The sequence below is a fragment of the Eleutherodactylus coqui genome, chromosome 6, assembly GCF_035609145.1.
Source record: "Eleutherodactylus coqui strain aEleCoq1 chromosome 6, aEleCoq1.hap1, whole genome shotgun sequence".
Taxonomy (NCBI): Eukaryota; Metazoa; Chordata; class Amphibia; order Anura; family Eleutherodactylidae; genus Eleutherodactylus; species Eleutherodactylus coqui.
The window spans coordinates 159,262,986-159,551,343 of NC_089842.1; the positions used below are offsets into that span (position 1 = coordinate 159,262,986).

At 42.9% G+C, this 288,358-nt stretch overlaps 1 protein-coding gene across 1 annotated transcript; it reads right to left on the minus strand.

The window, feature by feature from the left end:
• Nucleotides 1–91,863: 91,863 nt before the first annotated feature.
• LOC136571783 (tigger transposable element-derived protein 1-like) lies at nt 91,864–93,159 on the minus strand. The gene has a single exon (XM_066572411.1). The coding sequence runs from the start codon at nt 93,157–93,159 to the stop codon at nt 91,864–91,866; it is 1,296 nt and encodes a 431-aa protein (XP_066428508.1).
• Nucleotides 93,160–288,358: the final 195,199 nt, after the last annotated feature.

A 288,358-nucleotide genomic window follows, 5' to 3' on the forward strand; every position in this document is an offset into this window, starting at 1 on the left:
ACTGCAACACATGTGTGAGCGAGGCCTTAAGGTTTCCCGTAATTTATTTGAGCAGTGTAAAAAGACATCTTCTACATGAGTCCAAGGGGCTCAGCTCTTGCCCTTTCCTCTTTCTCCCAATCTGTGTCCAGACAACTGGCTACAGCAGGAGCCCCCTTCTTTCCCCTATGTTCTATAGGGCACAATTATTGCTAAGCCCCATCCACTTGGCAAAGCGTCAAATTATCCAACATTCACCAGCAGAAAGTAACAAAAATTAGTAAGAAATTAAACCCTGTGTTCTCTGCAGAATTTTTACAGTACTGTGTCTGGAACATAGAGAAAATCCCAGAAACTAAGGGCTCCTTCACACTCGCGATTGTGATTTTTGTCGTTAGAAAATTGCGTCTTTGTTCCTGCCAAAAATACTGCTGCCGCTTGCGATTTTCTTGCGTGATTTTGCTGTGATTTTCTCACGAGAAAAGGCATCGCATCACATGAAAATTACAAGTTCGTGCTTTGTGATGTGATAAAAAGGAGGCTCCATAGGAAAAAATGGGAGATAAAAAAAAGCAAAACGCAGAAACATAGGACATGCCGCTTTTTTCCCCCATGCAGCATCGCAGGGGTGAAAAAATTGCAAATGCAAAGAAAACCATTGAATAGCATTGGTTTCATAATTCTGAATTTTTACTTACTCTCGCATCGCTCAAAAAGCGCACAATTTTATTACCAGTGTGAATGTTGATGAAGTAGTGGAAACAGCAGATCAAGGTGCATTACCAGTGTGAAGGCAGCCTAGGGCTGGCTTCACACGGCCGAGAAAATTGTGCGAGATTTGTGCTTTGCAAGATGCACAAATCTCGCACAAATATAAACCCCATAATTTGAATGGGGGTCATACACATGAGCGATGTTTTCCTGCGTGGCACTGCGACACAATGCTATGCAGGAAACACATTGCAGCATATTCTATCTTTCTGTGCTACCACCGATTGTTTTGAATGGCGCTGCCGGACCCATTGAAAGCAATGGGAGAACTCTGCAATCCCCTGCTGCTGCTGTGACAGCCGCGGTGGGGAAATCCCTTCAGTAGCTGCTTGGAAAATCTCTTCAGCAGCAGCTGGGAAAATCCCTTCAGCAGCAGCTGGGGGAATCCCTTGAGCTACAGCTGAGGGAATCCCTTCAGCCTTGGCTGGTGGAATCCCTTCATCCCCGCGGGGATTTTCTGCAGTGATGCTAGGCTGTTTTCACATGAAAACATCTAGCATCTATGGACTTTCACATGGTGAAAAGTGCGATATCCAGCCGTAAATCATGGCCCGATATCGCCCTGCCCATGTGAAACTAGTCTAAGAGTGGAGTCAAGATCATCTCATGTTTACCCTTATCATTCATTTCTAGGTCTAGTGTTTCTTTAAATGGCTGGCATGCAGTATCACATATCCACTGCAGAAGACATTTATGGTTGGAATAAACTTTCCCTGGTGACATCAGATTCTAAGGGCTTCTAGGATCTGGATCTGTAGTTATCAGCTGACACCCCTTTAATGCCTATAGTCATCTTTCTATGTCCAGCATTTTTTTAATTGATGAAAATGCAGTTTAAATCCCATCATTATCCTATAGTACTTACAATGCGAATGGGATGTCACCTTGTATTGTGAAAGGAAAGAGTTAAAAGAACCTGGGAAGAATATAAGGAAAATAAACACAGTAATAAATGACACCTTTGAAATGTTTAGTAGGTTTTAAAATAAGAAAGTGGCTCTGCACATCAGTGTGATTGATGTGCTTCTTCTCCAGCAGCTATGCAGCCCTGTTTCCTTGCATTGAGCTGTATTTGGAAGACCAATTATTTGAGAATTCATGCTGTGAGAATACTCCAGTCATGTGTATGGGTCCATTATAAATTCACCAGCAGCTTGAGGTTGAAGTGGCCACCTCACAATACATCTTTTCAATAACCCACTGTCCTCGGCACGATAGCAGCTTTGGTATTGAATTTTGCTTGAAGTATTTGATTGCATTTGGAGATATATGCTCTTTTGTCATTATCTTCCTGCAAAGTAACCTTTTGATAAGAAAGTCGGGTAACATCAGCCTTGAAAGCTACACTCAACCATAAGTTTTGTGTTTTACAGTATAATCTGTTACCCTTGTGCTCTCCATAGTTGTACTGACCATACCTTATATTCTGATAAAAAACACACATCTCTACATATATCTGTCCAAACACAAGATGGAGCTCTGCATTCGCAGATTTTGCAAAAAGTTGTTTATTTATGCAATGTTTAACTGGATTGTTCAAACTTTTGGTATAGAATGGTGGGACTTGTTAGGTCATCATTAACTAATCTCTCTTACAACTTGGATGAAATAGGAGAACCTGTCTAAAAAGCCATTCTAGCCATGTAATATAGAGTTTGGAGAACCTTAGGCCCACCTGGAGAAATCAGTACAATGATTTACATCTACTCTTCATTGCTTCTTTGCTCACAGTATTTAAAGGGGTTGTCTCACAGCAGCAAGTGGGGTTCAGCACTTCTGTATGGCCATATTAATGCACTTTGCAATGTACATCGTGCATTAAATATGAGCCATACAGAAGTTATTCACTTACCTGCTCCGTTGCTAGCGTCCCCGTCTCCATGGCTCCGTCTAATTTCGCTGTCTTCTTGCTTTTTTAGACGCACTTGCGCTGTGCGGTCTTCTGCCCTTCTGCTCGGTCCGGGCACGAGTGGCGTTCTGGCTCCGCCCCTTCTACGCATCATCGCATAGCTCCTCCCCATCATCTGTGCCGATTCCAGCCAATCAGGAGGCTGGAATCGGCAATGGACCGCACAGAGCCCACGGTGCACCATGGGAGAAGACCCGCGGTGCATCGTGGGTGAAGATCCCGGCGGCCATCTTGGAGAAGGAAGAAGTAGGAAGAAGAAAGAAGTCGCAGAGCGGGGATTCGGGTAAGTAATATATATATATTTTTTTTAACACATCCCTTGGGTTTGTCCTGCGCCTATGCAAAAAAAAACAAAAAAACGTTTCGGCGCGAGACAACCCCTTTAAGGTGTCTATTGCTCACTCTCATGGGGAATTTTTCCCCTTTGGCATATAAGAACTTGAGATCACCAAATCCTTTTGCGGGTCAGTCGGAACCAACTCAGTCAAGCTATTGAGTACACAGGCCCACTTTTTCAGTATATAATAAGAAAGCAGTTAAAGGAGAGCTCACCTTCATATAGCAATGCATGAGAATCACAGAGAATCACATGCAGGTCAGGTGTCCCTAGACAGCTGTAGTGGATCAGCTGGAAGACTGTAGGAAACAAAGGAAGTCCAGCACATCGAAGGATAAAATAAAAGTTCTTCTTTATTGAATCATTAAAAGACAGTAAAATAAGTCTCAAAAAACAATGAAAAACTCCAACGCATTTCTGGCCAATATGGCCCTTGATCACAGCATGTTTCCTCCATCAGTATCCTGAAGCAAGTTAGTGGTGGCATTATGGCATGGGGGTGACTTAAATGAAACAGTAGAAATGACATTTGCTACATAGGAGGGTATGTGGTTACTAAAAGGGGTTTTGTCATTACAATATAACGCAGTCCACCTGCTCAGCCCGGCCGGGAGCCCTGGGAGGCAGCTGACAGCTGCCACCACTATCGGCGGCGACTTCCAGGTAGATGGCCTGGCAGAAGTCAGATATCATCTGTGGCCAATTAAAGACTGCAGCATCACCGTACAAGTTTACCAGGAGCATGTACAGTGATGTATGTACAGCTATGCTGTGGCCTCTGATTGTCCGTAGATGACATCTAACTTCTGCCGGGCTGTGTGAGGTAACACTGTGCTTTTTCTGAAAAGCCCAGCCCAGTGTTAACTTTATTTATTGTGCAAAACAGAACATTGAAAAGTATAGTGTCCAATCATGGTAGATCAATACCCCAAGTCACACCTTATTGTTGCAAAAAGTGGCAAATCCTTACAAAGTCCAACACTGATGAATGAATAAATAATGGGACATGTTCCTTACCTTATCTTAGTAAAAGGATGCGAATACAATGACTAAATATGGTCTTAAGGAAACACTGTTTCTATTTAAAGCCTGTTTACACGAGCAGATAATTGCTCAAAGATCGCTCAAACGATAGTTTGAGCGACAGCTTTGAGCGACTATTTTGCTTAAAAAATAATTAGTACTTTATAGCCCGAGGCTATTAGCTGCGCTCAGATCCTTTGTTCTCCACGGGGGGAAACAATGCTATCAGCACTCCCCCGTGGAGAACGACTGATAAAACTGATTGCTAAAATCAAGCTCACTTGATTTTAACGATCAGCGAAAAGAGACGGAAATGCGGGTGCCCCGCGCCCATTTACACGCACCGATTATCGCTAAAACAATCGCCGATGAGCGAAGTTTTAGCGATAATCGTTCAGTGTAAATGGGCCTTACTTCAAACTCAGCTATATTTTAACCCTTGAATAACAGCACAGAATACTTAATATTTTCACATTTTCACTTTTGCTTATAGTTTTATTTCTAAACTAGGTATCTCCCATGGGCTACCCCCAGAGAGGAGACTTCAGTGCTTCACGTTCCTGGAGCTAGCCTCCAGGGAGGACTTGTCTTCACTCCATTGCTCAGTTTGAGAGCTCCTCTGGGTAAGAGAAACCTTAAGGCAGATTATAGTTGTGACAGTGGGTGAGCATCTTCACATGGGTGTTCCTTAGGGCATGCAACTTTATATAAGGTCCCTGCGGCACCTAGAACATTCCAGAAGCTTCTCAATGGGGAGAGGGCAGGGCTACAGTCAAGGGCTTAACCTTTATACTATCTGGATGCCTATGCCCTTCTCCAAGATGGCCACTGCTGCAGAGTCATGTGAGGGGTCAGGGCCAAAGATCCTTCAGTTGCTCAGTGTATCAGAGCCAAGCTCCATGAAATCATGTGTCCTCCCTCTGAAGGTCCTACCAGGGTCTTAAAACAAAGTACACCAGTATTACATCCATATACATGTACAAGGGATTGTTTAACCCCTTACATTCCCCCCCTTACAATCAAACAACATCCCCAAAAAATTGAATACTAATAAAATTTACATCAAAGTTCCAGTGATAGTGCACACCTTAAAGGGGTCGTCTGGCAGGAAAAATTGTTTAAAACAGGGTCAAAATAGCTTAAAAAAATCAAAATCTAATACTCACCTCACCAATCCCTTGCCAATCCTGTTCTACTGGCTCTCAGCAATGCAACCCACAATGGCCATTTGAAAAAGCTACCCACAGGAGTGTAGCTACAGTGGCTGCCGAGCCCTGGTACCTGAGGCAGTCCAAAAGCCCATTGCCACATATGAAGACAACAATATAATAAATAGTACATGGTATTGTAGTCGGGTGGTCTGTTACAGATTTCGAATTGGGGTCCATTGACCAGCTTCATGCCCTCTCACTATTATCAGGACTATGAGCATACCTCTACCTCAGACGGCACTCATTATCACTCTGGTGACTTGAGGTGTAATACTGCACATGTGTATATGCAGACATACATACCCCCTCCAAGTAGTGGGGACAATTTTTAATGACAGTGATCAGGGCAGGAATGCTACACCTGGTTAAACTGAGGTTGTGAGTAGGTTTCATGGTAGCAGCAATGCAGGAAAATGTTGGCGATGGTTGTCAGCACTGACCTTGTCATTATTTCTTTCTCTTTATATGTCTCCTTACAGTATTTAGATAAGAGCAGTAATATTAAAGGCCATTTTTGCATATCTGATGATCGTGTCCTTTGGGTGTTCCATTTTTTAAAAATAATGTAATTGATGCCATTGCCAAAGTAAGAGCAGTAACTGTATCTGGAAATCAGCTGTTAGTCCTATTCGTGTAATTTATTTTCTCCCGTAAGACAAAGACAAATAGGAAAAAAGACATAGTCAATATCAGAACAGCAGATAAGATCAATGCCATTAGTTTCAGGTTTATTGTAATTTGCAGTAACGTTGTGGAAGCACTGATGCTGATAATCCCAGATATACAACTCATGTGTACACATTTCCAGGTTGCTATGTGCAAAGGCATTGTGCCAGAATTTCAAGTTATCGCCTATCCACAAGATAGGGGATAAATTGCTGATTGGTAGGTTCTTAATGCTGAGACCCCCGCGAATCTTAAGAATGAGGTTCCCATGTTCCCCATCTTCCTAACTGCGGGGTTCCAAAAGCGCACCAGCGCTCCATTCAATTTCAAGGGGACTGCTGAGATACCCTAGCACAGTGGTGGCGAACCTATGGCACACGTGCCAGAGGTGGCACACAGAGCCCTCCCTACTGGCACGCACTGCCATCGGCTGCTCACCACTTTAGTGAATACCGGCAGGGGCCGCAGCTCCCCTGCTGGCATTCTCTCAGCTGCGCTGCTAGTGGTGCTGATCCTGGCTCACACTGTGATGTCAGTGTGCAGCCAGGATCCTCCTCCCCCCTCCCCTGACGCCTCCTCTTAGGTTCACGAAAGCAGGGGAGGAGGCGTCCGGCAGTACACTGACATCACAGTGTGCACCTGGATCAGTGCCGCCAGCAACACCGAGCAGAGGAGCAGCTGAGCTTCCACGAGGAGGAGGGGGTACATATGTGGGTCTCGGGGGGTGATGGGGGGCTGCTGTGGGATGTCACTATTATACTGGGGATGGTTGTGGAGTGTCACTATTATACTGTGGGCCGCTGTGGGGTGTCACTATTATACTGTGGGCCGCTGTGGGGTGTCACTATTATACTGGAGGCCACTGATAAGCTCCGCCCCATGATATGTTGGCACTTTGCAATAAATAAGTGGGTTTTGGGTTGCAGTTTGGGCACTCGGTCTCTAAAAGGTTCGCCATCACTGCCCTAGCAGCACCCTCTCGGATATTTCTGTCAGCCCCATTTGCATTTGCTGCCAGCGTACCATTCAGAGTGATGTCACTTTGGTTAGGAGAGGAGTGACCCCTGCGGTGGCAGGAGAGCCCCCTTACAGTGAAATAATTACAATATAAATTATTGTATGACTATTACTATATCACACGGCCCCGATGATCGTGATTGATTGTTGGCGTATGTAAAATGGCCATAAATTCTCATGACAGTTTCCCTTCAAGGATACATGAATTTCCCTCTATTACCCCAGGGGCCCAGAAGCCAAATTACTCCTGCTCTATTCGACAATAGGCATTAGAGGACCAGTGCCTAGGGCGTCCAACCATGGGAGGGCAGCCCCTGGAGCATTCAGAATTTTTGGGTTAATTTTGCAGCCTCACGCTTCATTTCATCTGTGGTCCACTGCCCACACTTGTTACAGCACTCTGCTAACTGTGGACACTATGGCAGCCAGCTGTCAGGCCGCAGCAGAGTGGGAATGCTCTGTGCTGGTGACTGGAAGAGCATAGTATTAGTAGGTAGGGAGGTACTTGGGTGCCACATCTTCAGTTTGCATGCTAGCGGTTAGACTGCAGTGTAGGTGGGTGCCTATACGGCTACTCTATATCTAAAGCGGGGAAGGATCAGTAGGTAGAGTGGCACGAGTGTCCCAGCAGCAGCCAGACCCTCTATCACTGGGTGAGCTGCCTTTATGTAGTTACCTCTTAAAGGGGTTGTCCTGCGGCAGCAAGTGGGTCTATACACTTCTGTATGGCCATATTAATGCACTTTGTAATGTACATTGTGCATTAATTATGAGCCATACAGAAGTTATAAAAAGTTTTTTACTTACCTGCTCCGTTGCTAGCGTCCTCGTTCCCATGGAGCCGACTAATTTTCGCCCTCCGATGGCCAAATTAGCCGCGCTTGCGCAGTCCGGGTCTTCTGCTCTCTTCAATGGAGCCGCTCGTGCAGAATGCCGCCTCCGTGTAGCTCCGCCCCGTCACGTGCCGATTCCAGCCAATCAGGAGGCTGGAATCGGCAATGGACCGCACAGAAGAGCTGCGGTCCACGGAGGGAGCAGACCCCGGCGGCCATCTTCAGCAGATAAGTATGAAGACGCCGGACCGCCGGGATTCAGGTAAGCGCTGAGCGGTTTGTTTTTTTTACCCCTGCATCGGGGTTGTCTCGCGCCGAACGGGGGGGGGGGGTTAAAAAAAACAAAAAACCCGTTTCGGCGCGGGACAACCCCTTGAAGCTTGTTGCCGGCTGCACCCACATTCCTCTACCACCAGCCGGGGTTTGCTTCCTTCATGGTATAGGTGTATGTATATGTACAGTGTGTGTATATGTAAAGTGTGTGTGTGTAAAAGTATGCCTGTGTATGTATATAGCATGTATGTACAGTATGTGTGTATGTAAAAGCACCTGTATGTGTGTCCATCTGTATAAGGGTACATTTACATGTAGTGTAATTGGTGCATATTTTTCACAGTAGAAAATTCACATCAAAATCTGCCTCAATTTCCGCACTAAAAACTGGATCAAAATCCACAACATTGCTTAAAATTATTATGCAGATTTTGGTGCTGAGCCACAGCAGAATTTACTCCTTCAATTGAAAGGGTGCAATCTGCTGCAGATCTCCATAAAAACCACATCAAAATCTGCAGCACAAATCATATATGGTGAATTTTGGTGCGGATCCTGAATTCCATTAAGATGCAGGAGGAAATAGCATGATGTGCAGCACAATTTCATCTAGTAAAACGTCAGACATCAGGACGGAAACCGAATAGACCCATTCTAGTCAATGGGGTCCATTTGGTTTAATCACAAGGCGGATCTTTTCGGCAGTGTGTCCCGTTCTCCTCTTCCCAATACAGAGCAAAAAAGCAGATCCCAGAATGGCAATGGGATCAAAGCCTAACTGTGCGCCTATGCAGCATCCCATAGGGTGACCCTGGACACATGGCATTCGCTAAGGAGTGGGGAGGGCAACATGCTGGCTTGTCACAGCAACGCTTACTACACTCCCTCCCCGAGGGACACACGCAGCAAACCCCAGGGCAGCGCTAAATCTCCCTGTAGATGCTGAAGAGTGTTTCCTTAGTCTCTTCACTAACACCTCCACTAATTACATTACTTGTGAGAAGTGGAAAAAGGAATACTCTATAACCACTTAAGTGCCTTGCCCTGGGGAGAGCATTACTGACTACCCCAGAAACTACACCTGCTATGCAAACAGGCAGGGTGAAGGGAGATTTTGGGGAACTCACCAATGGGTATTGCTCCTAGGAGGGGAATGGACACAGAACCAGGTCCAGTCCTTAGGAGATGTTTACTGGCTTTGTGGGGGCATGAGGTTGAGGACCCACCTGGAAGGTAATTGGACCAGGGAGTATGCCTTAGCAAAAGCCCTTATGCCCCTCCACTTCCTGTTAGACGTTGAGGATAGTGAGGTTAGTCCAATAGTTACCATAGCGAGAGAAGAGAGGCTCCTGGTGGTAGTTTTGATCTATACGTGTACATTGACGCTATAGGACACCAAGGGGGGTACCTGACGAGTTTAAAGCTAGAACTGAAGATGAGCAGCGTCAGGAGTTTTTTATCCTTTAAAAATGCATCAGCCGATTCCTCTTTATTAACTCCATGTCCAGTTTAAAATACAACGCTTCAACCCACGCAGGGGTCTTTTTTAAGAGACCAAGTTTAAGCTGGATTCAAGTCCATTTTTCCAATCATTACGGTAAATAAAAATGTTGACTGGATTAATTATGTTTATTATAATCAGCAGCGGTTTATAAATTATACAAGAGATGCCTTACAGGGACTAGCCGACCAATTAGGACCTACCTCGACTATGACTTTTCAAAATAGAATGGCCTTAGATATGATTTTAGCTGAAAAGGGGGGTGTCTGTAAGATGATAGGGAAAACTTGGAGAAAGTTGTTGTACCTACATCCCAGACAACGCGGGACCCACAGGTAAAGTCACAGTTGCCATTAAGAAGCTGACCGCACTATCGGAAGAACTAAAAAGAAACTCAGGAATAACTGACCCTTGGGACCAGTACTTTTCATGGATGAGTGGGTGGCAAAGGATCCTGGCCTAGATAGGTGTCGCTGTTGTATGTGTACTGATTATCTTTTCCGTTTTAGCCTGCTGTGTTATCCCCTGTGTCAGGAAGACTTGTGAAACTGCTGCTGAAAAAGTCGCTCCCACAATGAGTTTGCTGGATGTATCCCCAGAAGGAGTGGTCAAGTCCTACACCCCCTTGAAGACCCTAATCCCAATCTACAACATGCTCCAGTTATAGGGCCAAGTCACCCTCCTTGGGATTACGAGTCGGTGACTATGGGGGACCCAGGCTACCCATGGTTGGCTCAGAGAGCTTGCTTTGGTTTGCTCGAAGGCCCTGCCTAGATTTGGGTTACCAAGGAGGGTCAACCGGAGAGGACTGTGAAAATTACCGGGGAAAGTTAGAGAATAGACATTTCAAGGGGGGATTGTAGTAGAAATGATGATTAATTAGCGTAAAATGTCTATTGATTTGTATAAACTAGATGTATTACACAGTTGTAGTGATTTAACTCTGCAGTGTGCTATAACAGTAGTCCAATGTAAAGTTCCAATGCAGCCACTCTAGGGTTAAATTACATAGGTATGGAGTGAAACTGAAAGTGCATTTTGGGCGGCTCCCTGTCCCTACCCCTCTCTCCTCCACACTTCTGAGATAAAAAAAACTGGTCTTCGCCTGACCACATGTTGAGGGAACAAAGGTTAGTCTGTACACGGGGCCTGAGGAGGCGGGGGGGGGGAGGAGATTCCTTATAGCTTAACCAATAAAAATAAATATACATTACGTATGTAATATGTTATACACCCATAAAGGGCAGGTATTATGTGTTTTAATAAAAGACGCTCTGGGATGGTTTTTCTCCAGTACTCTCTGTAAGCTTCACACTGGACACGTGTCTGAATTCTTATCACGCACGTATGTCAGAGTTTTCCAATTAGGAAGCTACAGAATACCCCAGAACCTGCTGGAGAAATTCATATCCAAAATACTAGATAGGCTGTCTGGTAGCTAAAGAGAGGAAAGATAGGATTAACACCTGATGGGTGTAGCAGGAATTGGGTGCATTCAAGCCAGTTCCTGCCAGAAGCAAAGGAGAAGTTACAGCTTGGCAGTGCAAGACAGGCTGCAAGCTGAGGTTCAGTGTGGACCAGCTGGCCCTGTCACCCCGTCTGACGGAGGAAGACGCCCTCCAGTCGCCCTTGGAGGGGTTAGTAACAGGACCCTGTGCATTGTGAACCCAGGATTGCATATGGACTGTGTTTGTATACGCTGTTGGCTGTGAAATGAATGCTGGCAGGTGCCAGTCTTAAAAAGAATCCACGTCTCATGAAGTGTTTCTGCACGTGTGGTGGCCATTTTCCTGTTTGAGAGCTCAGCGATCCCGTGGCAAGCACACCCTAACTTGCCACAGTGTTTATGTAATAAGCTTGGTTCTATTACCGTATCTATGTAACAAGTCTGCTTCTGGTACTGTATCTATGCAGTAATCTCAGTTCTGTTACTATAACTATGTAGTAAGCTTAAAGGGGTTGTCTCGCGGCAGAAAGTGGGGTCATACACTTCTGTATGGCCATATTAATGCACTTTGTAATATACATCGTGCATTAATTATGAGCCATACAGAAGTTATTCCCTTACCTGCTCCGTTGCTAGCGTCCCCGTCGCCATGGATCCGTCTAAATTCGCCGTCTTCTGGCGTTTTTAGACGCGCTTGTGCAGTCCGGTCTTCTGCCTGGTGAATGGGGCCGCTCGTGCCGGAGAGCTGGTCCCGCGTCATCATCGTAGCTCCTCCCCGCCACGTGTGCAGATTCCAGACAATCAGGAGGCTGGAATCGGCAATGGACCACACAGAGCCCACGGTGCACCATGGGAGAAGACCCGCGGTGCATCGTGGGTGAAGATCCCGGCGGCCATCTTGGAGAAGGAAGAAAGAAGTCGTCGCAGAGCGGGGATTCGGGTAAGTAATATATATATATTTTTTTTAACCCATCCCTTGGGTTTGTCTCGCGCCGAACGGGGGGCCTATTGAAAAAAAAACAAACCCTTTTCGGCGCGAGACAATCCCTTTAATTCTGATATTGTATTTATGCAGTAAGCTTAGTTCTGGTATTATATCTATGTAGTAAACCTGGATCTGGTACTGTATCTATGCAATAAGCTTGGTTCTGGTACTGTGTGACTATGTAGTAAGCTTGATACTACTAAGGTATGTAATATGCTTGTTTTTATTACTGTTTTATCTATATAATAAGCCTGCTTCTGGTACTGTGTCTATGTAGTAAGCTTGTTTCTGCTACCGTATTTATACAGCAATATTGGTTTTGTTACCATATATTTGTTGAGCTGGAGATAAGTCTCTGCCAGAGGCATCTAGCAGTAGCTTAATTCCTTCTCCCCAACAAAAACCCATGCACTCTTAGCCAAGCATGCATGTGTATGTATGTGGGAGTCTGAACGACTACTGTTGCCCTAACATGCATTTGCCCGACAGGTATCTCTAGTGTATGGGCAGCAGCTTTAACCTGACTCACCAATAGAGGGTGTGAGCACTAAAAGTACTTAGGGCAGCCTGAGCACGAAATACAGCCCTGAGCATTGATGTAGTCATGTGAGACTGGGAATAATTCTGGAAGGATCCACATTTTTAAGCAAAGAATTTGGAATAACTCTGCTATACCTGATCTTGACCTACTGGCTGCAATTAGTAGTTGTCACCATGCAAGATAACAAGAATTGGTTCTGTTGTGCCCTCCTCTCCCAGGTCGGCATCTTGTATTGTCATCCATTGATTTGAATTGCATGAACCTGGAGTTGATTTTCTCTTTTGTCCCGATGGATGTCATTTTTTTCTCAGATTATAATTTATTAAACAGGTTCCCTGCTTCCACTTTGTGGTTCTTCTGTGCACTGAAATGTTGTATCATGGAATAAAACTGATTCCCAGTGGTTCTTTAGAGCCAGATCTTGCAGTGCGTCCCTGATCCACGCCTGTGGCGTCGCTGCCTTTGTTGGCTCTGTTAAATGAATAGATAAAATGACCTGTGTGATTCGCCTGCTGAATTTAAATACCATTCATGCTGCTTTTGCGCCTTTTGAAGTTAAAGTTTTATCAGTAGCCAGAAGCATTTGTGTTTGACTCCAGTGCCGTTAATCAATAGCACCCGGCACAATTATGCGATTATATGCTCTGCACGGCGGCCGCTCTGCATAATTTTACATCTTCTACATAATTTATGTTCTTGGTATAATAATGTTAAAAGTCTCTCTCTGCCTTTTCACAAAACTGGACAAGACATGCGGATAACACACCTCCAGATCATTAAAGAAGCATCTATTAAGCCTATTTCTCATACAGGTGCCCCAGTGAGCTTTATTAAGGCACTATATTTTTATTTAAAATGTATTACCATATTGTTACAGCTCCTTTGGTAAGGCTGTGCCCTCCTATGAAATTAATCGGAACTCTAAGGCCACCATTACCCGGAAATGCTGTAAAATCTCCTTCACATGCAGCGGAAAATGTCTGATATTTAACACTTTTGAAAAATACTGCAGATTCTAAATCTGCAGCATATTTATTTATGCTGCAGATTTTAACCCTTGAAACACAAGGGTTAAAATATGCAGCATTTCTGCAAGTAAAAACGCGGTCAAATCTGCACCATTTAGGCCCCCTGCACACTGCAGAGCCAGATTCCACCGGAATCCGGCTCTGCTAGTAGCAGCATATGCGCATACCTGACACTTTGTTTTTTCTTCTGTACTGCAGATGGTCCACACGGCGAGCCATTGGATAAGCGCCGTACAGATTTTCTTTTTAACTAACTTTTCCCGCATCATCGCCTAGCGATGATACGGAATCCACGACCTTTCCACAATGTCGCAATTGGTTTCCGCAAGTGTGCAGGAAGAATCAATTTCCCATAGCATACTATGGGAGCTATTTGTTGCAAGTCCACTGTGTGGACACCCGTCGCGGATTCCGCAGCAAATATCCAGCCATAGGCAGGAGCCCTTAGTGGCAAATTTGGTCACTGCAGACTTACAACGTATTTACTATGGGTTTTCCCGCTGTATTGTTTATATGTGGGCTGTCATGTAGCTGTTCATGGGAAGTTCAGGGGTACGACTATGGGAGTTAAGCTGGCCATAGACACTAAGACTACGAAGAGCATAACATATATATAGGAAAATATAGTTTCCCTATGAAACAATGCTTTCATAAAAACACTTTTTTTGCAGGGGGTCGGGGTCAAAACGTGACAACCTGGAATTGACCTTGCACTTGGTCTTCCCAACAGCTGCAGATCTCTATTGCACCCTGTCATACCATCCTAGGCACAATCTCAGACCATACTAACACAAGTTCCTAAAAGAAACTAGGAAATAATTCCAGATTGCCTCTCATGAGAGTGAGGAGTTTGGCAATTCAGAGACAATAAAGGTCATTACCCCCAGCATGTATGACTGATATTTCTGGACTCCTGGCAACCTTGCTTATGTTGATGGCTTCTGGAAAGAAAAGAGACCAATGCAGACCCCAATGCATCTCCAATGGACATCAATATTCTGAAAACTAAAGCTTTGGCCACCTAGTCTACATTCTGTACAGTGAGTAGCCCAAAAATATAGGCGTGGCCAAGAAAGCAAATGGTGGGTGCTGAACATCTTCAAAAGAAATAAGGCATTAACTGAACAACTTAGGACATATGTATTCCACATAACAGGAAAACCTAGATCTACCAATGCACTGAACATCAGAATTAGGTAAACCTTTTTAGGCAGTCTCTGGTTCAAAATGGATGGGATAAAAACTTGTTAGAATGGGCCTCCAGCATCAAACAATGCTGAAACACAGATTTAAATTAGTGACCAAAAACCTATCAAAATGGGCTAAACTTTTTCTCCACCTTGACTGACGAAAACTCAAAAAACAATTTTCTAGTGGGGCCAGGGATATTATATAAAAGGAAGCCACGCTCCTTGTCAAAAACAATCAATCAGTCTTAGATCATCTGATCCTAAGACAGTCTAAGCCATTGGCCAAAACTAGAAATTGTGTATGAAGCTATAACCTGCTTGCCTAAACATATAGAGAAAAAGACAAGAACAAAATAAGTGATAAATAGGCTAGCTTTGTAATTAGAGCAACAAACATCCGAAGAAGCATGAATTAAACTAGACCACAGGATGTCAGCTCTCCTTTCAAATATCTTCCTTATTCCAGCGACAGAGAACATGATAAACTATAAAAACTCTTGTGACATCCTGTCGACAAGGCAACTTAAAATTAAAATTCCCCTCCACAGCAGTGTGCTACCACACGTAAAACACTCACCTTCTGCTAGCTCATAAACCAGTGATAAGAGGAACACTAATTTCTATAGCCTCACAAAGAAAAAAAGAAAAAAACAAAGCACAAGCTACATTAGAATACAAGATAGGCAAATTTGAGATAGCAAACACGCAGAACCCCTCAAATTATCTTAGAAAAGCCATCCAGGACACTAGATTAGAACTTAACACGCTGCTAACCCATAAAACAGAAAAAGCCCTAGCCTGGACTCAAGCCACATACTACCAACTCGCAAATAAACCTGACAAACTCCTGGCTAGAAAGCTTAGGGAAAAGCAAACTATAAACATAATCCATAAAATCCAAACCAGACGCGGCCAGCTAACATCCAACCCGGAAAAAATATACAAAACATTTCATCAGTACTATCAAAAGCTATACAATAACCAACAAACAGCCACAGAACCACAAATAACTGAATTCTTAAATAAACTTGAGCTTCCCTGCCTATCTGAATCGAGCTCAACAAATCTTAACTCACCCATCACGGAAGAGGATGTAGACTGGGCGATCAAACGACTTAAACGAGGAAAAGCTCCAGGCCCGGACGGCTTTACATCATTATACTATAAAAAATTTGCCCAGACCCTGAAACCACACTTAGTACAATTATTCAACCACATACTCCAAGAAGGACACGTGCACCCCGACTTTTTGCAAGCACTGATTACAAAAATACCCAAGCCAGGGAAAGACCAAACCCTCCCATCCAACTATAGGCCAATCTCCCTTCTTAATATAGACTTAAAATTACTAACATCCATAATAGCAAACAGAGTAAACAGACTACTCCCCGCACTAATTCACCGGGATCAGGTGGGTTTTATCCCAGGCAGACAGGCACCAGATAACGTAAAAAAAATTCTCAACCTCATTAACCATGCAAACACAAATAAAACCCCCATGTCAATATTGGCACTAGATATAGAAAAAGCTTTTGATTCCCTTTCCTGGCCCTACCTTCAACTATCCCTCCAGAAGATGGGTTTTAAAGGTCCTGTCGTGAAACTATTATCCGCACTCTACTCTAAACCGACAGCTTACCTTAAAATTCCCTCATCCCACCCCTCCCCAGTCCATATTCTGAGAGGAACACGTCAGGGATGCCCCCTATTCGCCCTCGCAATAGAACCTCTAGCAATTGCCATTCGAAGTAACATTAATATCAAAGGAATACGGATTGGTGATACTAACAACAAACTCAGTCTCTTTGCCGACGACCTGCTCCTTACTATAACCAACCCATTAACCTCACTCCCAAATTTAGGGAGGATACTAGAAAAATTTAGCAGTGTTTCGGGACTCAACATAAACCAGTCTAAGTCAGAAATCCTCTATTGCAACACACCGCCAAATATACAAAAACTAATCGAAATAAATTTCCAATTTAAAACTCAAAAACACTACATATCATACCTAGGGATAAAGCTCACTAACTCACTCGATACATTACACAAATGGAACTACGTTCCACTCTTCAGACAACTAACTCTCGACATGGTGAGATTGGAAAACCCACTCTTATCGTGGATCGGTCGCATCCACAGCATTAAAATGACTCTACTTCCAAAGTTGCTATATCTCTTTAGAGCCCTCCCCATACCAGTCCCAACCCCAGAACTACGGTCCTTTCAAAAGAAAATATCCTCATTCATCTGGGCACACAAACGCCCCAGAATATCCAAACCCATAATGCATCTCCATAAGAAACGCGGGGGGCTGTCAGTACCCTGTATTATAAAATACTATAAGGCCGCAAGACTAGCCCAAATACCACCCGTATATGCAGGCTCCCAATCGCCACTATGGACCACCATAGAGGAAACCAAATTTAAACCATACACCTGGCCATCACTTCTGTGGACAAAAGTCCCCCTCCCACCCAATCTAAAAACCAACTCTCCATATACCTTCTTCTCCATACTATTATGGAGACAAACTAGATTTAAAATAAACGTACCCGCTACCCCATCACCATTGACACCTTTGTGCCATAACCCAGACTTCCCACCCGGGCTAGAAGAGTCTCAATTCATATGGTGGAAAGCAAACAACCTGAATACTTTATATGACTTTCTGATCCATGGAAAACTGATATCGATGTCCACTTTTAACAGCCACTACAACCTACCACCTGGCGAGTGGTGGAGGAAAATGCAGATCTTCCACTTTTGGACCTCAAAACTAAAGCTATCAACAAAGATAGAATTAAATCGGATGGAAGCCATATGTAAGTTTTGCCCCACCCACCCGGGAACCTTATCCCATTTCTATGCCATGTTAAACAACACACTATCAGATCACAAGCTACTTTGCATGCTACAGTGGGAAACTGATTTTAACACAACCTTATCATTAGCCCGCTGGCACCATTGTTGTGAAACCCTCAGCAAGAATAGCTGGCAAATATCATTAACCGAGACCTCCCTAAAGGTACTACACAGAGCATATCTAGTACCAGAAAGACTACACAACATATACCCAGATATCTCACAATTATGCTTTAGAGGATGCAATGACACGGGTTCGCATAACCACATATGGTGGTCATGCCCAAAAGCCCAGGACTTCTGGAAAAGAGTCTCCCATCTCATAGCTTCGGTAACAGGGACAGATATTGGACTAGACCCATTCATCCTATTACTGGGAAATAAACCCACAGGAATGCGCAACCCTACATTTAAGTTACTCCAACATATAACTATGGCAGCTCGCATACTAATAGCACAACAATGGAGAAAACCTACACTACCCTTCGAAGCCTGCATAACACGAATAAATAAGATTTTTGCAAACGAAAAGCTTGTAGCCATCCGGAAAGACACAACCCCCCAATTCGAGAAGATATGGAATCCCTGGATAACGCACATCAACATCCCTAATCTATACAACCACATGAGGACATAAGTGGAAGATCCTGCTAGATCCATCTAGTTATATTCACTAACCTAAAAATATCCGCTATGAAGGTGGCAAAGACTTCTAATAAAAAATAATGAATCTCTTAGTCATGACCAGAGCTGGAGGACATCGAGATCTGTTTTACCCCCCCATCCCCCTACCATTCTAATAAAAACATGTGAGACTCATAATACCATGATGTAACCCTATCCTTGCAAACTGAATAAATATTTTAGTTCTGTTATTTGTTATTTACATTATATAAGTTAAAAACAGGCCAAAGACTCTGTACTGTAATTATCCCCCTGCGTGGGGAAATTGCGGCAGAGTGTTGCCAACCTTAAGATTTTATTTCAATAAAAACCGTTGAAACACAAAACACTCACCTTCTGTAGGCAAGCCAAATAATCTAAATTAATTCCAAATAAGTGGGATCTTCTTCTGAAACTCTTCTATTATCTACAAACTCACACCACTGTTATTAGGCCATACCCTGATTTGTCCAATTTGGAGGCATAACGAATGACCACATCAATGTCATCAATTGCTTGTCACCAACTCCCCAAACAAAGTGAAGCATATGAGACCCTAGAGGACTAGTTCCTCAGAAAAAGGCTTCTTTATTTAAACTGGTATTAACCACTGAATATTATATATCCATTCACTGACATGCATGTGGCAGTGTACGCATTTGGCTGTTCCCTGTGATGAAGTGTGCCCGTGAGCAAGTGTGACTTCTATGACGTTTAACATGGCAGTTCAACAGGGCAAGAGACAGGTATGCCGCATAAATTGTCCTACAACCCTGCATTTCCTGACCATCACTACTACTGTCGTTTCTATTCTTATCTTTACTGTTTTCTATCAAATCTGCATCCAGCACCCACCTCTGGGGCATTCTATCCATATTAGCTCCTTTCTACTTTCTTCACCCATGCACAGCTCACATGCACTCTTTACTTTCCTCAAATGTCTCAATTCCCCTGAAGCCACAGTGAAACATAACTAGTGCCTTCATAAATTCCCTAACCATCTGCTCACCCTCGCTATACTGCTGCTACTAGCAACAGGGGACATCTCTCTCAATCCTGGCCCACACTGAGACACCCTTCTAGTCCAACCACTACTTTGTGCATATTTCCTTTAAATGTGCGCTCTGGAATTGCCAGTCAGCATGCAACAAACTCGCCACCATCTATGACTTTTTCACTGCTAAATCCCTAAACCTGCTAGCTCTAACAGAAACATGGATACAGCAGTCTGACATGGCCTTCCCTGCTGCACTGTCTTACAATGGCCTGCAGTTCTCCAATACCCCAAGACCAGAAGACAGGTGAGGGGAAGGAGTAGGTGCTCTCCTCTCCCCACAATGCGCCTTCCAGGTCATCCCCCCCGTACCCTCACTCACTTTCCCATCATTCGAGGTACATACCCTATGGCTTTTCCGTCCACTGTCCATGCGAGTAGCAGTTATCTAGCAGCCCCCTGGTGCTCCTCGCCTGTTTCTGGACTACTTTGCCGCCTGGCTCCCACACTTCCTCTCCTGCGAAATCCCAACTCTCATCTTAGGAGACTTCAACATCCCCACTAACAACCCTATCTCCCCATCTGCCTCTTAGCTTCTATCACTCACCTCCTCCCTTGGTCTCTCACAGCTCACAGCCTCTCCCACTCACATGGATGGCAATACTCTGGATCTGGTCTTCTTCCGTCTCTGCTCTGCTTCCAACTTCACTAACTCCCCTCTCCCACTCTCGGACCATAACCTCCTCTCTTTCTCTGTCAAGCTTCGTAGTATCTCCCCAGACCCTCCTACCTCCCGTACATACAGGAACCTTCAGGCCGTTCACACCAAAAATTTTGCAGAGTCTCTACAGTCTTCTCTGTCCCCTATTTATCTCCTCTCCTTCCCCAACCTGGCTGCCGTACATTACAACACCACTCTCAAACATGCCCTGGATGAAGCCGCGCCCCCTGTAACCCAAGCCATCTGATATAGACCGCGGGAACCCTGGCTCACGCCTCAAACGCGATTCACCTGGCGGTACTCTAGGTGTGTTGAACGGCTGGGGAGAAAGTCTCAAAAGCCCGCAGACTTTCTCCACTTTAAATTCATGCGCAGCTCATACAACCTTGCCCTCCACCACGCCTAACAATTCTACTTCACCTCTCTCATCTCCTCACTATCCCATAACCCTAAAAGACTCTTTGACACTTTCCACTCCCTTCTCAGCCCAAAACTGCAGACCCCCCGTGACAGATCTCAGTGCTAAAGAGCTGGCTGCTTACTTCAAAAAGAAAATTGACGACATCCGGCAGGAAATAACCTCCCAATCCCAGACTAGCCCCAACCCTAGTCTCGTCAGGACTGCATCTAGCTCCTGTTCATTCTCTGTACTTGGACCAGTGACAGAGGAAGAAGTCTCCAGTTTGCTCTCCTCTGCTCGCCCCACCACCTGCGCTAGTGACCCTTTTCCCTCACACCTCTTGCGGTCCCTCTCCCCGGTGGTCATCTCCCACCTCACCACTATATTCAATCTTTCTCTGACCTCTGGCATTTTCCCCTCCTCATTTAAACACGCTATCATTTCCCCGCTGCTAAAGAAACCGACTCTTGACTCGACTGATGCTGCCAACTATTGACCCATCTCAAACCTCCCCTTCATCTCCAAACTACTTGAACGCCTGCTTTACTCTCGCCTTATAAGCTATCTCTCAGAAAACTCTCTTCTTGACCCTCTACAATCCGGCTTCCGCCCCCTACACTCGACAGAAACCGCCCTGACCAAAGTGTCCAACAACCTCCTGACGGCCAAATCGAGGGGGACTACTCCCTACTGATCCTCCTCCACCTCTCTGCAGCATTCGACACTGTCGACCACAAACTTCTCCTCAGTATGCTCCATTGGACTAAAGGACACTGCCTTCTCCTGGTTTTCCTCCTACTTATCTGACTGCTCCTTCAGTGTCTGCTTTGCTGTCTATACCTCCCCTCCTCTTCCCTTTGCTGTTCGGGTCCCTCGGCCCCCTCCTCTTCGCCATCTACTTAGCCCCTATTGGACAGACCATCAGGAGATTTGGTTTCTAGTACCATCTCCATTCTGATGATACCCAGCTATATACCTCCTCCCGGGACATCACAGCAGCATTCCTCCAGAACACCACTGACTATCTGTCTGCTGTTTCTAATACTATGTCCTCTCTCTACCTAAAACTGAACCTCTCAAAAACTGACCTTCTCCTGTTTACGCCCTCTACTAACCAACCTCATCCTGACATCTACATCTCAGTGTGTGGCACCACCATAACTCACAGACAGCACGCCTGCTGCCTTGGGGTCATATTCGACTCCGATCTCTCCTTCACCCCCTACATCCAATCCCTCACCTGGACATGTCAGCTGCACCTCAAGAACATCGCTAGAATCCGCCCTTTTCTCACCGTGGACACGCTAACCACGCTCACTGTTGCCCTCATCCACTCTCTGCTCGATTATTGCAACTAGCTGCTGGTAATCAATCCAGCCCGCGCCCTCTGCTCTGCTAATGATATCAGACTGAGTGCCGCTTTAATTGGAACCTTTCATTCCCAGCTCTAAGACTTCTCAAGAGCAGCACCTGTCCTCTGGAATGGGCTACCAAAAAATATCCGGGCAATCACTGACACACTAAACTTCAGGCGTGCTCTAAAAACGCATCTCTTCAGGGAGGCAGAGCAAATCCCCTAAACCAACCCCCTCAGTACTCTGCCTGATTACATGCTCCCTGTCCCACAGACTGCAATCCCTGCTAGCCGTAATCAACCGGCACCTGCAGTCATTCCGATTCCGCCACTATACAGCCTGACCATTGTCTGTGTGTATAGCATCCCTCACTCTCCACCTCACCATACCATGCACATCTCCAGCCCCTCTACCATCTGTATCACCCCATCATCTGTAGTATGTAAGCTCATTGGAGCAGGACCCTCACCCCTACTGTTTCCATCAATTGATTACTTCATGTAATTGTGATCTTGTTTTATTTTATTTTATTTCCCCTGTATTGTAAGTGCTGAGGAATATGTTGTCGCTATATAAATAAAGATTATTATTATATATCGATTCTTAGTGGTTTTGGAGAAAGGTGGGACAGTTCCACTAGCCTGCAGCACAAACAGTTAAGTGAGCATTTGTTACTATATTTCTATTGCCATGAAATGTCTCTGAATCATCTGTAGCAAGTTGTGACTCCCAGCAAGCACATGTGCAATGCAAACATTGCCTAATATGCCCAGTCTGTCATTGTTTGGGTGACACTTTGGGGCTGCATTGGGTGGTAAATAACTTTTCATTGCACTTAGAGGATTTATGTGCATTTTCAACTGTAACGAGCACCTGTACAATGCACCTGTATCCAGATTATATGTACCGTACAGCTGAATCCCAATTATTTTTGGCTGTCCTAATGCAAGCATGTTGAGAAGGTGACAAGCAGGTATTTCATAGCATCGCTTGCAGAGTTTATCTTGACTGTACTCATTTTTTATTAACCTTTTTTGAGGTTTTTATTTGCTTTTATTTATTTATATTTTCCATATAAAAATAGTATTGAATGTGAAGACAAGCTGATGTTTAGCTAGAAACCACTTTCGGAGGGAATATGGCTCCCAAGGCCGCAGTGGCCGCACTGGCTGCACAAAGAGTCCCTATTGCTATATGCACTCCTAAGTTTTCAAAGGGTGATCGACAATATTTTCAAAGTTTTGGTGGTAATTCTGTGTTAGGTTTTGCAGTTGTACATTGTCCTTTGTGTGATAAACAGTATGTATCATAATGTGTCCTAAGCAAATGCGCCATTTTGTTAATAGATCTATTTAAACAATACTGCAATTTCCCATTGGTTTGGTGTGCCTTTTGATGATGAATCTGAGTGCACATTGGGTGCAATTACTGACACTAGGTTCAGCCATTCTGGAACGATATGTGTCCTGTCAATTATTACCACTGCAACGTGCTCAAATGCCCTGCTACACTTTTAACACTCCAGAGAGAGTTTCCACTTAAAGGGGTTGTCTCGCGGCGAAAGCGAAAAAATTTTTTTTTCACTTACCCCCGCATTCTGCCCTGTTAAAAAGAAAGCATAGGTTAGTTTTTAAAAAGCACATTGCACTTACCTGCATCAGCGTTCTGCAGCTTCTTCTATTCTTCTTTTAAAGATGGTGCCGCTGGTCTTCTCCCACGGTGCACCGCGGGTCTTCTCCCATGGTGCACCATGGATTTTCTTCTCCTTCCATGCGTTCCATTGCCGATTCCAGCCTCCTGATTGGCTGGAATCGGCACACGTGACGGGGCGGAGCTACGATGACGACGCGGTGAGCAGCTCTCCGGCACGAGCGGCCCCATTCAGCAGGCAGAAGACCGCACAGCACAAGCGCATGTAAAAAAGCAAGAAGCCAGCGAAATTAGACGGAGCCATGGAGACGGGGACGCTAGCAACGGAGCAGGTAAGTGAATAACTTCTGTATGGCTCATATTTAATGCACGATGTATATTACAAAGTGCATTAATATGTCCATACAGAAGTGTATAACCCCACTTGCTTTCGCGAGACAACCCCTTTAATATCCACCCCGTTTGCTCCATGAATAGCAGACCAATGATGAACATGGTTGACAAAATAGTAAAGAATTATATCTGCAACCTGTGGCAGACTTTGCTGAAATGCAACAAACACTGTAGAGACCACTGTAATGTTTTTTTCCCCTTCAAACCATTAGGCCATCGGATAACTTTCCAGAGGAAAAGGAGGGTGACGGGAAGTCCTCACAGGCTGGTAGGGCATCCCCCTCGGCTCATCATCGAAGAGGCACAACATGCAGCCAGCACACAGCAAGTTCAAGGGGCCAATGCGTCAGAACATTCTGATCTACCTGCAATCCAAGAGGCATAAGGATTGGGCCATTCTGTACTGTAGAAGTCTGGCTCCAGACTTTAAAGAGCTGCCTAAGCAGAAGGTACACCTTATGAAGGGGGCAATTACAACCCTTTGGGATGCAGCCTTGCCACCTTATGAAATGGAGTGCTTTATGGTGCATTCCATGGTAACGGACAGGACACGCACATGCAAATTTTTTCACATTTTTAATTTTTTAAAATATATTTTTGTCTGAAACTTTAAAAATAGCTATAGGTAGTTAAACTATGCACTGTGACAAATGTATCTGTCATACCTACCTCTTGACTTTCTATCAACTCTTACTAAATGACATGTGACTTTTAGTAAGAGACAGGACATGCAAATGAATAGCAATTGCAGAATGCTTGTTTTTTTCCAAAATTTCCGTTCTCCTAGTTAATGTATAATCAAGACTCTTTCGCATTATTTTCAATATATTAAAAGATTGTCTGTTTTGTACTTGTTCTGATCTGTTAGTTATAAACACCTCTAATTTATTTTTTCATATGGTAACAGACAGGATGTACGGGTAACAGACAGGACGTGTTTGAATGTAAACTTACTAAAAATAAGAATAATCATTTTTTTAGATGTTTTATTCAGTAACCGGTAACTGCAATATATATGAACCTTATAAGACTTAAATTAAGAACTTTTGTTGTAAATTATAATGACCATTAACTAACAGAGCGATTAATTATACTTTCTTGGTAACAGACCGGACATCTAGTTGGCAGGCTATTGATTCTACAATAAATTACATAGTATAACAAATATAATAAGTTACATTACCTCACCGGCTTATTTTTGGTCACATGTGTTAGTTAAAAACATCTATTCACTTCTATACTGAAATGCAGACTGAATAAAACTTTCTCTTCAATCTGTCAAAACTTGTGGAAACACATGTAAACTTGCATGGTCAAGTTTGAGTGCAGTATTAGATATGATTTTGTTAGAAGAAATGTTTGAGAATAGTAAAATATACTCTGCAAGAGTCATAAAAACATAAATCATCAAAAAATATTTAAACTCTTTAAATGGAATGAGCCTTATAGCCCTAGGGTGCTGGAGGCACAACTAAAACAGATGGCCCTCTGCTCCAGCTGCGTACTTTACTGTGCCTTCAGCATCTTCCGCACACCATTACCCCAGATATAGGCCCTACAAAACTGGCCATAGGTCTCTGGCTTCCTCACATCACAGCCCCCCCTTTTCTATTCGTCCATCCTTAATGGAAACTGCCAGCCTGCCCCCAAGGGGATTCACCATGGACAACGATCAGAGCCCTTTGCACAGAGGGGAGCTTTTTCAAAGATTAGGTTTGCCATTTTTGATTATTTTGCATTGTTAGCAAAGTAAAATCTTTTTGTTATCAACATAACATTACTGTACTTTTTACTTTTGTGCGGGATAAACATGTTTCCGTTACTTAAGCTATGTTGTAATACTTTATTCATCTGACATGGGAAACCGGTGCATGTGCATATAGTAGGCCTTGTTTAAAAGAAAAAAAAAATGCAAATTTTTGTCATTTAAAAAAATGCAGTGGCCCTGTTATGTGCCAATATATGTATTGTGCCAACATAGGCACACAAGCACATGGTTTATGGCGGCTATTGTATTGCTTTTATACACTGTACTGGTATGTATTTTCCCACAATGCCTGAAAGCAATAGTACACATGCAAAAACTTTGGCGCCAGTATTGCAATACTGGGTCCTTCACCTGGTTATGCCACATCCAAAGCTGGCCTATACATTTCTAAACATATAGTTTGGGACACACAGCACATGGTTGGATTTGTACCTGTAAAAATGTGTGATCTCACATTGTCCTTAAAGGGGTTGTCTCACGCCGAAACGGGTTTTTTTTTTTATTCAATAGGCCCCCCGTTCGGCAAACCCGATGCATGTGTTAAAAAAAAAAAGGGTAGTACTTACCCGAATCCCCGCGCTGCGGCGACTTCTTCCTTCTTCTTACTTACCTTAGTAAGATGGCCGCCGGGATCTTCACTGTGAGGTCCATTGCCGATTCCAGCCTCCTGATTGGCTGGAATCAGCACACGTGACGGGGCGGAGCTACAAGGAGCAGCTCTCTGGCACGAGCGGCCCCATTCAGAAGGGAGAAGACCGCACAGCGCAAGCGCGTCTAAAATCGCCAGAAGAGGCGATTTTAGACGGATCCATGGAGACGGAACAGGTAAGTGAATAACTTCTGTATGGCTCATAATTAATGCACGATGTATATTACAAAGTGCATTAATATGGCCATACAGAAGTGCATAACCCCACATGCTTTCATGAGACAACCCCTTTAATTCTTAATTAACATTTTGTGGGCTGCTTGAGAAAAATTACAAAGTATTGGTGACTAATATGGCAAACTTCTACACCTAGGCTAAATGGCTAATGCGACATTCTTCATTATAAAAAAAACAAAGAGGTACAAGTTTGGAAAATTAGGTTAAGCTCGCAACCCACATCAAGGGTCCTTGTTATCTCGTTAGTCCCTAACTAAATATGTGCCAATCGGTATCTAGCTACAAACAAAAATGGAAACCCAGCCAGCTTAAAATAAAAATAATGCTCTTTGGAGAGAACAGTTCAGCTGCTTCCTCGTACATAGTCCATCTGCAATGGAACTGCTCCCTGAGGACTTGAAAGTAGTCCGTGAAGATATCCCTGACTCGGAGAGCAGATGCTGCTGGTCTGCCATGCAGAGTGGAATCAACCACAACTTCCACTGGGAGAGTTGTAGCTTCAGACTTATCTGCATTCCAACCAGCATCGTTGTCCCGGCAATAGTTATGCAGAACCACGCAGGCTTTAATTACCGCACACACATTGTCAGGTTTCACCTGAAGGGCACTTAGGAAAACTCTCCACTTGTTGGTGAGAATCACAAAGGCACACTGCTTGAAATGCCTGGCATGTGTGAGATAGTAATTTAACACCCGCCTCCTAGTGTCCATGTGCCTGCAAGCAAAGGGATGCAGGAAATGAGTCATCAGGTCAAATCCTGTATCTGCTGCAAGAACAATTAGGGCAGGTGGACCAAACGAGCCAGGAAGAACCTGTGGTTTTGGCAGGGACAGCTGTTCGGCACAAAGTCGCTGACCCATTCTGGAAGCCCTGAACATGCAAGCATCCGCAGTACTTCCATAGGTCCCGATAGCCACAAGGAGAAATCAATAGTTACTATCAGCAACTGCCAACAGCACTACTGAAAAGTACTTCCTATAATAGAAATACCGTGACCCTGAGTGCAGCAGCTTTTTAACATGGATGTGTTTGTAGTCCAGCACATCAATGCGGTTCGGAAACTACGCAGCATCCAGAAATCTCTTGGCGAAGTCCAAGCAATCTTGACAAGAAGGCGGAGCCATCATCAAAAGCAGATGATGTTGCCAAAAGACACAATAGGTCTCCCTGATGATCCCAGAAATGGTAGAGCGGCACAAAAGAAAATCAAAATGTAGCAAAGCTTAAGAAATTCCAGAGAGAAGAAAAGGGGGAAATATATTATACATTTTGTAAAGGTTTTCTCACAGTTACCCAATGACAAAGATGGCAATCTTCACAGTATTGGTTCTCTCTGTATGTGGCAATCTGAGTTTGGTCAAACAAAAAAATGCATAAAAAACTGATGCGACAATTAGCAGAACAAAACAAGAGCCATCAAAAGGAAAAAATAAAAGAAGAAATTGGGGATATAGTCCTTTCCCCTGGAGGGTGGTGTAGTATGCTTCAGTGCTGATGGTAAAGTTGTGAGAAGGAAAACTCCAGGAGTTGAGTTGAACAATAAAGCATTAAAACAATTTATTTTCTGAGAAAGGTCTTCAATCTAGTAAATTCATACAGTGGAAACTTCTTGGATTTTCTTGGTAACATAGACATACTATACTTCTGCATTTCATCCTGAGGTGAGTAATTACAGGTAACACATCTGTCCTCTTTATTTTACATTTATATTTTTTTCTCTTGGTAAGTGTAGATCTCCTTCTCCTTCCCACCGCACTGTATGTCCTTCTCTCCTACTCTGGTCTTTGCTTCCTCCCTTCTCTGGTCTCTCTCTAACCCTCTGGTCTTTCTCTAACTGCCCACTGCCTCTTATGCACACTTGAAATGATCTTCCCATGCGGGGTCTGGAACTGTTAAGCAACCAACACACCAATCACAGGTCTGCTATCTCCTGACTATCCTGTCCTCCAATCAATAAGCTATTGCTGCGTGTTACTCAGGCCAATGGGAATCAGGGAATGTGCAGCCAATCAGGAGCGCTGCAGATTGTCAGGCAGATTATGTAGTGAGTAACAAACATGCAATAAACATTTTAAAGGCATATGCACACATTTAAATAAAAGTAACCACTTGTTTATTGTAGTGCCCAACTCTGGGCCACTACACATAGAACAGGCCATGTACATACCACAGGGTGACCAGAAGTCTTTCCTCAACTGAGAGGAGCATGTTGGTGTTGCTGTGTGTAATTCCGGAATGCACCTCCGCCAGAAGTGTATCGAAATGCTGCATCAACAAAAGACAGAAAGCGATGAACTTGTCCGGATGGCACCTCAAGTCAAGAAATGCCCCTTACGCTCACACTGCGATACCAGAGGATGCACCAATTACCTCCTACTACTGCTACTCCTGATTATAGGCACCTCCTCTGGCATCTTACGTGCCTGCCCAAATCTGTGAGACAGCAACTAAGGCAAAAGAACATCCTCTCCCGAAGACGTCATGTCCGCAAGTTTAGAAACTCTCTCACAAACCCAGAAAGAACAAGAAACAGGCGCCAACCTCTCACCTATTTATAGTTGGAAGGGTAAATGATGACAAGTTCCTTTCTTTTGTGTGTATTATTATGTTCGCGCAGTAGCGCAGGGTTTGAACAGGCAAAAAAACCCACATCTACAACGAGTCGCATGCAAAAATACCTTGTTCAAATGCAAATACGCTGCATTGCGGTGAGCGTATTTACGCATACGTTCGTCTGTCAAATCCTAATTGAGAGAATAAATACTATATCTCCCATTTGGATCATTAAAGTGCCTGCAACATTCCCAAGGGGCATAGTACCTCATTACATTGGCATATAGATATCAAAGTAGTGAGTTACCCCTCTGTAGAAGTGGCTTCCTAAAGTAGTCATTGCATTACATAATAGGACATATTCATGCAGTATATGTCAGATCTGAATCAATTTTTCCAACATAGATCCAATACGTAAACTGTAGCACAACCTCAGAATTCTACTACAGACTTGCTTGCGGATCCACACACAGATTTAACTCCATTCACTGGTGCAAATCCACATAAGTCCCACTGATGAGGTTTCTGCGCAAAGACCGCTGCAGAAATTAACGTCAATCTTTTTTTCTACGACTCAGATTTCAAAATCCGTATTGTATGAACTACAACATGGATTTCCATAGCATTCAACTGAATTTCAAAAATGGATCAGATTCCAAAGTGAATTTCGACACAGAGCCTAATACTACTTTTTGCCTGCAGTATCTGTGGCTTCCCCTGGCAAAATCTGCAGTTTGTTAGGGGTGCTAAACAGCCAGTGACTACATTTTGCCTGATGTGATGAACCCATTAATCTCTACCACACTGAAGTCTGAAAACCTTTCCCTTGTTTTGTTATCTACTATTGCGCCATAACATTTTACGTAGCCTTGTGGTTGAAAGGCGCTTCAAAATAATGTTAATATCATATTCCTTCTCTCCCCCAGTATAAAAGCAAAATAATTCACGCTCCCCGCTGCCATCAATCAACATATGGGTTCAGTGCTTTGATAATAATTTATAATGGATGTACTCTTACATGTACAATGACTAAAAGCGTTTCTGAAGACATTTGCTCCACTGCTTAAAATAGATGTTTTCTATTCTCTGCTTCTCCCTCATCTCTTAGTCAGGTTTTGAAGTTAATAGATGATGGAAGACGGGGAAAAAAATTGATATGATTTAAAAGCATGAGAAAGATTACAGAGGAGAAATGATCTTTGAAGTTGGAGAAAGAAGCAATTGTGTTTTCTATGGGGTGATACTCAAATACTTGCCATTGTACTGCAGTCAATTAGCACTGCCACAATAACAAAGGATTTATGTTTGCAAGCCGAGAGTGAATTATTAACTAGCAAACAAAAGAGCCGCATTGTATATTCGCAGGTAGACTCAACTTCGCATTGTCATAGTTAAGCTAGGCTATTTCCATATGACAAGGACATTGAAAATACTTAAAAGTGGTTGATGTGATTGCTGCCAGAAATTGTGGGGAAATAATACAGTTTGGAAGATGGGTTGGGAAAACTTGATATAGAAGGTAGGCTGTGGTAATTATGGGTCTAGGAACATAACAGAACATTGTATTTCCCCAATAGTTTATTGTAATAATTTCTTTTTATTGTGCTTGATATGATGAAACTTGTTTGATTGAAAATTGTTTAGTATTTTTTTTTTTACGGAAGCAATATAAAGAGATGAAGAGCCTCCATGGCAATATGAAAATTAACCATCTCCATTCCTCAGTGTTGAAGATGAAATACTAACACAAAAATATAATAAAGGTCCTTGCCGCAATATTGAAAGCTTTTCTGCTTTTTCTGCTATAGAACTAGTGGAACCTACCTTAATATCACAGATGTGCATTTCCAGAAAAACATCACAACACATCAAAACGAATGCAGGTTCAAGCGCAAAAGACAAAAGCAGTTCTCAAGGGTTTGTAATTAACACTTCTCACACTTACCGCGAAAAACATCTCTACAGTAATTACACATGAATCAAATTCAGACAGCAAACTAGGGTTAAACTACTGTGTATAGTTCTGGGTTTAACTCCTTCAGTAGCAGGGTTATTACCACCATATGGCAAGGAAATCTCCGGGGCTTGCTGTGAGTATGCAGTAAAAACCCTGGAAGTTTTCAGATGACAGCTCAGTGCTCTACACATTTCAGCACTAGAGCTGTCCACGGAAATTTTCTAGGGTTTAACTGCATGGTCTGTGCAGCAAGCCCCGGAGATTTTCCGGGCGTGCCTTTAAAGGGGGTTAAAGGGTTTGTCCAAGTTATAGTTTAGCTGTTAAACACCTTTCACCTGCACTAAAATAACAGATAGTGATATACTCCTTCCCACTACCACTGTATCCTACGGCATTGCTCCGGGTCTTTCCTGTGATGTCATGTTTACAGGTTGCCCTAGTGTGTTTATGGGATGTCACAGATGCTACAGTCAATAGCAGAGCTGAGCAATACTTCATTGAGCTCTATTATTGGCTGCAGTGCTTATAATATCCCGTATACCGGGTGGATCTGCAGCCTGTAAGCAAACACAGGCACGGTGGACTGAGCATCGGTGTTCGTCATATTAGTGCCTAGGAAAGGAGTTTTACACATAAGCTGTAAGTTGGACAACCCCTTTAACCCCTTAAGGGCTGTCCCCTTTTTATCCATTTTCATTTTTTACTCCCCCCTTTCAAAAAATCCTAATTCTTTTATTTATTCATTGACGTAGCTATATGAGGTCTTGTTTTTTTGTTGGGATAGCTGCCGGAAAAGGGAGGTAGGAGGGAGTTTAGCAACATGACTGCTAAACTGCCTCTCCCTTCTCTCCCCCTCTCCCAGCTGCCTACAATGGGAGGAGGTGGGAGCTAGTGTGCTAAAGTCCCGCCCCCTCCCCCTTGCTGGCAGCTCCCATAGGCTGGAGTGGAGAGAGGGAGGGACTTGCTCCCCCCTCCCCTTGTTGTAAGCCAGCAACGTGCGGAGAGGGGGCAGGAAGGGGGTGGGAGTTTGGCATAGCTAAACTCCCACCCCCTGGCCAATGGTATCCCAGGGCTTAGCCATCTGAACGGGGGTTAAAACAGGGGCATCCACAGAATTTTTGGCCGCGTTGTGTCTGTGACACGGACAGCTGAAAATCGCTGCGCCTGTGTGAATGAAGCCTAAGGCTGTAAAAACAACCTCTGTCTATCTAGTTCAGCCTATTACCCCCCCAATGTTGATCCAGAGGAAGACAAAAAACCCCACTGAGGTAGAAGCCAATTTTATGAATAATGAAGCTCTTTCAAATTAATCTAAAATGTCACACTGGCATCAAAGATGTGTGCATAGAAACTGTACGCTGGCACATGGAATCTCTATAGTTCCATACTATTGCTCCATAAGCACTCTGTATACCACGTTATGGCGCCTTCATAGGTGGTATCCTTTAGAAGTAATGTTTTTAGGGGAGATTATCTCTCTAAACAGCTTCCATTGAAACATAAAACTATTTTATTTTTCCTGGATTTTCATATTATGGTTCAGTACATTTGTTAGAATTTTTTCCAGATATTCATTACTTTGGGAAAATGCTGTTTTTGTCTAGTGCCTGTATGACTATTTTATTAGAACTAATTATCAAGTAATGATTAATATTATGGGCAATTAATGAATATTATAAAAACATTATTATGCAATAAAATAATTTTTTAATATTTCCCCTGTTTCTAATCTATTCCCTATGTTCTCATCTACTAATATAGCATAAACTTTTCTACATTATAAAATCCAACTTGTCATATCTTAGAACCTTAATGTATGAAGCTCAATATAAAAACGTGATAAGAAATAATTCATCCACAATTAAGAATTGCGACATCATTAAAAGTCAGGAGAAAGTCCTTGAAGAGGACACGTTGAGGTCTTCATGGACCTAATGAGCTTGAATTAAATTAGTCAAAATTTGCTTTAAAACTTGTTCATTGCTTCTAATTAGAAGTTTGAGATGATTAAAAGACAAATCTAAATGATGTATATTCTGCACAATTAATTTCTTTTACATTTTGTAGATATTTACAATTTTTAGAGAAATTTATGAACTTTATTGCATAGATGGAATGTAAAAAGTTGGAAGGTTATTTTTAATTGCTCAACATGGAAAATGAGAAGCATCAAGACTGATTTAAGAGTTGTGACTGGGATAATAAGGTGGAGCATATATCTAAAAATTTGCTGTGTGATATGCTGCTAGGATTCTATGATGAACTCACCTGAATGCCATACAGTAACCCCACCCCCCACCCAATATAAAGTGGAAGCTCAAATGCACCAGGAATTCTAATATATGTAGTTTACTAGTTACATAACAGGTAACTGGCCGTGGTGGGTACTGATCTGCTTACTCTGCTTGCTGTGACACCATACCAGTTACCTGCAGCTATAACTATGGGGCATTTGCTGTATACAGCTCCCACTGAGATTAATACTAGCTATGTAAATCCCTATGCAGATGCAATATCCTCCAGAAGTTTGGAAACACCTCATGCCTTAAACAGCAAATCACTAGCCATAAACATCTCTGAGACGTTTTACCCCAAGAATGGAAATATTTCCAGATAGAAAAAATTAAACATTGATCCAACACATGTAAAGAGTATGCAAGGCTGTCATACGGGCAAAGAGTGGCTACTCTGAAGAGTCTAAAATTTGAAGTTATTTCCAGATTCCAACAGTCAGTTAGACGACTGAACTGTTTTTGCTTTGTTTTTTAGTTCAATAAACACACGCATCCCAAAGCATCAGCATTTTTTATTTCTTCACAATTTCACATTTCCAAACTTTGGAGGGTAGTGTAGCTTCCCCTAGTAGTGGCTGCATGTAACCAGAATTATATAATTTATCAACTCACAAAAACCAAGTCCCACTTTACAGATATACTACATAATTACTCCTCAAAGTATTTATCGATTTTCTACTCTGCAGATTGTATATCTAATTTTCAGTTGTCTCTGAGCTGGAACCAGTTGCTATTATGTGTTCTATACATTGTGCAGAATGAAAACAGTGGATTCAGCTCTCTAACTCTCTCTAACACACATAGATAACATCAAAAGGATATAATAGAGCAACACCGAGCATTATAGCTGTTTTTTCAATAGTTGTAAATCACTTACTGCGATCAGCAGGCATATTTGTGTGAGTCACTCTGCTTGTGGTACTTCCTCTAGCAGCTCACTCCCTATCTCTTCTCTATAAATGTATATGAGCAACAAGAGTCATCACCCTCCTACACTTTCTGTTCTCTGTCTTGTTATCTATATTGCTAGGCTAGAGGTGAGCATCACTTGACAAGAGGCAGTGGGCAACAAATTAGAAGGAAGGGAGACCTCTAGTGGCCAGCACTTTACAGTGATTTTTCAGCACTAATCTGTCGCTTTAAAGGGGTTGTCCCGCGCCGAAACGGGTTTTTTTTTTTTTTCAACCCCCCCCCCGGTCGGCGCGAGACAACCCCGATGCAGGGAGGTAAAGAAAGCTTACCGGAGCGCTTACCTTAATCCCCGCGCTCCGGTGACTTCAATACTTACCGCTGAAGATGGCCGCCGGGATCCTCTGTCTCCGTGGACCGCAGCTCTTCTGTGCGGTCCATTGCCGATTCCAGCCTCCTGATTGGCTGGAATCGGCACGTGATGGGGCGGAGCTACACGGAGCCTGCATTCTGCACGAGCGGCTCCATAGAAGACTGCAGAAGACCCGGACTGCGCAAGCGCGGCTAATTTGGCCATCGGAGGGCGAAAATTAGTCGGCTCCATGGGAACGAGGACGCTAGCAACGGAGCAGGTAAGTAAAAAACTTTTTATAACTTCTGTATGGCTCATAATTAATGCACAATGTATATTACAAAGTGCATTATTATGGCCATACAGAAGTGTATAGACCCACTTGCTGCCGCGGGACAACCCCTTTAAGTAAATAAAATAATTTGCATTTTTACTGGTTATCACCTTGGCTATCACATAAACACAAGTCTTGAAATATCAGTGACTAACTTTTAGGGGAAATGTGTTGTTTTCTACTTAGGTATGATGAAGAAGATTAGTATGGGATAATTGCGTTGGGGAGAGCCTTGGAGCAGCGGTTTGGGGTCCACCCCATATTTATCATTCCTACGTAACAAGAAATTAAGAGTATACATGGCCTGGTTCACAGATTATTATTGGCTGGGACAGATACAGTTTCCATCTGCACAATGCAACATTGAAAATAGATTAGAAAAGTACCTTCTGCATCTCAGTTCTAATTTGCAGTTCATTAGTGAATAAAGCATATAAGCAATGAGAAGTGATATGTAGTTGAGGTTAATGATCTAACCTTACCAAATGCATTCCTGGGGGCATTTACCGTATTTTATTTTAAAAAATTCTTATTAGTACTAATGTGTAATTCCTGCTGCTTTTACTTTGAGATCTCTGCCTAATGTGTTTCAGTCCTCAGTTATATTACTTTGTTGTATTATTACTATTTTTACTATATCCAATAGATCTATTTACCTTTAATAAAAAATCCACTGGTGAAACTATTTTTTTTTATTTGGGCTTTAAATTTGTATGTACTTATGGGAATTAAAATGGTTTACAGGATTAGAAAACTAGTGCAGGAACAGCACCACGACAACCCCTTTAGATCCCTGTGTCATATTCCTTTTGGCCCTTAACTAGGCATAACACAATGCATCATTTTTATTTGAAGTGTATTAGGATCAGCAAATGTTCTTAAGGTAGAATTTGGGTATCTTCTAGCTTGTTGTCGTGGCAGTTACTATTCAACTGCCCCACAGCTGATGCATTGGAGAGGGTTAGCTGACCAACTGCTGCAGCCTAGGCGCATTCAGGGAGGTGTTCTTCTGTGGCTAGCCTCTCTTTAAATATTCCTGGCTTCTGCACTGCTATATGGGTCTATAGCTTTCAGTGGATTATGTGCGCCGCAGTTGGGGGGGACCCAAGCAAAGATAACTGCTGCTGCCTTAAGGCCTTAGTCACACGGGCGTTTTTTCACGCGATTTGCGGATCGCATGACGGATGCGCATCTGCAAATCGCGTGACCGGGGCCAAAAAATCGCCCGAAAAATCTGCTCCTAGCCGCATTTCATTAGAAACGGGCCAGAGCTGTCCAGCGCATTGAATTCAATGGAGCCGGCAATACAGCCGGCTCCATTGAAAGCAATGCGCTGCGGGCGATCGCGGAATGAATTGTCGGGAAGGGCTTAAATATATAAGCCCTTCCCTGCAATTCATCCAGAAATGTGTAAAAATAATAAAAATATATATACTCACCTTGTCCCGGCAGACGGAGTTCAGCGCGGCCGGCCTGCAGTGGGTGTGAGTGAGAGCTGCCCCTGATTGGCTCAGCGCTGAGCCAATCAGAGGCAGCTCTCACTCACACCCATTCATGAATTCATGAATTCTGCCGGGACAAGGTGAGTATATATATATTTTTTTTATTTTTACACATTTATGGATGAATTGCAGGGAAGGGCTTATATATTTAAGCCCTTCCCGACAATTCATCCCGAGATCGCCGGCAGCCCATTGCTTTCAATGGAGCCGGCTGTATTGCCGGCTCCATTGAATTCAGTGGGCAAACATCGTTCTTCTCTGCCACAGCTGTTACAGCTGTGGCAGAGAAGAATGATTTGTCTTCTATATGTTCTCAATGGGGTCGGCGCTGCTGCCGCCGGCCCCATTGAGCGCATATAGAGAAGAGAACAGGAATCGCAGATTGCAGATAGGTGCGATCTGTGATTTCTGTTCTATAATTTATCGGACGAGCGCATAAAAAGCGCTCATGTGTCCGATACCATTGCAAAGCAATGGTTTTAAAAAAATCGCTGGACGCATGCGCATGCGCAAATCGCTCGAAAAAACGCCCATCTGACTAAGGCCTTAGGCTGCACATGATGGCAGATGTGATGGTTGTAGAGTTACTTTGAGGGGAATAGAGGGAGCATTATTTCTTGTGATGGACACTATGAGGGAATATTACTGTATTAATTTGCAAGGCATAATAGAGGGTAGTAGTGCTGCATGGGTCACAAAGGCAGGCATTATTACAATGGCGAGGCACTGAGAGGACAGGGAAGCAGTAGGATGGGAAGAGTGTGGCTGAAAGAAATCTTAATGGTGGTTTCAGATCAGAGAAGAAAAGGGAAATAGAATGATGTCAAACAGTAGATATCACCTTTGATCACTATCACTGTGTAGACCTGGTGTCTGACTATTATATGGTGACTGAATTATTTAGCAATATAATAGAGTTGAGCCATTGTGTTTGAGTCTGCCGTTTAATAAAAGACATCTTATGCTGCTTCTAATGTGTATGTGTGTGTGTGTATATATATATATATAATTTTTTTTTTGGAGGGGACAAAACCCTCTTAGTATCATCCCAGGGTACTAGTGTGGCATTGATGGGTTGCTTAAGATTCCCAGGGTAACTTTGTGTGTGTGTGGGGGGGGGGGGGATGAAGATGAACTGTTAGCTATGCCTCTGTCGTTCTGTTGTTGGTTATAGCGTATGTTGTGTGTGTTTAAATCCAGTATTCCTTGGGTCTTCTTCTAGTATCCTGTTTCTTGCCAAGCTGTCAGTATAGTTTACTCCTGTGGTTTTTAGTCCAGTCCATGCTTCTCTTTCTGTAGCTTGATGCTTTTTTCTGTCTGTATCTGCCTTCTCTTGCTTTTTGTTCAATTTGTTTTTCTTGTCTCTGGGCCCTAGTGCCTCGTCATGATTTTTCAGGGACAGTATTTCAGATAGGGTTTCAAGTTAGTGATATCTTAGGGTTCCTCTGAGACAGCAGTATCTGGTGTTAGGGTTAGTGTCAGGGATAGATTAGGGGAAGATTTAGGGGTAGCCAACCTTAAGGTTATTTATTGTCACTTTGTTCATTTCTATCCACCTACACAATCTGTACCACTAATTGACAATCTGTATCACTATCATAATCATCCATTTGTACCATCAGCTGATTATCATCTCCACCCTGTTCCTGTCAATTATTGGTGAGCTTTTATTTCTGCATTACATACTAGTGTTAATTTGTGCTTCATATTATTATTTTTTCAACTGTTCGGTTGTTACACAGTTTGATCTTACTGAAAGTGCTCGGAGTATCTGAGTACTGTGAGACATTGTTAGCACCCAGGAAAGGCGACTGCTGTAGGTGAAATCAACTTCTGCAATATAGTGTTGAGGCAGCGCTGTTACAAAGTGTTATTTTATACTCAGCTTATGAATCAGAAACTTTTGGGCTTGGCCCTTGACTGTTACTTGGTACCTCAATCGAGGATGGCGAAGTGTCTCACACAGACTTGGCAAAGCTAAAACTTGAAAAACAATTTACTCAGCTTGAGGCAGTGAGCATATGGTTACTGTTTGTCAAACACGGTACAAACTTGATAGTTAAAAACAGTATTGAAGCATATGGCTTCTTGGTTGCACACAGAAATGTGATTGTTCCCAGCAAGAGAAAAGAAGAAATCTTGTAGATATGATACCTTTTAATGGCTAACAAAAATACATGATGTAATAGCGAGCTTTCAAACCTCTCAGGGTTCTTCCTCAGGCTTAATGAAATAGATCCAAAGAGGCATGCACATATATACACACATACATATGACAAGGCACAGACATAGGCAACAGACTGAAACTGCCCTGTCAGATCTCAGGGTCTTTGCTACTTATCTTTCTAATGCACCTCCATCCATTGATCATTCCCACTGCTAACAAATACATGGCGAGTGTGCCTGGGCTAGCAGCACTCTACCCAGATACTCTCTGACTGACTATGAGACACTCTGAGCTCCTCCTATTTATTACCTTGCCCATCCTAGAAGATAACCCATGAGATGTCCTATTACAGTATCAATGGGAAGATGGAACAATACCCCTGCAGCGCCACCTATTAGAAAGGAGCATTCCTGTAAGTCAATGTTGGACTTTTTAGACAAGTCTTGTAGCAATGACTTGGAATTGTAAGCCAAAGCCAGAAACCATACACAGACAGGTGTTTTGTGGAGATTACCCCTCATCAGTGTGCAATAGGTTTCTGGCTCTGCTAGTGAGAGGCCTATAGATGTAGGTCAGGAAGGGTATTGTTTCTCCTTAAAGATAGCACCTAGAAGGTGTGAAGAGGCTTATAAGGCCATCCAAGGTCTCCCCCTTAGATATGTAGTGGAAGTATGTTTGACCCTGTAATATGTATCTGATAACAAACCTTGCATGTCCACGGTGTGTAAGGGCTCCTGCACACTTGCGTTATTTTCACGCATTATAGCTGCCTTTTTTTAATGCGATATTGCTGCTTTTTTTTTCACGCGATTGTCAATCAGACTTTCTAATGTTAAAAACGCTTTGCAAGTTGGTGCGTTTTTAACATTGGAAAGCCCCATTGACAATCGCATAAAAAAGCAGTGATATCGCGTGAAAAAAAGGTCAGGCTATAATGCGTTAAAAAAACGCACATGTGCAGGAGCCCTAAGGGTATTGATAAGTTTTTTTTTGCCACATAGTGGTTACTTATTGCATGATTTTTTCCTAAATTTGGGGAAGCGACGCATCTGCTGGCACTACTCCATCAGCATCCAGGTATCCCAGAAGTAGTGGTGGCTGGGATCAGAGCAACGAAGACACAGAAGTCTGTCTGAGCCTCGGTTTTTGGCACTGTGTTCTGAATATGGAATCTGCTTAGACGCTGTATGCTATGTGGTGTGTGAAGCTGCATTACCTCTACGAGGAAGAAACGATATATTATTGAGGACCTTAGAGCTTTATGGAAATTCATAGTGAACGGAAGTAGTGTTTACGCTATGATAAGTCCTAGCCAGCAGCGTGCTATCCTGCTTCTCCTGAACTGTGTTTTCTTCTTATTTAATAAGCAAGTTTTGTCAGCATCAATCCCAAGTTATGACTGTGTATATGCAACGGGCTAGTAAGTGCAACTATTGTGGCTGCTCGCATTTTCAGCTGTTCGCTGTTAGAGTAGGTACCTGCAGTGATGGGTCCATGTCTTCCATGTGGCCAAAAACTAGTTGGCACGCAGGATTCTTACTCAGTAACCTGCCCGTGGCCCCTGATGCTACCGAGGGGGCCCATTTCACCTGCATAGACAAAATATTTTAAAACCTAGTACAGACTGTGACACAACTAATTGCTGTGATTCTGAAGGTCAAAGGCGGTTCAACATGCTACTAGATGGATGTCTCTAATAAGTTAGTTATTCAGTAGATATTGAAATAAGCTGCACATCAGTCATCATATCCTGTATACATTGCATAACATAACTAAGAAAAACCAAAGTTGGCATTAATCACGAGTTAACTTCACCGGCAGATAGAGTTCAAGGATATGTTATGTAGGAATGGGGTGGTCGAGTGCTCTGAGAGTCCTCATCACAGGATCCCCTTACAAGCTGTCATCCAGCTTTCCACTGAACCTAAATGTCATATAAAAAGTTTTTAAATTTTTTTTTGCAGTTGGAGGTTGTGAAATGTAGAGCATTAGAGGCTTTTTTTCTTGTGTATTTTGTCTCTTACCATGTGACTCAATAGCTTAATTTTCGATCAAATAACAGATCTGTCTTTCTATGTTAGTTTTATATCTTGTTATGCAACTGCCATTACTGAAAAAGTATAATTACTTCTATTATCTAAGATAAGCTTTAATTTCCTGTTGTCATCTTTTTAATTGCTAGTTGCATACATGTGCATTCATGCTCAGTCTGCATGGTTTTTTTTGTTTTTTTTTAGCAAAAGCGTAGAGGAAGTTTTGTTATGATTTCAAGAAACAAAACTTTGTTGAAATGTTTTTATTTTTATTTAATTTATTAATTTTTGTATAACTTTAGTTGTCATTTTTCCCTGTGTGACATCTTCGTGTGGTGTGCGTGGAGCCACAAGCGGTTCTAAGGCTTCCTGCAGGTAACCTCCTCCTGACTATTAACAGCAATGGCAAGAGGGATCTCAAAGCATTACTGATACAGGGCACAAAGGTCAGAAGAATAAGAATAAGCATTTACACCAGGCTAAATAAGGACTCTAACATGTGTACTTGGAAGAATACTTTACCTCTTGAGGTTTCCCTTAAAAAAAGACCAAATGGAATTCAAGCATTCAGTTTTACCAAATACAACAGTAGATACAGTGACACAGAAAAATAATGGTTGCTGTCATTTAAAGAGACACAATATGCTTATTGGTTTCTGGATCCAAATTAGGTCACATCTTGTTTCAGTACACACAGGTGGCACAAAATAATTAACATTGCAGTATTACCAATCAAGTAGAACACTGAACAAATAAGCAAAGTATTGTACCTCTTTAGGTTTGTCCCATAGAGACTACGTAAGCGATACAAGAAACAAACATGAATGACTGCCATTTAGGGGACAATAGATATCTTAAGATCCAAGTGATTGAATGTATCCCACCGCCCATTAGAGGCAGGAATTAGGATAACCTAATATAGAAGAAGGAAACCCAATGGATCTTCAGGGTGCAAAGTAAATAAGATGCAATCATATACTTGCTTCATCGGAAATATTTTTTATAATATACTCTATGGAGCGATTTATACATATGTATAATATATTCTATGGAGCAATCTTTAAAAAGGTGCCAGTAGACTATTATTGGAGACAGAATAAGCAAGAGTAATTATAGTCCTGATATCATGTATTATTTAAGTACAGTCACCATTGAGAAACAAACTAATAAAAGCTTCAAACAAGTCTTTACTAAAATGTAGAGATACATTAAAATGGAAACTATAAAGAATCTCTGAATGATTTAGTGAATAGGAAGCGGCCATTGCACAGAAACATGCTAGCGTCCTGGATCTCCGAATAACGATAAGGCGGAGGATCACTCCGGACAGAATGTATGAGGCCGATGACACAGTGATCGTGATTGATTTGTCAACATGCGGTGTCTCAGGATTGGCCAAGAATCTGACAAGCGTCATGATGGAAGATGAGCTCCACCTATTTAAGTTCAGTCAATATAATGAGGCTGACAAGCAAACAGTACATGCCCCTATGGTCTGCATTCTAGATAATGGCCACAACAAGCTTCTCTAGATAGTATAGTTAGCGTTTCTGAACATGCTGCAATAGGCAAATATTATCTTTAAGCACTGGTTCAATATATAGCCAAAACTGGCTAGCCTCAGATTGCAGCGCTCTGATATAAAAAACCCCCGCTTTTCAGTGGTTTGAAGCAATATAGCATTAAGGTGCTTTACACAATTGACACCCTAATTTTTATTGCTGACTAGCAGGCATATATTTGCCCATAAAAGCTTGCTGCTTTAAAAGTATAAAATGATATATATATCGCTTTATTACACTCAGGTTTATTATAAGGCCATAAATGTACAATTTCTGATCAAATAAATGTTATATTTTAATAATATTCTCAGTGAAATAAGACTCCCTGCAGGTAACCTCCTCCTGACTATTAGGGCTCTCTCACACATGTGTTTTTTACCGCTTTGAATGCCACAGTAATTGTGTTACAACGCTTCCATTGATTTCAATGGGGCCTCGCAGACATGCACTCGTTTTATGAGCACTGTCTGCTCTCTTTTGCTATGTTTAGCGCACCTCAGCACCCATCACAAGGGTGGGGTGAGCTAAAACCCGCTTTTGCACCCAATGGATCCATGGATTTCATCACTGACTTACCATCCTTGGAGGGAAACACTGTTATCTGGGTGGTAGTGGATTGTTTCAGCAAGATGTGTCATTTTGTTGCTCTGCCTCGTCTACCTAATGCTAAAAAAATGGCTAAGTTGTTCATAGATCATGTTGTTAGGTTACATGGGGTACCATCTAATATTGTATCTGATCGAGGGGTTCAGTTTGTGTCTGGGTTCTGGCATTTTGTGTGTTGTCAATTAGGTATACAGCTGTCTTTTTCTTCTGCTTAGCATCCTGAGACAAATGGTCAGACGGAGAGGTGTAACCAGAGTCTTGAACAGTACATGCAATGCTTTGTTTCTGATAATGAAGAATGCTGGTCTGGGTATTTACCTATAGCAGAATTTGCGCTCCTTTTTTTGCAATTATTATTTACATCTGTGGTTTAATTCATTCACTAAATCTATATCGGAGGTGTCCCAAGAGAATGAATTCTTGTCCACCCTCAAGGCAGTCTGGAAGATCAGTAAGAAGCTATAAGAGGGTGGCAGATAGCATTTGGTCAGAGGGGGTTGGTTTTCAGGTTAGTCTGGTTGGTCAGGTTGATTTAGTCTGGTTGTCTACCAAGAACATCAAGCTTAAACAACCATCCTTTAAGCTGGGTCCACATTTTATTGGTCCTTTTAAGATCATGAAGAGCATTAACCCAGTGTCCTTTAGATTGGAGATTCCTAGCTCGTTAAAGATCACTAATGTGTTCCACAAGTCCTTACTTAAGAACTTGGTGAGTCTGGTACTTGGGTCATCCCCCCCTTCACCGATGTTGGTGGATGGGAATCTGCAATTTGAGGTCAGCTGCATCATTGACTCTTGTTATGTCAGGAACTTGCTACAGTGTCTGGTGCATTGGCAAGGGTACGGTTGTGAGGAGAGGGCGTGGGTTCGAGTGGCTCAGGTGAACGTGGACCAATTACTTAGGAACTTCCATAAATGGAATCCTGGTAAACCAGGTCCTAAGGGTCCAGAGGCCCCTCCTCGGAGGGGAGGTACTGTCATGGCTTGTCAGTCGTGGTGGCCACGACACAGGGTCTGACCCGTCACCCTGTTACTATGCTGGACAATGGTTAATATACGTTGTGCAGAGATTACTGGCTGCTATCTCTCAGTTTACTGCATATTTGTATGCTAACTATTAGTCATACCTGAGAGAGGGTTTGGGTTGTGGTTCTATAGCTGCCCTACCTACCAGCAGGTGGGGAGAGCTTTATATTTCTACCACGCCCTCTTCCATTTGCTGTTGATTACAGTTCTTTAAAGAAGTAATTAGAGTAGGTTGGTGTTTCTATATTAGATGAAATACTACCAAATTCAGATAAGTACTGGTGATCATTTCTGTTGTTTTTTTTTTGTTACATCTATTGTTTTGTTTTGCTGTGTTAGTGCACCACTCCAGGGGTTTCTGCAAGGGATAGTTACGGCCCAGGAGAAGACAGCGGGGCTGGCCTTATAAAGACAATGACTCTGCTCACATCCCTGTTAGGTAAGGGACAGGTTTTTCCATCTTATGGTTCCTGGAGCGGTGCTCACTGTCCAGCATAGTTTTTGATGTATTCTTTTGCGTTCTGTGTAAACGTCACCTTGCGTCCGTGCTGTGGCGAGGTACGCCCGGTGGATGTGACAATCCCCTTTCATATTACTAGAATTTATCCTCACTTAATAATCAGTGTAGGTCCAGCTGTAAGGACTGACACCATCCTAAGAATAAAGGGGCAGCAATGCCACCATTACATATTCTGACCTACTTGATTCCCTCTAATGTCTTAACGTACTATCGAGCAATTCTAATTAGAAAGACTATTATGTAGCGGAATATTTTATACTTTATAGACTGATATGTATTCTCCTTCCAGTACAGAAATGATTTTGAATCAGTTAAAGGAACTGACCAGGATTCTAAAAAGATGGCTGCTTTCTTTTAGAAATAGCGCTTTACCTGTCTAAAGTGGATATAATACCGTACACAAACTATAGATAGTTGTGACGCTATTTTTGGAGGAAAGCATCCATCTTTTTACAACCCTGGACAACTTCTTTAGGGGCTCACTCACATGGCTGTATGTGGCCCACGTATTACGTGTGTATTTTTAATATGCAGTACAAAGCAAATATGCATGTAATATGCATATTTGCTGTGTATGTTAAATCCTCATGGCCCCCATATTACGAGTGTAATACACACCAAAATAGGACATGCGTATATTTTATGTGCACAAAACATGCATAGATATGGTCATGTGTAAAAGCCCTTAAAGGGTTAATTTAGGGGCATTTATTTCTTGGAAAAGCCACGCAGCCTAGTGTTCTAGAATAAAAATGATATGCTCACCATCCCTACTCTTTTGGCGCTGCAATTTCGCAGGTGCTGGATCCCCGCTTGTCTTCACTTCCAGGTGCAGAGCGCTGACATTACCGATACCAGGCCACGTAACCAATGCATTTAATCACTAGCTGAAGGGTGTCAATGATTGGCTGCAGGAGTTGCATGACCTGATGTCTGTGACTCCCTGCCCCTGGAATTGAAGACTAACGGAGACTGGGCTTCAATGAAACAGCAGCAGCAGAAGAGCATGGAAAGTGAACATATCATTATTTTTATTCTAGTACAGCAGGCTGAGGAACTTTTTTCCCTGAATAAACCCTTAAACTAGCAGAAAACAAAACACTTACTGTAATAGAAGCAAAACACTAATAACATAAGTAGAGCATTCTGAGTTCAGCGATCGGATTATTGGATTGCTTTTGTGGTCGTCTATTTGGAATAACACTTTGAAGTAAGCATCTATGCAATAATTGAGAATTCTGGGTCTGTGCTCATTATAGGGCAGCGTCTGAGAGAGGTGCATCAAAGTGGGGGAGACCTTGATGTTTGTAAGATGGGTGTCACGGGTGGCTCTGCAAAGCTGTCCTACTCGGTCGCAGCACAGTGGCACAAAATGTACATAATTTTCCTATTAGGATAAGCGGTGGTTTGTCACGTGACGCCAGCACTCCACCCGGGACAACGGTAGTCAATGGTGGAAATAATTTGACATGAGTCCTGGTAGCTGTTTTGGTTAGCAAACCGGAAGTGCAGAGGTTTTCTTCAGCTTTAACTTAGTAGAAATATGGTACAATGAACAGTTGCAATCTTGCAGAATGGTAGCAGAACAAACGGTTATGCAGTACAGTTGATTCCCAAGTAAACACAATTTCCTCTTCAACGCTCTCTCTCTATTTGAACTTGGAACGGTTACCCAGTATGAATTCCCCCAGGCCTAGTTATCTGTGAGGCTTACTAGAAATGAATTATGCAGGTGTTGAAAATGGAACTAAGAAGGCCGCTTTATTACCCCTGGCTTTGAATTCACTGAGTTTTGTGTAACTCACTGTTTTAATGGAACGGCGTCAACCTTACTCCTCCACACTGCTGGTAAGACTAGGGAGCGGGTGAATCCTGGCTTCCCTGAAGAGAAACACTTGCTTCAGCTGCTCGCAATGCAGACCTTCTCCCTGCACGTCCTCCTTCGTTGACCGCCTATGCAGACAGACTACTGAAGACTGCTCGACTCCTCCTTTTTACTTCCTGCCTTCTTCCCGCACTTTTTCTCCTCTCCTCCCCCTCAGCATGCTGGCTCATACTACAGTTTCTCTCTCTGAACTCTCTCTCCTGCCCTCTACCAATCAATGAGGGCATGACATACAGCCAATTAGCAACCAGCTATTACCAAGCTTTAACTTCAGAAAGGGAGAAACAGTGTTTCTCCGACGTATGGCACCCCCTATGCCTCCTGAAAGCACATAGGCAGGTGTGACAGGACACTGATTGTGTGGCTATTCTGGAGGACCCTTTGGGCCACTACAATAGGGTCATCGCTTCTTATAGACTGATAAGTCGCAGAATACATGCTTACCTTATGGTTGATGGACAACCATAGATCTAACATTTAGTACCCATCCAGCTTTTGTTGTAGTTATATCCCTATCAGGACTATTTACCTGGCTGCTTTCTTCGAAATACAGCGCCACCCTTGTCCATGGGTTGTATCCAGTAATGCAGCTCAGCTTCCACTCACTTCACTTCAGCCAGATTATTCTAACCCTGGACAACCCCTTTAAGGTATGTGGCACACAAACTTATCTGAGCAGCGTTTTGTGCATGCAATTTCAATGAGTTTGTTCACATAAGTGTATTTTGCACGCGCATCTCATTTGACCAAAAAAATATGCAGCATGCTCTGTTTTACTGCACATTTGCGCATGAAAATAACACATATTGAATTAATTAACTTAGTTGCTCATTTCAATGAATGGAAGCATGGTTGCAAGCTGTTTTGCACGTACAAATGTGCATGACTTGTGCTTGCAAAAGGTACAATAAAACACTCACTTGTCTGTGCAAATACACAACACCCATTACGTAAATGTGCTTACACCCATGTGAAACTGGGCCTCAGTGATGTCCTACAACACCCAGGCAACCCTTTTAAGACCTCATGTATGGCCAGCAAACTCATATGACTTGCTGTTTCTTGAAAGAACACTTTACGAAAAGCAAAAACTTGAATTTTCTGCAATATTTTTTGCAAGATTAGTGCAATAATCTTTTAGATTCCATTCTGAACTATTTTGGCTTTGGGAAAGCAACAAAGGATCTGGCTGGTGGGTGACAATGTCTTTGGCTCTCTAGACTTTTGTGGTGATTTGACCTTGTAAGTCACATTGAGTTGAAGGCTTGGTGGCAGCATTGGTTCATGCAGTCTTGGTCATCGGGGGGAGAGAGATGTTGGCTGGCACGCAATACTAAGTTGTGGATATTCTGCTATTTCTGCTTTTGATGGTGTTATGTTGGAGTGATCATGGGAGAAAACAAAGCAGAAATGTTGCTCTCTTTGTAAAGAGAGATCGTTTTATTCTGCTGCTGGTTCACAAGAAAGAACAATATTTTCCCTATTTCCTGCATTTTGTCACAGAAGCACAGGCCTGTTAAAGAGAATGCCATCTTTTGAGTTATTATGCCAGACAAGCACAAATTTCTGACAGCCTTAAGTTTGATATAATGCATATTGGAAGAAGAAGGACAAAATGAATCTTCTCCTGCAGGTGCCTGAATGCCCTTGTTTTTACTTATTTATGGCTGTGTAGGTGTGTGCTGCGTATATCTGACTCATGCTTAGGCACAGAGATGGTCTTGCACTGCATCGCCCACTGGCCCTTACAAGCTAACTTCTACTGGCTCGTAGTTCTAGTCTGTCTTCTATTCTTTTACTTAGTTTTCCAAAGAGGACTGGTCAGCTTCTTTGACTTAGTACCAATATTCCTTATAAAGTGACAATTTCTTAGCTCTGCATTGTGTTGTTCCTCTGTTATTCCTCTTGGGAATGTATGAACACGTTGACCACAGTAAAAAAATAGAAAATTGGCAGCAATGGATGTATTTTTTATAACGCTGCATGCCTTGCAGGACCTGATCCACAATCCTCTTGATATCGAAATAAAGACAGATTCAAACAATGCTCCACTATTATAGTCCTTTATTAACCCATGCAAGGTATCAGCTCTCTCAGGATAATGCTTTAGAAAGGCTTCTCAGAAAAGAAGCAAGGGAGCTCCTCAGTGTACATCCAGGGATGCAGATGAGGTGAATACCAATTCTTTTATATTAAATCAGGTAGCAAACAGGCAGATCAAATAACAGGCAAGCTGACAATGCGTTTCACTATTGATTAAATAGCTTCCTTAGGCCAAGGGCTATAATAGAATTGATAGTCACCCTGATATGCGCTAACAGAGCTGCCTTGCTTCTTTTCTGAGACTACATGCCAGTGCTAGCTGAGTGGAGGCAACAGCCACCAGATTCTCCTCTCTGCTTGGAGGGAGCCTCCTCTTTACAGCGCCCATCATCCCCTTTTCCAAGATTGCTCCATAAACTGGTTGGGGGGCTTAGGTCCAGCGCATGGAGTGCATATACCCTTCTATAGCCCCAGTCGCTCAGTTGGTAAGGAGTGAAACTTAGTGTGGCTGTTCAATCTGTGGTCACTAGAAAGAGGGAACAAGGCACTGCTCTCAGCTCTTACACTGTCTTTTAACCCTTTGCAATCCAATTTTGGATTCAGGGTTTTCTACGGGGCTTTCTCTTTCTGCCATTATACAGTGGCGCCATCTGCTGGCTAGAGCCAGTACTGTGGTATGGGACATGCTGGAGAGGCCCCTGACAACAGAGCGGCTAGTAATATACAGTAAGAATAATCTGCCGGATGTCTTCCGACATCAGAGCTGTACAGCCTTCAATCAAAATGTCTTCAGACGTCAGACAGTGGATTGGAAAGGGTTAATTTATTTAAGCTGACCATTGGGTGTTACCATTCTTCAGCCAATAGGGTACATCTGCTAGTTATTTTATAGGAAGCATTTAAATACTTCCATGACAACTTTACTCTTACCGCTACATTCAGCTTAGACCTGTGACTCTTTCCCGCCTGCGACTACACCGATCCTGTCACCACCTGAAATAGTCTTCTTTAGGAGCTTCATGCCACCCTTTGGCTGATCATTGGGCCACTCAGGTCTGCTACTCACTACTTCTCCCAGACCATCGACCAATCACCGAAATCTTATTGGCGTGCACAGCGCATCTTTGAATACTTTTGCCAGCACCGTCTAATGGGAACATTTCCACATGGTAACAAACCTGGCATAGACTTTTTAAGTAGCCTCATGCCACCCTTTGGCTGCTCATCGGCCCACTCAGGTCTGCTACCCACTACTTCTCCCAGACCATCGACCAGTCACCAAATTCTTAATGGCGTGCATAGCGCATCTTTTAACCCTTTCCAATCCAATTTGTATCTCTTTTTCTGCTGTTATACAACAGCGCTATATGCTGGCTAAAGCCAGTACTGCATGAGGTGATACGCTGGATAGGCTATGACAGTAGAAAGTCTGGCAATATACAGTAAGAGAACCCCGACGGACGTCTTCCAACATTGGAGCTGTACAGCCTTAAATCATAATGTCTTCTGAGGTCAGACAGTGGATTGGAAAGAGTTAGTACTTTTGCTAGGACCTTCAAATGGAAAAACCCTGGCAGCATACCACATGTGTGCTTCACTGCAAAAATGAGCATAATCTATGAGCAATGCAACATAGTAACATAGTATGTTAGGCTGAAGGGAGACAATGTCCATTTAGTTTAGCCTTTTTCCATGCCCGGTTGTTGATCCAGAGGAAGGCAAAAAAAACAAACAATGAGCTAGAAGCCAATTAGCCCATTTGGGGGAAAAATATTCCTTCCCGACTCCATAATGGCAGTCAGAATAATCCCTGGATCAGTGTTTGAAAGTTCCTACCCGACCCGGCTCAACAACCCCGCTGGTTATTTCATGTCTATATCCTGTAATATCATAGTGCTCTAGAAAGGCATCTAGTCCCCTCTTAAACTCCTCTATCGATTTTGCCATCACCACGCCCTCAGGCAGAGAATTCCACAATCTCACTGCTCTTACAGTAAAGAACCCCCTTCTGTGTTGGTGATGAAACCTTCGTTCCTCTAAATGTAGCGGATGCCCTTTTGTTACCGTCACAGTCTTGCGTATAAACAGATCATGGGAGAGATCCTTGTATTGTCTGCTAATGTATTTATAAATAGTTATTTGGTCACCCCTTAACCGTCTTTTTTCTAGGGTGAATAATGTCAATTTTGATAGCCTCTCTGGATATTCCAATCCTGCCATTCCGTTAATTAATTTTATTACCCCTCTTTGAGCCCCCTCAAGCACTGCAACATCTTTCCTGAGCACCAGAACTGTACACAGTATTCCATGCAAGGCCTGACCAGTGCCTTATATAGTGTGAGAATAATGTTCTTGTTTTTTGCCCCTATGCCCCTTTTAATGTACCCCCAAACTTTATTTGCTTTTACAGCAGCTGACTAGCATTGATTGCTCCAGTTAAGTCTACAGTCAACTAGTACCCCAAGGTCCTTTTCCATATCACTTTTCCCTAGCAGTACCCCATTTAGTGTATATTGGTGACATCAGTTTCTCCTGCCCATGTGCATAACCTTATATTTATCAATATTGAACTTCATTTGCCATTTATCTACCCAAGCCCCCAGCTTATCTAGGTCCATTTGCAGCCGTACATTGTCCTCCATGGTATTAATTATCTTGTATAATTTTGTATAGTTTACAAATATCGATATTTTACTGTGCAGCCCCTCTATCAGGTCATTGATAAATATATTGAACAAAATGGGGTCTAGTACTGAAACCTGTGGTAACCCCACTAGCAACAGTGGCCTAATCGGAGTACGATCCATTTATTACCACCCTCTGCTTTGTATCTCCAAGCCAGTTCTTTATCCATCTTCACACATTTTCACCCAGACCAAGCTGTCTCATTTTATAAATCAGCCTATTATGCGGCACAGTGTCAAATACTTTAGAAACTCAAGATATACAAGATCAATAGACTCTTCCAGGTCCAGCCTAGAACTTACTTCCTTGTAGAAGCTGATCAAATTGGTTTGACATGATCGACTCCTGATGAACTTATGCTGATGAGGATTTGCTCATTGCAAATCCTTTTACTGTTTATATAATTCAAAAATAGTTATTATTTTTGCTCTCTTTGACAATCAGTCTTTCTGCCTCCTCCTTTGCAGTTTTTATCTTTTCCTTACATAATTTGTTCTTTCCCCTGTATGCCTTCTGTTACGATTGTGTAGGCAAACTAAGCACGGGGCCCACACGATCGTGACCAAGAAATGATGCACACAGGTTTTCAGACAACTGGCCCTGTGCTACAGAAAGGATGACCTGGCCCTACCTGAACGGGGACATCGCCGTGATAAAGGGCGGCCCAGCAGTCTTCAGAACTGGGCCCTAGCTGCTTCTAGGAACCATGCACCAGAACAGGACACATACACAGGTCACATGACAAGGACCAGTGGACAGAACAAGAAGACACACAAAGCCAGAAAACACAGCATACAGCAGCCAAAATCCAAGGACTAGTAACAGGTGATAAGCTATATATAAATACCAGGTATTAGTTGACATTTTGATCAAAACGTGGAAGCTAGCAGGCCACTTCACGGCTCCTGGCTATACCGTAGTCCCTACATTAACCAGGAGTCCAGTGACACTGGACACAGTTCACACCGCAAGCTGCACAGGACAGACAACGGAACACAGATCACACAGCAAGCTGCAACACAACCTTTCTTGCAGCAACCACACATAGAACCTGTCCACACCACAAACAGACCTTATGAGCACTGAACAGGACTGCTCACACCAGACTACAACAGCTAGTACATACAAAACGGACTCCACCCAGAGCTCACATGTACACAGATGAAACTCCACAGCAAGTCTAAAAGTGTCCTCATACAAGGGGGATAGACAGTCAGCCACCGAGCTGACATAGGGGACTGTGTCAGGGATCCACCAATTGACACACAGACAAGACATAAGACGTTTGAAGGTGCACCTGACAGGGGAAGGGAAGAGGGGGTCTGCATATGATAGGTCTTTGGGAAGAAGAGAGACACAACAGACCTACATGCAAACACAGCTCTGAGTGGGAATGAAACAGATATATCCAAATAGTACAAAGACCAGCATCAACTACTGAGAGATGCTGGTTTTCATGTGCTGCAGACTAAAAGAGATTGGCTGCTGAAGAATACCACACCCAGCCAGCTCAATTAACCCCAACCTGTTAAGGTGTGTTCCTGGATCCCAGTAGAACAACAGATCCCAGCCAGCACAACCTAACACCTTCTTGTTTTAATTATTTAAATGCTTTATTTTTTGTGCTTATTGCCCCCTTACAGTCTTGTCGAGCCATACTGGTTTCCTTCTACTTGTATTTCTTTTGTTTTAAAGGGTATGAACTGCTCACATGAGGTAATTAGGATGTTTTTGAACGTCTCCAATTTGTTGTCTGTACTGTTATTTACAAGGACGTTGTCCCAATTAATGTTGCCAATAGTAGTTCTGAGCTGATCAAAGTTTGCTTTACTAAAGTTTAGTTTTTTTTGTCGCTTCCTGATACGGCCTCCTATTGAATGACAGCTGGAAATTAACTATATTGTGGTCACTATTTCCCAAGTGTCCCTCAACCTCCACCCCCATGATTCTGTCCGGTTTATTAGTTAATAATAAGTCCAGAGTGGCCCTCCCTCTAGTTGGCTCCCGTACACGTTGGGTAAGGTAGTTATCTTTATTTGTTCTCATGTACTTATCACCCTTGTGAGATTTGCAGGTTTCGTCTTCCCATATTATATCTGGATAATTAAAGTCTTCCATAATAATTACTTTATTGCGGTTTGACACCTCTTCTATTTGCCTTATTGTTCAATCTTTCTTTTATTAAGGATTTTTCAATATAAGAAACATACAAATCAGGGGCGCAGCTAAAGGCTCATGGGTAGTCTCTACTCCATCACTAAGAAATTCTATTTGCCTTATTAATACATTTTCAGTTTCTTCTTTTATTTTTGGTGGCCTAGAGAAAATCCCTATCAGGATTTTGTTATTTTTCCCTCCCTGTATTTCTACCCACAGAGATGCCACGTGTTCATTTCCTACATCTATATCTTCCCATAACCTCGGCATTAAGTAGGATATAACGTACAGACACCTCCCCCCCTTTCTGTTTCCCACAGTCTTTTCTGAAAAGATTGTAACCCTGTGAATTCACTGCCCAATTGCACTTATCATGGAGCCATGTTTTGGCTATTCCTACTATGTTGTAATTTTCTTCAGACATTCTTGCTTCAGGCTCACCCACTTTAGTGATCAGACTTCTTGCATTCATTGCCATACAGTTTATACAGTAGTTATTCTTTGTAGTCATTATACTACTAATGGTCCTATTAGCTGTTCTATCAGTTCTAACTGTACTAACCCCTCCCCCCGCTCGTCCCCCATTCCCAATACTTGGTCCCAAGTCACTGTCTACACTGTCTTCCCCCCTATTACTATTTTTGCCCTCCCCCAGTCCCTAGTTTAAACACTCCTCCAAACTTCTAGTTACTTTCTCCCCCAGCACAGCTGCACGATCTCCATTGAGATGCAGCCCGTCCCTACTGTTGAGCCTGTAGCCAACAGCAAAGTTAGCCCAGTTCTCTAGGAACCCGAAGCCCTCCTTCTTACACCAATTCTGGAGCCACTTGTTTACCACCCTAAGTTTTTTGCTACCTTTTTTAGTGTGTCTCACGTAGTATATCAGAGAAAACTACGTTGAGGGCCTCACCCTAAGTTTAGATCCTAGGTCCATGAAATTGTTTTTCAAGGTCTTCCATTGACCACTAACTTTGTCATTAGTGCCAATGTGCACCATGACCACTGGATCCTCACCAGCCCCTCCCAGTAATGTCAACCCGATCTACGATGTGGAGAGTAGCCCTGGACAGCACAGCAGAAGAGATCAGATTGGTAAAAGCTGCAACTTCCAAGCATCAAACTGTAAATGAGTTGGGCCTTATAAGGCCACTGGGTGTGCAAATCACAAAGGGTTAAAATATAGTTAGCAAGCAGGCCTGCTGTAGGAAAAAAGGACACTGAACTGTTGGCAAATTTCTGATGTTCGAGTCTCTTTTCACTGACTGAATTATTTTCTGGCAAGGGGAGAGTCAAATGTCCACTGGGATATCGAGCAAACCTTAAAGAAAGTTTGCAGGTGTATAATGTAATCAGTCTTTCTAATAGACTGTATGCGTATTGGAGTCTCAACCCCCAAAGGGAAGCTGTGCATCCTATTTTGTAATCTCTATTTCTCTGAGATGGTAACGTTTTTAGTCAAGTGTTATTGATATTGTTCACCAGGTATTATTAGTCTTGCATTGTAGTTAATAGTAAATAGTGTTTATGTACTCAAAGGTATAAGTTTAATTGTTTAATCATTAGCATCCAATTGTTCACTTTTATTTTTGTGTCTTTTAAATAAATATTGCACATTTGAGTTACTGCATCTGCTGCATCGTATCCTGAATTCTGCATTGCTACACCTCTAACCGCTACAGTAACATATGAATATACAAATTCACAACAAAACAGTATATTAACATATCAAGCATACATTGTTTATCAAGAAAAAGACAAATACAGAACTGTGAAATAATTGCCATGTGGCCTGTTGTTAGGGAGAAAAAAATTGCAAAAACAATCCCACAGTGGTTGTCATCGAACAGATGTGTGGTACATTTCATTGTATCAGATTTCTCTCTTGCTATTAGTTTAGCTGAGCAGCTAGCTATGCAATTCACTGGCAGAAGTCAGAAATCCTGAAAAGGGCAATCAAGGAGAAGATAAAGTACGTTAGAAAATTGTGTAAATTTTCTATTTTTTTCAAATGTTTCAATTTTTTTCACACTAGAGTCCATAATAAATTCAGAACCAAATTTAGACCTTCAAATTAATTCTTATTTCAGATTGGTATTATTGTATTTATACATTATACATAATTTACCTTGTACACTCTCTGAGTCGCCCCTTTTGTTTCATGGGATCTGACTGATTAGTATTCATATGGCATTGAGTTATATAGTTCTCTACACTGTGATTTACCATTATTGATTTACCAATCTTTATTAGATGTGGTTTTGTGTGTCATTTTTATTATCCGTATGCATTCTATAGACATCTATATGTTCATTGATTGGTATATCCCCTAGTGTTCACACATCCTCCCATTGTTGTCTTTTTCTCCTATGTGTATTTTCTTTTATGTTTGATTGATTTAAAATTTGAGTATATTGCCTTCTTTAGTTAAGTGGCCATGATTCTCGCAATGCACCAATCTCGTGCAAAATTCTCAGCCCATGTGAAACCAGACTAAGGGGTTGTAACCAGGATAGGGAATAGCTTGCTGATCAGTGAGGGTCTCACTGCTGAGATAGCACCAATTTCAAGAATGGGGGTATTATGGGTACTATTGTATCTTGTCTCCACCACAAGTATGGGTGGAGACAAGAGTAAGGCTGCTTGACAGCCAGGTGACGCCCCCAGTCTCTGATTGGCTGCATGGCTCTCTCCCGTCCTCAGCCTCTCGGGTACTACCACTCACCACCCCGGTGTCACTTCTCTGCTCCCAACTTGCTTCCGTCATTGGACTCTCTTGTCCTGCCACTCACCCCCCGGTCTCCCTTCTCCGCTTACGGCTCACTCATCCTGCAGTGCTGATAGCTGCTCCTCTCCTCCTACTGCGCCCATGAAGCGGGAGACACTCTCTCCATGGCTGGAGTAACAGCTTGGCAGGGGGAGGCCAGAGGGCAGATGATGTTAGATGGGTGGCAAGCTCCTAGCAGAGTGGGGAATCAGTTTTGCCTGGGATGGAGGGTTAGAGTTATTTTCAGCGTAAGGCTTTGATTATTAGCTATAAATGCTTCCATGTTAATGCGGTCCCGCTCTCAAATGGAAGCATTTACAGCTAATAATGTAAGCCTAACACTGAAATGAATCCTAACCCTCCATCAAAGCCAAAACTTATTTCCAACGATGCTAGTACCTTCTCCAGGCAGCCAATCGGTAGCTTGTGGGTGTACACTGGGCGGATACAGCCCATCACTAGGTTTCCACCCATACTTGTGGTGGAGACAAGATACAATAGTACCGGTATTATGTCCCCCGTCCTCCTTGCTGTGGTGTTTCTGCACTCCCCCATCGTGAGGAGGAGACTAAATGGAGCATTGGTCAAGCACTTAGCTATTTCCATCAGCCTCATTGAAATGAATAGAGCACCAACCATGCATGCTTGGCTAGCACTCCATTCATTCTGATATCATTGCAGAGGGGAAATCGACGCCTGAAGTGACAAGCAGAGGGGAACATGGGAACCCCATTATTAACATCGGCGGGCATCTCAGTGGTGAGACCCCCACTGATCAGCTAGTTGTCTGCTATCTTGTGGATAGCGAAAACTTGTAATCTTGGTACAACCCCTTTAAGTCCATGCTTCCTGTAGCAGCCCCAGAGTAGATGGCACTGTTCATGATGCAAGAGTCACACAGGAAATGATGGGGAGACATGGACCAAGGGTGCTTATGTTAATACTTGATTGTTCATGGTGTCTTTATATATTGTCTCTGACAGAGTTATCTTATGATGTCATTGTTGGATAGGGGGTGGCAGAGATGTAACAGGTCCCTCACATAACATACATATAACATATATACACTAGTGTTGTCTTAAGTGACATGGGGGTTGACTGTTACTTCTGCACCCTATCTAGGTACCCCACTGGGTTTTGCTACTTTTGCCATGGGACACATGAACAGCACAGTATGACTTCCTGTAGAAAAAACATGGACTGTTCCTCCAGCTATTTAGATAAGAGTAGTGGAGTTTCTCACGGTTGACCGCAAGTCAATGTTCCAATTATCTATCACTTCTTAGTTATCATTTTTCTTGTATTTTTTGATTTATGCATGTTTGTCCGGCAGTAACAGAGGTCTGTGCTGCATCGTAGGTATTGATCCCCTCCAGCTGTCCAGGCTGTCCGGTAATAAGCTTCACATCCGGCTGATCCTTCCAAAAAGCATTTTGGACCCATGTGATCAATCAGATGAGGCCCGGGGATGACATCACAACTGGTAGTTGGGGTAGCCAGGGCATCTCCACTGTGCTCAACGTAAAATAAAATTCTGTAATATTACATATTTTCTGCTTTTGCCAAGGGGTCTTCAATCGCTTAAATTCTCGCCTCTCCATTCATGTCACTGGTAGATGCTGAATATCTTAACTCCTTCTGTGCTACTACACTATAATGGAAAACTAATTTTTGGAAAAAAATGTTGGAAATGACTTAATATTTCGCATAATAATTTTGAATTTTTTTAACGTCCTCTTTCTATGGTCCCTCTTTAAGCAGACAATCGTAGACTAATTAAGATCCAATAAATGAACTTTACTAAAACACAGTCTGCAAGACTCTATGACTACAAAATGCATTTGTTCAAGAGTAGAGATGAGTGAGCATACTCGTTAAGGCGATTTACTTGAGAGAGCATCGCCTTTTTCGAGTAACTGCTAGCTCGACCCTGAAGATTCGGGGGTGGGCGGGCGGGGGTGAGCGTGGGGTTGCGGAGGGCATCGGGAGGGAGAGAGATTTCTCTCACACTCCACCCCGCTCCCCTCCGCCGCCCCCCGTGGCCCCCTTGAATCTTCTCGAGTAAATCTCCTTAACGAGTATGCTCGCTCATCTCTATTCAAGAGATTAAATCAACCACCTAGCAACAGCTAGTCTGTTGTGGCAGTTGCTTCCTGATCAATCACTAGAAAAGATTGGGGCTATGGCGGCAGCGATCACATAACAGAACTTTTGCGCTCAGGGGATAATAAAGGACTCCCCTCAAAATGTTTCTATAGGAGGATGATGGCGGATGTAAAGCTCTTATCATTTCAGAAGATTCCCTAATAGCAGATTTAATCCAAGGCCTTATTCAAATGAGTTTGTCCGATTTTGGTCTGCAAGAAATGGACCAATTGTTGTCTATGTGTGAAAAACATAGCAGGTGACCATACTTACTGATTCAATGTTATATAGGTATATACCACGGAGGTGAAAACACCACTCTCCAACAACAGCATGCAGACCAGGCAAAATATATGTGGAGTCAACCAGGTGCAATATACTGATGAACATCCACTCACACCTACCATACATTGGATTGGCTGCTTAGTATTATACTTGCATACAAATACGGAATGTTAAGAGTTTCAACCACACAGATATGTGTAGAGCACCGTGCAGGCTTACAGCCTATTAGTAACCTCACTATTCGATCCGGTGGGCTGCCCTGCACCTCACAAGTGAACCACAATAGTGGAGACACCCTGGGCTCCCCCAGTATTCATAAGACTGACCACTTCCTACAAAAGTTACAAAAAATACGAAGTATTAGTCGAGATTTTGGTCAACATATGCAAACGAAGAAGCAAGTGATGTTAGTTTTGGGACTCGCAAGATGACGAGGTCCCTTAGACATAGATATGGCTACATCACAAAGAAAATGTGTCCATCATCCTGATGTTTTTTGTTTCCTTTGCGGGGAATACACATTCCCTCTGCAGAGATAAGCTATAATGGACTTAATGAATAGAACTTATCTAGCTTTCTTCGCAGTGAAACTGGGGGGGGGGGGGGGGGGGGGGGGGGAACAAGACAAGCCTTTGGCACCACATATTGTGTGCAAAACATGTACAGAGCACCTGCGACAATGGTAAAATGGGAAAAGGAAGTGCATGAAATTTGGTATACCAATGGTATGGCGCAACAGAGCAGCCATAGCGATTACTGTTAAATTGTTTAGTGAATGCAAAGGCTATCAATTGGAAAAACCTGACTGAGTGGACCTATCCGGATTTAGCCTCCACTAAACACCCTGTATCACATTCAGAAGATATACTTGTCCCAACATGTAGCAGCCTTCCAGAGCTCTCCAAAGAAACAGATGAACCGGCTGGTGAGATAGAAAGCTATGTTGAGAAACATGACAGTGATTTTGAAGGACCTTCATCAGCTGCATCAGATTTCAATCAAATGGAATTAAATGACCTCATAAGAGACCTAAATCTTCCAAAGAAAGCATCTGAGTTGTTAGCTTTCCAGCTGGCAGAAATTTTTTTATTGTTACCAGGAACTAAAATCACAGTTTACTGCAACAGAGAAGAAGAGTTTCTGATATTCTTCACAAAAGAAAATCATTTTGTTTTCTGCAACAACATGCAAGGGTTACTCATGAAACTGAATATGAGCGAATACACACCAAGCGAATTGCGGTTGTTCTTAGATAGCTTCAAACACAGCCTAAAATGTGTACTACTTACTACATAACGGTAACAAATTCAGGTCAATTCCTATTGGTCACTCAGTTAGTATGTGGGAAGATCATGCAACAATAGACCCAGTCCTACAGAAGATAGTAGGACTGTGGCTATTGTTGCCTGATCTTCCCGCAGAAGATATTGCGATCACCAATGGATAATCTGTGTGGTTTTGAAAATAGTGAATTTCCTTCTAGGGCAACAGGGCAGGTACACAAATTACCCTTGTTTTCTATGTATGTGGAATAGCAGAGCTAAAGATCATCACTGGGTGAGATGAAAGTAGCCTTTGAGAGAAAACATGGTTCCTGGAGAAAAAATATCTGTACAGAACCTTTGGTGGACAGAGAAAAGATCATATTGCCACCATTGCACATTAAACTTGGTTTGATGAAGCAATTTGTAAAGGCTCTCAGGAGAGATGAAATGTGTTTCGACTATATATGTAGAAAATTTCCTGGGCTGGGCATGGAGAAACTAAAACAGGTATATTCAATGGACTGCAAATCAGCAAACTCATGAAAAACCAGTGGTTTCAAGATTCTCTGAACAATATGGAGGCACGTGTATGGTCATCATTCTGTATGGTTGTAAAGAATTTTCTTAGAAAAAACAAGCCTGCTAACTACAATGTACAATGTACTTGGCTGCAACATGACTATCAAGTTGCACTATCTGTACAGTCATTTAGATCAATTTCCATAGTATCTCGGTGATGTCAGCAATGAACAAGGGGAACAATTTCACCAAGAAATAAGGATCATGGAAGAACAGTACCGTGGACAATGGGATACACTGTTGGAGCATCCATCGTGAATGTCCAGGAACATCGCATTGTAGGAAATCACAGAAATGAGAGTACAGTGATGTGTCCAAATGAAGAAACTTTTGTTTATATTTCGTTTTCTAAGCTTCATGGAATATATCCTTCTATATATTTTTAAGTTATATGGTTATTAATAATAGTTAATGGTGGTATAATATTGAAATAAAATAGTTTGTAATGAAAAGGAGACTTTATGGGCAAAAACCAACACAGAAATGTCCAAACACTGTTCTAACAGCTTGGGCATCAAATGTTGTGTTCCCCAGTGTAATGAGTCACATAGAAGGTTGAAATAAAGCTGATCTTTTTGGATTTTTTAACATGACAAACACATGGCCTTTTAACAGGGGTGAGTAGACTTCTTATATCCACCAAGTATATATGTTTTTGTCATGTCATGTTATTTCGACCTTTAATGTGACCCGTTATCTGTATATATACACATCATATATATATGTCTACACACCACTCTATTTAATGCATTTAAGGGGGAGTAAAGATATATACCCCCCTTAGGAATAGATTCTATATGTGTTTCACGTTTACCATTTGAGGACCAAGGGACATATTTGCCCCATAGTTTTAAACTGCCCACAAATTCGATTGAATCAATTTCAATTCTGAAAGTTTTAAGATTGAGTTATTTGAGAGACTACTCAACTGTTTGAAATAAGCTGTTCACTACTTTAGTCGTATTGTATTTTAGGGTACGGTACGACAATGTGGTAACTACATCTGGCTTAAACCCCATTCACCCGTAACAGCCATTAGCCAAATGATCTTACTGACATTATTGCGACATTGTGGGGCTACTGGCTGCCATGGGTGAGCAGGGTTTTAGCCACATGCAATTATCACATCTTCGGACCGTATGTGCAATGTAAATACATGTATCTGTTACACTGTATACTTATGGTTTTGTGTGATGTGTTTATGATTGTACACTTTTGGCACCTGGTTACTAGACTCACAGGACATGTTACGCAGAGGCTCTGCCATGAATTCCAGGTAGCTGATAGCGAAAATGATCAGTTTCTTAGATGTCATCTAATAGGAAGGGGTGCCAATGTTAGTGGTGAAGTGATCCACTCCAGGCATGTTTAAAACGTATACTTTGCCCGTCTTTATTCCAGTAAAGTGTGAAAGAACATCTAGTATGTTTGTCTGTTTCAGATATGAACTTGTGATAATGCATTACTGTATATATAGCATAAATAATATGAGCATCTTTAATAGTTGAATGTTGCCACAATTTTACTCTGTTGTTCATATCATTTTATTGTAAGGCTCTGCTGGTTCTCCTTCATTGAACGGTAGAGTTGGAAGTTACCAAGCTTGTGGTCAATGCAGGATTCACTAAATTATCCCAGACAGATATCCGTCCAGCCTCTGTTTGAAGACTTCCATTGAAGGAGAACTCACCACCTCCCGTAGCAAACAGGTGTAGTTACTCACATGCCCAGATTAGTGGCAGAGAAGTGAGCAGCTTGCAGTATTCTGTGAGGACGGTCTCAGAGGCGGCATGGCTGAACGCATTTGTCAGCCTGGGAAGGGGGCAGTTCTGGGGAATTAGCTTGGGCTACAGGAGATGTCAGACCCAAAAGGAGCCAAGGTGGGTTGGATTGTATCCATGGGTTGTGTTTGGTATTGGAGCTCAACTCCATTGAGGTGAATAGGCCAAAACTGTAAAACCACATACAATCTGTGGACAGGTATGGTACTGTTTTTGTAAAGCCATGATTCTCACCCTGTTCAACATCTTTAAAGGGATTGTGCCATGATAGAAAGTAATCCCCTATCCACAGGTCACGCATATGTGCTGGCACTCCATTCATTTTGATCAGACCACTGGAGATTGCTGAGTACTTGAATGCGGCTATATGTAGTGCTCCCACTCAAATGAATGAAGCAGCAGCATCCATGCATAACTGCCACTCCATTCATGCAAGGTGAAGCAGGTGGTTGATGACATTAGGATGAGGCAGAGACAGAGTAGATTTACAAAAAATATGCTTTACTAAACAACAACTTTATAAACACTATTTCACTTGAACATTGCGTACTTTTAACCATAAGTCACACTTAAAATATACGTATATCTGCATTTCCGTATCAGGTAATCACTTCCATGAGACAAGGCTCTTCTAAGGTTAATCATGACTAACCGCTGTCCTTTTAGTACTCCATACTTATTGTTGTACTCTGTACTATCTTCGTAAGGGTGGACACCCACTTGCGTTTTTCCTGCGTGTTTTTTTCACGCGATATTGTTGCATTTTTTTTAAACACAATTGTCAATAGGACTTTCTAATGTTAAAAAAAGTATCACAAGTTTGTGCTTTGCAATCTTTGTGTGATGCGTTTTTAACATTAGAAAGTCCCCTTGACAATCGCGTTAAAAAACCGCAGCGATATCGTGTGAAAAAAATGTGGCAGAAAAACGCAAGTGGCTGTCCACCCTAAAGGTCCATGGCATGATAACATCATGGCCAAACAGACAGTAGGTGCCAGAGTATATCACCAAATTAGAAGCTCTATGTCACTATGGACTTAATGCACCTTAGGTGCAAAACCACATCTCTTATACACTTTTGTCTCAAAGGCACTTTTGCTGGCGTATAAAGCCACTACTCAGAATACTGTGATCCTGTTACACCGTCATTTATGTACTAGTATATATCATGTCATTGAACTTCAACATTCCCGAATTCCCCATATCACAGTCCCTTCTTGGGAAATACTCCCTCTGTTGCATACGTACGTCCATCATAGTCCCTAGTGTATATACACTAATGTTGGTGGACTGGTCTTACGTGTGTTGCAGCACTGTTGTCCTGGAACCATGGCGTCATCTACTCTTTCAAGAACCAAGTCCCCTGCGGGAAGTGAGTCTCCTCTTCTTCCACGCGGCTTGTCATATTTGTCCTGCAGGTCATCAGGCCCCTTTAAGGTCCGCATTCGGACCCAGTCATCAGACCCTTAATTGTTTAAAGTGGGTTTTATTGTTTCATAGATGCTGTTGCTTTAAAATAATAGAGTGACGTCTTCCAGGGTGTTTTTCGGTTTGGGCCTCCTTTCTGGTATCTGGTGGGAGGAGCTGTAGGGTTGGTGGGCTGACGCAGGCGTTAGTCATGTGTGTGTGTTTCACCGTTCCCTTAGGGAGTTTACTGAAAAGTCCGGTGGTCCAGGTGTGTCTGAAGGAAAAACAAAATTAGCGCTGAAACTAAAACAGACTGGTCACTCCTACTACAGAACTTAAAATCTTGTGAATCAGTCGAGATATAGCCTTCTGAAGAATTTACAGGGCGCGTGTGATTGAAACCAAATCATAGGAGAGCAGGTGACCAGAACTGCAACACTATTTAATGACCAGATAGACTTTTGTTCTCATAATTGTCTGAGTATGGCTTTTACATATTAAGGACTCATTCATTATAATTGTTGTACTTTACTGCTTTACATCCTGGTTTATGGGATCTCCTCTGACTGTGGAACTTTTGTTTGTTTTGTTAATAAAAGTTATTCAGCATTGAGCTATGGCAGAGTATATTTGTTTTCTTAGAAAGTCCCGATGGGTCCCACCCCCGCGGAGTGTGTACAGAGAGCTGGTTCATCGCCGAGTCTGATATCGCCGTAACTCAGGCATGATTGACTAATATCGTTGTTGTCCACTAGGGCCGATAACAGTACTATGACCCTATAATTTGCCCTGTTACAAACCCAGACAGAGGAGAATTTGGTAGCTGTCTCACTGAATTTGGCTGGATCATCCTTAGACAAAGCACAGGGCTAATGTAGCCCCTTATCTCCATCAGGGGCCATGTCTACAGTATAATGGTGGCCACCACTTCACTGACTACTGTACTATGGCTCACACTGCTCCACCTACACAGATTCTGCTACCCTCACTTAAACTGTGTCCACACTTACCACTGTGGTAAAATTATCTTTTGTTTTGTGCCCTTAGGCACTAAGGGCATTCCTCAAAGTTTGGGACTGGGGGGGACTAGGCCCTAAACACTGTCCTATCACAGGGCTTGTTTCTTCATCACTGGGGAGACGGTGTCCCCCCTCACACAGGGTTCTTTGGAACCCCAGTTATCAGGATCTGTGGAGTTCCCAATGGTTGTTCAGATTGTTATCCCTAATTTTGTGTATAAGGAATAACCTTCTGTCTTGGCACATCCTCTTTAAACATAAACTTGAAAAAACATTTTTTTTTTTTTGCAATATTGTTGTAAATTATAAGTCACGTTAGAATGTGTAAGTTATTACTCAGTTGTGCAGTATTCCTTTAATAAGGAAAATTGGTTACATGTATGATCTTTGGTTGACTGCCAGGTAAATGATTATTTCTGGAAATTCATTGTAACTCATACAAGCAGAACAGTGATTTACCTCAGCTTTTATGTAATATTTTATAGGTCTCCCTACTGCAAACAGTGAAGTGAACAGAAGTTCAGGGTCATGGGTACCTAAGGGGAATAATGATCTGTGAAATCTACAAGAACAAGTATTTTCTGTACAAATATTACATTCCAAACTTAATCCATCAAAATGGGCAAAGAAAATCACAGAAAAACAGTTTACATTGCAGAATAGAATTTGTTAACCCCTTATAATTCAAAACATTGAGAAAATGACCCTGAAAAGACAGTATAATAGGTGAAAGACTAGTCTACAAGTCAATAAAACATGCGTAGGGCTAACCCAAAAGGGATCCAAAAATTAGCACCCTAATGTTGTCCTGGGAAAAATTAAAAGTGGGGCCCCAAAATGCTGAAATGTACTAACAACCCAATCACATTCAGTCAATTCTAAAGGGCGGTATTAGGAGACGTGGCGCAATGATATCTAGCATTCATGTGGCATTGCTATGGTCTTTAAAGATCAGGGGTACAAGCTCCAAGGCATATGCTCACCCAAAGGATTTATATACATGATACAAATAATACCAATATACCAGAGCCAAATACAGAGCAAATGTGCACCAAAAGAGAGGATGCTGGATTTTATTTGCGCGTGTGCAAAATGCATGCAAAAAGCGAAAGTGTGAATGAACCCATTGAAAACAATGCCTTCTATTCTCTGCGCATGCCATTTTTGCACGTGAAAATATGTTCGCGTGAGTCCGCCCTCAGGGTACTTTTACCTTTAATGATTTATTGTTCACATGAGCGAATGAGTGAACTAGGTCAGAGTTCGCTCAGACAGACTGTTTATAGCAGGCAGATAAATCGTTCGCTCGCTAAATCGTTCAATCGTTCACATTCACTGTACCAGACATTAGCGAAAGAGTAAACAATGATTTTCATGTTTGCTTGTAATGAGCGAGGAATGAAAAGCAAAATAATTATCGTTAATTGATTGATCATTGGCAGTGTTTACACAGAACGATTAGCATTCCAATTCAAACGATCCAGCGATTTTTTATTTTTTTTTCTATTCTTTTTTTTTTAATGACATTTTTCCATCTAAATGCATCTTAAAGGCAGATTCACACGGGCATATTAGGCTTTGCGAATTACTTAGTGCAACGTATTTGCACTGTGAACGAGGTTTTTTTGTGTGCATATCAGCGCATTTTAATGTATTTTTTGCGCACACAGGACATGTTTATTTGCGCGCAGCAGACGAACATGCCTTTATTTAAATGGCTATTTAGCCTTATGAGTCTTATATGTGCCCTTTTTTCAGCAGAGTTGCACAACTTATTGCACATTTGACAGGGTCAGCGTTGCTGCATGATTACTGGCGGGAAGTTGCGGCGCCCCGGGCGGTAATCTCTACAGTGGTGAGCAGCCAACAGCATGCGTGACTCAGATTCGCCACCACGGCCCTAGAGCATGTTTTTGCGTGTGTGAGAAATGCACGTGCAAAACAGGAAATGAGTATTAACCCATTGAAATCACTGGGTTCTACTCTTTCCGTATTGTGTGTGTAAATTTTACATGCACAAAAATGTGTGCATTCACTCCGGTGTTAAGCTGCTCTTAGGGAAGGCTAGCAGTAGGGCTTCTTCAAACTCAGCGCAACATATTTGTACAGTGAACGAAGATGATATGCGTACATGTCTGCGCATCGTTTGTACATTTTTGCACACACAGGACATTGTTTATAGGCATGTGCAGCACCCCCTTATCCTGATTTGAAAGGCTATTTAGCCTATTGAGTTCTAGAGATGTTCTCTTTTTCATGGAATGGCGTGGTGTATGGATCATTTGCGCATCTCCCATAGAATTCTGTGCGGACCTTTGCTGCGGAAACACGCAGAGAAATAGAGCAGGTCCTATTTTTTTTTTGCATGCATACGAAATGCGCTCAAAAATATTATTCGTGTGAAAAAACCCATTGACATCAAAGAGGACATCTAAAGGACAGGAGGGGTAAGACTAAGGGGCCTTGGTCATGTATACCCCAGTAGAGGACTGGCACAGCAACCCACACGGACACACAGACTAGCATGTCATCACCCTAAAGACTCTGGCTCTTGGTAAGGAAATTGAGTGGGGATAAACCTAGTCTCCCTCAAGAATGAGCCTGAAGGTTCTAGCTACTGTAAGAAAGTCCTCCAGTTGGTGGGGGCAGCAAAGACACACTGGACCAGAAAGTGAATAAAACTTGCTTCAGTTTTATTTTAAGGTAAAGTCCAAGCAAAGCAAAACAGAGAAGTCCTCTCAAAACAACAGGTGCACCACGCAGGGTGCTCAGGTCCATGCAGTGAGGTGTTGCTCCCTCCTCAGCTAGACAGACACTGACTCCTTGGGAGCTGCAGTCTTTTATGCCCCCATTAACGGGGTCAGTGCCTACAGCTGAGCCTTCTAAGAACAAGGGTGAAGACCACAACTCAGAGAGCAAGGTAGCAGTGGAACAGTGAGAACAGCACAGAGTGGACTTCTTAAAGTGGCAAAGGCCACTATAAACAGAGCAGCAAAAGTGGCCAGGAGGCTGTCTAAGAGATTTGGGAGTGGTTCAAACCACAACTGCAACCAGAGCCAGACAACCAAGGGCCAAATGACTGTAGAGAATAAGCTCCTGTGCGTGTGCCAAACTACATGCCAAATGAAAGGAGAGGGAGTCTACAAACTGGCAGAGGTGGAAGCTGATGTGGTCATGACCTGGGATTCAGATACAGATCAATCTGCCAGACGTGAGGCCAGTCTCCAAGGTCTAAATGTGCACACTGAGGGACAATGATGGAATGATGTATAAGGGGTAGGGAAGTACCTCCTCTTAAGGGACTGCGACTGCATGTGAAAGCAATGCCTTGGTTTCGATGCGGGATTTATAGTTAATGGTGTTAGTATAAATAAATCTATTTGCTATTTGGTATGCTTCTGGGGTTCAAATTCGGTTAGAGGATAGCCGAGCACGGGAAATAACTTTCACCACAACACAACTGGACGTGATCAAAAGTTATCTGTTTATTGATTGACAGGCAGCAGTTTTTATAGAGGCACATGCTTCAATTACAATAATTCAAATTTATTATAATTCATTTATTACCATTAGTCGATTAATCTTAAACACAATACGAACATGCAAGATAAGGAATTTAACAACTGAAGTGCCAAACAAACGCACGCAGGCGCAGTAGAATCATACATGATTAGCTTTTCAGAACACAAATGTTCAGTGATGGTAAATAATAAGTTGTTTAGAGAGAAAGTTGGAGAACAGGGTGCTTTGACCGGAGCCATTCAATATAGGACCTTGGAATGTTCTAATCACTGAGGTCCCTTTTTATTCTTTAATACATTTCAGCAAATCTTGTTAAAGGAAAAGTACAAAACATTAACACAGACTATATCATACAAAATGGAAGGAGCATACTATAAAAAGGATAGGAAAATAGAGCTATATTCATTTCACTAACACTACCAACTGGTGGAAGCTGATAATGTCATGACCTGGGATTCAGATAAAGATCAATCTGCCAGACATGTGAGACCGGTCTCCAAGGCCTAAGTGGGCACACTTAGGGACAATGACGGAATAACGTATATGGGCTAGGGAAGCAACTCCCCTTAAGGGACTGGGACGGCATGTGAAAGCGATGCCTTGGTTTTGATGCAGGATTTTTAGTTAATGGTGTTAGTGAATGATGGCATGTGAAACAGGGCACTTTGTAGTAAGGGCATTTTGCACGCATGAAAATGTACATTAGATGAGAGTGATGTATTGGAGATATCCTTTTTGAACTTATGATACATAACTCTGAATGTTCAGTAAGCCAAGTAAAAGCAAAAGTCTGACACATGGAGTGCCTTGTTGTTCTAAAATGCAATAATAATGAAAGCATGAAATTTCTGTTCAAGTCTGTAACGTTTAAGTAATATACCAGCATATGAAGTGAAGCAAGACATGTTGGTAAGGTTTACTTTGTAAAAGAAGAATTCTACCTCCTTCTTTGTCAGCTGCTCCATGACATAACCTGCCGCTCAGGCGCCTAATAGGCAGCCCTTACAAAACAAAGGACAAACAACGTTTCACGTTGCTTGCTGATCTACAGCCCTGCTGTCACATACAATATAAATATGGCATTATAGATGCAGTACATCTAAAATAACACACAGAATTGCATTATAAATATGCAGTGTACAAACTTAGATAACATACTGTATGCCCCGGGCATACCTTGCAGACACATACTAGATGGAGGCCCTCTTATAGATTTTGCATTAGGCCAGGTAAATTAATTGGGACCTATAATTTACCTATTTACCCTATAAAATATATCAAAATGAAGAGATTTTCTTTTGCTGTCATTAAACAATTTTTTTTTATGCATCCAGCAGGTGGCGCTCTGTCAGTGTAATTTAGAAGTCATTGGGCTATTGTATCATGAGCTGGATTCCAAGCTAACCGTTGTCCAGGAACTTCCAGTTTCCCATTTCAGCATCCAAAAGTAATGACATTTTGTGAAGCTAATGACTTTCACAGTCTGAAATGTAATGGTTGTTTTAGCTGTTATTTAATTTAATTCTCCTAGTCCATATCTCTCGAAAAGGATTCCGATGTGATGGACTAATGAAGAACAGTAAATAGTTTAGAGAAGAATGACGTACAGTCAGTAATTTGATCAGGCACACATCACTAATAGAATAATAATGCAAGGGGCAGTTTGTAAGGAACAAGGGTAGGTTTTAGTAAGTAGAATTTTTTTTTTTTGCTTTAATCACCGTAATTGAGAATCTGATGATAGCCAGTGGTAGGTTGGCTTTCCTTCCCTCGAGGCAAGGATTCAGTTTGCTGCCCTAGTTCAGTAACTTAAAGGGGTTGTACCAGAATTACAAGTTATTCCCTATCCACAGGATAGGGAATAACTTGCTGATTGGTTGACGTCACAGTGATTGGAGTGCTGGCTGAATCCACAGGGATTCCTCTTACTTACAGGGAGTCCCTGTTGCTGAAAATGAGAAGACTCCATCACAGATAATTGCTTCAAAGCCTTTACTTTGAAATTTGTAACTGGCGATAATTTGCTGCTAGAGGTTTGATTTGCCTAGGTTTATTTTGAGTCTCTGGCTTCATTACACCTGCTTTGTTTCCAAGAGATCTGCCGTGGACACCACTGTTCTGTGTTCCCTGCAGTTACTACGAAGGCTGCATGCATAGAAAAGATGGAGATTGAGACAGCTACCGTGTTTCACTAAAATAAGACACTGTCTTATATTAATTTTTGCTTGAAAAAAGGCACAGGGTGTTATTTTCGGTGATGTCTTATTTTACATACCTGGCAGGTTCAGTCCAGGTCCCTCCCACTGCTCTCCAGAGGTCCAGCGCAGTTCCTGCAGTCCTTGGCTGCCCATACAAGATCACTTACTGGTTTTAGGATTCATAAATCCCCCTTCACAAAGCGATGGCTGTGATTGGTTCTACAGGCGCTACTCAGCCAATCAATGCAGTGCGAAATTAACCAATGGCTGTGATTGCTGTGATTAATTCATCGGGCGCTGCATTGATTGGCTGAGCAGCGGTCAAAGAACCAATCATAGCCATCACGTTATGGAGGCAGGTTTTATGAATCAGGGGAAGGTCTTATTTTCGGGGAAACATGGTGCCTTGCTTTCCAGGTTCCTGCTCCAACTCCAACTTCCAGGCGTCCTGATATAATTTCAATGTGGCCTCATGTCATCAAGTTCTGCCCACCTGTTAAACTCGGGCATTTACTATATTACTATATCTTAGAAGCAGGACAACACCAACTGACCACTAGGTGTAAGCCACCTTTACATAAACATTACAAAGCAGGTGTTAAAACACAAAATGAGAGCAATGCACCCCCATTACACATGTCCAGACAACCTCTAGTGGCACAGGGAGCATCCTGATGCTGGTCAGCGTCACTCAATAGAGGATCGAGAACCTGTAGCTGATATGTACTGAAAAGAAGGTATTGGGGTTGGTAAGTTGAGTATATATGATTGTAAGTTACATTCATAATCATTGTTGCAATAGGAAAACAAATATATGGAACAGATGCAGCAAATATGGTTCCCAATAGAAATAATTCTAGACATATTATATTACATAATATCTTTTTGGTGCTATTTGTGGCAGCCTAATAAGTAGATTCTACACTGTGAATTATGACTTATACTCATTAAAAGTTTGGGAGAGGGGGTCACGGGGAGCAGACCATATAATTAAAACCATATAATAGAAGGAGGACATGTGGAGCAGTATGTGTAACAGAAGGGAGGGGGCATGGAGAGCAGTCCATGTAACAGGGACGAGAAGTCTGTGTAACAGAGGAGGGTATGGGAAGCAGTCTATGTTGCAGGTGGGGGCATGGGTAGAACTCTGTGTAACAGAAGCAGACCATGTAAAGCAGTCACAGGGGCATTAATATGTTGTGGTAAAAAGGGGGCATTATTAATGTCAAAGGTAAATTATTACTATCTAGAGGACATAAATGGTTCATTATGACTTTGTAGGGGGCAGAAAGGTAAGCATTATTTCTAGGTGGTTCCTAAAAAGGCACTATTATTGTTTGTGGCCACTGAAAAAAAAACACTATTATAGCGCCTAGCCACTGGCGATTTTTTTTCCTTTGCGTTTTGCGTTTTTTCTGAAGAGCAATTAGTATAGAATGTCTTCTTGTCCATTTGCGTTTTTTTTCCGGTCTGTTGCAATTTTTAACATAGGAACTGTCAGTTGCATATGTGTCCTTATTTTTCTCTTAATGCACCCATGAATGTCAAAGGAAACTAACGGAAAACGCGCAAAAAAGCCGCAAAAAACGCACAGAAAACGTACCAAAAACGCTGCGTTTTTCACGCACGAAAATCGGCAACGCCAGTGGGTAGGCGCCCTAAGTGTGTGTGGTCACTTACCGTATGATTTAGAAAAGATGACACTTACCGTGTAATGCACTATTGCCATCTGAAACACAACTAATGTTTGGGACACTATTTGTTTAGTATTATTACTTTTGGGGCACTGTCCAACTGTATTATTTTCAGGGTGCCATTTGAGTGGCACTGTTTTTTTGCAGTTTAAGTATATAAACTTAGTATATAACTAAGCATATAAAGTATATATTAATTATGCCACCATTATTTCTGAAGCACAGTTTCTAGGACCACTGTGCCACACAGCAAGTACAGTAATATGGGCAACTGGAGCAGCAAAAGGTATGGAATTTGGGGTAACATTGTAATGGGGAATTTGTGTAGGTTGGAAAAAAGAAGAAACGTGCTGCATTAAGCAAAGATCGAAAGATGTCTGTTAAGCAAACTCTGCATAGAGGAGTTGCCACTAGAAGAAGTCATCATGGCGGTCTGAGCAGGATGGAAAATATGAGAAAAGTGAACGACTTCAATCAGAGAGGACATCACCTTTGATCACTGGATATAACTACACTGTTATCACTTATATAGTCTGCCAAGCATCTTTGTAGAACTGATATCTACTACTCTATGGTCACTGTACAGTGGTAATATCGGTCTTTGAACTATGGTTTCTATTCAGTAACACTAATATTATTCAGTCACTTTGTAGTCGTAATAGTCATTGTGCAGTATAGTTGGTAATACTGGTCTTAATATAGTGTGCTTTGTTCAGTAACAGCATGGAGGTAACATTTACTCATTGTATGGTGAAAACATTTTCTATTGTGGTATTATTTAATAACTATACATGTATATAAATCATTTTTTGTGTGTATGTGTGTGAGGTGACATATGCCTTGCAGTTTGCACTCCTAATCTTTTAATAATTAACCCGGCCTAATCAATTACCGCTAAAGCTAAAGGTAAAGTCCCCTGGTGCAAGCACCGAGTCATAACTGACTCCTAGGGTGACGTCACATTGTGACGTTTTCTTGGCACTCTGTTTTTGCGGGGTGGTTTGCCATTGCTTTTCTCAGTCATCTTTTAGCAAGCTGACTACTCATTTTACAGACCTTGGAAGGATGCAAGGCTGAGTCAACCTTGAGCCGGCTACCAAGTGGGAATTGAACCCGCAACCTTCAGGTTGTGAGTGAGAGCTTAGGACTGCATTTCTGTTGCCTTAACACTCTGCACCACACGGGGCTCGGTGTAGATAAAGAGGTTGTCTCATCTCAACAATTAAAGCCAGTTTCACATATGCATTGGAACCTCCGGTCGTAGGTTCTGTCACAAATCTACTAGAAAAAATACTGGAAAAAAAAGTTGCACGTAGCGCTTTTTCTTCCATCCAAAAGCCAGGCAGCTGAACAGAAACTGAACGGACTCCAGTCTGCTCAGTTCCATCCTGAGATGGATCTGTTTGACTATGAGGATTCCGCTTTTCTGCTTCTCAAACTGAAAAAGAAAGTGGAACCTTGAGTACAGGTGTGAAAAGACCCTACAGTAGCCTGCCAATCAGCTGATTGCTATGGGTGTGACCTAAAAAAATCCCTGATACCAACAGTTGTTTGCTGCGGGTTTCTGAAAAACTGGACTTGCTAGCTATACATTTCTCCTGCATCAAATGAATAGCCAGCATGAACAGATTGGGTCCATCTGGGCTTTTTGTTAGTGGCTGTGGCTCTTTTTCATGTTCATACTGTGTGCTGTAATATAGGGTATACTGGGGTTTTTATTAAAATGGGTCAACCACATTGAAGATTGCAAACAAGTTCCAAAACTCAGCAATGGGGCACTTGGAAATTTCCATAATTCAGAAGGACCCCAAAAGATTAGATCTGAAAAGCTATTGATAAGTGGTGCTTTATGTGCAGCATAGCATTATTGAAATCAATGAGCTTTCTATTGGAGCCTTTTTTTTGGACACTGTCGAAGGGTGAATCCACTAGCATGCTGACTCTTGCACAACCAACCAATGCCAATGACAAATCAAAGTTTTTTTTCCAAATCTTTCTACATGAGTACATGTTTTTTAAATTGTTGTTCTCACCTTTTAAGGGTTGTGTTGAACACAACATTGATTATGCAGAATAAACAATATCCAGGACAGCTGCTGGCTTCGATCCTCTCTCACGTCAGGGTATCTGCAAGTGAAAGCAATGGAATTGATTGTACTGTAGTAGCTGATCCATGCTACATCACATAACTTGATTGCTTGTCATGTCAACAGCCACAATTCTTTTGTTCTTATGTTTCTTTTATTCTGACCATCCTGTTCCTCATCTGTGCCAAACTAAGAGCTGCAACAATATTCCTCATTCTGATAGCATGGAGTAAATAAGGGCATTTTAAACAAAACTTTTGATCCTCCAAATCTAAGATATGGATGACTGCAAATTTAATAATCTAATTACATGAATCCTGCTAGACTGGATACTCTGCTTTCAGTTAGTCCATAAATAAATGATATATACAGTTGCAAGAAAAAAGTAAGTGAACCCTTCTAAATTAACTGAATTTCTGTACTGATTGCTAGTAAAATGTAGTCTGATTGTCATCTAACTCACAGCGGACCAAAACCAAATAATGCTCCCTCCACCACGCTACACAATTGGGATGAGGTTTTGGTGTTAGTACGTATGTGCAGTTTTCTTTTTTTCTCCAAACGTAGTGTTATGCTAAAAAATGTCACATTTTTCTTATCTGTCCATAGAATATTTCCCCAGAAGCATTGGGGAACATCCAGGTGGTCTCAGACAAACCTAAGGTGGGCTGCAATATTTTTTTTGACAGCAGCAGTTTCCTTCATGGTGTTTTCCAAGAACATCATTCTTTTTCAGTGCTTTTTAAAATAGTAAATAGAGATGAGCGAGCGTACTCAGAAAAGCACTACTCGCTCGAATAATTTGCTTTATCCGAGTATCGCTGTGCTCGGGTCTGAAGATTCGGGTGCCAGCACGGAGCGGGGAGCTACAGGGGAGAGCGGGGAGGAACGGAGGTAAGATCTTTCTCTCCCTCTCTCCCGCCCGCTCTCCCCTGCTCCCCGCTGCGACTCACCTGTCAGCCGCAGCGGCACCAGAATCTTCAGGGACGAGCACAGCGATACTCGGATAAAGCACATTACTCGAGCGAGTAGTGCTTTTCCGAGTACACTCGCTCATCTCTAATAGTAAACACATAAACTGAATTTGTGGAGTCTTCTGTAGGACGTTTGCTGTTCCCCTTGACTTTTTTCTCAACTGTTTCAGGATCGCCCATTTTGCTTTCTCTTTCAGGATCGCCCATTTTGCTTTCTCTTTCAGGATCGCCCATTTTGCTTTTGGAGTGATCTTAACAGGATCCCACTCCTACAGAGTAGCAACAGTTCTAAATGTTCTCAATTTGTAGATAATCTGTCTAACGGTGGATTGATGAATACCTATGTTTTAGCAATGCTTTTGTAAGCTTTTTCAGCTTCATTCCTTTCTATAACATGTATTCTGAGGTCTTCTGAAAGTTGTTTGCATTGAGCGATGGTTCACACTAACTAACCTATTTCACAAGAACAGATTTATCAATTACTAGGCATTGTATATCTTTATTTAATGGACAAAGCACCTATGAAACCCACATTTCTAATCTCATCCCCTTCTCCTCATTTTCAGCATATTTAGAATTTTTTTAAAATAAATAAACACAAAATATAGCAAACAAAATTTACCTTGAACACAAAGTTCAATGTGTCATGTAGAAATTATCTCAGAATTACTTGGAAAAGTAAAAGCATTGTAAAGTTATTGCCATATAAAGTGTCATGTCCAGAGATGAGCGAACGTACTCGTCAGAGCTTGATACTCGTTCGAGTATTAGCGTGTTCGAGATGATCGTTACTCGAGACGAGTACCACGCGATGTTCGAGTTACTTTCACTTTCATCTCTGAGACGTTAGCGCGCTTTTCTGGCCAATAGAAAGACAGGGAAGGCATTACAACTTCCCACTGCGACGTTCAAACCCTATACCACCCCCCTGCAATGAGTGGCTGGCGAGATCAGGTGTCACCCGAGTATATAAATCGGCCCCTCCCGCGGCTCGCCACAGATGCATTCTGACAGAGATCAGGGAAAGTGCTGCTGATGGTGGAGCTGCTATAGGGAGAGTGTTAGGAGTTATTTTAGGCTTTAAGAACCCCAACGGTCCTTCTTAGGGCCACATCTGACCGTGTGCAGTACTGTTGAGGCTGCTTTTAGCAGTGTTGCACAATTTTTTTATTTGTATATCGGGCGTGCAGAGCATTGCATCCACAGTCTGCAGTCATTGTACAGAGTATAGGGCCAGTACTGGTGAGGCAGGGAAAGAGATATTCAGGCTATATAGGCAGTGGGCTTTTTCCAAAAAATTGGGGAAAAATACTATATTTGGGCTGCCTGTGACCGTCTTCAGTTTACTGCGTGTCTGCTGGGGGTAGTAGTCCTAATTATTACGCAGCTAAGCGTTACAGCAGGCTTGTGCAAAATTATTTCCTGGATCTGCTGTCTCTGTTACATCAGCACCGTCATCCCGCCAGAGGGAAACAGTATACATAATATTATACGCTGCCTACAGTATCTATCTGCTGGGGGTAGTAGTCCTAATTAATACACAGCTAAGCGTTACAGCAGGCTTGCGCAAAATTGTTTCCTGGATCTGCTGTCTCTGTTACATGATCGCTGTCATCCCGCCAGAGGGAAAGAGTATACATAATAGTATACGCTGCCTACAGTATCTATCTGCTGGGGGTAATAGTCCTAATTAATACGCAGCTAAGCGTTACAGCAGGCTTGCGCAAAATTGTTTCCTGGATCTGCTGTCTCTGTTACATCAGCGCCGTCATCCCGCCAGAGGGACACAGTATACATAATATTATACGCTGCCTACAGTATCTATCTGCTGGGGGTAGTAGTCCTAATTAATACGCAGCTAAGCGTTACAGCAGGCTTGCGCAAAATTGTTTCCTGGATCTGCTGTCTCTGTTACATGATCGCCGTCATCCCGCCAGAGGGAAAGAGTATACATAATATTATACGCTGCCTACAGTATCTGTCTGCTGTATCAGCTCAGCATTTAAAAAAAATAGAAGCAAAATACTTAAGGCCTACTACTGGCCTTTGGCCACTTGACTGCTTCTGCGCTGTGAATTCCACTAGCTCAGTCATACGCACCTATGTCTCTCTACAGGCATGCGCAAAATTGTTTCCTGGCTCTGCTGTGCATTCCGTAAGGGAAGTCAGCCTCCAACCACAGGCCAATAAGCGGCACATTTAATTACAGCGTTCTGTTTCTGCACTACTGGTAATACAGCATGCTGAGGGGTAGGTGTAGGCCTAGAGGACGTGGACACGGGCGAGGACGTGGAGGCCCAAGTCAGGGTGTGGGCACCGGCCGAGCTCCTGATCCAGGTGTATCGCAGCCGACTGCTGCGGGATTAGGAGAGGGGCACGTTTCTGGCATCCCCACATTCATCTCACAATTAATGGGTCCACGCGGTAGACCTTTATTAGAAAATGAGCAGTGTGAGCAGGTCCTGTCGTGGATGGCAGAAAGTGCATCCAGCAATCTATCGACCACCCAGAATTCTGCGCCGTCCACCGCTGCAACTCTGAATCCTCTGTCTGCTGCTCCTCCTTCCTCCCAGCCTCCTCACTCCATTACAATGACACATTCTGAGGAGCAGGCAGACTCCCAGGAACTGTTCTCGGGCCCCTGCCAAGATTGGGCAGCAATGGTTCCTCTCCCACCGGAGGAGTTTGTTGTGACCGATGCCCAACCTTTGGAAAGTTCCCGGGTTCCGGGGGATGAGGCTGGGGACTTCTGGCAACTGTCTCAAGAGCTTTCAGTGGGTGAGGAGGACGATGACGATGAGACACAGTTGTCTATCACTCAGGTAGTAGTAATTGGAGTAAGTCCGAGGGAGGAGCGCACAGAGGATTCGGAGGAAGAGCAGCAGGACGATGAGGTGACTGACCCCACCTGGTTTGCTACGCCTACTGAGGACAGGTCTTCAGAGGGGGAGGCAAGTGCAGCAGCAGGGCAGGCTGGAAGAGGCAGTGCGGTGGCCAGGGGTAGAGGCAGGGCCAGACCGAATAATCCACCAACTGTTTCCCAAAGCGCCCCCTCGCGCCATGCCACCCTGCAGAGGCCGAGGTGCTCAAAGGTCTGGCAGTTTTTCACTGAGAGTGCAGACGACCGACGAACAGTGGTGTGCAACCTTTGTCGCGCCAAGATCAGCCGGGGAGCCACCACCACCAGCATGCGCAGACATATGATGGCCAAGCACCCCACAAGGTGGGACGAAGGCCGTTCACCGCCTCCGGTTTGCACCGCTGCCTCTCCCCCTGTGCCCCAACCTGCCACTGAGATCCAACCCCCCTCTCAGGACACAGGCACTACTGTCTCCTGGCCTGCACCCACACCCTCACCTCCGCTGTGCTTGGCCCCATCCACCAATGTCTCTAAGCGCACCGTCCAGCCGTCGCTAGCGCAAGTGTTGGAGCGCAAGCGCAAGTACGCCGCCACGCACCCGCACGCTCAAGCGTTAAACGTGCACCTAGCCAAATTTATCAGCCTGGAGATGCTGCCGTATAGGGTTGTGGAAACGGAGGCTTTCAAAGGTATGATGGTGGCGGCGGCCCCGCGCTACTCAGTTCCCAGTCGCTACTACTTTTCCCGATGTGCCGTCCCAGCCCTGCACGACCACGTCTCCCGCAACATTGTACGCGCCCTCACCAACGCGGTTACTGGCAAGGTCCACTTAACAACGGACACGTGGACAAGCACAGGCGGGCAGGGCCACTATATCTTCCTGACGGCACATTGGGTGAATTTAGTGGAGGCTGGGACAGAGTCAGAGCCTGGGACCGCTCACGTCCTACTCACCCCCAGAATTGCGGGCCCCAGCTCGGTGGTGGTATCTGCGGCGGTGTATGCTTCCTCCACTCAACCACCCTCCTCCTCCTCCTCCTCCTATGCAACCTCTGTCTCACAATCAAGATGTGTCAGCAGCAGCACATCGCCAGCAGTCGGTGTCGCGTGTCGTGGCAGCACAGCGGTGGGCAAGCGTCAGCAGGCCATGCTGAAACTACTCAGCTTAGGAGAGAAGAGGCACACGGCCCATGAACTGCTGCAGGGTCTGACAGAGCAGACCGACCGCTGGCTTGCGCCGCTGAGCCTCCAACCGGGCATGGTCGTGTGTGACAACGGCCGTAACCTGGTGGCGGCTCTGCAGCTCGGCAGCCTCACGCACGTGCCATGCCTGGCCCACATCTTTAATTTGGTGGTTCAGCGCTTTCTGAAAAGCTACCCACGCTTGTCAGACCTGCTCGGAAAGGTGCGCCGGGTCAGCGCACATTTCCGCAAGTCCCACACGGACGCTGCCACCCTGCGCACCCTGCAACATCGGTTTCATCTGCCAGTGCACCGACTGCTGTGCGACGTGCCCACATGGTGGAACTCTACGCTCCACATGTTGGCCAGGCTCTATGAGCAGCGTAGAGCTATAGTGGAATACCAACTCCAACATGGGCAACGCAGTGGGAGTCAGCCTCCTCAATTCTTTACAGAAGAGTGGGCCTGGTTGGCAGACATCTGCCAGGTCCTTGGAAACTTTGAGGAGTCTACCCAGATGGTGAGCGGCGATGCTGCAATCATTAGCGTGACCTTTCCTCTGCTATGCCTCTTGAGAAGTTCCCTGCAAAGCATAAAGGCAGACGCTTTGCGCTCGGAAACAGAGGCGGGGGAAGACAGTATGTCGCTGGATAGTCAGAGCACCCTCCTGTCTATATCTCAGCGCGTTGAGGAGGAGGAGCATGAGGAGGATGAGGAGGAGGGGGAAGAAACAGCTTGGCCCACTGCTGAGGGTACCCATGCTGCTTGCCTGTCATCCTTTCAGCGTGTATGGCCTGAGGAGGAGGAGGAGGATCCTGAAAGTGATCTTCCTAGTGAGGACAGCCATGTGTTGCGTACAGGTACCCTGGCACACATGGCTGACTTCATGTTAGGATGCCTTTCTTGTGACCCTCGCGTTACACGCATTCTGGCCACTACGGATTACTGGGTGTACACACTGCTCGACCCACGGTATAAGGAGAACCTTTCCACTCTTATACCCGAAGAGGAAAGGGGTTCGAGAGTGATGCTATACCACAGGACCCTGGCGGACAAACTGATGGTAAAATTCCCATCCGACAGCGCTAGTGGCCGAAGGCGCAGTTCCGAGGGCCAGGTAGCAGGGGAGGCGCAGAGATCAGGCAGCATGTACAGCACAGGCAGGGGAACACTCTCTAAGGCCTTTGACAGCTTTCTGGCTCCCCAGCAAGACTGTGTCACCGCTCCCCAGTCAAGGCTGAGTCGGCGGGAGCACTGTAAAAGGATGGTGAGGGAGTACGTAGCCGATTGCATGACCGTCCTCCGTGACGCCTCTGCCCCCTACAACTACTGGGTGTCGAAGCTGGACACGTGGCCTGAACTCGCGCTGTATGCCCTGGAGGTGCTTGCTTGTCCTGCGGCTAGCGTCTTGTCAGAGAGGGTGTTTAGTGCGGCTGGGGGAATCATCACAGATAAGCGTACCCGCCTGTCAACCGACAGTGCCGACAGGCTTACACTCATCAAGATGAACAAAGCCTGGATTTCCCCAGACTTCTCTTCTCCACCAGCGGACAGCAGCGATACCTAAACTATACGTAGGCTGCACCCGCGGATGGAAGCATCGTTCTCTATCACCATCAAAAACGTGGACCTTTTAGCTTCATCAATCTATGTATAATATTCATCCTCCTGCTCCTCCTCCTGAAACCTGACGTAATCACGCCAAACTTTTCTTAGGCCCACAAGGCTCAGTCATATAATTTTTGTAAACAATTTTTATACGTTTCAATGCTCATTAACGCGTTGAAACTTGCACCTGAACCAATTTTTATTTTAACTGGGCTGCCTCCAGGCCTAGTTACAAATTAAAGGAGATGTCCCGAGGCAGCAAGTGGGTCTATACACTTCTGTATGGCCATAATAATGCACTTTGTAATGTACATTGTGCATTAATTATGAGCCATACAGAAGTTATAAGAAGTTTTATACTTACCTGCTCCGTTGCTGGCGTCCTCGTCTCCATGGTGCCGACTAATTTTTGGCCTCCGATGGCCAAATTAGCCGCGCTTGCGCAGTCCGGGTCTTCAGCTTTCTTCTATGGAGCCGCTCGTGCCAGAGAGGGGCTCCGTGTAGCTCCGCCCCGTCACGTGCCGATTCCAGCCAATCAGGAGGCTGGAATCGGCAGTGGACCGCACAGAAGAGCTGCGGTCCACGAAGGTAGAAGATCCCGGCGGCCATCTTCAGCGGTAAGTATTGAAGTCACCGGACCGCCGGGATTCAGGTAAGCGCTGTGCGGGTGGTTTTTTTAACCCCTGCATCGGGGTTGTCTCGCGCCGAACGGGGGGGGGGGTTAAAAAAAAAAAAACCCGTTTCGGCGCGGGACATCTCCTTTAAGCCACATTAACCAAAGCGATTAATGGGTTTCACCTGCCCTCTTGGTTGGGCATGGGCAATTTTTTCTGACGTACATTAGTACTGTTGGTACACTAATTTTTTGGGGCCCTCGCCTACAGTGTAATCCAATTAATTTTTTGCCCACCTGCATTAAAGCTGACGTTACATCAACTGTGCTGGGCACTGCAATGGGATATATTTATGTACCGCCGGTGGGTTCCAGGGAGCCACCCATGCTGTGGGTCCACAGGGAGTTGTAACTGCATGTGTCCACTTCTAAAGAACCCCAGTCTGACTGGGGCATGCAGTGTGGGCCGAAGCCCACCTGCATTTAATCGGACGTTACCTCAGCTGTGATGGGCACTGCAATGGGATATATTTATGTACAGCCGGTGGGTTCCAGGGAGCCACCCATGCTGTGGGTCCACAGGGAGTTGTAACTGTATGTGTCCACTTCTAAAGAACCCCAGTCTGACTGGGGCATGCAGTGTGGGCCGAAGCCCACCTGCATTAAACATGACATTACCTCAGCTGTGATGGGCAATGCAATGGGATATATTTATGTACCGCCGGTGGCTTCCTGGCACCCACCCATGCTGTTGGTCCACACGGAGTTGTAACTGCATGTGTCCACTTCTAAAGAACCCCAGTCTCACTGGGGCATGCAGTGTGGGCCGAAGCCCACCTGCATTTAATCGGACGTTACCTCAGCTGTGATGGGCACTACAATGGGATACATTTATGTACAGCCGGTGAGTTCCAGGGAGCCACCCATGCTGTGGGTGCACACGGAATTCCCATTGCAGAGTTGTACCTGCCTGTGACTATTCATAAAAAAACGCGGTCTGACTGGGGCATGCAGACACCTTGACAGAATGAATAGTGTGTGGCACATAGGTTCCCCATTGCTATGCCCCCGTGTGCAGCTCCTGATGGCGGTGGCACAGGATTATATTTCTCATTGCTTCTGTACAGCATTGTGGGCTATCGCCCCGCCCCTTTTAAAGAGGGTCGCTGCCTAGCCGTGCCAACCCTCTGCAGTGTGTGCCTGCGGTTCCTCCTCATGGCAGACGCACTTATAAATAGACATGAGGGTGGTGTGGCATGAGTGCAGCTGAAGGCTGCGCAGGGACACTTTGGTGTGCGCTGTGGACACTGTGTCGTGCGGGGGGGGGGGGGGGGGGGTTGGGCAGCATGTAACCCAGGAGAAGTGGCAGCGGAGTGTCTTGCAGGCAGTGATTGTGCTTTGTTGGAGATAGTGTGGTGCTTAGCTAAGGTATGCATTGCTAATGAGGGCTTTTCAGAAGTAAAAGTTGTTGGGAGGGGGGGGCCACTCTTGCCGCTATTGTGGCTTAATAGTGGGACCTGGGAAATTGAGATGCAGCCCAACATGTAGCCCCTCGCCTGCCCTATCCGTTGCTGTGTCGTTCCCATCACTTTCTTGAATTGCCCAGATTTTCACAAATGGAAACCTTAGCGAGCATCGGCGATATACAAAAATGCTCTGGTCGCCCATTGACTTCAATGGGGTTCGTTACTCGAAACGAACCCTCGAGCATCGCGAAAATTTCGTCCCGAGTAACAAGCACCCGAGCATTTTGGTGCTCGCTCATCTGTAGTCATGTCAGATTTAAAAATTGAGGCTGTGTCTTTAGAGGTTTAATTATTTAGAGATGGGATCAATGGTTTGATAACCAATGCATTGCAGGGGACGGGGTTTTTTCTTCTAGCATCATTTATTAGCTGGGTTTTTAGTAACTTATTTATCTACCATAGTTATATATATGAATGTTCACTTGCCAACTAAACAGTAAAGCTCGGAAACCACAACCTGATGGTCAGGAGTTGGACAATAATAGTTCCAGTAGTTCCAATGAGAGATTGCTAGTAATTCCGCCAATAAACAAACACTAATTGTGGAGTAAATCCAATGGTAGGGACTGTGTAATGGACCGACACAGCCCACTAAAGTAGTAGTGCGATGATCGTAAAATCTAAAGTGCGATGATAGTATTTTTCAAATTTGGTATTAACATATGAATGCTGTTTCGTCAATCCCGAGTTTGGTCATGTGCCCCAGTTGTCATGAACTGCACATGTGCAGGCACCTGGAAAGAGTCAACACATACGCAGTCCATCTGAATGCAAGCCGGCCCACTGCCAGCGACAGCTGATATACTCAGAGGCTCATGGATTGTGTATATGACATAAGCAAAAATTCCAATTATTTTGATAGCACTGGCACGTGACCAACTCAAGATTGACGAAGCGGCATTCATTTGTCACAGTAAGATTATTACATATATATTTATTGTTACAGAAATATGGGATTGAAAAGTAGTTTTGGGTCTCGAATAACACCTTCAACACCCTTAAAATTCAGAGACTCCTTTGATTGGTGATAGATCCTCTCAATTGCTGGACAACACAGAAGATGGTGCACTTGTAGTAGACTTTATAGTCACCTCCTGGGTTATAAAGATATTCAAAATATGTTCCTCAGATCATTAGACTGCATCTAAATGATTGTAGCTATTCTGGGATATTGCTACATGGAGATACATATGGCAATAATACTTTTAGGATCGGATCTGTTATCTGATAATGATTTCTGGAAATTTTGGTTATCACCTCCAAGGAAAGTATTCCATGATGCAATTCTCATCCAAGTAAAGTCCTCCACACTCTAATTCTCTAATTGTCCTCCATGACTCAATTGTCATCCAATGGAAGTGCTCCATTGCCTGATTCTCATTTAAAGGAAAAGATCTATGACCCAGTTCTTATCAAAGGAAAATCCTTCACGACACAGTTTTTATTCAAGAATGTTCTCCATGATCCAATTCTCATCCAATGAATGTGCTCTATGACCCAGTTCTTATCCAAGAAAAATGCTCCATAACCTGGATTTATCTATTCTATCCAGTCCTTAGTTATTTTTAGTTCTTTCATATAGAAGGACACAAAATCATTGTGTACTGGAATGGTTAAGTTGTTGAGCTGTAGGTGATCGTCTCTCTCCTTCAACTGTGTCTATCTTGTTATTTCTTGAATTAACAGGCGAAACAGAATTCATTACACTCATATTACCTAGCAACAATCACATTTTTTCCTTCAGAACTGTGTTTCCGCTTTATGAAAGACTCACCTGTTTCTTTCTCTATCCCAGTCATACGAAGCATTGGCTTTCAGAATAAGGTGAGTAAGGGTCTTTACATCTGGTGTATGATTAACTTCAGGCAACTGTCGCCTGAAAAGCGCTTGAACTGAACCTATTTCTGCATTTCCCTAAATTATTAATGTGGATTATCATAACAGACGACTTGCCTCTGATTTATATTTTATGTGAATGTTGATACTTTGTTAACTTATTATGGTTGATTTGTCAGAAGGATTTTTGTCTGGGGTAATAATTAAGTAGAAGTTGGATCCAAGGCAATTGAAAGAGAAAAATAACAATTATGATCTGCTTATGGTGAGTAGTATATTTTTTTAACAAAGCTTGAGTCAGTCGGTTGTGTTGAACCTCCTTTTTTCACCTATTTTGGTACACACTAGAGATGAGCGAGCACCAAAATGCTCGGGTGCTCGTTATTTGAGCCAAGCTTTTTGTAATGCTTGAGAGCTTGGCTCGAGTAATGAACCCCATTGAAGTTAATGGGAGACTCGAGCATTTTTCAAGGTGCCCCATTCTCTGCATTGTTTTCAATGCAACCGTGGCTGCTGCTGGCGGCTCCATTGAAATCAATGGTCTGTCGGCACCCCTGAATTGTTTTTCATGGAAGGGCTTTACATATAAGACCTTCCATGAAAAACAATAATTTTAGTGTAAAAAAAAAAAAAAACTTACCCGCCGCCGCTGCCGTGTCCCTCACTGGGATGGATGACACATCTGCCGCATCTGTGACAGATGCAGCCGAGGAATTCTTCAATTCCCTACCGCAGCTGACACACATGACAGCTGCAGTAGAGGATCCTGCTGCCGGACCCCCAGTATTTAGATTTCAGGTAAGGGCTTTACATATAAGATGGTCATTATCAGATGGTCATTATTTAGATGACATTAGTTAAAGGGGAAAGGATGCCGTAATGTTAAGAACGCGAAAGACTAGCAAGTTTACATTTTGTGAGAGTGAGAGACATGGAGAAAGGAAAGAGTAATGTAGAAAGTAAGAATACATTGATGTACACATTTATGATGTTTAAAATTTAGCTATATACAGTAATACAAAGTAATCTGACAGTTATAGAGGTATTGAAACAATAGAAAACAGCTAAAAACTAGACCAAGACCTAGTGATTTTTAGGTTCGTTTTTCTTTTCTTACATTCTATTTTATTTCAAAAGATTAGAATTTCCAGAGCATGAACACATTGGTCACACCTCTGTAAAGTGCTATACTGCCAAGTATTTGACTACATGCTTCACAAATCCTTAGGCAACATTATCCCTTGAAGTAAGAAGATACCAGTCAGTCACAGGAGCTTATATACTGTTTCATGACAAAACTATGTCAATAACATGATCCAGATGAAGAGTTTTTATCTTCTCTTCCAATGAACCAATGCTATATTGGCAGTTTGCAAAAACTGAAATTCTTAAATAACTTTCCTGTTAAAAGAGAAAGGCCAAAAATTGTAACAGTTAGAGAGTTAGAGGTAGACATATTGGGAGAGCAACCAAATTTTAATATTATTAAAGGACCACTCCAGTGAATCTTTCATTCGTTATATAGCAGGCCCCCACATTATATATATATATATATATATATATATATATATATTCATTCTATCTGAAACTCCTGGCCTGACAAGAAGCTGAACACTTACTCAACTGACAAGAAACTGAACACTTTACTCAGCACATGGTCATTAGATCATGTGATGAGTTAAGTGTTCAGTTTCTTGTCAGTTTCTCTGTCTGTATGATGCTATTACATGGACCATACCACAGAAACTGTTTAAAGCGCATACAAATACCCCTTTGAGAGTTACAGATGATGATGACACAGGTACAATAGAGGAGATCACAGATCCAGCTCAGAATACCAGAAGAGAAAGCGCTGCATGCAGCACTTTATCTTGTATCTAAATGCCTGGCAGCTGGGTGAAAAGTGGACAGACCTCATTATAGTCAATGTATTTTCCTGACTTGGAGCAGCCTGGAGGCAGTTGAGTCATCCCTTGCACTGGTGAACTGTTAGTGAGGCCTCCAGACATACCATACCTTGAGGACACGGGTGTTTTGGACACTTTTGTATAACGACATTTAGTTCTGCTGTTGAGAATGTTATTTGCTTTTAATTGCCGTACCTCCGAGAATTTGGATTTGTTTCTACCATTTTGCAATAAATCGTTTGTAGGATCAGGGACTGTAGTGATGTTTTGGCACAAACCGCTGTTAGCATTATTGCAGAGCTGTAACCGGGCTCAGTATCAGACCTACGGCCCAGCAGCAGAGCTGTGAATTCGAGCACTGGAACCCGTACCATGGGATGAAGATACGGCTTCCCTCACATGAGCAGCATTGGGCCTCGGACAAGAGGCAAGCCGAGATAAACCCCTATTCCCCGAACACCACTTTGGGCCTTCCCTTTCATAACCACGCCTCTGTTTATCGGTTCTCGTGGCTCTCTTCTGCAAGTAATTAGCAGTTGCTATCACAGGTCTGTCTAGGGACACACATTTTCTGCACAATGGCCATGCCCACTGTGAGGCGTGGATTACAAAATCTCTTAGGTTCTGTTCACAACTTTTTCATTAGGACCATTCACTGCAAATTACATCATATTTTATGTGAAGAATAATCAGCAATACAGCTATACTCTTCCCATCAAAACAACAGGCAGCATGATATAAGCTGGCAGACCTTATTATAATTCAGTGGAGTCTATTGGGCACCATTGGTATCCATCATGCTACGGATCTGGCAGTATGTTGTGGTTTCCACTATAAATGTGAGCAGATGCTTATATTCTACAATCCTGATCCAAGGCTTACTGGGAAACCTAAGCAGCCTAGACGCCCTTCTGTCAAATAAGAAGACACCTTTATTATAAATGGCACATGGTAGGTGGTGGGTGGACTGTTACAAATTTTACACTGCGGCCCAGGAGCTTTTAGTTATGGCTCGATGTTACATACAGCACTTTTTTTTCTTCTAAAACCAGCGTATGTATTTAACTATAAAGCAGAAAAATCAAAAAATGTTGTAACTTTGGGTCATCCTCTATGGACATATACTGCATTAGAGTATCTTAACTGAATTAGCATTTCACTATCAAGCTCAATGCAAATGAAACTGCAAATTCCATGATCTTTGCAAGTCACAAGAAACACTACATATCTGAAAGTGCTAGAGGGTGTTTGATAACCACCAAAGATACATTATGACTCTGTCTTTGTGATACCAGCTATTAAGCTAGTGGCAGTTTTATTACTTGATATACAGCCAGTTTGATTAACCTCACGAATCTGAATGTTTTATGATATAAAAAGCAGGGCAAATAATGGAAGTTTGATTTAAACAATAGAAAATCTACACAGAGTATTTGAGTTGTGAATATTCCCAGAAGAGATAATGGCATCATATATTCTTATCTAAAAACGGACTTTTATTGTTACTAAAATTTATCATAATATAATAAAGGACATTACCAAGTAGTAATTTGTTATTTATCATCTACAATGCACAATGTACAGAACAATCTTCTAATACAACGGGTCATATTAGCATCTTCAGTTGGCCGTGGTTTGAAAAATAGGTTGTCATTGTAAAAACAAGATAATTTGAAGGGTAAATCAATTCAATTTGAGGTCAATATTTTAAGATGTTTCTTTATATTTAAGAAAAAATACTCATAGCTTAAAGATAACCATACACCTTCAATAGCTGTTTACCAAATGCTCTTTACTCTTTCCTTTCATACACATGCACTTTTGGTTCAGCAGAGGGTGCATGTGTTTTCAATGTAAAGAAAGAAATGAGCTGTTGCCAGATACCGCTAAGGACAAAGGATCAGGCATGTTAAAACTCAACATGCCTGATCCTTCCCTTTGCCTGACCGATAATAAGAACCAACACACCACAAAACCCATAAGATGGTCAGCCAGTCCTGATCAGTCAAATAAACCTCTTCCTGACCACATAACGTAAATATATGACATGCGATCATAAAGGGTGTATGGAGAGGACTCAAGAGGCAAGTCGATTCAATAATTGGTGGATATCTGCTGTTTCAGACAGCTGGCAGCCATCGGTAACTGCCACAATCAGAGTTAGCTTTGATTGTGGCAGTTAACTCTTTAAATGCCATGATCAAAGCTGACAGTCAGCAGGAGCAGACCCCCCCCCCCCACGCCCATTGGCATTAGCTGTGTCACGATCAGAGTGTGCCAATGGGCTAGCATGGCAGCCTGGAGTCTACTAAGATACTTAATAGATGCTTATCAAGCCTTGAATCGAGGGCTTCATAGGCAACATTCAAAATAACTAACTACTTCATTACTAAAGCATTGCAGTATATAGTAAAAGTGATCAAATGGTCACAAGTTCAAGTCACCCGTGAGGACTAAATAAAAGTATTAAAAAAATGTAATTAAGTTTTTTTAACATTAAAATTTCAAAATATCTCCCTTTCCCCATTTTTCCCATAAAAGAAAACTACAAATTTAAAAACCTTGCATATTTGGTATTGCTATATTCATAAAAGTCCAAACTATTAAAATATCACAATATTAATCCAACACAGTAAAAGAAAAGTACAGAATTTTCAATTAAACCAGAGTCATGCAAAGGATGAAGGGTGAATTCTACCATCAGTTGTTTAGCATTTTGGGTATACTGGAGCAAAATCATATAGATTGTGCTGGAATAGTTCTGGAACCCTTCAACAGATAATTTTTGTATGTGTGACTGTTATGAATTATGTGATTGTTCTCAGCTAGAGACATGAAAAGACATGATGTTATAACGAGCTTTCAAACCTACTTATGGTTCTTCTTCATGTTTAAGCCTGAAGAAAAACCCTAAGTAGGTTTGAAAGCTCGCTATAACATGGTGTCTTTTTGTTAGCCAATAAAAGGTATCATATCTACAAGATTACTTGGTTTCTCTTGCTGAGAACAATCATATTTTGCTCTACTGGCTAGCAAGGTACCAAACTTTTTTTTTTGTTATAAATTAGGGACCTTCTTGCATTCAGTGATATACTGTAGGCACTGCTAGTATACTGTGGATTTTCTGTGATCTTTTGTAATATCATAATGTGAGTAACTAATGTGTGTTTATTGGGAATTATTTAAATCCCTGAGAGAACATCAGGGGATGGGGCCTGAAACTTCCATTCTGCCTCAGGCCTGTTCTTTTCATGATCCGGAACTAGACAATTTGCAGAAAAGCACTGCATGGGGCCAAAAAAATATAAAACTGCCTACTATTATGTTTAAAGTGTAAATTAACCTCTTACTTTATTTATTTCAAATTTGTTGTGGATATAAAACAAAGAAAACATACAGTAGTTACGAGAAAAAAGTAGTTTGAATAACAATGTTACACTTACAGTATATGTCTTTTCATACAATCATAGAATCATGATCAGTTGGTAGAGTTGGAAGGGACCCCCAGGGTCATCTGGTCCAACCCCCTGCTCAGTGCAGGAATCACTAAATCATCTCAGAGATTTCTAATTAAAATCATAAGATGCGCCTCACATATTTTTTAGCAATTGCTCAAAGAAGAAAATAATTCGGACTCACCTAATGCACGGAGAGTTAACCCGATGGTGTAGAAATTAACCCTCCGGCACCTATTGTCCACGTCTGTTTTAAATGGGTTTCTTTTCTTCTCCTCAGGCTGTATAGTCTGGGAGCGGTGTCTGGGGTAATCCTGACTCGTGCTTACAAGCGCGGTCGGCACAAAGATTAATATAGAACAATGCAAAAGACCCTCGCCATGAAAGAAACTCCGTTTATTTAATAGCTACGCGTTTCAGCACCAATTGATTAGCTTGAAAAAGACACATTTGGTGTTGAAACGTGTAGCTATTAAATAAACGGAGTTTCTTTCATGGTGCGGGTCTTTTGCATTGTTCTATATAAATCATCTCAGACAGATATCTGTCCAGCGTCTGTTTTAGGACTTCCATTGAAGAAGAACTCACCACCTCCCGTGCTAATCTGTTCCACTCATTCATCAACCTCACTGTCAGAAAGTTTTTTTCTAATAACTAATTTGTGTCTCCTCCTTTTCAGTTTCATCCTATTACTTCTAGTTTTTCCTTGTGCAAATGTGAATATGGCTGATCCCTCTGCAATATGACAGTCTTTCAGATATTTGTAGACAGCTATTAAGTCTCCTCTCAGCCTTATTTTTTGCAAGCTAAACATTCCCAGATCCTTTAACCGTTTCTCATAGGACATGATTTGCAGACCACTAACCGTCTTGGTAACTCTTCTTTAAACTTGTTCTAGTTTGTCTATGTCTTTTTTAAATCGGGGTGCCCAGAACTGGACACAGTATTCCAGATGAGGTCTGACTAAGGAAGAGTAGAAGGTTATAATTACCTCATGTGATCTAGATTCTATGCTTCTCTTAATACATCCCAGAATTGTGTTTGCAATTTTTGCTGCTGCATCGCATTGTTGACTCATGTTCAGTCTACGATCTATTAATATACCCACGTTTTTTTCCCATGTGCTGCTGCTTAGTCCAATGCCTAGTGTTAACTATCCCTCCTAGCATTGTGTCATTGGCAAATTTGATCAGTTTCCCTCCTCCAGATCATTTATAATAATGTTGAACAACACTGGGCCTAGGACACAGCCTTGTGGTACTCCACTCGACACTTTCTTCCAATTGGATGTGCAGCCATTTATGACCACTCTTTGAGTATGATCACTCAGTCAGTTTTGAATCCACCTAACAGTTGCCTTGCCAATCCCATATTTGGTAATTTTTTCAAAAAGTATGGTATGAGATACTTTGTCAAATCTTTTACTAAATATACACATAATGATAGACATGGACACCCAAGATTCCAAATAAATGCTCCATTTTTTTTCAATATACTAAGAAAATAAGGGTTTACAGAACCCAAGTTTGAGAGGCTGCTGTTCTGAGTACAGATAGTCCCCGACTTACGAACAGGTTCCGTTCCAGGAGCTTGTTCGTAAGTCCATTTTGTTCGTATGTCCGATTCTATTACTTGAATGCACATTCAAGTAATAGAATCGTTGGGTGTAAAAATACCTTGATAAGGTGACACAGCCGGAGTGCATGGACTGGCTTTCTGTGGGAAATTACTGACTGGAAGTGGAGCAGACGTTGGGCGATGGTGGAGCAGCAGAAATGGGAGACAAAGATGCATCAACAATTGGAGAGGATGAGTTATCAGCACTCAGTGGTAATGGGACATCAACATTAGAGGAAGGGTGAGAAGATGTTGGCATGGATGCTGTAACACCTGACGTCGATGGCACTGGTTCAGCGTCATGATGAGACTCATCGCATCTTTCCATCCTCCTAAAGAACCGGTCTAAGGATGCCTGGGTGGTTGCCGCCTTTTTCTCATCGTATATGGCCCGGTAGCAATGAAGTGCATCGTGGACAGATACTCCAACCTTGGTGTACTGTTCCACATTTGGGTCCTGTGATTCAAAGAGTGCCAGAGAGTCTTCAATCATTTGAAATGCCTTTGCCTTCATCTTGGTCTGGAAATGCTTCGGTGCTGGTTCCACTTACAGTTCGTCCTCTTTTTCTTCCTCCTTCCTCTGGTTTTCCAGTTCCATGAGATCTTCATTTGTCAGCTCCTGGTTGTGCACAGCAAAATATTCATGGAAGTCCTGTTCCTCAAGATGAAGGTCAAGCTTCTCGCTGATGCTCACTATGTTGTCGACTACATTTTGTTCTCCTGCCTGTAGCTTCGCTAAACTAGGGGAATCGTGGACAAACATGAGGCACAGTTTCTTCCAAACCCCATTCATGGTGGCCGTGGTAATTTCACGCCATGAAGCATCAATGTTCTTTATGGCATTACAGATAGTGAAGTTCTTCCAAAATTCACGCAATGTCATCCCAGACTCACCCTCAGTTGCCTGACGAAACGTGCGACGGAGATAGTATTTCTTGAAGGTTGCAATGGCCCCCTGGTCCATTGGCTGGAGTAGGGAGGTAGTGTTGGGTGGCAGGAAAACTACCTTCACATTTGCATGAAAGCCATCTAGGAAAGGAGGGTGGCCCGGTGCATTATCTAAAAGGAGAAGAATATTAAAGGGAATGTTCTTATCCCGGAAGTACTGTTCCACCTCGGGAATGAACTGGTGATAAAACCAGTCTTGAAACATAGCAAGAGTGACCCAGGCTTTTCGGTTACTCTTCCACACAACAGGAAGTGAGGCCTTAGCTATATTTTTCAGGGCTCTTGGGTTTTCAGCATGATACATTAACAATGGCTTGATCTTCATATCTCCTGCGGTATTTCCGCCAAGCAGTAGCGTCAGTCTGTCCTTTGCGGGTTTGAAGCCAGGCATACTCTTCTCTTCCTTACTGATGTAGGTTCTGTCTGGCATCTTTTTCCAATAAAGGCCTGTTTCGTCAACAATAAATATTTGCTGAGGTGAAAACGCACCTTCTTTGATAATTTCCTTAAGTGTAGCGGGGAACTCCTGGGCTGCTACCGTATCTGCACTTGCCGCCTCTCCTGTCACCTTTATGTTATGGAGGCTATTATGTGCCTTGAAGCAGTTAAACCATCCATGACTTGCAGTAAAGGTCACATCTGCTGCTTCTTCTCCATATTTTGTCTTTACATCTTCAAAAAGACTTAAAGCCTTCTCTTGAATCAGCATTAAGCTTGGTGGCTTTCTTTTCTGATGACAATCGTCCATCCAAATGCTCAGAAGATTTTCAAGTTCTCCTATCACTTTTCCACGTTTCTTACTAATAATAGTAGAGTGCATAGGCACTGAACTTCTCACATGTTCCATGATCCTATCCTTGCTCTTCAGAATGGTACCGATGGTAGAACGATTCATCTAGTATGAGAGGGCAACATCAGACATCTTCTCACCATGCTCCACTCTTTTTATGATGTCAGCCTTTGTTTGCATCGTGATGGCCTGGCGTTTTTTAGAAATTCCAGCATCACGACTTCCTTTGCGCTTGGCATCCGACATGTTTGGAGTTCACAACACTCGTTGTACTGAAACCACGTGGGTACAGTAAGAGAGAGCTACTGTTTGCGTCAGGCACGGCTCCTGCTCGCTGCTGCCACCACTCTGCCGCCATGCGAATTTGCCTTAGGCGCTTGAGGACGACCTTGTTCGTATGTACCAAAATTCGTAACTCGAATGTTCGTATGTCGGGGACTATCTGTATGTTATTCCTGTTTCAACATGTTTTTCGAAATCAATACAACTATTTTCAATTGTAAAATACACCTTGCACTATGGTGAATATAATGCATACGTGATTTATGTATAACATTCATTGCTATTAAGAGTGTAAATAATGTTACTTAAACAATACAAAAGCGAACTGTAATGCAATGGAACTATATTGTGTTAAAAAATCAAATAAAAACATTTTGATTAAAAAAAAAGTATAGGGCATTGGTCTTCATCCTATTGCTCTCCAGTCTTCGAAAAGCCAACAATCATCACTATGGTTAGATAAATCAAAGATAATCACCATGTTTAAAAAAAGATTGGCCAGAAGGCAACTCAGCCTAGCATCTGGAGTCCATATATTCACCCAGTATTGCAAAGGCATTAAGCCATGAGTAACCTTGGAGCCCCATAGTAAAAGGTGGAATGGAGCCCCACTCTGCCATGATTATCTTCAAGAGCAAGTTTAAACCATGAAAAGCTTACGAGTACTTTGGTCTTACAAATGGGCAGGGATATTTGACAAACTGATAACACAGGACATGAATAATGTACACAGTAATGCCATAATACAGAAATAATGCAAATAGTAATGTCACAATAGTGGGATGCTGTACAGTGGAGCTCAAAAGTTTGTGAACCCTTCAAAGTTTTCTATATTCTTGCTTTTGTTTGACCTAAAGCTACACGAGATTTTCACACTTTCAAGTACCACTGCAAATAGTGAGATTACAGTACATGGATAATACACACAGTGATGTCACAGTATAAGGATAATACACACTATGATATCATAGCACAGGAATAGCAAACATAAAAACTGCTACCTTGTTCACCATGACATCACAGCATGGAAATAAAGACATATAATGATGCCACATACAGGTGTAATGAACACATGATGTCATAAAACAGGAAAGAAAAGGGATAATGCACACAGGAAGGTTATCCATGGGGCCTCATAGTAAAACTTGATGGATAGCTGAATGCGGTTGCATTCAGCTATCCATCATCTATAGTGCACCTGTTGCCTGAGTGCTAATTATTGGGCCTCAGGGCTCAGTCACGCGGGCGTTTATTGCCGCGATTTGCGCATGCGTCCGGCGATTTTTTAAAACCATTGCTTTGCAATGGTATCGGACACATGAGCGCTTTTTATGCGCTCGTCCGATAAATTAGAGAACAGAAATCGCAGATCGCACCTATCTGCGATCTGCGATTCCTGTTCTCTTCTCTATATGCGCTCAATGGGGCCGGCGGCAGCAGCGCCGACCCCATTGAGAACATATAGAAGACAAATCATTCTTCTCTGCCACAGCTGGAACAGCTGTGGCAGAGAAGAACGATATTTGCCCATTGAATTCAATGGAGCGGCAATACAGCCGCTCCATTGAAAGCAATGGGCTGCCGGCGTGCGCGGGGTTAATTATCGGGAAGGGGTTAAATATATAACCCCTTCCCTGCAATGCATCCTGGAAAGTGAAAAAATAAAAAAAAAGGATGTACTCACCTGCTCCCGGCAGCCTGAGATCCCCGCGGCCGTCCTGCAGTGGGTGTGAAGGGGGTGTGACTCAGGCTTGCCCCTGATTGGCTCAGCCTGAGCCAATCAGAGGCTGATCTCAGTCACACCCATTCATGAATTCATGAATGGGTGTGACTGAGACTTGCTTCTGATTGGCTCAGCGCTGAGCCAATCAGGGGCAAGCCTGAGTCACACCCCCTTCACACCCACTGTAGGCCGGCCGCCGGGATCTCCAGCTGCCGGGAGCAGGTAAGTACATACATTTTTTTTATTTTTTCACTTTTCAGGATGCATTGCAGGGAAGGGGTTATATATTTAACCCCTTCCCGACAATTCATCCCACACTCGCCCGCAGCGCTTGCATTCAATGGAGCCGCTGTATTGCCGTCTCCATTGAATGCAATGCGCTGGACAGCTCCGGCCCGTTTCTAATGAAACGCGGCTAGGAGCAGATTTTCGGGCGATTTTTGGGCCGATTTTTGGGCGCCGGTCACGCGATTTGCGCATGCGCATCCGTCATGCGATGCGCAAATTGCGTGAAAAAACGCCCGTGTGACTAAGGCCTCATACCTGCTGCTATCTCTCCTAACCTAGTCGCATCCATGCAAGGCATAAATAGACTGAATGTATATTGCACAAAGACAAGTCAACTAGTCAAGCTGTGGTGATGACCAATAAACATCAATGCAAGGTTACCTTAATCTCTTACTAATGTACAGTTTTTCCATTTTCGAAAACCTCTGACCCACTCTTTGGTATTAGCTACATTATCGCAAATGTATAATATAATAAACATTAGCATAATAATAGCTATATCATGTTATCAGCCCTATTATTAAAATCTCCATGGAAGCAGATTTCCTTTGAACCACGTGAAAGAATTTTAATAAACAAGAATTTTGCGCAATATTCTTTCCCTCTTACTTGAAGTGGACATGTAGAAGCCGGCACGATAATTATCCCTGTCAGATGCAAGTGTGAAATGTTCATCACAATGCTAGCTGGTCTTTTTCTGCAGGAGAAATGAGTAATAATTAGTTATTTTCCAAAAGAAGTAATCCCACAGACATGGATTCTAGCTTGCTGTTTCAGTCCTGATGGTGAGACGTGCCCTGAGCTGTTGAAACATCCAAATAAAGTGTTCTGCTCTCATATTTATTCTATCATTGATGCTTTTATCCCTTTGGTCATTAATGAGAACAATTTTCTCATGTCTGTGTGATTTTCCATTGCTGTGATAACAGCCTTTCTGTAGCATTCTGCCTTCCTGACTCATGCTGATATCTTAATAAAATACCCACAAGATAAGTAATAAGTGGACCATTACACAAAACCATCGCAAATGAAAAATTCTAGGTTTGTGAGGTGTAACAAAGACAAGAGAGAGACAACCGCATGTATCATATCCACACGCTATCCATGCTGCTCGAGGACTCACGCAGTCATCCCTCCGACAAAGAGCAGGCTTCACTCCGTAAATCTGTGAAAGTGGAAGGCTGGATTAAAATTCATGAATCTGTGGACCAGGATTGATAGCTCTGCTCTGTGTACTGTTGTAAATATGTCTACAGTTCAGCTGCACCATGATATTTAATACTTAGCTGAATAGTAATGCTGAATACAGACAGGAGTACACATTTAGCTATAGCCTTAATGGTCCATTTATTGAATTTCAAAGTTCATATGGATCAAATGGAACCCTTTCAGCAGTTTCTGGTTGCAGAGAAAAGACAACCAAGAGTGTACACAATGGCCATAGCATTTAAGGTAGACTGTGATGACAGCAAAACCGACGTGCGACCAACATAGGTGGGAGGGTGAGGGGAACATGACATAAGTGATCATGAATAAAACGGACACTGACACCTGCCAGTTTGAATAAATAAACTGTTTTATTTCTACTAGCCTCGTATGCCATTTTCATCTCTTTATTGACATTTTTTTACGTGTTGGGTTGACTCAGGGTCGGACACAGCTTAACATAAATATAACTTTATTAACCGTGTATACAATCAGCTGTCATTCAATAGCTGAGAGCTGCCTCTGATTGGTCCCTGCACTCAGCCAATCAGAGGCAGCACTTACTCACCCATTCATGAATTCATGAATGGTTGAGTGAGTGCTGCCTCTGATTGGTGAGGGCTGTGACAAATCAGAGGCAGCCCATTCAGCAGGCGGGGATTTTAAATCCCCGGCTGCTGAATACTACACAGAGCAGTTCAGGAGAACTGCTGGCCGACGCAGCTGAACTCCGGCTGCAGGGAAAAGGTGAGTATACATTTTTTTTTATTTTTACACATTTTAGGATGATTTTCAGGGAAGGGTTTATATTTTTAAGCCCTTCCCGAAAATTCATCCCGCGCTCGCTGGCAGCCCATTGCTTTCAATTGAGCTGTATTACCGGCTCCATTGAATTCAATGGGCAAACATCGTTCTTCTCTGCCACAGCTGTTACAGCTGTGGCAGAGGAGAATGATCTTTAAGTATATGTTCTCAATGGGGTCGGCGCTGCTGCCCCCATTGAGCACATATATAGAACACAGCGATGCCCAGAACGCAGATAGGCGCATTCTGCGAATTGTTGTGTCCTATAATTGATCGCACATCCGCATAAAAAGCAGGCATGTGACCGATCCCATTGGGATGCATTTGGTCTATAGATCTGCAGATCGCAAGCGCGCCTGCAGATTGGACCAAAAAACGGTCGTGTGACCGAGGCCTAAGGGTACATTCACACATAGTAGAATATGTGTCAAATCCAGCATCAAAAACCGCATCAAAGTGCCCTTTGAAGTGTCAAGCTGTGTGCGTGTGCCAACTTTGAGGTGACACAGGAAAGAGGCACCCAGTGAGTATGAAACAGCTGCCCGGAATCACCGGCCCCTCACCTTTGAGCCACATAATGTAGTTTAATTGGGCTCATGTATGACAGCATCCATTACGTACAGGTGAGAAAAAACATGTGTTAAGCAGTCCTTTGGTAGTTATTGGGGGAATCTGACTACACATTTGGAGAACTGAATGTCAGATCAGAGTCAGAAGACGGAAAAGCCTGGTGCCTAAGGGAATGCTGCCACCTTAATGCTCTAACCACTTGTAGAGGCCTCAGGGCAAACATGGATTACATCAGCTGACATGTCATAATCATATGTCAGAAGATGTTTGAAGGTGAACCAACACTTTAAACAAAATCTGCTGTGGTACTTGAGGACAGGAGTTGGTGGAACCAATGGACCATCCACTGGGTTATTCCCATGTTGTAATTGACGTCATAATTTGAAACTAAACACTACTAATAGGCTTGTATTTTTGTTTAAAATACTGTAACTCAACTTTCTGTGGCTCAAGGCCTTAGATTACTATTTAACTTTATTAAGGCATATTTTCATTCAATTCCAATCTCTGTGTTACCTACTGCCAAGAATATCATGGATGTTTGAATAATGACTTTCTCTTGACATTTTTACCCATTGGGTTGTGCTTCCCCTCACATTCCCTAAAATGGTGGCCCCATTTAGAAACCCCATTTCAAATACCCTATTAAGGCTTTCTAGTTAATTAAGGGAAGTTATGTTCGTGCAGGGCTTATCTTTTGTGACCTGCATGGATATAAATAGAATGTGTAGTGGCACAGAGTTAATGGGACCCCCTCAAGAATGTTCTATGTCTGTCTCGTGCCAATGTCTTGTCAGTGTCTTGTTTGAGGAATGCGTCAGGTTATGTGTATTGGATGTTTGCAGGACTGAAAGGGTTAACCCTTTGCAATCCAATTTTGGATTCAGGGTTTCCTACGGGGCTTTCTCTTTCTGCCACTATACAATGGCGCCATCTGCTGGCTAGAGCCAGCACTGCGGTATGGGACATGCTGGAGAGGCCCCAGACAACAGAGCGGACAGTAATATACAGAGCTGTACAGCCTTCAATCAGAATGTCTTCAGATGTCAGACAGTGGATTGGAAAGGGTTAATGTCTGGTATGTTCTGTCCTGTCTGGAAAATGTATTGTTTTGTGTGTATCGTTTGTGAGCACATAATGATGCTTGATATATGTGTTTGCAAGAATGCAATGAGAGGGAGTGCAGTCAAGTGAGAAGGAGAAAGAGAGAGTTTTCAAGGAGAGACGTTGTAAGGTCGGTCCGTGCGTAGACTATGGATGAGGCCGAGCGATTGCCTAATGCTCAGCATGGGCCCATTCAACCCAGCAATCCTCTGTACTACTGCTGACTACTGAGAGAATGGAACCACTTAACAGCGAGAAGAGAGGAGGACCAGTGTGAGTGTTCTGTCAGAGGAAAAAGTGATTGCCAGGAGTGAAAAGCCCTTCAGTGAGTTTCACCAAGATAGAAGTCTTCTATGTTGTGATTCCTGCAATTGTTATAGACTTTATTGAGAAGTTAAGTTAATGGACAAGATCGACCATTCCCGGTTTTGTTCCAAATTATATTCTTCTGGTGTTGGACTATTTTATTCGTGTACAAGATCCACTCCACGAGGAGAAACAGTGGTGTCACGAATGAAAATTGGACTTAAGGTAACCCCCGGTTACTATCCCTGTGATCTCCCCCCAGCGGCGACAGGGTCGGGTCCTGAGCTGCCCCCAGGGGAGGAGATGCTAAAGCCCAGTGACAAGGATAACATCTCTACCCCGCTGTCTCCTCGGCTGTGGGCCTGCTCCTTGGATGCTGCAAATGTTCAAACTAGACAGGTAATACACGCAATATTCTAATGCGGAGAACCAAATATATAATTAATGAAACCAAAAAGTGGGGATGAAGGGAATCTGACTCTAATACTCAGACATGAGAGATCCCTGCCTAAAACTGAAGCGCACGATCTAATGAGGATAACCCCAGGTCAGAGATTTGGGGAGACCCTAACTTTGACTCTAACAACTTCCTGTCATCTGACCTAGGATGACAGGGAGTTGTGGCAAATGATAGATGACACTATAATTTATGAGTAACCACAAATACAAAGGACAGCAAAGTGTGACACAGCTTCACAGGTGTTAAGATGAATGTGCAGCAAACTTAGCTTAACTGGAGACACAAGCCAGGCAGGGAAGCACAGACTGGATCACAACAGCTTCATTTAACAGTCTTTAGGCAGAAGTCCACAGACCAGGATAGAAACAGAATGTCAGGTAGGATGTCAGATTGCTAACAACCAGGAATCAGATCAGAGTCAGACAAAATTCAAAAGACAGCTCAATCAGCAAGTCAAACGGGAATCAAAGCAACTGAGGATGGAGAATAACCAGCACCTTCTGAGAGGAGATGCTGTAATAAATATGCAAAGACTAATACTGATTGGCTGACTGGACTGTAACACCTCCCAGCCAACTGATCATCCATACACAGGCAGAGACATGAACTTGTGCCCAGTTGTAAAATAGTAGCGAGTAAGCTCCAATGTGAAGCTAGAACAAACACTGTGCTATCATCCAGGTCCATTCCTCTGCCACAGTTGTCACACAGTGACAGGAAAATCAACTATTCCAAATCTGTATTAGTGGAACAGAGAGTAACTACAGAGTGTATCTGATTGTGGAAAACCCAGCACATCCATATGTTACACAAACAGTCCATCTATTTTAATTAGCAGCATGCAATACTTTGTTTTCCCTGTGGGGGAGCTGCAAGGGAATTGAACTCTTGCTGCTGGTTCCACCGTGGATTATAACTGATTCCTGATGGTTCCTATCTTGGTAAGCCCGGAGATCCACTTATTGTAGTTGGACTTTTGTAACAAAAAGAGATTTTGCAAAGTAGACATTCCCTTTAAATATGTAGAAGTGTTATTCACTAGTGAAGTGCCTTCATTGGCAGCCCAGTTACTAGCCAACACCCTCTTCATTTAAAAGGGTTGTCCCGCGAAAGCAAGTGGGGTTAAGCACTTCTGTATGGCCATCTTAATGCACTTTGTAATATACATCGTGCATTAAATATTGGCCATACAGAAGTTATACACTTACCCCCTCCGGTGTTGGCGTCCCCGTCTCCATGACTCCGACCGAAGCCTTCGTCTCCCTCAATTAGACGTGCTTGCGCAGTCTGCCCTCTTCTGTCTGGCTCCGGCGTGCTCGCGCCGCAGAGGTCTTCTGCGCATGCGCAGAAGACCTGTGCGGCGCGAGCACGCTCGAGCGGCCCCTTCAGCGCAAGCACGTCTAATCCAGGGAGAAGAAGGCTTCGGTCAGAGCCATGGAGACAGGGACGCCAACACCGGAGGGGGTAAGTGTATAACTTCTGTATAGCCAATATTTAATGCACGATGTATATTACAAAGTGCATTAATATGGCCATACAGAAGTGCTTAACCCCACTTGCCTTCGCGGGACAACCTCTTTAAGCAATTAGCTCTATTATCTACCGTGGCACATCTGGACGGAACCATGGTTTTAATCTGTTTGGAGAGTAGTGTCAAATTGCCAAAGTGCTCAAAGGTGATGCCAGGTCTGGCGGCATATTTATAGAGGGCTCTGGATTGTATGCCTTGCCTGTAAATCTATGTACATCTTTTGCTTGGATATTGTTCCTGTGTATATTGACTCTGTTCTGATCCTAACCTCGATGTTTTTCCTGAATTATGCTGTTGTCTCACCTTTTGGATCTATAGCCAGGTTCCTGTAGTTCTGCTCCATTTATCGACTCCTGGCTTGAGTCTTATTTAAGGTTTTGTCTCTCTTTCCAGCTTGATGCCACCCGAATGCTAATCCATTGATGACCTATGGCTACGTTCTTGACTTTACTTCAAGTCCTGTGCTACAGAACATCTATCAACAATCTGTAATAATTCAGGGGACCATGACCTGGTAATACAAGTGGGAAACACCATAGCCCTTTGTGATAGTTAGGGGTGAAGGACGTGTAAATTCCTTAGACTTCACACCCTAGTCTAGCCAGTGCGAAATCAATTGTGGCGTCTCTGGTAAAGAATATAACACAAAGATAATTTTCTTGCATTGTTTTTAATGAACTGACAGTGCTGCCATCAATGATTAATTTCTTGTGTCATCACTATGGACTTCACAAATGTACTTTGGTGATGTTGGAACACATTTGTAAAAGTATCAGAATACAAAGAGACTAGTGTACAATAAGTAGTACAGGAAGAAACATTTCAGCCCTAACTTGTACAAAAACATTACTTTTTCTGGTCATTTCTTTGATGCTAATATTTTGAGCTTAACAGCTGTTATTATCATGAGAATCTCTGAGAAGCAGTTATTAGAATACTGGACAGATACAGTGCTTTGTTACATCGTTGACTGGCCTCCGATGATCTCCCATTGTGCATAATTATTCATGGCTATGCAATGCAATCTGAATGAAAATTTCAAAGCTTAAAATTAATGCTGTGGTATATAAAAGTGCTGAACCAAAAGGTAAAAAACTACGAACAAGACAAGAACACATTTAAAGGGGTAACCTGGTTAAAAATTAACTTTTTAAAATTAGATCCAAATGGTTTAAAACAATAAAACAAGCAGCTCTTACCTGTCCTTAAAGGAGATGTCTCGAGGAAGCAGTGATTTTTTTTTTTTGCCCAATCCCCCTAATTAAACATACATTACTAATTACCCCTGTAAATGACTTTCCTAGCTGGTTCGTACTTACCGTTCCAGCGTTTCAGCAACTTATAAAAGTTTCCCCAAGATGGCCGCCGGCTCTTTCCCCGTCGCTCGCTGCAGCCCGACGTGCGCGCTCCCGAGACGCTGCCAGCTGTGTCTCCATGGCAACCGGACGCCCTGCAGCTGCCGACCAGACGCCGCGCAGCCGCCGACCAGACGCCCCGCAGCCGCCGACCAGTCACCCACCGCCAGGCAGCAGGTAACCGGTGCTAGCCCCCGGCTCCCCAGCGCTACGCTCCCGGCTCCCCAGCGCTAGACCCTCAGCCCAGGTGAAGGCCCCGGAGCCCAGCGCTGGGCTCCGGGGCCTTCACCTGTCAGTGACCATCACCCCCGACCCATCACTTACCCCCCCGGCCTAGCGACAGCCCCCCCATCGCAGCGACAGCCCCCCCGGCCTAGCGACAGCCCCCCCCGGCCTAGCGACAGCCCCCCCATCGCAGCGACAGCCCCCCCGGCCTAGCGACAGACCCCCCATCGCAGCGACAGGCCCCCCGGCCTAGCGGCAGCCCCCCCATCGCAGCGACACCCCCCCCCCCGGCCTAGCGGCAGCCCCCCCCCCCCGGCGCATCACAGCGACGACAGCCCCCCCCCCCCGGCGCAGCGGCAGCCCCCCCCCCCCGGCCCATCACTTACCTGGACGGCAGGACAGCTGGGCGGCTTCTCCGGACGGCAGCTCCAGTTTCTGCACCTTCCTCTAACAGAGGAAGGTACAGAATGGCCGCTCCAGCGCGCTCCCGAGCAGTGACAGCTCATCTGCGCATGCGCAGAAGAGCTGTAGCGGGGAGCACACTGAAGCGGCTCGTGCTGAAAGGAGAAGACCGGACTGCGCAAGCGCGTCTAAAAAAGCAAGCTGCCAGCGAATTTAGACGGAACCATGGAGACGAGGACGCTAGCAACGGAGCAGGTAAGTGAATAACTTCTGTATGGCTCATATTTAATGCACGATGTATATTACAAAGTGCATTAATATGGCCATACGGAAGTGTATACCCCCACTTGGTTTCCCGAGACCACCCCTTTAAGCCTGGTGATCCAGCACTGCAGCCCCACTGTTCTCCCGATATCTGTTGACAGCCGAAATCAGGTGACCGCTGCCTGCCAATCTGCAGTCTCACCGCCTGTTCTTTTTCCATCAGCACTCACAACCCCTCTATTAAGTAAAATTGTCATGATTTCTCTGGACAGCATGTTTTGCAACACTGTATCGCTCAAGAAAGAGGTCCTTCATTTCTTCTGACATGTTTGTTTTAGCAAATACTCATATTCCTCCTAAAATAATAATTCTGGAGCAGCTTTTCTTATAATTCTGCATTGTTCCATTCCTCTGTTATTCCTCCTAGAAATTTATGTATAAATTGACAATTTGATATAACGATTTTTATTTGTCAAAGAGGTGTGTTCCTACAGAATCTCTGAGTCAGTACTGATTGGACAATGTCAAGGTATATATGTGTAGGAAATTGCTGTTATATTGGTTTGAAAGTATGTGTAGTGGATTTGCCCAACACCCCCCAAGTCTGGATAAGTTGGTTCTGTCCTGAGTCCCTGGAAAGAGATGAGGAAACCCCTTATATGTAAATAGAGGTTATTATAAAAGGGGGTGGGGTTTGTTGAGTCATTGAGTTCCACAGCACATGGGAATCTAGAGGGGGGCTGCTGTGGGCAGCTTGTCAGACATTCCCTCTACATACCAGAGAGCTGCTTCACCTTAGCTGGGATTAAGTAGGTAACAGCTATCAGCACACTATCTATATAGTTGGGCTGAATCTAAACTATAGGGAAGAAACCGCTATTGTACTGTTTAATTACTTTCAGTCTCCCTGTGCAGAGCTGGTGATACCAATTCTGCTGCATCAATTCCTAAGCAGCTCTTATATGTGGATATGTACTAGCCACAGTGTGATCATTATACTGAATAGAATTATAGACAGAGACTGGTGTCCATTTTAGGAACAGTGTCAGGTTTGGTGACTGATGGCCCATAGGGAGAGTAGAAGTCTAGTCACACTGACAAAATAGATAAAGAAGAGCGAATAGGGTTGCCTTCAGCATTCGGCTTCCTGTGTGGCCATCATCAGACACAAAAGCTCCTAGTCCTTCTCACCCTCTTTTATTTCCCGACTTGCATTGGAGTGCTATTCATCCGGCAGTGGAATCCTGCATCTGCTACCAGCTACAGGAGCCCCTGCTTCGTGTCTCTTCATCCTTCTGACACCTGAGGTATCGTGCATGGGATTCCATGCACACCTGTATATGTACATACCCAGGTATATAGTGACCATTTAACCAGAACTCGTTGGGATTGCTTATTAAGTACTATATCATTTATTGTAACATATGTATGCATTGATTATATCTTTAACTACTGTTTAATAAAGTATGATATCTTTATGGTTATCTCTGTATAATCATTTATATTGAATAAGTTGGATTCACCAATATATGCCTATTCGTATACATGTATAGGTAATTCTCAGAAAGATACCCTTATTAGTCTAAGGCTCTATGGCTGACTATTACACCCATTCTTCCAATTAGCCAAGGTGCCATGCAGGCTAGCGCCAGTGTTACACCCTAACTGGTAACACCTAGTTGTCAATTTATTCATAAATTGATGGGAGGAATAGCATAGGAATGACAGAATTCAAAGAAAAGATGCTGTTGTTATTGCATAGGAAAAACAAGTATTTACTAAAACAGAGAATATCAGGAGAGCAGACAAATTCTCTTTAAGTGGTTGCCCTGATCAGTTTTACCCTTGCCAAGGCCAAATGGCTTGTTGCTGTAAATGCCATTCCAGTGCTCCCTAACTTCTGACTTTGATGTCTTTAAAAGTTTTATCTTTGTGATTATTCCAAAAAATACAAACTGGTTATTTGCTACTAAAACACCAACATCCCAGGGTGAATATATCAATTGTTCTCCCATTTACCTTTCTGCATCCGACGGTTTTATGTCACCTAAACAGACAATTTTGATAAGCAAGAAGCTGCCTGTCAAGCAGTCATTTTTCAGATCCCAACACCTTCAGCTTTGAATACTACAACAGCCATCTGCAATGTTAAATGGCCCTGAGCCATTTCTCCAGCTTTGTTGTAAACAAGAGTCGACAAAGCATGGGATGAGGCAAATGACATCTTTATTTATTCTACGCTGTCCACTGAGCTTCAAGATATATTGCATGACAACTATAAGAAGAAAATATCATGAAAAGCCGGTTTCTGTAAAACACAGATATGCAACTTGGTATTATTTCCCTGTGAATAAATGACCTTCTGAATACATCACCTGCAAGCATGTCCTAAAGTGGAAAAACATTAGCCACTGCCTATCATTGGAGAAGGTTGGACTATAATATGTATAAACTCCCATGGGAGGTCAAAGGAGATTGCAACAAATGCACAAAATAATAAGGTTTTATTAAATGACGATAAATACTTCAAGCTCAAAAACATTAAACATTCATTGTAACTTGGAATAAATGCCCAACAAAGGAAAACTGCAGACAATCGGCGAGTGAAAATAAATTGCACAAAATGATATGAATTAATCTCCCTTTTGTCCTCTATTTTCAGGACCAGTATCTTTGAATTCACAAAGTCACTTTTAAGCAACTATTGTTGATTTTAATTCTATGACAAGAAAAGAACTTTACTAAACAAATTAAATTGAAATTGATGTTCTATTAAACTCCACTTTAACTCAACGATAGCAATTTTATGCCAAGGCTTTTACCAGAATTTTCCTATGAGATTAGAAAGAAGGGTGTGCTTTGTTTTTGGAAACAGCATCACTCCCCTGTATGCTGTGATATATATAGGAGCACGCACCCAAAGCTAGCTAGTTACCTGTTGTTCCAATGCATCTTAACAAAAATGAAAGTACCGTATATACTCTAGCATAAGCCGACTTTTTCAGCACATTTGTTATGCTGAAAAAGCCCAACTCTGCTTATACGCGAGTTTCTCCCATTGCTTTTAATGAAGTTCCTTCAGCAGCCGGGGATTTAAAATTCCTGCCTGCTGAAAGGGCTGTGTCTGATTGGCTGAGCACTCAGCCAATCACAGGCAGCACTCAGCTATCATTCAGTGAATGGCTGAGCACTGCCTGTGATTGGCCGAGTGCTCAGCTAATTAGACACAGCCCTTTCAGCAGGCAGGGATCTTAAATGCCCGCCTGCTAAAAGAACTTCATTACAGTGACGGGACCTAAGCGGCTAGACGAGCCTGAGCCCCGGCAGCGGCGGAGAGATGAGTATATATATTTTTTATTTTCTGCACATGCAAGGGATGATTTTCAGGGAAGTGCTTATATTTAAAGTTCTTCCCAGAAAATCACTGCAGGGCTTGCCAGCAGTCCATTGCTTTCAATAGGGCTGCTGGCAGAAGCCATGGCCCCACTGAAAACAATGGTGCACGAAACATGCATTTCCCACCCTAGGCTTATACTCAAGGCACCTTATTTTCCCAGTTTTTTGTTAATAAAATTAGGTGCCTCGGCTTATACTCGGGTGGGCTAATACTCGAGTATATATGGTACTTTGCAATAGGACTTCATTTCCAACCTTCCATTGTTTTCTTGCGGGTATTTAATGGGTGAAGTGTTAAGTTAAAGTTTGCTATATCTGTATATATATTCCGCAATGCCAAAAATGTAGAAATGACCTAAATAGGTATTAACTTTTCAACTTCAAAGTCCATTTTTCAGTCAGTACATGACGGGCATTTAGTGCATTTATTGCTTATTTCTCAACTCATTTTTTATCATTTGAAGGAATGAATTTACATTTGGCAGCTCTGTCAGCAGCAGCAGTATCATTTAGCCGAATTTGGCACTTTCATCCAGCTCCACTGAAGGAAAATAGATGACAGCATATCCATTCCTTCACCTTCTTGCAGAAAATATTATAGATACCGTCACTTTCAGCCATAAATAAACCATTACTTTAAAAGTTTCAGAAATTAATTAAAAATGATTTAGCAAATAAGGAATTTTCTTCCTTTTAAACTGCGTGTCATGTATGAATTACCAAGATAACAGAATATAAAATAGGGAAGAGAAAAAAATTACTAGAGAAAATTATTAGGAGGTGAAAATATGTTGAAGAGCAATAAGATGGTGACAATTCTCAGGACTTTGTCACAATGGCTGATGTAGACCAATAGCTTAGGCATCCTCCATATGGGGAGGGTGCCTAATATAAGTGGACGCAATTGTGAATTGATGGTAGACTGGATTAGGTAGTTTGTGCTGGCCTTTTAAGAGTAGGGCAGGGAGAGGAGTATACGTGCGTTCTTTGGGCAGCAGAGAGCGAACAAGCAGAGGAAGCACAGTGCGGAGTGGACAGAGTCTGGCATGGAGGGCAAAAGGAATGTCAGCACTCGACCGTGGTTCCAATGACAGGTGATCTGCAATGGCAACGTCTCTTGCCAACTATATGGGAAAAATTGTAGGCAATTACTTCAGAGTAATACACCATGGCACCTGAGGTACAGGGATTTGTCGGCTAGAGCCAACATTGATCAAAAGAACAAAGATAAGCTTGAGAATAAAGCTAAGGGACACAGCACCTACACAAGAGTGATGCTATGTCTGTAAAATGCCTGTGAAGTATGTAGCAGTTGTTGTTATGTGGTATCTTTACTTTAACCCTTTCCAATCCACTGTCTGACCTCTGAAGACATTATGATTTAAGGCTGTACAGCTCCGATGTTGGAAGACATCCGTCGGGGTTCTCTTACTGTATATTGCCAGCCTCTCTGCTGTCGGAGCCTATCCAACGCGTTACCTCATGCAGTACTGGCTTTGGCCAGCATATAGCACCATTGTATAATGGCAGAAAAAGAGTAAGCCCCTTAGGAAAACCAGGATACAAATTGGATTGGAAAGGGTTAACACACTTATTAGAACTGGTAACATGAGCTTAGTAGTTTCTATTCATGCAATGGGTACAAAGCTAGATGGTTAGAATACACTAAGTGGCACTATGCCTTCAAAGTTATAGAACTGTCTAGAACAACAATCAACAATTATCAACAGTATTTTAGGGTTACTGCTTTCTCGCAGAGTCCCCAATACCACGGCCACAGAGCAGTGTTATCTTCTTACTGTCTCAAAATCTCCCAAACAACTGAACTGGTTGCAACAGTCTCTCCAATCCAGATGAACTCAACAGCAAAAAGATCAATTCCTGATATGCATCTACCCTCTAAATACTTCTTCACACTACGCATCCATGTCAATTCTGCAGTCTAACATCCATGAACTGACCCCTTCACAGATTAATGATGTGTCCAACCTCTACCACATAACTGACAGATTGCATCAAGATCTGCAAATTAGTTACCTTCACAGTTACAACTTTTTGTAGCCCCAATCAACAGGTCAGCTCACTATCCTCTCCCAAAAATACTCCACATACCTTGCTAGGTGACCCCTTGAGATACATGTTGTGTCACTCGGCCTAGGATTCTGCATCAGCATAGGATCACTCACTGCGCATTCCCGGTCATAGGCATCTTTTAACAAGCAGATCCATCCCACAATGCAAACAGGTTCCAGACTGCCAGTTACTTGTACACCATATTCAGGCTTTTTACTCACCACATGCGGGATACACCATACATCCAAAGGTGCCAGGCACTCCTCCTTATGACATTACAATGTGATGTACCAGTATCACAACAGGTTCCTCCACACTAGTGTCAGACACCTTCCAGGCCCACGCTGTCTCTAGCAATTTCCTCCAACCTACTGAGTGAATTGTCTTCACAGTCTGCCAATGCAGTGAAGTCAGCCCCATGAAAATTCTGCAGCAGAAAAAGGTTATTTATGGAGGCTAATACAGCACATACAGTACACTGCAAAAGTTTCAGGCAGATTTAGAAATATGCAAGTAAGAATGTTTGAAAGAAAAAAAAAGTGTTAATATTTTATTTTTGTCAATTAACAAAATACAAAAGAGATTGAACAGCACATCTTGAAACCCCAGCCTGTGAGAGACTTTGCTGATGCAGTGTAGATACATTGTGTATTGCCTGTTACATGAAACTGTCTTCCATAACCTCACCTACAAAATCGCTGACTTTGTACAAGTGTACCTAGAAGAATTTATACTGTTTTGAAGGCAAAAATAAACTATTAACACTTCTATTTTTGAAAGTATTTTTACTTTGCAACAATTTTTCCACACCTGCCTAAAAAATTTGCACAGTACTGTACATATATACATAGCAAATAACATAATACAAGGTAACAGTGGCACATAACTGAGCAGTCTCTCAGATAACAAAGTGCCCAGTTAAAGCATTCTCTTTTATCTACAGGGAGAAGAAAAGGAAGCATAACATTTATTCCCATTATGCTTTTTATCTGTATGGACAAATTTAGAGGTAGACAATTAAAGGCCCATTTACATATAATGATTTGCTCAAAATTTGTTCAAACAACCGAAAATGAGTGATAATTGTTACATGTAAACACAGGCATCCTGCACTTTTCGCTTGAACAATGATTTTAAGGTGAACTTAAAATCCATCCTTCAGCTAGTGAGAGATAAAGTATCTCTCAATAGACCGCATGCTGGCAGATAACATTGTAATCTGCCAGCAGCTAGGAAGAGAACAATGCAGCTGTGTGCACAGCTGGGTGTGTGATTAGTCACTTGTTGGACTCTGAAAACAGCTCCTGGAGGCTCTTTTACATGCAAATGAAGATAATAAAGTGTTAATGGCCATTAATGGCCATTAACACTTTATGCAAATAGATTGCAAAATCTTTTAATCTTTCAGTTATTTGAAAGATTATCTTTGCATGTAAATGGACCTTTACATATCGGGTAGCAGTAAAATAGCTTGTCACATAAGTCCCCTCTCTGTGTAAGCCCTCAGTAGAATCACATACTCTCCTGCAGTCTTGTTAAAAAAGAGTCAAAGGGTTGAGTCTTACTTACCTCCCCCCCACTGACACTTTGCAGGCCTAGATAGTAGGTCCATATTGTAATTACAAATTCAGATTTTATGTATGTTGCGGTGAGTGTAGTTGTGCATACAGCTGTGTGTTTTTGCCCTGATGGTTGTGTAGGTTCCTCCTTGATGGACAGACCCCAAGAACTTATTTATATGGGCGTATGCAATTTCGGTTTGTGGCAGAATTGCAATATGTAGCAGAAAATAAAGAAATGTTAGCAAGTTGTGGATTTTTAAATCTATAGCATGCTTGTTCTTGTGTATATACATATGTGTACGTATATTTGGTTCATATTTGGTGTGTATGCGTTTTTTTGCCCGTTTATTCACTGCATTTTTCATGCACACAAAAAAAAACATGGAAGAAGGACAAATTGATATCACTTTTTTTACACTGTCTCATGGCTTCATTCGTAAAAAAAAAATCAGTGAACACACTTCTATTGACTTGAATGGGCGATTTTAGTTAGTAATATGGACCAAAATAGGACATGCTACTATTTTTTTCACACACATAAAATATGTGGTTAAAAAACACTGGTCAGAATACACCAATGCAGATCAATGCTGTTCCATGCTGTCTGTTTTACGCGCGTAAAAAATACACACAGAATACGGACTGAAAAGATGCCCGTGTGAATGAGCCCTAAGGATATACATACAATCATGCAGCCAATGCTCTCCTAATGGGTAATAAAAAGAATATAACTTACATGACCTAACAGTCAATGGTACTCGGGCATAGTTCACATGGGTTTTGGAGCTCCATTTGGAACCTCCGTCGCTGATTTCTGTAAAAATCCCTATTGAAATAGCGCTGCATGCAGTGCTATTTCACCTATGAAAATCCTGGAGCGCATAACGGAATCCATGTGGAGCCCATTCTGTCCTGTGTGGTTCAGATCAGACATGTGTCAGATCCAGCACTTCTGCCATGGTTTGGCTCCTAGGATGGAGCTGAAAAACGGAAAGACCTTATTCATATCATACAACTTGCATACAATTTTATTTAGAAAATGTTTTTTCTCCTGTAAAGTATTTCATGAAATTTCTTTTGCTTTCCTTAGTAAGTGATATTTTTGATATTTTATATATTTCATCAGTATCCAGATGTACAAACCACTTAGAAAATCTACGCAAAATACTGTACTGATGGTACCCCACTCCCCAGAAACGTAATAAATTTTCGCCACGGTACTCGAAAAACTGTCGGAAATAGGGCTCACCAGAAGGAACTCTAGTATAGCTGTGGTGGAGCTGTCCATTTATTTCAGGGTTGTGGACTCAGTGTTTGCAATAAATATCTACTCTTTGTTGTATACAGTTATCCCTGAACCCAGCTATGGCTCTATTAAACCTAGATTCTGATCAACTAGCCCATAATCTACGTACCCCCTTGTTACATGTCCTGTTAGCTACAAGCAGGGGCGTAACTATAGGGGATGCAGAGGATGCGGTTGCACTCGGGCCCAGGAGCCTCAGAGGGCCCATAAGGCCTCTCTTCTCCATATAGGGAGCCCAGTACTATGAATAAAGCATTATAGTTGGGGGCCCTGTTACAGGTTTTGCATTGGGGCCCAGAAGCTTCATGTTACGCCTCTAGCTACAAGAATATCTATTGCCCAATTTTTGAATGGTAATTCTATTCTCTCTATAACAGATATAATTAAAGGGGTTGTCCCGCGGCAGCAAGTGGGTCTATACACTTCTGTATGGCCATAATAATGCACTTTGTAATGTACATTGTGCATTAATTATGAGCCATACAGAAGTTATAAAAAGTTTTATACTTACCTGCTCCGTTGCTGGCGTCCTCGTTTCCATGGAGCCGACTAATTTTCGCCCTCCGATGGCCAAATTAGCCGCGCTTGTGCAGTCCAGGTCTTCTCCTGTTCTCTATGGGGCTCCGTGTAGCTCCGTGTAGCTCCGCCCCGTCACGTGCCGATTCCAGCCAATCAGGAGGCTGGAATCGGCAATGGACCGCACAGAAGAGCTGCGGTCCACGGAGGAAGAGGTTCCCGGCGGCCATCTTCACCGGTAAGTATAGAAGTCACCGGAGCGCGGGGATTAAGGTAAGCGCTCCGGTAAGCTTTCTTTAGGTCCCTGCATCGGGGTTGTCTCGCGCCGAACGGGGGGGGGGGGGGGGGTTGAAAAAAAAAAAAACCCGTTTCGGCGCGGGACAACCCCTTTAAGGTTGTGAATAACATTAGCTGGTTTGAATATATGCATTTCTGCTCATCAAATAGAAAAGGAAAATTCATGAAAAATTGGGTAGTCTGGATCCAAAGCAATTTCTGCTACATTCCAAAGTCCCATTTGCTTTGATTGCCCGTCTCTCTTTTTTTCTTTTCTTATTCTAAATACTAGACCAATGACCTGATCCAAGAGTTTTTTAGTTCTATTATGTTTACGTTGCACATTTAACTTCTATGTAAAATTCTGTGATGACCAATCCAACGAGGTTTTATCTGTTTATTATTACTTCTGTGATTACATTGAAAAACCTTTTTTAATAAAAATTGGATGTTCAAAGAAAAAAAAAGCTATACATCAATCTGCTCAGCTCCTCCTGATCTATAATATAATGCCTGCAGTTTGGACATTATATCTGAGCTGACAGGTTCACTTTAACAGCTGTGTGAAAGAGGCCTCAATTGGCCCTGATAAACATAATTGTATTAAAGTATTATAAGCTATAATAGAATTAGAAGAACAGCAAAACCAGAAGGACATGTTCAGACTTGGCAGAATTGCAATGGACATTACAATATGTAGCAGGAAAAAAAGAAATGTTAGCGAGTTGCAGATTTTTAAATCTATAACATGCTTATTCTTGTGCGAAAATCCTACGGCTTTACACAAGGGATTTCACTGTTTTTGTGTATAGGGTAAATCCTCTGTGTATTTGCATTAGGTTAGCTGCTAATTCTGCATGTAACACATGTATATATTGCTGCAGAATTATAATAATAATAATAATAATAATAAACTTTATTTGTATAGCGCCAACATATTCCGCAGCGCTTACATAGGGGGAATACAGAAAGACAAAAGTACAAAAAATTACAGAACCACGGTTACAATCGTAATCAGTTGGTGGAAACAATAGGGGTGAGGGTCCTGCTCCAACGAGCTTACATACTACAAGTAATGGGGTGATACAGAAGGTAAAATGGCTGGAAGTGTGCACAGTATCGCGTGATGGAGAGTGAGGGATGCTATATACAGACAACAGTCAGACATTTAGCTATGCGACGGCAGGATCAATATGACTACAGGAGCGGTTTATGATGGCTAGCAGGGATTTCGGTCAGTAGGTCAAGGAGCATGTTATCATGCAGTGTATAGAGGAGTTTGTTTAGGGAATGCAGTATGCATCCCTGAAGAGGTGCGATTTTAGAGCACGCCTGAAGTTTTTCGAGTCCTGGATTGCCCGGATGTTCTTTGGTAGTGCATTCCAGAGGACTGGTGCTGCTCTGGAGAAGTCTTGGAGGCGGGAGTGAGAAGTTCGAATTAGAGGGGTGTGCAGTCTAGTTTCGTTTGCCGAGCGGAGAGCCCGGGCTGGGTGATGGATGGAGATGAGGGAAGCAATATAGGGGGGCGCTGCACTGTGGAGGGCTTTGTGGATTAAGGTAATAAGTTTAAATTGAATTCTATATTTAACGGGCAGCCAGTGCAGTGACCGGCACAGGGCAGAGGCATCTGAGTAGCGGCTGGACAGGAAGATGAGCCTGGCTGCCGCATTCAGGATGGATTGGAGAGGGTAGAGTCTGGTGCAGGGGAGGCCGACCAGCAATGAGTTGCAATAGTCGAGCCGTGAGTGGATGAGGGCAACAATAAGCGTTTTCAGCGTGTCTATGGTGAGAAAAGAGCGGATTCTTGAGATGTTCTTGAGGTGCAGCTGACAGGTTCGGGCCACTGATTGGATGTAGGGGGTAAATGAGAGATCTGAGTCGAATATGACCCCAAGGCAGCGGGCATGTTGTTTGGGAGTTATGGTGGCGCCACACACTGAGATGGAGATGTCAGGATGAGGTCGGTTGGTGGAAGGAGGAAACACCAGTAAGTCAGTTTTAGAGAGATTTAGTTTTAGGTAGAGAAAGGACATCGTGTTAGAGACAGTGTATAGGCAGTGTATAGAGGAGTTTGTTTAGGCCTATCTATCTATCTATCTCATATCTATCTATCTATCTATCTATCTATCTATCTATCTATCTATCCATCCATCCATCCATCCATCTTTAATGTTTGCCTCACAAGCTGATATTTGTATTTTTGCATAACTGACTTGGACATAAGACATCAGTTAAAGCTAAGCTGTTGAAGCATTTCTTAAAATAATCATGCATGTAGAACTATCAGTGATGCCCTTCTTAAAAAGACAACTGCTTTTCAGAACAGATTAAAGATTAATACGTACTTTATTGAAGGGCATACAAGTGGGACAAAAGTATTATATCACTGATATAAACTGAAATAGATTGTCTTTGTCCTCATTTGCCATCCACACATTCAGTGTGGCATTACATGTCGTACTCTATTTTTATAAATAAAGTTGACGTCTTTATTCTTCTTCTCAGTTCGGAATACAAATGCATAAAGTGGAGCTGAAAATGACAAGATGCAAAGGACACATTTATCTTTCATAGTATGGTCATCAGTGTATTGATTTCAGGTCAATTATGTATAAAATGTGGCCTTTAACTGTATTTGAAGATAATTATATTCACTGTGCAATATATTGTGTTGTAATTGGGCCCAGATTTGCAGCAAACCAAATTTGAGATAACTGTAGAAAATAATGATAATGTTAGCTTTCCTTTGGATTACTTAAGGTGTGTTGGTTTTCTTTAAATCAAAACATACAAAACTGTATGAACAGTAAGGTCATAGAGAAATAACAGGGTCCAAAGCTGAATGTGCAGAATAGATTAAAAAGGCATTAAGCTGTGGAGTGTAGAAATCCACTTAAATGCACCTATAAGAAATAAAAGAGGATTGGGGGGGGGGGGGGGGGCATGAAAAGAGATAATCTCAACAAGAAACTTGGGGAGATAAAAAAAATACAGAAAGGGCAGGTGTAAGAAAGACGGAAAGGGTTAGCTAGTCAACTGAAAGGAGTGGGAAGGAACCATATAGCTAAACCACTTCATGCATTGTGAGTGCAAACTGTCCAGACTACAAGCTAAACAGAGGGAGAGGAAGAGCCTGATAGACTGACTGGTATTTACCGGGAGTATCTGGGCTAAGATGATGGTGTTCCACAATGGGGTTGGTGAGGGTCTAGGGAGTATTGATGCCAAGATGCTCAGGTTCTCTCAAAGAGTTCCTTATGGTCAGTAACACCACAAGATGAAATACAGCTTTGTAGGCAACAACAAAGAATCTCAGTTCTATAAACACTTATACTAAAAACATTCATGCAAATATTTCCCTGTTCTATAGCAATACATTTCTGTTGATGTATAGAGAGGTGTAGCTAGCCTTTCCAGTATCTGACTCAACCACTCAGTCCACTTTCCTCGAATCTAAAACTCATTTTAAATACCGTACAGGTTCCCCCATTCAACATCATCATCTACTGTATTAGAGTGGAGATCAGCCTCAGAGAGTGTCTCTGGAGGATCCAGCACATTGATTTCAGTGGGTACTGTGTAATGTTTGATTTCACCTGTGAAGGTGCTGCAAGGAAATTGAACACTTGCTGCTGGTTTAACGTGATCTCTCTCACTCTCCCTCCCCCGCTGCCCCCCCCCCCGAGCACGCTCGGACCAGTAAGCAGTTACTCGAGAAGAGTGATGTTCGCTCGAGTAACTGCTTTATCCGAGCGTGCTCGCGCATCTCTACTCCAGGGCCATCTGGTCTAACCCTCTGCTCAGTGCAGTGGTCAAGCTCAGTTTATCTGGTCAAGCTCAGTTTATCTGATACAGAGCTCCTAATCTCTTAAACAGAAATTCTGTAAAATGATATAATACTATGTGCTGGCAACAAGCTCCTCCAGAGTGGCTGCAAGCAGCCAGAATTTTATCGGCTCTATCGAACCAACTTGCACCGATCAGCCATAACATTCAAACCATCTGCCTAATATTGTGTAGGTTCTCCTTGTAATGCAAAACAGCTCTGGCCCACTAAAGGCATGGACTCCACAAGACCTCCGATGGTATCTTGTGGTCTTTAACACCAAGACCTTAGCAGTAGATCTTTTAAATCCTGTAAATTATAAGATAGGGCCTCCATGGATTGGAGAATTTTGAGGCGAAATCAACATCTTGAACTCCTTGTCATATTACTGAAACCATTCAGGGCACATTATCATGCTGAAATAGGCCATTGCCATCAAGGGATGTACTTAGTTTGCAACAATATTTAGGTACGGTAAGTGGCACATGTCAAAGTAATGTCCACATGAATGTTTGGACCCAAGGATTCCCAGCAGAACATTGCCCAGAGTATCACATTGCCTCTACCAGCTTGCATTCTTCCCATAGTGCATGCCGAGGCTATCTCTTCATGATATGATAAAAAATGTGATTCATCAGACAAAACTACCTTCTGTCTTTGTTCCATGGTATAGTTCTTATGCTCACATGCCCATAATATGGGCTTTTGGCAGCAGACATGGGTCAGGCTTGGCACTTAGACCGGTCTGCAGCTATGCACTGTGTACAGAGCAAGCTGTGATGCACTCTGTGTTTGCTTACCTTTCTATGCTAGCCAGCATACATTTTTTGAACTGTTTTTCTACATTAGATCTTCTGTGAGTAGAATTAAATAGGATAGGTCTATCTTTGTTCCCCACATGTGCTAATGAACTGTCGGCGCCCAGACCACTTTTGGCAGGTGCTAACTACTGAATACTAAGAACACCCCACAAGACCTGCAGTTTTGGAGATGCTGGAACCCAGTCATCTAGCCATCGCAATTTAATCCTTATCAAACTTGCTCAGATCCACACCCTGGCCTATTTTTTCTTCTTCCAGGATATTAAACCCAATAGTGCTCATTGCCTATTATATAGTATCCCACACCTTGACAGGTGCCATTGTTATGAGGTTATTACTAATATTCACTTCACCTGTCAGTTGTTTTAAATTTAAAGTAATATATAGTTCTATGGTAATCTAAGTTTGGTTCAGTATAACTATGAAGCCCTGGTGGTGGTAGCCATTGCGCAGACCATAAAATGCAGCCTTGATATATTCTCATGAAACCAGTCTTATTATACTTTCAAAACTGCATGCCATAATAACACCTCTTAGTATGCTAAAGACCATGCATAATGGGATGTTTTATGCAAAGGAAGATAATAAGGAAGCTTTGATCCATATGAAGCATTCTCTTTTCAACATTGTGTATAGGTCATGACTTGAAACATGTTCCTTTTGGTGACCAAGTTTCCTTCTGATGAGTTGGGAATTCCTTAATTCAAGTAGACTTCCTGCTGTTGGTAAACTTTTCTTGCTTGTGTATAGGGCTAATCTCTACTGGCATGGCAGTGCTGGGCAGATGGCAATAGCGGGCTCTTCTACCTCATCCCAATCTGCTTCTCCATCTGGAAGTAGGTGGCATCCATAATAATGTGGCAGATGAAAGAGTTCCCTTGAGATGTCTTGTCTTTCTCTAAATATAACATTTTGACATTGGGATGCTGTGGGGGCATCAACATTAGAGAAAGAACACAGATGGTATAAAGACAAAGAAAACAAACACATCAAAAATTAGTAATATAGTCCTTTTAACTGAACTACACAGACACAGGCTCCATATTTATTCTTGCATTAGAAATACCCTGTAGAACACAGATTTTGTCACGTACTGTTACTGTACACATGCATCAGTGTAATTGGAAGGTTATTGTTTATTTAACCCACCTAGCATAAATTGCTCAAAATCACTATTGACTTATAGAAAGGATCTAAAATGCAGACTAGAAACAAAAATGGAGTATTGAAGAGATAAAGTCCAATATACACCATTAATTCCAAAAAGTGGTCATAGGACTTGTGGGTCTGTGACATTTGTGGTAGATTGGTTTTCTGCAGTATGTAAGAGTGTGCTTACCCTAGGGACATAAAATATAGCTGCTATGAAGTCCTAGGAGAAAGACAGCCGAACTCTGATTGAATCCATACCCTTTACTACTGGGTGTTGAGAACTTGTGCATGAGTCCCTTGCTAGCAAGAAGATGAAATATTAACCCAAGGGCTGGCAGCCTGCTGGATTGACATATGGCATCATTAATAGGTTGTAAGCCTGCATGGTGCACTACACATACCATGTTGCCTGACACCCTGCATTTGCTTTTTTTGTGTAGGAATAAGTACTAAGCAGTCACCCCCCTCAGTATAAGGAAAGTGTGAGAGTGGCTGTTCATCAGTACCTTGCACATGTGCTATCTTCTCCTCCATTTGGCAGTCTGGCTGTTTGCCTGTTGAGGTATATGTTGTGTTTTTACCTGGCCTCTTGTATCAGTATATCAATAAGTATATGGCCACTTTCTTTTTTTGTACTTTAGACCCCCATCTACACTATCCTAGTAGGCAAAATTGGGCATAATAATGGTTCACAATTAGCAAATATGCTGTAACTCTTGGAATTTTTTTTAGCCTCATATGTAGTGTATCTGGGATATTGAAGAACTATTTGTATTGCAAATGCTAGATAAATTTAATTAATTCTGTTCTTTGCACCATCAACTTTAAACATTCAAAAGTAGCCACACTTTGATTGATGACTAGCTGATATACCCGGCTTCGCCCGAGTTAATTTGGTACTGGTGTTTATCTGGTGTTCACACGGAAAATCTTATGAAGTTGTGGTTACTTTAGAGTTACCAAGGGGAAAAATAAGTTCACCATTTTGCATGGTTCTTTGCGTTACCCAGAAAACACCATGTGGAGGTAACCATGCAACGTTTTCTTTATATAAAATGACATCAGGAAGTGAGAGAATTAGATTACGTACGTAAAATTTGGACACTAATTCTTTTGCGCTAGAATTGAATAATCGAGTTAGGACCCATTAGCTTTTCCTATTTATCACATAATCAATGCTCTTGCCAAATTTCAAGTTTCTATGACATCGGGAAGTGAGAGAATTAGATTACGTACCTAAAATTTGGACGCTAATTCTTTTGCACTAGAATTGAATAATCGAGTTGGGACCCCTTTACTTTTCCTATTTTGGACATAATCTATGCTTGTGCCAAATTTCATGTTTCTATGACATCGGGAAGTTGGAGAATTAGTGGCGAGTCAGTCAGTGAGTGAGTCAGTGAGGGCTTTCGTCTTTATATATATATATAGATTTGCTGTTGGCATCAAATGCATTGCTAGACTCACCTGAAAACACTTGTGGCAGGTGGTTGACCACTAGTGGACTGGTGAAACTTGGGGGATAAAGTTTTTAACACTCATCAGTATCTACTTCACCAGATAAATTAGGTATTGCATGACTAAGACTGTACAAAGATTAAATGAGGCAATGATTGGACAAAATGTCCACAATATGACCAAATATTTCCATCATATAATAATTGAATAATTATGTGTCCTCACTATTGTTTCTTGCCAACAAAATATATTGTGACAGAGGAATCCATATATCTATTAATTTCTTCGGTACAAACTGATGGAAATGTCCTCAGCTCTGATATTAGATGATATTAAAAAAAACAAATTAAGTTATCAATCACTGCCCCAGAACATTGAAAAAAGTGCCCACCAGAAGCACAGTTATACCAGGACACCAGAGTAATGTGACCTGGGTATTTTGCCTAGTTCCCCAGCCTAACAACAGCAATGGTTGGACTCCCTTTTCAACCTTTTTCCTCCTTGAGAGACTTACAGTAGAAACCACATTTACTATTTTGATCCAGATGACTCAGAAAGATATTTTAAATTCTGTATAATTGTAATAAGAAGAAGTAAAGCACAATAGAATTGAAGTTCACAGATTTCCACTGGGCTCCTTCTCGTGTCAGCACTCATCGCCATTAATCTCTAAAAGCTGTGGGAGGTAAAAGCCTTTTTGGCTGCTAGGGAAATTGCAATAGTCCAGTTTACTCTCAATGACTAGACTTAACAGGAAATATTTTTCATGCTGAAAACAACAGTTCTCTTTCTTCGTTAATATTCCATGGACCAGTCCAACAGAGTAGGCCTGTGATACCTACTAATGAACTCATATTCTAGTCCGTGCTGGACTGTATGAACTAAATAAATATTCTGTATTTTGCTAATCTAAAGGGGTGTTACAACCATAGACATTTTGTGGCATACATATAACATACTTAATAAACTTCTGATAGGTGGCGCTACCACCTCTGGGAACCCCAACTTTCAAAATGACTGAAGCTGGCTGAACAAAAGAAAGACAGAGAGTAGGTTGAGCATGCACACTTTTCATTACAGCCTATGAGTTATGGTAACAGCTGGGCCCGTGGTGCTCTCCTTCCATTCTCTGTTCTACTTAACATGATTATGTGTCATAGGATTCTTGTTCTTTCACAGGTGACAGTGCCAGAGATTGGCCCACATATATCAATATTCATACTTGCCAACATGTGAATTCCAAATAATGGTACATTTAAAGTGGTTTTCTAGGCATAAACTATTGATGACCTATCCTTAGGATAGGTCATCAATAGTTAATTGCCAGGGACCCGTCGCTTTGGATACCCGGTGATAACCTGATTGTTCTGCTCAGCTCTCAGTGCAGTGGACTAGACGTGCATCATAAAAGATGGGACCGGAAGTGGCCTAGCTGGCTTGACTCATGTTGAAATTAATAGGAACTGAAGCAGCTATTACACTTTCAGAACTTCCGCTTCTGACACAGAAGACGGACAAAAAAGTATAACAGCCACTTCATCTCCCATTGATTTCAATGGGAGTGATGCTAGCTAGGCCACTTCCAGTCTTGTCTCCTATGATCCATATCCGGCCCACTGCACTGACAACTGGGCTATCAGGTGATCGTTGAGAACCTGCTACACGGGATAGGATAGGTCATCAATAGTTTTTGCCCAGAAAACCCCTTAAAAAGGTTGTCTGCCCTCTTTTTCATTGATGAGCTCTCCTCTGAGTAGGCCTTTAGTAGTTGATGGGTGGGGGGTCCACCACTCAGACCTCCCTCCATCAGCTGATTATCCGGACATTGTCAATAACCTTCAGCACAGGAAATGTCTGAAATCAATGGATGAGCCATGCTGCTATGGCACTTCCTGCTTCTCTATGATCAGGATGTTACATCTAGTCCTGACCAGGAGAGTAGCAGTAAGTACCAAGGCATCGCAGGTTTCGCACTGCTTTCAATGGCAGTGAAAACTGCACCCGCACTTCTTCCCATGCCTGCTAATGACAACGTCTGGCTTCTGCACTGGACAGCGGGCCAAACGATCAGCTGATGGACGATGGTGACAGGAAGATAGGTCATTAGTAAAAGAAAAAAGTCAGAAAACCCCTTTAAGTCCCTACTCCACCCTGGATGCCCTAAAATATCATTAGAAGCCTTATTTTATATAAATTTAAATAGGCCTCACTTTGTCATAGGACAGCCTATTGAAAAACATGACTATTTGGAGTTGCTTCAATTACGGACACACCATAATTGTCTATGGGTGTAATACCCATTTAATGATCTAAACCAAGGGAAGTTCTCAAATAGTAAGATAATTACTAAGACCATTTAGTCAGAATTCATAAGAAACGGTTGCTGCTTTTCACTATATATCATATTTGCACCTGCAGAAACCCTATTATAAGTGAGATCAATTTTCTAATTCACAGACAGTACTAAAGATAAAGTTTCATGGCAATTTCCCTACAAAATCTATTAAAACAATTGATGGAGCACTTAAGTGTGGCAAAATAGCTTTCTCATATGTCTCGTTCTCTGCAACTAAAGAGGCAGGTTGCCATGACAAATAACTGCAAGCAAAAGTGAATAAAACTAATATTAGCACAAAGAATGATTTGATGTCCTTTCATCCTGTGTATTAGGTGGCAAGAGCATTGAGAAGTATCTTAGAGTAATAATTCCTTTTACCTCTATGATTCAGATACAGGAGAGGTCAGATCTCCTTTGAAATGTTCGAGTCTCACGCTGTTCATGAAGTTTACATTATCTCCCGAGCACACAATATCCTGGTATTAATATTTATGTCTGAATCTTCCCTTAATACAGCTTTGGCAATGAGTATTTTTTTTCTAGTGGACTAAATTTCAGTCTAAAGCCGATTTCCCTAATAGGCTCTTGTTTGAGGCACATGGTCAAAGTTTGTCATAGAGAATAATGACTTAGTGGTCAGCTGTGTATTGCTCTTAGGAACATTTATTTAGTACACAATACCAGTAGACAATAGAGGAATGGCTTCAATTTTCCCTCCAGAGCTGGAATCAAACATCGCCGCCAGCTCATATGTATCTTTGTCAAGTGTTCTTTTATTCTGCACTACAGAGAAGATTGCCAAAAAAGCAAAATGAAACCTCTGCCAGTATCCCCTTCAAATCTTTCCATTGTTTCTCGAATGCATTTGCACAGCATCCAACAGCAAATGTGAGCATCAAGCACTCTAGCGCAGTTTAATTACTGTGGATGAGCACATGAATTTAGAATTTCTAATTGCTCCTCGTAATTAGTATTTATCCTGTGCAGTTTTGTTTTCATGCAGGTCCTTCAAAATATTTTGGAAATAAAAGGAAAAACTGAAGTAATATTTTAAGCCGTGATAAAATGAGCATTTCTAGCTCATCATGATACTCTGTAGTCTTACAGCACAGGGAATAATGTATAATAGATGCTCACAGTCTGATGTGAATTATTTGATAAAGGAGGGTCAAGCAGGTAAGACTAGAAATGAGCAATGATTGAGGGATCTGCTAGGGACTTTAAATGAAGTCTGTCGGCTAAATTTGACCTACTAACCCAATATACTGTTATGTATAGGTTACCTATATCTTTTGCCAAAGTATCTTCTATGTGAAGATATTGGCCAATAAGATTTTCCCTCTTCATATGCTAATGAGCCCCAAACCATCCAATAGACGGTCTGGCTCTGCGTTCCACTTTCAATGCTCTTGTACCGCACTGAACAATCGGGCACATGAGCAGTGACTCATTTTCAGGCTAGACTGATGTCACGTGCATGCACTGTTGTCAGTATGGCACACGCACGTTGGAGGTGGAATGCATGATGTCTCCAGCGGGAAGTGTTGGAGGCATCACTCAGCAGGAAAGGGGGCAGTTTTTAGCAGAAAAGGCTGGCAGATGTGGACTGCCCATCTGATGGTCTCGGGCTCATTAGCATATGGCAGAGGAGAAACTTATTGCCTGATATCTTTGAATAGGAGACACTTTGGCAAAAGATAATGCTAACACTGGGTTCCTTATGGTAGCCCATACATAACAGTATATTGGGTTAATAGGCCAAATTTAGGTAATAGACTTCCTTTAAGAACACAAGGCTACCAATAAGAAAGTAAAGAAACTACTTGTACATCCACAGAAAGTTGTTGACACTTAGCTGACTGAATGGTTACTTGCCTCATTTTAAAATTCACACTGTAATTGTTCTCAGCAAGAGAAACAAAGTAATCTTGTAGATATGATACCTTTTAATGGCTAACAAAAATACATGATGTTATAGCAAGCTTTCGAACCTTCTCAGGGTTCTTCCTCAGGCATAATGAAATAGATCCGAAGAGGCATGCATATATATATATATATATATATATATATATATATATATATATATATATATATATGTATATATATATATATATACAGATATACATATACATATGACAGGGCAGAGTTTATATATGCATGCCTCTTCGGATCAATTTCAGTAATCCTGAGGAAGAAACCTGAGTAGGTTTTAAAGCTCGCTATAACATCATGTTTTTTGTTAGCCTTAAAAGGTATCATATCTACAAGATTATTTGGTTTCTCTTGCTGAGAACAGTCACATTTTGCTCTACTAGCTAACACGGTACAAAACTTTTTTCAAAATTCACACTTGCACATGGCATTCCTTTTTCCTGTTTCGTCATGGGAAACAAAATACCAACTATTAAAGGTTCCATCTAGAGACGAGCGAGCGTACACGATAAGGACAGATACTCGAGTGAGTATCATCCTTACCGATTTACCTGCCTGCTCGCCCGCAAAGATTCGGGTGCCGGCAGGGGGCGGGGAGCAGCGGGGGAAAGCACGGAGGGGGGGGGATGGGATGGGAGGGAGATCTCTCTCCCCTCCGCTCTCTCCTGCTCACTTCTGCAACACAGCGCTCACCCTTGCCGGCACCTGAATCTTTGCCGGCGAGCAGGCATGTACTCGGTAAGGACGATACTCACTCGAGTATCTGTCCTTACTAGAGATGAGCGAACCTACTCGGCCACGCCCCTTTTTCGCCCGAGCGCCGCGATTTTCGAGTACTTCCGTACTCGGGCGAAAAGATTCCGGGGGCGCCGTGGGTGAGTGGGGGGTTGCAGCGGGGAGTGGGGGGGAGAGGGAGAGAGGGCTCCCCCCTGTTCCCCGCTGCTACTTCCCGCTCCACCACGCCTCCCCCCGCCCCCCCCGAATCTTTCCACCCGAGTACGGAAGTACTCGAAAATCGCGGTGCTCGATCGAGTAATTACTCAAAACGAGTACGTTCACTCATCTCTAGTCCTTACCAAGTACGTTCGCTCATCTCTAGTTCCATCCTATGTTTTAATGGTATTCACTGTGCGATAAATAACATGTTAAATTTATTTTGTCAGTAGCATGATTACGGCAGTAGAAAATTAATATAATTCTTCCTATGTTTTACTACTTAAAATGTAAAAAAAATAAAATAAAATGTAAAAAAAAATTGCTTTGCTCCACCATATTCTGAGACCCATATTTTCATTATTTTTCGGTGGCAGAGCTGTGTGAAGGTTTGTGTTTGTGGGGAGAGCTGTACTTTATATTGACACCATTGGGGGTACATATGACTTTTTGATCACCTTTTGCTCCATTTTTTAGGAGGTGCGAGCTTAATAGGAGTAATAAGAGGAGAGGCATGGTAGCCTTTACTTGTCCTCCAGCTGTCATAACAACCCATGGAACTCTGTGATCATGTTATGTGGTGGGCGATGAGGTGACAGGGGAGACCCTGTCCCTCTGTCCAACTTCTTAGATACCACTGCATGCAGGTGTCAACTGTATAACACACCTGACACCTGCTGCCTGTGGAGCTTGATTATCTCCTGAACCCACTCCATACACTCCTGGCACCCATATGCCATAAATATATGGTGGATATTGCAGAGGGCTATTTCCATCATAGGAAGTGATGGCATATCATTAGGCTATAGCATAATTTCATCATATATAGGGGTTCAACTGATCCCTAAGGCAAAGGGACAAAAGTCCCATTGGCCATTTCTCTGCACAGTGCAAATCTCATCTACTCATTGTGCAAGGTGCTACAAGACAGTCTGTTCTCGATTTCTGTACTGCATTTCCCAGCACAGTGGGGAAAACTGTGAAAGAGTGCTAAAGCCTTTTTTATCTTATGATCGGTGAAGGTCCTGATAGTCAGATACATAACCAATCAGTAAGTGATGGCCACCACCTGAACTATATTTCACCAGCAGTGGCCACTGCACTGGCTAGATGATGCTTCTCCTGGCAAAACCAGCTGTTTGCTTGGGGTGCTGGGAGCCATACTGTTGACAATCATCTTACCACTATCATAACTTGCTTTTTTAAGAAGGTGTTATCTATAATCAGGTAATCCCTGTAGTGTGACTTTCAAAAGTCATTTGCTTCTAGAAAACTTCAGTAAATAAAATTAGAGCCAAACCAATGCAAAAAAGTATTATGAGAAAGGCATAAGAAAGATAGAGAAGATCACCGGACAAATAGTAAAGGTTAAAATGACAATGACTTTCCTAATTGCTACCATGTGGGTTGATGGGTTTGGATGAACTTGGAAGACCTTGTGATTATTTGTTTTGGACATAATCCTTTATCAGGAATGATAAAACAGCATTACATTGGTTTCATGACTCCCAGAAGGGGACATAGTCCAGACCGTCGCACACCAGGTTGGTGGACTGATACTATGGTTGACATCTGTGCCTAGAATGCATGATTAAGTTATGGCTGGTAGAAAATAGCTTGGCGTAAAATAAAGTTTTGAGAATCTAAATTTCAGAGCACACAACAGGATTAGAGAGATGCGTTCAAATTACTATAAGATTCAATTTATTGCAATTTTTGTAAGTTAAATATATACACAAAAAGGTATTTAGTAAATATGTAATACAATTGTGCCTATCTGATGCCAAATTAGATACATAGGTTACTTTATCTCCATTTTCACCAAAAACAATGATTTTAGTAAGTCATGTGTTTTGACAGAGTACATGTTCTTCAGTGCCCACAAAACTCAAATTACTGGGCAAGTGTTCAGTGTACTATGTCTAGTACAGGGCCTGAGGGGGTGGCGTACGACATAGGGACATAGGAGTTCCAAGAAATAACAATTCTGGATCAACTTTTTTTAACTCCATATTGTGCGGTTCCTCTTTTATTGTTATTGAAAATGTGTGAATAAATTGATGGAATATTGCGTACAGTTTTGGGCACCGGTATTCAAGAAGGACATATCAGAGCTTGAGCGGGCTCAAATGCGGGCAACTAAAGTAATAAATGAAATGGGCGGACTACAATATCCAGAGAGGTTATCAGAATTGGGGTTATTTCGTTTAGAATAGCTTGCTAAGGGGCAACCTTAAGAAGAAGATATTGATGAACTCTTTCTACATCAGATGGCCAAGATCTCAAAAAGCATGACATAGTGATGATGGGAGATTTTAATTATCCAAGTTAGAACATCTTAGGAAACTAAAGGAAGCAGCAAAGGTAATTGCTGAACCACTCATCATAATCTTTGAAAATTCCTGGAGAAGAGGAGAAGTCTCAGAAGATTGGATAAGGGCAAATGTTGACCCTATCTTCAAAAAAGGGAAGAAAGTGGATCCAGGAAACTACAGCATGTATGCAAGCACTTGGATAAAAATGGAGTAATTAACCAGAGCCAGCATGGCTTTGTAACAAACAAGTCATGCCAGACAAATCTAATTTCCTTCTATGACAGAATCACCGAGAGCGTTTATCAGGGAAATGCGAAGGATATAGTATATCTTGACTTTAGTAAGGTATTTGACAAAGTATCTCATACCATACTTATTAAAAAAATAACCAAATATGGAATTGACAAGGCAACTGTTAGGTGGATTCACAACTGGCTAAGTGATCGTACTCAAAGAGTGGTCATAAATGGCTGTACATCCAAGTGGAAGAATGTATCAAGTGGGGTACCACAAGCCTCTGTCCTAGGCCCAGTGTTGTTCAACATTTTTAGAAATGATCTGGAGTAAGGAATTGATGGGAAACTGATCAAACTTGCAGATGACACAAAGCTAGGAGGGATGGCTAACCCTAGAGAAGAGAGAGCGAGTTCAAAAAGATCTAGAAAAGCTTGAACAGTGGGCGGCAACTACACAGAATGGTATTTAACAAGAAAAAAATGCAAAGTCCTACATCTGGGCAAGAAAAGTGAAAAAAGCACATACAGAATGGAAGGAATTGAGCTAAGCAGCAGCACATGTGAAAAAGACGGGTATACTAATAGATCATAGACTGAACATGAGTCAACAATGTGATGCAGCAGGCAAAAAGGCAAACACAATTCTGGGATGTATTAAAAAAAGCATAGAATCTAGATCACGTGAGATAATTATCCCCCTCTACTCTTTTTTAGTCAGACCTCATTGGAATACTGTGTCCAGTTCTGGGCACCCCACTTTAAAAAAGACATAGACGAACTTAAGCAAGTTCAGAGAAGAGATACCAAGATGGTGAGCGGTCTGCAAATCATGTCCTACGAAGAAGACATGATGCCGCTAATGTGGCACCTGCTCTCCAAAAAAAGAGGAGGAGTGATATATAAGAGCACTGACTGGAAAGAAGTGGAGAGTCCTAGTGCATGTCTGTGGTTGGCTTGCATATCCCCACTGGGAGTGCAGGCAAGTCTATTCTGATGCAGTGGCTGCTTCAGCAAGGAGGCAAGCCTTCTTCAAAAAGATGGGAGCAGACTGAAGACAGTACTGAGTTGAAAGAGAACTGACATGTCAAGTAAGGAACAGAGAGAGAGGCTACACTGAGCACCAAGAGAAGAATTGTCTCTGGAAAATTGAGCTAAATCGTCAACCTAAGTGGAATTGCTCTCATTAGCTTTTTCAAATGTAATTAGTGTGGTCTCTTGCTGGAGAAGACAGATGCTCTGTTGCTTTGAATATTGGTGAAATATTGAGAATGTCTATAACTCCAGACAATGAGCAGATCAGGTACCCGTAATCAGAGTTGGAATACACAGGGGTCCGAGTGGAAGCTGATGCTCTAACCCCTGTGTAGTAACCTGCAATGAGAGCAGTGCCTGCAATTACAAGTGCAGGCCACTACACAGGGGTCAGAGCAGCAGCTTCTGCTCCTACCCCTGTGTATTGCAGTGATGTTTGCAGGTGTCCGATCAGAACCCGTCAGATCAACTATTGATGACGTATTCTGAGAATAGGTAATCAATAGTATTTCTGTCTGGAAAAACCCTTTAAGTTTAACTTTGCTAGGTCTGTACAATGCGCCAGCTAATTGGTAGTAGGGTATTTATTCTCTAGGATGGAGACAGCTGTTACAGAAGCACAGGAAAGTGTGATGCCTGCTATTACAGATTTCAGGAACAGGCTGAAGCAGTGTTCAGCTCAAAGAGGCTTTACTTCTACACTATCCGATGGTATCAAAAGTAATTGGATAGCTGAGCAAGGGTGAAAACTAGTATTTATTTACTTTTATAATACTTAGTGAGGGTCTCCTTTGGCCCTAATAACATTGACTATTCTCTGTGGCATACTTTCTACCAAAATCTGATATATTTCAGCTGGTATTTCCCTTCATTCATCTGGCATAAGTCTGGCAAGTTCTCTAAAAGAAGATTTACACTGTTCATATTTCCTCACCCAACATTCCAGTTCCTCCCAATGATATTCAAGAGGGTTCAGGTTGGGACTCTGTGCAGGTCAGTCGAATTGTGGAACATACCCTCAAACCAATGTAAAACAGTGTTTGATTTGTGACAAGGTGTGTTGTTTTGTTGGAATTATTGTGTTAGTGTTGTGCTGGCTGGGATCTGTTGTACCACAGTGTCTCTAGCAGCACAGCTCCACAGGTGTGATTGATTGCACTGGCTGGGCGTGGTTTGCTCCAGTCAGCCAATCTCACAAGTCTATTGCTTATATATACCAGCTCATTTGTCAGTGTCTGCTGGTTTCCCTCCTGCAGTATAAGTAGTCTTGTGTTCCTGCTTGTCTGTGAAGGCTTCAGTGTGTTCAGTGTGAACTGTGATGTGTTCTTTCATGTTTGTGCAGTCTTCTTTATCTTTTGTGTATGTGACTGGACATTGGCTGTCTGTGCAGTGTGCACTATTTTCAGTGTGAACAGTGTCATGCTCCTGCATGTCTGTGCGGCTCTCAGTGAATTTGGTGTGAACTGTCTTGCTGTGGATCATTTACCATCTAAGGCTAGTTAGGTCCTTCTGTTCCAGTGCGGGCCGTCCGTATTAGGGCGATTGCCCTACTTGCAGGCAGGTATCCTGGGTTAGTTGCCTCGCTAGAGTAGGCACTGCGAGACAATGAGGACCCTTTAAGTGGGCTAGCGGCTTAAGTGACTTGGCCAATCCACAAACGAATTCCTCATACTTATTATAGTAATTACATCTGTTTATTTGTGCGGGTATGTTGGTGCGTGTTTTGAGCGTTTGTCAGTCAGTGTTTTATGTCTCCTGCTCAGTTACATCCACTGTTTCCGAGTCCAGTTCACTGTTCTGCAATCCACATACTGGTAAGACTCTGCTGAGTGTTCATGTCCCAGTTTGACATTACATATTGTTGGTCATTTCCAGAGTATTGCCACATTGTCAACAATACATTATTGTTCATGGTTCTTAGCACTACAACTAACTGACTGAGGCCATGTCACCTAAAACATCCCTGACCATAACGGAACCTCTGCTGTACTTAACTGTTGGCACAACACACTAAGGCCTTAGTCACACGGGCGTTTTTTCACGCGATTTGCGGATCGCATGACGGATGCGCATCCGCAAATCGCGTGACCGGTGCGCGCAAGTTGCCCGCAAATCGCCCGAAAATCTGCTCCTAGCCGCGTTTCATTAGAAACGGACGGAACTGTCCAGCGCATTGCATTCAATGGAGACGGCAATAGAGCCGGCTCCATTTAAAGGAATGCAATGCGGGCGAGCCCGGGATGAATTGTCGGGAAGGGCTTAAATATATAAGCCCTTCCCTGCAATTCATCCTAAAATGTGTAAAAATAAAAAATATATATATACTCACCTTCTCCCGGCAGCCGGAGCTCCGCGCGGCCGTCGTGCAGTGGGTGTGAAGGGGGTGTGAGTCAGACCTGCCCCCTGATTGGCTCAGCGCTGAGCTAATCAGAGGCATGTCTCACTCACACCCATTCATGAATTCATGAATGGATGTGAGTCAGACCTGCCCCTGATTGGCTCAGCACTGAGAGGCAGCAGTCACTCACCCATTCATGAATTCATGAATGGGTGTGTGAGTGAAACCTGCCTCTGATTGGTCAGGGCTGTGACCAATCAGAGGCAGATCATTCAGCAGGCGGGGATTTTAAAGCCCCGCCGGCTGAATAGTGCCGAGAAGCAGTTCAGGAGAAGTGACAGCGGCCGCGGCTGGACTCCGGCTGCAGCGGAAAGGTGAGTATACAATTTTTTTTAATTTTAACACATTTTAGGATGAATTGCAGGGAAGGGCTTATATATTTAAGCCCTTCCCGACAATTCACCCCGCGCACGCCGGCAGCCCATTGCTTTCAATGGAGCGGCTGTATTGCCGGCTCCATTGAATTCAATGGGCAAACATTGTTCTTCTCTGTCACAGCTGTTACAGCTGTGGCAGAGAAGAATGATTTGTCTTCTATATGTTCTCAATGGGGTCGGCGCTGCTGCCGCCGGCCCCATTGAGCGCATATAGAGAAGAGAACAGGAATCGCAGATCGCAGATAGGTGCGATCTGCGATTTCTGTTCTATAATTTATCGGACGAGCGCATAAAAAGCGCTCATGTGTCCGATACCATTGCAAAGCAATGGTTTTATAAAATCGCCGGACGCATGCGCATGCGCAAATCGTGGCTAAAAACGCCCGTCTGACTAAGGCCTAAGGCAAAAGGTATCCCTGGACATCCTCCATTCCCAGGTATGTCCATCTGATCTGAAGATGGAGTAGCATTACTTTTCAGCCAATAGAACATTTTTGCATTGTTCAACTGCCCTATGATGATGCTTTTTGCAACATTGTAGATGGGCCGATGCATTGCACTTCATAATGGATGGATTACTTGCAGAGGCATAACCCGTTTATCCAATAACGTGCAGTTCCCATCACCAACTATGGCTGACACCTCATGGGTTTGCATCTTATGTAGGATAGTTTAGGACATGTAACGTGCTGCTAAGACACAACTTATTCTACAAATAGGGGTGTCCAAATTGTTTTGACAGTATAGTGTACTACAAGGAAGCACATATGCATAGTGGTTGCAGCTGTTGAGAAGCACATAAGTATATTGGCTCTCAGAAAGAGGTACAAAATTGGAAGAGGCATTAACAGGCCATGTGATAGTCGTAACTTTTCTGTAAATAGTCCGATAGCAGTTAGGTGTAACAAATGGACTAGTCCATAAGGTGTAAACATGTGGGCATCGCTTTACCTATAACTCTATAGGAAAATTCTGACTTCCACCCACTGCCCCTATAAAGCCTTAATAAAAGATGATTCAAAATTGCTTCTGTAACATAAGAAGGCACTAATATTATACATGGCACATGGTAGGTGGGAGCTTTGTTAGAAACTTCACTTTGGAGCCCAGGAGCTTCGTGTTACACCTTGGATGACTGCTGTTTGGAGATAAAATAATTTCTCATAGTTTTCTCGAGGTATGAAAAGCAGTTTTCTTAAATGAATTTTATATTGGCGATGTATCGCTCTGCACGCCTTAAGCTGATGAAGCCTTCATGTTCTTGAACTCCAAATCAAACTCATTCTTGACAACTAAAATATTAAATTAAGTATCTCGGAAAGGCCGTGGCTTCCTAAGTGATAAACCAGCTATTAGCCAGTAAAAATTAATTAGGTGGTGAGAACTGTTGCTACATGGGTAATATTCATCAGTCTACACGTATCTATTTATTAGGCAAATCTTAACTTTAGGTATCTCCAGTTCATATTTAATTGCATTTCAGCCTTTAGTGGTCGCGTTAAATTAGCTAGAAAGAAATATTCAACACTTAGGAAGCAAGATTGTTTTATTAGAGATCACATAATAAAAATGTATCTTACAGACATTTGAACTAATTGGACCTGACTGTAGGAGAGTTCATTTTCTGTTCCGTGGCAGACATGTTCGTTAGAAACAATTTTACTTCAAAGTATCCATTCTAAAAAGAGACAGGTGGTAGGAAATGTCTAGTTCATCATCAAACTAAAAAATACATTACATATGTCTAATGTCTAGGTCTCAAAAAAAGAAAATTTGTAGATTTTCTAAACTTTATTTTGTTTAGAATTTTTAACTACAGGATTGGGAATTGGTGGCATGAGACAAATGGCTGGAGACTCGGAACAGAAAGAACATGCCTGGGGAACTCAGTGTTCTGGAGTCAACATACTACCTGCCTGAAATTGTCCCTGTATCAGGAAGGTTCACCATGGGACTTGTGGGTGCCAGGTCCATGTATTATTGCAGAACTGTACTGGGTGGGCATTAGGTTGATTATAGTTTTTCAGGACTGCTTGCAATGTTTGAGGTTTTGATGCCCTCCTATGACGTGGAAGCATGTACAATAATGCATAGTAAAGTTTTGTACTGCACAAACTGCCTTGCCGCCTTCTTTCAACTGCCGTTCCATTATACCATTGCTCTTTTTTCTTATACCTGTCATTAGATTCATGCTACCCGAATTTGTCTGAACAGGTGCCCACGTTACGTAGGTATTACTCTCAAAATATAAAAAACAACAGAGAATAGAGAAAAGGGTCAAGGGCTGGCTGGCAAATTTTAGCCTGGGGGCAGGCACCCAGTACTGGCCCACAAGCAATGACCCATCTGTGACCTGTGCACCTTTGCCTTCCGTAACATAAATACAGTACCAAAAATAAGCTTAGTGCATAAATACAACACCAGAATGAAGCTCATAATACAAATAAGGCCCAATAACCAATCTCAGTACAAAAATACATTGCCTTAAAAAGCTCAAAAGATAAATACAGATCCAGATACAAATTCATAACATAAACACAGCACCAGAACCAAGCTCAGTTGATAAATACAGTACCTTAAAAAGATCAGAACATACATACATAGTAACATAGTTCGTAAGGCTGATTGAAGACAATGTCCATCTAGTCCAGCCTGTTTAGCCTCCTGTTTTGTTGATCCAGAGGAAGGCAAAAAAAACCCAAGAGCAGAAGCCAATTAGCCCTTTTGGGGAAAAAATTACTTCCCGACTCCCTAATGGCAATTAGACTGTTCCGTGGATCAACCCCTAATAGTTGCTACCTGCCTGTATACCCGGATTAACAAATAACCTTAGATTTATAGCTTATAATATCCTTCCTCTCCAGAAAGACATCAAGTCCCCTTTTAAACTCCTCTATGGATTTTGCCATCACTACGTCCTCAGGCAGAGAGTTCCACAGTCTAACTGCTCTAACAGTAAAGAACCCTTTTCTATGTTGGTGATGAAACCTGCATTCTTCTAATCGTAGCGGATGCCCTCTTGTTACCATCGTAGTCCTGGGTATAAACAGATCCTGGGAGAGATCCTTGTATTGTCCCCTCATGTACTTATACATGGTTATTTGGTCGCCCCTTAACCTTCTTTTTTCTAGAGTAAATAATCCCAATTTTGATAGCCTCTCTGGGTATTCTAGTTCCGTCATTCCATGTACTTGCTTAGTCGCTCTTCTTTGAACCCCCTCCAATACTGTAACATCTTTCCTGAGCACCGGTGACCAGAACTGTACACAGTATTCCATGTGGGGCCTGACTAGTGCCTTATATAGTGGGAGGATAATGTTCTCGTCCTTCGCCCCTATACCTCTTTTAATGCATCCCAAAACTTTGTTTGCCTTTGCAGCAGGTGATTGGCATTGGTTACTCCAGTTTAGTCTACAATTCACTAGTACCCCCAGGTCTTTTTCCATATCACTTTTCTCTAGCAGTGCCCCATTAAGTGTATATTGGTAACATCCATTTTTGCTGTCCATGTGCATAACCTTACATTTATCAACATTGAACTTCATTTGCCATTTTTCTGCCCAAGCCCCCAGCTTATCCAGGTCCGTTTGTAGCTGCACATTGTCCTCCGTTGCATTAATTATATAATATAATTTTGTGTCATCTGCAAATATTGAAATTTTGCTGTGCAGCCCCTCTATCAGGCCGTTAATAAATATATTGAACAGAATGGGGCCCAATACTGAACCCTGTGGCACCCCGCTAGCAACGATGGCCCAATCAGAGTATGAGCCATTTATTACCACCCTCTGCTTTCCATCATTGAGCCAATTTTTTACCCATTTACACACGTTTTCACCCAATCCGAGCTGTCTCATTTTGTATATTAGCCTATTATGTGGCACGGTGTCAAATGCTTTAGAGAAGTCCAGATATACGAGATCAATAGATTCTCCCAGGTCCAGCCTAGAGCTTACTTCATTGTAGAAACTGATCAGATTTGTCTGACATGAGCGACCCTTCATGAATCCATGCTGGTGAGGAGTTATTCCCTCGTTCTCCTTGAGGTGCTCATCGATGGCGTCTCTCAGAATCCTCTCGAAAATTTTTCCCGTTACTGAAGTGAGACTTACCGGCCTGTACTTACCAGGCTCACTTTTGGTCCCCTTTTTGTAAATTGGAACCACGTTGGCAATGCGCCAATCCAATGGTACAACACAGGTCTTGATAGTGTCTAGAAATATTAGGTATAGCGGCCTAGCTATCTCATCACTTAGTTCCCTTTGTAGCCTTGGGTGTATTCCATCTGGGCCTGGCGATTTATCGATTTTAATCTTCTTTAATCGGTTCCGCACTTCCTCTTGCGTTAGGTATGACATATTTTGCGAGGGGTTTATTTTATTCCCCTGTATCTCGTGGGGTATTCCTTTTTGTTTGTGAATACGCTTGAAAAGAAACTATTTAATAGATTTGCCTTCCCTCCATCATCTTCAATGATTTCCCCTGCATTATTTGTTAAAGGGCCAGTGCTCTCCCTGCAAATCCTTTTGCTGTTAATGTAGTTGAAAAATAGTTTCAGGTTGTTTTTGCTCTCTTTGGCGATCAGTCTTTCCGACTTCTCCTTGGCAATTTTGATCCTATCTTTGCATATTTAATTTTTTTCCCTGTACGATTTTATCGCTTCTTCGCTGCCTTGTTGCTTTAGTAGTTTGAACGCTTTCTTTTTTTCGTTTATTGCCCCTTTTACTGTCTTGTCGAGCCACATTGGTTTCCTTTTAGTTGAGATTCTTTTATTTTTAAAGGGAATGAACTGCTCACATGAGGTGATTAGGATCCTTTTAAACTTTTCCCATTTGTCCTCTGTACTGATATTTTTGCAGCACCAGAACCAAGCTCAGAACCAACAGTACCATGAAAAGATCATAACATATCTATAGCCATAGAATGAAGTTTAGTACATACAATACAATCCCTTTGATCCATATGAATTGAATGTTCGAAAACGCTTATTCCCCCAGTTATGGAGATCCATGTAGAAAATAGATTTAAAGCAAGTTCCAGCCTCCTATGTGTGAATGTACTCTAAAATGTGCTTATACATTTTGAATTCAAAGACTTCTTAGTCATAGCTATAACTAAGAAACTTTTGAGTCTGAAACTCCTGTGTTTTAACACCATAACACCACAGGGCATTTATGTCCTAGGTGTGCAGGGTTTATATAGGGTGGGATCGCCTGTCAAAATGTGGTATAATTTAATACTGTGGTATTATCTTATACTGTATGAGCTATCAAAGGATCACAAGTTCAACAAGTAAAAAAAAGTTTTTTAATTACTCCTTTACCATATTAATAATAACATAAAAAAGAGGATAAAAGCATTTTTGGTATCGCTGCACCCATTAAGGTGCGATCTATTAAAGTAACAAATTATTTAGTCCACACGATGAAGGTCGTAAAAAAAAGCCAAACAAAAACACCAGAATTGCGCTTTTTTTGGTCACCCTGTCTCCAAGAAATTTAATAATAAGCGATCAGAAAGTCCCAGGAACTTGAAAATGATACCAGTAGAAACTACAGGACATCCCACAAAAAAAAAGTAATCACATGACCATATTGGACAAACTTTAAGGCAGCGCCCAACTGAAATGGAATGTATTCTTCAGATTAAAATAAGAAATAAGGCAAAAAAGAGGGGACTTACCCGGTGTCTGGTGAGGTTCACTTGAGGAAACCTTCACCAGCACCCTCAGATCCCGGTAGACTCGTCAATCTGCGGGTATCCTCAGAAGACCATCTGTATCCTGCTGAATCAGGAGAGCTGCAGAGAGGGATATGCCCACTTTATGAAAAGGGGCACCAAGCAAAGTAATCCATAAAACAAAAATAGAAAAAACTCTCTGTGCTTCTTGGAGTGCTAAGAGTAGGACCCTCATTAATCTCATATAGACTCCCTCTCTCCTAAGGGAGTAAAAGGACCAGTTACTTATTTATGTTGGTATTCCGTAAAGGGTTGTGCAGGGTAAAAAGATGGCTGCTTTCTTCCAGAAATAGCACCATGACCTGTCCATAGGTTGAGCCTGGTTTAGCAGTTCAACACCATGAAAGTCAAAGCGGCTAAGCTGTAATACCACACACATCCTGTGGAATGGTGTGGCACAGTTTGTGAAAGAAAGCTGTCCTGTTTTTCTAATCCTTTACAACTTCTTTACGGGGGTTTTCCAAGCAGAGGAAGTCGCTGCTCCGACCTTTGTGTAGTGGACGGCACTTGTAATTGCAGGGGTGCAGCTCCTGTTAATTTCAATGAGATCCCAGCCTGTAATTATGAGCACCGGACACTACATAGGAGTCTGAGCAGTGGCTTCCCCTCTAACCCTGGTGTATCCCAGTACTGCCTAGAAAACCCTTTTAACCTTCCGTCAGGCGCAATGCAAAAGCCCGGCAGTTTGGGAGCAATATGCCTTACAGACACTTGTTTTAATAAAGGTAATTAAAACCTAAATTGCCAATTCAAGCAAACTACAACTAATCAACAACATTTTGAGGGATGTTTAAAAATGGAAAATCCAAATTAAAAAAACTAACATAAATAACTAATTTTAATTATTAATTATTAGAAAATTGTAAGTAAATCTTATACTCATTACCAAATACCATTGTCATGTAAAAAATGAATTAAAGTTAAGAAAATGGTTGGATCAAAACTCGAATAACTTCTCCCGGGAGAGGCAGAGAGCAAACAGGTTATAAACAGCAAGTAAAATGGGACAGCTACTAGACGCAACAGTTACCAACATTGCCTAGTGTGGGAAGGCTACACTAAAATACGTCCACTGTGCCTAACAGATGTAGGACAAGTTTAAAAAAACTATATTATGTCTTTTCTCAAGTTTGCTTTGCCTAATATAATATCTTTTTCAAAGATCGGAGAACATACATTGTGACAAATATGCAATAATCGGTAACTCTTGCGTAAATACTTTTTCGTATAACAGGATAGGGACATTTAGCAAAAGCCTCAGCAATGTTGAACTCTTTAACATTTGCATAGTATATAAAATGACACATGTAAATGACTGACAAGTCCTCTGCTTCCCATCCTTCATAGTCATTCCCACGATTAGACTGAGACGTGACAGCGCTACTTGGTTGCCGTGGTAACTAACTAGGACCAATTACGATGCACTTATTTCATAGTTCTTCGGTAAAAGTATCGTAAAGATTGAAAGTTCAGCTTGTGTCCCTCATAACCGCGGAAAGGATTGCATCAGAATAGAATCAAGCCTGTAATATGGTGAAATTAATCAGAATTAACCCCTTGCCACATGAAAATGTTGTCATTCATCCAATTAGTAGCACTAGTAAGATTATGGCATTGTTGTTACCTTTTATATTATATTGCCCAGCACCCCATATAACAGTATCAGATGGCCCTAATAGTATCAGCTAGTGAGCTTCCATAAGTAGTCTCATTTAGAGCGCCTCCATGAAAGGTGCCAGTTGGAGTATCCCCAAGTATAACACCTGAGTGCCCTCATGATCACTCACAGCCAGAATACCCCAAGGAATAGTGAGAGCCACATTGACCCCATGAAAGTGAGACTTGGCATATTTAAAAAATACAAAGACATGTACATTGTCCTTCGTGTTGTAGTTTCTCAGGACCTGCAAGGTGACTTGTTAGCAAACAACAAGTACGCTTTTCACGATTGATTTTTTGGTGTTGGTCTCTATTAGTGCTAAAGCATGCTACTAGTACTACTGTCGGAGACACATCTAGCTTTGTTTAGCAGTTGTTGGTTTGCTAGAAGTTCTGGAGGTCCTCTCTTTATTGGAAGATGGCTTCAGAATCTGAGCAAGTATATTAAGAGAAAACTTAGGACCCATTTAGACACAATAATCATCGCTCAAAATTCGTTATAACGATAAAAGTGAGCGATGGTTTTGCTTTTAAAGACAGACGTTTTAACCTAATGAAAATCTTTGGAAAATGGACTTAGCAGCCAGGCTTTCCAGTCGTTAGATTATCGTTGTGTAGCGTTTGCATTAAATCAGGGGTCCCCAACCACCGCTCCGCAGACCGGCGCCGGGCCGTTAGGTGTCTAGCACCGGTCCGTGGCACCGCCGGGAACTTTTGTTCTAAACACAAGGCCCACGGGCCGAATCCGGTCCGCTGCCTTGTGTTATGTGGCCCGTGGCGTGCCAACGCCGCTCACCACTGAAGCGATTACCAGCAGGGGCGCCGCAGCTCCCCGCTGGTAATCGCGCTGATCCCGGCGGCATATTTAGGATAATATGCATCCCGGCGCACACTGTGCAGCCAGGATCCTCCTCCCCAAGTCCCCTGCTCATTAGTTCCGCAGGAGAGGACTCGGGGAGGAAGCGTGCCGTGCTACACACTGACGTCAGGGCAAGCAGAGAGAGCGACACTGACAGCAGGGAGGAGGTAAGTATATGGGTTGGGGGGGGTGCTTATTACTAGGGGGGGCTGCTTACTACTGAGGGGGCTGCTTACTACTGGGGGACTGCTTACAACTGGGGGCTACTCATTACCTGGGGGTGGCTGCTTACAACTGGGGGGCTGCTTACTACTTGGGGGGGCTGCTTACTACTGGGGGGGCTGCTTACTACTGGGGGGGGCTGCTTATTACTGGGGGGGGCTGCTTATTGCTAGGGGGTGCTGCTTATTGCTAGGGGGGGCTGCTTATTACTGGGGGGGCTGCTTACTACTGGGGGGGCTGCTTACTACTGGGGGGCTGCTTATTACTGGGGGGGCTGCTTATTACTGGGGGGGCTGCCTATTACTGAGGGGGGGCTGCCTATTACTGGGGGGGCTGCTTATTACTGGGGGTGGGGGCTACTTATTACAGGGGGAGGGGCTGCTAATTACTGCTGGGGGCTGGTTATTACTGGGGGGAGGCTGCTTATTACTGGGGAGGGCTGTCTATTACTGGGGGGGGGGGATATATTATATGCTGCCCTATGTGCATGCTGAGATGAGATAAATGATATGCTGCCCTATGTGTGTGCTGGGGGGGGGGGGATTAATGATATGCTGCCCTATGTGTGTGCTGGGGGGGAGATAAATCATATGCTGCCCTATGTGTGTGCTGGGGGGGGGGGGAGATAAATCATATGCTGCCCTATGTGTGTGCTGGGGGGGAGATAAATCATATGCTGCCCTATGTGTGTGCTGGGGGGGGGAGATAAATCATATGCTGCCCTATGTGTGTGCTGGGGGGGGAGATAAATTATATGCTGCCCCATGTGTGTGCTGGGGGGGGGGATAAATTATATGCTGCCCTATGTGTGTGCTGGGGGGGCGGGGGGAGGGAATAGATTATATACTGCCCTATGTGTGTGCTGCCAGGCCGGGGGGGGGGGGGGATATATTATACTGCCCTATGTGTGTACTGCCAGGACATTCTAAATGTCATAATTAAATAAGTATGCACTAAACTCCAACCCCCTTCATAACCTCGCCCCATATAACCAAAGCCCCGCCCATGTCCCGCCCAACCCTGCCGGGCCTTGTAAAAATGTTCTTGCTTGAAGCCGGTCCCTGGTGCCAAAAAAGTTGGGGACCACTGCATTAAATGATAATTGAGCGATAGTTTGTTTGAAAGGCGCGTGCGTTTAGTGAAGGGAAAAAATGAGCTTCTTTGTATCGGCTCGTGAAAATCGTGGGTGCGCCTATCTGGTCTTTAAAAAAAACCTAGCTGTTTATCAGCGACAGAAAGAAACTAGATGTCTTTAATATAAAAGTAAAAAAAAAGAGGCCTGTTATAGGCGATTAGAGATGATTGAGCATGCTTGGATACCGCAGTTACTCGAGCAAGCATCGCTCTTCTCGAGTAACTGCTTACTGGTTCGAGCGTGCTTGGGGGGGGCGGAGGGGGTGAGTGGCAAATGGCGTGGGGTAGCAGAGGGGGAGAGAGAGAAAGAGATCTCTCTCACTCTCCCCCACCCGCCGCTCACCCCCGCCCCCCGCCGAGCACACTCCCACCAGTTAGCAGTTACTCGAGAAGAGCGATGCTCGCTCGAGTAACTGCTGTATCCGAGCGTGCTCGATCATCTCTATAGGCGATCTATGTTAAGGAATTGTGAAAGAGTTATATGAAAAAAACTAGGTGATACAAACGATAGTATTTTTGTCATTGGAATGTAAATAATCTCTAGGTCATCCGTGTCAAAAAAACATGTAGTTTTGTGTATTGACCTATTAGTGACCTAAAATCTAGTAACGAAATCTACACGAGCCTAAATAAAAATAATCCGTGAATCCGAGACCTTAGCACGTGCGTTTAAAAAGGCGAATTAATTTTTCAATGGTCTAGGTTGCTGCTTGCAGGGTACGTCTCAACGTGTTAAAATCTAAGCTTTGTCTTCCTCACAGCCAATCGCTCTGCATTAAGCTGGCTAAATGTACGCCCCACCAAACGATTAAACACTCAAATCAAATCGCTGAACGGCTGAACGAATGTTATTCAAACCAAATGAAAAGCGAACTGCCGAACGATGGATTTTAAGTGGACTGAAAGACAACGATGAAGGAACAGGTAACGAAAAATGCACGATGGGCACACGTTTTCATGAGCGATTATTACTCAAAAGATGGCTTTGAGCGAATTTTAAGTGATAATTGTTGTGTGTTCAGAGCTAACACTTGGGTAAGGGCTCATTAACACGCTGCATGATATGCACATGTAATATGCAGTAAATAAAACCCATTAATTTCAATGGCTCCATTCACTTGAATATAATCACATGTTGTGTGATTGTGTGAAAAAATGCATGGCATGTCTTATCTTGGTGCATACTACGCTCCATAGGGCGTACTCAAATATGCACAAAATATGCAGGAAGCCTTCCTAGTGGCTGTATTTATGCACAAAATCAATGCAATTTTGGCGTTAATTTTACACGCATAAATAAGCTGTGCATTTACATGAGTAATAAAGTTGCCATGAAGAACACAAGGCAACAGCGTATTTCAGTCCGTGAATATGCTGTGTATTTATGGCCCAAAAGACGCATACACCTGTGTGACTGCACCGAATGCTGAATAAATGCTACAGAGAACTAGGTGACCGGCTAAACGCAGTCACAGTGATGATACTTGCCCAACACTGTAACTCAAGACCACCACATCATGGTGCCATTCTTGCATGTGCTCGTTGATTACTTTCTAGAATGGCTTAATTAATTTAAAGTATTGATTACAGTTATAAACTATGAGCAATATTTCTACTTCAAAAATGCCAACCAATGTCTGGCCATACTAGGCTTACATCATAAGCTTTTTATAGGGTACCTACCCACTCAGTTTCAGATTGGAAGTCCTTTGGCCTACCAGAGGAAATGATTCTGAGGACCATACAAAATATGTAATATAAAGGTATAACTGCATCACACATCTTCCTGAAAACTATGCCAACTTTTCTTAAAGCTTTGTTGTTATTATTGTACATGCAGGACATATTCTTAATACTATCTAATTGGTTATTTGTGAATGACTATAAGCAATTGGCGCCACCTCTAAATGGGGTTGTCTTCTGCTGGCTGGACCTTTGTGGCTTATTATAGTGTTAGGATGATACTTTAGTGGGTAAGTGCCAACTAATATCCAAGGCCGCCATCATATACTGTATATCTGAGCCTAATGCAAGCAAATGTTTAATACCCCTAAATTTCCTATTTTGTCCATCAACAACCACCGTGTACCCTATTGCATACATTTGGTATGCACATGAGAAAGGCTGTTATATTTCTTCTCAATGTGACCCAATGAAGTGAATAATATGATCTTTATACAGCCTTTCAGGCCCATATATAATTTTGGTGGTTCCATGGGACAGAGGAAACAGTTAATTGTGTCCTATGTATTTACACTTGTGAAATGAGGGGCAGCTTTTGGGAACCAGTTATGATCACTACTGCCTCTTAAATAGCACACTATAGATCCCATGCAATAACTGGTAAGTGGATGGTATGGAGTTTGAACCACTTGTATGGCTGGGCCCCTGATAACTTTACTACTTGTCTACTCTCAGCATATTGCGCACGCAAGTGCGTCCGGCTGAAGGAGCCCTAAGTCCTCAGCATTTAAAGGCTACTGAAAGTGATGCTACAACTCAACAGCTAAAATAAAATGTCATTATCAGAACAAGTCTTATCGCTCAGACGCCAGGTTCATCTTTTAATCATAAGGAGAATTATCACTTAAGTCATATGGCAGAAAAGTTTAAAAAAGTGAGGTTTTCCTTTAAAAATTTGATGTGATCAGTTTACTTCCAGAGTTCTGCATCTAGGACAAACTTTGCAAGAAGTGTGCCAGCGACTCCGAGATAGTTGGGATGGAACAAGCCGTTGTTATATTCTATCTGCCATTTGGTCCGCACATGCTTGACTAGTTTTACTGTTTAGCCGTGAAACCTTTATCATAAGTGTCATTTGGCTTTAACATTGCAAAAAGGTAATTATTGTGCTATGCTCATTAAAAGCAGCCTTCATCACCAGAGACAGTGACGGATAACACTAACAGATTTAACGACAGCCAAGTTCCATGATAAGCATATAGCTTTGGTACAGAATTTATGTAGCGAATGCTGTTTATTTCCTGCCAGCTACAAGGAGCACAGTAAATACCACATTATAAAAGATGCCCAAAAATAACATGAAACTGTGATGAATCCATCAATTATTCTCCCTATCGCACTGCATTGCGTTAAGTTTTCTATTTACTTGTGTTTCTAGAATCATTGGTTGGTAACATTTCATTGGTTTCTTGCTTGACATGATGATGTATATAAAGGATTATGAACAGATAACAAGTGACTTACTAAGAAGCTGCAAGAAAATGAGCTGTGATAAAAAAAATGTCAAGGGCTTTTACAGCTGAGAAGCAAATTTTCAAAAATTTCAGATATGAAAGATATTTGCGCCATGTTTATACACAGTTGATTATGGGTATAAATCATGCATCCATTACCCTAGAATTATAGTATGGTACAGTTGTAAGGGACCTCCAGGGTCATTGAGTTCAACCCCCCTGCTCAATGCAGGATTCACTAAATCATCCCAGACAGATATTTGTCCAGCCTTTGTTTGAACACTTCCATTGAAGTAGAACTCACCACCTCCCGTGGTAACCTGTTCCACTCATCGATCATCCTCACTGTCAGAAAGTTTTTTCTAATATCTAATCTGTGTCTCCTCCCTTTCAGTTTCATCTAATTGCTTCTAGTCTTTCCTTGTGCAAATAGGGCTGATCCCTCTGCACCCATCTTATCCCGTCCCCCATTTCTAATGTTTCCGCACATTACTAGTTTCCAAGTTCTGTGCCACATCCCTGCTTGTACGCAGCTTGAAACTACACTGCTCACAATTCCCCCACTTGGTATTTCCTTCTCATGCACATCCCCACTAAGTGCTGTCCTGTCATTGGTCAGCAATCCGGTCCGGAGAGCTGAAGAAAAAAAAAGCTGCCCCTGGTCGTTCTTACTGAGCTAGCCCAGCCTGTAGCGCTGGAATGGCCTGCCAGTTGTATGAAGAGGCACTTTACAATAAACACTACTGAAGTGCCAGGAGAAGGTGATGGTTTTTAGAGCTACAAGACACAAACCCAAAGCAGAACCACATTGCAAACTTTAATAACATTTGATTAGCATTCATTAGACAACAACTTTGTGTAACCGGAATATCCCTTTAAATACAGACCATGACAATTGTTCTAAGAGGTTACTTTATTGAATTTTCTAATAACTATTTTAATAAATTGTTTTCTACACAGTATTTTATGTAATTTTCATTTCACTCATAGTTATAGTGCATGTACTACATGTATATTTGTAGTATTTTGTATGCACTGTGTATTTAACCAATGGATGTTTGCATAGATTTTTTTCTACTTTTCTCCTAGGCTCCAAGACTCCAAGACTTTAAGGCTGGTGGCCATATCTTAAGTGAACTCTTGATACAGCACCAAAGGTTTTCATACTTTTGGACCTTTTGAGTTAATTATACATCTTCCCAGGGGCGGATTGAGAATTTAAAATGGCCCCATACAAAAATCTAAAAGTGACCTTGTGTTGTAGTTGGGTCCAAATTACTAGCTAGACAGGCCAACAGAAGTTGGCTGGCTCAGCAAAACTTAGATGTAGCCATATTGTAGGTAGGTTAGATCTTAGGAAGTTAGCATAGAAAAGGTGTAAGATTATGCTACTGGTTCTTCAAATTACACTGCGTTTTCCCTCTTCGCATAAGTTCTATCAGGTAGTTATGGTCCTGTGCTGTCCCTGTTTGTCTAATTGTTTCTTATGTGCTCTCCTCGTTCTGTTGGCTGTCCCTGTATGCTTCTGTATTGGGTATATGGCTGTTCTCTGTGCTACCAAAGACAGAGAGCAGTCGGTAGAACCTATTGGGAGGACAAAAAAGGTCAGGAAGGATGGAAGGGAATGACATGAAGAAAGAGAAGACTGAGAGAGGAGCATATGGAGGATGAAAGATGAGGACATGGAAGCTGAGGAGGATGAGAGAGGAGGACATAAAAGGGAGGATGACAGAATAACAAGAAGGTTGAGGAGGAGGAGAACAATTAAGCTGAGGAGGTGAATGAGAGAAGATATGGTGGTATATAACTATACGACCACACAGTACCCAATCTTGCATCAATCCTAATTCAGCCACAATGAGTCCATTGGAGTTTCTTGGCATCTGGCTGGGGGCTGATGCCTAGCCTGCCTGATCAGACCAGCCCCTGTCCTGACTGGCCCACCGGGATTTCTCTTTTTAGATCCTATGGCCAATTCGCCCTTGAATCTACCATTGAATGGGCTTGATAGAAAATGTATATTTATTCTAAACTACTAGCTTGATAGGATGTGTTCACATGTGGTTGATTTGTTGCAGATTTTCTGTAACTCAAACTCCCCAGCAAATTCACACCAAATCTGGTGGATTTTGAGGTGGATTTTAGTGATAATCCATAGCATAAATTGACATGCTGAATATTTAAAATTTGCAGCACAGATTGATTTATATTGCAGATTTTCTCCGCAGCATGCAGATGGGACTTCTAAAAACCCACCCACAATGCTTGTACTATAAATGCTGTGGATTCCCCATAGCTACCTGTGTAAATATACTGTCGTGGATTTATTTTGGGGGCCCACGGCGTAATCAATAGGAATGTTTGCACCCTTCCTGATTAATGCTCAGAGATTGTGCGCGCACAGAAGAAATCACACCAAGACAGATGTTCAGTGCATAACGTCTTCTCTGACTCTGCTTATTAGTAGGCCTGTAGCATCTTTTATAGCATTCTGAATTACCCGCCCTTTAAAGGCATGCCGGAAGTTGTGTAAGCAATACGTGTAAGCAGGTGATCAGGTAGACCTTTTAAGGTCCTCTTGCATCCAGTCCTGTGTGTGTGTCTGTCGTCATCGACGTCCATCATCACGTGGTTTCAGGCAGGATGCAGGCGACATCTTGGGTATTCGTTGGAGAAGGCAGGGGCGTAGTGAGCAGCGTGTTATAAAATGACGCCTGAGGGTTATGTGCAAGTAAGCTGGATATGTCCTAAGGTTATGTGCGCGCATTTCTATTAACGCTGATTACATATACTGATAAACTGTTGGCAGTCAGGATGGGGCCGGCACATCCTGTCTGCTGGCTCAGATAGTGAAATAGACATTTCACTTTATATTTCCTCCATTACAATACCCTTAGAGGGATTGCACCACTAGAGCATAGAGGGACATCTGTTTGAACCTCCCCCTATGAACCTAACAAGCAATAGGTCTTATTTTGGTGGACTTGAGTCATCCATATATTGCTTGGAGAGTCCTTCAGCACCCACCCCTCCCTTAAATAAATACTATGACATCTTTTTACTCCTGAGCACTCAAATGTAAAATTACATTGCTGGAACTCATTAGATGTGCATCACTGGCTTCTGTTCCCTTCCTTTTTTAAAATATTTATTTCAATCTCCTAAAATACTATGCAGATTTTTCTTTCAATTGCTGACTTCTGAGCTAGATAATCCACTTGCAACTTTGACATAGTCAGAACTGTATAGACAGAGAGGTAGGATCACTCAGTTTGTTAATCAGGGGCAGTCAAAACCATACTTATACAGGAAAACATCTTTACAGGGGTTATTCAAGATTAAAAAAGCACAGCTACTTTATTCCAGAAGAGCGCCACACCTGTCCATAGGTTGTATCTGGTATTGCAGGTGGGCTTTAGCTTTACTGATGTTAATGGGGCAGAGCTGCAATAACAGATACAACCAATGAACAGGAATAACACTGTTTTTCAATGGAATCAACTGTATATTTCCAATCTGGGATGATGTTGAGGCAAAGACGGATCAGGGATCTTGAATTTGAATGCCCAATCCTTTTGTTTCCTAAGAGATAAGCCAGTGCCAGAAGTATCTGGCTGCGATTTAGCTAAACACATGAATGTTCAGCTGTCGGATGAATGATCATTTGTTGAAAGTGTATGCGCAGATTTAGTTATCATACACTGCCCAGTTGCCTGACTCCTCAGTCCCCCCCGATATAGAGGAAATGTATATAATATGAAAAATGGCATGTTTTGTCAATTTTGTCAACTTTCCGATATGATTAAGTTGATGTACTGACCTGCAGACATCTTTTCTCATCTTCATATATATCTAGGACTTGTTCTTCGTTTTTCCATGCTTTCTCCAATTTCACAACCCATGAAGAACAGATTCTACCTGGCAGATTAGTGACAACCATCTGCTAATTGGCCAGGCAGCTTCCACATGATACAGACAACTTTGTTTCATCAATGTGATTTGCTGTAATACTGCCAGGTAGTCATTGACTAAGACTGGGAACAAGCAAAGTTGCTGAATCAAGTCATAGGAAGTTTATGGGAGGGATATAGAGTGTTCTTGTCCTGGTATGTCAGGGCTGAGAAACCTTTTTAGTTGTGATAAAGTTATATTTCCCGAATGTTCTGCAGCACTCTGGTCCCGCTACTATGAATTAAGCATGAATGACAGTCATTCCTTCATAGCACATCAGTAATTGGGGCACACAGTGTTCTAGGCAGAGGTTTTACAAGTCTTACTGTCATTTAGAATTTTTTCCAGGGAACTTGTGGTGCATAACACTTACGTTATTATAACTGTAGTGTCAAAATATGACCCATTCGGAAACAAGCCTGCATCATATTGAATCTTTTTCACAGTTTTTCTTAATGGCCATTAATGGTATTTTAATGGTAGCAATCAAGAAAGCCATATAAAATGCACAAGTCGTAGTTACTGGCCCAGTGAGTTTTACATTTATGTTTAAATGGGAAGTACTTGAGATGAGAAGGCTCCCTAGGATACTGATTGCTGAGTGTTGCTCTATGGCCACTACATGTCAATAGTGGCCACAGCGGTGGCAGTGCCTTGCCATGTATAACTGTATACTTATATTCATATCCTTGCTACTTATGATTTTTTTTTACAAATAAATTTCTTTCTCACCATTTTTGTCTCCATCAGTCTTTGCTCATTTTTTAGAAATAACAATACAATTTAAATTCTCAAATTTCAGCTATTTCAACCAGAGAAACAAAGTGCCAAAATCTACAGCAATGGGACAGCACAACATACAGTTAACGTAAATTATTATCAGCATATTTAAAGCACAATGACATACGCTATAAATAACTAATGAGTTTCCATCAAATAATCCAAAGAATTACGGATTATAGTACAGTATAACAAGATGTCTTAGGAACCTTTCACACAGGATGGAATATATCGCAACGGTGTTGCGGTATATGCCGTCTCTGAATTCTGCACCGAATTCCCCATTTCTAACTGCGGATTTTGATGAGGAATTCTGCTATTTTCAATTCCACACCAAAATCCGCACATTAGCAGTGTGGCTTTTGGTGCCAAATATTCTGCAGGAGGGCATATTCTGCAACGCTGTTGTAGAATATGGCATTCTGTGTAAAAGGTCCCTGAAAGGGGCTGTCCAGGATTATTAAAAAGAGTCTGCATTCTACCCCAGAAACAGTGCCGCTCTTCTCCCTAGCCTGCTTCTGGTATTGCAACTCAGCTCTATTTACTTGAATATGGATACTAGATTATTCTATACTTTCCACTCCTCCCTACCCTTGTAGCACAGAAGGGAATACCCTGGCTACTGTAATTAGAGGACTTTATTAACTAACAGGTATTCTCCACAAGCACACATGCATCTGGAAATTCACTGTCAGCAGGGAGGAAGTAAAGGTCTGAAGTAATTCTTTTCTCCTTTTACTCTGACTCCTATTGAACAGCAATGTGCAGTGTACAAGTAAATGAAGCACACAAACCACATGGAAGCCTTATTTTTAATTGGATTTAAATTGACGCTCTGGTTTTGGGACAAAATTATGTCTCAGGACCGAAGTGGGGAAAGTATATTACCTGTTGTCATTCTTCTCTGCCAATGTCCCTTCTTTTCATCAATTTTGGATCCTGTTTTAGTAATCAAAAATGGCCATTGCAATTTTCCATCTAGCTAATGCCCACTGCGCACTGCTCTCTGATTGGTCAGCACTGATCATATAATCAATGGTGGCCAATTGGAGAAGAGGTACTGTGCATTGGTAGTCAAACACTACCAGATTAAGTAGTCTGAAGATTGTACCAGCCATTTTGGACAGCTGAAAATGGGACCCAGAACGGGTGCATCCGAGGGAAATCACAGCAGGTAATAAAATGGCTCGCTTTAGTCCCAGAATAACATTTTGCCAGAAATAGAGGTGTGCTTCAATTTTTTCATACACACATCCATTCCTGGACATGATGTAATCAAATATGATATTCGATAAAACTAAATAGACATTGGTGGGACCCCGTCCGTAGTTACAGGACTTTAGGCATTTCTTTATGTTCTAGTTTGGGCGTTCCTCTCCTAAATTTTCCACATACAATTCTACTATCTTTAAAACAAGTAATTTCTTGTAAGAGATGACTAGAGAAATAACAGGTGTCATGAAGCTTCAGCAGGAGGCTTGAGAACCCACAAGAATAAATAAGAAAGAATAGATTTATTTATTTTTTATCTGGAACGAGAACACAAACATTTGATAAGGGAGCAAAATGAGGAACATTGGGTTCCAAGTCATTAGCTGAACAATAACAGAACTTGTTGAGTCTGATCATCCATTTCTCTGACACTCGGCCGACAGCAATATCAATCCACCACCTACATGAGCAACCACACAGAGCCTCTGTACCAATTTTCTTAACAATATAAAGTGCTCTTACTGTAGTAATAACATTGCAAACACCAGAATCATCAAGCTTCAAAAATGGCAAAATCCAAGTGCACAAAGTACATACTGGGATTAATGGTTGTAATGAATCATCATCATTCCTTACTGTGATATTACTGGCACAGAATTAATGAATTGCAGGTTATCAAGTATCTTAAAAAGTAGAGGATTGCTAATTAATAGTGATGAGCAAGTATACTCGCTAAGGGCAATTGCTCGAGCGAGCATTGCCCTTAGCGAGTACCTGCCCGCTCGAGGGTGTCGGCGGCGGGCAGGGAGCTGTGGGGGAGAGCCGGGAGGAACGGAGGGGAGATCTCTCTCTCCCTCTCTCCCTCCCGCTCCCCCCTGCTGACTGCCGCTCCCCCGCGCCGACACCCGAACCTTTTGTCTCGAGCGGGCAGGTACTCGCTAAGGGCAATGCTCGCTCAAGCAATTGCCCTTAGCGAGTATGCTCGCTCATCTCTACTAATTAACGTGCTCTGTTAGCATCCTTAGAGGCATGACTTTGGAGTTCCTGGGCCTCAATGCAATATCTGTAACAAGGCCCCCACCTACCACGTGCCATTTACATTACTGGTTTTATCTTATTGGGTAGTGGAGCATCTTTACCCCATTATGTATCAGAGCTCAGTTGTGACAGCTACAACTAGACTCTTATAGCCATACTCCTGAGCATCCTGCCCAGTAGTGTTGTATCCAAGAAACTATATTATATAGTTGCATACATAATTAAAACATTTTTAAATGATAAAATATACTTTTGCTTATTATACACATATAGTGCTCATTTAGGTTATTGTTTCTTTCCAGCAGTTATGTCTTCTTGACATGTTCACCATACATCATCAAGTGAATCATGGCTCATCTTCTTTAATCCAGTTGCAGGTCATGTTCACCATCATCATCCATGGACACTTACATTGTCCATATGCATAGTAACATCTGACACCAAATTACCTTATCCTATTATTGTTACACTAATTCTGGTTCTGATTCTTCTTTACATTCTGGCTTCGACTTTTGGTACATCCCCTTGGCTCGGTTTTAGTCAGTTGTTCAGTTGACATTCTGATTATGGTTCAACTTCTTCTTTTTTTTTAATGTTTTTATTAACCAAGTCAGAATATACATCCAACATTACAATAATATGCCAGATATTATTAACATTTTCACTGTTCAGGATCTGAGCCGAGATACATTATATTGTAACATAGACCATCTGTGACTGTCTATTAGCAGATAAAAATATGGACGTCATCCCAAAATGTTTCATTTTATATAACCAAAAACAGAAAAAAACAGGGAAAAAGAAAAAAGATAGGAAAGCAGAAACAAAAACTAGACCTGCCAGAATCACAGATTTATACATTGTCGCTTTTCCAGACTCTCAGCCTATGTAATGGAGACTTGCCAAAGAATACGGAGGCCCCCCATGGCAACGGCACAAATAGTAAAACACTCTAGACAGGGAAATCTCCCACTGCCACCTACTTGGAACCAGCAAGTATGGTGAAAACAATTTCTCAGTTTTTCTCTTATCCTCTGCGGCAGCAACTGGACAAAACTCCGCCAGGTCTCAAAAGAGGACTGCACAATTTTTTCCTTGAAAAGCAATGTCTCAGCCCAATCCATTTGGAACAGAAATGCTAATTTGTCCAGGAACAATTTAAATGGAGGGCCTGTTGGCTGTATCCACATCTGTAGAATAGCCTTTAGTCCGGCCGCTGCCACAAAGTGCACGAGCTTGCAAACTCCTCTTGAATAATGATATACCTTGGGGTCCTGATATCCAAAAATCGCCCACATGGGCTCCTGAGGACAGAAATTTGTCAGGTGCGAGTTGGTGTATTCAGGACCAGAAAGCCTGTATCAAAGGGCAGGTCCACAAGCAATGGTATAAATTAGCATTCGGTGTTTTGCACTTGAAACAGTTTGGGTGGAATATATTCCCATTTGGTATCCTCTGACATGGGTTAGATAAGATCTATGGATGACCTGTAGCCTCATTTCCAGGAATCTTGCCGGGGGTAGGAATTTATAAGCCGACAATATAGATTCCATAATCAATGTTGGTGAAAAATTTGGGTCATCCAGAGACCATCATCCAACCCCCGGATCAATATCATCCTGTTCCCGCATATTCAGTATTGCTTTATACAGCCCAGAATTCATTCCCCGCATGCCCATTGACCTGGAAATCCATGTGCCACCTGTCTGTCCCCAATTAAACTCCCGAAACTGTGGCAGGAGTCCCAAGATATAGTGCCTGGCCTGTAGATATGAAAAGAGCGGGATTGAGAGTTTAGGGTATTTTTGTTTCATTTCCTCATATGATAGAACGCGCTTCTCCCTCTTACATAGCAATTTATTTACCAAGTCAATACCCTGGGTCCACGATTCAAAAAAAATGTTATGAGGATTACCATCTTGGAAGTTTGGCTTATTAATTAAGGATAGATACGGAGATATATGTGGTGACGCATGGCTGTCACGGTGTAGTTTATCCCACGTCTTCCAAGCAGCGAGTATCAAAGGGTTATGTTTAACCGTCTCTGGTAGTTCTGCATATGAAAGATGGAGTATATTTTGTAGCTGTACTGGGCCAGTCATTTTCTGCTCAAGCGGTTCGTTTGTGAAATGCGATTGAGAATATATCCAATCATGGATAACGTGGGTATGCGCTGCCAAATTATAATCTCTTCTGTGGGGTAGGTTGATTCCACTATTGACTCTATGTTTGTGTAATGCCTTGATGGCTATGCGTGGCCTCTTCTGACCCCAGATAAAGTTCCTGTACAAATAATTGATTTTTCTTATATCTTTTAATTTTAAGTATATCGGTAGAGAATGTAAAATATATAGCAAACAGGGAATTCAGTCATCTTTAGGAGATTAGCTCTCCCCAAGAAGGACATCGTAAAGTTTTTCCACAAGCTTAGGGTCTTTTCTAGTTTTTTAATGTAGGGTTCGATATTTATGTTATACTAGCTTACCCGTCGCGCGTTGCTGCGAAGACAGACATACATTCGTTTTTATATATCTAGATAACAACCAATCACAGCGCAGCTTTCAAGTTACCTCAGCAGTATAATATATAGCAACAAATCACAGCACAGCTTTCATTTTACCTCAGCATTCTCAATATCCAGCAATTGTCTTGCGAAACGTTCGGCGGATGCATCATTTTGTAGTTGAACACGCATCCCGTTGCTCGTAATGCCTTTTGCTTTCGTGCTTGATATGGAAATCAAACGATCTTTTTCTGGGGGGCATAACTGTCGACGATGCTCGCAGGCACGCCACCTATCGTAGGATAGATGTACTATGCCAGTAATCTTCGGAGGAGTGTACTCAACAACTTCCCAAAGTTTCATGGCGATTACATGAATGGTGTAGTAATGCATAAAGAACAAACAGACCGACAGTCATTCATTTATATATATATATATATATATATATATATATATATATATGACATCAGGAAGTGAGAGAATTAGATTCCGTACGTAGACGCTGATTCTTTGGCGCTTAGAATTGAATAATCAAGTTAGGACCCATTAACTTTTCCTATTTATGACATAATCAATGCTCGTGCCAAATTTCAAGTTTCTATGACATTGGGAAGCGAGAAAATTAGATTCCGTACGTAAAATTTGGACGCTAATTCTTTTGCGCTTAGAATTGAATAATTGAGTTGGGACCCATTAACTTTTCCTATTTATGTCATAATCAATGCTCGTGCCAAATTTCAAGTTTCTATGAGATGGGAAGTGAGAAAATTAGATTCCGTACGTAAAATTTGGACGCTAATTCTTTGGTGCTTAGAATTGCATAATGGAGTTGGGACCCCTGAACTTTTCCTATTTATGACATAATCAATGCTCGTGCCAAATTTCAAGTTTTTATGACATCGGGAAATGAGAAAATTAGATTCCGTACGTAAAATTTGGACGCTAATTCTTTGGCACTTAGAATTAAATAATCGAGTTGGGACCCATTACCTTTTCCTATTTATGACATAATTAATGCTCGTGCCAAATTTCAAGTTTCTATGACATCAGGAAATGAGAAAATTAGATTCCGTACGTAAAATTTGGACGCTAATTCTTTGGCGCTTAGAATTGCATAATGGAATTGGGACCCTTGAACTTTTCCTATTTATGACATAATTAATGCTCGTGCCAAATTTCAAGTTTCTATGACATTGGAAAGTGAGAGAATTAGATTCTGTACGTAAACTTTGGACGCTAGTTCTTTTGCGCTAGAATTGAATAATCGAGTTGGGACCCATTAACTTTTCCTATTTATGTCATAATCAATGCTCGTGCCAAGTTTCAAGTTTCTATGACATGGGAAGTGAGAAAATTAGATTCCGTACGTAAAATTTGGACGCTAATTCTTTGGCGCTTAGAATTGAATAATCGTGTTGGGACCCATTAACTTTTCCTATTTATGACATAATGAATGCTCGTGCCAAATTTCAAGTTTCTATGACATGGGAAGTGAGAAAATTAGATTCCGTACGTAAAATTTGGATGCTAATTCTTTGGCGCTTAGAATTGAATAATCGAGTTGGGACCCTTGAACTTTTCCTATTTATGACATAATCAATGCTCGTGCCAAATTTCAAGTTTTTATGACATCGGGAAATGGGAAAATTAGATTCCGTACGTAAAATTTGGACGCTAATTCTTTGGCGCTTAGAATTAAATAATCGAGTTGGGACCCATTAACTTTTCCTATTTATGACATAATCAATGCTCGTGCCAAATTTCACGTTTCTATGACATTGGAAAGTGAGAGAATTAGATTCCGTACGTAAAATTTTGACGCTAGTTCTTTTGCGCTAGAATTGAATAATTGAGTTGGGACCCATTAGATTTTCCTATTTATGACATAATCAATGCTCATGCCAAATTTCATGTTTCTACGCTATCGGGAAGTGAGAGAATTAGTGGCAATGATGGAAATCGAACGATCTACGTGGGGTTGGCATAACTGTCGGCGACGCTCGCACGCGCGCCATTTATCATAGGATAGTTTTACTATGCCTATAATCTTCCCAGGAGTGTACTTAACAACTTCCCAAAGTTTCATGGCGATCGGATGAATGGTGTAGTTGCGCATAAAGGACAAACAGACAAACACGCATACATTCAATTTTATATATATAGATATATAGATAATTTAGAAGGGTTTCTTGTGATCTGAATCCCGAGATATTGTATAGAAAATGTTTTTTCCCAATGGAAAGGATATTGAGCTGCCCATAAAGGCTTAGCCGGCTCCTTGAGCAGTAAAGCTTCAGTTTTGTCTAAGTTTAGGATATAGCCCGAGAGTCTCCCAATTCTCCCAATTTCTTGTAACAGGGGTGTTAGTGTCTCTTTAGGGTTACTAATAGAGATGAGCGAGCGTACTCGTCCGAGCTTGATGCTCGTTCGAGTATTAGGGTACTCGAGATGCTCATTACTCGAGACGAGCACCACGAGGTGTTCGAGTCACTTTCATTTTCTTCCCAGAAAATTTTGCGCCGTTTTCTGGCCAATAGTAACACAGGGAAGGCATTACAACTTCCTCCTGTGAAGTTCCAGCCCTATCCCACCCCCCTGCAGTGAGTGGCTGGGGAGATGAGGTGCTACCCGAGTATATAAACTGGGCCCGCTTGCGGCTCGCCACAGATGCACGCTGAGAAACATTAGGGAAAGTGCCGTCTTGCTGTAGCTGCTATAGGGAGAGTGTTAGGCTGTTATTCTTTGTCTTCAAGAACCTCAACGGTCCTTCTTAGGGCCACATCTGACCGTGTGCAGTACTGTTGAGGCTGCTTTTAGCAGTTTTGCAAATTTTTAATTTTTTTTGTATATCGGGCGTGCAGACCATAGCGTCCTCAGTCTGCAGTCATTTTACTCAGTATAGGGGCAGTACTGGTGAGGCAGGGACAGTGGTACAGGGAAAGAGGTATACTGGCTATATAGGCAGTGGGCTTTTTCAAAAAAATTGGGAAAAAATACTATATTTGGGCTTCCTGTGATCGTCTTCAGTTTACTGCGTGTCTGCTGGGGGTAGTAGTCGCTAATTAATACCCAGCCTTGCGCATAATTTTGTTCTGGCTGCACTGTGCTTTCAATAACCACAGTCATCCTCCAACAGGGAAATCCATATACAGGCTATATAGTCAGTGGGCTTTTTCCCCAAAATTGGGAAAAAATACAATATTTGGGCTGCCTGTGACCGTCTTCATTTTACTGACTGTCTGCGGGGGGTAGTAGTCGCTAATTAATACCCAGCTAAGCGTTACAGCAGGCTTGCGCATAATTGTTTCCTGGCTCTGCTGTGTCCGTTATATGATCACCGTCATCCCGCTAGAGGGAAAGAGTATACAATATATACGCTGCATACGGTGTCTGTCTGGTTTTTCCTCTCACCATTTTAAAAAATTGAAGCAAAATACTTAAAGGGGTTGTCCCGCGCCGAAACGTTTTTTTTTTTTTTTTTTTAACCCCCCCCCCCGTTCGGCGCGAGACAACCCCGATGCAGGGGTTAAAAAAACAAACCGGAGAGTGCTTACCTGAATCCCGGCGGTCCGGCGTCTTCATACTCACCTGCTGAAGATGGCCGCCGGGGTCTGCTCCCTCCGTGGACCGCAGCTGTTCTGTGCGGTCCATTGCCGATTCCAGCCTCCTGATTGGTTGGAATCGGCACGTGACGGGGCGGAGCTACACGGAGCCGGCATTCTGCACGAGCGGCCCCATTGAAGACAGCAGAAGACCCGGACTGCGCAAGCGCGGCTAATTTGGCCATCGGAGGCCGAAAATTAGTCGGCACCATGGAGACGAGGACGCCAGCAACGGAGCAGGTAAGTATAAAACTTTTGATAACTTCTGTATGGCTCATAATTAATGCACAATGTACATTACAAAGTGCATTAATATGGCCATACAGAAGTGTATAGACCCACTTGCTGCCGCGGGACAACCCCTTTAAGGCCTACCACTGGCCTTTGACCACTTGACTGGTTCTGCGCTGTGAATTCCAGTAGCTCAGTCATACGCACCTAGGTCTCACTACAGGCTTGCGCATAATTGTTTCCTGGCTCTGCTGTGTCCGTTACATGACCGCCATCATCCCGCCAGAGGGAAACAGTATACATAATATATGCTGCATACGGTGTCTGTCTGGTTTTTCACCTCACCATTTTAAAAAATTGAAGCAAAATACTTAAGGCCTACCACTGGCCTTTGGCCACTTGACTGCTTCTGCGCTGTGAATTCCAGTAGCTCAGTCATACGCACCTAGGTCTCACTACAGGCTTGCGCATAATTGTTTCCTGGCTCTGCTGTGCGCTCCGTAAGCGAAGTCAGCCTCAAACCACAGGCCAATAAGCGGCACATTTAATTACAGCATTCTGTTTCTGCTCTACTCCTAATACACCATGCTGAGGGGTAGGGGTAGGTCTAGAGGATGTGGACGCGGGCGAGGCCGCAGAGGCCCAAATCAGGGTGTGGGCACAGGCCGAGCTCCTGGTCCAGGTGTATCGCAGCTGACTGCTGCGGGATTAGGAGAGAGGCAAGTTTCTGGGGTCCCCAGATTCATCTCACAATTAATGGGTCCACGCGGTAGACCTTTATTAGAAACAGCAGTGTGAGCAGGTCCTGTCGTGGATGGCAGAAAGTGCATCCAGCAATCTATCGACCACCCAGTCTTCTACGCCGTCCACAGCTGCAACTCTGAATCCTCTGGCTGCTGCTCCTCCTTCCTCCCAGCCTCCTCACTCCATGAAAATGACACATTCTGAGGAGCAGGCAGACTCCCAGGAACTGTTCTCGGGCCCCTGCCCAGATTGGGCAGCAATCGTTCCTCTCCCACTGGAGAAGTTTGTCGTGACCGATGCCCAACCTTTGGAAAGTTCCCGGGGTCCGGGGGATGAGGTTGGGGACTTCCGGCAACTGTCTCAAGAGCTTTCAGTTGGTGAGGAGGACGATGACGATGAGACACAGTTGTCTATCAGTGAGGTAGTAGTAAGGGCAGTAAGTCCGAGGGAGGAGCACACAGAGGATTCGGAGGAAGAGCAGCTGGACGATGAGGTGACTGACCCCACCTGGTTTACTAAGCCTACTGAGGACAGGTCTTCAGAGGGGGAGGCAAGTGCAGCAGCAGGGCAGGTTGGAAGAGGCAGTGCGGTGGCCAGGGGTAGAGGCAGGGCCAGACCGAATAATCCACCAACTGTTTCCCAAAGCGCCCCCTCGCGCCATGCCACCCTGCAGAGGCCGAGGTGCTCAAAGGTGTGGCAGTTTTTCACTGAGAGTGCAGACGACCGACGAACTGTGGTGTGCAAGGTTTGTCGCGCCAAGATCAGCCAGGGAGCCACCACCACCAGCCTCACCACCACCAGCATGCGCAGGCATATGATGGCTAAGCACCCCACAAGGTGGGGTGAAGGCCGTTCACCACCTCCGGTTTGCACCACTGCCTCTCCCACTGTGCCCCAACCTGCCACTGAGATCCAACCCCCCTCTCAGGACACAGGCATGACCGTCTCCCGGCCTGCACCCACACCCTCACCTCCGCTGTCCTCGACCCCATCCAGCAATGTCTCTCAGCGCAGCGTCCAGCCGTCGCTAGCGCAAGTGTTTGAGTGCAAGTACGCCGCCACACCCGCACGCTCAAGCGTTAAACGTGCACATAGGCAAATTGATCAGCCTGGAGATGCTGCCGTATAGGCTTGTGGAAACGGAGGCTTTCAAAAACATGATGGTGGCGGCGGCCCCGCGCTACTCGGTTCCCAGTCGCCACTACTTTTCCTGATGTGCCGTCCCAGCCCTGCACGACCACGTCTCCCGCAACATTGTATGCGCCCTCACCAACGCGGTTACTGGCAAGGTCCACTTAACAACGGACACGTGGACAAGCACAGGCGGGGAAGGGCCACTATATTTCCCTGACGGCACATTGGGTGAATTTAGTGGAGGCTGGGACCGAGTCAGAGCCTGGGACCGCTCACGTCCTACCCACCCCCAGAATTGCGGGCCCCAGCTCGATGCTGGTATCTGCGGCGGTGTATGCTTCCTCCACTAAACCACCCTCCTCCTCCTCCTCCTCCTATGCAACCTCTGTCTCACAATCAAGACGTGTCAGCAGCAGCACATCGCCAGCAGTCGGTATCGCGCGGCGTGGCAGCACAGCGGTGGGCAAGCGTCAGCAGGCTGTGCTGAAACTACTCAGCTTAGGAGAGAAGAGGCACACGGCCCACGAACTGCTGCAGGGTCTGACAGAGCAGACCGACCGCTGGCTTTCGCTGCTGAGCCTCCGACCGGGCATGGTCGTGTGTGACAATGGCCGTAACCTGGTGGCGGCTCTGCAGCTCGGCAGCCTCACGCACGTGCCATGCCTGGCCCACATCTTTAATTTGGTGGTTCAGCGGTTTCTGAAAAGCTACCCACGCTTGTCAGACCTGCTCGGAAAGGTGCGCTGGGTCAGCGCACATTTCCGCAAGTCCAACAAGGATGCTGCCACCCTGCGGACTCTCTACATCGGTTTAATCTACCAGTGCACCGACTGCTGTGCGACGTGCCCACACGGTGGAACTCTACGCCCCACATGTTGGCCAGGCTCTATGAGCAGCGCAGAGCTATAGTGGAATACCAACTCCAACATGGGCGGCGTAGTGGAAGTCAGCCTCCTCAATTCTTTACAGAAGAGTGGGCCTGGTTGGCAGACATCTGCCAGGTCCTTGGAAACTTTGAGGAGTCTACCCAGATGGTGAGTGGGGATGCTGCAATCATTAGCATCACCATTCCTCTGCTATGCCTCTTGAGAAGTTCCCTGCAAAGCATAAAGGCAGACGCTTTGCGCTCGGAAACGGAGGCGGGGGAAGACAGTATGTCTCTGGATAGTCAGAGCACCCTCATGTCTATATCTCAGCGCGTTTTGGAGGAGGAGGAGGAGGGGGAGGAGCATGAGGAGGAGGGGGAAGAGACAGCCAGGCCCACTGCTGAGGGTACCCATGCTGCTTGCCTGTCATCCTTTCAGCGTGTATGGCCTGAGGAGGAGGAGGAGGATCCTGAAAGTGATCTTCCTAGTGAGGACAGCCATGTGTTGCATACAGGTACCCTGGCACACATGGCTGACTTCATGTTAGGATGCTTTTCTCGTGACCCTCGCGTTACACGCATTCTGGCCACTACAGATGACTGGGTGTACACACTGCTCGACCCACGGTATAAGGAGAACCTTTCCACTCTCATACCTGAAGAGGAGAGGGGTTCGAGAGTGATGCTATACCACAGGACCCTGGTGGATAAACTGATGGTAAAATTCCCATCCGACAGTGCTAGTGGCAGAAGGCACAGTTCCGAGGGCCAGGTAGCAGGGGAGGCGCGGAGATCAGGCAGCATGTACAGCGCAGGCAGGGGAACACTCTCCAAGGCCGTTGACAGCTTTCTGGCTCCCCAGCAAGACTGTCTCTCACCTCCCCAATCCAGGCTAAGTCGGAGGGAGCACTGTAAGAAGATGGTGAGGGAGTACGCAGCCGATCGTACCACCGTCCTCCGTGACGCCTCTGCTCCGTACAACTATTGGGTGTCAAAGCTGGACACGTGGCCCGAACTCGCGCTGTGTGCCCTGGAGGTGTTGTCGTGCCCTGCGGCTAGCGTCTTGTCAGAGAGGGTGTTTAGTGTAGCTGGGGGACTCATCACGGATAAGCGTACCCGCCTGTCAACTCACAGCGCCGACAGGCTTACACTCATAAAGATGAACAAAGCCTGGATTTCCCCAGACTTCTCTTCTCCACCAGCGGACAGCAGCGGTACCTGAACAATACGTAGGCTGCACCCGCGGATGGAAGCATCGTTCTCTATCACCATAAAAAACGGGGACCTTTTAGCTTCATCAATCTGTGTATTATATTCATCCTCCTCCTGAAACCTCACGTAATCACGCCGAACGGGCAATTTTTCTTAGTCCCACAAGGCTCAGTCATATTACTTTTGTAAACAATGTTTATACGTTTCAATTCTCATTAAACTTGCACCTGAACCAACTTTTATTTTAACTGGGCTGCCTCCAGGCCTAGTTACAAATTAAGCCACAGTAACCAAAGCGATTAATGGGTTTCACCTGCCCTCTTGGTTGGGCATGGGCAATTTTTCTGAGGTACATTAGTACTGTTGGTACACCAATTTTTTTGGGCCCTCGCCTACAGTGTAATCCTAGTAATTTTTATGGGCTTCGCCTGCACTCATGGTACAGCAAGGTGTGTGGGGTTGGCCTACACTTTTGCTACATAAATGTAACTGGGGCCTTGTCTATACTGCAACTACTGAAATGTGAAAGAGACTGTTATCTCCCTAAACTGCTGCAACGGGAATGTTACCGTGGCCTGTCTTGACTGCTACTACTACTGAAATGGAACTAATACTGTGCTCCCCCTATACTGCTTCTTCGGACTTGTTACTGGGGCCTGTCTTGACTGCTACTATTACTGAAATGGAACTAATACTGTGCTCCCCCTATACTGTTGCTAGTGTTATGTTACTGGGGCCTGTCTAGACTGCTACTACTACTGAAATGGAACTAATACTGTGCTCCCCCTATACTGCTGCTTTGGAATTGTTACTGGAGCCTGTCTTGACTGCTACTATTACTGAAATGGGCGGTTGGGCAGCATGTTACCCAGGAGACGTGGCAGTGGAGTGTCATGCAGGCAGTGATTGTGCTTTGTTGGAGGTAGTGTGGTGCTTAGCTAAGGTATGCCTTGCTAATGAGGGTTTTTCAGAAGTAAAAATTGTTGGGGTGGGGGGGCACTCTTGCCGCTATTGTGGCTTAATAGTGGGACCTGGAAACTTGAAATGCAGCCCAACATGTAGCCCCTCGCCTGCCCTATCCGTTTCTGTGTCGTTCCCATCACTTTCTTGGATTTCCCAGATTTTCACAAATGAAAACCTTAGCGAGCATCGGCGATATACAAAAATGCTCGAGTCGCCCATTGACTTCAATGGGGTTCGTTCCTCGAAACGAACCCTCGAGCATCGCGGGAAGTTCGACTTGAGTAACGAGCACCCGAGCATTTTGGTGCTCGCTCATCTCTAGTTACTAAATATTATCAGTAGTCGTCTGCAAATGCTTCTACTTTAGGATTTAAATCAGCACCGCATGCTCCTGTGAAAAGTGTGGTTTGCATTAAAGGGGTTGTCCCGCGCCGAAACGGTTTTTTTTTTTTTTCAACCCCCCCCCCGTTCGGCGCGAGACAACCCCGATGCAGGGAGGTAAAGAAAGCTCACCGGAGCGCTTACCTTAATCCCCGCGCTCCGGTGACTTCTCTACTCACCGCTGAAGATGGCCTCTTCCTCCGTGGACCGCAGCTCTTCTGTGCGGTCCACTGCCGATTCCAGCCTCCTGATTGGCTGGAATCGGCACGTGACGGGGCGGAGCTACACGGAGCTACACGGAGCCCCATAGAAGACTGCAGAAGACCCGGACTGCGCAAGCGCGGCTAATTTGGCCATCGGAGGCCAAAAATTAGTCGGCTCCATGGAGACGAGGACGCTAGCAACGGAGCAGGTAAGTATAAAACTTTTTATAACTTCTGTATGGCTCATAATTAATGCACAATGTACATTACAAAGTGCATTATTATGGCCATACAGAAGTGTATAGACCCACTTGCTGCCTCGGGACATCTCCTTTAAGTATCTAAGTAGTGGATCTATGGATAGATTGAAAAACAGCAAGGAGAGAGGGTAGCCTGACGAGCTCCTCTGAATAAATCGAAGGTTCGGGTGTTGAGAACATTAACTGTAAGAGTAGTAGTGGCATTTGTATATATTGCATTAATATAGTTTACAAAAATCTGTCCAAAACTGTGTTTTCCCAGCATTATATCCAAAAATGGCGAAGCCATTTTGTCATAAGCTTTTTCAGCGTCTAAACTTAAAAGCATCCTCACTGGGCTATTGCAGTTCTGTGCAGCAACCGTCGCCGCTATAGCTGCTCTAATATTTTTCATGGCACTTCTCCCATGTGTAAAACCTTTCTGCGATGAATCTAGTATTGTGGGGAGAATAGATTGGAGCCAATATCTTGCACAGAAATTTGTAGTCGCAGTTTAACAGTGCTATTGGTCTGTATGAGTGTGGGTCCGCCATAAATGATGCCCAAATGCTCGATTTGGGCATCATTTATGTAAATTGTGTAATAGAGTTGGGTCAGTACTGGCACTAGGTCTGTTAAAAGTATTTTGTAGTATTCTACCGAAAACCCGTCCGGCCCCAGCGATTTTTTTCCCCACTGCCGCCAAAATCACCCCTCGCACCTCCTCCTCCCGTATAACAGCATCCAGTAGGAATGCCTGTTCATCTGAAAGTCTGGTTAGGCCTACCGTTTCCAAAAAAGTGTTTATATCTTGGATATTGGTTAGTTCTGCTCTGTAAAGATTTTCGAAGTAGTCGTACAATATTTGGGCCACCTCTTCCTGATTTGTTATTAGATTGCCCACATCAGGGTGTCTCAAAACTAGAATTGGCTTGTGCGGTTGTCGCTGTTTGGTCTGGTTGGCCAGTAGGCGTCCTGTCTTGTTACCCCATCTATAGAATTTATTTTTTGTTAATTGGGTCGGCCAATGTGCATGAGTATGTACAAATGCATCTAATAAATGTTTTGCCGCGAGGAATACTTGGTATGTATTGTCACTGCGAGAGTCTACGTGTTCTCTTTGTGCCGTCAACAGGGAGTTATGTAATGCCTCAAATTCTTTTTGGAACTTTTCCCGTCTATGGGATACGTAGCCCATGATATGGCCTCGCATCACCGCTTTTGAAGCCTGCCAGAACAATGCTATGTCGCCTTCATGTTCCCTATTATCATCTGCATAGTTATTCCAGTGGAGTTTCAAGTACTCCCGGAAATCTTCAGATTCCCACAAAAAAGAAGGAAAGCGCCACAGCCGTGACAGGCTCCTGGAGGGGACCAGCCGTAGCTTAAGTGCGACCGGTGCGTGGTCAGAAAGAGATATTTGATGGATTATGGATTGATGGTGTTGATCAAAAAGGCTATTGGATATCAAGACAAAGTCAATATGTGAGAATAAATGGTGGGTGTTCGAGCAGCATGTATATTATCTACTAGCGGAATTAAGCAGTTGCCATATTCTATCAATACGGAGAAAAATTATGGTTGGCCCATGTTAGGGGCATAGATGGTCACTAAACAGTATATTTGTGAGTCTGTGTGTATTCTTAGTACAAGATACCTTCTCTGTGGATTGGCTATGGTGTGTAGTAGTGTGTATGGTGTGTTTTTCCTGATCAGAATAGCTACTCCTTGGGTCGCTGACGTATGTGAAGCTGTGTAACATGTGTCGATCCATGGTGCCTGCAGCTCGCCCCTTCCTCCCCTTTTCCACTGTGTTTCCTGTTAGAAAATAATGTCTGATTTGTGACATATTAGATGTGTAATCACTTTTTCCTGCTTAATGGGCGTGTTAAGTCCTGCTACATTCCAGGACAAGAATTGTAATTTTGTGGGTGTTTGGTAGTCTGCTAGTTCTGTTTCTGTAAGGCATAATGGTGTATGTAGTTTGGTCATGAATACCGTAACATATCCCTCGTTGTCATTGTTGCATTGTCCGGTCCCAGCGAGCCGCAGACGCAACTGACTAACGTTTGTGCCATGCCGGGGGGCCCCCCATCTCCCTACAAAACCATTCTCTGAAAATCAAGCAGGCCAAAGTAATACATATGAAAAGAAACATGTAAACAATTAACACGGATGTTATCATTTCTTTTGCATAAAGGTCGCCATATCTACATATTTTGGAACACGGGCAAAATAGAGATTAGAAATAGAATTTCTTTTGTGCCTCAGCCTCAGCTCTGCTCCCCAGCCTCCTCCAAGTGCATATGCGTTCTCGCTTCCTCTGGGGTATTGAAGAGTAGAGATCTGTCGCCATCTTGGACCCGGAGTTTTGCTGGGTATAGCAGCTGAAAGCGGGCGTTTCTCTCATGCAAGATTTGACATATCGGAGTAAATAATTTGCGCTTTTGTGACACAGCCACTGAAAAGTCCTGGAACAATAGAATGTTTGTCCCTTGGGTTCGTAGTTTCCCCTGACGCCTCTAGGCTTGTAAGATAGCTTCTATTGTTAGAGGGTCAGCCGGCATGTTGAGCTGATAAGCCTGTGGAAGGTCCGTGGTCAAATATGTTATGAGTTGATTATTGGTTACTCACTCAGGTATCCCGACAAAGCGCAGATTATTTTGCCAGTGCCTATTTTCTAGATCGTCATTTTTTTCTCTGAGCATTTCAGTCTCTGATGGGCTCCTTTGCAGCGAGGCCTCCAAAATTGCGATAGTATGTTCTGTGTTTTGGGTTTTCGTCTCCAATTCTGTCAATCTTTCTGCATTATCTTAGATTTGTGACAGCGCCGACTTTATGGATTTATGTAATGTCTCTACTCTGCTGTCAAATAGAGGGAGGAGTAGTTTTGAATTGATACCTCTGTGCCACCAGGGTCACCTGCATCACCTCCATAGCGTCTGATGCAGCAGTTGCCAGCGGGGAGATCTGTGAGGAGGAAATGTCCATTGCTTTAGAGTGGGGATCTGGTGTAGCCGTGGCATGGGACGAGGCAGGCTTTGGGGGGGATAGAGACTGTTTAGTAGGCCTGTTTTTTTAATTTCCTTTTGTTGCTGTTTTGTCCGAATCCAGCTGGCATGTTGCTAGTGCAGAAGTACCCGCGCTGCCTTCATTTAAATATCTGTCCATAGCTAGACTTATGCAAATCTACAGATTAAGAAGGTTATATGCACAATGATCAAGGATTTCACCTTGTTTCCAGAATTAATGCTGATTTTCCTGCAGATTAGTGATATGGATGTGGCTTCTCATCCGACAATTACTCCACCTTCATCTGTGTTTGTGATATTCCTTGGGAGTGGATCATGGCCAACATTTTTATTGATTTATTACATTTTTTTCCTCCCCCTTCTTCTCTCCTACTTTCCTTACAGGGTGTTTGGTATTGGTGGGCTGTGGATATCTCCCTCACCAGTCCAGGCTCTCTCTGCTGGATCGCTCTGTAGTGTCTTTCTTGCGGTGCGTGGAGTGTCCAGTAAAATGGACCGCAATGTGGATTGCCCCTAAGCCCCAGCAGGTCTATAATTGTACTGTGGGGGTGTAGTGCCATGGTCCTAGTTCCAGACTGGAGCCCTGGGGTTGGCTGGGTTTCTCCTAAGTAATGGCGCAGTAACCGTGTTGCAGTCCCTCTATATGTTGGTGGGGTGGGGGTACTCTTTTGGCAACAGATGAAGAAATGCTGTAGTTTTTCTTCTTTTTTTCTGCCCTTTCCTGCCATCCTCTCCCTCCTCTCTTCTCTCTCTTCCCCCTTCTTCCCCCCCCCTTCCTCCTGCTTGTCCTTCTCCTTTTTTTTTTTAATCTCTCCTCAGGCCCCTCCAAGTATCAGGGCACTGAAGCAGCGTGTGTGCCAACCCAGGGCACAATGGGTTAATAGCCGCACTGCTAGAGTCCAGGCCGGGAGCTGCAGAAGATCAAGACCGCCAGGGCCATTGCCTTCAATAGAATGTCCGGGATACGGGCTCTGGAGCGCGGCGCCGGGTGTAAGCAGGACTTTCCCGGCAGTATGGGGATGCCGACTGCCTATTTTCCCCGCCCGCGGCACTAGATGGGTTTCACTGCGGATATCGTGGCTGGAAATTTAGGCCGCGGCGTGCCGGGAGCTTTTCTGTGGGGTCTGGATAAGGAGCTGCGGCCGTGTAGGGCCTACCGGGGGTTCTCTGCAGGTGGTGAAGTCCCGGGAGGTGCTGTATCCAGGTTCCCCTGGTGACTGTTGTGCTCTGGGTCCCGCGCTCCCGCTCCAAGTCTCACCAGGCTGCGTCGGGAGGCTAAGTGTGGAGTTGCAGACTCTGCTCTGGTGGTGCTTAGGGCTTCCCCTAATATCTATCCCCTACAGCTGCTTTTGTGACACCGAGGGGGCCCCGATATCTCCAGGGTAGATTTTATTGCAGGAGCTCTGCTGGGCACGTCCTGCTCCTTTAGTGTCCAGGGCAAAAGTCCCATGGTTCAACTTCTGCCTTTGACTATGAGGCTCTATTCACACCAAGTTTGAACCCACTGAGGTATACAGACAGATTATTTTCTTACAGAAGATTCTAATGGAAGACTTCAAGATGTACTCTGGTTCTTCGAACCAACGTGATCATCAAAGACCGAGGACTAGTCTGCGAATCAATAACTAGAAATGGATATGCAACAAAACCATCAATCCATACTTGATAAAGGCTTACAGAAGCTGCAATGTCTCATTTTTTGTACATTGTTCAAGGACAATAAAGACACCGATAGGAGATGCGGCCATTGTTTCCATTGTTTTATGCAGCAAAACCATGTCTCCTTTCACAGGATGAGGGTGCAGACCATGAATTTAGTAGGCTCATCTCATTAGTTTAGAAGGCACAAATCTAATTGTGGTTAAACAGCCCACCAGGGTACGATTGTAACATTAACTTTTGAGTGGTGGATAACATAAGGCAGATGGTAAATTATTGTATGCTTTTCATTGTTCTAATTAGTTTGTTTTGTAGCTTCTTTCTTGTTTGTTTTGTAGCAAGCTTTATATGTGGAATTTTTAATTTATTGTCTATAAAAATGCTGAAATTTCTGTAGTCCCTTGAAACTCATGCTTGTAAGTAGATTTCCATGTTTTGACCCCTAAGGTCATTTTTCAGTAATACAGTATTCCCCTAACAGTGTAACTCTCCATGGTTTCAATGATTTCCATAAAATAAATATGTATAAAATATTAATCTGTAGTTTAACCCAATTTATGTCTATAGTGAATATAACTAACTCATTTGCAAAATTATAAATAATAATAATGAAGAAAGATATCCAGGTTAATCCCATGACTTGATCAATGCAGCTTTTCCACAGATCTACCATAATGTAAAGTTGCTGCATCATTTGTTTTTTTTATAAAATATTCTGGGAAAATCTATGAACCAGATCCAAATAAACTGATATCTTTAGAGAAAAGTGATATTTGGTATGACAAGAGAGATACCTTCCGAATAAATCTGGAAGGAATGATAGTATGAACGTATCTACATATGTAGAAAAAGATGTCTTATTTTTGAGTATGTGTGGGTTTAAAATAAAACTCTTCAAACAATATCATTATTAAGGAATGATTGTTACGATCAGCGAGTGTGGACCCACTGTGCCAACCAACCAGTTTGGCTTTGGGCTAAACCTAAGGGCATTATCCTGCTGGTTCCCCGGTATTAACCCTTTAACCCCTGTACAGAGATCTCGACTCCACTGCAGAGAACTGAGCAAGTTGTTACCTCCTGGAGTAGTCCCAGTTTGGTTGGCAGCTGACCCACGGTAGTCGGCGACACTAGTGCAACGCACCAAGAGACAGGTCAAAGCGCAGTGCCTGAATGTCGGGGCACATGGTGTATAACGAAATCCAGGTCACAGTTCCAAGGGTCAAGGCAGACAGAGTTCAGGCAAGTGTGGTAAATAGGTTCAAGGGTCGGTACATGGCAGATCAAGATCAGAATAGCTAGCAGGAAGCAGGAAACAAAGGACACCAAAACTCAGGCAAGGAGAAATGTCTATGGCCCATTGAAATAGGATGATAAGGGCTCATTAGGTTGCCGCGGGGCTATAGGCACTGAGAAGGATTAATTCTAGAGATGAGCGAGCATACTCGTTAAGGGCAAATAACGAGCGAGTATTGCCTTTTGTAAGTACCTGCCAGGTACTCGTCTCAAAAGATTTGGGTGCCAGCGGGGGTGAGCGGTGAGTTGCGGGAGTGAACAGGGTGGAGCGGGCCGGGGGGGGGGGGAGAGAGAGATTTCCCCGCTGTTCCTCCCCCGTAGCTCCCCGCCCCTCACCGGCACCCAAATCTTTTCAGACGAGCAGGAAGGTACTCGCACAAGGCAATACTCGCTTGAGTATTTGCCCTTAGCGAGTATACTCGCTCATCTCTAATTAATTCCCGTGGTGCTGGTGGATAGTGCAGATAAAAGTCACATATACAGGCAAGGCTACGCCAGCATTAACTCCCACAGTGCTGGAGGAAAAAAGCCACATTATACAGGGAGAGCAGGGCAATGCCTAACAATGATTTACAACAACCAGACTGGAGTGGTTGTACTTGAGATTATAAGAAATGCCATGATAACAGTAGGCATTAGGTAACAGGGGCCAATGTCTGCAAATGTACAGACCAGGTTCTATGTGCTGCAGTGTTCTCAAAGACCTGGACACTAAGGAATAGCCACTAGGGAGCAAAGCTCTAAGTATTTGAGGAATGGGAAGCAAGCATAGTGAGATTTACTGTCTAATGTTTCAAAGAATTTTGAGTCAGAAGAGGATCCTCATGGATTAGTCAGAAAAACTAGTTTTAAAAAGCATCTCTCGGTCTGAAAGACCCAATACATCAGTGCATTAGATGGAGAGCTGTTTGATTTCAAAAGTTACCATGTAATGCTTTGTTCCTTATTGTGACAGTGCAGGAAAATTCAACACTTGGTGCTCGGTTTACTCATAGATTTTAGTCAATTGGTAGGGATTTCAGCAGTAGGGTAGCATGTGATCAACTTATCTTCGCATCAGAAAACACTTCTAGTAAAATAGAGAATTGTCCAAATATATTCCAGGGCAGTGGTCTTGAAGGTAAGCTAGAAAGATGCTTTAAGAGGTACCTCCATATTATTGAATTTAATCCGCTGCAATCCTTCCACCTCTCTTACCAGAATGTCAATTCAGTGATATATCCGTGCAACACTGAATAATTCAAGCTTAATATTGGACAGATCGAATCACTTTAACACTTGCCGCCTACCGCAGTCTAAAGCTGCTCCTGATGCTTGTTCATCTGTAGCTTCATATCCCCATCGAGTCCCCTCCACATTATTTGACACCTTTCTGGAGTGTCTTGCTCAAGGGATTGAAATACTTGGCTCCCGCCTGCTAGTGTGGCCTATCCCTCAGCCAGAGCCACAGGCTAAATTCCAAGCCTTTATTTGGAGGGTACAGCCTTAAACTCTATCCCACAGTCGATATATTCTCCATTTAAATGCCTTGATTGGACCATCTGCATATTTCCTGGTTGGTCTGCTGCTAAAACTACAAAATATATTTAGGGGCATTTGGACTTTTCTATCCAAGTTATCTACCAGGTCCACAGGCTAGCCAAGCAGCCTAGAAGGTGTCAATCTTTCTTATTACATGGTTGACATTCAGCAGTTAGTTCAAAAACTTGATCATTTTGATGTTCGATTGGGGACCATTTTTAGCCAGTGGGAATGGAGCTTTAGGCCATCTCCACACAGGCGGATTTGCATTGCGGAATCCGCATCCACCTCCAGGTTTCGCAGCAAATACCATCCATAGCATGCTATGGAAAAGTGATTCTTCGTGCACATGAGCGGAAACCAATTACGGTTTACACTTGCGGAAGTAAAATCGTATATATGTCGGCTGATAGCATAGATTGCTGTTTTAATTTGTGCCAGTTTCCGAATTAAATTATGCTAAATCTGCTAAGCCAAAAGCGACACCACCCCTCCCACTTGATGAGGATGGCTGAAAATTGAAATAGCATGGCTTGATCAAATATTTGCGACTATTTTACTCCAAAAACTGGATCATTTCATGGGATGTTTCCCCGAAAGTGACTAAAGGGGTTGTCCAGTTACTGGATAATCCCTTTTCAATAGGACCCCCTGTGTGAAAATAATAAACAGAGATATACTTACCCCTCCACCACCAACAGGATCCAGCGCTGCAGCCCACTGTGGTCCTGGTGATTCCTGTGACAGATGATGTCACAGGAAATCAGGTGACTGCTGCAGCCAATAAGAAGCTGCAGTGTCACCACCTGCTCTCTTGACATCAGCGCTCACATCCTGGATCATATCTCATTGGCTGCAGCAATTGTGTGATTTCCTGTGGCGTCATCTGTCACAACAAATCCTGGCCCTGCAGCAGGCTGCAGTGCCGAATCCCGCTGGCTGCAGAGAGGTAAATATTAGAGATGAGCGAACGTACTCAGTAAGGGCGATTTCGCAATCGAGCACCGCGATTTCCGAGTACTTCACTACTCGGGTGCGCTGTGGGTGAGCGGGGGGTTGCAGCAGGGAGTGGGGGGGGAGAGGGAGAGAGAGAGGGCTCTCCCCTGTTCCCCGCTGCTACCCCCACTCCCCTCTGCAACCCCCCGCCCCACAGCGCACCCGAGTACTTTTCACCCGAGTAGTAAAGTACTCGAAAATCGCGGTGCTTGATTGCGAAATCGCCCTTACTGAGTACGTTCTCTCATCTCTAGTAAATATATCTCCATTTATTATTTTCACACATAAGGTGCTATTGAAAAGGGGTTGTCCAGTAACCCCTTTAAACATGATAAAATGTTACTAAATACCATTGGGACTAAAATACTAAATTTCAGTTTCTTTAGATGGTATAGTTCCAGTGTAAAGAACTGCAAAACTGTTCTCTATATGGCTTGACTGTTCACATTTCCTGTTAAATTAACAATATCCAATTAGCTGAGAAAGATATGGGAATATTGGTTAAACAAAACGCTGTACAAGTCCACAAATCATTTATAATTGTTTTAATCATTCAATTAATTGAGCAAGTCAGATAAAATAAAGCTCTCAATGTAGAGCTATATTAATCAACTCTATATTGAGAAAACTAGATATTGTAGGTAAACAAAGTGATAAAGCAGAAGCACTTAGACAGTTCTTGGCTTAATTCACAAGTTTGAAGATAAAGTAAAACTTCTGTTTATCATAAAATAAAATGACTGCAAAATACCAAGATGAAGAAGCCTATTTGTATTCTATTACAATGGCTCCGAGGTAACCCATGTGCCAAGTACCTTGAAGCTATCAAATGTAAGCAATTTACCAGAATAATTGCCGCCCTTCATTCCATACCATGAAAAGGATGAGAAAATGAGAAGAATAATATTTATGTTCAAAACTGTTCTCTACATCTGACTGAAAAGGTATTATCTTTTTGTTCATCTTTGATTGGTTGTTCCAAATTTCATAAATTCCAAAAACGTAATACAATCCTTCCATTTTGTATGCCTGGAAGTGAACTAGCTACCTGCTTTCATTCTAGGAGTTAGCACCATAGGCTGAAATGGAAGTATCAGGTTTAGGTTGGTTGGTAGGTGATGGAAACACAAGAAGTTCAGTTTTTGAAAGATTCAGTTTCAGAGAGAGAGAGAGGACTTGGTGTTCAGGTCAGTGGGCTGACAGTCATTGGTGTTTTGCAGTAGTGAAGAGGTGATGTATTCGGAAGAACTACATAATTGGGTGCCATCAGCGTAGAGATGGTACTGAAAGCCGGTTGTTCAACAAGGGGCCATGTAGATAGAAAAAATGGGAGAACCAAGGGCCGAACACAGAGGAACCCCAACTACAAGGGGAAGAGAAGAGATAGAGCTAGCACATGGTACACTGAATGATCGGTCAGAGAGGAAGGAGAACAAGGGGTTTCCCCATTACTAAATACTGCTCTACAGCCACTCTGTACTTCTTGGTTGATGCTGATCAGTATATGTGACTGCTTGGCTAGTCTGTTCAACAGGTGGAATTTGTCATTGGAAAGCACTCCTACTGTCTTTGTTGGTGCAATATTTGATGTAGAAGACCCCATCTGGGCCATCTTTTGTTTCCAGTGACATCCATGTACTCCGATTGATCCCTACACCACTGTACACTATTTTAACCAATTTTTGGATGTAGCACAGTGTTCTCCTGGTGTGTGGCTGTATTCCCATGCAATTTGGAGGGCTTTGACAGCATTGAGGACCTTCTGGAGGGCAAATTAGTGAAACAGATTTTTACTCCCATTGACTATAATAGGATTGGATTCAACAGTCCTAATTCATGATTTTTGTGAAATCAGCCCGATACCAATAGGAACCAATTATTCCACTAATTGCTCATCACTAGTAATAGATCATATTGTGTCCTTTGGTTTTTTGTAAACTGAGTTCCACAGGGTTGTAGAGTCTGCAGAGGTATTAGTTGTGCCTTGGCAATGGTGCACTAGGGAGCACAAAGGCTTCTCTGCCACATAAGAACACATCCACTTTATAAATGGTATACGGTAAGTGAGGACCCTCTTAAAGATTTTTCATTGGGTACTGGAGCTTCAATTTAAGCCTCTGTAGCATTGTTCTCTGTCTGTTTCATTCCTTATAAATCAAATCTTTGAGTTCCAAGCGAGTTGTTAGTATTTAGTATAAGTACAATAATATAAATCTTATCTTGTAACCTATTAATGGAAGCATTCTTCAACACATTCAGAAAACTACTACTAATCACAAGAATGATGGCTTGTTGTAAATTACCCAAGACATATTAAAAAGTGTTACTTTCTAATTTATAAAATGTTCAAAAACCGGCAAGACACACAAGGCGTATGCATTTACAAGAAATATTGTTCTTTTTGGGCAGGCATTTTTATTGCTTAATTAATATGAAAATTATTCTCGGTCTTTTCTTAGCAATGTGTCCCCATAAAAATGAAATATGACTTGTCAGGATTATTAGGCTGTAGAAAGAAAAGCTTTTATATATTAAGAGAGGAACAGGGAATTTGCTGGTCTGGGAATTTAGGGTTCTGTTTGTTTTTCTATTATTATTATATGTGATTATGCTCAGTACACTGAATGGGACATAATTTGTAAATCTTTCAGAGGAATTTTATACCTAATAGGATTTGTTTGTTTAGCACCTTTGTGTCATAGTCCTTTTTTCTAACCTCCACATTTGTACATTTCATTGGAACAGTGTCCATCTGCTACTTAAAGGGAATGTTTTCTGTGATTGTTTTTAATTTCTTTTATATTTCCCCTTCTGTGATGTATTTATATTAGTGTAGGGACCCACTACAATGCAAGGAATCGTGAAGTGGTTAGTGGGCAAAATCTCGGCCAAAATCCAACCAATGCCTTGCATTTATTATCTATCATTCACATACAGCGTAGCTATAAGACTCAAGGGGGAGCCCAGGGTGCCAGTACCAATGTGGTTCACTGATGGATGTGCAGGGCAACCCGCTGAATTATTATGGCGCCATTAATAGGTTGCTGGTCTGCATGGTGAACTACATATATCAGAATGGTCTGGCACTTTGTATCCACTATGTGTGGGAGTATACGCCAAGCAGCCACCCCCCTCATTATCAAGAGGCAGTGTGAGTGGCTGTCTCATCGGTGTCCTGCACAGGTGTAATTTGCTCCCTCATTTGATAGTCAGCTACCTGCATGGTGAGAGGATGCATCTATATGCACTCCTTACTCAGTAAGTAATGGGTGTTTTCTGTGATTGTTCACGCTACTCCTTACATTAAAAAATAATCTTGAACCCTTACAGTTTTCAAACATAATATGTTGTAGAAATCTTTTTTTATTAGCTCATTATTATCACAGATGGGATTGCAATGAAAGGTATCACCTATATTATAAGGCTGGAGGCCCATAATGCAGGACCCATCATTGACCATAAGTGATTAGGACAACTCACTACCCCCTTCCCCGCATAGAAAATGTCCACTACCAGACTCTTTCCAGAAACCAGTTTTCTTTGATTCATAGTTCTGCATATATCTGAAATCTTACTTACAGAGTAGAGTAACAACTTAGGCAAGATAGCTGTCCCCATAATGATGTACAGAAAACAAAATAAAAAATCTACAATTAAAAAAGAAAGATAAGAATATAAAATTGCCATGAGACTAACTTGGAGAGAACGTGGGCCCATTGGGTTGCTATTGATTTGGCCTTGGACTTAACTGGGACACGAGGCGTAATGGATTGTGAGCTCTGCACCCTATAACCCCCACAAGCAGATGGGAGTTTTATCTCAAGGACACCTTCAGGTACGTAGTCTCTGCTAGTGTCAGTTAACCTACAGGTGTATTGAATACAATGATGGGAAGTATCAGGGCAACGGACTGACAGCCAGGGTCAGTTTTAGATAAATTGCAGGTAAAAGGAAACTGAGCAGTCCCAAATTCTGAAAAATACTACAAACAGTCACATTCAGTCAACTGAGTAAATTAAACCAAATAAGGGAATTAGGTGTACAGCACAGTGGAATATTTCGGTGGATTCAGTAGACTATGTTGGGCTGGTGTGTAATACATTTATTTAGTGAAATGGTTAAAGAGAGCTGATATTGGAGAGCCTTTTTTAAATGAAGACTTTTTTATTTACCATTATATTACAGTGTTAATAATAGACTATCTTAGACACCTGTCTATTAGTATCACTGGGGCTTGGTGTTAGCCAGCGCTGCTTGTTGTCACCCCAAGGCTGACATTAACATTCCCCCCTGACTATTACCCTGGACGATCTATTGTGATGGTTTTCTTCTGGGGTGATCAGAGGTGTTATTTTTAGGGTGGAAGGGTCCAGTATCAGACCTCTCCATTCTTATAATGTCGGACCCTGGCTGACAGTTTTACCTTGACTGATTATAAAAAAGGACAAGACTCCGTGTGGGTTTTTTGTTATTTATTTAAAGTCTAACTATAGGGTTAGTACTGTGCTGGAGGACAATTACTTCACCTTAAACAAATTCATTAAATATATTTTTAGTTTATTAATGCCAAGCCCAATGAGGGTTCATATTGAGCAGATTTGTTGGCTGATCCCGCTTCATACAAAGTGGGAGCCAGCTGTCATTTATGCTGATCGTGACTGTCAACCCTTTAAGTGTCCCAATTAGTGTTGAGGGGTCCCAAATGTCCCCCTTTCCCACAATGAAACCATATTGGTGTTTGGTTAAATGGCAGCCAGGAGCCTTCTGAAGGCCCACAGGGCTGCAATTGATGATTGTCTGTGAAGACATGCCTATCACTATGTTGTATAATGCAATACTATGGTATTGCATTATACTGTATAAGCGATCAAACAATCGCAAGTTCAAGTCTGCTATGGAACCTAAAAAATATGCAGAGATTAGAAAAAATGTAAGGTAATGAAAGTTAAAAAAAACTTTTCCAACATTTATAATAACAAAACTATGTTGTTTGCATAAAAGTCCAACTTAAAGTAACATAATATTTTTCCTTCAAAGTGACCGCCATTAGAAAAAAAATACAGAACACCAGAATTGCATTTTTTGGTCACTGTGTCTTCAAGAAAAAATGTAATAAAAAGCGATCAAAAAGTCATATGATCTCCAAGTTGGAACCAAAAGAAACTACAGGACGTCTTGCAAAAAGGAGCACTCACAAGACGATATCAAAAGAAAAATCAAAAAGCTATGAAGGCAAAAAATTAATTTTTGTTTTCCAAAGATGTTTTATTTAAAAGTAGTACAGCAGCTCGCGCAAGATGATCACTCCCATAGTCATGTACAGAAAATAGAATAAAACAATCTATCATCAAAAAATAAAAACAAATTAGTAAAAAGAATATGTGTTATTATCATGTTTAAATTACTGAAAAATATAGGTAATACATTCTTTTCAACAACGTTCCCCGACTGTTTGCCATGGCTCTTAGGAGCTGGACTTGATTGTAATAGTGGCTCACATAGCAGTCCATGATAAAACTACACTTTTAATGGTAGTTTGAGACTCCAGAGAGAGGATATGAATTTTTATGGCAGTTTTTTTCCATTTCTCCAGAGTTTCCATTGAGTGAGTCCTTATGTGATATTGTGTGGTAGAGACATGCATCAGGTCAGTTATCATAAATCAGTGCTTCTAAATTAAATTGACCCTCCAGGCAAAAACTGATTATTCAGCTTTTGCCTTGAATGAAAGTGCCCACCACTAAAGCTATATTTACCTGGTTCATGTCTATTGAGAGATGCATAGGGTTCTTCTTGCAGGCTACTCCAGTTTTCATGACCCAATTGGACCTTGTATAATGCGCAGAGAGTTAATTTTTGAACAATTTCCCAAAAGTGAACTGCTAGAAATAACTTGTAAGGAGGTCTCATGGATCTCTTTGGATAAGCTGGGACCAGGTAAATATAACGTTGGGGTTCAAATGTAGGTTTGAACCCCCTGGGCACAAGCTAATGTTCGTTTTGGCATTTGCAGGTGCTAGCAAGGCTACTTTGTATATGTTTGACATTGAACACAATCCCATAGGCCTTAGAGTTAGTCAATAACAGTATTATTAGTTTTGTTTTGCGATATACAATTGCCTTTTTTATGGACGTTATACAGTAAAGTAACCCTATGGAAACATGCCACTTCTGAGCATGCTGGCTTTGAAGTCCCATTTCCTCATTTTACATATGACCATTTAATTAAACATATTTTGCAGCCCTGAGCTGTAGATTCTATGCTGTTGTTTAATGGCATCAATAAAAAAATCCTTTATGTAGGCAGCTAATTTGCTATTTACTTAGTGAGACTGACTGCCGAAACAGATGGCATCAGAATGCATTTTGGCTGCAAATACTTGCCCATCTTTTATTGTTCTTTGCGAACTTCTGTCACCGGGCATGAGAATCAGTAGATAAACATACACGGCATCACATACTAAATCCCCTGTGCTGAGCTGCTGCCATGCATTAAAAACTCAACAAATATGTTATTAAAGTTTTACAAAGAGCAAATATTAATCAGTTAACAGCAAGGGTGAATGTAAAAGCATAAAATAAATATTAGCACCATTACTGATTTTAATCAGCGCTGATAGTAAATACAAAGGGCCTTAATTTTTAATAACTTACAAATGGGAAAGTATAATGTCGTTTAGCAATTCTAAGATGACCCGCAGTGCTTAGCGAGTTATCTATCAAATAACATTTGCTTGATTAGAACTAAATGAAATACTCCATGAATAACTTGATTGTTCAGAGACTGGAACTGCTTAAAATAACTTCATCTGTGACAGAGGGGAATACAGACTACAGTTAAAAGAGACCTGTGAGGTGGTCCCTTGTTGCATTTTGTTTGCTTGTATATGGAGGAATATGTCTGTATAAAGAGATTTAAATAAACAAAAAGATGGTTTTTAAGGCACTCCATTAGCTTATTGCCCCGTCTAGGGCAAGCAGCAATGTCTACTGCACTAACATGGGAAGCAGCTGCCTGGCATTGAGCATAAATGTTGCAGGCACTAAAGGGATATAGGAAATGCTGTCCTGTATAGAAGTCCCAATGCATGTACTTTACTCTGCTGCTTCTTTGTATATCTCTGCAAATGGTAAAAGTGCTGGGCTGTTTTATCTTCACACTTACAACAGAATGCCCGCAGCAATTCTGCTGAAAAACCATTTAGGAGTGGATTTCGCTGCATTTTTAATTTTGGGTGAGCTGCAGACTTTTTCCAGGGTTGAAATCTGCAGTATAATCACACTGCAGATTTAGAATCCGCAGCATTTTTCAATAATGCGTCGGATTTGTTGCGGAAAATTTTAAATCCCCTCCACGTGGTTTTTGCTATAAATGCTGTGGAAGGTAAGCGATTCTGCTAGCGGAGATTCCACAGCAATTCCTAGCCCATGTGAAAGCGGCCTAATTGTACTGGACAGTAACTGTCCACAAAATTGGTAGTTACATGTAGAAAGTAGGACAGCTTAGACTCTATGCTGGAAAGTTCTTTTATTCTAGTCACCATGTCAAAAATTCAGCAATGTTATGCTTCAAGTTACACAAGTTACAAGTTGCAAATTACCGGCTGTGGAATTTCAGCACTAGGTTCACTTGGGTTTGAATCTCAAAGCTTGGTCTGCAGCTTTAAACCCTGGCACTCTGGCCTCCAGGCATAACTGCTCTGGCTGGAAGCAAACACTCTTTGTCTCGCTGACACTTTTCCAGGGCATATGTCACTTTCTGCTGCACCAGACTTTCTCATCTACCAGGATCAGTGTCAGGGCTTAAACACAGGAATTCCTGTACTCCAGTCAGCAGTTCTCCCTGCTGAGCTACCCAGCCGTCTGGACAGCATCCCTGCTGAGCATAGCCATGATCTTGTACTCCTGGTCCGGTTCCTTGTCCTGGCCCCGCCTGCTTCTGATTAGGCAAACTATAAAAGACTGGCCCTGCCACTGCTCCAGTGCACGATTATTGAGCTCCCTGACAATAGTCTAGCTCTACTTCCTAACCTGATCCTCTATACCTGTGAACTCATACCTCCTGTTATTGACTCCTGGCTATCTCCTGATAACGTTACCTGCAGACTCCCTTGTACTGTGAACTGAGACCACCTGTTATCGACTCCTGGCTTCCTCCTGTCAACATTACCTGCTTGCTCCCTTGTATTGCAAACTTAGATTGCCTGTTACTGACTCCTGGCTCTCGGCTCCCAGTCTGCACAGCCTACAACACCAGAGTCTCCAACCCAGATCTAGACTGGTTACAATGGGACTGGTATATATAATGCATGGGACATGTGGACAGTGTGAACTGACATCTCTAGTGCCTTTACGCTGACCTCTGCCACTTTAGCATTTCTACAGTAAAACTCTATCTGTACTACACCCAGTCTATATGTGTCACGACTCTCAATGTTGTCACTAAATTGCACCTGTAAATCCTTAAAAGGGTTGTTGGAGAATTGAATATATTGAACTAAGTGTAGAAAATGTTCTAAAATAAGTAAAAGTTTATTCATCTGTCAATTCCCTGCTTGTCTAGTGAAGATGATCCAGTGACTCCAGTAATCTTTGTTTATTTTCTTACAGCAATGACCTGCCATACATCCACATGACCACTACAGCCAAACACCATCCTCAGTGATGATGCAACCATATACGGCATATGACCCAATTTAATGTTATACTGGTAGGGTTTAAACTGCTAAGACCTCCATCAATTTTGAGAATCTGGTTGACTGGTCCATCATTAATGTTTGTGCAGTGATTGCATAGCTCTTATTATACATTCCATGGAAAATAAGTGTACATGCTTGGCCATCTCTTTGCCAGGAAAGGAGAACTGGGCACTCCATTTATGAGTTTGGTGGAATTACAGGAGTTAGATCCTTACTGATTAGAGATTTATGGCATAACAATAGTCCTGTTGAAAAGCCTGTCTTACTTGCTTTATGAATTATGCATGTTAAGCAGTAAACTAGAAAAAGTAGGCAGGGCTCTGGCCCCTATATATCTGACTGGAAAGCAACTACCTCCTACCTTTGCTCACGTTACAGTAAAAAAAAGCAGGCAAGCTAAACTTAATCTACTTTAATTAGGTCTTGCTCATCTAGCCAACTCCAATATACATATACACCATGGAGGAGCCAAAAGGAGGTAGACCTATGCTTCATATTTGTTATACAATGTAGGTAAAAGACTAAAAATATATAAATGCATTCTATTTTTCATGCATTTATTGCTAGGTTTAGTGTCTATGTAATTTCATTCATAATCTTCTTTATGTTAAATAGGTTAAAGGGATATTCCCATCTCGGGAATGCTATTTCAATGTGTTTGAAATCACAAAATAATATACTCATTCATGAGATGTTTATTTCTAAAATGCTCCGTTCTCCAGACAATGCAGCTATTGATTCCTCTGTCCTTTGGTCTTTTACTGCTCGTTGCCAGGTAAATAGGCCACCTCTTCTATGGAAAGAAATAGCAGAGCACAATGATAGCTAGTGGCCAGCTCGAATACTAGTGTATATGCGCTCCTGTGATCCCACTGATCAGATTTTGATGAAAGAAGTGCACAGGTGCCGACCTTCTCTGCTATGTCTTTCCTAGCAACAAGCAATGAACAACCAGAGGGATCAAAATGTGCAATGCCTGGTGAACGGAGCATTTTAGAAATAAACATCTTATGGGTGAGTGCATTGTTTTGCAATTTTGAACACATTGAAATAGGATTGCCGAGATGGGAATACCCCTTTAAGGGGTCAACAGAATGGATTTAGTATGCTGCCATCACAAATTGTGTTTGGAATCACTTGAGGAGGCCGGGTCTTTACTATACACCTTAATGCATACCCAGTCACTCTCCTGATTACTGATATTGATCTCCTATTTCCTTAATACAGTTTGCCTGTAATGAAGATTGTGGGATAGCCAATTTGTTTCTCCTCTGTTTAAAATGAGGAGACATGTAGCATTAATCATGGTTTACATCCCAACTAGAGCATCAGTCTCTGGGAATGACTGATAACTTTGATGAGTGCAGTTCATTATTTTCTCATTCTAGTTGCACAATAAATAAAGTAGAAAATGAGAATAGCTAAAGAGGAACCTTGGGACCAGTATAAAACCAGAGATTTTATAATTGTTCTCTGCAAGAATGGATGGGTTTGAGAACATTAAGCTCAGCATACTGCTTGTAAAGATACTTTGTATTTACACTTCAAATAAAGACTAAGAAATGTGATACAGTTTTCAAATGCACAAAAAGCGATATCCTAACGTAGCCTTATTATTGGAATTGACCACTTAAAGCAGCCCTCCGGTCCTGTATGGTGGATGCACCACGTCTTTGACTACCGGATGCACACTGTGCATTAGATATGGATCAGTAGTAGAGATGAGCGAGCATACTCGCTAAGGACAATTGCTTGATCGAGCATTGTCCTTAGCGAGTATCTCCCCGCTCGGAAGAAAAGGTTCGGCTGCCAGCGCGGGTGACAGGTAAGTTGCGGCCATGAGCAGGGGGAGTGGGAGAGAGGGAGAGATCTCCCCTCTGTTCCTCCCCGCTCTCCCCCGCCGCTCCCCGCCCACCGCCGGCAGCCGAATCTTTGCTCCCGAGCGGGCAGGTACTCGCTAAGGGCAATGCTCGATCAAGCAATTGTCCTTAGCGAGTATCCTCGCTCATCTCTAATCAGTAGTCTTAAATACTACTTGCTGAACTGATTGGCCATCACAGCTTACATGGCAGTCAGGGAGCCCTCATATGTCTGGAACCACACCGATAATAGTATCTGCAAGGTTCCCTAATGCAAAGGGACCTGCCCTAAATTATTGTTTTTTACTGCACTATCCCATAATTCTGAGCTATTTTTGTTTTTAAAGGCACTTTGGAAAAGCTTCATTGTTTTTCTGAACACAATCACAAGCTTCAATCTTCTAACCACAGTTTGACATCTTCAGAATTGTTCAAACCAATTCATCTACAGTCAGGACATACTCTGAATTTAACCTAATTTCTTTCTACAAAAAGCCAGGAAAACATAGAAGATTGACGCCTAAAAAGACCCCCTTGTTCATCTAGCTTGCCCTTATATTTCCTTGCTATTTTTCTCTTAGGGTAGATATGTACTTATCCCAAGCATGCTTACTCTTGATTTTCCAACCACACCTGTTGGAAGTTTGTTCCAAGCATCCATGTCTCTTTCAGTAAAATAATATTTGCTTCTAAACATAAATAGACATTTCGCACCCTCGGTAGGAGCAGCTAATAATCAATTGCACGGAAATGTGAGCATATACCTGGAAATTTCACCTGCCCAGCGGTGGTGTAAAAATTACTCCTATGTTTACAAGAAGAACATTTTTTGAGAACACCAATTTGCAGAAATATTCACAGATGCTTGGTGAACACTTTTTTAAAATGATGACTAAGCCATGGGTCACCTGAGAAGAGATCAAAAATGGAAATGAAAAGGATATTTTATTTCTGTGCTTAGACAAAACGTAATGCGAAAAGTCTTTTAAATCAAAGGAATGTCCATGATATTCACTCAGCAGCAGAGAATATATTGTTTTAGCACGCTACAGGCTCTGAGTTACTGCCAAGAGGTGATATGATTTGTACACTGAATAATATGTTTTTGTTTCTGCAAGCAGAATTGCCATTAATGGCCGTCAGATAGCTGAGTTCAGATATTTTTGGACCTGATTCACACCTACTTGCCACTCATTACATTGATTTATTTTTTGGTTAGGGGTAGCTATATGTTGAATGATATATAAAAAAGGATATATGGATAGAAAACTGTCAATCTTATCCGTTTTTTTTTTATCCATAGATTTTTTAATTGGCAATCAGTAGATTAGTCATTTTCATCCCCATGCTGGCTTTAGGGGTGAGTAACCAGTGCTGTCACATCAGCTGTCCCTTGTAGTGTTCAGAGAATCAAAATAGTCAAATGTTATCTTGGGTCGAAATTTGTGACCCTGAACCTCAGGAGGTTCGTCTTGACTAAACCCGCTAAAACAAAAGGAAAATAGAAGCTTCTTTTTCTTCATTAACTTTGCCTTAAGCCAGCTCAAGAGTACTTAGATATACTTCTAGACCTAAGAGTGTTATACAGGGCTTTTATGACTCTTGGGGCCTAAAGAGATGGATGAGTTTTAGTCCCATTATGCGGCTGTGAAAATTGCGGCTGCATAATGGGATGAAACAAGACCATTGATTTCAATGGTTTTGTTTCCACTATCGGGATTCTCGTGCGTTAATAGTGCACATGACAAAGACAGGACTTGCTCTATCTTCCTGCTTTTTCTTTTAAACTTGTGCGTTATAGAATGGTCCAAGAGAACCCCAAATCCCGGTTCATGCACTAATACGCTCTGTAGTAGCGAGCATATTACAGTGCTCTACTCCAGTTTTAGGGGTATTAATGAAGTTCCGTTTGATTTGAACTAATTTGGACCAAGCCAAACGTTTTATCGAAATTTGGGGGACTGGCTAAACCAAACTTTTCAAAAGTGCTCACTGCTAGTCCCTTCTTAAATGGTGTCATCTATGACTTGGCATGCAAAACTTAAGACCACTACAATTCTCAATATATATTGTATAACAGTATTATTTAGATATTATACAGCACTTTTATTATATCACTTTTAGAATCAAGTTGTTACTTGATCACTATATGTTGGTATTTGACCACTGTATATTGGCATTTACTTGGGCATTGCATGGCACTGCTACTTACGCACTGTACAGTTTGTTGTTATTACAATGTATAGCATTTTTTTAAATAGAATTTCATGAAAATTATATATGCCCAACGTGTGGCATGTGGGCATCATGACGCTGATAAAAAGGCGCTATATGACATAATTATTTCTAGACTGTATGACATCATACCATATGGGATGAGGGTTGCCAACTGAAGGCTCCACACAGGGCATCACTCTGACTTTTTCACAGAAAGAAGAAGTCAGACAAGCCAATCAGTGGATCATCAGATAGGGCCAGACGGACACAATAATGGGTCCCTATGGTCCAGCAAGAAAAAAACCCATTGTGAAGTGACTTTAAAGCAACTGTCTTTTCACATACTTGTGCAGTGTAAATAGATCGTCTTTATCCTAAAGTGAATTAGCCTAAGGGCTTATTCACACAGGTGATTTTTCTTCCTCGCAGCAATATTGCGAGGATAAACGTTGCAGCATGTTCTATCTTTTGGCGTTTCATCGAAATTCTGTGCCCATTGTTTTTAATGGGATCTTAAAAGACATTGCACGGCACTCGCATGCCATGCGATGTGCATGTGAGTACGATGTGATGTTTCTTACTGAAATCAATGGGAAACACTTGCGATTCTCTGACGCATGTGAAACACGCACCTGAGAATCACAACTTCACAGAAGCGATGCAAGGCGTTTTTGAATGAAAAACGCATTACAATGGCATGAAAAAACGCATGTTGGCAAGAGCAATTATAGGCCGAATGTCTGATATCATGCACACTTATGTGAATGTTTGATAACCTCTGTTTATACTCTAGTCTACCATTCCTTTATTTAGCCTGCACAACAACCCTTGTACCCGCTCTAGCTCAGCTATGTCCTTCCTATACACAGGTGTCCAAAATTGTACAGAATACTTAATGTTTGATCTTACTAGTAATTTGTATAGCGGCAAATCTATGTTCTCATAAGGAGCATCTATGCTTCTTTTGCTGCAGTCTACAATTTTATTTTACTGACAGCAGCTACCTGGCACTGGTTAGTTACTAGAGTTCAGTTCACTATCAACCAATAACCCTAAGGCCCCCTGTCCATGGGCGAGGCGGAATATTGCTAGCAATATTCCGCTGCCGGGGAGCAGGGGAGAGAACTGACAGTTCTCTGCGGTGAGCCTATCTGATAGATAGGATCACCGCGGAGAGTCGTGGCAAATTGCAGCATGCCGCGATTTGAGTCCCATGAGCGGAGAATCGCTATGATTAGACCTCAGAATCAATGCCTTTTTTGAGCTGCCTGTTACCATGATTGGTAGATTTTAGTAAAATGGGGTTTTACAATAGACAAATCTGCATGAGCCATATTTACCATCATTTTAAAAAATGGCATCTACTGTATAGAGAAGATGATTGATTTTTGAAAAACTATCATCAACAAGTCTGCAGCAAGGATTAAGCCTTGTCTTTTTAATGCAACTAGACATGCAGGTGCCATGTGCTTTGCTCCCTTTTGCATTTTGGGCATTGTGCTGCTGGGCAGAACAGGACAGGGAGAAGGAAAACCAGAAATCACCTGGGAGGAAAAGAAAGCAGGCCGGCCATAGGTGAAGTGTGGTATGGTATATCATACATATGACATAAAGATTATGCCATGCACTGCAGCTGCTGTGCTAAGAAAACTCTGTGGCATGCCCGAGATGGCACACATGCCATAAGTGTGCCACTTCTGAACTAAGAAAGCACTAGTCTATCAACACTTTCCTATATTTTATTATCGTGCTGAAATCCATTTTCAAGACAGGATCTTTTCTTGCCATACAGCTATGTAGCAATGCCCATAAATCAGCATGAAATGCATCAGCATATATTACGGTAAACCTCCAGCACTATTGCTATGAGGTCTAATACTCAAAGATTTGGGCATGCTCAGACTTTAAATAAGAATTTGTAAGACCTATAAGTAAAGCTTTTCTTTCCAAATGAAGGAGACTTAAAGGACTTGAGCTGCCGACATTTCAACTCCTATCTAATGATTGATTGACGGGACGCATCCAATACATTTTCATGTCAATAGGACTTCTTGTTCGCAATGATCTGCATGGAAGCAAATGAGACAAGGCAGGATCGGGAACAGATTGTACAGTCTGACGAGCACACATATTTTGTTCTGCTCTGTTTCGCGTTCTTATTAATTCCATTAAGTTTGTATCAGGTGGTGACAATATTCCTTTGTCTTGTTCCTTTATTCATTGTGCGCAAAGTGCCTTTCAAACATATCAGCCACATTATTTAGGGCTGAGTTTTGAATAAGAAAAAAAGAAATCACGTCCTATAATTATCCTACTGGAAATATTTTAATTAACCAGATCAGCATGACCTGATAAGTGCAGGGTAATTTTAGATTCTTTGGCTTGTGCCAAGGCGCATTGTGTGTTTTATTGCTATTTTTTCCATTTAGCGGACTATTTTTTCCTAATAGAAGCTTTTTAAGTAAGAGCAATAAATGAAGGTGAATCAGATACTGTATTTTGCTATATTCTCATCCCTGTAACAAGCTAACACGGTGTATCAATCAGGCTTACTAAACTAACGTTTCACTCATACTGATGCACAAAGCCTTTTAATAAGGACTTTCAAGCCTCCAAGCTCTGGATTTCCGGCTGCCTGTTTCTAGGCAACCAAGGAATTGGCATAAAACATTTTTAATGCACTTTTAAAAGAACAGATTGGTGGTATGAAACAAATATGTGGAAAATTGGCAGAGATTTCAAAAATAAACCATCAATTTTAGTACCTTACAATGAATGTCCACCCTTGGATACCATTTATTTTTTTTTTGTCTAAATAAGTTCCAAATTCTGTGCTAATTACTTTCCTAATATATCTGCTTATGGATCAGAGTTCCTTTTTTTGATACAGAACTCAAAATCTGCTGTATAGATATAGAGTTAAAAGTAGAATTCTGTCAGCCACCACTAGAGGGAGCTTAGGAGTTTACTGCATACTAACGTACGCTGAACTTAGTAATAAAATAAGCCTCCTCTATTGGTGGCTGTAGACAAATAGAGTGCTATGTTAAAGGGCCACTCCGGCTAAAGAAGACACAATTTAAAAACTGCCCAGTCATCATATACAGGAGATACCCAGGTTATGCCAGCATGCTCCATATCACTATATACAGGAGAAGTATATGCATCCCCTGTATATAGTGATATGGACTATGCTGGTGTAACTTGGGTATCTCCTATATATAATTATATATATACAGCTGGTATATATTAAACATCAACTGTCTATAGGGATATGGTGCATTCTGGTATAACCTTGGTATCTCCTGTATATAATTATATATGTACAGCTGGTATATGTTATACAGTATAACTGTTATACCAGCTATACGTATATAATTATATTCAGAACATACCTAAGTAACACCGCATGGTCCTCACCTCCACTATCAGACACCGCCGACTGGACCAATCACATGACTGGCAGAGCACTAACAGACTGCAGTTATGATGAATCACAACTCCAGTCTCTCAGTAGTAGGGAGGACTGCACCCCGGGGAAGTCTGCAGCATTGAATTGGCTGCAAGATGCCACCCAGGTAACGGTCCCTGAGCGCCACCCAGAGCTGGCCTGTGGTGGTGATATAGTATATGACAGGGGTACGGACCCCCTTAGCTTAGGGACCAGGTCACAATTGTGACTCCTGACAGTTTGCCGGTGATTAGGAGGATGACCTGTGATGTCCTGTATTATTACTGTGTGACAGGAGCTAAGTGATCATCATGAGTAACTGTCGTAGGAGTGTCTATGTCCACCTATAGGCAGTTTCTGTCATTGTTTCCATGTAATAGCATAACACAGACTGCGAAATTGACTAGCTGTGTACAGCATAGCCCAAAGTACATCTGAGCTGGTTGGAACTGAGATCACATGACCACAGGAGTTATTATATATACCGGTGGGATAGCTTTATCATAAATGAAAAAAGTGGCCCTTTAAATGCATGTCTTTGCAGATGTTTCTGAGCTCTGTATTTTAAAAAAATGGTGCTCTGGTAGCTATAAAATGATCTTAAAATATTAATCAGCACACAATTTTGGACTTACAAAATTCAAAATTAATATTGCTTGACCTGCCTTATATTTTTAAGGATGATTCATAGCATTTCAGTTTCAATCTCTTAGTAATAAAGTCAGATTCCATATCCAACCCTTCATCTGTTATAATCTTCATAGAAAAGTCACTGAGACAGCACATCCAAAGAACCTGACCTGTTTATTCGACCATTGCAACGTTTGCTTGAAAAAGGTTCAAAAGGTTCAAGAGAAGTGAAACGTTGCAATGGGTGAAGAAACAGGTCAGGTTTTTTGAATATGCTGTCTCAGCGACATCTCTATAATGATCGACTACATTTGAGGTCTTGGATCCAGCTTATTTGGTGAGACGTACATCCATGGATTGAATGTCAGAGCTGTTTCATCATTGTGGATCCTTTATCTGTTATAGTTGAGAGATTACTCCTTGCATACATTCAAATAATAGTGGTGTAGCTATAAGGGTCACAGCAGTAACAAGTGCAAATGGTTCCCTATGCCAATGCCCCCCACCCTGCACCACCACCACCACTTTTGCTGGTCCCTTAAAGCTCCAGCATCCAGCCAGGAACATATCTAATTCCATTACTCACAGTGCTGCTGCAGTCAATTACAGTACTGTTCTAATATACATCCTATTTGCTATTATGCGTAGCCTCTCACAGCTGTGCGTAACATAGTCGGGGTCCTTCACCATCTTCTGCTCTCAGTACCTTACATTTTTCAGTAACTATGCTTTGTGTGCCTTTATGTAATGGGAAAAGCACCTATAAAACCCACATTTCCAATATCATCTCCTTGAGTGATACTCATTTTGCAATGTAGCTCTTGGAGAAGTCATTAACACAGAGATTCACTAACTTTTTTTTCCACCACTGTGGATGGTTACTCAATATACTCAAAAAAAGACATAAATGAAAATGACACAACTATTTTTGTGTTATTAGTGTAGTTAGATTGTGCTTGTCTATAATATGTCTGTTAGGTTGTGCTGCTGGGACCTGTAGTACTAGGGTTTCTAGCAGCACAGCTCAAAGGTGTTGAATGATTGAGCTGCCTGGGTGTGGTGATCTCCTGATAGCCAATCCCCTGGGTCTTTGCTCACACATGTCTGGTGTTCAGGTTGAGGAGTCATGTTACTTCAGCTGGCTGTGGGATTTGTGTTCTGTTCTGTGCGGTTTCAGCTTGCTGTGTGATCTGTGGTCTGTTCTGTCCTGTTGCAGCTTGCTGTGTGATCTGTGCTCTGTTCTGTCCTGTTGCAGCTTGCTGTGTGATCTGTGCTCTGTTCTGTTGCAGCTTGCTGTGTGAACTGTGTCTGGTGCTGCTGGACTCCTGGTTAGTGTGGGGACTAGTGGTATAGCCAAGAGCCGTGAAGGGGCCTGCTAGCTTCCACATTTTGATCAAAATGTAAACTAATACCTGGTATTTATATATAGCTTATCACCTGTTACTGGTGCTTGCATTTTGGCTGCTGTATGCTGTTTTCTGTCTCTGTGTGACAGCTTACTCTGTCCAGTTGTCCCTGTCATGTGGCATGTGTATGTATCCTGTTCTGGTGCATGGTTCCTAGGATCAGCTAGGGCCCAGATCCGAAGACCGCTGGGCCGTCCTTTATTGGGGCGATGTCCCCACTTAGGTAGGGCCATGTCATCCTCCCGGTAGCCAGGGCTAGTTCCCTGAAACCAGTGTGTGTATCCGTTGTATGGTCACGATCGAATGGGCCCCATGCTTAGTTTGCCCACATGATGGTAACAATGTCTTTAGATCTGTACTATTATGCCTGATAAAGAACTCTGAGTAGGTTTGAAAGCTCACTATCACATCATGTATTTTCGTTAGCCATTAAAGGTCCATTTAGATGGGATTGAATGTTGGGCAAACGATGCTCGACACTCGTCCCCGCATACACTCACTCCCATGCTGTTGCATAAGAGCTAGTATTGCTGGCTCGCTTACAGACTGGCCAGCAGGGGGTCGGGAAGGCTACAAGAGATTTTAGTCCTCACTCTCCCCTGCCCCTCTTCATTGACTTAACATAGCGGCCATTCAGTACTGAACAGCTGCAATTTACATTGAACTTTCAGCGTTCACCTCATTGTCCATCGTTTATGCTGAATGATGATCGTTCAGTGTAAATTGCAGTTGCTCAGTACTGAACGGCCGCTGTGTTAAGTCAATGGAGAGGGGTGGGGAAGAGCGAGGAGTGAAATCTCCTCCAGCCGCCCCACTGTGAGCCAGCGATACTAGCTCCTGTGCAGCAGCACCAGAGCGAGTAAGTGTGGGGACAAATGTCGCGGATCATTTGCCCAACATTAGTCTCGTCTAAATGGGCCTTAAAAGATATCATATCTACAACATTACTTGGTTTCTCTTACTGAGAACAATCACATTTTGTCTATAATTGTGGCTTAGATAACAGTCAGAACACATTTTGTTAGCACTAAATGCTAAAATCCTGGTAATTTCAAAGGGTTCACTTACTTCTTTTGGGACTGTAGATAGAAAGATAGATAATTATTATAGGTATATGGGGTGCAGTATAATATTTGCTGAGCTCTTTGTAATTAATGTATACTTACGGTTGATGATAACTATAATTTGGCTCTAAAGTTGATAAATAAACAAATTGCCTTAAGAAGCAAATATAGCACAATTATATCATTTGCATTTACTGTGTAGTAATGTTTTTCACTTATTTCTAAGCATAGTGTGTTCTGGAAAATTAGCTTAATGTTTACAGTGATGATATCTTTAAAACGACGTCATTTAAATAACTGGAATCTGCAAAATTTAATTTAGGGTATTATGGTTTATGTGAGTGGTTTAGGAATAAGTGTGCCATAGATGGAGAAGGGAATACCACTCATTGCCTACAACATGATGATCCTAAAAAGAAATTACATAGAGATATTGCAAAAGTTAACTTGACATTTAAATGGGTTGTCCGGTAGTAACTATTGATGGCCTATTCTTAGCACAGGCCAGTGGGGGCCTGCCACCCAGGACCCCCATAGATTAGGTATGCCTGTGCCAGTGGCTCATTCACTGAGTTGATTTTAGCAGGAAGCAAACAGCTCCGTTCCCATTACAATGGTCATGCTTGGTATTATAGGCAAAGTTCCCATTCATTTAAATAAGGAATTTGTCTGCAATACAGGCTTGGTATTACACTGCAGTGATAATGGAGCCGTCTGCTTTCTGCAGTAATCAATTCAGCGCAAAAGCACACTGGACTGCCGAACAGCTTATTGGTGATTGCCCCATGCAGCTGACCTTGCTGATCTATTATTGATACATAGTAACTAGAGATGAGCGAACGTACTCGGATAAGCACTACTCGTCCGAGTAATGTGCTTTATCCGAGTACCTCCCCGCTCGTCCTGAAAGATTCGGGACGCGCTGCGGAGCCTGGAGCTGCAGGGGAGAGCGGGGAGGAACGGAGGGGAGATCTTTCTCTCCTTCTCTCCCGCCCGCTCTGCCCCGCTCCCCGCCGCAACTCACCTGTCAGCAGCGGAGCGCCCCGAATCTTTCAGGACGAGCGGAGAGATACTCGGATAAAGCACATTACTCGGACGAGTAGTGCTTATCCGAGTACGTTCGCTCATCTCTAATAGTAACATAGTATGTTAGGCTGTATGAAGACAATGTCTGTCTAGTTTAGCCTGCTTTAACCCCCACCTTGTTGATCCAGGGAAAGGCTAATCCCCCCCCCCATTACTCCCCCCCACCACCACCTTTATTCCCCAGCGAGCCAATTAGCTCCTATGGAGGAAAAAAAATTCCTTACTGACTCCATAATGGCAGCCAGAGCAATCCTTGGATGAACGTTTGAAATCATCAACCCTGCTGGTCACCTAAGGTCTATATCCTGTAATATCATAGTGCTCTAGAAAGACATCTAGTCTCCTCTTAAACTCCTCTATGGATTTTGACATCACCACACCCTCAGGCAGAGAATTCCACAGTCAGACTGCTCGTAGCGGATGCCCTCTTGTTGGGAGAGATCCTTGTATTTTCCCCTAATGTATTTACACATAGTTATTTGATCGCCCCTTAGCCATCTTTGTTTTCCAGGGTAAATAATCCCAAATTTGATAGTCTCTCTGGGTATTCCAGTCCTTCCCTTTCCGTTTATTAATTTTGTTTCCCAGATTTGAACCCCTTCAAGCACTTCAACATCTTTCCTGAGCACCGGTCTCCAGAAGTGTACACAGTGTTCCATGGGAGGCCTGACCAGTGCCTTACATAGTGGAAGAATAATGTTCTCGGCTCTCGCCCCTGTACCTCTTTTAAAGCACCCCAATACTTTATTTGCTTTTGCAGCAGCTGATTGGCATTGATTGCTCCAGTTAAGTTTACAGTCAGCTAGCACCCCCAGGTCTTTTTCCATATCACTTTTCCCTAGCAGTACCTTATTTAGTGTGTATTGGTGACATCCGATTCTCCTGCCCATGTGCATAACCTTACATTTATCAATTTTGAATTTCATTTGCCATTTTTCTACTCAAGCTCCCAGCTTATCTAGGTCCTTCTGTAGCCGTACATTGTCCTCCGTTGTATTAATTATGTTATATAATTTTGTATCGCCTGCAAATATTGATATGTTGATACTGTGTAGTCCCTGTATCAGATCATTGATAAATATATTGAACAGAATGGGGCCTAATACTGAACCTTGTGGCACCCCACTAGTAACGGTGGTCCAATCAAAGTATGAACCATTTATTACCACCCTCTGCTTTCGGTTTCTGAGCCAGTTCATTACCCAGATACACATGTTTTCGCCCAGACTGAGCTGTCTCATTTTACATATCAACCTATTATGCGGTACAGTGTCAAATCCAGATATACAAGATCAATAGACTCTCTGAGGTCCAGCCTAGAACTTACTTAATCATTGTAGCTGATCAAACTGGTCTGACATGATTGACCTCTCATGAACCCATACTGATGAGGAGTTATGCCGTTGTTTTCCTTGAGGTATTCTGGATGGCATCTCTCAGAACCCCCTTGAATATTTTACAGATTATTGAAGTGAGTCTTACTGGCCTGTAGTTACCAGGCTCTCTTTTAGACCCTTATTTGTATATTGGAACCACATTGGCAATGCGCCAGTCCAGTGGTATAACTCTGGTCTCAATCGTGTCCATAAATATTAGAAATAGTTGTCTAGCTAACACGGGGCCCCGCGATTTATCGACTTTGATCCTCTTTAACTAGTTCTGCAGTTTCTCCTTTTTTTAGGCATGCAATATTTAGTGAGGGGTTCATTGTATTCCCCTGCATCTTGTGTGGCATTTCATTTTCATTTGTGAATATAGATATTGTCTTCTATCGTTTCTCCTGAATTATTTGTTGAGGGGCCAGTGCTCTCAGTGCAAATCATTTTACTGTTTATATAATTGAAGAATAGTTTAGGGTTATCTTTACTCTCTTTGGCAATCAGTCTTTCTGCCTCCTCCTTAGCAATTTTGATCTTTTCGCTACATGATTTGTTTTTTTCCTTGTATGATTTTAGTGCTTCTTTGCTGCCTTCTTGTTTAGTGGTTTAAATGCTTTCTTTTTTTCGCTTATTGCCCCCTTTACAGTCTTCTTGTGTCACATTGGTTTCCTTCTACTTGTAGTTCTTTTCTTTTTAAAGGGTATGAACTGCTTACATGAGGTCATTAGGATGTTTTTAAACTTCCCCCATTTGTAGTCTGTACTATTATTTATGAGGAAGTTGTCCAAATTAATTTTACCGATACAGCTAGACAACCCTTTTAAGACGTTATGATAATTTAACTTCAGTGTACTACAATGCTATAAATCAAGTTATCACTATATCTCAGTCATGTTAATGATTGCCATATCTGTATGTGTATATGATCTAGTCTGGAGTGCCTCATATAAGAGTATGTTCGCATGGTGGATTTTTTGGTGGATTCCATGTGTATTCTGTATAAAATCTGTGATAAATTTGTATAATTAGTGTGTCCCATTACTCTTTTGATGTCACTTATTGACACAGAATCTGCTTTTGGAAATTTGCCCGTTAAAAAGAGCTACATCCAATCTGTAGTGCAAATCCATAACAGAAATCCACAGTTTAGCAGTGGATTTTGAGGTTCAATCCACAGAGTAGTATCCTAAACAGATTTCACCATATTAATATAGTGTAAGAGTAGTCTGGTTGACTTGTCTGGAGCAATGGGTAAAACTATTAACAAAATATAGCAGCAGTGAGATGGAATAGTATGGAGTACCCTCACTGCATATGAGAGGTTGTAATATATATACGTGGACAAGACAAGCCTTAGGAGTGTAAAACCTGTCCCAACTGTTCATGCTAAAGATGGTGCTATAAGCAGCCTTGTACCCACCGTTTGCAACTATGGCCTCATTTCCAGGGGCGGATCGCATTCCGCATGCAAGACCCCTCTGCAGAATCCGACCCTGCCCATGACAGAGGACACTGCGGGACTTTTACTTACCCGTCCGGGTCTTCTACAGGTCTTCTCTTTTCTTCACTGTGGATGTGTGCAGAAACGCCAGCCGACATGCCGCCGTACATGTGCAGTGGAGTTTTTTTAAAAACTCCTGCTTTCCCATGGAATCTGCAGCCCGTCGGCAATTCAATTGTGGATGGCTGGGGATCGGATGGATTCTATTCACTTGTAAGCCATCCATACGGGATCTGCAGTGAAATGGAGCATGCAGCAACTTTTTTTTCTGAACCAAAATGTCCGCAAATCAAATCCACATGCTTTATTTCACTTGCGGATGCCCATGTATTCCTATGGGCAGCTTGATCAGCGGATCTTCTGCGTGGCTGACCGCCTGCGGATTCCTCAGATCAGATCGGCCTGTGGACACTGGGCCTAAATAGTAATATATTCCTAAAATCTGCCGTGAAGGAGTTACTGCAAACTGCCATACATATATGGTACAGTAATGACTCAGGAGAAGGTAAGCCAGTGCTATTCGCCCCTTAGTGATCCCTCACAGTACAAGTATACCTCTAAAAAAAGCTATCAGTTGTACATAGTAATATCAATGCAGTTACTTTCAGTGATTACAGGTGATGTCTTCTCTGATTGGTGTCATTGTTTTTTCTTCTATATCCAAGCCCAGACCGCCATGGAGACTTCTTTTAGGTCCTGCTTCATCTCTACACACTCTCCCCATCCTGATGCCGCCCCCAATGAACTTCTCAGTAAGGCCCCATAGTTATAGTGCTTCTTCTATGACCCTATTTATTAATAGTGCCCTCTCTGTGACTCCACTCTGTAACCCTACTTATGTATACCACTTACTGCACAGTGCTTCTAATTATGCACTGTATATACCATCATTATGCTGTATGACAGCATGCCATTTGTGTACGGGAAGTATTTATACAATCTACAATAATGTTTATCTTTCTTTGAAATTGAAAATTACAGATCAGAAATGAAAAGTCTACTTTTATAATGTATTTATTTCCTCTTTTGATGATCAGGTTAAATGGAACATAGTGTCCTAAATACGGTATATTATTTTATTTAATAGATGTCAAGCTTTTTCATTCTCCTGCATGTTAACGTTCTATCAACCAGAGCCTGAGATTTGCCTCTGTCATTTTAATCTCTGGAACCGGTACATTCCCATGAGTGTGGAATATTGCCTGGAAAGTATCTAGGTCAGATAGGAGGCCGAGCATATCCCTTATCCTACAATAATATTCAGACAGCATACATGAGCGTAGCCAGAGAAATGATTGAGGTGTGCTGGCCTGAATCTAAAGCAATGTGCTATGAATTACTGATAACATGCAGATCCTTTCAAGCTGCAAAGTTGGGCTCGACGAAAAGTCTGGAGCATTGTGCAATGGAGGATGCAGTAATTGCAAAGGATTTGGCCATAGTATTCTGAGTGATATTCAACGTGGCCGCTCAGGTGGATAAAATACTGTACAAGCATCCAGAGAAGTGCAGCTTTAAAAACTACTAACTCGTCTTTTCTATAAATACCAGTGAGCATTTTATATTGTAAATTTATGCTGCAGGGGGAATTAATAGATAGAGACATGATGTACACAACCGGAAAAAGGTTCTGTATAATGGATAATGATATTCATGGTTGTAGTTGGTGAACCTGATTGTGTCCTGGGTGCTGGGGGAACACCAAGAAATCATTCCACCATTGCCAGTGGTGTAGCTATAGGGGTAGCAGAGATTGCAAAGGCCCTCCTGCTACATTTGCCGCTCCCTCAAAGCTCCGGAATCAGGGCAGCCAGGGCAGCTGATATGCCAGTTGTGCACCTATCACATTTGTTATCATGCATAGCCTATCACAGCCATAGCATAGCGCCGGTCTCCTCCTTCCTCTTATGTTCACAGTACCTTATGTACGGGGGAGGATCCAGGCTATGCTGTAAGTGACTGTGATAGGCTGTGCATGCTGACAGATGTGATGGATTTGCAAGTGGCACTGTAATAGGCTGTGGCAGTAGTGTGAGTAGTGGAAATAGATCTTCTTTTCCTGGCTGGGGCTGCGGACTAGAGGTTGCCAGAATTTTGCAGGGTAAAGAAAAGGGCCAACCTTACTTTCATTGGTGCAGAGGGGGCCAAAATTAATTAGATATGCAAAGAAGGGGCTACAATTACCTTGAGGGTCACACAAGCACCTACTAGCAACTCCCGGGATAGCCTGGAAGCCTGTGTTTGATGGTTCCCCAGCAAAAGCTGGGGAACCACAAGTTTGAAACCATGGATTTAGAAACAGAAGTCTAAGCCAGTTCTATTTCTAAAGGCCTAGAAGAGGCCATATATAGATCTATTGCTTCTCCTGTCAGAGTGTGGTTATTCAGTGTCAAGGTACATCTATTGCTTCTACCATTGCAGCTCACTTAGTCCCATCTAATTCCCACTTTTAAGGGTTGTTTGATGGTATAAGTGGATCCACTGGCTTACTTTTATTAACCCCTTAACGACGGCCCCATCGGGAAACTACGTCCTCAGCAAGTGGGCTTTAATCCTAGAGGACGTAGTTTTATGCGTCCTTTTAGGATTAATGCCCACTTGCCTGAGGACGTGACAGCTAAATGCTGTCGGTGCCCGCAGGTAGCCGACAGCATGGAGCTGTCATCCCAGGATGCGGGCAGTCACCCCCGGCATTGCCGATCGCAATAAAGTAAATAAAAGTGGTAAAAAAGACAGATATTCAGCTGCCCTGATGGATTGGATCCATCAGGGCAGCTGAAAATACTCACCCAGCTTGTCCGCGGTGTCCCCTGGAGGTCTGGTCCTCCCGGACCCGCCGCCGGCCTTCTGCACATGCGCGCCAGACGATAACGTCACGCGCATGCGCAGAAGCCCGGGAGCCCCCAGCAAATTTAAAATCTCTTGGCTTCTGGCTCCTGAAGGTAGCCGGGAACCAGGAGGTGTTACTGGGAACTGCTGTGAGTGGTCCCCGAGCCCGCGATCGCCGCTATCCATTGGAAAGCGGCGATCGTGAAAAAGTTAAAAAAGTTTAAAAAAAGTAAAGTTTCACCTCCTGTCATGGATCAGATCCATGAGGGGAGGTGAAAATACTCACCTCTGTCCTCCCCGATGTCCCGGGACGCGAAGTCCCCGTCTGCGCATGCGCTCCCAATGTCAATCATCGGGCGCGTGCACAGAGGGGCTCGAGCCCCAGGAAATCCCTCTGCTCCAGGCTGCCATGTGTAGCCAGGAGCAGAGGGATGACACTGGGGACATGATCACTTTCATCCAATGGATGACAGTGATCATGTAAAGTGAAAAAAAATTGTAAAAAGTAAAAAAAAAAAGGGGTAAAAAGTAAAAAACAAAAGTGTAAAAAGTAAAAAAGAAAGTTTAAAAAAGTTAAAAAAGCTTACGTCTCATACGATCATATCCATGAGGGAGGATGAAAGGATGTATCTAAGGCCCGCGGATTTATCCACGGACCTTACCCCAGCTTCTGTGCACGTGCCTGTTGCCACAATGGCAGGCGCATGCGCAAAAGCTGTGGTAATTTAAAATCTCCCTGCTCCTGGCTACAAAACTTAGCCGAGAGCCTGGAGATTTCACGAAGAGCCGCGGTGAGCAGCTCCTAATCACGTGTTCGCCGTTATCCAATGGATAATAGCGATCACGTAAAAGTAAAAAAAAGGTGAAGGTTCATCTCCACTCACCGATGCGATCGGTGAGATGAGATAAAACCTTTTACCGAGGCCTCCGTATTTGCACACCGACGCAATCCTCTCCGTGAACTTTCCCGGATTCTGCACATGCGACCGCCGGCAAAACACCGGACACATGCGCAGGAGTTGGGGAGCCCAGGAAACTTAAAATCTCCTTGCTCCCAGCGACCAACGGTCGCCGAGAGCCTGGAGCAGTGACGGGTGGCCGTGTTGAGCGGTCCCCGGTCACGTGAAAAAAAGGTAGCGATCTACCTTTGGCCGGTCTCACATGACTGGATAGGAATTACGGATTCTGCATGCGTCTGATCCGCGGTAATACACAGATCAATCTCACTGGATTACACAATTCCGCTCACATTAGCGGGTCGGAATTGCGTAATCCACTCGCAGAAAAGAGAACGCAGCATGTTCTATTTTACCGCGGATATCCGCAACATAGAGCCCATTATGCTCCATGGTCGCGGATATACCCGCAGCCCATATGCAACTACCTTGTATACGGGCTGCGGGTACCCGCGTCATCGCTAAGCGATGGTGCGGGAAATACAAACAACAAAAAAAAATATACTGCGCATGACCGCCTGTATGAGTAGGCAGTTATGCGCAGTACATTACGTGGCCGTACGCAGGGTCACAGCCGGGCTCACAGCTGGGATCCGCTGCGGGACTCCGCAAGCGGACTCCGCCTACGGCTGCATGAGCCCGGCGTTATTCAGACGGCTACCTGTAATCCGTAATTTACAAGAAGCCCCGGGAACGTTCGCCTTCATGCAGTTCCAGGAGCAGCTTGTTGACCGTCTTCTGTGTGAGACCGCCGCACCTCAGCAAGCTTACGGAGACTCACAGAGCGCCACTTTTTACACCCCATACCCGCTACTGAGGTCACAAAATACCCCCAAAAAGCATGAGAGGAGGGGGGATACCCGGTTTTATTGCCCCATGGACCCATCTCAACCAGCCTCCGTAATTACCCCTGTCTTTGGAAATACTACACAGTTCACTTTATTACTTTTATCTAAGATTTGGGGAACACCAAAAAGGGCGCGGGGGGGAGGGGGGGGAATTTTTTTAAGGTGTCAATTTTTATTCCGTACAACTGGGCAATGGGGCCTGGAGTTTATTCAGTTCTACCCTGCAATCCAACGGGTGTTCCCTCCATTATAGGCCTTGCCATGTTTCCTGTAAGTAGATTGGGGCCACAATGGGTATGTTTTTGAACACGGGACAAACGGGGGTATCCATTTTGGGGTGAACATCTTCATTCCTATGTACACTGTACAAAAAAACCTGTTTTTAGATTGACAAAATTGCCAAAAAAATGAAAATCGTAATTTTTTCCTTCTGCTTTGCTTAGATTTATTCAAATACTGTGGGGTCAAAATATGCAGTACACCCCTAGATGAATTCGTTAAGGGGTCTAGTTTTTAAAATGGGGACATTTGTGGAGATTCTTTATAGTTTTGGATGCTCAATGACTCTATAAGTGGGCGATGGGGCTTGGAATTTATTTCGTTGTACCCTGAAATCCAGCGGGTGCTCCTTCCATTATAGGCATATCCATGTGTCCTCTAAGTAGATTAGGGCCACTAGGGGTATGGTTCTGAACATGGGACAAACAGGGGTATCAATTTTGGGGTGAAAGTCTTCATTCCTATGTACATTGTACAAAAATACCTGTTTTTAAATTGATACAACTGCCAAAAAAATGAAAATTGTAATTTTTTTTCCTACTGCTGTGCTTAGATTTATTCAAAAATTGTAGTGTAAAAATACACAGTACACCCATAGTTACATTCGTTAGGGGGTATAGTTTTCAAAATGGGGTCATTTGTGGGGGCTCTCTTTGGTTTTGGCTGCTCAAGGGCTCTACAAGTACGCAATGGGGCCTAAATCACCTTCATGCTAAATTTCTGTTCTGAAAGCCACCGACTACTCCTTTCATTTTGGGCCCCGTTGTGCATCCAGACAAAAGATTAGGGCAACAATGGGTATGTCTCTGAACACGGGACAAACAGGGGTATCTATTTTGGGGTGCAAGTCTTCATTCATGTGTGTGCTGTACAAAAAAAAGCAGTTTTTAAAATGACAGAATTGCCAAAAAAACGAAAATCACAATTTTTTCCTTTTGCTTTGCTTGAATTCATTCAAAAACTGTGGGGTCAAAATGGGCAGTACACTCCTAGATAAATTAGTTAAGGTTTCTAGTTTTCAAAATGGGGTCACTTGTGGGGATTCTCTTTGGTTTTGGCTGCTCAAGGGCTCTACAAGTGGGCAATGGGGCCTAAATCACCTTCATGCTAAATTTCTGTTCTGAAAACCACCGACTACTCCTTTCCTTTTGGGCCCCGTTGTGCATCCACACATAAGATTAGGGCCACAATGGGTATGTCTCTGAACACGGGAGAAACAGGGGTATCCATTTTGGGGTGCAAGGCTTCATTCATGTGTGTGCTGTACAAAAAAAGCTGTTTTTAAAATGACAGAATTGACAAAAAAACGAAAATCACAATTTTTTCCTTTTGCTTTGCTTGAATTCATTCAAAAACTGTGGGGTCAAAATGGGCAGTACACCCCTATATAAATTCGTTAAGGGGTCTAGTTTTCAAAATGGGGTCATTTGTGGGGGATCTCTTTGGTTTTGACCGCTCAAGAGCTCTACAAAAGTGCTATGGGGCCTAAAACGCCTTCAAGCAAAATTTATGTTCTGAAAGACACCGACTACTCCTTTCATTTTGGGTCCCGTTGTGCATCCAGACATAAGATTAGGGCCACAATGGGTATGTTTCTGAACACGGGAGAAACAGGGGTATCCATTTTGGGGTGTAAATCCTCATTTTCATGGGCACTATAGGAAAAAAATAATGTCTTTAAAATGACATATTTGCAAAAATATGAAATTTTATTTTTTCTCCTCTAAATTGAATTAATTCTAGAGATAAGCAAACGTACTCGGTAAGGCCGATTTTGCAATCGAGCACCGTGATTTTCGAGTACTTCACTACTCAGGTGAAAAGATTCGGGGGTCGCCGGGGGGCGGGGTGTGGCGTGGTGGAGCGGGGGGTAGCAGCACGGAACAGGGGGGAGCTCTCTCTCTCTCCCTCTCCCCCCCACTCCCCTCTGCAACCCCCCACTCACCCACAGCGCCCCCCGAATCTTTTCATCCGAGTAGTGAAGTACTCGAAAGTCGCGGTGCTCGATTGCGAAATCGGCCTTAGCGAGTACGTTCGCTCATCTCTAATTAATTCCTGAAAAAAACTGGTGGGGTCAAAATACTCATGACACCCCTCAGTGGATACATTAAGAGGTGTAATTTTTAAAATGGGGTCATTTGGGGGGGTATCTATTATTATGACACTAATGAGCCTTTGCAAACCTGGCTTGCTGCAGGAAAACAAAGTGCTCCTCAAAACGCTGAAAAGTAATGTTAAATTTGTACGTCCTCTAAATGGTTAAAAAAAACACAAAAGTTTTTCAAGTGTGCATTCAGAATAAAGTAAACAGATGGAAATATATATCTTATCAAAAATTTGTACAGTATGTTTGAACATATTTGAGATATTACGGTTGAAAATGTGAGAAAAATGAGAATTTTTTCAAAATGTTTCCAATATTGGTACTTTTAATAAATATACACAAATTATATCGATCTCTTTTTACAACCAAAATGAAGTACAACATGTGACAAAAAAACAATGTCAGAATCACTTGGATATGTAAAGCCTTTACGGAGTTATGCTACGTTGAACGGCGCATGTCAGATTTCCAAAATTTGGCTCCGTCACTAAGGCGCAAACAGGCTTCGTCACTAAGGGGTTAAAGCATCTTATTAGAGATGAGCGAGCACCGAAATGCTTGGGTGCTCGCTACTCGAGACGAAATTTTCGCGATGCTCGAGCGTTCGTTTCGAGTAACAAACCCCATTGAAGTCAATGGGCGACCCGAGTATTTTTGTATATCGCCGATGCTCGCTAAAGTTTCCATTTGTGAAAATCTGGGCAATTCAAGAAAGTGATGTGAACGACACAGCAATGGATAGGGCAGGCGAGGGGCTACATGTTGGGCTGCATCTCAAGTTCCCAGGTCCCACTATTAAGCCACAATAGCGGCAAGAATGGCCCCCCCCCAACAATTTTTACTTCTGAAAAGCCCTCATTAGCAATGCATACCTTAGCTAAGCACCACACTACCTCCAACAAAGCACAATCACTGCCTGCATGACACTCCGCTGCCACTTCTCCTGGGTTACATGCTGTCCAACCCCCCCCCCGCACGACCCAGTGTCCACAGCGCACACCAAAGTGTCCCTGCGCAGCCTTCAGCTGCCCTCATGCCACACCACCCTCATGTCTATTTATAAGTGCGTCTGCCATGAGGAGTAACCGCAGGCACACACTGCAGAGGGTTGGCACGGCTAGGCAGCAACCCTCTTTAAAAGGGGCGGGTCGGTAGCCCACAATGCTGTACAGAAGCAATGAGAAATATAATGCTGTGCCACCACCATCAGGAGCTGCACACGTGGGCATAGCAATGGGAAACCTATGTGCCACACACTATTCATTCTGTCAAGGTGTCTGCATGCCCCAGTCAGACCGCTGTTTTTTATAAATAGTCACAGGCAGGTACAACTCCGCAATGAGAATTCCGTGTGCACCCACAGCATGGGTGGCTCCCTGGAACCCACCGGCTGTACATAAATGTATCCCATTGCAGTGCCCTGGACAGCAGAGCTAACGTCAATTTAAATGCAGGTGGGCTTCGGCCCACACTGCATGCCCCAACCTGACCGGGGTTTTTAATTCATAGACACAGGCAGGTACAACTCCCTATTGTGAAGTCCCTGTGGACCGACAGCATGGGTGGGTCCCAGGAAGCCACCGGCGGTACATAAATATATCCCATTGCATTGCCCATCACAGCTGAGGTAATGTCATGTTTAATGCAGGTAGGCTTCGGCCCACACTGTATGCCCCAGTCAGACTGGGGTTCTTTATAAGTAGACACAGGCAGGTACAACTCCCTATTGTGAAGTCCGTGTGGACCGACAGCATGGGAGGGTCCCAGGAAGCCACAGGCGGTACATAAATAAATCCCATTGCATTGCCCAGCACAGCTGAGGTAATGTCATGTTTAATGCAGGTGGGCTTCGGCCCACACTGCATGCCCCAGTCAGACTGGGGTTCTTCAGAAGTGGATACATGCAGTTACAACTCTGTGTGGACCGACAGCATGGGTGACTCCCTGGAACCCACCGGCGGTACATAAATATATCCCATTGCATTGCCCATCACAGCTGAGGTAATGTCATGTTTAATGCAGGTGGGCTTCGGCCCACACTGCATGCCCCAGTCAGACTGGGGTTCTTTAGAAGTGGACACATGTAGGTTACAACTCCGTGTGGACCGACAGCATGGGTGGCTCCCTGGAACCCACCGACGGTACATAAATATATCCCATTGCATTGCCCATCACAGCTGAGGTAATGTCATGTTTAATGCAGGTGGGCAAAAAAGTTATTGGATTACACTGTAGGCGAGGGCCCCAAAAAATTGGTGTATCAACAGTACTAATGTACCTCAGAAAAATTGCCCATGCCCAACCAAGAGGGCAGGTGAAACCCATTAATCGCTTTGGTTAATGTGGCTTAATTTGTAACTAGGCCTGGAGGCAGCCCAGTTAAAATAAAAATTGGTTCAGGTGCAAGTTTCAACGCTTTAATGAGCATTGAAACGTATAAAAATTGTTTACAAAAATTATATGACTGAGCCTTGTGGGCCTAAGTAAAATTGCCCGTTCGGCGTGATTACGTCAGGTTTCAGGAGGAAGAGCAGGAGGAGGAGGATGAATATTATACACAGATTGATTAGGCTAAAAGGTCCACGTTTTTGATGGTGATAGAGAACAATGCTTCCATCCACGGGTGCAGCCTACGTTTTGTTTAGGTATCGCTGCTGTCCGCTGGTGGAAAAGAGAAGTCTGGGAAATCCATGTTTGTTCATCTTGATGAGTGTAAGCCTGTCGGCACTGTCGGTTGACAGGCGGGTACGCTTATCTGTGATGATTCCCCCAGCCGCACTAAACACCCTCTCTGACAAGACGCTAGCCGCAGGACAAGCAAGCACCTCCAGGGCATACAGCGCGAGTTCAGGCCACGTGTCCAGCTTCAACACCCAGTAGTTGTAGGGGGCAGAGGCGTCACGGAAGACGGTCGTGCGATCGGCTACGTACTCCCTCACCATCCTTTTACAGTGCTCCCGTCGACTCAGCCTTGACTGGGGAGCGGTGACACAGTCTTGCTGGGGAGCCAGAAAGCTGTCAAAGGCCTTAGAGAGTGTTCCCCTGCCTGTGCTGTACATGCTGCCTGATCTCCGCGCCTCCCCTGCTACCCGGCCCTCGGAACTGCGCCTTCTGCCACTAGTGCTGTCGGATGGGAAGTTTACCATCAGTTTGTCCGCCAGGGTCCTGTGGTATAGCATCACTCTCGAACCCCTTTCCTCTTCGGGTATGAGAGTGGAAAGGTTCTCCTTATACCGTGGGTCGAGCAGTGTGTACACCCAGTAATCCGTAGTGGCCAGAATATGTGTAACGCGAGGGTCACGAGAAAGGCATCCTAACATGAAGTCAGCCATGTGTGCCAGGGTACCTGTACGCAACACATGGCTGTCCTCACTAGGAAGATCACTTTCAGGATCCTCCTCCTCCTCCTCAGGCCATACACGCTGAAAGGATGACAGGCAAGCAGCATGGGTACCCTCAGCAGTGGGCCAAGCTGTCTCTTCCCCCTCCTCCTCATCCTCTTCATGCTCCTCCTCCTCAACGCGCTGAGATATAGACAGGAGGGTGCTCTGACTATCCAGCGACATACTGTCTTCCCCCGCCTCTGTTTCCGAGCGCAAAGCGTCTGCCTTTATGGTTTGCAGGGAACTTCTCAAGAGGCATAGCAGAGGAATGGTGACGCTAATGATTGCAGCATCGCCGCTCACCATCTGGGTAGACTCCTCAAAGTTTCCAAGGACCTGGCAGATGTCTGCCAACCAGGCCCACTCTTCTGTAAAGAATTGAGGAGGCTGACTCCCACTGCGCCGCCCATGTTGGAGTTGTTATTCCACTATAGCTCTACGCTGCTCATAGAGCCTGGCCAACATGTGGAGCGTAGAGTTCCACCGTGTGGGCACGTCGCACAGCAGTCGGTGCACTGGCAGATGAAACCGATGTTGCAGGGTGCGCAGGGTGGCAGCGTCCGTGTGGGACTTGTGGAAATGTGCGCAGAGCCGGCGCACCTTTCCGAGCAGGTCTGACAAGCGTGGGTAGCTTTTCAGACAGCGCTGAACCACCAAATTAAAGACGTGGGCCAGGCATGGCACGTGCGTGAGGCTGCCGAGCTGCAGAGTCGCCACCAGGTTACGGCCGTTGTCACACACGACCATGCCCGGTTGGAGGCTCAGCGGCGCAAGCCAGCGGTCGGTCTGCTCTGTCAGACCCTGCAGCAGTTCGTGGGCCGTGTGCCTCTTCTCTCCTAAGCTGAGTAGTTTCAGCACGGCCTGCTGACGCTTGCCCACCGCTGTGCTGCCGTGCCGCGCCACACCGACTGCTGGCGACGTGCTGCTGCTGACACATATTGATTGCGAGACAGAGGTTGCGTAGGATGAGGAGGAGGAGGGTGGTTTAGTGGAGGAAGCATACACCGCCGCAGATACCAACACCGAGCTGGGGCCCGCAATTCTGGGGGTGGGTAGGACGTGAGTGGTCCCAGGCTCCGACTCTGTCCCAGCCTCCACTAAATTCACCCAATGTGCCGTCAGGGTCATTCCGTGTCAGTTCAACCAACGCTCCCGGTCGACCATCTCAGATTTCAATGAAACTTTGCACAAAGATAGACCCTGACCCTAAACTAAGATAGCCAGAATATTAGGCTTCAAAGTTCTTTGGTTCACGAGCTACAGGTCTTAATCTAGGGGGTTGTCATGTGATTACAGCGCGCAACCTGAAAAAAGTGGCGATTTCAATCCGTTGCCAAGCCAGTTCCAATGACTCTAGAGCAATGAAACTTCACACACTAGGAGAACTTTTGGTGCTGAATCCAGCTAAGCTACTCAGACTGCCACTCTTATCATCATTCTGCCACCATTGCATGTCAAAGTAGCTGAAAAATTCTATCGCGCAAAATAAAACTCATATTTTAAGCAGTAATAACTCATAATCAATGCAATCCAACTCAGCTATGAATTTATCAATGTGTACTCCATAGAAATGTTTCTCATTATTCCCATTATGGACCCAAAAGGATGCATAGCTCTTAAGATACAATGAGTCAAAAATGGCAAAAAACACTTTTTTGCTAATTTTTCCCTTTTTCAAAGGCGAAAATCGGAATGTACTCCATTTTTATTTTTTTCATTTTTGTTCTATTTGGAAGAGAATTTTTTGCTCTACAAGATTCGATGTTTTTCATTTTGTTCCCAGACCTTCTAGATGGGAAAATATCAATGCCTGTGAAGGTCCTATGCACTCGCGGAGGTCAAATAATAAAATAAGTGTAAGATTTGCATGGATGTATAATTAGTTTAGAAATCATGAGAAGGTAAATTATTTTTGGAATGAGTCAACTTTTTGTGCTCAAGAAACTTATGTGATCAAAAATTGCATGGCGAGTTCAGGTGAGCCACAAGCTTTGGCCTAAGATGGTCAGAATATCATTGAGTGTTGCATAATGATTGTGGTATATTACAGTGATCACTGGGCTTATTTAGCACTCTATCCATATTGGATACTAAGATTATCTAAGGCTAGCATTTGTGTAATAAATAACTAGTTCTGAACTCGCCATGCAATTTTTGATCACATAACTAGTTATGTATTACACAAATGCTAGCCTTAGATAATCTTAGTATCCAATATGGATAGAGTGCTAAATAAGCCCAGTGATCACTGTAATATACCACAATCATTATGCAACACTCAATGATATTCTGACCATCTTAGGCCAAAGCTTGTGGCTCACCTGAACTCGCCATGCAATTTTTGATCACATAAGTTTCTTGAGCACAAAAAGTTGTCTCATTCCAAAATTAATTTACCTTCTCATGATTTCTAAACTAATTATACATCCATGCAAAACTTACACTTATTTTATTATTTGACCTCCGCGAGTGCATAGGACCTTCACAGGCATTGATATTTTCCCATCTAGAAGGTCTGGGAACAAAATGAAAAACATCGAATCTTGTAGAGCAAAAAATTCTCTTCCAAATAGAACAAAAATGAAAAAAAAATAAAAATGGAGTACATTCCGATTTTCGCCTTTGAAAAAGGGAAAAATTAGCAAAAAAGTGTTTTTTGCCATTTTTGACTCATTGTATCTTAAGAGCTATGCATCCTTTTGGGTCCATAATGGGAATAATGAGAAACATTTCTATGGAGTACACATTGATAAATTCATAGCTGAGTTGGATTGCATTGATTATGAGTTATTACTGCTTAAAATATGAATTTTATTTTGCGCGATAGAATTTGTCAGCTACTTTGACATGCAATGGTGGCAGAATGATGATAAGAGTGGCAGTCTGAGTAGCTTAGCTGGATTCAGCACCAAAAGTTCTCCTAGTGTGTGAAGTTTCATTGCTCTAGAGTCATTAGAACTGGCTTGGCAATGGATTGAAATCGCCACTTTTTTCAGGTTGCGCGCTGTAATCACATGACAACCCCCTAGATTAAGACCTGTAGCTCGTGAACCAAAGCACTTTGAAGCCTAATATTCTGGCTATCTTAGTTTAGGGTCAGGGTCTATCTTTGTGCAAAGTTTCATTAAAATCTGAGATGGTCGACCGGGAGCGTTGGTTGAACTGACACGGAATGACCCGTCAGGGAGATATAGTGGCCCTGCCCGCCTGTGCTTGTCCACATGTCCGTTGTTAAGTGGACCTTGGCAGTAACCGCGTTGGTGAGGGCGCGTACAATGTTGCGGGAGACATGGTCGTGCAGGGCTGGGACGGCACATCGGGAAAAGTAGTGGCGACTGGGAACTGAGTAGCGCGGGGCCGCCGCCGCCATCATACCTTTGAAAGCCTCCGTTTCCACAACCCTATACGGCAGCATCTCCAGGCTGATAAATTTGGCTATGTGTACGTTTAACGCTTGAGCGTGCGGGTGCGTGGCGGCGTACTTGCGCTTGCGCTCCAACACTTGCGCTAGCGACGGCTGGACGGTGCGCTGAGAGACATTGGTGGATGGGGCCGAGCACAGCAGAGGTGAGGGTGTGGGTGCAGGCCAGGAGACGGTAGTGCCTGTCTCCTGAGAGGGGGGTTGGATCTCAGTGGCAGGTTGGGGCACAGGGGGAGAGGCAGCGGTGCAAACCGGAGGCGGTGAACGGCCTTCGTCCCACCTTGTGGGGTGCTTGGCCATCATATGTCTGCGCATGCTGGTGGTGGTGAGGCTGGTGGTGGTGGCTCCCCGGCTGATCTTGGCGCGACAAAGGTTGCACACCACTGTTCGTCGGTCGTCTGCACTCTCAGTCAAAAACTGCCAGACCTTTGAGCACCCCGGACTCTGCAGGGTGGCATGGTCCGAGGGGGCGCTTTGGGAAACAGTTGGTGGATTATTCGGTCTGGCCCTGCCTCTACCCCTGGCCTCCGCACTGCCTCTTCCAACCTGCCCTGCTGCTGCACTTGCCTCCCCCTCTGAAGACCTGTCCTCAGTAGGCGTAGCAAACCAGGTGGGGTCAGTCACCTCATCGTCCTGCTGCTCTTCCTCCGAATCCTCTGTGCGCTCCTCCCTCGGACTTACTCCAATTACTACTACCTGAGTGATAGACAACTGTGTCTCATCGTCATCGTCCTCCTCACCCACTGAAAGCTCTTGAGACAGTTGCCGGAAGTCCCCAGCCTCATCCCCCGGACCCCGGGAACTTTCCAAAGGTTGGACATCGGTCACGACAAACTCCTCCAGTGGGAGAGGATTCGGAACCATTGCTGCCCATTCTGGGCAGGGGCCCGAGAACAGTTCCTGGGAGTCTGCCTGCTCCTTTTTTTCCCCAATTTTTTTTGGAAAAGCCCACTGCCTATATAGACTGGATATGTCTTTCACTGTCCCTGCCTCACCACCACTACTGGCCGTGGACTATGTAAAATTACTGCAGACTGTTTCACTCTGGACAGGATGACAGCGGTGATGTAAGAGGCAATGCAGAGACAGGAAAGAATTTTGCGCAAGCCTGCTGTAACACTTAGCTGGCTGCGTATGAATTAGGACAACTACCCCCAGCAGAGACGCAGTACAGTCAGGACGGTCACAGGCAGCCCAAATAGATTTTTTTTCCCAAATTTTTTTGGAAAAGCCCACTGCCTATATAGACTGGATATGTCTTTCACTGTCCCTGCCTCACCACCACTACTGGCCGTGGACTATGTAAAATAACTGCAGACTGTTTCACTCTGGACAGGATGACAGCGGTGATGTAAGAGTCAACGCAGGGGCAGGAAAGAATTTTGCGCAAGCCTGCTGTAACACTTAGATGGCTGCGTATGAATTAGGACAACTACCCCCAGCAGAGACGCAGTACAGTCAGGACGGTCACAGGCAGCCCAAATAGATTTTTTTTCCCAAATTTTTTTGGAAAAGCCCACTGCCTATATAGACTGGATATGTCTTTCACTGTCCCTGCCTCACCACCACTACTGGCCGTGGACTATGTAAAATTACTGCAGGACGCAATGCTCTGGACGCAATGCTCTGCACGGCCGATATACAAAAAAAATAATTAAAAAATGCGCAACACTGCAAAAAGCAGCCTCAACAGTACTGCACACGGTCAGATGTGGCCCTAAGAAGGACCGTTGGGGTTCTTGAAGCCTAAAATCAATCCTAACACTCTCCCTATAGCAGCTCCGGCATCAGCAGCACTTTCCCTGATCTCTGTCAGAATGCATCTGTGGCGAGCTGCGGGAGGGGCCGATTTATATACTCGGGTGACACCTGATCTCGCCAGCCACTCACTGCAGGGGGGTGGTATAGGGCTTGAACGTCGCAGGGGGAAGTTGTAATGCCTTCCCTGTCTTTCTATTGGCCAGAAAAGCGCGCTAACGTCTCAGAGATGAAAGTGAAAGTAACTCGAACATCGCATGGTGCTCGCCTCTAGTAACGAGCATCTCGAACACGCTAATACTCGAACGAGTATCAAGCTCGGACGAGTACGTTCGCTCATCTCTACATCTTATTGATTCCTTATTTTGAAAGGGTCTGCTGGGGACTATAATAAAATGTCACTACACTTTATGGCTTTTGTCTGATATTGCAGTTCATTCCATTCACTTAAGAGGGTATAAACTGCGTTACCGGACAGAGCCCAAAGAAGCACTATCTTTCGATGGAAGCAGATGTTTTTCTAAGCTCACACAACCCCCCTAACATGTATATCAAATCATCTATATGATAGACCAACAGCACATCCAATAGTCTGGACATCCATAACATCCCTAAATATCAGAAGTTTACTATAGCATTTTTATTCAGACTCTCAGTCTTGACTCAGTTGTCTGATTTGTTCACACCCTTTTTATTGGAGATTTTCCCAAGGTAAAGCCCATCGTGTGGAATTTTTTTGTAAGGACTTAGCCCGATCAAGCGTTAGTAGGGGACCTGTTGCATGGAACATGAACTGCAACACAATACTTATGAAGGTCAGATATTTCAAAGTAATCCAGTGTTCCTTCAGAGAAGAGATCCATACTTAAGTCAGGCCTCAGCTGTTGCAAAAACATGGGATTCCCAGTTCTATTACCTCAACATGCCCTACTAGGTGATCCCAAATGGTGAACTTACCTTACAATTCAACATGGCCTAATAGCAAACCCAGGTGATGAACCTTCTCTGCAGCATCAACCTGGCCTAACAGAGGATCTCAACTGATGGTTCTACTCTATTACTCCAATAATGCATTCCACTTAACTAATCCTTCTTCACCCAAGTATGACCAAATAGACTCCCTAGTAGGTTAGATTGAAGTTACAGAGAAGAACCTCTTCCATTATCTAAACATTACTTAATAGGGCATTTTGCAAGGAGAAAATTCTTTTCATTAGAGTTTATGTAACTTATTACGGACTGGAAAGTTGATGTGGAACTACCAGAGATATCTATGCCGCATGATGTTACGTGATCAGATAAGCATTTTCAACAAGATTGAAACAAGAACCTAAACAGATGAATTTTTGATCATGCTGACTGATAAAACGGATAGAACACAGCTCTGTTTCCAGACGAAAGTGCTTTTCCCATTAATATCCCCAGACAGCTCAGTAATGGCAGATGTGTTCCAGTAAATGTAATAGGATAAAAACAAAAAAATATGGTTTATACAATTGAAAGGATTTGTGAAAAAGTGGAATTTGTCTGGAGGTTTAAGGTGCTGCCGTATTTAAATGTGATTTAAAGATTCCACTGAACACAATGTGAGATCAGCCCTGATTGTATTGACATGAGTCAAGAGTGTAGGGATTAGTTACCTTATATATCTCTACTCAGCCCCGAGAGGACATAATGATAGCTAATCCAGCTGGTTATTATTTTTCTGTTTGTTGAATGAAGCCATTAAGGATTAACTTAATCTAATATAGTGTTCTGGCGTGTGTAGAATTATTTATGACGACAGTTATAGACAATGGCTGTCACAACTGGAGCAGCAATAAAGGTCATTAAAATTTATATGTAATGTATTGTACATATAGGCTAGGTATAGAGGAGAGAGCAGGAGTTTATGGGAACATATTTTGGAAATTAAATACCTGGAAGGGTAAGTCCTACAAGTCTGACCCCTTATTGGAGGGAAGTGCTACAGATCCCACCCATAGATGGAGGACAGATAAAAATTAAATTTAAGTAGTAACATGAATATATTTCCAATAATCCACAATTAGACCAGGAGCAGAAAGCCATATTTTTGGGCTATGTGCTGTCTGTGTAATTCCATGGACAGCACATGGCCCCATTTTAGCATATGAGGCTATATAAGTGGACATTTTTTCATGCTAACCCATGGTCTACATGAGCAACTATGCTCATCAGAATGGAGCATAGGTGGGCCTGAATGAGTGAGATTTCTTCTCCCTCACTGGCAGTTCAAACTCCGCGCCAGAGTGCAAGAGTTTGAAAAAAGAGGTGGAAAGATAACAGCTGCCCGATTTTCCCTGCATGATGTATTCACTACGTGCGAGGAAGATAGTGCATGTCCTATATTTTCTCGACCGTAGTATTCCCTGCTAAGCAATCCCAGCAGTGAAAACAAAACCACTGAACTCCTATTGGGATCAGTGGTTTAGTTTTGTCCACTTATACTGCCGTGAGTGGTTTCTAAGTGGTGGCTGAGGAGCCGTTTCACAGTGGCGATGAGTGCAGCGAGCTGTATGTAATCTTGTGCACAGATGGAGGTGAACAACAGGATATTGACGAATAATAGATTTAGGTGAACGTGATGTTAGAGCCTGACCTAAAAGGTCTTGGTAGAGAAATAACACTGACACACGTATTTGAGTAAACTGCGGCACACCATTTACTATTGAAACTTGGCAATTGGTAAACATTTTAGACAGTGGAACTTGCATAAACACAATTTAAACATTGATACATGGATAAACAAGCCCTGGGAGGCTACAGCTGAGAAAAGCTATAGGGAGAACTGACTATGACTGAAACAAACAAAACCCCTATCATTCGACTAACAGTCATTTGCCATTCCTGACATGTGAGCTAATGTTCCCCAGTACTCACTCAATTAGTCCTATGGAGATTCTCTGCAGTTTGTCATGCTCTGATTGCTTGTTGCAAGCATCGGGGAAAGGCATGGCTTGCAAGGGTTTTTAGGTCGTTTCTCTCAGTGTCTTGGATGATTGATTAGCAGCTGCACACAGGGTTTCTGTAAAGTGTCAGTAAAATGCCTTTAAGTAAAGAAAAAGTAGAGAAAGCAAGTGACACAGCTTCAACTGGCTGCGGGCATTATTCCCCTCTCCTGCTCCCTCTTCATCTTTCTCCACTCTGACCCAACACTTTTCTAATTTCTTCCTGTGACACAAATCAGAAGTAGGAAATTCCCCCTCCTTTCAGGAAACTTGTGTCAGCTCTGCCATGGTTAGCACCGCCCATCAACCAATCAGGGAGCTTCTTTCCTGCTGGGTCACAGGATCTATGACATCATCCCAGATCCTTCAACCACATACAGAGATTCTCTTAGGTCTTACCAGAATTGTATTGCAGTGAAATGCCTAAGTTACATTAACTATTTAGTTCCCTATCTTGACTCCATCTTCTTATAAAATGAAATCCAGCATCACTACCCTCTGCTACCTGAGCTGTAGCTAGGACAGTTGCTCCTGGCTTGCAGTTAAATACTTTTATTCTGTAGTGTCACACCAGGTCATTACAAATTGTGCGTGCATACCAGACAGCACAACGATGGATGTCTGTGCATTGTCTGATGCAAGTTGTGCCCAAATCCCTTGGGTGCAACTTGCAGTTACAGCCTTGTGTCCCTAGCTTTATTAGCAGCAATGCTTCATTTGTGGTTGCAATCTATGGCAAACAACTGGAACTTAAAATTACATGATAATAGTTGCATTGCAATACAAAGAGTGATTGTCACGTTATGCTCCTGAGACTTGTAATACTATGGGTTTCCAGGAGCACACTGCTGCAGGTGTGGTGGATTTGGATGGCTGATGGTGTGGAGTTCTCCAGCTAGCCAATCACCATTGACAACATCACACCATCAGCCAGCCAAATCAACTACACCTGCAGCAGTGTGCTCCTGGAAACCCATACAACTGCAAGTCCCAGGAGTACAATGTGACAGTGATTCAAAAGTACTAACTTTCTTGATATTCCTCTTTTAAACTTGATAGAACTCAATCCATATAACATGTATCAAATCATCTACAAAATAAATGTATTTTATTCAAATTTATGCAATTTGCTGTATATTAAGTGTTCTATAGTGCCTAGCTTCTGTGGACAATATAAAACAGTTTATCTGTGCATTATATGGAATTGTGTATCTGCCTGCCGTTTGGCTAATTATTAGGGTGCTTAATAGAGATGAGCGAACACCAAAATGTTCGGGTGTTCGTTATTCGTAACGAACTTCCCGTGATGCTCGAGGGTTCGTTTCGAACAACGAACCCCATTGAAGTCAATGGGCGACCAGAACATTTTTGTATTTCGCCGATGCTCGCTAAGGTTTTCATGTGTGAAAATCTGGGCAATTCAGGAAAGTGATGGGAATGACACAGTGACGGATAGGGCAGGCGAGGGGCTACATGTTGGGCTGCATCTCAAGTTCCCAGGTCCCACTATTAAGCCACAATACCGGCAAGAGTGGGCCCCCCCCCTCCCAACAACTTTTACTTCTGAAAAGCCCTCATTAGCATGGCATACCTTTGCTAAGCACCACACTACCTCCAACAAAGCACAATCACTGCCTGCATGACACTCCACTGACACTTCTCCTGGGTTACATGCTGCCCAACCGCCCCCCCTCCCCCCCACAGCGCACACCAAAGTGTCCCTGCGCAGCCTTCAGCTGCCCTCATGCCACACCACGCTCATGTCTATTTAGAATTGCGTCTGCCATGACGAGGGACCGCAGGCACACACTGCAGAGGTTGGCACGGCTAGGCAGCGACCCTCTTTAAAAGTGGCGGAGCGATAGCCCACAATGCTGTACAGAAGCAATGAGAAATAGAATCCTGTGCCACCGCCATCAGGAGCTGCACACGTGGGCATAGCAATGGGGAACCTATGTGCCACACACTATTCATTCTGTCAAGGTGTCTGCATGCCCCAGTCAGACCGGGCTTTTTAATTCATAGACACAGGCAGGTACAACTCCCTATTGTGAAGTCCCTGTCGACCCACAGCATGGGTGGCTCCCTGGAACCCACTGGCGGTACACAGAAATATCCCATTGCATTGCCCAACACAGCTGAGGTAGTAATGTCGTGCTTAATGCAGGTGGGCTTCGGCCCACACTGCATGCCCCAGTCTGACTGGGGTTCTTTATAAGTGTACAGATGTAGTAAAAACTCCGTGTGCACCTACAGCATGGGTGGGTGCCAGGAAGCCACCGGCGGTACATAGAAATATCCCATTGCATTGCCCAACACAGCTGAGGTAGTAATGTTGTGCTTAACCCTTTCCAATCCAATTTGTATATGGTTTTCCTAGGGGGCTTACTCTTTTTCTGCTGTTATACAACGGCGCTATATGCTGGCTAAAGCCAGTACTGCATGAGCTGACACGTAGGATAGGCTCCGACAGCAGAGAGGCTGGCAATATACAGTAAGAGAACCCCGACGGACGTCTACCAACAACGGAGCTGTACAGCCTTAAACCCTAATGTCTTCACAGGTCACACAGTGGACTGGAAAGGGTTAATGCAGGTGGGCTTCGGCCCACACTGCATGCCCCAGTCAGACTGGGGTTCTTTACAAGTGGACACATGTAGGTTTAACTCCCTGTGGACCCACTGCCTGGGTGGGTGCCAGGAAGCCACCGGCGGTACATAGAAATATCCCATTGCATTGCCCAACACAGCTGAGGTAGTAATGTCGTGCGTAATACAGGTGGGCTTCGGCCCACACTGCATGCCCCAGTCAGACGGGTTCTTTAGAAGTGTACAGAAGTATTAAAAACTCAGTGTGCACCTACAGCATGGGTGGCTCCCTGGAACCCACCGGCGGTACACAAAAATATCCCATTGCATTGCCCAACACAGCTGAGGTAACGTCTGCTGTAATGCAGGTGGGCTAAAAATTAATTTGATTACACTGTAGGCGAGGGCCCACACAAATTGCTGTATCAACAGTACTAATGTACATCCCAAAAATTGGCCATGGCCAGCCAAGAGGGCAGGTGAAACCCATTAATCGCTTTGGTTAATGTGGCTTAAGTGGTAACTAGGCCTGGAGGCAGCCCAGTGTAACGAAAAATTGGTTCAAGTTAAAGTTCCAATGCTTTTAAGCGCATTGAAACTTATAAAAATTGTTCTGAAAAATTATTTGAGTGAGCCTTGTGGCCCTAAGAAAAATTGCCCGTTCAGCGTGATTACGTGAGGTTTCAGGAGGTGGAGCAGGAGGAGGAGGAGGAGGAATATTAGACACAGATTGATGAAGCAGAAATGTCCCCGTTTTGGATGGTGAGAGAGAACGTAGCTTCCATCCGCGGGTGCAGCCTACGTATTGCTTACGTATCGCTGCTGTCCGCTGGTGGAGAACAGAAGTCTGGGGAAATCCAGCCTTTGTTCATCTTGATGAGTGTTAGCCTGTCGGCACTGTCGGTTGACAAGCGGCTACGCTTATCTGTGATGATTCCCCCAGCCGCACTAAACACCCTCTCCGACAACACGCTAGCCGCAGGACAAGCAAGCACCTCAAGGGCATACAGGGCTAGTTCAGGCCACGTGTCCAGCTTCGACACCCAGTAGTTGTAGGGGGCAGAGGCGTCACCAAGGATGGTCGTGCGATCCGCTACGTACTCCCTCACCATCCTTTTGCAGTGCTCCCGCCGACTCAGCCGTGACTGGGGAGCGGTGACACAGTCTTGGTGGGGAGCCATAAAGCTGGCCAGGCCCTTAAAGACTGTTGCACTGCCTGGGATGTACATGCTGCTCGATCTACGCACATCCCCTGCAACATGGCCCTCGGAACTGCGCCTTCTGCCACTAGCGCTGTCGGCTGGGAATTTTACCATCAGCTTGTCCGCAAGGGTCCTGTGGTATAGCAACACTCTCGAACCCCTTTCCTCTTCGGGAATCAGAGTGGGCAGGTTCTCCTTATACCGTGGATCGAGCAGTGTGTACACCCAGTAATCCGTCGTGGCCAGAATGCGTGCAACGCGAGGGTCACGAGAAAGGCATCCTAACATGAAGTCAGCCATGTGTGCCAGGGTACCTGTACGCAACACATGGCTGTCTTCACTAGGAAGATCACTTTCAGGATCCTCCTCCTCCTCCTCCTCCTCCTCAGGCCATACACGCTGAAAGGATGACAGGCAATCAGCCGGTGTACCGTCAGCAGCGGGCCAAGCTGTCTCTTCCCCCTCCTCCTCATCCTCCTCATGCTCCTCCTCCTCCTCCTGTACGCGCTGAGAAATAGACAGGAGGGTGCCCTGACTATCCAGCGGCATACTGTCTTCCCCCGCCCCCGTTTCCGAGCGCAAAGCAGCTGCCTTTATGGTTTGCAGGGAATTTCTCAAGATGCATAGCAGAGGAATGGTGACGCTAATGATTGTAGCATCGCCGCTCACCACCTGGGTAGACTCCTCAAAATTACCAAGGACATGGCAGATGTCTGCCAACCAGGCCCACTCTTCTGAAAGGAATTGAGGAGGCTGACTCCCACTGCGCCGCCCATGTTGGAGTTGGTATTCGACTATAGCTCTCCGTTGTTCATAGAGCCTGGCCAACATGTGGAGCGTAGAGTTCCACCGTGTGGGCACGTCGCACAGCAGTCGGTGCACTGGCAGCTTAAAGTGATGTTGCAGGGTGCGCAGGGTGGCAGCGTCCGTGTGGGACTTGCGGAAATGTGCGCAGAGCCGGCGCGCCTTTACGAGCAGGTCTGACAAGCGTGGGTAGCTTTTCAGAAACCGCTGAACCACCAAATTAAAGACGTGGGCCAGGCATGGCACGTGCGTGAGGCTGCCAAGCTGCAGAGCCGCCACCAGGTTACGGCCGTTGTCACACACGACCATGCCCGGTTGGAGGCTCAGCGGCGCAAGCCAGCGGTCGGTCTGCTGTGTCAGACCCTGCAGCAGTTCGTGGGCCGTGTGCCTCTTATCGCCTAAGCTGAGTAGTTTCAGCACGGCCTGCTGACGCTTGCCCACCGCTGTGCTGCCACACCGCGCGACACCGACTGCTGGCGACATGCTGCTGCTAACACATCTTGATTGTGAGACAGAGGAGGAGGAGGAGGAGGAGGGTGCTTTAGTGGAGGAAGCATAGACCTCCGCAGATACCAGCACCGAGCTGGGGCCCGCAATTCTGGGGGTGGGTAGGACGTGAGCGGTCCCAGGCTCTGACTCTGTCCCAGCCTCCACTAAATTCACCCAATGTGCCGTCAGGGAGATGTAGTGGCCCTGCCCGCCTGTGCTTGTCCACGTGTCCGTAGTTAAGTGGACCGTGGCAGTAACCGCGTTGGTGAGGGCGCGCACAATGTTGCGGGAGACGTGGTCGTGCAGGGCTGGGACGGCACATCGGGAAAAGTAGTGGCGACTGGGAACTGAGTAGCGCGGGGCCGCCGCCTCCATGATACTTTTGAAGGACTCCGTTTCCACAACCCTATACGGCAGCATCTCAAGGCTGATGAATTTTGCGATGCGGACGGTTAACGTTTGAGCGTGCGGGTGCGTGGCGGCGTACTTGCGCTTGCGCTCGAACACTTGCGCAAGCGACGGCTGAACGGTGCGCTGAACTACACTGCTGGATGGGGCCGAGGACAGCGGAGATGAGGGTGTGGGTGCAGGCCATGAGGCGGTAGTGCCTGTGTCCTGAGAGGGGGGTTGCATCTCAGTGGCAGGTTGGGGCACAGGGGGAGAGGCAGGGGTGCAAACCGGAGACGGTGAACGGCCTTTGTCCCACCTTGCGGGGTGCTTGGCCATCATATGTCTGCGCATGGTGGTGGTGGTGAGGCTGTTGGTGTTGGCTCCCCGGCTGAGCTTTGCGCGACAAAGGTTGCACACCACTGTTCGTCGGTCGTCAGGCGTCTCTGTGAAAAACTGCCAGACCTTAGAGCACCTCGGCCTACGCAGGGTGGCATGGCGCGAGGGGTCGCTTTGGGAAACACTTGGTGGATTATTCGGTCTGGCCCTGCCTCTACCCCTGGCCACCGCACTGCCTCTTGCAACCTGCCCTGCTGATGCCCTTGACTCCCCCTCTGAAGACCTGTCCTCCTGAGTAAGCGTTGCACACCAGGTGGGGTCAGTCACCTCATCGTCCTGCTGCTCTTCCTCCGAATCCTCTGTGCGCTGCTCCCTGGGACTTACTGCCCTTACTACTACCTCACTGCAAGACAACTGTGTCTGATCGTCATCGTCCTCCTCACCCACAGAAAGTTGTTGAGACAGTTGGCGGAAGTCCCCAGCCTCTTCCCCCGGACCCCGGGAACTTTCGAATGGTTGGGCATCAGTGACGATAAACTCCTCTGGTGGGAGAGGAACCGCTGCTGCCCAATCTAAGCAGGGGCCCGAGAACAGTTCCTGGGAGTGTTCCCGCTCCTGAGCAGGTGTCATTGTAGTGGACTGAGGAGGCTGGGAGGAAGGAGGAGCAGCAGACAGAGGATTCGGATTGGCAGCAGTGGACGGCGCAGAACTGCGGGTAGACGATAGGTTGCTCGAAGCACTTTCTGCCATCCAGGACAGGACCTGCTCACACTGCTCATTTTCTAATAACCGTCTCCCGCGTGGACCCATTAATTGGGCGATGAATGTGGGGACGCCAGAAACGTGCCTCTCTCCTAATCGCGCAGCAGACAGCTGCGACACACCTGGATCAGGAGCTTGGCCTGTGCCCACACCCTCACTTGGCCCTCCGCGTCCTCGGCCACGTCCACGTCCACGTCCTCTAGGCTTACCCCTACCCCTCAGCATGCTGTATTACCAGTGATTAGATTTCCCAGGCAGGAAATAAATTGGCGCAAGACTGCAGGCCAAATATAATTTTTGCCCTTTTTGGAAAACGAAAGGCCCCACTGCCTCTAGTGAATGAATTATCTAAGTTTAATAACTGTGCTGTGTCCCTGCTTATGTGTCACAGAACGTGAGGGTAGCAGAGTTATTATAACTCTTGGAGAGCAGGTATTTTTTTTTCCCAATTAAGGAAAGCAAATGGCGAACCCAGCAGTAAAGCGTAGCTGGCTGCGTATGATTTAGCAATGTTTTTCACGCAGCTCACACGTCTACACAGGCGTAAGGACGGACACAGGCTGGACAAATAGATTTGTTTTCAGTTTTTTCCCACCAACAGGCAGCACTGCGTATATTCAATGAACCTGCGAAGTTTAATAACTGCGCTGTGTCCCTGCTTATGTGTCACAGAACGTGAGGGTAGCAGAGTTATTATAACTCTTGGAGAGCAGGTATTTTTTTTTCCCAATTAAGGAAAGCAAATGGCGAACCCAGCAGTAAAGCGTAGCTGGCTGCGTATGATTTAGCAATGTTTTTCACGCAGCTCACACGTCTACACAGGCGTAAGGACGGACACAGGCTGGACAAATAGATTTGTTTTCAGTTTTTTCCCACCAACAGGCAGCACTGCGTATATTCAATGAACCTGCGAAGTTTAATAACTGCGCTGTGTCCCTGCTTATGTGTCACAGAACGTGAGGGTAGCAGAGTTATTATAACTCTTGGAGAGCAGGTATTTTTTTTTCCCAATTAAGGAAAGCAAATGGCGAACCCAGCAGTAAAGCGTAGCTGGCTGCGTATGATTTAGCAATGTTTTTCACGCAGCTCACACGTCTACACAGGCGTAAGGACGGACACAGGCTGGACAAATAGATTTGTTTTCAGTTTTTTCCCACCAACAGGCAGCACTGCGTATATTCAATGAACCTGCGAAGTTTAATAACTGCGCTGTGTCCCTGCTTATGTGTCACAGAACGTGAGGGTAGCAGAGTTATTATAACTCTTGGAGAGCAGGTATTTTTTTTTCCCAATTAAGGAAAGCAAATGGCGAACCCAGCAGTAAAGCGTAGCTGGCTGCGTATGATTTAGCAATGTTTTTCACGCAGCTCACACGTCTACACAGGCGTAAGGACGGACACAGGCTGGACAAATAGATTTGTTTTCAGTTTTTTCCCACCAACAGGCAGCACTGCGTATATTCAATGAACCTGCGAAGTTTAATAACTGCGCTGTGTCCCTGCTTATGTGTCACAGAACGTGAGGGTAGCAGAGTTATTATAACTCTTGGAGAGCAGGTATTTTTTTTTCCCAATTAAGGAAAGCAAATGGCGAACCCAGCAGTAAAGCGTAGCTGGCTGCGTATGATTTAGCAATGTTTTTCACGCAGCTCACACGTCTACACAGGCGTAAGGACGGACACAGGCTGGACAAATAGATTTGTTTTCAGTTTTTTCCCACCAACAGGCAGCACTGCGTATATTCAATGAACCTGCGAAGTTTAATAACTGCGCTGTGTCCCTGCTTATGTGTCACAGAACGTGAGGGTAGCAGAGTTATTATAACTCTTGGAGAGCAGGTATTTTTTTTTCCCAATTAAGGAAAGCAAATGGCGAACCCAGCAGTAAAGCGTAGCTGGCTGCGTATGATTTAGCAATGTTTTTCACGCAGCTCACACGTCTACACAGGCGTAAGGACGGACACAGGCTGGACAAATAGATTTGTTTTCAGTTTTTTCCCACCAACAGGCAGCACTGCGTATATTCAATGAACCTGCGAAGTTTAATAACTGCGCTGTGTCCCTGCTTATGTGTCACAGAACGTGAGGGTAGCAGAGTTATTATAACTCTTGGAGAGCAGGTATTTTTTTTTCCCAATTAAGGAAAGCAAATGGCGAACCCAGCAGTAAAGCGTAGCTGGCTGCGTATGATTTAGCAATGTTTTTCACGCAGCTCACACGTGTCCACAGGCGTAAGGACGGACACAGGCTGGACAAATAGATTTCTTTTCAGTTTTTTCCCACCAACAGGCAGCACTGCGTATATTCTATGAATAATAACTGTGTTGTGGCCCTGCCTATACAATTCTTTCCCTGCAGTATCAATGGAGGGTGCAATGCTCTGCAGAGGCGATTTTGAGAAGCCCAAAAAAAATGCAGCACAGCCAACAGCAGCCTGGACAGTACTGCACACGGATAAATATGGCCCTAGAAAGGACCGTTGAGGTTCTTGAAGGCTACACTCACTCCTAACACTCTCCCTGCCTATGCAGCACTTCTGTCCCTAATGCCAGGTGCAACGGTCTGCAGAGGCGATTTTGAGAAAGAAAAAAAAATCCCACTGCTAACAGCAGCCAACACACAGCTATCAGTGGCCCTAATAAGGACCTTTGGGGGGTCTTGAAGCCTACACTAACTACCAATTCTTTCCCTACAGCAGCTCCGGTATAAACAGCACTGTCCCTCATCTAACTCACACCGCATCTGAGGCGAGCCGCGGGAGGGGCCGACTTTTATATTAGGCGAACACCTGATCTCGCCAGCCACTCACAGCAGGGGGGTGGTATAGGGCTTAAACGTTGCAGGGGGAAGTTGTAATGCCTTCCCTGTCTTTCAATTGGCCAGAAAAGCGCGCTAACGTCTCAGGGAAGGAAGTGAAAGTAACCAGAACACCGCATGGTGTTCGTCACGAATAACGAACATCCCGAACACCCTAATATTCGCACGAATATCAAGCTCGGACGAACGCGTTCGCTCATCTCTAGTGCTTAACAGTAATATTTATTTGATTGGATTACCAATTTTAGGTTCTATTCACATCACATTTATGGTTTATATTTGGCACAGTATACAGTGTACTCCAAAGATGTAGCTCTGACCTATGCAACAGTATAGTGTTGCATTTTTCAACTATAGATTATCATGTTGAAACACATATACTGCACAATATACAATATTTTGCTGTGGCCAACTGCATAGGAAAACGCAGTAGGCTACTCTGTAATGTAAAACTTAAAAAAAATATATCTGCCCAACTAATACCAAAAATGACACTCTTGGCATCCTTCAGGCCAACCGGCATCTATGAACCCATTCAGCGTATTTGAGTACAGTATGCTATATGAACATAGCATTAGGAGGTAACAGTACCCAAGGGCGGTTACAAGTGACCGTATTTGCACACATTTTTGGTGGCGCAAAACTTGTACTGCGCATGCGACCGACATGTCGCTGGGGCGTCCGGATGCATCCGCTGTGCTGAAGAAAGAAGATCCGGCCAGCACGGAGGAGACCCATGCTGGAGCTGGACAGGTAAGAAAATGTTTTCTGTCCATGTCTGTGAGCACGGCCGGATTCCACTGCGGGATTCAGCAGTGGAATCCGTGCGTGTGAGTGGACATTGGGCCTAACAGTCCTGCTCACTAGCTTACAGTACAAATGCTTACATAAAGCACTGCTTCCAAGACCATTTAGCTTCCCACCATCCACAGTACAGTATATATTTCCCATACTGTATATCATAGAACAAAATTGTTACTGCTGGGAAAGGTTGCCAAGCTGCAGTTTTCTTTTTTTTGGACAACGTATCCAAAAATCACAGACAGCCGAAAAAAATTTTTTCACTGGAAAAACATAATGAAAGACAAAGGTTATAAGTGGTACATATCTATAGCTCAATAATACTGGTATGGACATATTACTAGATTTTACTGCAAACTGTAAAATGATGATAATTGGAATCACAATGACCTTCTGAAGCACCACCAGCCTCAACAACAATCACGGACATCTCTTTTTCTCATGGACAGTGGAAAAAAAATCTATGTTTACTGGCCGTAAAGGGTTTCATGGACAGTTGACTGCTGCAGGAGTAGCAATTTTATGTAAAGCGGTGTAATTTACCTTTAAGTGGTATGTTTCTATGTAGAATATAACTTTTCATGTATGACAAACTTAAATGAATGACAGAGGTGCGCACGTTCTGCTGATCTTGCCATATGTTCTATTAAAGAACAGTTTGTTCTAAGAGTCATTGAGTGAACCAGGTTTTGAATGCAAGCTTGATAAATTCCGAGCAAAAGAAGAGTAATATCCACTTACTTCAAGAACTAATTTGTTTTTTTTTGGCTTCATTGATATTATTTTTACATTGTCTGAAGGACTTTCCAGCTGGTGTTTTCTAGCACTCATCCATCTTCACACACGAGTAGATAAATACGGTGGGATAAGTGATCTGTAAGTAGATTATCTTGTCTTAAATAACCACAAAAATACAAATATTAAGCCATACAATACATGGACTTACATTAGCACAATTTTCTCATTAAGTTCCAATTTAGAAATGCAAATGTACTTAAGCTTCTGACTTGGTAATAGAGCAGCCGCCTCTCTAGATGATATATCTTTACATCCTGCTTCTAGCATATATAATATGATTACCAGGGATTTGCAAACAAAAGGCAAGAGTAGGAAACAGACAAAACTTGAGTTGAGTAGCTCTGAATAATGGAGATTTAATCAGGTCAGCTGGAGGACTAGACTTATCCTGGTCATAACCTCCACAGACCCCATTTCAGGGCTTATTCACAGGGGCGTCGACGTTTTTACATTTGCCCACCAGCGACATAAAAACGCGTGAACGGGCGCACAAATTTAACATTTGTGCACCTGTTAAGATGGCCCTGGCCTGGTGCATATATGCCGAGCCTGCAATACTGTTGGGGTGGGAGGAGGGGTAGACAGTTTAGCTATGCTAAATTGTGTACCCCTTCCCTCCCCTTCGCTGTCTCTTGGCAAGGGAAGAGGCGGGATGGGGCGGGGGCTAGTGTGCTAAGCTGCAGCCACTTGTTGCAGTCAGCAATGGGATGGGGCGGGATGGGTGGGAGTTTATAAACTAGCTCTGCCCCGTCCCACTCTCCCATTGCAAACAGCTGCAAAACGGGGCGGGAGCTTAGCGAAGCTAGTGTGCTAATCTCCTGCCTGCTCTCTTTGCCAGCAGACAGCACGGGGTGGAGAGGGGGAGGGAAGAGGGATGGAGTTTAGCAGAGCCACTGCTAAACTCCCTCCCACCTCCCTTCTCCGGCAGCTGTCATAGGCTCCCATAGGAGTCTATGCAGCTGGTGGCAGTGTAAAAGCGTCCAGCCGAAATGCACTATGTTGGCTGGCTGGGCACTTTTACGTCGCAGAAATACGCCTATGTGAACTGATGCATTGCAAACCAATGCATCAGAGGGTTAGCGTATATTGGCCAGGCATGAAAACGCAGCTGATATACGCTTATGTGAATCCAGCCTCAGTATGTTCAGTAGGATAATATTGATTTTGAGAGGCCCAGATGCTGGGATCACTAACTATATGGCTATCATTAAAACCAATAAGTATCTATTGATTGCAATAGATGTTGGTGGTCCCTGAGACCAGAGTAGGGCTCCATTCACATGGGGCAGTTTGGCTGCAATTAAAACCACACCAAAAAGTGCATTGGTAAAACCTTGTGTGTTTTTGCCAGAGTTCTAGCAAATTGTGGCAAAAAACACACACCATTTTAAAAATGCACTTTTTGGTGCGGTTTTTATTGCAACTGAACTGCCCCATGTGAATGGAGCCAAATACAGTTTGGATGCTAGAAGAAGAGCACTTGACCAACAGAGGGTCCGTCCTAATCAGATTATCCCTTGTTACCACAATATACCCTAATATGTCCTTTGTAAAAGTGTTTGAAAATATCAGACATGCCTTTTATCTATCCCATATCTATCTATCTATCTATCTATCTATCTATCTATCTATCTATCTATCTATCTATCTATCTATCTATCTATCTATCTATCTATCTATCTATCTATCTATCTCATATCTATCTGTCTATCTATCTATCTATCTATCTATCTCATATCTATCTATCTCATATCTATCTCATATCTATCTATCTATCTATCTATCTATCTATCTATCTATCTATCTATCTATCTCATATCTATCAATTTATCTATCTATCTATCTATCTATCGATGCAGCAATATGTAAGTGCTTCTGTGTGTGTACATATAAATATATACTGTATATATGTATGTGCCTTTATGTATATGTATGTATGAAATGTATGAATGATTTTTCTGTAAATGTCTGATAATCCATAATTTTTGAAAATTCTACACTTTGGCTGTTCTAAAGATGCTAGATTATGGTAATTATGAAAATAATATCAAATAAGTTATTTTCTTTCTGGAAAGTTTTCATGTTTTCTATTACATATCTGGATCCATAAGAGAAAAGAAATAGATGGCATTAATAAAAAAAAAATAGTTACCATGGGCTTTGAATGTTTTCTGTAGGTTACTCAACTTTTTGCTTGTTCGATAGAAATTATACATCAGCAAAAAAAGTTGAGCAGAGTTTAGACGATAATTTATTAAGCAACATCTTCCTGTTAATAACATATTAAAATGTTTGGGGAGAAGTAGTCATCCATTTTTCATTATTCTCCAAGGCAAGCATTACAAAACCCCTGTGTATAGTCAGGAAAAGGTCTTTCAGTGATCCTGCCAAAATGTTGCTTCTAATGCTTGCTCTTGCCAGCCAAACCTGGCTTGGCAAGCAATACATTATTGCACCAATGTATGCTTAATATGATTTATCACTATTGGCTGACCCGTGGATGATACATTAATACATCAACAGATCAACAGCTATCCGCTCACGAGTGTCCCATGATGTGATGTATTTGTTTATATGAACTGAGAAGGTCATTTGGCTGATGAGTTTATAACTCAACATTGTCGTCTTGCAAAACTATCTCTGAAATAAAAATGCAAAGTACACACAGAAGATATAAAACACAATGCAGTGGTATATTAGTCTAATGAAAAAAGTGCTCTATCAACTGATGCACTATACTTGTTCATACTTCATTTATTTGATTTTCATTTGCTTGGAATGATCTCCTCATTGTTAGGGTGGACACCACTGGTGATACAATATCCTTGCGATGCGAGAGTGAGTAAAAACTCATGATAATGAAACCAAAAATTATTTTCAATGGTTTCATTCTCATCAGTAATATTTTCATCGTAACCTCGTATCAGGGATTGAATGACAGCTGAGTGCTGCCTCTGATTGGCCACAGCGCTCAGCCAATCAGAGGCAGCGCTTTCTGGATACAGGGATTTTTTAATCCCCGGCCTCCAGAACACGGAAGACAACTTCCGGGGCCAGAGAGAAGAGCTGGATTGCTCTTCTAGGTAAGTTAATCTTTTTTTTCTTTACTTTTTTACAGCTAGCCATGATTTTCAGGAAAGGGCTTATATTTCAAGCCCTTCCCCGAAAATCATTGCCGCAGTGGTAGACTTCATTCCAATGCCTTTAATGGGGCTGCAGCAGCGCCGGGCCCATTGAAAGGAATGGGATAGCAGCGTGGACCTCTGCCACAGCTGTGACATCTGTGACAGGGCATTCCTTCATCCCCGTGGTCCCCGCGGGGGTGACGGAATCCCCTGCCATAGCTGTCACAGCTGTGTCAGGGGAGCGCAATGTACTCCCTATGTTTTCAATGGGGCTAGCACTGCTGCTGCTGGCCCCATTGAAGACAATGGGCGATGTCGCAGATTCTTCTTTGCGATGCGAGGTTACAGTGAAAACATCGCTAATGAAAATGAAACGATTGAAAATCATTGGTTTCATTATCATGCGTTTTCACTCACTCTCGCATTGCAAGGATATCGCCAATGGGTGTTCACCCTTAGGGTGACTACACACTAGGGTTTTTTTTACTGCGAAATTCGCAGCGTTTTTTTTCCTGCAGGGGTCTTTGGGCTATGGGACATGTAAAGCTAAAATTGCGATCGCGCAAAATCGCGATATCGCGGTAAATCGCGATTTTAACATTACAAGTCCCATAGACCTCTGCAGAAAAAAAAAACGCTGCGAATTTCACAGTGAAAAAAAGCGCTAGTGGGTAGTCACCCTTAAAGGGTTTTTCCACTTTAAAGAAAGGTCACTTGACAATAAGCTGATCAGAAAGTTTTACCCTGCTGGGATCCCCAGTGACTAGTTAAAATTAAGCACTACATGGTGCTCATTGAAATCAATGGGTTATCAGTGTAAGGCTGCCTTAACACGAGCGTTTTATCGCGGCAAAACACTGCCCGAAAATCGCGACCATTTGATGCATTGGATTCCAATGCATCCTTTCAGATGGGTGATTTTCCAAAATCAGCCTGCCTGAAAAGATAGCACATACGGAGCGCATTCTAGGCCGGATGCTTTTATGCCGGCAGAAAAAGATAGGTCTGGACCTATCTTCTGGCCAGAATATGCCGGCCAGTCCCATAAACTCCTATGAGAGTCTATGAGAGCTGCCGGAAAGGGGAGGTCGGAGGGAGTTTAGCAGTGGCTCTGCTAAACTCCATCCCTCTTCCCTCTCTGCCCCTTGCTGTCTGCTGGCAAAGAGAGCAGGTGGGGCAGAAGATTAGCACACTAACTTCACTAAGCTCCTGCCCCCTCCCTTTGCCGACAGTCAGCAAGGGGCAGAGAGGGGGAGGGAGTTTAGCAGAGCTAAACTCTCTCCCTATGCTCAGAGGTATCCCGGGCTGTGGCATGTACATGCTGCACCCAGCCATCTGAGAAAGCGACAAAATGGTCACAGCTGCCTGTCGTTCATGCGATTTTTGGCCGTGTCGCGGACGGCCGAAAATCACAGCACCAGTGTGAAGGAGCCCTAAGGGTCCTTTTACATGGCCCATTAATCATGTTGGTCAGCACTGGTGCTGCTGTTCACACCAGCAGAGGATCAATGGTATGAGGACGCAGTTATTACTATGATTGTTTGTCTCCATACAAAGTCAATTTTTTGGCAGTACAGCCCCCTGCTCACATGGAGGATATGCTGCTGATGAGCAACCATTTTTATGACAGCATAAAAGTTCAAACTGGCTGATGAACCAGTGCTTGTTCATTAATAAGCTGGTTACCTGCATACTTAGATGGGCTGATGATGATGTAGGTGAATGTTCATGCCCAATCATCAGGCGTGTGTATAAGCACTCAGCACAGATGCAGGGTGACATTCACGACTACTGCATTAGATACTACTATGCACTATAGAGCAGTGCGCACAGCAACAGGAGTACATAAACCAGTAAGAGAAGACCGTGCAACACAAAAAGTATTACGCTCAGCACGGCATCAGAGAATGTACACACTGCTGGAAATAGATGAACACCATGCTATGCTGAACAGTAGCACTTCTCCAGGGAGAAGGAAGCCTGGCCCTAACCTAGCAGGGGGGTGAAGGGTCCCTGCCTAGAAGCGGAGTAATTGCCTCAATAGAGGCTGCCCCACGGTCTTCATCCTTGGCCCTGAATGTCCCTATAGAGGCCCCTGGAGAGATAAACTGAACAGCATAGAAATACAGAAATGAAAACAGAAATATAACTGAAAAAGAACCCGAGCAACTTATCTGCAAGTAGCAATACACCCAGCACAGAAGAGCTCCAAACTCCAAGAGCTCCACTATGGAATGGAATAAGCAGCACTGAGCACAAGGAGGGGTGAGAAAATAAAGCTATTCCACACCTGGACTAGCACAGCAATTAGAGAAGCACACCTCCACTCTTCTCCCAGGCATGACTAATCCAGCATGCATCTATGCAGCAAAGACAGACAGCACCATTAGTCTGTGCACATGGTGCAGTAACCCTTGTCCTGCATAACAAGGCAACAGTTCTTGGCCTGCATCAAGGCCACTATGCCACGACACTGTTGCGACCGACAAACCACGACAATAAGAACCTTAATACAGGACAGTTCCTCCACTCCAGAGTGATGCGCTCTTGGTAACATAGGTAACAGCCCTCTAGAGATTGGGATCCTGAAAAGAGGTTACCACTCTGTTAACTTAGTTTGCTCTCATACGGTATATAAAAATTCTCTAATCATAGAGATATGTTAATGAATTAGGATGGGATGTGTTACTGGAGCTAAATGCACCCACAGAATTCCTTGGCCAGGTTTCTTTCCATAGCAAGTCCCTTGAACTCTGAATTAGATAAGGTCACGCTGACTGTAACAAAACTATTTCCCCGTGAGAACTGCTGACAGCTAGATCACATCCCATGGAAGATCAGTGGTTGCATTTACTTTGCATTCTAAGGGCTCCTACCCACTTGGGTTTTTTTAATGCTGCGATATTGATGTTTTTTTTAATGTGATTGTCAATGGGACTTTTTAATGTTACAAAACGCATTGTAAGTTTGTGCTTTGCAATTTTTGTGCGATGTGTTTTTAACATTAGAAAGTGCCATTGACAATCACGTTAAAAAAAAACGCAATGATATCACAGCATTAAAAAAAACACAAGGGGGTAGGAGCCCTAAGATCTACCTATTATGTAATGTGCAGCTAGTGCACAAATAACCTCTCTGGGAGCATGTGCTGGTGGACATAGGAAATTAATGTTAATCTGCAGCTGTTGACAAATAAAGATTATTGTACAGTTATTTTGTCTAACAATCATCATTATTGTAATCACCATTATAAGTCCCCTCATGAATATACTATTAATTTTTATTTTAAAGTTCCAATTTTAGGACTGTGTTATTGATGTCTGAGTCGTGGGGGTCTGACTTCAGGCAACTCCACGATAAGCTGAATGAACAGGTCTGCTTCATTGTGTTCCCAGACATGGTGCCATACATTTGGTTGTGACTGTCTAGTAATGCAGCTTAGTTCCAATCACTTCAGTGGACTAAGCTGCTGATGTCAATAGTACAGTGCTACATCATTGAAGATGAATGTGGAGGGTATCAGAAGTCAGACCTCCACTGATCAGAAATGGATGGCCTATCTTAAGTATAGGGCATCAATAGAACAGTCCTGGAAAATAACCCTTTTAACCCCTTAAGGACATGGCTTAAGGACGCAACGATTTTTAGGTGATTTTCATCTCCATATTTCAAAAGCCATAATTTTTTTAGTTTTCTGTCGACGTGGCCATATAAGGGCTTGTTTTTTGCGTGGTGAACTGTAGTTTTTGATGGTGCCATTTTTGGGTACATAGACTATATTGTAAAACTTTTTTAATTTTTTTATAATAACAGGGAGAGAAAGCGCATCAATTCTGTCCTAGATTTTTTTTCTTATAGCTTTAATCATGCAGCATAAATGATACAATACATTTTTTCTGCGGGCCGGTACGATTACAACGATACCGAAATTCTTATATTTTCTTTTAGGTTTTTCCACTTTTCTGCAATAAAACCCCCTTTTTTTGGAAATCTTTTTTTTTCTATATTGCTGCATTCAAAGTCCTGTAACTTTTTTATTTTTCTATGTAGGGAGCTCTGTGAGGGCTTATTTTTTGCAAGACGAGCTGTAGTTTTTATTGGTACCATTTTGGGGAATATACAGCTTTTTTGATTACTTTTATTGCATTTTTTGGGAGGCAAAATGCTAAAAATTACATTTTGCCTCTGTTTTTTAGTGCTTTTTTTTTACGCTTTTTGCCGTGCAGAATAAAAAGTGTGTTCAACTTATTGTACATGACATTACGAACGCGTTGATACCAAAGATGTGGCATTTTAATTTTTTTTTTTTACCTTTTTTATGCTAATATGAGAAAAAGCACAAAAAAGGGTTTTTTAAACATTTTTTTTACATTTTTCCTTTTTGTACATTTTTATTAGCTTTTTTTTTTACTTCATGTATGTCCCTCTGAGGGACTTAAAGCACAGCACTGGTGATCGCTGTGATAAGGCATGGCAGGACTTCTGTCCTGCCATGCCTTATCGCTTATACAGCGATCCCAGGCACTAGCAACACAGGACGCCAGTATCTGGCATCCTGTTAACATGGCAACAGGCCGGGCTCTCTGCGATTATATCGCGAGAGCCCGGCAACTTCACAGAACCCTTCCCATACTGCGATCTATATAGCTCACGGCAGGGAAGGGGTTAACAGGGGGGGGCGCATCTCTGATGCACCCCCACTGCTGCAGCGGGAGGCCGGCTATGACTGACAGCCGGTTCCCGCTGCAGAATAGCGTGAGATCAGTCATGATCTCGCACTATTTCTATGACGTAATGATACGTCATTTTGCGGGAAGTACTCCACTCCCATGACGTACCCTTACGTCATGGGGAGGGAAGGGGTTAAAGTGGTATTCTGATGATATTAAGTTATCTCCTATTCTGCAGATAGGGAATGACTAGATGATTGGAGGGGATCCGACTACTGCAACCCCCACTGATTGTCAGAACGGGAGCTCTCTGTTCCCTGAAAGACTGGTAAAATTAATAGAGTGGAGGCGCATGCATGTCATTTGAGGCACCTAAAATTGCTGCGCTCAAGTCCTCAGCAATCTCTGGAGCTCTCATTGAAATGCATAGAGCAGTGGGTGGGCATGTCATTCTTTACATTTTTTCAGTTTCTTAGGGGGCATAGGACCTCTGTTCAGGCGATAGGTAGCAGTTCTAATGGTCGGAACCCAACTGATCAGCTAGTTATCCTCTATCCTGAGGATAGGGGATAAATTAATGTCTCTGGAAAACTATCAGGATACTGGACTTATGATATATAGTGAGGTTTATATACAAAATATGAATAAACTATATAAACAAGCAAGTATAATAAATATAGGGTTACCAAGCGAAGACTGGTATAGAAAAGAGAGCACCCTACCCGTGAAGTCTTGCCATCTACAGGTGAAGGGGGGAAGCTGCTTATACTGCTATTTAGTAAAGACAAGGGTAATGTATGTTGTAAAGTTTTTGGAAAAGGTGGGTTTTCAGTTTGGAAGGTGGAAGTCTCATGTGTTGCAGTAGACAGTTTCAGAGTATTGGCGGGGGACAAGAAAAATTTTACAGACTATAAAAAAGACATATGTCCATCCAGTTCAGCCTATTACCCCAAATGTTGATTCAGAGGAAAGCAACGAAAAACAATGAGGTAGAAGTCAATTTTCAATCTGGCAATTGGAATAATCCCTGGATCAACAGACAAGGACAGTAAAGTATACATGGGAAATATTATTTTTCAATGGAAAAGCTCATCCTGGCGCAGGTAGCGGACAGTACAGAAAATGTCGTACTGCACTATACTTTAGAGAGGCTCTACTAGATAGCCAATCAGTGCATGCGCATGCAAAAGAGATTTATAGACAATAGTACGGTAGTTTACATGGCCGTAGGACTGAGTCTTTTAATCCAAATCGAGACTGATCTTGAAGAAACAATTACTACAATAAAGTTAAGGAGGGCAATGACCATGCTGCCCACCGAATTCTATGGAGAGGACAGGGGGAAGAAGGTTAGAGACTTATGATCCTTTTACACCGGATGCGGGAATTTGAACTATAATCCTCCCATGTAAATGCATGCAATGACTGAACAAGAATTGTTCAGTCATTCAATTTCTGCATGCAGAAAACTGAACAATGAGCCTTTCAGTGTAAACAGCAGTCATTGAGTTCTGAACAAGTCTGTTTACTGTGAATGGAGGCGGGTCAGGAGAGAACGCTAATCAGCCTGTTCTGCCTCTATTCTGGCAGAGCTACTCAGTCCTATGGAATACCGCAGGAAAGAGGACCACTGGGAAGAGCTGACAGGTATTATTTGACCGACAGCTCGTCCTGTGTAAATGTACCATTACACAGATATGTGCTGCTAGTGGTGAGTCATTTACTGTGTTACAGCTACTGAAATCACATCTACACTGCTCATTATTTCTCTACTGTCCTCCATGCTGATGTTATTGCTCTGCAGCCCTGTGTGCTGCAGGTAGGAAGTAGAATCTTCTGTTTTCTTTATGTGCAGTGTATAAAAGACATCACAGCAGCAGTCTTCACTCACTAGCTCAAAAAGAATGGAAAACTATATATATATATATATATATATATATATATATATATAGTGAGGTACTGCGGGGTGTAGTGGTTGATGGTCGCTACGTCGCCCCTCGGTTCCGGTATTATGCATAGGGGGACTGGAGGAAGGTCACGTCCCGCTATTGGAGACGTAGGAAACCAGGAGTGTAATGTGGTCTCCAGCAAGTAGTTGCTGGAGATCTGTTCTATAAAAATATCCGGCCTGTTTTTTTTGGAATGGATGGCAGGTTGGTAGTGGGGCTGTCCATTCCACCTCCTCCACTCCAGGGTGTGGTCAAAGCCAATCAGCCCAGGTGCTGAGGCTGAGCCAGACTAAGTGTGCACATAAAAAGCAGGTGCACGGACAGAGAGGGAGCTAAGATGGGTGCTGGACCCTGGCAGCCTGTGGACCGGCTGGACAAGGAGAAGCCCTGCTGTGCGCTGCACCTGTTTATGTGCTCTGGAATTCTGGACTATTATTTGTTTTGCCTGAAGCTAAAGCTGGACTTTTTGGTTTTTTGCTGTTATAAGAAAATAAACGCAGGTCACGCCTGCTTTGGACTGCACTCGCTGGTGTTCCGTCTCTAAATATCGTGAAACCCGCACGCTGTCGAGCTATTTCCCCATAATACATATATATATATATATATATATATATATATATATATATATATATATATTTATACAGAGAGAGAGAGAGAGAGAGAGAGAGTAGAAAGTGAAAAGTGTAGGATACAAATTATGTAATGTCCAGATATAGTTTTATTCCTCATACACACATGGCAGCTTATCTGAAAGTGTGGTTATACTTTAACCCCCACTAGTGACATTAAAATTGGAAAAACCCTCCTGAAAACTTTTTTTTTATTGCAGATTTGTACTTCATGTCTCAAGTAAATATATTAGGCACTTAATTCCCTCTAGTCCCTTTTTAGCCAGAGATAGAGCTATTACAATAGTAGCTGCCATGCTCGGGTTAAATTGTAAGGTCCTTTTCTCCATATAGCAATTTAGCTGCTTGCATGCTGAGGGATGTGGTTCTGTGTATGTCTTTCTGCATAATCCCATTCCAAGTTGAACCTGCTCTGCTATTCCCCTCTGCTTAAAGCCTCTGTGCTGATTGCGCTGTGACCTGTGTATATTGCGTTTCCTGTCTGCATTGGTACATTTTACTGGCTAAATGAAACTTTACTTTTAGTCATTTCTGCCATTTACCTCACCCAATAGCGTCTTCACCCATCGTTGTTAAGATGCTTGCCTTATCTAAAGAGAGCAATAAATAACTCCCCCCCCCTTCAGTCAGTAGGTTTGCAATGCTAAACTCAACTGCCTAGTCAAATGGAACTTGATTAGCCACTCCCATCTGTTTCCGCGAATATGAGCTGTATTAAAGGGGTTGTCCCGCGCCGAAACGGGTTTTTTTTTTTTTCAACCCCCCCCCCGTTCGGCGCGAGACAACCCCGATGCAGGGAGGTAAAGAAAGCTCACCGGAGCGCTTACCTTAATCCCCGCGCTCCGGTGACTTCTCTACTCACCGCTGAAGATGGCCTCTTCCTCCGTGGACCGCAGCTCTTCTGTGCGGTCCACTGCCGATTCCAGCCTCCTGATTGGCTGGAATCGGCACGTGACGGGGCGGAGCTACACGGAGCTACACGGAGCCCCATAGAAGACTGCAGAAGACCCGGACTGCGCAAGCGCGGCTAATTTGGCCATCGGAGGCCAAAAATTAGTCGGCTCCATGGAGACGAGGACGCCAGCAACGGAGCAGGTAAGTATAAAACTTTTGATAACTTCTGTATGGCTCATAATTAATGCACAATGTACATTACAAAGTGCATTATTATGGCCATACAGAAGTGTATAGACCCACTTGCTGCCTCGGGACATCTCCTTTAAGTGTGAGCTGAATACAGGGGTTCATGCAGTTTGAAAATGGCAGGAGACAGGTGGGCTACAAACTCTGTCTTAAAGACTTGCACTTCACAACTATCACTAATACTGTCACCTCTGTCCTCATCCTTGCTCTCAGTTTCAGAACCTCTTTCAAATACCCATCTCTAGTGTATTCTATTCACATTAGCCCCTCTCATATCCTCACCAATGCACAGTTCTCATGCCCTCTTTACTTTCTGACAAAGCTTCAAACCCCCTAATGCCACTAACAAACGTAATAGTCGCCCTCAAAAATCTCCTAACCATCTGCTAACCCTCACCATTCTGCTGTTACTAGCAGCTGGGGATATCTCTCCCAATCCTGGCCCACCCTCCACTGCTCTTACCTATTATCCTCTACCTGACTCACTGATACACCCCTCAAGCCCAACTGCTAGCCCATGCATACCCTCCCCTAACTCCTTTAAATGTGCGCTCTGGAACTGCCAGTCAGCATGCAATAAACTCCCCACCATCCACAACACCCTATTCTTGTCAGTAACAGCCCCTGCTCACTGTTTGTACTCAGACCAACAACAGAGCAAGAAGCCTCCAGATTGCCTTCCTCTGCTTGCCTCACCACCTGCGCTAGTGACCCTCTACCCTCACACCTCCTCCAGTCCCTCTTCCTGGTGGTTATCTCCCATCTCACCACTATCTTCAACCTCTCTCTGACCTCTGGCATTTTGCCCTCATCTTTCAATGCCATCATATCCCCACTGCTAAAGAAACCAACTCTGGACTCGACTGATGCTGCCAACTACCGACCCATCTCCAACCTCGCCTTCATCTCCAATCTACTAGAACACCTGGTTTACTCTCGCCTTATAAGAAAACTCTCTTTTCAACCCCTACAGTCCAGTTTCCGCACCCAACACTCAACAGAAACCGCCCTTACAAAGGTGTCAAATGACCTCCTGACAGCCAAATCGAGGGGTGACTACTCTCTATTTATCCTCCTCAATCTCTCTGCAGCATTTGACACTGTAGACCACAATCTCCTCCTCAGTATGCTTCGCTCCATTGGCCTAAAAGATACTGCTCTCTCTCCTGGTTCACCTCCTACCTATGTGACCACTCATTCAGTGTCTCCTTTGCTGGCTCTACCTCCCCCCCTCTTCACCTTGCTGTCAGGGTCCCCCAGGGCTCGGTCCTTGGCCCCCTCCTTTTCTCCATCTACACAGCCCCTCTTGGAGTTTTGGCCTCCAATACCACCTCTATGCTGATGACAACCCGTTATACACCTCTACCCATGACATCTCTGCACCTTTCCTCCAAAACATCACCGACTGTCTGTCTGCTGTCTCTAACACTATGTCCTCTCTCTATCTAAAACTGAACCTCTCAAAAACTTACCTACTGGTGTTTCCGCCCTCTACTAACTGACCTCATCCTGACATCTCTACCCCAGTGTGTGGCAACACTATAACTCCCAGACAGCACGCCCGCTGCCCTGGGGTCATATTCGACTCTCATCTCTCCTTTACCCCCCCACATCCAATCTGTGGCCTAAACATGTCAGCTGCACCTCAAGAACATCGCAAGAATCTTCCCTTTTCTTACCATGGACACGCTAAAAACACTCACTGTTGCCCTCATCCACTTTCACCTCGATTATTGCAACTCGCTGCTAATCGGCCTCCCCAGCTCCAGACTCTACCCCCTCCAATACATCCTGAATACCGCAGCCAGGCTCATCTTCCTGTCCAGCTGCTATTCGGATGCCTCTGCCCTGTGCCAGTCACTGCACTGACTGCCTGTTAAATACAGAATTCAATTTAAGCTCACTACCTCCATCCATAAAACTCTACACAGCACCGCCCCACCCTACATTGCCTCCCTTATCCCAATCCACCACCCAGCCCGGGCCCTATGCTCTTCTAACAAAATCAGACTGAGTGCTACATTAATTCAAACCTCTCATTTCCACCTCTAAGACTTCTCCAAAGCAGCACCAGTCCTTTGGAATGCGCTACCTAAAACTATCCACGGAATCCCTGATTCACAAAACTTCAGGCGTGTTCTAAAACACACCTCTTCAGGGAGGCATACCATATACCCTAAACCAAACCCTTCTGCACTCCACCTGATAACGTGCTTCCTGTCCTAGTGACTGCAACCCTGCTAGCCAACATCAACTGCCCCCTGCAGTCACACCGATTCAGCCACCACACGGCTTAATGTCTGATCACTGTTTATGTGTATAGCATCCTACACCGTCCATATCTCCAGCCCCTTTACCTTCTGTATCACCCTATTATTTGAAGTATGTAAGTTCGTTGGAGCAGGACCCTCAGCCCTACTGTTTCCATCAACTGATTGCTACATGTCACCGTGGTTTTGTACTTTTGTCTTTCTGTATCCCTCTGTTTTTGTAAGCGCTGTGGAATATGTTTAGCGCTATATAAATAAAGATTATTATAAGATTATTATTAGACCTGCCCTTGTATTTATATCAGTATATTATTAAGTATGACCATTGGCAGTTATTTTTGAATTGATATGTTCTTTTCCTGTAATTTGTTTGAAATGTTCGTGTAGAGACTCGCAAGAAAATGAGAACTCTTGATGTGGGTTGCGAGCTTACGTATCGTGGCGAAAATAATAACAAACATCTTGTTTTTATTGGTATTTATCATAATTTTTGCAGCAAGCAGTCTGGTTTTAAATGCTGGGAACGCCCGAGTTGTTATTGTCAGTGTGGTTCATTTTCAAGGTGCAGGGCAACCCGCAAGGCTGAATGGTATGTAGCGTCATTAATAGGTTGTAAGTCGGCATGGTGCACTACGCATATAAGTGGGACTGGCACCCTTTGTATGCAAGCATAAGCAGGCACTGCCTTCAATATGTGGTAAGCATGTAAGTGGTTGTTTATCAGTATATAATACCTGTGCAATGCTCCTTCATGTAGCAATTTGGCTGTCTGCATACTGAGGCATGTGGTTCTATACTTGTGCTTGTATTTTGTATCAGTATATTAGTCATTATGGCCGCTGAAAGTGATTTCTTTCCTTTTCTCCATGCCCAAACACTGTTCTGGCAAAGCTAATAGATGGTTAAAGGGAATGTATCATCAGAAAGTGAATATGTGAGAAAATATGATTTAAATCACAGTTTAAAATAAATATCTATATTTATCTTTTAATGTGATTAACTATGGAAATAAAATCTTGAAATATTCCAGTTTTCCCACTGATGACATTTCCTGTATTCAGCAGCTCATTTCTGAGTCTTGCTGTGCAGACTGGGACAGGATCCGTTGATGGCAGTGAACTGAATTAAAGCCCCAGTGTACTGCTGGAAGCCTAGATAATAAAAAAAAAATAGTAACATTATACAAACAAATGAAGCTCTGTATACAGCTCCCTATACATTGTCTGGTCTCTGAGGGAGGGGGTTGAAATAGCCTGTTGATATTTACCTGTCAATTTAGAGTGGCTGTGTCAGAAAGGTCACAACCCCTTTCAAAATGCAGACTCCCAATACCCCTAGAAATCAGCGTTTTTTGCTAGGGGAAAAGCTGCAGCCAGACAGTCAGATAAATGGCCAGTTATGTAATGTAAGGAGACCACTGGAACAGCAGCTGTTCATACATGAAATTGTCAAGTGGGCAAGGTTTATATGCTCAATTAGACAACACCTTTAACTTTTCAGTCATTGTATCTGCTATAAAGCACAAACCCTCTGCTGCACTGCCTATACAGGAAGATAGTATGTTCCTTCAGTGCATACCCACCTGCCTGGTGCTATATAGTATTAGCCATTTATAGATGTTTCAGACTACTAGTTGAGAAACTAAATGTACATTAATGATAGCCAGCAGTCTTGAACCCTCCGTTTGCAAATTTGATGAAAGAGTTCAAGAGGGGCCAGGATGCCTTTCTTGGGCGATGCAATATAATATGTTATAATCACTAATAACTTCAGAAGAGTCGGTGATACAGATTGGAGTCAGGAAGGAATTGTTTTACCTTAAATGGGGAAAATTGGCTTTTACCTAATTGGGCTTTTTTGCCTTCCATTGGATCAACATTGGGGGGTAACAGGCTGAACTGTATGGACATATCTCTTTTTTTGGCCTTACATACTATTTTACAGTATAGCCAGAAAACATCACCTCCCCAGAATTACATCTAACGAATGAAACTGAAATGAAATAGAGACATTTCCTTTAAGAAATTGAAATAATGGCATCATTAATGGTCCTCAATGGCGTTTTGCAAAACCAGACTTTATTACGGTTCCCAAACTATGATAAATGTACAGTACAGGGTGTTGATGTAAATGAATAATTGCACTCTATTTATTCTCCATAACTGTGCAGAAGTTCATTAGCTTAAATGGTGTCAGTGAATTAGCTGTCTGGTTATCACTGACTCATTGGTAAAAGAGTTAAAGTGACTGACACTGATGACTCTGTCCCGTTAAGGGTTCACTTTCACATTTTCAAGAACAGGTTGACAGCCAATTAATGCAAGCGACAAGTCTTGTACCCAGAGATTCTTATTACCGGCCTGTGATAAATTTGTAATGCAATTAAGACTTTCAGACACTAGATGGCAAAGTTGCAATAGTAACGCAGTACCCAACTCTGGAAAGCAAAAAAAATTGTTTGGGCAGTGGGCATCACATCCTCAAAGGGTCAAGCAATAAAGATGACTGGCAGCAGCTAGGCGTGTCTGCCCGGTGAAGCTTGCATAATTGCTACAATAATTTGTATGTGACAACAAGATTCATTCCAAATCTGCAGCAACTAAATGTCCCCGGCCTCTCTTCTCTGGGAGTGCTGTGTGTGTTGTGTTTTGGAGTCAGCACAATTTGCAGAGATGCACTGAGCAAAAAGAGCAGAAAGCACAAAACTGGCCTTCCTGATCAAAGTATATTAGCAGCTTGCAAGGATTTCAAAGCAATGGGAAATACAGTAAGTGTCTAAAACATTAAAGGACTGTACAATTGTCTAAATGAGGTGAGTGAGGTTGGAGTGTTTTGTCTTGTTGGAAATGGAAAGATAATTTTTTTCTTCTTCTTCCGAAGCTTGCAATGCAGCAGATGTCATGTGAACAGCAGTATATTCAGTACAGTTACAGCACTGCAGTATATTGAAGGTAATTATACGGCAAGCACAAAGTACAAGACCAAATCTGGAATATATTCCCAACTGTCTGGTGGAAAGTTGATAAGGATACATTGTACAGTATATAGGTTGGGAACATTTGCACTATTTCTCTATATATGGGGAACTTAAAGAGAGTGTATGATCCAAAAGGTTATAAATGACATAGATCAGCTTTTACATTTTTGGTGTTTTTTTAAAATATGGCTATCCACATAAAAATACTGAAATATTCCAGTTTTACAGTGTCACTACAGTACACGCAATAGGCTGACACTTACTGTTTTTTGCAGACCACTTTTCAGCTTCGAGTCTCTTTCTCATGAACAAGAGGCAGCCGGGACCAAGTCACAGCTGCATCTCCCATTTTTTCACCCATTCAGATGGCAGGGCTGCGGCGTATATACGCCACAACCCAGAATACTGTTGGACAGGGAGAGAGAGTTCAGCTCTGCTAAACTCCCTCCTCCTTTCCTCCCCCTCTCCGCACCTTGCTGGCTGCTGGAAAGGGAAGGAGGCAGGATAGGGCTGGAGCTTAGTAGAGCTAGTTGTGCTAAATTCCATACTCCTCCCTCCCTAGCCTGAGAGCTGCCGGAAAAGGGAAGGGAGGGACTTTAGCAACACGAGACGCTGCTAAACTCCCTCCCCCTTCCCTTTTCTGACGGCCCTCATAGGCTCCCATAGGAGTCTATGGGAACAGCCAGCATATATCCAAAAAGGATAGGACAAGTCCTATCTTTTATGGTGTCGCGTAAAATCTTTTGCAGCCAGTCAATTTTACCTACCAGAAAATTGCCCATCTGAACAAATGCACTGAAATCCAATGCTTCAGATGGTCGTGATTTTCGGCCACAATAAAACGCTCATGTGGAAGAGGCCTCACTGTGTACACTGCAGCAGGATCAGCAAAGTCATCTCATTATCTGCAGGAGTATTGTCAGCGGAGAAATTTTATTATCATTAAAGGATAGAGGATGTACTGATAAATGAAAGCTATTATAGTGATAGAGGGCTAGATAAGGCAGGATAGCAGGATAATGCTATATATACACATATATGACTCTATATGCAGAGTCCTGCCATATCTTGGTCAATATTCTATTGACACATTTCTGTTCATTAAAGAGATTATAGCACCATTTTTTAGATATTAAAACCAGATAGTGAAACTGTTTCCATTTTCCTAATCTGTTTGTATGTTCTGATTGTAGAATTATTTAATCTGTTGCCTGTATATAACTTTGGGGGCTGCTATTGTGCCTGAGCTACATTTAACAGCATTTAGAAGATATGCGTTGCAGCAGCCTCATGGGTCGTTCACACAGTGGATGTGTGCAGAGGTCATTCTGCAGTGAGGGGGGAGCAGAGTGCACTGTCTATACAAGAAGGGTTGCACTTCTAAGATTGCTTTTACATTTGCATTGGAAGATCCTTCAGAAAACCTGATGGACCTGATTATAGTTAGTGCCAGACTGATTGCAGCCTAGAAGATATACTTCTCTTGTGAAAAACATAACACAATGTACAGTAGTCCTATGCAGTATGAGCTGTTGGCAGAATATTTACTGTACTTTGATGGATATGTAAGAGGTGCACCCCAAGGGGCTAATGTTTTCATAGAAATGGAATGGACATGTACCACAAATTGCACCGAAATTGCCAAGGGCACCACATTTTGGCACAACAGAACTGAGCATGCCCACTGGACTATGTGTGATTGGAGAATGCTATGATATAAAAGATGATTTCTTTTTGTGTAATGGAAGGAGAAGGTGCGCAGGATCTGTGAGAGAAAGACAAGAGGGAGAGCTGAGCTGAGCGGTAACAGAACTGAGCTTGAGAGAGCTGGAGATGATATTGGCTGGGCTCAGTGAGGAGCAAGATCAACCGATGTTGGCAGAGAGGTGCAAAGAGGAGTGGAGAATAGTGCTCCCAACCTCAGCCATTGCTGCTGGATCATTCGGATTGGTTTAAGTGGTTTACTCCCATGCATCAAAATCGTGAAGCAAGCCTCAGTAAAGATACTACATGTACACACCGATATGGAAAAGTACTAAGTACCCAGCAGGCCTGCAGCCACATACACGGAGTGTTCTTAGGAGACTGAACTGTGAGAGACGTTTGGTGTTGCGTGAATTCCTTATTCACAGACTTAGATATTTTGCAAAGGGAAATAAAAAACAACATCATAGGTGACAGAATGTTAAGCCCTTGTTAGTGCAAATAAATATTTGCTGGTTGATATGTTTTAGGTATCCAAGTTAATTGTTTATATTTGAGCTCAAAGAAGCTTACAAATCACAAACACCTTGGATGTGATTGGAAGTCATCTGTTTATTCCATTAACCAGCAGAAGTATATATACAAAGACATTTGCAATGAGGCTAGAACATGCCTCACTTGTAATAATTATAATTTATTATAATTAATTTATTATCTTTAGTTATTAAAACTAAACAAGAATGAGTTAGTTAGAGGCAGGACTTCTTTCAGGCCGATTGGAACTATTTCTCATGAGACTTCTGTAAAACGGTCTTCTCATGGAGAACTGGTGCTGATAGCACCAAGGTTGTGTAGTCTGGTTTTCTTGTCTCAAATTGCTGAATGCAACCCGACTATTTAGCTATTTCTGGGTTGGAGTTTCCTTAATTACATAAATTATGAAAGCGTGTATTTATGGAGCTGTCAACCAATTATTATATAACCTACTAGATTAGACATGCACTCAAAGCACCAGCAAAGGAGTATACAACTTACGACTACACCACAAAGTATACAGGCAAGTGGACAAGGAACTGGAAGAACAACCACCATCCCAGGTCCTTATTTTACCTGAGTGTCTGTACTAACTTTTCCTTAATATCTTGCATATTTTATTAATACATTCTGAATTATGAGTTAGGTTGAAACAACACATACCCTCAAATTTCTCACACCCATGATTGAATACCACCAATTGTAGTTCTATTCTGTAGAGCAGCCTTTTTGAGTACCTCATACATCCAACAGTAATAAGTCAAGAGCATGTGAGGTAGTGATAAGGGCTCTTGCCATATTACATGCTATACCATTTATTACCCTGCCATTAGTTATTGCTAGTCCCCAGACCCCCACTATTGATGCTCTAAGAGCTATTACTTCAATATCACTGACATCACAAAACAGTGTGATGTCTTAGTTCAAGGCAGGACATCTCTCAGGCCGATTGGAACTATTTCTCATGAGACTTTTGTAAAATGGCCTTCTCATGGAGAACTGGTGCTGATAATACCAAGGTTGTGAAGTCTGTTTCTGCTGTCTCAAATTGCTGAACGTACGGGATTTTCTGACCAAGCAAGGTTGTGTACTATATGTACATCTGCAAAGTTCTTGTAAAGGAAAATGTCAACAATATGATACGACAGGCTGAAGCATACAAGATAGATACAAGAGACAAAATGGAAAGACATTTACTACTCTAACACCCTAAAGGGAAGCAATGTATTATATTTCATCATTTGTATTTCTGTGAGATGGTACCGATTAGAGATGAGCGAGTATACTCGCTAAGGCACATTACTCGAGCGAGTAGTGCCTTAGCCGAGTATCTCCCCGCTCGTCTCTAAAGATTCGGGGGCCGGCGCGGGTGACAGGTGAGTTGCGGCAGGGAGCGGGGGGGGGGGGGGAGAGAGGGAGAGAGAGATCTCCCCGCCATTCCTTCCCGCTCTCCCCCGCTGCTCCCCGCCCGCCGCCGGCCCCCGAATCTTTAGAGATGAGCAGGGAGATACTCGGCTAAGGCATTACTCGCGCAAGTAATGTGCCTTAGCGAGTATACTCGCTCATCTCTAGTACCGATATTAACGCAGTGTTATTGATATCATTCAGAAGGTATTATTACATTGTAATTAACAGTAGATTGTGTCTACATAATCGAAGGCAATAATTCTTTTGCTTATTCATTATTACTCTTTTGTTCATTTCTTTCATTTTCATTTCTTGAATAAATACTGTACTTTGGTTACTCCATCTGCTGCATCATATCCTGAATCCTGCATTGCTACACCTCCACCCACAACAGACAGATAAATAGATAGAGAGTTGGATAAAAAGGTGGCAAACCATATTTGCAGATGGAGGTGTATGATGAGCTATTGGACAGTAAGTAGCCCATAGAATGTGGCCTATCAAAATATTTTTCTCTATATTTAGAGGTGTTCTTCAGTTTCAAGATTTTTTTTGACCTAACATTTAAAATGGCACAATGACTAACCATGCAAATCACACTCATTTCAAGATGGCCTGATTGCCATAAACTATAAGCCCATTGCTCCTTTGAAATAAGAAGGCTTTATGGAAACCTATGAGTCACAGGTGAAGGGTTAATGCTATTAACTAAATGCCAGGGAGCTCCATAATGTAATTGTCTAACATATCTGCATTACATGTCAGAAAATCTTGAACCTGAAATGCTTCTTCAAAACATAAAACACAAGATAATGCCAACTTGAAGTCTATCCTTCAGACAATGCAGCAGAAGTTACAACATTGGAAGCCATACAGAACATTTTACCTGCTAGCTTTCTATCTTGCGGCTTGATTACATTCCTATAACCACCCCTAATGCACAGTATGCTAGATATTCAGTGTAGATTGCATGCTGTGTCTACATGTGGATATAGTGTGCATGGAGATTATGTATGAATCATCTGTGATGTTGGGAATTAAAGCCATGTTGTTCGATCTAATAAGGTTTAATGAAATATGATTGGATCAAGCAGTGTTAATTATGCACGTTTAGTGTTTACACATTGGTGACTGGTGCAGGGGTCTGCCAAACGGCGTGACTCAATATTGCTGTGGAGGAATTGGCTTTGTTTCACTTCATTATAAATGGATCATGCATTTTAAAAATGAATTAGCATAGATTTAGGAAGATCTTTATGATCTATGATCTGGCAGCTCTTGACTTTAGTTTGACTTTGCCAAGAACAACTCAAGAAAAAAAATCTCTATATATTGCAACAATGGACTATGTATATAGAAAAGTGAAAAGGTTGAAGTGTGTGGACATTGTGTACCCCTTAAAGGCATTTTCTTGTTTAAATTAAATAAAGTTTAAAAGGGTTGTATGGGATTAAAAAAGTATAGCTGCTTTCTTCCAGAAAGAGCCCAACTGCTGTTTATTGCTTTGTCTGGTATTGGAGCTCAGACCTAATCAAGGAAATGACTGCAATAGCAGACCGAGCCTACAGTACACACAAGGGTGGCACTGTTACTAGAAGAAAGCTGCTATGGTATTGTAATCTCATACAACCTGCAAGACTCTGCAAGCTGCCATGGTGTTCTTCCATCAAGGGGACTTAGCGTGGCATGTGTTGACAATCTCCAAGGCCATAACAGGGAACCTCTCCAGTAATTTCATTGCTTGGTTCTTATCAGGAATAGTGAAGGGCAGCCTAAGCTCCAGCCCCTGTGGCACAGAGGGAGTAGAATAGATGGATGCAGTAGAAACAGCTGCAGCTAAAGTGGCAGAAGCTATTTAAAAAACTGGAGGGCAACACAAAGCGAAGGTGCCATGTTTCCATGCTAGAGAGAGGCCAAACAGCAAGGGGAGCCAAGAATCCAAAAGCTTAAAAGACATGGGCCAGACCACCAGATCCTCTCTTCACTGTTTTTGCCCCCAAGATTGAAACTGGCAGTGTAAAGGTATTTGCAGCCTCTGCTGTACAGATGAAGAGAAGATGCACAGAAAGTAAACTGTGAGTGGGTCACAACGAGCTAAGAAAAGGTGAGTGCTCCCGTATGTTACTGTAAGAGTCATGTCAGCTAATGGCTGCTGTGTGCATGCCAGCGTGGACACTGGGGAGAGATAGAGATGATGAGAAATAAGTCAGATGCAGAGAGCTAGTACCCCCCAAAATAGGTGCTTAATAAGTGCTCTGGTATGTAGGACTGAGAGATTAAACAGATCAGCATGTTTTAATCCCTTCATGGGGGCATGAAAATCATGGCCTCACAATGGGGTGAAACGAAGCCATTGATTTCCACTATCGGGATTCTCACGCGTTAAAAGTCCACACAAGAAAAGGGAGGACTTGCCCAATCTTTCTCGCATGTAGTTAATACTATGCCTAAGAAAGATACGACAGGACTTATCTTCACACTTTTTTTAAAACTCGCGTGCAATAGTGCCCAGTTGGAATATTCTGGAAAAAAAAATGAGAACAGGTTCATGTGCTAATACGCTGTGTAGCGGCGAGCGTATTAGTGCATATTGCTATGTGTTTTTGACCTTAAAGTGAGTCAGAATTGTGTTTGTATAATTTGAGAAGAGCTGTCGAGAGAGAGAGAGAGAGAGAGAGAGAGACAGAGAGAGAGAGAGAGAGAGAGACAGAGAGAGAGAGAGAGAGAGAGAGAGAGAGAAGAGCAGTGGAAAAAGAAACACATGCTGAAATTGAGTGAATGGCAGAAAATTAAAGAGAGACCTTTTGAGTTGCCAATGCTGTGATTGCAGAAATATTCAAAAGAAACCAAAAGATTATTGAGTTGGCAATAAAAGACTAATCCTTTCGGGCAATAAGCCCAGTGGTAGAAACTGCTTCTAAATACTAAACCTATGGTACTCAGGGTACTGGTAGTTAGTGGGAGTTGATAGTTAACAGGTTAATTGCTTAAAGAACAGTTACAGTTAAGTAGGGTATATTGCTGTCACTATCATTTTGCAGCCCTCACTGGGAGCAATATAAGGTAGTGCCTGTCACACTGATTAGAGTGATATATCTGCTCTCTGTAGATCCTTGCAGTAGTTTTGAAGAAACTTGGAATTTATTAGTAGTATTCAGACATAGAACTAGTCCTGCATATTCATAAGCTGCAGCCTAGCCACACCCACCACTGCGCTTCAGCCAATGATTGGCAGCTCTCTCTATGCACAGTAATAAGCAGAAAGCAGACAATCAATGCTGGAGCGTTGGGTGTGTAGGACTAGCCTGCAGCTCACGAATATAAAAAAGCACATACAGAATGGGAGGAATTGGGCTACGCAGCAGCACATGTGGAAAAGACTTGGGTATATTAATAGATCATAGACTGAACATGAGTAAACAATGTGATGCAGCTACCAAAAAGGTAAACACAGTTTTGCGCACCCCACTTTAAAAAAGACATAGACAAGCTGAAGCAAGCTCAGAGAAGAGTTACCAAGATGGTGAGCGGTCTGCAAATCATGTCCTATGAGGAACGGTTAAAGGATCTGGGAATGTTTAGCTTGCAAAAAAGAAGGCTGAGAGGAGACTTAATAGCTGTCTACAAATAACTGAAGGGCTGTCACAGTGCAGAGGGATCAGCCCTATTCTCGTTTGTACAAGGAAAGACTAGAAGCAATTGGATGAAACTGAAAGGGAGGAGACACAAATTAGATATTAGAAAAACTTTCTGACAGTGAGGGTGATCAATGAGTGGAACAGGTTACCACGGGAGGTGGTGAGTTCTCCTTCAATGGAAGTGTTCAAACAAAGGCTGGACAAATATCTGTCTGGGATGATTTAATGAATCCTGCACTGAGCAGGGCGTTGGACCCGATGACCCTGGAGGTCCCTTCCAACTCTACCATTCTATGATTCTAATATCCAGTACTACTTTAAGTAGTCCTCTATGCAAGTGCTGCTACTGATAAAAGGCCAATTTCTCAAAAACTATTGCAAAGATCCACACAACAGACATATCACTGTAATTAGTGTGACTATTTCTACCTTGTGCTGCCCTTAAAGAGAGGTGCATAAAGATAGAGACAGAGTGTTTTTTTACAACAATTGTGAGTAAGTTTGGGTTATTTTTTAATTGCCATTTCCTGGGTGTTATGAAATAAGTTGTAAAATGTAAATGTTAAGCTATTGTACCCTTCTATGGAGTGAAAAAACTGGAATTTATTGTGGAATGTTATGCAGCGTTTAAAGGGGTGTTACTATCTCGGCCTATCATGGCTGAGATGGGAATACCTGTGTCTGTGGTCTGACTAGCTCGCCGGGTATTACGATTACAGAAACAGCCAAGGCAGCAGACTTACACTGTTACTGTAACTTCCATTGACGCAAATGGGAGTTGCGGAAACAGCGTAGAACAGTGAGCTATATGGAGGATTCCTTAAACTCTACATCTAAGGTTGTCCAGCCAATAACAGTCTCTGGGAACTGTTCTCTGTGATTGCTACCAAGCTTCTTCTTCAAGTCTGCCTTGGTGATACATCCTTGCTGTGTAACTCTGCATTTGGCAAGGATGCGGCATCCAGATACGTAGAGGGCATTACACAACTCCTTTAATTGTTATATAATAAATAATGTTATGTAACTTTATACTATATTGTTTGTGGTTCAACTCATTGTCATTTTCAAGATATTTAGTGGCTGTCAGTAAATGGAACCAGAAATAGTTAAGCTATCCTGATCATATCCAGCAGCTTATTAAAAAGCAGAGTAATACACCAGCATAGGTACATACTGATATCCTAAATTGCAATAAATATCATGGAAATTCCCATTCTACCCAGAAACGCCCCATAAAGTACACAATGATTTAAATTAGCATCAATTCTGCCCTTTCTAATGTCTGATACAAAGCACAGTGCTGCAAAAAGCCTCCATAGGATCTGTATAAAATAATAGGGTATTTCAAATAAAGAATGGTTGCAAATACCCTTTAACAAATCTGCAACAATTAAGCTATTATAATGTAACCTTGAAACAGTTCTGTAAATGTGTTGATAAAAATAGGATCCTCACCAGTGGTGTTATACAAATATTTTTAATGCTAATAGGCAGCTGAAACGCTGTTAAACTTTAAGTGTCTTGCCTACTAATGAAGCTGAATGGTAGCATTAACGGATGAACAGACATTTTGGTTATCGAACTTCAAGCCTTTCCTGAAACTTAGCAATCTCTAAAGTGCTTTTTCCTCTTAATGTTCAGCTTTCATTGAAGCATATGTAAAACCAGCTCTATGCATTCAGATAACTCTTTTCTCATTATGCAGATACCGTGTACTACTTCTTCTGCAAAAACAATGCAAGAAAACGATTCCCAGTGAATAGTGATTAATTCCCGAGCTACTATCTGCACATCAGTCAGTTGCAGGAGTTCACCTTCTTAGAATTCAAAACCATGTCTCACTAGAAGATAAGGCCGGTCACATAAGTGTCATGTACTCCATGCATGTCTCATGAGGATACTGATATGACACATTGGATGAATTTTTTTTTCTATCAGCTCTTTATTTTCATATCATGCGTTGACATTGGTGACACCCTTGAGGTTAAGGTTTGTCTGGTTTAGTAAGCCCATTGTCAAATACCATATTAGTTAATAGAGCAGAAGAATAATAATCTATTAGCCAGAAAGATCATTCCTTGCTTTGGAGAGCCACCATCATTACAAAGATAGCCTATTTGTTTCAATGGGAACTATGCAATTCTCCATTTCCCCAGTGGTGGCGGTTCAAAGAAATTGAATGCTTGTTCTGTGATACAAATTACACCCGATCACTCAGAATCATAGGAACAAGATGCCCTTTGGCCCCATTAACGTCTGGAGACCTATCTAACAAAAAGAATTGTCCAAAGTGAATAATCATTTTACAGAGGGTTTCCACATAAATGTAATTTAATGAAAGACCCTAATCAATTTAGTTTTAAGATATAAGGGAATGTGTGGCTTGAATACTGCCCAAACTACTTGGCCCTTCTCTGTTCTCAATCAGTTCAGACAAGAGTTGAAGACCCGAGTGATCTAGGACAAACTGGTTGCTATGGACATGCTGCTTGACAGCCATACATACACACAGTGTATCCTAGAAACCAGTCTAACTCAAGCCCATACAATTGTACTTATAGTAGTGAAGAGTATAAACAGCATCAATTATCAAGTTACTTGATGAAACTGACTAATATTAGTTTTGTGGCTCTTTATAATATATGAAATAACCCAAATTATGGTTCAAAAGTATTTTATTAGCTGCGTCTGGGAGTACGATACAGATATGGCAATGAACATGTTACAGTCATAGTAACCATCTTATCTCTTTAGCAAATTCTACAGCTGTCCGGCCCCCCGTGCAGGTTTTTATTTAAAACGAACAAACGTAACATAGCAAATCGTAAATCACGTTCCCCTGAAACTTGATCATCAATCGTCCTGTTATTTGGGGAATTTAGGAATGAACTTAGAAATATCTGGAATTTATAGATGGTGAAAAAAAAAGAAAAAGTCCAGAAGCAAAGAGAAAGTAAAGGAAAGGAGACAAGAGTGGATGAAGGGGAGAGGTAAGGAGTAGGGTTAGGGAAGTCTGTCCAGTCCAAGCACAGCCCGCGGCCCAGTTCCTCGGTTGGATAGGGCGAGTTGGCCTTGACGGTGGGGGTGTCCAGGCCGGCTAAGTAGCGGTAGTGCCGTCACGTAGCCAGGCCTCTAAACCAGGTGAGACCCGGAACTGCAACCACACCGCCCAGGTGTTATAGAATTTAGAGTAACGCATCTTGTCTTTAGCACACAGTTCCTCCATTTGTCCTAAGTTGTCCATAGCGTCCAACCACATTACTCGCGTCGAGGGCGTCGTGGATTTCCACTTTCTAGGAATGATTTGCCTGACTGCTAATATGAAAAAACGCAGCAGGGAGCTTTTTGTACCAGACATTGGCCCCGGGAACATAGAAAGCAACACCAGCTCAGGGGTAAAGCTGGTCGAGCCTTTACAGGTAGCTAGATATAGAGCCTCCACCTCGCGCCACAATGGTTGAATGTGTGTGCAGGACCACCATATGTGGACAAAGGTCCCCGGTTCGCAGAGGCACCGCCAGCAGAGGTCCGAGTGTTGGGGGTATATTTTGGCTAGTCCCGCCGGAGTCCTGTACCATCGGGTCAGGATCTTGTAGTTAAGTTCCTGTAGTCTGCTGGAGATGTTCAATTTATGGGTCAGGACGTAGGCCTTCTCCCAGTCTTGTGTTGCTAAATCTGACCCCAGTTCTTTTTCCCAGGTCACTTCTAGCTTCCTGTTCCCTCCTGATGTGTCTCTCTCTAATAGTAGTTTATATATTGAGGAAATGGTTATTGGGGGTCAGGGTTTGACAGACAAATCTTCTCAAAGGTTGTAGTTGTCCTCCCTAACTGTTGTAAGCTACCCAAAGACCTCACATAGTGACATAGTTGTAGATATTGGTACCATGCTCCGGCCGGGGGGTCCCTCCCATCTAGGATCTCCTGTAGGGTCTTTAGTCTTGTGCCTGTCATGATATCTCGTATTCTGGGGACCTCGTTTGTCATTCCCCCTAAGGGCGCCCACCCACTGGCGTTTGCGATTTTCGTGAGTGAAAAACGCAGCGTTTTCCGCGGCTTTTTTGCGGCATTTTCGCGGCTTTTTCGCGCCTTTTCCGTTAATTTCCATTGACATTCATGGGTGCATTAAGAGAAAAATAAGGACACATATGCAACTGACAGTTCCTATGTTAAAAATTGCAACGGACCGAAAAAAAAAAACGCCAGTGGACAGGAGCACATTCAATACTAATTGCTCTTGAGAAAAAACGCAAAGGAAAAAAAATCACCAGTGGGTGGGCGCCCTAATAGTGAGGAGCCCCCCGAGAACGTTGGTGCACCTGGGTTACCCACCAGAGGGGTGAGCGGCCCTGGAGATGTGATCAGTCTTGATTTGCCAGCAGGGCCGATCCAGGTGCCGAGCAGATTTTCTATGAAAGGCGACATACCTAGGTCTCTGTGTCCACCCTTTCCAGGAATCCAAATACACCCTTGCACCCCGGTCGGCGTCGTATCGTGCTCAGCTTCTACCCATCTTTTGCGCCCTCTGCTATGAAGCAGGTCAAGCACGCATTTAGTTAGGGCTGCCCTATGGTATAGCGAGAAATTAGGGACTCCCATCCCTCCGCTTGTCTTGGGGCTAGAAAGGGCCCTCCAGTTCCTCCTGGGTCTATGGTTGCCCCATATAAATCTCATGACTAACCGTCGGATCCTTGTGAGAAATGCTCCTGTTAATTTTATGGGGACCGTTTGAAAGATGTATAGGAACCTGGGGAGGGAATTCATTTTAACTGTATTTATTCTCCCAAACCAGGACAGTGGAAGAGACTTGCATTTGTCTAGGTCTTTCTCGAGAGCCGTGATCAGCAGGGTGTAGTTTTTTTCAAAAAGCTTATCGGGATTTGCTGTGATGACTGTCCCCAGGTACCTAATTCCATCCTGTCTCCATGCGAAGGGAAACGCTGATTGTAGTGAATCTGTTTCTTTCTCGGGCAATGTTACGTTTAATATCTCTGATTTACTGAGATTGACTTTAAAGTTAGACAGCCTACTAAATATTTCGAATTCCTTCAGTATGCATGGGAGAGCTACTCTAGGGTTGGTGATATACACCAGGAGGTCGTCTGCATGTAGCGCGACTGTGTTCCGTTCCGCCCACCCTAATCCCTTGTATGTCGTGGTTAGCTCTCAACGCCCTCGCCAGTGTCTCCATCACTAATATGTAGAGAAAGGGAGACAGGGGGCACCCCTGTCTGGTGCCATTGTTAATCTTGATTGGCTGGGATAACCTCCCGTTTACCCGTACCCTAGCCACAGGGTCCCTGTACAGCGCCAGGACCCTGTCCAGGAAGCGTGGGCCTATCCCTACCATCCGCAGAGCCGCTTGTAAAAACCTCCAGTTCACCCTGTCAAAAGCTTTCTCGGCATCTACGGATAGCAGGCACAGTGGGTTCCCGGAGTGGCGCGCCCTGGACACAATAGCCAGTGTTCTAATTGTATTGTCCGCTGCCTCCCTCCCGGGGACAAATCCCACCTGGTCTCTGTCTATCAGTAGGGGGATAAAAGGTCTCAGACGGGCCGCTAACATGCTGGAGTAGATCTTAGTGTCACTGTTTAGCAATGAGATAGGCCTGTAGCTGCCACAGGCCAGGGGATCTTTTCCGGGTTTAGGGATAACTGTTATGGTGGCCTGTAGGGCCTGTGGGGGGAATGGGCATTCGTGTGAGACAGTGTTAAAGGCATCTAGCATTATCGGTGCCAGTGCCTCTCCGCATATTTTAAAAAAGCGCGGCATAAAGCCGTCAGGCCCGGGGCTCTTGCCTATTTTGAGGGCCTTGATTGTATTAGTTAATTCCCCTAGGGAGAAGTCTTCCTCTAATGCGCCCCGATCCGCCTCAGGAATGCGTTTAGGGCTATTCTGTTTTAAGTAGGTGTCTTGTGATGCTACTGCCTCATCATTTGCCCTCATGTAGTCATTCTGTAGATTATATAGGTTATGGTAATAGGAATGAAAACTGTCTAGGATTTCTGTGTTGGTATGTACTTGTACCCCGTTACGTGATTGGATGGAAAAGATGTAAGTCTGTGGGGATTTTGGGTTGAGGGCCCTTGCCAGCCCCCTGCTACATTTATTCCCATACTCATAGAAGCTCCCCTTTGCTCTGTCTCTTTGACAGAGCGAGGCTTGGTCCAATATTTGCAGGATCTGACCGCGGACATCTGAAGTCTCCGCTGCTCTCTCATCCGATGGGGCAGCTTTGTTGGTTGACTCCAAGAGACCCAATTTAGCGATTAGTTTCTCCATTGCCCTGCTTCTGTCTTTTTTTAGGCGTGCCCCATGGGAAATAAAAATACCCCGTATCACGCACTTGAGTGCTTCCCATTTGATTGGGGCTAACGTGTCATCTGTTGCGTGATCTGTTTTGAATTGCTCTATCGCTTGTTGGATCTCCTGTAGGCAAGCTCCGTCATTTAGGAGGTTGTCATTTAGCCTCCAGCTGCTGTTTGTTCTGTCTTTCTGACCCCAATCTAAGGATCCCCAGACCGGAGCATGGTCTGACCACAGGAATGCCCCTATGGAGCACTTAGGGTTCCTATCTAAAAGTTTGTGCGAGATGAACAAATAGTCCAGTCGGTGGTAACTGTTGTGTACTGGTGAGGGATAACTGTAGTCCCTGACTTTTGGATGTAGTATATGCCACATGTCTACTAATCGTAGGTTCGTCAGTTCTCTCACTAGTCTACGTGTCGCTGTGGGTGAAATACTGGACTTACCCCCTGACGAGTCGAGGCTGGGGTTCAAGGCCACATTGAAGTCGCCTCCTAGAATTATAGCTGAACCATCTGCGAAGGACGCCAGAGCCCCCAACACTCGGATCCCGAAGCGGACCTGTGACTGGTTTTGAAAATAAACATTAGCGATGGTAAAGGTCTCCACACCCAGTTGGATTTTTACAAATAGGTAGCGCCCTTCGGGGTCGGCCTCCGACGAGAGCAGTCTGTGTGGCAGCTGTTTGTGGAAAGCTATAGAAGTGCCTCCCGCTTTTTTCTGCGGGTGGGGGCAGTGGTACCACGACGTGTAGTGGCGATGTCTGCAGCTGGGTATACTTCCTTCTTCAAAATGGGTCTCTTGGATTAATACAATCATTATACCTTGTTTGTGTAGGTGGTCTAATATCTGTCCCCTTTTGGCTGGTTTGTTTAGGCCCCTCACGTTGAAGGAGCCAACTGTGAGGCTAGCCATCAGGTGGTTTCCATGAGGCGTACTTCAAAGGCCAGACAGACATAAGGTAGGGGAAAGGGAAGACTGGGGGGATGGATGAAGAGAACAGAGAAGGAAAAGATAGAATTAGATGTGAACTGCCTATAGCAGCCATAACGTGGTGAAACCGAGACTCCAGCGAGACGCCAGATGTCGCACTCCTTTGAGCGACTTGTCACCCGATAGGGAGAGTGGAAGCGCAACAAGGAAGTGGAGGCCCCCTCCGGGCCGCACCCACCCAACAAATGTATAACAATGTGACCTCGATGAGGTCTCTGATAGTAAAAACATTGAACCCCAAGCACCGACACCCCAAAAACTTTGGCAACTTTGAAACTTCTTGCCCTCTAGGGGCCAAACCCTCCGTACCCTGGAGGGGAGTTACGCCTCCGAGCGGGTTAGCCGGAGGCCAAGGCCGTCGGACCGTGCACGTGAACAATCTATATTTGTTCCGTTTCGTGGAACCTCTTTAAGGACTTTTTTCAGGTCGTGCGATCTCCTCCTTTGCAACTCTCTGTCCGTCTCTGAGAATGTGCTGTCTGCCTCTGCTCTTGTGTGGTTTGTGTGAGCAAGTTGGGGCCGTTGGCCAATCAGGAAGTGCAGTTAATGGTAACTGAAATGTTCCCAGAAATTTGGGCAGATCACCTAGTGAACGGAAGATTGCTGATCTACCATCTTTTTTAGCTGATAAAGAAAACGGGAATCCCCAGCGATATTGTATCCCCTTTTCTTTAAGTGCCGATAAGAGGGGACCCAGAGCTTTTCTTAACTGCAAGGTGTGGCAAGCAAGATCCTGTAAGATGATGATGTTTTTGCCTTTGTAGGATAAAAGTTCTGTTTGTTCCCTCGCTTTCCGTATTATATCTTTATCGCGGAAAAAGTGTATCCTGCATATAATGTCCCTTGGGCGGTTGGGATCGGTCGTTCTGGGGCCCAGTGCTCTATGAATCCTGTCTATTTCGACAGGGCGTTCAGGTGGTCTGTTCAGTAAGCGCATGAAAACATTTTGCGCCCACGGTTCTAGTTGGTTCCCTTCCACTTCCTCAGGGAGGCCTCTAATGCGTATATTATTTCTCCGATTTCTATTTTCTAAGTCGTCTAGGTGTATGGTGAGAGTGGCGATCTGGTCTGCCTGGGTTTGTATTGCTCTTCTATGAGATTCCAAAATGGCCGCCGTCTCCTCCTGCACCTCCTCCACTTGATGCAGCCTGTGACCTATTTGGTGTATTTCTGTGTGGATGGCCTCTAGAGTTTGCTTGTTAGAGGCTTCAAATCTAGAGAATAGGGCATTCAGCTCGTCTCTAGTAGGGATTTCCAGTATGTGGGTTTTCCATGTGTCCTCCCCTGTGTCACCCGGGGACATGGCTGGCAGCACCCTTCTGGTTTTTTTAAGTTCGTTTTTGGGAAGTCTGGGGAGATTGGTGCATGTCCCATGGAGGGCTACAGCTCTCCTCTGATGTGAGTCCCTGCTGGTCGTGTGGAGGGGGGGATGTGTGAGGCTGCGGTGTAGCAGAGCCGCTGCTGTTACTCACATGTGCCCGTCCCTGGGCGCTGGTAGAAGCCTTGCGACTGCTGCTGGCGCTGTTTCTGGTGGTTTGGAGGCTCTGTGGGGGGAATCCCTCTGCCTCTGCTGAGCTGCTGGCTGCCGCGGAGGTATTCGCCGCTCCTGCCTGAGCCGCCGGGGTCTCCTGCACATGGCGCTCCGGCGCCATCTTTGATCTGACGGGGACTGAGCGTGGCATGCTGAGGAAGCGCTCCATCGGTCCACCGCTGCTGTCCTCCGCCGCTGCCTCTGTCCTGCGCCTGCCCATCACGGAGTTTGAGGGTTTGTTGGTGGATTGTGCCTGTGTGTGGGGTCTGTTAGCGGGTAGGTGCCGCGGGAGCTCTCAAGGAAGCGTGCTCACTCTTCCATGCGCTGGCCACGCCCCCTTGATTAGTGAAATAACCCAAATTAAAGAGGCTGTCTACTCAGACCCCTATGCATTGGACCTACTAGAACATATGGATATCTTGGAGGTGGTCCCCTGGGTGAGACTTCCCCTCAATTGGTAAGAATGAATAGCCAGTAGAAAGAGTGGAACACTCTTTTTGGAGGACTTAACTAACCCAAGCAATTGTGTTCTGTAGGTACTAATGTGCTGACAGCGGTGCCTTGGAACATCGGTGAGACAGAGCCAGGATGCTGATAATTTATGTAGCTCCACAAGGTGCTGCTGCACAGAGGAAGAACAAAATCTGGCCAGGCTGACCTGCGCTGCCTCCATTCACAGATCGACTATCTACTTTTTAAAAGCACAGAAGTTCTAGTCGCTCGGACAGCTGTCGGCTGCTTATGCATCCAACAGTCGTCTCGTGTAAAGGAACATTTAGGCTCATTAACATCAAAATTAGAATACTGATCAGATAAGACTATCTCTACTTTTGAAAATGAAATTATTGAGAATTTCTACTATCACAATAGTGGTTAGAAGCAGGGGTAAGTAAAAGGTGGCCCTACACATTAGACAAATGTTGTCCAAATCCACTGATTTAAGTGGGACTAGCTGATTATTTAATGTGTTTGAGGGCTTCCTAACTTTCCTTTGTTGGCAGAGGTCAAGGGAAAGAAAAATCGGACATGTTGGACTTAAACATGGTCAAGTCATTGTTTTTTATGGACATTAGTTAGTGCCAGAGGTGTCTAGCAAAATTAAATTTTACTTTCCCCATTGAGAACACATCTACACTGGGGCTAGTCTAGTGTGGGGTAGTTGGGATTTATATCTGTTGGCCAAATAAGTTTTTGACTGACAGCTGCCTAAGGTGAAACATTATGTAAGCATTAGTCGGTATAATTCAGGAGAAGGTTGACCCTTATCAGGGAAAATTTTGGTTGAAATCCCAGTGTCTATTCAATCCAAATAGTTACATAACAAATCATAGCAGGTTCTTAAATGGTCACTAACGTTTGGAATAACTTTGACTTATGTGACAGCCAATGTATTAATGAGCAAACATGCCATTTAATTTAGGGTCGTTTCACATCTGTGCTCTGTTTGGTGAGCAGGAAAGGAGAATCCTCATGGCTGAATGGTTCAGTCTCTGGACGGAACTGAGCAGCGCTAGGCAGACCCTATTGACTTTCCTCCCAGCTGGCTAGCTTTTGGACAGAAGAAAAAGCACTGCATGCAGCGCTTTTACTTCTGGTATTCTCAGCCATGTCTGTGACAGAACCTCCAGACGGAGGTCCCGATGCAGATGTGACACTGGCCTTATTCACCTAAAACAGCATTTTTGTGCTGGCCACTAGGGGTTTCCCACTCTCCTAAATTCTTGTCCACTGCCTATTATCAAGTGATATTATCTCTGTTACTGGGGATAGCAATGGTAAACCAGGAAGCTTAGGAGGGGAATGAGTCATCCCACTCATTGAAGTCTATGAGGGTAGAGGAGAAGTGAAGCATAGACTCACACAGATGTGTTGCAACAACTAATGGTAAGTGATTTGCTGCTATTTAATCACAACTCCAATGCTCAGTACTTTCGTACAATGTCTTACATGATGATATAAAGATTCTCTGTGTGTTACAGACAGCTAGAGAGCAGAATCTGCAAATCACTGTGCTCAATGTATAGAAAGCAGCAAAACAGCTCAGATTCCTCACACTAGTTCTGAGAGAACTGAGAATCAGAGATATACACATTGCAGGGTAAAATGGGGGGGAAAGCAGGATAAGGGTCATATAATGGCCACAAATATGACAGCATATTTTGAAAAGTCACCTGAAAAATTAGGTCTGCTTTAAGCTAAACCTGAAATTGGGGAGAAAAAGAATTTAGAAGTAACATTCCATTGTGAAAATTGGATAATAAAAATATTTAAAGTGCTGATCGGAATTTCTCTCAAGTCAGCCGTCAGCGAGCTTACAAAGTCTGGCTAAGCTTCAATGAACTTGTTACTGTAGCTTTATAAAAGATCATTACAGCAAGAAAGCTCTTAAGTACGAGGAATGGTCATGATTCATTAGCCGAGTCAAATATATTTTATTTTATGAAAAAAATGTATCACAGGAATAGAACTGAGGATTTATCAGGGGAAGGTTGTCTTTCATTACCACATTCATTAGATTTACAAATAAAACTGAGCTGAAAAATTAGAAAATAAAATGGATGCAATGAAGAATACTCTGCATAAATGATTATTATTGTGTTCTGTCAAAAATTCTTCACTTTATCCTTAGTATATTTTAATTTAGCAGGTTTGTTTATCTGTAGATTAAAATTTAAAATGTTATAGCTATGTTAAAACATTTGTACATTGTTGTAAAAGAAATGTCTATGCTGGACAGTTTTGGTAGAATATCTCCTGATTAATGACCATGGTATTCATCTAACATGCCTGAAATATCAGAATGGCATGTAGGTATGACTTGTCAGAGGAACCTTGTGCCATGTCTGTGTCATGTCCGTGCGGGTCACAAGCACCACTCCTAGCACGGACACAGGGTGATGTTCACGACTATTTTAGTAGATAGACTTATGCACCAAAAAGCAGTGCATGTCACAACTGAAATACGTAGTGCTCACTGCTCAGGGAGGTGATGGGTACCTGCCTAAAGCAGAGTCATCGCTTCGATAAAAGACAGCCCCACAGTCTTCTTTCTGGGTCCTGATTGTCCCTATAGGAACCCCTGGAGAGATAAATCGACATGCAAAGCAAAAACAGAGATGAAGAGCAACAATACAATTGAGACAGAACTCGCAGCAAGTTATCTGCAAGTAGAAAAAACACCCAGCACAGCAGAGCTCCAAACTTCAACTTCTCCACTATGGAATGGAATAAACAGCACTGAACACCAAGAGGGGTGAGACTTTATAGCCACTCTACACCTGAAAAACTGGCAAAGTGAATAGAAAACCACACTTCCACTCTACTCCCAGGCATGACTAATCCAGCATGCAACCATGCAGCAGAGGCAGACAGCACCAGCAGACTTTGCACATGGTGCATAATTCCTTGACCTGCTAAACAGGCAACAGGTCTTTGCCTGTGTTGAAGCCACCATGCCATGACGTTGTCACGACCGACAAGTCACGACAGTCTGACTGTTTTGGAAACATTAATTCTAATGCAGCTCTTCTAATATATTGTATTGACATGGAGAGATTACCACTCATGAGTACTGTCATATAATTTTCTTTAAAAAAAAGGTGGTTCACTCTCCAGCTAAATAAAAGTTAGTATTTTGCAAAATAGACTGGAGTAACAGGTTTTTGTACACACGAGTATGAATAGACTATGATCATTAGTAACCAATCACTTGACACTATAGTGCATTCATTAAAGCATCATAATAATATTTAATTAGTATTAAAGTGTAAACTACGTACTGTATTTGAGAATGGTTTAGGCATATATTTTCTAGATGCTACATCTAACCTGAACAGTATTGAGATGGGTAGCAAAAGCAGTAATTGTTTATAGTAAAAGGAACACACTGAGAAATAAAAAACAAACATCACAGATAAGGAACATAATATGGCAACCTTCAAACACTGATACCCTGTTTCGCCAAAAATTAGACAATAACCTGATTTTTAGGGATTTTCAGGGAGGCTTGAAATATAAGCCCTACCCCAAAAATAAGCCCTAGCTGAATTACATTAAAAAAAATTACCTAGCAGGCTCGGTCCAGGTCATCCTGCTGCTCTCCAGTTCTCCGGCGCGCTTGCTGCAGTCCTCCGTTGCCCACAGCAGATCGCTCCCTGGTTACGGGGTTCATAAATCCCGCCTCCAGGAAGTGATGGCTGTGATTGGTTCATCGAGCACTGCATCGATTGCCTGAGCAGCGCTTGAGAACCAATAACAGCCATCGCATTGTGGAGGCGGTATTTATTAATTGGCCAATCAATGCCATGGCTCAGCCAATTCATAAGTCCAATCTCCACAACTCGATGGCTGTGATTGGCTTACCAAGCACTGCACTGATTGGTTTTTGAACACTGCTCAGCCATTTACAGCCTGGAGGCAGGATTTATAAATCCCGTAAACAGGAAGTGATCTTTTGTGGGCAGCCGAGCACTGCAGCAAGAGCATTGGAGCTCTGGAGAGCAGCAAGAGGGCCTGGACCGAGCCTGCTAAGTAAGTATAATAAGACATATCTCGAAAATAAGACCTAGTGCCTCTTCTGGGGCAAAAATTAATATGAAACACGGTATATACTACCAAGTTGTATTCCCAAAATGGAGACTAGTAGACATCTTAAGCTGCTAAACAAATTTCCATCTCAAGTACAGTCTGACAAATCTGATTTACTTCAAGATATGACCAATGATACCAAGATATGACCATTGATGGGCAGTAATGACTGTTCATGAGATCCCTCTGCTTTATCCAATTGACATCAAGAGGTGAGCAATTGTGAGTTTTGTTTAATATTTCTGAATTATCTTACTGACACATAGATACAATCACTCACCTGAACCTTTTGCCCTGTTTGACTGTTTTAGAATGAGCATCACTCATGCAACCCTTTAGCCATATGTGATTGAACTGGAGAGATCTGTCTGACATGTTTGATTCTTGTTGAGAGATTACAGCTCACAAGCAATAAAGCCTATTATGTGAAAAATACAACAGGCTGTAGAAATCTAATTTCAGCCTTTTTTCATGAAACATTAAAATACAAAATGTGGCAGTGTTTGCATGGATGATAATACTCCTAAGGGTACGAGACGTTGATTCACTTCTACATGTTGCCCCATGGTTTTTATAGGTTTTTTTTGTTTTGTATTTTCTGGTTTTCATTGCTTCTTAGTTTACATTAACTATATACAATCATTTACAAATCACTTGTCATCATTGAAAGAGTTCTTTGCATACAATGTTTTTTGGAAAGACTTTGTCAGAATTGTGAAGTAATTTGTCTAGCCCTGTCCTTTAGAAGTGTCCTTTTCATGCTTTTTGAGGGAGCACATACTGAATCATCGCTAATGTGCCTTCTGCAATCTGACATATTTCTTCTGCCATATTTGACAATCACTCAAAAGACTCTTCTTCCATATCTGATTGACAATTCATGAGATGGGTGTGATATGTCTGACACATTGAATTGATATGTAGATGGGACCTACATGTCTGATTGTTATGTTATTTTCATGTTATCACTCATGAAACCCTTCTGAAATATCTGACTGACATGCAGATATGACTATTTATGTGACCTATGGACAGAAATAATCATTCATAAGATCTACCAGAGTTCAAAACTCCTTGCACAGTTCCTTGCTTTTGCAACCCAGCTCCTGCAATCCAGCACCTGATTAGACTTCCTATAAAAACCTGTTCCTTCGTCAGTGTGTGATTATTGTGCTCCTTGTCTTTAGTCAAGCTCTACTACTCCTGATTCTCCTTACATGATTGCTGCTAACTATCGTTACTGACCTCCGGCTAAATCCTGACTAGGCTACCTGTCTGCTCCCTTGTACCACAACAGATACCTACCATTACTGACCTCTGACGTAATCCTGACTACGCTACCTGTCTGCTCCCTTGTAGCGCAACAGATACCTACTGTTACTGACCCTTGGCTTTCCTTGACCCCACTATCTAATGCTCAGGTTACAACACGAAGCTCCGAACTCGCTTCTGACTGTATCAAGACTTTTCTAATATATCTCAATGACGTGGCGAGAAGACCACTCATGGAAACCTTCTGTCATGTTTGCTAAAACTATATGAAACAATATGTTTCTATCTACTCCTGTTTTTCCAAAAAAGGCTACAAACTATTAGATATCACACTGTGCTTTTTTTCTTAGAATAAGAATTGCCAACTTGAAGAATCATCATTCTTTCTGCAAGTAATGGAAATAATTTTCTCTTTCACAGGCATGATTACCTATGTATGGAGTCTCATTTGGAGATACTAGAGAGATTCTGGAGTTGGATATTGACAAGATTTTCTGTAAGTGCTTGTGATGAAAACTCTTGACTGTTTCTATCAATGTACATGGCTAACTTAAGGTACTTGATTTATCATTTGTAAACAGCCTTAATCTCAAGAGTCAGAGGCCTCTTGCTTTACATGATAGGTGACACCATTCTCCATGGAGGAGCATGAGGCAGCTTGAGGGAAACTTAATGAACTAAATATCCAGAATATCATTTTTTATAATGCACAAGCCTTAATGTTGTATATATTCACCATTATTATAATTATTTTTATATTGTAAATTCCCAATAGCTCACCCACTCTGCTTCATGGTCAATGTGAAAGTAGCCAAAGAATAATGGTTTAAAAGCACATAATTCCTTTAGCCAGTTTATACGCTCACAAAACAATAGAAAAATACAGTTTATAAGAAGAAATTCTTCTTTAACAAATGTCCTTGTATTTGAAATCATGCCTCCAGGTATTTTGGTATTATTCTTTGCTTATGTACTGAGTGTCTTTTTCAAGGATTATTTTCCTTGAAATAGAGCAATCTGTATAAAATTCTCTTTTCTTAAGTAGCAATAGATACATGCATGTGCACGAGGCCACAACCTTTCTGTTTGTTGCCTTTTGATTGGATGCTGACGAGGCGAGGCAGCTTGTGATCAGCTTATGACAGTGCTGAAAGTTTTTCTAAACTATGCAATAATAAAATGCTTTAGAAGAGCTTGGAAACATCACTTGAGTGTTTCTCATTGTATTCTTCTCCAATACATTGTTTATATAATTAGGCACACCTGACTGATAAGCCTACAATACACCTTGAGTATCAGCTACATTAAGTGATTTGCATGTTCTTTCTAATACAACCAAACATTCACTTTGGCTCTACAGAAAAGCAGATTAACTATGTAAAAATGATCAAATACCAACATAATACCAATGGGTGAATTTCAGTTTCTCTTTGTCACAAGGGCCCACTGCCAATGAGCTGATCTCAAGCTGTCCCCAACAACCAGCGGTAATATTGTGGAGCAACTGACAGCAAATGTTCAAGAAGTGAAGCCTTGCACAATACCCACTGAAATTGATCATATGTATATGCAATAAATGTACATATCTAGGCATCCAGAGCAAGAGATGTTGTTTGTTGCTGTTCTCTACTCTAATAGATGAGATTCTAAAAAAACCAATTAAGTCATAATCCACTTATTCACAAACCCCAAATATATACATTAATTGAAATTTCATTATTTACTTCTGTTATGATTTGTGTCCGGTCTCACCTGTCTTCGTTGACTGCCACGGTGCATGCTTTCATTCTGCCTTCAGCGGACACCATGCACTGGCCTCCTGTAAATCTCTCTCTGCTGCCTGAAGGCTCCCGCCTATGACACAAGCCTTAAGGGGCCAGTGAACATCCTGTAATTCTCTTCCCCGCCAATCCTGAAGCACCTCTAGTTATATCAGGCTTCCACCTAAGGAAGGTGCCAAAGTTTTGGTTCTACTTGTCCAGCTACTCATTTGTGCTGATTTTTTGCAAACTGATTCTTGTCATTCCCTGATTAATCTTCATTCTCTACTCCTGACCTAAGCTTGCTTTATTCACCATTCTCCCGTCTGCTGCCTGTCCCAACTCATAGCCTGTTTGTACTGTGCTGAACCTACTTTTGTGCCCTGTCCTCTGGACATTTGCTTGTGTTGTAGTTTTTACTGCCTGCCTTGATCCCGGACGTCTATGACTAACCCTCTGTTCACACACTCTGATCCTGTATTTCGGTCTATTGATGCATCAGCTGCTACATAACTGAAACTACTTCTAGTTTAACAGCCTGGGACCCTACAATGAAGTCCAGATCCTGACTGGTAGGGTGAAAGGGTGAAGACCACGGTTCCTTAAGTGTTGTCTCTAAATTTGGGCCAAAGTGAAACCAATGTGTGGCAGAATGGCTCTGCAACTGCTGAATCTGATAGCTCAGCTGGGACATCCTCTAATTCCATTCATCTTGTTGAAGCAAATACGTTGAAGTCAATGCCTGCCTGAGTCTTAATTGCATAGACATCACTAAACAATGAGCTTTCCTCCTTTGCAAGGTCTTTACTGCAGCTACCTTCAGTTGCTGCTTGTGTGTGCAACTTTCTGCCTTCAGTTTTATATGCAGTCAGGTAGAGGTCAGATGACTGTCTTGGCCATTGTTAACTATTCCATTTCTTTGCCTTTCTTTGTCTCCAACAAGTGACAGATGCTGGGGTATGCTTTGTATCAAGAGTCCTTCTTTTCCTTATTAATACTGTTCTCTACCCATAATTCTAGTACAAGTTCATTCTGATATAATTTGATCAAAGAATCCTGTTCCAGAACTGGGAGGGTTTTTTTTAGATGTTTTCCAATAAAGTACTATCTGGTCTTTTTGTTTTTTGAGTGTCACCAGTGGTTTGCATCTTGAGATAAGCCCTCTGCATTCGACAAACTGTACTGAAACTTTGTTTGCTTTATCAAAAGTTCATCATATTAGATTTAGCAATGTGGCAAAGCGTTACCATAGGTTCAAGTGTCCAGAATGCTCTGAAGAGATGGAGAAAATTTGAAGACAAAAAGCGGAGTGTAACATCTCTGGAAACCCTCCGTATTTACATTCATAAAGACATTTCTTGATTGCAGCCTTGGATGATGATATGCCGACCTTCCTGAGAGTGTTGTTCACTTGGATAGAAGGTCGTAAAGGGGCTTTTATTTACCAAGGAAATAATTCTGCGATCATCCACTTTAGTCGTCTTCTGTGCTCTTTTAAGGTTTTTTTGTGTTGCTGAGATCACCAGTGCTTTCTTTTAAAGTATCCCTTTGATTACATGAGGAATAAAACTATTTGCACAGCCGAATATTCCTTTTGAAACAATAAAAACAACGCAAAAATTGTTGTTGTTAGACTCTGTTCATATTTCCATTATATATTTGTGTTTCTGCTCCGTTATCACACAGAAAAACAAAAAAATGACATTACCAGATTGGTTAAATTATGGAAACCAGCAGTGCCTGACAGAACCCATTGTCTATAATACGTATTTGCCATTTTTGGTCCAGTTTTTGTCATTTTACTGGATTGATTGTACTATGTTTTCTAGCAGTTATGATGGTAACCATGATGGAAAGATTGAGCGAAAATGTGAAAAAAGCTTAACTTACTCCTGCCTAGAGTTTTATCCCATGTTCCTCTTGTATCCAATTTCCCTGAGGTTTCCCTTGGTGCCGAGTTGTTAGCTGAGCCGATTAGAGTAGAGAAGATGCAACTCCTCTAATTAGAATCCATACAGAGTATCTGCAAATGTAGACTATAGATTCTCTAGCCAACCATCGTACACCATACACAAAAGGCGATATGGATAGGACCAGAGAGAAAGGCAGAAAAATAATGCAATTAAGGTAAAACAGATATATTGTCTATATTATCTAGAACTATTTTCTAACTTTGCAAGTACAGTTTAAGAATGTACCAAATTGTGATTTAGCCTTTCCTAATGTTTCCACCATCTTTCTTCTAGACTTGGTTAGTATTTTGCAGCTTAATAATGGCCTCCTTCATTCTCATTGACACCTCTTTGGACCACATACTGAGAGTTCCCATGAACAGCTGCCAAATGCAAATCCAACACTTGGAATCACCTCCAGACCTTTTATCTCCTTAATTTGTCATGAAATAATGAGGTAACAGACCACACCAGACCTTGAGACTTCTTATCAGTCAACTGTCGAATTACTTCAGAGCCTGTAAAATGATGGAGGGGAACATTTTTTACACGGTGCATGTCCAAATTCTTTTGGACTCAATTATATGCTGTATATATGTATAGTATATATAACATATTTGCAGGTACTAGTCATAATAAATTGCTTTTTTAGTGGTTTTGGTTGCTTTATTATATTTTTTGTAATCGTTAAAATACATTAACTTAGTCCAGAGATACTGATCAAGAAAAGGATGATTGGTATTAAAGGGTAAAGGTGGCCCCTGAGAATTTGTTATATTTTAGCCCAGTTGTCTCTGTCTCTAATTAAAATAGCTCTATTTAGAATATTACACTGCATTATGGTCCATCCATTGTTAATGACTCTTATAATGACCTTTTTATGACATGCTCATATGCTGAGCCAGAATTAAAATTGAGGAATTTGTGCATCAGCATGTGATTGTTTATCACCTAATTGAACTTCTCCGTAATTACAGGTAAAACACAGTCATCCATTTCTATGTACACTGGGGACGCAGAGTGTTAGCTGAGGCTGCCTTGAGCTTCGAGCAAACAGCAGACACAGCAGAGCAAATTAACTATACTATGATTGATCAGATCCGTACCGATCGAAGTCCCTCACCTGATTACATTTCTTACTGTGTATAATTAGGAAATGCTGAGAATGAAGAAAGACTAGCCAATTAGATTTAAATGCAACCAATTAACCTTGCATATGATCAAGAATGAACCGCCTGCTCTCCCATTCATTTTGTATAGTGACAAGTTAACAGTAAACTTTGTCCACAACCAATTACTCAATATGTACTTTATGCCATGATCATTTAATAAACCTCAATTGCACGTGGTCTACGTCTTGCCTTGTATAAGAGGCACTTCTTCATTCATAATGTGTGCTATCCATAAAAGTGAAAAGCACATATATAATAATAACTGGAAATTAGGATAGAATGTTCTTAGTGAGCTCTCTGAAACTAGGGGTTTGCCCATTTATTCAGAGAACGCTCATACAGAGCATTCTGCTGCTTTGCAACTACTTTCAACTAGACACAGTGTATATTTAAAGAGGTTGGGTACATATTTCTTAGAAGGGTCTTCCAGTAATAAGCAGATCACAGCGTTTACCAATTAGCTATACTCTTTGGAAGAACATGGCAGCAAATATTCAATCCTACAGTACCTTCACAGAAGAAATAAAGCCTTACATCTTTCCTATTAATGTCAATGGTTTGCCAATGGAAGGTATGAACATGTTGAGTCCTCCAGACTGAGGGGATTCCTTATAGCCATTATCTGCTCTGGAAATGTGGTTCCTAATTATAGTTCCCCTCTAATAATTCATACCATGCTTGCGTCTAATAGAGGTCTCAATGATAATTGATTAACTCTTTCATTACCAAGGGTCATAGATGCAAAACATTACAAAATTTATATATATATATATATATATATATATATATATATATATATATACAAACACATATATATTTCCTCTTTGTCCTCAGCCAGCAAAGAAGGGATATTTTGTCCCCTAGACTCCACCCTAGGACTGGTCCACCTAGAATGATTATTTAAGAAATTTGCATAATTAGTTGTTGGCCTATAAGAACACTCACACAGCTCACATATGTGTTTTATTTTGTCCTCATCCCTTTAAAGATACCTAACTAGTATTGTGTGCATCTACAATATCTGCCTGACTATAAATAGATAGTTCTTTCTAAAAATAAACTGAGCTCATGCAAAACATGGAAAATATTTCAACCACCAAACAGTTAACCAACAAGCCGCTATGAAATGAAAAGCAATACATTACTAGTAGCTTATTCCATTTCATGCTGTGATCCTTGTCATTGCTGAAATCAACGTTTTATCATGCGAATCAACAATCAGAAAGTTTTCTTCTAAAACTGCGAAATGAGAAAAAAAATTGGGTGACTTGCATTATTATTTTTTTTCTTTCCTTCGATTGATATCTCATTGTAAACCACCAAGGCAGGTCCCAATCACTTCACAAACATCAAACTCTAGCGAACAAATTACATCCTCTTTAAGAAGCTAGTGCAGCCCCCGGAACAGGTCATAGTTTCAGTTCCTCATGAGAAAAACAATATTTTCTCAAAACAGCATTTTGTTCTTAGCTGCTGGAAATATTTAATATTCAGCTATATGGGGTAGGGATGTACTCAACAGGCCCCTATATTCCTTTTTGTGGACTATGAATTACTAAAGACCTGGGAGCATCTGCTATAATGCTTATATAGAGAACCATGCCTTGTTCTTTATACAATACAGATGATTGGGAAGATTCTGCATTATATTGCATTGAATTCCTGAAGAAAGGTGATCAGGAGTTAGATATGAGTATCTAACCTAAAGGTACATACAGTATTAACCCTAGAACTAGAGATGAGAGGACTCTTCAAATAGGTCGGTTTGGTCCAAAAACGTTTTGAACATAATTAGGAATGGATTAAAAACCCTAAAACTACTATTGAACACTAAGAGCACTGAAATAGTGATGGTGATCCTTCAATGGATGTGGCTCAGTGGTTAGCACTGCTGCCTTGCAGTGCTGGACTCTGAGGTTTAAATCTGACCAAGGACAACATCTGCATGGAATTTGTATGTTCTTCCTGTGTTTGTGTTTTTTTCTTGTTCTTCTCCTCTTTTGGGGTAAGAATAAGGAGGAGGGAAGAAAACAAAAGAAGCATGGAGGCTCAGTGGTTAGCACTGTTCCCTTGCAATAATGGGGTCCTAAATTCAAATCTGACTGAGGACAACATCTGCATGGAGTTTTACAAAATTTATGCAGATGTTGTCCTAGGTCAGACTTGAACCTAGGATCCCAGCACTGAAAGGCAGCAGTGCTAACCACTGAGCCATATCCATTAAAGGACCACCACAGTTTCAGGGCACTTGGACATTGTTCAACATTAGTTTTACAGGGTTTAAAGCAACCCTCCGGACCTGGAGAAACAAAGATGGCCACACCAGCCTCTCTGACTGCCCGATGCATGCTGTATATTAGTATGCATCATCATTAATCTAAGAGACTACACCTGCTCTGATTAACCAATGCTGTCCACATGAGCAGCACTGACTAGTCTGATCAGCATGTAGTATCTTAGACTACTGCTGCATACTAATACTCAGTGTACATAAGGCCGCCAGAGAAGCCGTTTGGCCATCTTTCTCCAAGCCCGGAGGGTCACTTTGTGAACTTCTGGTTTGGCAGAAACATACCACCTGAGGTTTGAATTCTCATCGAACTTTTAGCAAAGTACAACCTGAAACAGAAGTCTACTAGTTTGGTTCGCTCATCACTGCCTAGAACCTCTTATTCTTCATATATTTTTTTCTCTTATATAGTACACCTTTATTAAAGCTTTTGTTGTTCTTTTCCTTTGTTATTCCTCCTGGAAATGCATGAATAAGTTGACTACCGTATGTTACTTATTGCCAATATATGTGTCTCTACACTGTCTGTTACTGTCAGCACTGATTGAAAATATCAGTATGTAGGGACATGCCTGATTGAAAAGTGGAATGATAACACACAATTGCCAATTTATTCATACATTTCCAGCAGGAATGGCAGAGGGACGGCACAACACAGAGTTCTAAAAATAGATGATATAGAATTGTTATTTTGTGACAAGTGAGAAATATACGATACAATGAACTATTCTCTAGAAGTTCCAAGAGATCATTTCCCTACTCCTTCTTCTTACAATTGTTTGTCTGGATGTAAGGCAACTGGTAAGTGAAGTAAACTTCTCACACCCCCAAGGGAGAAGCTGTGCAGAGTAGGGGTATGACCTTTTTTTAAGATGCCATGCGTGTGTTCGGGTGGCATTGTAGGATGTTTTTGCCCAGTGTGACCATTCAATCTAGAAAATATGATAATGATGAAACTATAGATCAATCAGAAGATCTTGTTGAAAATTACCTCTGCAATCATTCCCAATGTAGTTATTCCCTTTTTTCATTGGAAGAGAAAGAATGATTATTTTCAGTGCCGGTAATGCAATTGGCACAGTTGGGCAGTAGAGTGGGAAGGAAATGAAGGGATTTCTATACCCAGGTTTTACGGCCTTGTTTGGAGCAAATCTGAACCATACAAGTATCACACAGTAAATGTCTATTTTATTTGAATTGCATTCACAGGGATAAGGTAAACTCTGGGTGGCTTTAAAAGAATAAGCTTCTCTGTTATTTATATTGATGCAGGAGCTTTGACGCAAAGAGACTGGACTTGTTTTCCCTTTACAGTAAAGTTTGACACATAGATAACGTTTCAAAGGTCTGAGGCCTTTGTTGTTAGTATCATACTGTGGAAAAGAAGTTTTATTTGTGCTTTTAAAAATGGACAAGTTTCACGCTACAATTGCAGACTGTGCGACCAACATGTATCTTGTACAATTATTGTGATTGCAGACCCAGTCGCAGTTGCCAGGCCTTGCTCTGTATTGTCTTTTAAGAACAACAAGTAACAAAAGTGCACGCAGAGTAATGCAAGCTATTAGCGGTCTATTACTAGGATATGGGAAAGATAGAAAAACGGAGCGAGGTTTTGAATTTCTGTAGTAGTAATAATAATAAAAACATAATAATACACTACACAAAAGTATAGAGACTTTAAATCCAAGCAAAGAAATATTCATGTTGCTGCAGAAAGCAGCCGTATTAAATCCATGTCACATTGTCAGGAGGTTTCTAGACCTGGATACATACACAATCAACACACAGGTTTAATTTTTCTGCATAGGTTTGGTACCTCAGAAGGGGCAGATGTGATCAGCGGAACATTGTGCACCATTGACCCCTATTGGCAGCAGTCAGATTTCCTCAGATAGCCAGATATAAGGTATAGAGAGAAGGGGCATAACTAAAGGCTCAGGAGCCCAGGTGCAAAAGTTCACCTACGACCCAACCCCCCTCCCACCATACCTGTACCCATACCTTAACTACGCAGCTGCAAAACAAATTTGCATACATGATCTAGCCCCTTGATATAGGCTTTCCAAACATGACTAATTTCTTGGACTATGTGAGAATTTGTTTATAGCCCCTTAGGCCTCCCCTTAAATGCGTAGGGTTACTCGTGTGCAGTACGTGCATTTGATATAGGGTAACTCGCTGGCCAGCTAGGGAGAAAGCGGACAGATTCTATTATAGTCAATGGTGCCTGTTCAACACTGTTTGGTTCCGTCCAGAGACAGACCTGTTCAGCCGTGGTGATTCCCCTTTCCAGCTCCCCAAATGGAGTAGAAAAGTGAAGTCCCCAATTCTCTCTATATATGTTACAATCGTGTGGGCAACCTAAGCATGGGGGCCCACACGATCGCACCCAAAATGGGAAATGTAATGGAAGGGGATGGACGCACACAGGTAGCACCAAGGTCACACGGATTCACACAGGTTTCAGGCAACTGACCCTGTACTACGCAGGAGGATGGCATGGCCCTACCTAAGCGGGGAACATTGCCCCAATAAGGGCAGCCCAGCGGTCTTCGGAACTCGGCCCTAGCTGATCCTAGGAGCCACGCCACAGAACTGGAGACATACACATGCCACATGACAAAGACAGAACAGGATACACAGCATACAAAATGCAACCACTAGAAACAGATAAGCTGAATGTAAATACCAGGTATTAGTTGACATGTTGTACAATATGTGGAAGCTAGCGGGCCACTTCACGGCTCCTGGTTATACCGCTAGTCCCTACACTAACCAGGAGTCCAACAGAATCGGACAGCGTTCACACAGAAAGCTGCAACAGGACAGGACACAGATAGCAGGTCACACAGCAAACTGACAAGAAACTGACAGAATTTAAACATACAAACGGACATGAACAAGCAAGACAGAGATCACTCAGCAAAGCTTGCAACAGGACAGAACAGAGCACTGGACACACAGCCAGCTGCATCAGGAACAGAACAGAGAACAGGGAACAGAGCCAGACTGACTCCACTCAGATCACATGCACACAGAAGGAACTCACCGCAAGTCTATGTGTCCTCATACCAGGGGGAATAGACAGTCAGCTACACAAGCTGACAAAGGGGAGTGTTCAGTTACACCAACTGACACCCAGAGTAAGACATAAGACTTCTGGAGGCTGCACCTGAACAGGGGAAGGAAAAGGGGGCTGCATGTACTGCAGACTAGGACTACAGGTGTCCAGACAATCTTGGGGAAGCAGAGCCACACAATAGACTTACTTGCAAACACAGATCAGAGTGGGAATAAGCTGAACATGACTGATAACAAGTTACAGGACACAGAAGTATCATGAGTGCTCACCATAGGGTCCAGCCAGAGACTGACCAGGAGCTGGGTTTATATGTGAGCACAGATCCAGGAGATTGGCTAGCAGGAAGTACCACACCCAGCCAGCTCAATTAACCCTTAGAGTGCTGCTAGGAGTACATAGTACCACCAATCCCAGCAGCACACGTAACAATATAGTGATATGGAGCATGCTGGTGTACCCTGAGTTACTGTTTATAATTATATAGGTACAGCTGGTATAAGTTATACATCTCCTGTATGTAACAAGCCGTAAATAAAAAGATAAGTGTCTGCGCTCTTAGAATATGTAAGGCATAGAACCACATTTTTGTCAATCCTATGGAAGAAACAGGGACGCTACTTACTCAGGAGGAGGGGGGTATGGTTTCAGAGGATTTGAAATGTTAAAGCCAACGACCCACTGACAATGCTAAGGTGCTTTCTGAACTATTGTCCTTTATCTCCTGTATGTAGAGATATACCAGGTCCATATCACTATATGCAGGCGATGTACATTCCCCTATATATAGTGATATGCAGCATGCTGGTATGCCCTAATATTTCCTGTATATAATAATAATCTTTATTTATATAGCGCCAACATATTTCACAGTGCATATATAAGTTATACCAGCTGTACATACAAGATTACATGCGGTATATACTTTGTACCACATGTTCTGCTGACTCTGTTCTACTCTTCACTGTGAATGCGCTGCTGGCTGGACCAATCACGCAGCTGGCAGTACCCTGACAGACTGCATCTGTGGCCAATCACAACTGCAGTCTCTCAGTGGAAGCGAGTGCTGCTCGCCGAGGAAGTCTGCAGCCTGTAAGTGCCATCTCCCTGAGTGCCACCCTCAGCAGGCCCACGGCAGTAAAACAGTGTATGGCGGGGGCCCACGACCCCCCGTTCGCTAAGGGGCACACTTTTCACAAGATGTTCTATCAGCTGTACAAGAGACTTCCTGGCCTGTTTAAGATCCTTCATAAAACAGGAAGCATTAGAAGGCAGCAGAAGAAACCCACAACTTCCAATCACAACATGCAAAACTTGTGGGGAATGTCCAATATATGAAAAGACTGTAACCTATCATATCATAAAGGATGTCTGAGAAGGACAATGTTTTAAAGCGAGATCAATTTCATTAAATTAATATTTTTTGGATTCATGTATAATTGACCCTTTTTTTTAGTTTGTCTTATTTTTGTTATTCTTTTTAGCCTAATTATTATTTTTAACTTGATTTCTAAAAAAATTCGACTTTTTTGCACATAGTTTTGAGGACCGACTATTGCATTTGAAACTTTTTTCTAAATTTCCCTTTAAATCCTAAAGCTTCCGTTTGTTTGAACAGTCTACTTGACCAACAACTAGAAACATAAAAGGTATAGTGAGAGCAGTTTTATTTGAATCTTTTACCCCAAGGCTTGTAAATTGTCTATTAGCTTCACAATCACAAACTATTGATGTGCGGAAAATGCAAGCACAGTATTAACATAAATCAGTCATTAATCAGGTCACTCTCTGATTGTACAACACATGGCTCTTGCTTTAAGGCTTCTAATTACTAATGTTTGAAGACTTCATGAAAGCAGAATTCTAATTAAGACTGAAAAGATCCAAGCATCACAGATTATCATCTACAAATAAAATTCGGGATCCAGTACAAAGACGGCAGCTATTTGCATTCAATAACTCATAAAATATCAACACACAGTGGTAGGCACATTACATAGAGCTGTCCTTATCATCATTTTCTAGAGGAGGGCACTCAAGTTTTTTAATACTTTCCATCTTTTCTTCCTGGGATGTAGGTATGAAGAAGAAAGGCTGTAATTAGTGGTAGGCTCAACTTGAATCTTTCAGGTAGATGAAATGTTTGGGATCATAGTATCCATTTATTCAGGTATTGATAACCTTCTACCACTTGACCGAAACAGCAAGATCCTGATCACTAAGGGTAGAATAGTAAAGGTCCATTTACACGGGAAGACTGTCGGATACATTAGCACCCAACAGGCATCCCAAGGACTAAAAACAAGCGCCAAAGCGATATTCATTCTGTGAATTGAGGCCTAGTGAGCGGCAACTTCAACAAATGAGCGATTTCTCGCTCAGTGCCCTATCGGCGGTTACTTGTACATGGAATGACTATTGCCCAAATTCGCTGTATCCAGTGATAATTCAGGCGATAGTTGCCCTATGTAAAGTACCTTAAGTCAATTGATCCGATTGGTTGAACCGATATTGATAACAAAGCAGATAGAAAAATATCTATCTGTTATCTATCTATCTATCTATCTATCTATCTATCTATCTATCTATGTATCTATCATCTATCTATCTATCTATCTATCTATGTATCTATCTATCTATGTATCTATCATCTATCTATCTATCTATCTATCTATCTATCTATCTATCTATGTATCTATCATCTATCTATCTATCTGTTGGGCAACATGACAACACATTGGTATAGTATGGGTCTGTAGAAATCTATGGGTATCATGTTACACTCAGTATTCAGAGTGGAAACTGAGCCATAATTCAACCATGCGCCTGACTTGAAAAAGCAAAGATAAAGATTAGAGATGAGCGAGTATGCTCGCTAAGGCACATTACTCGAGCAAGTAGTGCCTTAGCTGAGTATCTCCCCGCTCGTCTCTAAAGATTCAGGGGCCAGCGGGGGGCGGGGAGTGGCAGGGGAGAGCGGGGAGGATAGGAGGGGAGATCTCCCTCTCCCTCTCTCCCCCCCGCTCCCCCCTGCTCCCCGCCGCAACTCAACTGTCACCGGCGCCGGCCCCGAATCTTTAGAGACGGGCGGGGAGATACTCGGCTAAGGCACTACTCGCTCGAGTAATGTGCCTTAGCGAGTATACTCGCTCATCTCTAATAAAGATGCAGCAAAGTTTATACTGACTTTTAATGCATTCTGATAAATTTCTGTGCCAAAGTCTCAACTGCGTTACAATGGGTTTTGATATGTTGAGTTAAGAGAGCAATAATTTTTGAATGGCTGAAAGGGGTATTCACAAGATACAAGTGCTCAGCTATTCCAGGCTGTCTCATTGATCATGAATTAAGGGGTAGTGTGCATGCTTGACCGCAATTAGCTCGCAGTGAGGAGGAGAGAGGAACACAGGACCCCTGTTCTTGGAATGGGTGGGGTCTCAGGGGTGACACTCCCACTGGTAAGACTATTATCATCTATCCTATGAATGGATGATAAATATCATTCATAAAAATAAGATAACTTGTTGCAGAAAGTTATCACAGTGAAGTTAAACATTGCCACATCGGTTTGGGAGGCTGTGAAAGAAACCACCTCATAAGACAAGTTTTCGTCTGTCATAAAGTCACAGGTACAGGTGTAGCAAAGTTTAACTTGACACTTAACTCATTAAATAAATTGTGACACAGAACTTTCTCTTGCTTTTTCAATAGCTTGCCACTGGCTTTTGTTTTGTTGAGATAACTTGTTGCGGCCAGTTATCAGCATTAGGTGATATTTTGCTATATTTGGAAGTCTGTATATGGCTATATACAGTATATACTGCATCAGGGTTGTTTGCTTTTAAATTTATTTGGTGAGTATGTGACTGAAAAGACATATTAGCAGACTATGTAGAATTCATAATGGTCCTTAAGTAGCTTGTATACATGACACTCTACTCCATTTAGTACACTTCATTATTTCCAGCATGTATAGACAGTTGTATTTTATATAATACCAAATGGAGCCTAGTGTGACTGATGTACTCTTCAATATCCATTGACCTTTTTTCTGGGACTAATAAATTGATTATATTGCTAAGTTTAATATTTAGTAATTGTATCTTGCATAATTCTACAGGATGGACAATGGAAAAGTAACCCAACTGTACACTCTTATGAAAGCTGACTGAAAGAAAATCTTTCTTCAATTGGAGACATAGAGTGGCACAGTATGTCCCAATACAAAAATGCTGGAAAAAACAACATATTGTAGGATTTTTAGAAGCTATATTTGAAGCTCAATGGGAACCAGTTGTAATATCCAAAACTTAATGGGTTGTCCGGTTGTAAACTATTGCTGGCCTATCCTCCGGACCGGTCATCAATAGTAGATTGGCAGGGGTCTTGGTTTGTGCATGAAGCAGACAACTCAGTTCTCACTGTTCTCTTTCCCATTCATTTCAAATCGAACTTCCCCTGCAATACCAAGCCTTGACACTAGAGTAAGAACAGAGTTTTCTGCTTCCTTCAAAAATCAGCTCAGTGCACAAGCATGCTGGCCTAGCAAACAGCTGATTGTCAGAAGGCCTGGGCAATGGACCCCTGCCAATCTACTATTGATGATTTATCCTGAGGATAGGCTATCAAGAGTTTACAAGCGGACAACCCCTTTAATCAGATTATACCAAAACTATTATTATACAGCTGCTGGGATCCTTCTACATTTTGAAGGACACTTTACTTATGATCTCTAGGGCAGTCAATGTCGCTTAGCTCAAAGTTGAATTGTCAGCAATACTTCCTTTAGAAACAGCATACACAGTACTTTCCTCACAACATGTTGTATGAAGGTGTTAAAAGAAAATACACTTTGATTATTTTCCTTTTAAACTCTGGCACCTCAACTAGTCCAGGCAATCAAAGACTAAAATTGAAAATGTCTGTGATTTAGATTAAAAGGCAATGGTGCAAAAAGTCATGCAGCTTTCACGCATTGTTTCTGCTAATGTTTTTGTCTTCTTCATACCTTTAGTTTATTGCAGATCACAGGTCTATATAATTTGAATGCCTCCAGTTATCATCATGGTTAAAATATATTATCTCAGTTTTTCTTGTATTAATTTTCAACAGAAGACTAGTGTGAGAAACTGGTACTACAGCATCAGCCTGGGGCTCCCCGGGTCCACTACAGAAAAGATTTCCCTCCAGTTATACAGAACATGCGCATATATCTGAGTGTGAAAATTCATGTTTCTTATCTTGAATTCAAAAAAGTATTGCTCTTTGCTGTTTATTGGCTTCATTTCTATCAATATGCAGCTGAGTAAGAAGAGACTTCAATTACTGCAGCTCTTTGCTTCCTGTTGAGTAAAAAAGAGAAAGATAAGATGACTAAGGTAACAAGAATATCTAATGGCCCTTTTACACGCAACGATTATCGCTCAAAATTCATTCAAACACTGGCTTTTGAGCAATAATCGTTGTGTGTAAACATTTCTATCTTTCATTCTTCAGCTGAATGATGATTTTTAGGTGAGCATAAAATCCATGTGGAAGATTGTCTTTGCGTGTTAATGAGCCTTAAGAGGAGACTTGAATGACTGTAGCCCTTTATTTCCTGTTGAGTAAATAAGAGAAAGATAATATAACTAAGGTAACATGAATATCAAATGACCCTTTTACATGGGACTATTGTCGTTCCAAATAGTTCAGAGTCCTAAGTTCCCACAGAAATCTGAACGATAATCGTCCTGTATAAATGCATGCAGTGACTGAATGACAATTGTTCAGTTTCTGCATACAGAAAACTGAGTGATGTGCTGTTCAGTATAAACAGCAGTCGTTCACTTTTGAATAACTGGCTACTCAGAGAACACTCCCCCCTCCATTCCACCTCTATTTTGGCAGTTCTGTGAGGGATGCCATCGATATTCATTCCTGTGTACTAGTACAGGAGCGAGCATCAGTGAGACAAGCTGTTGGCGTCATTTGCCCGATAACTCATCCCAGGTAAAAGGACCATAAGGCTCTATTCACACTTCCGTCCATGGTTTTCATCATGGCTTTCAATCATAGCAGCCGGAAAAACAGCTATCTGCCTTTATCTATTTTTCTAGTAAAATGATGGAAACCATAACAGAAACTGGATGGAACCAATTATAGTCAATGGGTTCTATCAAATGCTACTGATTTCCGGCATTTTGACGAATCCATCATGACGATTTGTTTTGTTATTCTGTTCCATATTGGAACATAAGAATGGAAATCATACTATGTAAGGTGAAAACAAGACATATGTCCATCCAGTTAAGTATTCCTCTTTGCTGTTTATTGGCTTCATTTCTATCAATATGCAGCTGAGTAAGAAGAGACTTCAATTACTGCAGCTCTTTGCTTCCTGTTGAGTAAAAAAGAAAAAGATAAGATGACTAAGGTAACAAGAATATCTAATGGCCCTTTTACATGCAACGATTATCGCTCAAAATTCATTTAAACAATGGCTTTTGATCAATAATCGTTGTGTGTAAACATTTCTATCTTTCATTCTTCAGCTGAGCAATGATTTTTAGGTGAGCATAAAATCCATTGTTCAGCTGGAGAGAGATAGCAGGGACCGCACACTGTATTCTCCAAGGGAGCAGCTAATTACATTGTATTCAGTTGGCAGCCTGCAGCAGCCCATGTGCTGACAATGCAGCTGAGTGCAAAGCCCAGACCACATGCTGCATTTTCCAAACAGCTGCTGTAGGCTCATTTGCATGCATGAAGCTGATAAAGTGCTAATGGGCATTAGTAACCCCCAATATGATCAGAGCATGGCCCTAACAGACTATTACAAGCTGTTTGTAGAGGAAAACTGTCAGCAAATAAAGTCAGATGATTACAGCAGCCTTGGCAATGATTCAAACAGTCAATCTCTGCTTTTCTTATAGAGGTTTGAGGCTGAAAGAGTATACTAAAGGGGATGTATCAGGTTTTTACTTATTAATTCACCAAATACTGACACATATTTTATGTAATTTGTTTTTATTTGTCATTGTAGATTTTTTGTTCTATTTTTCCGTAGATGTTTATGGGGCAGCCTTCTTGCCTAAAGTCCCTTTTACACACAATGATTATCACTTAAAATTCGCTCAAAAGCCATCTTTTGAGCGATGAATCATTTCATGTAAATTTGTGCCCATCATGCACTTACTGTGCACTATTCTTCTATCACTGAGTTCAGCTCAGCATAAAATTATCTTCCCTGATAACAGGGACAGAATGCTGTGTTCTCCGCGGGCAGCACTGATAACATTGTTTCAGCTGCTGTCCCACTGGAGAACAATAGCGATGTATTTAGAGAACAGACCCGCACTGTTCTCTAAATACATGCAAATGAAGCTAGTTAGCTACTAATGGGCTGATTAGCCTATTACTAGCTAATGCAAAATGATCGCTCATAACTGTCAGTTTCTGATGAATTTTGAGTGATCATCTATGCGTGTAAATGGACTTTAAAGGAGATGTCCCGCGCCGAAACGGGTTTTTTTTTTTTTAAACCCCCCCCCCGTTCGGCGCGAGACAACCCCGATGCAGGGGTTAAAAAAACCACCCGCACAGCGCTTACCTGAATCCCGGCGGTCCGGTGACTTCAATACTTACCGCTGAAGATGGCCGCCGGGATCCTCTATCTTCGTGGACCGCAGCTCTTCTGTGCGGTCCACTGCCGATTCCAGCCTCCTGATTGGCTGGAATCGGCACGTGACGGGGCGGAGCTACACGGAGCCGGCATCCTGCACGAAAGGCTCCATAGAAGAAAGCAGAAGACCCGGACTGCGCAAGCGCGGCTAATTTGGCCATCGGAGGCCAAAAATTAGTCGGCACCATGGAGACGAGGACGCTAGCAACGGAGCAGGTAAGTAAAAAACTTTTTATAACTTCTGTATGGCTCATAATTAATGCACAATGTATATTACAAAGTGCATTATTATGGCCATACAGAAGTGTATAACCCCACTTGCTGCCTCGGGACATCTCCTTTAAGGTGCAGCTCTGCCCAGTTAACAACAGTTCAGACATATGTATTACAGTAGCCAAGTGGCCCACAAGAACCTGGAGTTTGGTTATTGTTTAGGGATGGGGAAGAGGTGAGATGTCCTCATCACCTATCGCCAATGGTAGATCCTGTGCTATCTGCCTTCAACTATTATTATTATTGTAATGCTGTTTGTGATGATAATGCTGTTAGATGATTGCTTAGATGTTACAAAGCCAAATGTGTCAGTCAATTAGAGGGCTCTGTGGCCAGAGTGAAAACTACAAGACAAAAGTTTTTTTAAAAAAAATATAGTTAGTAACATTGAAAATGTAAAAAAAAAATGGACATTTTTTAAAATATATGTTTAGCATAAAAACCTGATTTAAACAATTGATGACAGAGCCGCTCTGTGGCTAATATGTGGCTGAAGGCCTACAACAGCATTTTCCCACCTATTGGTGTAGCTTCACACATTTATCTAGGAACGTACAAAATTTTGCATGTAGAAGAACAGCTTGTTGTTTCTTGCACCCGCACATTGACTGAACAGCAACTGCTACAAGTGGCCGTATCCTTACAGAGGAGAAGGGAGGGATAAAGAGCAGAAGGCGGAATGTGAGCTATCATTTTTTTTAGACATAGTGACAGTGACCGGATTGCAGCTGCACTGTACCTGTATCATAGCAGACAATGATAACCATGTCCCGTTTGTGAATTAGGAAGAAGAAAAGATCTGCAGCACAGAGGCCAAAGGTTTATAAGGAAAGGCTCCACATAAGTTCTTCACACAAGGATCTAAGGGCACATTTGCTTTAATTGACTTACTTGAATTTTTTTAGTAATCTCTCTACCATCTCTTTTCTTAATTCTATTAGCCATAACATAAGTGTCAGTAACATTCTACAATGTTGGAGATACAATGTAGAGTGGATATAAAAAGTCTACACACCTCTGTTAAAAGGGCATGTTTTTGTCATGTTCAAAATTTTGACAAACATGAATCATTCAGATTTATTTCCATCTTCAGTGTGACCCATTATCGGTTAATCCTCGGCTAAAAAGCTGAAGATGAAGAGGAATTTCACCTTTCAGCACGACAACGACCCAAAGCATACCTCCAAATCAACAAAACAATGGCTTCGGCGGAGGAGGATCAGAGTTTTGGAATTGGCCAGCCAGAGCCCAGACCTGAATCCCATTGAAGATCTCTGGGTTGACCTGAAGAGGGCACTACACATGAGATGCCCTCACAATCTGACAGATTTGGAGGGCTTTGGCAAGGATGAGTTGGCAAAGATTGGCAAGTCAAGATGTGCCATGCTGATGGACACCGACCCAAAAACACTAAATCCTGCCATAAAGTCAAAAGGTACATAAACAAAGTATTAGTTTTAGGGTGTGTATATTTATAAAACCACATTATTTTAGTTTTTTCTTATTTAATTTTTCCACCCTTCAATGGAATTGTATAGATAATGGGTCACATTGAAAAAAATCTGAAACAATGTTTTAACGTGACAAAAACATGGCATTTCAACAGGGGTGTGTAGACCTTTTATATCCACTGTATATTTATTCTTCTATTACATTTTTTTATTTTCACTCCTCACAGTATGGTGATGATCCCTCTTATTTGACAAATACTTTTTTATCTATTGCACCCTAGGTGATTTTAAAATCATGTTTAATCTTTATGAACATAAAAACAAGGCAGTGTAAAAAAAAAAACTAATTTATTCCATATCCCTTGGACATGCTTCTTGGGGAGCGAAATTTAATGAGTCAGTTTTGCTACTCAGTTATATTACCGCCATGGAAATGTGGTTTTATAACTGCTTGGGTGAAGCAGATGGATCATTCCAAAATAAATTTGGTTTTGGATGTCATTCCAACTCCTAATAATATAAATGACCTCCTTCCTATAGGTTGTGGATTTAGGACTCGGCCATATTTAAAATATCAATTCTGTCTTCTGGGATCTTTATCATAAAACAATGTTTGTTGCAGACATTAGGCTGAATTTCCAACTGGTAGTAATAAAAAATCTATAAATAATGCGCAATATTAAACCTTTAGGATGCAAGCAATTATGGCCTTGAGGATAAGAATATTTTCTTGCCTGCATTTCAGCAGCTGTAACCTTTTTATTATTACATTAACATAGCATTTGTTTTCAGTAATATTTGTTATTCTGGTCACTGCTTTTGTCTATTGTATTTAATTTTGATGATTTTTTCAATATTTGGAATGCAAAAAAAAGTGATTTCTCCATTATTTCTTCTATTTTTATGCCAAAAATTGTTAAAGAACAGCCAATGATGGCTTCTGCATATCCTAGAGTCATTACTTCATTCATGTCAACCCTGGCAATCACACTGCCTGAGTTAGCAGTAGAAAACGCCCTTCTATGATGTACATATTTTAATCCATAATTGGGCCTCTGCAGACTTAGCTCTGGCCCTGTTGAAGGTAAATGATGGATGAGGGTGTCTATAAATGGGTCTGCATTGCAAAACTGTGGCTACTTTCAGTTAAACTGTGTTTGGTTTTATCACATAGTACGGTGTATCTATGTGTATGGACACCTTAAAATAGATGAATTGATGGTAGATTAGATAAATGATGAACTAGATGTAAAGTTAAATATATAATTGATGTATTCAAGATGATAGATTAGACGGATATTTAAATAGAAGATGATAGATTAGAAATGTAGATGGGCTGACAGACAGCAGATCTGAGAAATATATGCAATAGTCGAATAGAGAATTGAAGTGCTTTATTAAATCTCCATGTACTGAGTTTGTTTGTAAGATGTATGTATCTTATTTCAGAGGTGGTGCAGCTAACAACGTCACATTAAAACATAGCAGCATAAAAGACATCTAAATTAAAACTGATCTGGAGCCTCCTTTCAGCATCTGTTCTTGATGCAGAGTTAGTGTCTGCAAGGGAGCCTGAAGCAAAGTTGACTCAAATTGCAGAGCTGTCATAGAAAATCTAACAAGTGCACTTTTTTCCAGCTCTAATGTTGGTTAAAATGATGAATATTCTGACTTTTTTTTTAGAAGTTATTTAAACTAGGATGTGAGCAGCGTTGGTCCTCTCCATCACCCTGTGTAATGAAGTCAGCAACACATTTATATATTCAGCCATGAAAATTAAAGAGAACCATCACTTTTAGGTACATTGCAAAGGACTATATGGAAAAACAAAGTGTATTGTAATGTATTGCTATTTACAAATGGTTTCCAAAAACATCCTGCGTTCAAGAAGACTCTACCAGCATTTAGGAAGAGAGGAATGATGGTTGGCTGGCTGATTGTTCTCTTCATTATTTTCTTTGCACAGGGGTACCCTATAACTTTGTGGGGGCACAAAGGAGGACCCTACAATTGTAGGTGCGCAGAGAGGGAGTCCGTAACTGTAGGGGTGTTATAACTATGTGGGTGGAAATTAATACTGTGTGGAGCACTACTGGGGCATAAATGATTATCACCTTATGGGGCACAAAAGGAAATACCCGCTAGTGTGTAGGAGGTACTAAGAGAAGCGCGTAGTGGTAGGGCGGGGAGCGTCTGCAGAGGCAACTCGTGGATGAAAGATGTGTTCATGATGGTCTGGGCCCAAATAGAGAAAAAAATACAAAAACAGATGATGCAAATCACAGAAGATGTCACCTGTGATCATTACATGTAACTGTATTTTAATCACTATCTGGTATCTATTATATGATGACTGCCTTATAAATGTTGTCTAACACAGATATGCTGTTCCAGATGTATAATTTTCTTTCTTTTTTTGGAGGGGAGTGGGAGGTGGGGGAAGAAATGCATGTATTTTGAGCCTTGTGCCCCTATTCTTTTAAAACTCTAACATAGTCCCTTGCTAGTTCTGAATCGATGGGCCACTTCAGAAAGTTCTGAGCAGACCAAGACCAGCAGTCATTAAGAATATTGTGTGTGTGTGCTCAAGGTGAACCTTTTCACCATGCCCCAAGTTATGATGACACCTCCCAGCACCCCAATCCAGCAGTTTTATGGATGCAGAACTACTGACAGACTCCTTTTAAACATCCACATTCACCTACATTGCCATTGTCTTATTTCACTTTAAACGCTGAAGTTCCTTAAAGTTAAGAATGTTTTCAAGAAAACACAGATCAGAAACTCTGCTTGATATAATCTTGGACCAAGGTAGTACTAGCAGGGGAGGAAGGGAATAGTCAAAGTGAATATATTAAATAAAGCCTTTAAGCATATGACCTTGAAAAGTGTTTCTTACAAATACTGTACTGTTATATATACTTTTTTGTTATTCTCTATAAACCAACTCAATGAGTTTCCTTCTATATTTACCATGGTCCTATCTAAACAAAGACATACTGATTGTTATGACTGATCGTTGCCTCCGAGTAAAGCTATAGTCACATCTGTGTTTGAGGGTTTTGTTTTCCTGCTCCACTATGGGAGCAGAACATGGGAATTCCCTAGCCGAACAAAATGGTCTTATGATGGAACCGAACAACGCCAAACGGACCTAATTGGCTATAATGGTGTCCGTTGGGTCCATTCAGCTAACCGTCATTTGACCGGATGAAAAAGTCCATTCAGCATTTTGTTCCGGATCTATGATGGAGCTTCCGAATGGAGGTTCTTAACGCAGATATGAATATAGCCTAAGTCAGAAGCCAGAAGATAGAGAAGAAGATAAATACATAGAAATACATGAAAAGGTTAACCATAGGCCTAGTACTTTTAGCTTGTACCATTCTCTTTCCATTTTGTGTTTTCTATGGCGGCTTTAAAACCTAAAGCTTCCTCAAAGCGGAGCCTGAATGTGGTTTGCAATGCTTCAGTTATAAGCATATTGTTAAACTACTTAGCCAGGGCAACATGAGGGGATGAAACAGACATGTTCATTATTTGATTTCAATCACTCCACTTCCCTCTGTTAGCAAAAGAACCTTCATTAGTTTAAAGAGCTATTGTATCAATACCAAAGCTGTCATTGGAGGTAGAGGACAGAGTACTTAGATTAATACAATATGGTACAACATGCATTATCGCTACATATTAGTGCATTGCAATTAGTGTAGAAGAGGATGAAAGCACAATGGGACAAATAATTAAAATGAATTTCAATAAACATATACGGACATATAAGGTTTAATGTTAAAAGCATGAGAGAATAGCTGTGGAAAGTGTGAAGGCAAAATGGGCTTAATGGGCATGCTTTTCTGTTGCACGTGTTTATACACAGGGTGTGCTCCAAACATTTCCTACCTTTAGCTAGGCACGTAAATAGCTGATAGCTTTCATTGGAAGTCAAATTAGCCATCATGGTGCTATTTTGTTCCTGTTACCCAGTGGTCCCTCTCTCAGCTCTCTCTAGAATGCTCCCCACACTATGGTGTTGTATGCTTGGTTGAATTTATGCAGAGTGTGAATCTGGTATCAGTGATTAAATGTCCTTTTACACCAACCAATTTCAGGCCCATGAAGAGTGCCGATTTAATGAGTTGATAGGTGCTCATTTATAGGCCCTTCTCGCAAGCTGTATAGGGTCGGGCAATTGTCAATATGATCATCTATCTCCCATACACTTAGATTATTGTCAGCAGCCATAATTTTTTACATGGAGAAATGTGCTACTGACAATGAGGATGACCACATTAAATAGGGCAGTAATCAAGAATGAGCATATGTTCGAATGCTGAAAAGGCCAATATCTGCTCATCTAAAAAGGCCTTAAAGGGGATTTCCGGCAATTCAAAGTGAAATTTAGATACTTTATAAGGTGATAACATGTAATTTTGTAATATGTTGTTAAAACATGTTTTACAAAGTTGCGGAGATACTGCTTTACCTGTGATCTCCCTCTGCTTATTCAGCGTTGGTAGCCAATGATTACATCCTGTAGGCTCTTCTATTTTACTGGTAAGGCATGCTCAGTGCCTTCAAATTCTGTAATGCCGATACAGTTTGAACAGTTGTGAATTTCCACTCATCAGTACCTGGCAATGGGGCATTGTGGGAGGTGTAGTTTTTGCACTTCCCAGCACCCATTCTAAATAACAATGTGTAAATCTGAAGCCGGCTGAAAAGCAGAGTTGGCACAGGTCGACAAAAAAGGTACTGGAGTTTAGTTTAATGATTTAGATGGTTGTTTGGAATATAAGCAGTAAGTTTAAACATTAGGAAAGTTTTGAAAATTTTGCCCAGTGTCCAGAATACCTCTTTAAGTGTTAAAATAAGGATTGCTCTGACATGTAGTCAATAGTGATATCAGTGACGGAGGAAGTAATTTGCTACTATTTGTAACTAAATTTACTGCAATCACAATAGAATTGACCTACAGCTATCAAAATACAACACTTTTTCTAATTATGGGTTAATCAGCGACAAGCCAGTCATGGATGGTTTACTGCTGCTGGGACACTTCACAATTTGCTGATATCTCCAGTGGAGTTGTAATATACTGTATGTAATAATTTTCACATGGATTAATGAATATCCAATGATTTGAACAGATGCTGGTTGTCCTCCAGAGTAAAAAGCCATTCTTGATGGATCTCTTGATTTTGGCTTCTAAAAGTTGGTTCCAATAGAAGAATTGGCGAATCTTACAATAATTGGTAATCTTGCAAA

What these genes read in the sequence shown, in the direction of transcription:
- LOC136571783 (XM_066572411.1), bottom strand. Translation starts at nt 93,159, where the DNA reads ATGAATCGTTCTACCATCGGTACCATTCTGAAGAGCAAGGATAGGATC.